The 218,780-nt window shown below is 48.5% G+C and overlaps 7 protein-coding genes across 11 annotated transcripts; 4 read left to right on the forward strand and 3 right to left on the reverse strand.

Annotated features, from left to right (window-relative positions):
- Positions 1-31,745: 31,745 nt before the first annotated feature.
- On the forward strand, positions 31,746-63,845 carry LRRC24 (leucine rich repeat containing 24). 3 transcript variants are annotated; one of them, XM_081204722.1, is made up of 5 exons: positions 31,746-31,885; positions 54,405-54,579; positions 56,544-56,822; positions 58,320-58,488; positions 61,602-63,845. In XM_081204722.1, exons 1-5 carry the CDS (start codon positions 31,851-31,853, stop codon positions 62,618-62,620), a joined length of 1,677 nt encoding a protein of 558 aa, XP_081060848.1. In that variant the 5' UTR covers positions 31,746-31,850; the 3' UTR covers positions 62,621-63,845. The 3 variants fall into 3 exon arrangements, with proteins under 3 accessions (XP_081060848.1, XP_081060849.1, XP_081060850.1); XM_081204723.1 differs by having other exon boundaries at positions 54,408-54,579; XM_081204724.1 differs by lacking the exon at positions 31,746-31,885 and adding an exon at positions 52,425-52,433.
- A 1,974-nt stretch (positions 63,846-65,819) lies between these two features.
- Positions 65,820-72,746, reverse strand: LOC308592831 (uncharacterized protein). Its single transcript, XM_081204740.1, has 3 exons — positions 72,612-72,746; positions 70,591-70,675; positions 65,820-67,560 (listed from the first exon to the last, which is right to left on the reverse strand). Exon 3 carries the CDS (start codon positions 67,557-67,559, stop codon positions 65,976-65,978), a length of 1,584 nt encoding a protein of 527 aa, XP_081060866.1. The 5' UTR covers position 67,560; positions 70,591-70,675; positions 72,612-72,746; the 3' UTR covers positions 65,820-65,975.
- Positions 72,747-73,810: 1,064 nt separating this feature from the next.
- On the reverse strand, positions 73,811-89,905 carry LRRC14 (leucine rich repeat containing 14). 3 transcript variants are annotated; one of them, XM_081204751.1, is made up of 4 exons: positions 89,778-89,905; positions 80,926-81,280; positions 79,485-80,126; positions 73,811-75,213 (listed from the first exon to the last, which is right to left on the reverse strand). In XM_081204751.1, the coding sequence occupies exons 2-4, from the start codon at positions 81,246-81,248 to the stop codon at positions 74,643-74,645; spliced, it is 1,536 nt and encodes a 511-aa protein (XP_081060877.1). In that variant the 5' UTR covers positions 81,249-81,280; positions 89,778-89,905; the 3' UTR covers positions 73,811-74,642. The 3 variants fall into 3 exon arrangements, with proteins under 3 accessions (XP_081060877.1, XP_081060878.1, XP_081060879.1); XM_081204752.1 differs by lacking the exon at positions 89,778-89,905 and adding an exon at positions 88,942-89,331; XM_081204753.1 differs by lacking the exon at positions 89,778-89,905 and adding an exon at positions 87,672-87,764.
- Positions 89,906-90,027: 122 nt separating this feature from the next.
- Positions 90,028-135,137, forward strand: RECQL4 (RecQ like helicase 4). The gene is made up of 25 exons (XM_081204347.1): positions 90,028-90,169; positions 94,012-94,121; positions 94,232-94,265; positions 95,585-95,694; positions 96,303-96,446; positions 97,047-98,170; positions 99,156-99,255; positions 102,168-102,297; positions 104,516-104,647; positions 104,935-105,084; positions 105,413-105,505; positions 106,519-106,655; positions 111,084-111,167; positions 112,001-112,189; positions 112,293-112,475; positions 113,421-113,625; positions 114,990-115,267; positions 116,234-116,371; positions 123,550-123,706; positions 124,524-124,653; positions 128,663-128,829; positions 130,513-130,699; positions 132,019-132,181; positions 132,876-132,984; positions 134,114-135,137. The coding sequence occupies exons 2-25, from the start codon at positions 94,038-94,040 to the stop codon at positions 134,233-134,235; spliced, it is 4,350 nt and encodes a 1,449-aa protein (XP_081060473.1). The 5' UTR covers positions 90,028-90,169; positions 94,012-94,037; the 3' UTR covers positions 134,236-135,137.
- Positions 135,138-137,226: 2,089 nt separating this feature from the next.
- Positions 137,227-146,541, forward strand: MFSD3 (major facilitator superfamily domain containing 3). Its single transcript, XM_081204886.1, has 6 exons — positions 137,227-137,336; positions 141,250-141,949; positions 142,865-143,012; positions 143,587-143,693; positions 144,859-144,968; positions 145,996-146,541. The coding sequence occupies exons 2-6, from the start codon at positions 141,271-141,273 to the stop codon at positions 146,158-146,160; spliced, it is 1,209 nt and encodes a 402-aa protein (XP_081061012.1). The 5' UTR covers positions 137,227-137,336; positions 141,250-141,270; the 3' UTR covers positions 146,161-146,541.
- Positions 146,542-149,454: 2,913 nt separating this feature from the next.
- ADCK5 (aarF domain containing kinase 5) lies at positions 149,455-175,673 on the forward strand. Its single transcript, XM_081204691.1, has 15 exons — positions 149,455-149,573; positions 158,116-158,219; positions 158,539-158,688; positions 159,725-159,800; positions 161,172-161,372; positions 161,580-161,720; positions 162,695-162,808; positions 163,961-164,092; positions 166,445-166,528; positions 168,227-168,308; positions 169,979-170,057; positions 170,776-170,867; positions 172,650-172,908; positions 174,338-174,454; positions 175,222-175,673. The coding sequence occupies exons 1-15, from the start codon at positions 149,556-149,558 to the stop codon at positions 175,334-175,336; spliced, it is 1,764 nt and encodes a 587-aa protein (XP_081060817.1). The 5' UTR covers positions 149,455-149,555; the 3' UTR covers positions 175,337-175,673.
- An 874-nt stretch (positions 175,674-176,547) lies between these two features.
- Positions 176,548-217,366, reverse strand: CPSF1 (cleavage and polyadenylation specific factor 1). Its single transcript, XM_081204348.1, has 38 exons — positions 217,274-217,366; positions 214,388-214,544; positions 212,854-212,881; positions 210,873-211,006; positions 209,954-210,034; positions 208,094-208,245; positions 206,694-206,840; positions 205,535-205,674; positions 204,605-204,715; positions 202,937-203,030; positions 201,775-201,862; positions 201,502-201,627; positions 200,241-200,292; positions 199,526-199,620; positions 199,151-199,225; positions 198,809-198,889; positions 196,394-196,489; positions 196,142-196,252; positions 194,256-194,397; positions 193,826-194,004; positions 191,959-192,095; positions 190,210-190,384; positions 189,905-190,111; positions 187,988-188,077; positions 187,709-187,852; positions 187,360-187,512; positions 187,069-187,185; positions 186,845-186,935; positions 185,847-185,931; positions 184,570-184,711; positions 183,130-183,282; positions 181,877-182,053; positions 181,698-181,764; positions 181,297-181,344; positions 180,790-180,945; positions 179,885-180,014; positions 178,772-178,910; positions 176,548-176,768 (listed from the first exon to the last, which is right to left on the reverse strand). Exons 2-38 carry the CDS (start codon positions 214,529-214,531, stop codon positions 176,721-176,723), a joined length of 4,335 nt encoding a protein of 1,444 aa, XP_081060474.1. The 5' UTR covers positions 214,532-214,544; positions 217,274-217,366; the 3' UTR covers positions 176,548-176,720.
- Positions 217,367-218,780: the final 1,414 nt, after the last annotated feature.

Consider the following 218,780-nt stretch of genomic DNA (forward strand, 5'->3'; position numbering starts at 1 on the left):
ACCTCTTCTGGGAGGGATTAAGCAGTGCTGTTAAAGACGAAATTGCGAGGGGGGAGAGGCCCCGGAGCACGCAGGAGGTGGTCCAAAGGGCGCTGACTGTGGGGGTGAGGCTGGAAGAACGTCCGTGGTGCAGAGACGAAGGACGTGGAGGGCGCGAAGCAGCGAGAAGTTTCTCTTTCGTTCCCAGGGACGCTACGCGTGCGCAATCTACACCTCCGCCAGGAGGGGGAGTGGAACCTATGGAGGTGGGAGGAGCCAGGGCTCAGTCAGCTACCAGAGCCCCTGCACCGGCGGCAGTCAAGACTAAACCTCCTAGAGGGACCAGGAAGTGTTATATATGCGACAGCTCTCAACACTTGGCGAAAGAGTGTCCCCAGAGGAGCTCCAAGCACACTGCAGCCTCCGCAACGGTGAAAGCGGCCACGCAACACAGCGAACACCAGCAGGGAAACGACGATGTCTGGCTGGAGACAGAGGCACTGGGGCCCAGCCAGACGCATCACTGAAGCAGTCCCCAGCGATCTTGCAACCCACAGACCCCCTCCCACCCAAACCAGTAGTGCAACTCACAGCATCTCTCCAGCTGCCCGATGGCGTCACTATCGAAGTCCCGCTTTCTGTGGATTCTGGAAGCAACGCAGACTTTATAGCACAGGATTTTGTGGAGCAGCACGCTATACAGCTATTGCCGGCCACTCTGCCCCTGCAAGTCGTCACAGTGGATGGCAGAGAGTTGCTGGGGGGGCAGGTGGTGAAGCAAACGCCGCCAATGGTGATGCGCCTTGGCAACCACAGGGAAGTCATCAGTTTTAACGTCACACGACTGTCGGACACACCCATTGTGTTGGGCATGAGTTGGCTGGACAGGCACAGTCCGACACTGGCTTGGTACCAGCGACAGCTGATCTTCGGCTCCTCTTACTGCGCAGAACACTGCATCCTGCCCGGACAGGAGGGAGAGGAGGAGGAATCACAACTGCAGTTGGGAACGTTGCAAGCAGTCCCCCACAAATACGCAGACTTTCTGGAGGTCTTCTGCGAGAAGGAGGCAGACAAGTTACCACCGCACAGGCAATATGACTGCAAGATTGACCTCCTACCAGGGGCGACGCTACCGAAGGGGAGGCTGTATTCCATGTCTGAGGATGAACTACAGGAACTCAAACAGTTCATAGATCACAATTTGGAGCGCGGTTTCATCCGGGAGTCCAGGGCAGTAGGGGGCAGTCCTGTTTTCTTTGTGAAGAAGAAGGACACGCCCCAAAAGAGGCTGGTGGTGGATTTTCGCCTCTTGAACAAGATGACCAAGCCCTCTGATTTCCCCATGCCCAGGATTGACGACCTACTGGCGACGGTGCGCAAGGGACGCGTGTTTACCAAGTTGGACCTGCGAGGGGCGTACAATCTCATCCGCATGAGGGAGGGCGATGAGTGGAAGACAGCCATGTTCACGCCTCTGGGCACCTACGAGTACAGAGTGATGCCGTTTGGATTGCAAAACGGTTCTCACTGTTTTCAAGCTTTCATGCATCATGTGTTGGCAGGACTCCTCTACAAGAAGTGCGTCTGCTTTCTGGATGACATCCTGATATTCTCCGAGTCGCAGCAAGCGCATGACCAAGACGTTCGGGAGGTGCTGGAGAGGTTGCAGCAGCATAGACTGTACGCCAAACTGGAGAAGTGCCAGTTCGACACGACGGAGGTGGATTTCTTGGGTTACAAGTTGTCGGACAAGGGGCTAGCCATGGACAGCGCCAAGGTGCGAGCGGTGTTGGATTGGAAGAGCCCGCGCAACCGGAAGGAGGTCCAGCGGTTTGTCGGCTTCGCCAACTTCTATCGCAAGTTTATCAAAGGGTTCGCGATGCAGACGGCGGCTATTACGGACACGCTAAGCTCCAAGAAAAAGAAATTCATCTGGACGGAGCAGGCAGAGCAGTCCTTTCAGGCACTCAAGCGTCTCTTCGCGTCGGAAGAGCAACTGCTGCATATCGACCCCAGCAGACCGATGCGGGTAGAGACAGACGCGTCCGATAGAGCAGTGGGAGCTGTCCTGCTGCAGAGGGACCCACAGGGGGTCTGGAGACCGGGAGCGTTCTACTCCAGAAAGCTCAGCAAGTCGGAGCAGAACTACACCATCTGGGACAGGGAGTTGCTTGCCATTCATGCAGCATTCAAAGCATGGAGGCACTTCCTGATCGGCGCCAAGCACACGGTGCAGGTCTGCACGGACCACAAGAATCTGGAGCACTGGCGCACGGCGAAGTTCCTGAACCAGAGGCAGATACGTTGGGCGGAGTTCTTTGCTGACTTCGATTTCCGAATAGAGTACGTCCCAGGCGACACCAACATCATGGCGGATGCACTGTCCCGAAAACCGCAATACCTCGAAGAGGCGACGCCAGCGGCAGCCATGCACATCTTCGCGCCCACAGCGTGGGCGTGCGCTTCAGCCACAGTAGACCTGGAGGCGGTGCGGCGGGCGTTGCAGGACGACTCATTCGCGCAGGCGAAGATGGCCGAGGTGCACAAGGGCACGGCGAAGGGCGACGAGTTCCAGATACGGGACGGCTTGCTCTTACGTAAAGGGGCCATCTACGTGCCTGGAGATGAACTTCGCGCCAAGGTACTGCAGCAGTTGCACGACGCACCCACGGCCGGGCACTTTGGCACGGAAAAAACGGTGGAATTAGTCGCAAGGGACTTTTGGTGGCCCAGACTGAGAGGGGAAGTCGCGGACTACGTCGCGAGGTGCGACACCTGCCAGAGGGCCAAGCCGGTGCACAAACCACCGGCGGGACTGCTCGAACCGCTGCAAACGCCGTTTGAACCGTGGGAGAGGGTGGCCCTGGACTTTGTCACGGATCTACCCAGCTCGAGAGGCAAGACGGCTGTACTAGTGGTGGTGGACTTGTTCACCAAGATGGCACACTTCATACCGTGTGCGAAGGTGGCCACGGCAGAACAAACAGCCAAACTGTTCATAGATCACGTGTTCAAAGTGCACGGGCTGCCGCGGTCTATACTGTCCGACCGCGGTCGCCAGTTCATCTCGAATTTCTGGCAGAAGCTGATGGGCTTCCTGAACGTCAAAATCAACCTGACATCAGCGAGACACCCGCAGACCAACGGGCAAGCGGAGAGGGTCAATGCCATCATGCAGCAGTACCTGAGATGCTATGCCAATCAACAGCCTGCGACGTGGGTGGATTACCTGCCGCTCGCCGAGTTCGCCTACAACAACACGAAGCACGTGTCCACAGGGGTGACACCGTTCTTCGCCAACAATGGGAGGAATCCCAGAACCTTCCCGGGACTGGACAGAGTGGGGGAAGGGGAACCGCAGACGGCGGACGCTTTCGCGTCTGAGTTGCAGGAGGTCCACGATCAACTCCGACGGCAGCTGGAGCTAGCGAAGCACGCATACAAGGTGCAAGCGGACAAGCACAGGCGGGTTGGCGAAGAGATCCGAGTGGGAGACTGGGTCTGGTTGGCAGCCCACGCAGTGCCGACCAGATCGTTAGCCAAAAAGAAGTTGGGGCACAAGCAACTCGGTCCATACCAAGTCGAAGCGCAGATCAACCCAGTAGCTTTCAGGCTGGTGCTCCCGGAGGGTTCCAGGATGCATCCGGTGTTCCACAGGTCGGTGCTCGCTCCCTACAGGACACCTCACAGGTTCCAGGAACCAGGAACAGCACCGAGTCCGTCTCAGGAGCGGTCGGAGGCGGGAAGATTGCCACAGCAGGACCCCATCAACGAAGTCACGGAGATTTTGGACTCCAGATGGGGGGAAGACGGAGTGGAATACCTCCTAGCCAGGGAGGGCACCCGGGCTAGTGCTAATAGCTGGGTGCCAGACTACGCTTTGGAGGAACCCCTGCTCAAGGACGAGTTTCATGCCCTTTTCCCACACAGACCCATGCCAGCAGGCTTCTTCGACGACTGGTTGTTCACGCCCACACTTTCCTCCAGCACGTTCCATGGCTTCGACTCGGACGGGGAGCCCGCACAGCGCACACATTCCCCAGAGGGGTCACCGGAGGGTTCGGCGTCCGACACCTCGTATTGGTGGGACGATCGGCCAGAGGAGCAGTGGCGCCGGAGGTGGCTGGAGATGCCAGGTCAAGCGACCGACGCAGAGACTGACATGGACGTGTGCGGGGAGGATCTCGGTTTCGAGCACGGCGGCACTGAAATGGAGGCGGAGCAGCTCACCGTTGACGAACGCGAGGAGGAAGACTCGGAGGTCTTCAGTTGGCGGCCAGCAACGAGGAGCGAACTGTATCCGGCATTCACTCCTGTGATGATGGAGCACCCTGCAACCACCCTTGAAAGTGGGGAGGGGGGAAGGGGGGGCTTCGAGGGGGGGATGGATGTCAGGGGTTCAGAAGCAGAGACGCAGAGAAGGGAGGAGACAGAGAGCGAGGGGGAGGAATACGAAGGAAAGATGAGTGGGGATGACGAACCGAGATCGCCGAGCTTATCCAGTGAGTCCGAGGATTCCCAGAAGGGAGCGCCAGCAGTCAGAGCAAGGGGGGAAAGCAGGGGGACACCCCAGGAAGAAGGGTCCAGAGAGGAATCAGAGAGCAGCAGTTGGAGATCGGGACCCACGTACCCAGACGGGAACAGCGGGGAGAAAGGGGACCAGATATCGGGTTCCGGAGGCTTTCAGAAGGAGGGAGGGCATGAGTCAGGAGTAGTCACGCCCACCTCGGGGAGCGACGAAACGATCAAGAGGAAGGTTGAGAGTTGGGCGCGCGCGCCAAGTTCAAATGTAGCGGAAGCTGGCGCAGTAAGCAGCCCAGAGAGTGAACCAGGTCCCAAAGCCCGCCGCAAGGAGGCGGAAGGGTCAGGGGGGTCCGCGTCAGAAGAGAGTAGGAAAAAGGAGACCCCGGGGGGCAGAAGGACCCAGAGACGGAGGGAAAGGCGCAGGAGGTGGAGCAAGGCTAGGGTATTAAGCTGGTGTGCTAGAGGCGGAGACTCAGACGGGTCTTCGCCGGTCTGACCTAGAAGAAGTAGGGCTGCATATTGCAGTTTGGAAATGGAAGCTGTAATCCAATAAAGACTCTTTTAACCTGAACGCTGGCTAACGTGGTCTTATGTGAGCTGGGACTGAGTGGCAGCCCTGACACAAATTATCAATCAAAATAACCAATTACATTTCCTCCCCTTTTTTATTCCCCCCTTCCCTCCCTCTCTCACCCGCTAAAGACTTCTCTCAGCTCCCCTCTCTGATTTGTTAGCACATATTATTCTCTGCATGTTAAAAATGGCACATACCATTGCGCGGCAGCAGCAGGAGGCCCCATTAGCTAAAGTGGTGCTTCAGGTTAAGAACAGTTTCAGGTTAAGAATGGACCTCCGGAACAAATGAAGTTCTTAACACGAGGTACCACTGTATTATTATTATTATTATTATTATTATTATTATTATTATTATTATTATTATGTTCTCTGCTCTGGAACGTAGGGATGTGGGTGGCACTGTGGGTTAAACCACAGAGCCTAGGACTTGCCAATCAGAATGTCAGCGGTTCGAATCCCCGTGACAGGGTGAGCTCCCGTTGCTCGTTCCCTGCTCCTGCCAACGTAGCAGTTCGAAAGCACCTCAAAGTGCAAGTAGATAAATACCGCTCCAGCAGGAAGGTAAAGGGCATTTCCGTCCGCTGCTCTGGTTCGCCGTACTCTGGCTCCCTCGGCCAGTAAAGCAATAAAGCGAGATGAGCGCCGCAACCCCAGAGTCAGACACGACTGGACCTAATGGTCAGGGGTCCCTTTACCTCTACCTGCTCTGGAACAGCAGAAAAGAAGCTTGTTCCATCTTCCATGTGACAGCCCTTGAGATATCAGAAGATGACTATCATATCACCTCAGTGGAGAAAACTTCCACAGAAGTTTCATTGGGGTCATTTCCAGCTATGCCTTCGCTGGAGCTCAGGGGATCTCTTAAGGCAGGTGGTGCCTTTCAACAAAATGAAATTGTTTCCAAATACAACCATCCTCCTGTTCCCAAGGAAACAACACTTACCATGGTTTCCTCCTCTGAGAAATTTTAGATATCCGCTTTTAATAGGTGGACGTGATCCTTCTTGACAGCTTTCGATCCAAAGGCTGACATTTCCTGGCGAGTTTCTTCTGGATCCTGCCTCTAGCCGGGGAACCGAAATCCTCAGCGGCTTTCTCAGGATTGTATCTGGGCTGCCCAAGATGGAGATTCCCCTCCTCTTCCCCCCGCTAACTATTTTTATCCAATTTAATGCTTTTAGGAGATCGCGCCGGGTGAAAAGAGGGGAAACCTCAGCGGGCCTAAAAGGCAGAGCTGAACGGCAAAATGGAAAGGAGCTTTGCTGTTCAGTATCTGCATAGAGCGAACTAGTCCTCCCAAGACTAATTAGGGAGAATAATTATTTGCAAGGCAGGTGGGCAGAGGAAATCCCCAGTGCAGAGGAAATCTGGACCTCTGGATTGGCCAATAGGACCTGCCAGCTTACTACTACTAATAATAATATTTTTATTATTATTTATACCCCTCCCTTCCCGGTTCAGAAACCAGGCTCAGGGCAGCTAACAACAAATTTAAAATAATTATTCTCCCTAATTAGTCTTGGGAGGACTAGTTCTGACCAGCCACCAACTTAAAGGTAAAGGGACCCCTGACCGTTAGGTCCAGTCGCGAACGACTCGGGTTGCGGCGCTCATCTCGCTTTATTGGCCGAGGGAGCCGGCGTACAGCTTCCGGGTCATGTGGCCAGCATGACTAAGCCGCTTCTGGCGAACCAGAGCAGTGCACGGAAACTCCGTTTACCTTCCCACCGGAGCAGTACCTATTTATCTACTTGCACTTGATGTGCTTTCGAACTGCTAGGTTGGTAGGAGCAGGGACCAAGCAACGGGAGCTCACCCCGTCGCGGGGATTCGAACGGCCAACCTTCTGATCGGCAAACCCAAGAGACTCATGGTTTAGACCACAGTGCCACCTGTGTCCCTATGCCACCAACTTAGATTGTCTTAAAAGAGGATTGGACAAATTTGTGGAGGAGAGGGCTATCCGGGGCTACTAGCCACAATGCCTTCTTAGGTTCTTTGAGCATCTGCTTTGCGTACAGGCTCCAGATTCAATTCCTGACAGTGTGTGCAATAGTTCTCTGTCTCAGCATCAGGCAGTTTTCTTTGATTCTGTATTCATAACAAATCCCCTCAGTGCCAGCTAGCAGGGCCAGGGATGTTGGGATTTGCAGTCAATGAACATCTGGAAGGAACCACATTTCTGCCTCTGTTTACAACACTCCCAACAGATTTATTTCCCCCTTTATTGAAAGCCCCTGCAAGGATATATTTAGCAGCGCGTCCCTTTGGCAAAGGGCTCCCAGGCATGCGCCTGAACCAGACCACCACCAGAGCGCCGCAAGGAATGAAGGCACACTGAGAAAAAGGGGTCAAAGACAGCGATGCTTTTGAAACCCCCAATCTGCTACGTGCAAAGCTTACACAGCTTCGTCCTGCAAATCTTAAACCAAGGCTAACTGCAGTGGAGACGGCAGGCCCTTGAAGCATGTCGACAGGCGATGCACACTAGCCTTGAGCAGCTCTTGCGCGGAGAACATCGCTCCTGCCAAGGGACGCTCGCAGAACATTGACTCTATTTATGTAAGGAGTTGCACCCTCCCTGTTCCAACACCCTGGCGTCTCGCAACATGGCTCAAGATTGTTTGAAACTAGAAGATCATAGAGCACATTAACAAAATACAGTGGTACCTCTGGTTGCAAACGGGATCTGTTCCAGAGGCCCGTCCACAACATGAAAAGAGCACAACGTGAAGCACCATATCTGCACAGGTGCGCAACGTGATTTGGCCTTGTGCGCATGCGCGAGTGATTTAGCACTACTGTGCATGCGTGAGCAGCAAAACCTGGAAGTGACCCTTTCTGGTACTTCCGGGTTGCCGCAGGACACAACCTGAAAAAACGTAACATGAAGCAAACGTAACATGAGGTATGACTGTACAGGAGAAGCCACAACCCTGAAAAATACTTTCATGTGCATCATTAGAAACGCGAGAGTTGGGGACCAGAAATAAGACGTGAGCTTTGCAGCACAAATACTGGCATAACCGTGATTCGTTGGCAGTGCAAAGTTCTTCTCCCAGCCTGCAGAAGAGACTTCCTTTCAGCCAGTTTGCTTGCCTGGCTCCTAGCCTATTCCCAGTTGCAAAGCAAAGGGAAGGAGTTTAATTAACCGGGCACCGTAATCCGAAGCTGCAGAGTGTCTCTGTGTTGCTGCCGCCTTCCAGCGTTGCATCAAAACCTTTGGGAACTCTGAGCTGCGCGGGGAAAAGAGGGGGCAGCCCCCTCTCTGCTTTTTCATCTTCAAAGCATTCGGCAACCATTTGATCAGAACCACACATCCCTCCCTGGAGTGAGGATCTCGGCTCCTAATCACAGAACCGAAGAATTGTAGAATTGGAAAGGGACCCCATGGGTCATCTAGCCCAACCCCCTTGTTGCAGAAATGACTGGGGGGGCACATCTTTAAAGTTGTTACAATGTTACAAATATTATGCCTGAATGGATCCTTTCGACTTGACAGCTCAGGGAAGATACCCAGATTTATAAATTTGTAGAAAATCCATACTTTAACCGACTCTTCTGATTCCAACGCCATTTTAACCCTGAAAGAAATGTGAATTTGGGCTTGTTGCAGGAAGTTATGTATAGGTGGGGGGGGGGTTGCCCCTCCAGCAGATATCCTGCACATGCAGCCCACTACCAAAACCAGCACAATCACTTTTGTGACTTTTGTGATTTGTCCCCACAAAACACTTCATCACAGTTTCTTCCTATCTGTTCAAAGGGCCTCTGCTGCACGATACCAAATGTAACAATTCTCTGATAAATGTATCTATGTACTGGCTCACTGGGAAAACTTCAGAAATTCATATAGACATGTGAGCTCAGCTCCTCAGCAGCCCCTCTGCCTGAGTGATAATCCCTGGCCTCCTGATACTTGAGTGCCAGACAGGTAGCCATTCCAAAAATAAGGGTGTGGTTAACTTGGCTGGGAAACAGGGAAATGTAAATATCTTTTTTGTTTCACTTGATGGGTGTTTGGTGGAGGGCAAGGAGAACCATGGGGCAGGGTCCAGGATGCTCAGATTCCTGCCACCAGACCTCCCCTTTCATGATGTAACCGTGATGTATGAGTGATGTAGTTTGGGGGGGTGTAACATGGGGATTAGCAGCTAATAAAAGTTTGGGGGCTCTTTTGTTCGGGGCTTCCATCTTGTTCCATCTTGTGGCAGGTGGGAGTCTTGTTGTGACAGTCTTCAATAAAGACGAAGCCTACTGGCTGCTGTTTTGCTCTGGTATTCCTGGCTGGTGTCCTTGTTTTTTGTCCAAGGGAGCCCTCAGATTTCTCTGTTAACAGGCTCCACCTCCCTCCATGAACCAAGAAGCAGGAAGTCATGTAGGCAGCAGGAACAGGGCATCCCGCCATAATTTCCCAAGCGTGAGAGCACAGACACGGCCCCCCACCCAGTCTGTGACCAGGGGGGCAACACTAGACATCCGCAGAGGCAGTTGAGCAAGTCAGGTGTTCTGAAAGCCCATCTCCAGACTGAGGGCAAGGAGATGTCAAGAGTTTTAGTGTTCTTTTGGTGATGGGGACTTAAGAGGTGTTGGGAAAGGGGTCTGAGAAAGTGGCCTAATGGTGAACTTGTGTAACCCTTGTACAGTGGTACCTCGGGTTGCAGATGCTTCAGGTTACAGGCGCTTCAGACTCCGCTAATCCAGAAATACAACCTCGGGTTAAGAACTTTGCTTCAGGATGAGAACATAAATTGTGCTCTGGTGGCGCGGCAGCAGCTGGAGGCCCCATTAGCTAAAGTGGTGTCTCAGGTTAAGAACAGCTTCAGGTTAATAACGAACCTCCGAAACGAATTAAGTTCTTAACCTGAGGTACCACTGTATAGATAAAGGTAAAGGGACCCCTGACAATTAAGTCCAGTCGTGAATGACTCTGGGGTTGCGGTGCTCATCTCACTTTACTGGCCGAGGGAGCCAGCGTACAGCTTCTGGGTCATGTGGCCAGCATGACTAAGCCGCTTCTGGCGAACCAGAGTAGCACATGGAAACGCCATTTACCTTCCCGCCAGAGCGGTACCTATTTATCTACTTTCACTGGTGTGCTTTCGAACTGCTAGGTTGGCAGGAGCAGGGATCGAGCAACGGGAGCTCACCCTGTCGCAGGGATTCAAACCGCCGACCTTCTGATCGGCAAGTCCTAGGTTCTGTGGTTTAGACCACAGCGCCACCCGCGCCCCTTTTATACCCCCCCATTTGTGACATGCTAGTGATGTAGTGATGATGTCTCAGTGATGCCTCTTGAAGTGTATTCTGGGGGAAAGAGGGAAGGTTTAAAAGTCGATGTCACCCATGCTTGAGGTTCTTACTCCTTTGGAGACCTGTTGTGCAACAATAAGGATCATGGTCTACTGACTGCTGTTTTGCTCCAAATTACTTGGCTGGAACTTCTTTCTTTTATTGACCGCATGGACCCACGGGGGACTTGCACTCCAACGAGCTGTTCTGTTGAGTAGTCTCTCACCCCGGAATTTTTTTCCTTAACAGCCTAAAATGTGAAACTGTGTCAGGAAGAGACAAAGGAAGAGAGGGCAATAGAAGGGGAAGAAATGGAGGCAGTGAGAGATTTGACTTTCTTGGGCTCCATGATCATTGCAGATGGTGACAGCAGTCACGAAATTAAAAGACTCCTGCTTCTTGGGAGAAAAGCAATGACAAACCTAGACAGCATCTTAAAAAGCAGAGACATCACCTTGCCAACAAAGGTTCGTATAGTTCAAGCTCTGTTTTTCCCAGTACTGTAGTGATGTATGGAAGTGGGAGCTGGACCATAAAGAAGGCTGATCGCCGAAGAATTGATGCTTTTGAATTATGGTGCTGGAGGAGACTCTGGAGAGTCCCATGGACTGCAAGAAGATCAAACCTCTCCATTCTGAAGGAAATCAGCCCTGAGTGCTCACTGGGAGGACAGATCCTGAAGCTGAGGCTCCAAGACTTTGGCCACCTCATGAGAAGAGAAGACTCCCTGGAAAAGACCCTGATGCTGGGAAAGATGGAGGGCACAAGGAGAAGGGGATGACAGAGGATGAGATGGTGGGACTGTGTTCTCGAAGCTACAAACATGAGTTGGACCAAACTGCGGGGGGCAGTGGAAGACAGGAGGGCCTGGCATGCTCTGGTCCAGGGGGTCACGAAGAGGCGGACACAACTAAACGACTAAACAACAACATGCAGTGCTAGGAGTGGATCCCAAGCTACTTTCTTTTTCTCACCTTAACAATATTTTTATTTTTCAAAATATAACAAGCACAGGCAACATCGTATAACTTGGCATTCGTTGCATCTCAAGATACAGAGGTCAATAGAATTTGGGGTTTTTCCCTCTGTCTCTTGGACAGGCTAGCATGATTTATCCATGCATTTAATTTGTAACATTTATAAAATGATTTCCCATCAATGTTTCACCAAGCCTAATTCAATAAAAACAGCATTAAAAATTACAGTAAAAAAAAGGGGGTGGGGGTGGAGAAATATGTAAAGCCTTTGGCTCCGGTCGATTATGCCAATCACAAGAAAAGGAGATTTGCATATCTGGGAAGGAGAAGAGCAGCAGCCAATCCAATGCAGGGAGGACCAAGCAAGAGATGATGTCAAGAGTAGAGTTGGAAGGGACCCCAGGGTCATTCTGGATCCTATTGTTCTAGGACCAATCAGACTGCTGCATTCTGAATCCTACTGTTCTAGGACCAATCAGACTGCTGCATTCTGGATCCTATTGTTCTAGGACCGATCAGACTGCTGCATTCTGGATCCTATTGTTCTAGGACCGATCAGACTGCTGCATTCTGGATCCTATTGTTCTAGGACCAATCAGACTGCTGCATTCTGTATCCTATTGTTCTAGGACCGATCAGACTGCTGCATTCTGGATCCTATTGTTCTAGGACCAATCAGATTGCTGCATTCTGGATCCTATTGTTTTAGGACCAATCAGATTGCTGCATTCTGAATCCTATTGTTCTAGGACCAATCAGACTGCTGCATTCTGGATCCTATTGTTCTAGGACCGATCAGACTGCTGCATTCTGGATCCTATTGTTCTAGGACCAATCAGACTGCTGCATTCTGAATCCTACTATTCTAGGACCAATCAGACTGCTGAATTTTGGATCCTATTCAACTCAGTACATAACACTCACAATGGTCCTAAATTGGATCAGGGCCTGTGCCTGTTAGTTACACTTCAGGCACAGGCCTTGATCCAGATGAGGACCATTGTGGGCTTCCCCCTACTCCCCTGAAATTGCTAATTATGTATATATATACAGTATGCGTCCACACAGCTGCTAATTGTGAGAATGGTGTTATGTCTAAACCTCAAATGTCTGGCAAAACTTGTTTGCTCAGTGTGCCTAATGGAACATGAAAAAGGAACCAGAAAGAGAAAGTTAATTTTCAGTGGCAGTAAAGAGCTGACGGAGAAGGGCCTATAATTCATCTTTTAAAAATGCCTCCAGGCAAGTAACAAAACCATCCATGGTCACCATTTGCATAAAATGGATGAGGGTAAAAACAAAACAAGAGGAACCAAAAAGGAAATAATTGCAGGGCAACAGCCAGAGTTTTGTGATCAGCATAAAAGTGCTGGTGGGGGAAGCAAAATCATGCTTTGAACAGTTTTTTGTTTTTTGTTTTAAAGGCTTCTACAGAAAGGCCCTGGCAGCTGGTCTCTCTAGGAAAGCCGGTGGGAGAGGTTTCTGTCGCAGTTTTATTTCTTTTAATTAAATTCCTACCGTGCTCCTCCTTCCAAAGGAGCACAGGGCTGGGCAGCAACACAAACATAAAATGAAAAGATCTAAATAATTTCTTTAAAAAACAACCCTTTTTTTTAAAAGTCACATACTTTGGAAATTGCTCTGAGGTTTTTTACTTATAATCAAGGTTGTCAGGAGCAGTATCTCTTCAGCTATCAAATCTCTGGGTGACAGGAATGCTTTGTATCTCCATGTGGAATGTTAATAATGAGATAAACAGACACAGTGCAGTAGGCAAGGCATTCCAGTACTGGGAGGCCACCACCGAGAAGGCCCCGTCACTGGTCAGCGCCAACCAGCCAACAAGCAGCACCACCCCGTTGATTGTCGGGCTGGGATAGTTGGTATCAGGGGAGCTGCCCTCTGTGTGTGTGTTGGTGTTGCAGAGCCGTGTACAACACACACCTGCTGAAGAATCTTGTAACGCTTGCAGGCTTGCCTATTCCGATTCAAATAGCCAGTCCAGATGACTCAATAATCTGCAGTGACTTTGTTGTCTCCTGTCTTATCAGATGTTTGGTTGTACATCAATAGTTTTATACATATATTATTTTTATTGGTTTTTGTACATATTCGGTTAGTACAGCCAACAGTGTGAGTGAGGGAAAAGGTAAAGGACCCCTGGACGGTTAAGTCCAGTCAAAGGCGACTCTGGGGTTGCGGCGCTCATCTCGCTTTCAGGCCGAGGGAGCCGGCGTTTGTCCACAGACAGCTTTCCGGGTCATGTGGCCAGCAGGACTAAACCACTTCTGGTGCAACGGGACACTGTGACGGAAACCAGAGTGCACAGAAACACTGTTTACCTTTCCGCCACAGTGGTACCTATTTATCTACTTGCACTGGCATGGTCTCAGACTGCTAGGTTGGCAGGAGCTGGGACAGAGCAGCGGGAGCTCACTCTGTTGCGGGGATTCAAACCGCCGACCTTCCGATTGGCAAGCCCAAGAGGCTTGGTCGTTAGGACCATAATTTCATAGAATCATAGAATCATAGAATCCTAGAGTTGGAAGAGACCACAAGGGCCATCGAGTCCAACCCCCTGCCAAGCAGGAAACACCATCAGAGCACTCCTGACATATGGTTGTCAAGCCTCTGCTTAAAGACCTCCAAAGTAGGAGACTCCACCACACTCCTTGGCAGCAAATTCCACTGTCGAACAGCTCTTACTGTCAGGAAGCTCTTCCTAATGTTTAGGTGGAATCTTCTTTCTTGTAGTTTGGATCCATTGCTCCATGTCCGCTTCTCTGGAGCAGCAGAAAACAACCTTTCTCCCTCCTCTATGTGACATCCTTTTATATATTTGAACATGGCTATCATATCACCCCTTAACCTCCTCTTCTCCAGGCTAAACATAGAATCATAGAATCATAGAGTTGGAAGAGACCACAAGGGCCACTGAGTCCAACCCCCTGCCAAGCAGGAAACACCATCAGAGCACTCCTGACATATGGTTGTCAAGCCTCTGCTTAAAGACCTCCAAAGAAGGAGACTCCAGCTCCCTTAGCCGTTCCGCATAAGGCATCGTTTCCAGGCCTTTGACCATTTTGGTTGCCCTTCTCTGAACACGTTCCAGTTTGTCAGTGTCCTTCTTGAATTGTGGTGCCCAGAACTGGACACAGTACTCCAGGTGAGGTCTGACCAGAGCAGAATACAGTGGCACTATTACTTCCCTTGATCTAGATGCTATACTCCTATTGATGCAGCCCAGAATTGCATTGGCTTTTTTAGCTGCCACGTCACACTGTTGGCTCATGTCAAGTTTGTGGTCAACCAAGACTCTTAGATCCTTTTCACATGTACTGCTCTCAAGCCAGGTGTCACCCATCTTGTATTTGTGCCTCTCATTTAACTGTGCGCTGCATGAAAGATGCACCAAATGATTACAGCAGCCAGACCGGGTGCGGAAATCCCACCTCCCCAGTGACTGTAACAGCTCGCTTAACAAAATCCTTAATTGACAAATGGATCGATGCCCTGATGATGCTTTCAGAGCTAATTGCAACATAACCGTGCCCTTTTATCTCCTTGCCGCGGACACTTGATCAATACAGCGGTGCGGGGGGGGGAGGGGAGGGAAGGAACACTCAGCGGCCGACCGTGTTTAATTGCACGCACGAGTACACCCACCGCACTGGAGCGTGGCCGGAAGGAATAGGCTGCGCGGTCAGGAACAAGGCACGTCGCTTTCTGCTCTCTCTTTTTACATCCTTGCCTATATCTCTCTCCATCTGTTTCGCTTCTCCGCTTCAGCCTCTGCAACATCAGCAGCAGGAAAGTGGTTCTGGACAAGATGCGGGAGGAGAAGGAGGCGGTGGGAATTGGAGGTGGGAAGAGGAGAGGCAGGAGAGCTCATCGCCGTGGCAACCCTAATGAAGCCATCTTTTTGCTCCTGACTTCAAAGGCACCCTTCTCTCGGCTGCTCTGGGGCCTTGGGTCCTCCCCATTACCCATGCCTGCCCATGACAGACATTGGGAAGCCCAAGGCGGAAAAAAATCCACGTGGCAGCAGCTCTCTCCATCTGCTAATTAGTGCACGTGGCACAAGCCACCAGGGAAGGTCTCCAGCGCGAAGGCCTTTGAAACTCAGAATTTTGTAGGTCTGTAAGAGACCCCAGACGCGGGTGGTGCTGTGGGTTAAACTACAGAGCCTAGGACTTGCCAATCAGAAGGTCGGCGGTTTGAATCTCCGTGACGGGGTGAGCTCCCGTTGCTCGGTCCCTGCTCCTGCCAACCTAGCAGTTCGAAAGCAAGTGCAAGGTAAATGGCATTTCCATGAGCTGCTCTGGTTCACCAGAAGTGGCTTAGTCCTGCTGGCCACATGACCTGGAAGCTATATGCCGGCTCCCTCGGCCAATAAACCGATATGAGTGCTGCAACCCCAGAGTCAGTTACCTATTAAACATTAAAAACTGCCTTCAGATGTTGTTTATTTCCCTGACATCTGATGGGAGGGCGTTCCACAGGGCGGGTGCCACCACCAAGAAGGCCCTCTGCCTGGTTCCCTGTAACTTGGCTTCTCGCAGGGAGGGAACTGCCAGAAGGCCCTCGGAGCTGGACCTCAGTGTCCGGGCTGAACGATGGGAGTGGAGATGCTCCTTCAGGTATACTGGACCGAGGCCATTTAGGGCTTTCAAGGTCAGCACCAACACTTTTAATAGTGCCTGGAAACATACTGGGAGCCAGTGTAGGTCTTTCAGGACTGGTGTTATGTGGTCTTGGCAGCTGCTCCCAGTCACCAGTTTAGCTGCCGCATTCTGGATTAGTTGTATGTAGATTAGTTGCAGCAATTGCAGCTGAAGAATCCTTGAAACTCCAAGGAATGGGAGTCCACCGCCTTCCAAGGGACCTTTTCCGACAGCTCTTGCCATCAGAAAGTTACAGTGATACCTCAGGTTACATACGCTTCAGGTTACAGACTCCGCTAACCCAGAAATAGTGCTTCAGGTTAAGACTTTGCTTCAGGATGAGAACAGAAATTGGGCTCCAACAGCGTGGCAATAGTGGGAGGCCCCATTAACTAAAGTGGTGCTTCAGGTTAAGAACAGTTTCAGGTTAAGTACAGACCTCCGGAACGAATTAAGAACTTAACCTGAGGTACCACTGTATTCCTAATGTTGACTCGGAATCTCCGACCGAAAACAGTCCTTCCGCCCACATGAGCGATTCCTGGAGCGGTACGCTGAACAACGTTGCCTGGCTCGGAGAAAGATTGATGCTCTTCAAAGGATTTATGACGTCGTCCAGGCACTTTGGGTAATGGATGGAAAGGTCAGGCTGGCCGGCAGAGGCTTGGCAGGGGCTGCAATCAAAGAAAAATAAAGCTGGTAAGGGTGATTTATAAGAACTGCACTGCCTGGCCTTCTGTTTCAACAGTGACCAGCCAGATAACCAGGATGGAAGCTCACAAGCGAGTCGCCCTGTGTTGCTTGTCTGGAGAACCTGATGAACAACAAGGTGCTGTCTGAGCATCTAGGGTGGGAGAGGATGCAGTAAACATTGGAAGACGCAAGATCTACCCACTGTGGAAGAATGGCAGATGAAGGTGATTGACTACATGGAATTGGCAGAAATGACTGGCAGAATCCGAGAAGAGTTGGTGGAAGAAGACTGGAAGAAATTTAAAGACTATTTGCAGAAATATTGTAAAATTAATGAATGCTAGAAAGATGTTGGATAGAAACTAAGGGGTTTCCAGCTGTAATGTTTTAGGAGATACGGAAAAAAAGGTTTACAAATGGGTAAAAGCTTAATGGTAAGGATTTGCTGAACTAACAAATTGAAGTGGAATACAAAGAAGGGAGGTATGAGGAGGGCTGGGGAAATAAGTGTAAGGAAGATATGTTATGGAAAATTATTTGTTTTTTAACTGTTTTTATGCTGTATTTTGTATTTTGGTTTTTTTTTTCATTTTCATTGTTATAATTTAAAAACTTTAATAAATATCTTTTTAAAAAAAAGAGAGAGAGAGGATGCAGTAAACAGGACAACTCATAACTTGCATCCAGTGGTCTCTCCCCCTGGCCAATCTTTTTGCTTTGCTTTTGTTGTCACTATTTAGTTTGTGCTTTTATCCTGTCTTTTCATCTTGTGAACAGCCCTGAGATATTCGGATGAAGGGTGGTATACAAATAATAATAATAATAATAATACTGTAATAGTAATAATAGGAGATTGAGAGGACAGGCTGAGGGACTCCCAATGAAACTGAATGCTGGAAGATTCCAAACAGATAAAGTCCTTTACACACCGCATAGTTAAACACTGGAACTCACTGCCTCCGGAGACGTTGATGACCGCCAACTTGAATAATAATAATAATAATAATAATAATAATAATAATAATAATAATAATAATAATAATATAATAATAATAATAATAATAATAATAATAATAATAATAATAATTTATTTATACCCCACCTTTCCTGGTTCAGAAAACCGGGCTCAGGGTGGCTAACAACAAATTTAAAACACTTAATTGATGCAACAACAAAAAAGAATAAAATACGGTATAAAACTTGAATAACAATAAACTCATAATCAATTTAGGGGGGAAATCCATCCAATAAACATTAGAAGATCACCAGGGCTACCTGGCTAAATTAGTCCTACTTGGGCCAGTGAGGAGACCAGGGGAGAATTAGCTGTGGGATCCCAGAGCGGGTAATCGTCATAAAATGGGATGGGGGAGGGAAGGAAGGGGAATAAAAGATCAGTCTAAGTTCAAATTGAAAGCCAGGCAGAATAGCTCTGTCTTACAGGCCCTGTGGAAGGAGGTTAAATCCTGTAGGGCCCTGGTCTCCTGGGACAGAGCGTTCCACCAGGTCGGAGCCATCACTGAGAAGGCCCTGGCCCTGGCTTTAAAAGAGGATGAGACAAATTCATGGAGGAGGAGAGAGCTACTGATGGCTCCTAGCCCAGATGGCTATGATCCCCCTCCACAGTTGGCGGCAGCAATGCTTCTGAATGCCAATTGCTGGAAACCGCAGTTGAGGAGTGCTCTGATGGTGTTTCCTGCTTGGCAGGGGGTTGGACTCGATGGCCCTTGTGGTCTATTCCAACTCTTATGATTCTAGGAGAGTGCTGCTCTTGTGTTCAAATCCTGCTGGCAGGCATGTGGTTAGCCCCTGTGAGAACACCATGCTGGGCGACTTTGTTAGCCCCAAAATGGAAAGCACCAGAATTACCAACAATAGAGAAGTAGAGGCAGACGAAGATGGTTGATTACACGGAACTAGCAAAACGGACCTGTAGAATCCGAAATCGGGAGGAAGCAAAATTCCAAAAAGATTGGCGTAAATTTATGGAGTACATAAATAATAACTGTAGAAATCTGAAGACTCCGGCAGGACTGAAATAAATCTTACGATGTAGATAGGATTGGATAAAATAAGAAACGGTGGAAAAAGTGACTGACATAAGAAAACCTGTTGAAGGGAGGGAAGGAAGTCGATGCTCAGCAGAAGGAACGTGGGTAAATGATAGTTGAATTTTACTGTGTTTTGTTTGTTTGTATTAAATGAAACACCAATAAAAAGCATTTTTTTAAAAGAGAGAGAGAATAGGATGCTTGGCTAGAATGGCCATTGTCCTGACGCAGCTGGGCTCTCCTCATGTTCTTATGCCCCCCTTCTTTGGGACTGATCCTGCTGTGATGTCCTTATCAAAGCCGACTTCCTCCCGCTGTGTAATTTCTCTCAGTCCTCCTTCTCTGTCACTCGATCCTGTTTCCTCGGTGGCCACAGGGAACAATTGATCCGCTTTCCTTATTTTAGAAACAACGTGTACCTGCCTTTTTTTAGAAACAAGGCCTGCTCTTCTCCTTCCCCGTCTCCACCACCCCCAACGCTTTGCCTGTCCTGTCTCTGAGGACCTTTTCCCTTCTTGGCTTTCCTCAAGGGAACCACTTTTGACGCTCTTTTCAGCCCCTGACAGTCTCCTCCGAGGCACTGGCTGCATCTTTGTTTGGGGAGAAATCTCCAGCCAGAGACAATCTCGCACCCGGCGTCCAGAGGCTGGCACAGACGAACGATGACAAGGGGAACGAACTGGTCCGCAGGTGGCAAGAGTACAATAAAAGGAATGTTTTGAACTGTCTGTGCTTCCCTTTATTTGGTGGGGTTGCTGGTCCTGTTCAGCTCATTGGCTGCATTTGCACCTGAGGAAGCAGGGGTGCTGTGGGACATTGTCAGATGCTGGTGGTGGTTGCTCGTGAGTAACCAGGCAGGACTCCAATCTGCCTTTTACAGGTTTCATTGTGCAAACTATTTACACTGCAGATTTGCTAAGTTCATGTCCGTCTCAGTCACTTGCAGAATCCGGGAGTGGCCCCTTCCGGCTTCTCCCCCAACATAAGAACTTTGGCACCCCAAGTCTCCTCCTCCCCTCCTTGCGTTTCACCCCTCTGTGCAAGCTGGGTGATGGAGGTGGCGTGCGTCCCTCCTGGCCAGTCTGGCGAGGTGGGGCGCTGGGGCTCTCAGCAGCATCCTTGACCCCTTTCCTCGCCTGGCTGGCGCCTTCCCTCTCTTCCCCACTGGAGGTATGGCTTTTCCCATTGCTGGAAGAGAAACTGCTCCTCAGGAGTTTCGAGGCTCTCTGTATCCCAACGGCCTCCCTGCCTCCCTCCCCGGTTCCGATGGCAGTCCCCTGACAGACATGATCCCCAGGAATAAAAAAAAAAGACCCCAGCATGTGCATCTGCTGGCCCTACTGTTAGGCAAAGTGAGGCAGCTGCCTCAGGTGGCAGATGCTGGCAAAAAGCGGGCTGTCAAAAATATAAAGGAAACTGTCAGCCCTTGTGGTCTCCCTGTATTCAACGTAGTACAGTGGTACCTCAGGTTAAGAACTTAATTCGTTCTGGAGGTCCGTTCTTAACCTGAAACTGTTCTTAACCTGAGGTACCACTTTAGCTAATGGGACCTCCCGCCACCGCCACACCGCCAGCACGCGATTTCTGTTCTCATCCTGAGGTAAAGTTCTTAACCTGAAGCATCTGTAACCCGAGGTACCACTGTATTTCATTTTCCTCTTGACAGAGTAACCACAGTGGTCCTCCCCACACTTCAATTTCTGGTTCCTGTGTTTGCATTTCAAGCCCGCCAGCCCATTAGTCTTGTACAGGCCATCCTACCTGAGCATTTAAGAGGACAACAGCTTGTAGGGCTTCTCAAAATGTCCCATATATTCTTCCATTGGGGTGCAGCTGCTGTTTCCACATTGTCCTTGCAGGCTGCTGGGTCCAGTCAAGGGCTCTGGACAGATGCTTCGCTGAGCCTCACGGCTGTGCTTCCTACTATGGTCCACGCTCCCAATTCTGGTGCCTTTGTCTCTGCCGTCTCTTCGGGCTACGGATTTGCCACGGACATCCCGCCCAAAGGAGCAGCACCCTTGCGGAAATCTCACACCTGTGCCTCCTCAGCCATGCTGCAGTCATCCCTGAGAGTAGCAGAGCTGCATATCAGCTGAGGACCAAGGCTCAGCTTATTCAGAATAAGGCAGCCTCTTAGGGTGTTTCAGCAAGGCAATGTGAAATAAATGCTTAGAGTATTAAGATGGGCTGCCAGGCGCTGAATTTAGCAGCGTCAAAATACAAGCTGAACCAGTTTTTCATTGTTCTGGAAATTGCTTGAGAGAAGAGAATAAAGGGAAGGAAATGGGCGATTAACAAAGCAGATACTCTGTGCTGGATGATGAGCAGATGGGGGTGAGACCCTCCTTCTACTAAGAGATAGTTAGAAGAAAAAAAAGTGTCACTCTGTTAAGTGCGGCAAACTGAGCAGAGAGACAGAGAGCCATGCTTGATTTCTTCTTTGATCCAAGGCTGGAGTGTAATTCTTTGAGCCCCTCTATTGTAGGCTTAGGTTGTATATATGTGTAAATAGACCGTATATGATGAAGACACTGCACTTTCTGCTGTGCCTCATTTCCAAAGGAAACACGAATGTCACTGTGCTGGTCCCGTGGGTTACCTGAGAGGCAAGGTCCAAGTTCGGTCCATGGTCAAAGGCGCAACGAGGAGGCAGTCCGTAGTAGCTGAAGCTGGGTGCAGGGCAGGGAGCCGGGTGAAGTCAGGAACCGGCTTGCAAGCAGGGAGCCAGGGCGGGTCAGGAGCTCAGGCAGGAAAGCAGGACACGGTTCAGGCAGGAACTAGCAACCAACAATGTTGCTCCCGCAACTTGGGACTGGGGCTGGCCGGCTTTTATCTGCCCCGAGGCATAGGGCGGCCCCGATCCTCTGGTGACTCGCCTCTCCTGGCCTGGAGGCGAGCACTCCTCCTGCGGGAACTTAGTTCCCTCCGCCTCTCTGCCCTGAGCCTCAGCAGCTCAGGAGAGGCTGGAGGGTTACTGGACCCAGAGGCAACCTCCGCTTCCCCTGACGGGGCTGAGAGTGGAGCACCTGCAGGCAATGGGTCCTCCATCACCTCAGGAGCCAGAGCAGACTCAGCTGGTGCCTGCACCTGAGAATCCAGCACAGGTGAGGACCCTTCAGGCTCATTCCCTCAGCTGGTTCTGGAGGCGGGGACTCCTGTGCAGGCTGGGATTCCTCAGGTTCAGCCTCCGAGTCCGAATCCCAGGCCATCACAGCCGCTTAAGCACCTGCACCTCCCTGGAATCTTGCACCCCTTGGAGTGGCATTGACAATATCCACCTGTCCCCTAGAGATGTTTCCTTTCTGTCCATCATTGCACCCACGGCGCCTGCCTTGCTGGATCTATCCAAAGGTCCATCACAGTCCAGCATTTGGTTTCTCCCAGTTGCCGTTTGGAGATTTCCAAAAAGCCCCCGAGCAGCTGTGTGGGGACTGCGGGAGCTCCCAGATTCGACTCCCATTTCCACAGCTGAAGATGTCTCTCTCGTAGGAGGTGTCAGGGAGGAAGGGGGACTCCTCTACCCAGAGAGCTTCTGCCAGCCAGAGAAGACAACACTGGGCCCCAGGCACAAATAGTCTGGCCTGGTCTAAGGCCAGGTACTCCTGTTCCTAGGTGATGGCCTTCCGAGATCATGTGACCTTCACATCTGGCACACAGAGACGCCCTGCTTCTGAATGCAGCGATCCCATTTAGCTATCAAGGCGAATCATCTTAGGGAGATTTATCTTCTGCAAAGCGTGCCGTCTTCTTTTCTTTGCCTGCTCTTTCCTGGCTCTTAGCTGTGTTCCCCCATCCATCACTGTTACACACGCACCACCTTTCCATGGCTCTGTCTATGGGTGGCTACAAGCCTTGCTAGCGATGGTTTGTCCGCACAGCTGGAGGAAGCACTGCTGCTGTGCTTGAATCGTACTTATGGGACCACCTCTCCTGGTCTGCCCCGCAGAGGACCTTAAGGTCCATGAATAACCATAGTTTAGAGGTCCCGGGCCCTAAGGAAGCCAGACTATCCTCCACCAGGGCCAGGGCCTTCTCAGTGGTGGCTCCGACCTGGTGGAATGCTCTGTCCCAGGAGACCAGGGCCCTGCAGGATTTAACTTCCTTCCGCAGGGCCTGTAAGACAGAACTAATCCGCCTGGCTTTCAATTTGAACCTGGCCTGATCTTTTATTCCCCTTCCTTCCCTCCCCCTCCCCTTTTTATGAAGATTACCCGCTCTGGGATCCCACAACTGGTTCTCCCCTGGTCTCCTCGCTGGCCCAAATAGGACTAATTTAGCTAGCTAGCCCTGGTGATCATCTGAAGTTATTGGATGGCTTTTCCCCCTAAATTGATTTTTGTTTTTATTGTTATTTATGCCTTATACCGTATTTTATGCTTTGTTTTGCAGCATCGATTAAGTGAATAAAAATTGTTGTTAGCCGCCCTGAGCCCAGTTTCCTGAACTGGGAAGGCCGGGGTATAAATAAAAATTTATTATTATTATTATTTATTATGAATCCTGCTTGCAGGCTTCCCACTAGGAACAGGGTGAGGCCAAGATGCTGGACTTGACAGGCCAATGGGCTGATCCAGCAGGACTCGTCTTATATTCTTAGCCCATGTGATATCAGCAAAGCCAAGACATCAGCACAGAAAACGCCTTATTCTTTTTATTTTATTTATTTATTGAATTTATATGCTGCCCTATACCTGCAGGTCTCGGGGTGGTCCAGGGAATAAAATCAGAATATAAAACCACAAAATACATAATCAAAACAACGACAACAGCCCAATAACCCAACACATTTGAAAAGGGATGTCAATGAAATTAACCAAAGGCCTGGTTAAGAAGGAACGTTTTTGCCTGGCACCTAATAATAATAATAATAATAATAATAATAATATTTTATTTATATCCCGCCCTCTCCTGCCAGAGCCGGGCTCAGGGCGGCTAACAACAATAAAATAATACAACATTCTAAAATCAATTCATTCTAAAATCAATTCAAAATCTAATTCATGGCAACCATTGGGCTAGAGTTCTGTGCGGATTACCAAAGGAGGGGGTCAGACTGTGCCTTGGCCAAAGGTTTGGTGGAACAGCTCTGTCTTGCAGGCCCTGCGGAAAGATGTCAAGTCCTGCAGGGCCCTAGTCTCTTGTGACAGAGCGTTCCGCCAGATTGGGGCCACGGCCGAAAAAGCCCTGGCTCTGGTTGAGGCCAGCCTAACCTCCCTGTGGCCCAGGACCTCCAAGATGTTTTTGTTTGAAGACCGTAAGGTCCTCCGTGGGACATACCAGGAGAGGCGGTCCCGTAGGTATGAGGGTCCTAGGCCGTATGGGGCTTCAAAGGTTAAAACCAGCACCTAAAGGTGTATCTTGCAGGCGCCAGGAATGTAGGAATCAGTCCCTTGGTCTATCTGGTTTAGTATTGTCTACACTGAACTGCAAAAGGGACGCAGGTGGTGCTGTGGGTTAAACCACAGAGCCTAGGACTTGCCGATCAGAAGGTTGACGGTTCGAATCCCCGCGACGGGGTGAGCTCCCGTTGCTCGGTCCCTGCTCCTGCCAACTTAGCGGTTCGAAAGCACCCCAAAAAGTGCAAGTAGATCAATAGGTACCACTCCGGCAGGAAGGTAAACGGCTTTTCCGTGCGCTGCTCTGGTTTGCCAGAAGCGGCTTAGTCCTGCTGGCCACATGACCCGGAAGCTGTACGCCGGCTCCCTTGGCCAGTAAAGCAAGATGAGTGCCGCAACCCCAGAGTCGGCCACGACTGGACCTAATGGTCAGGGGTCCCTTTACCTTTACCTTTACACTGACCTGCAGCAGCTCTTAAAGGTTCCAGGCAGGGGGAATTCCATGTCCTGACCGGCCACAAACTTAGATGGCCTTAAAAGAGGATTGGGCAAATTTGTGGAGGAGGAGAAGGCTGTTGATGGCTACTAGCCAGGATGCCTATGTGGTCTCCCTCCGCAGCAATGCCTCCAAATACCAGTTGCTGGAGGGGAGAGTGCTTCTGTTCCTGTTCCCCACAGGAGATGCTGGACTAGACAGGCCATAGGCTTGATCCAGGAGGCTCTTTCATTCTGTCTCCCAATGTAATAATATACACACGTTTCTTCCCCTTCCCCTCTCTGCTTGGGTCCCCTCACACAGCTACTGCTTCTGCACGTCCGCTGTTGCCTTCCCTGTTCCAGGTCATTTCTCTGACTCATTTGAAACCGTCAGTTTCTTTCTCTCCCCCCCCCCCATTGTCACCCCTCAGCCTCCGTTCAGCATCTCAAATCTCAGCTGCTGTTAGTTATTGATTCCGTGCAGCAGCAACAGCTGCTGGCCTTAAGCTGTTTCTGGGGGCACGTGGGGAGTGCAGCGTGACACGAGCAGTTGCACTAGTGGCGTGAGAGGGGAGAAGGGCGTAAGAAGAAGCAGCTGGATCAGGCCAGTGGCCCGTCTAGTCCCCACATCCTTTTCTCACAGTGGCTGACCAGATGCCTCTGTCAGGAAACCAGCAAGCGGGATTTGAGGACCAGGGTCCTCTCTCCTGTCTTGCGATAGCCACCTCCTCCATGAATTTGTCTCCTCCTCTTTTACATCCATCTAGGATGGTGAGTGAGTTCCCTAGTTTGTGCTGCATGAAGGACGCGGGTGGTGCTGTGGTCTAAACCACAGAGCCTAGGACTTGCAGATCAGAAGGTCAGCGGTTCGAATCCCCGCGACAGGGTGAGCTCCCGTTGCTCAGCCCCTGCTCCTGCCCACCTAGCAGTTCAAAAGCACACCAAGTGCAAGTAGATAAATAGGTACCACTCCAGCGGGAAGGTAAACGGCATTTCCGTCCGCTGCTCTGGTTCGCCAGAAGCGGCTTAGTCATGCTGGCCACATGACCTGGAAGCTCCCTTGGCCAATAAAGGGAAATGAGCGCTGCAACCCCAGAGTCGGTCACGACTGGACTTAATGGTCAGGGGTCCCTTTACCTTATGGGAGAGAGTTCCCTGGTTTGTGCTGCATGAGTACATCCTTTCTTTTATCTGTCTTGAATATTCCAACATTCAGCTTCACAACATGTCCCTGAGTTCTAGATTTATGAGACAGGGGGAAAATATTTTCTCTAACTACTCTATCCATGCAGCGCATAATTTTATCAGGTTCTATCACTTTGCCTCTTACTTGTCTTTCCTCTAAACTAAAATGTCCCAAACTATGCAAATTTTCTTTGCAATTCCAGGTGATAATGTGGAAACTTCTTTGTATATCTTCTTCTTCTTCTTTGGCGATCCCTCGTAGTTGAGTAAGATAGTCTTCCATGAACGTGGTTTTAACAGTCAGTCTGTAAGTGGAGGCCAATTCTGGACCCACACGTCCTTCCACAGTGGGGACATAGGTTTCCGCGCGGGAGTTGATCCTGGTGTGGATTTGCCAAGCGTGCCTTCCTCTTAGCATGTTTCTCCCTTGCGTCCTGAGTTTGAGTGTCTTCAAAGCCCATGACACCTTTGGGAAAAGCTGTTCTCCAACTGAAGCGCTCGCAGGCCAGTGTTTCCCAGTTGTCGGTGTTTATACTACATTTTTAAAGATTTGCCTTGAGACAGTCTTTGAACCTCTTTTGTTGACGACCAGCATTGCGCTTTCCATTTTTAAGTTCGGAATAGAGCAGTTGCTTTGGAAGACGATAATCAGGCATCTGCACAACATGACCAGTCCAACGAAGTTGATGATGAAGAATCATTGCTTCGACACTGGTGATCTTTGCTTCTTCCAGTACACTGGCATTAGTTCGCCTGTCTTCCAGAGTGATATCCAAAATAAATTCCGGAGACACCGTTGATGGAATCTTTCGAGGAGTTGGAGATGGCGTTTGTAAGTGGTCCATGTTCCACAAGCATATAGTAAGGTTGGTAGTAGAATAGCTTTGTGAACAAGCATTTTGGTTTCCCTGTGAATGTCCTGGTCCTCAAACACTCTGCACTTCAATCGAGAGAAAGCCGCACTCGCAGAGCTCAGGCGATGCTGGTTTGTGTATGTAGCTGTGTGCACACATCATACATTTAAAACACATGATTTCCCCCAAAGAATCCTGGGAAATGTTAAGGGTGCCAGGAATTGTAGCTATGTGAGGGGTAAACTGCAGTTTCCCGGGATACCATGGGGAAAGACATGCTTTAAAAGTATGGCTTGCACACAGCCTGTATGTGTGAGCAAGCGAGCACGATGAGTAATACTATGTAGAATCTACTTAGTAGATTGTGACCTCTTAAAAGCTTCTTCTGCCACCAGCAATCTGGGAGTGGGGTTCAGCGGGGCTTTTATATTAGTTAATTTGTGGGGTGGAGAAGCGTTGGTGGTCTATTCTTAGAAAATGGTTTTAGCATTACACTTCCATGCACATGATCACATCTAACTGTGTCTTTCTCCCACTGTTGCTGTTACGCATTAGAATCCCCATGCAAAAGTAGGTAATGATTTGTTTTATTCATGTATTTTTCTTCCTTCATCTACCACCTGAAGCGTGTGATCGCCAGTGCTGATGTGTGGAGTGCTGTCGACATCCTGACCCAGGAAGCTGGTCTTTGACAGGCCAAACTCCCCGCAGACTTGGCCAAAACGGCTGACGAGTCTCTGTAGAGCTGCCTTGGGAGTGTGCTGCCAAGGCTGCGTCATCTGCAAACAGGATCTCTCAGATAAGGACCTGGCGCACTTTGGAGAAACGAGCTGCCTTGTCAATATGCCTGTCTAGCTCAGCATTGGTGAAGACGTTTCTGGTTAGGGTGGAGCCCAGGTAGACAAAATTGTCTAGCACCTCAAGCGTGTGGTCCCCAGTGCTGATGCACAGAGTGCTGGCAATGTCCTAACCCAGGATGTAGGTCTTAATCAGGTTGATGGCAGCAGAGGACATGGTCTCGATTTTCAGCAGCACCCTGCATAATGCCAAAATTCAGTACCCCCAACAAAAGGGGACTGCATAAGTAAACTATGTGAGTACCTGGAGTTAGCAAAATTGACGGATTTAATAAGCCACAAATCCAAAACTTTAATACAGAAACAATGGGAATGCTTAAATGAATATTTATACAAGCAGGGCTCAAATACGAAAGTTTGGTTGTGCTTAGACTAACCTTGTGACGAATATAGAGAACATAAAGATTTGACGGATTGTGAAATAACCTAAGGAAGGGAAATGATTGAAGAACTGATGTAAAGGCGAGCAAGATAACTAAGAGACGTGCGGTGAATGCGGTGGAAGTCTTTTATAATATTTTAACTAGGATTTATATATTGTAATGTTTGAAGCATGAATTTGGTAATATTATTGGTTATGAAATATATTTTTTTTCCTTTTGTCTTTTCTCTCTCTCTTTTTTAAGTTTGCATTTTGGAAAACATGTATATAAATGTGTTTAAAGTGTTATGTATTGTTCTTTCTTTCTCTTTCTTTTCTTATAAAAGTAAACAAAAATAATTAAAAAAACACAACAACAACAAAATTCAGTACCCCCTGTCGCTCTCACTCCATTCTGAATCATAGCTGCGGCTTCCCCTGCAGTGCCCTTGAGGCTCTGCGCCCAGTGCAACAGAAATGGCCACGCTCCTCTAAATCTGCCTCTCCTTATGGTGAGGCCAAACTTCCTGCAGGCTTGGGCAAAATGGTGCTTGAGTCTCTCAAGCATGCTCTTTTGCAGGAGACTCCATCCCATGTCACTCCTTTTTTTAAAAAATATAATTTTTTATTAAATTTTCTGTTTTACAATTTCAAACAAACATTTTGCATACTTAAGATATCAATGACTTCCCTTCTTCTCCTACCATAGTTCATTTTACATATCTTATATCCCTGCATATTTTACAAAAACTATACCACTCACTATCCCATTATTTCATCCATCAAAACCTATTTACACTGTTGAATTTATCTTAATGCTGCCAGCGTTTTCAGTTGTACACAATTATTCCCCATATATTCAATAAACGTTTTCCAATCTTCTCTAAACGTATGTTCTTCTTGTTTTCTTATTCTATATGTTAAGTTTGCAAGTTGTGCATATTCTGTCAGCTTAAGTTGCCATTCTTCTTTAGTTGGGACCTCGCCAGTTTTCCATTTTGGGGCTAACAAAACACGGGGAGCAGTAGTAGCACCCATAAATAACCTTTTCTGACACCTGGGAATTTCAGTCTGAATTATCCCTAACAGAAAGGACTCTGGGGTTTTTTGGGGAAAGTACTTTTGAACATTTTTTCCAATTCATTATAGATAATAATAATAATAATAATAATAATAATAATAATAATAATAATTTTTATTTATATCCCGTCCTCCCCAGCCGCAGCTGGGCTCAGAGCGGCTAACACCAAATGTTTAATACATTAACATAAAATCAGACAATCAATTAAAATACATCCTCAAATCAGATCAGGAAAAGAATAAAATCCAATCGGATGGCAACCCGCAGGTTAGGGTTGGGGACCTTAAATGCTCCCCAGGCCCAACTGTTTGTGCTGAACTTATAAGGGCCTGTGAGAAAAATTGGGAGGCCACTTTCATGCAAGTTCTTATGAAAGGGGAGAGGGAGTCAGACTGAACCCCGACCGAAGGCCTGGAGGAAAAGCTCCGTCTTGCAGGCCCTGTGGAAAGATGTCAAATCCTGCAGGGCTCTGATCTCTTGTGACAGAGCGTTCCACCAGATCGGGGCCACAGCCGAAAAAGCCCTGGCGCTGGTTGAGGCCAGCCTAACCTCTCTGTGGCCCGGGACCTCCAAGATGTTTTTATTTGAAGACCGTAAGTTCCTCTGTGGGACATACCAGGAGAGGCGGTCCTGTAAGTACGAGGGTCCTAGGAGTACTGGGATCATTTCCCAATACTCTTTTACCCTTTTACAGGTCCACCACATATGAAAGAACGTTCCCTCCACCTCTTTGCATCTCCAGCACTTATCTGATTCAGTCTTACACATCTTAGTAAGCCTATTTGGAGATAAATACCATCTGTAAATCATTTCAAGTAGTTCTCCTGGGAATATACATGTTGTGAACTTCAAGTCACTTTTCCAGAGTTTTTTCCCAGAGGTTTAAAATCTACAATATATTGCAAAACTCCTTTCCAACCAGGACAGCAGGCTCATCACTTCCAGCACTTATCTGATTCCCTCTTGTAAATCTTAGCAAACCTGTTGTTTAGTAGTTTAGTCGTGTCCGCCTCTTGGTGACCCCCTGGACCAGAGCACGCCAGGCACTCCTGTCTTCCACTGCCTCCCGCAGTTTGGTCAAACTCATGCTGGTAGCTTCGAGAACACTGTCCCACCATCTCGTCCTCTGTCGTCCCCTTCTCCTTGTGCCCTCCATCTTTCCCAACATCAGGGTCTTTTCCAGGGAGTCTTCTCTTCTCATGAGGTGGCCAAAGTCTTGGAGCCTCAGCTGCAGGATCTGTCCTTCCAGTGAGCACTCAGGGCTGATTTCCTTCAGAATGGAGAGGTTGGATCTTCTTGCAGTCCATGGGACTCTCAAGAGTCTCCTCCAGCACCAGAATTCAAAAGCATCAATTCTTCGGCCTTCTTTATGGTCCAGCTCTCACTTCCATACATCACTACTGGGAAAACCATAGCTTGAACTATACGGACCTTTGTTGGCAAGGTGATGTCCCTGCTTTTTAGGATGCTGTCTATGTTTGTCATTGGACAGGTCATAGTGGAGAGTTTTGACCAAATGTGATCCACTGTCCAGATGGTTTGACAGTGTTCTCGAAGCTACCAGCATGAGTTTGACCAAAGTGCGGGAGGCAGCGGAAGACAGGAGTGCCTGGCGTGCTCTGGTCCAGGGGGTCACAAAGAGGCGGACACGACTATACGACTAAACAGCAAATGACCTGTCCATCCTGGGTGCCCTGCACGGCATAGCTCAGAGCTTCTCTAAGTTACTCAAGCCCCTTCGCCACAGCAAGGCAGTGATCCATTAAGGGGCTTAGCAACCCTAAAGGTAAAGGTACCCCTGACCATTAGGTCCAGTCGCGAACAACTCTGGGGTTGCAGCGCTCATCTCACTTTATTGGCCAAAGGAGCCGGCGTCCAGCTTCCGGGTCATGTGGCCAGGATGGCTAAGCCGCTTCTGGCGAACCAGAGCAGCGCACGGAAACGCCGTTTACCTTCCTGCCGGAGCGGTACCTATTTATCTACTTGCACTTTGACATGCTTTTGAACTGCTAGGTTGGCAGGAGCAGGGACCGAGCAATGGGCGCTCACCCCGTCGCGGGGATTTGAACCGCCGACCTTCTGATCGGCAAGTCCTAGGCTCTGTGGTTTAACCCTCAGCGCCACCCACGTCCCTATGCCACCAACTTAGACGGCCTTAAAAGAGGATTGGACAAATTTGTGGAGGAGAGGGCTATCCGGGGCTACTAGCCACAATGGTTTCTTAGGTTCTTTGAGCATCTGCTTTGCGTACAGGTTCCAGTTTCAATTCCTGACCGTGTGGGATAGCGGGGATTCGAACCGCCAACCTTCTGATCAGCAAGTCCTAGGCTCTGTGGTTTAACCCACAGCGCCACCCACGTCCCGGTTAGCAAGCCTACTGGGAGCAAAATACCACCTGTGAATCATTCCCCCCCCATAGCTGTCAACTTTTCCCTTTTTTAAAGGGAAATTCCCTTATTCCGAATAGGATTCCTCGCAAGAAAAGGGAAAAGTTGACAGCTATGTTGACACCCCTGGTCTTCCCTGGGGCGGTGATGCCCCTTCCCTCCACTGCCCCCCACCCAAAGGTGCGGCTCACCTGCCCACGTGCCCTGCGCCCCTCCCTCTCCTCCCCCCCCAGGGGTGGGCGGGGCTTCCCCGCGCCCCGCCTCCTCCTCCTCCTCCCTCCCTCCTCCCAGGCCGGGTCTCCGGCGGCCGCCCAACCGGAGCGGCGGCCCGGCTGACGTCACATCGTCGCGGCGCGGTTGGCTGCGGCGGGCGCGGGGCGGGGCCTCCGCGGGGCTTAAAAGGCCGAGCGGGGCGCGCGCGGGCGGCAGAAGCGCGTCGAGGCGAGCGGCGTCGTGTGTGGCGAGGCGGCCCCCGTGGCGAGGCGGCCCCTCGTCCTCTGGACGCCCCCTCAGCCCTTGGCCGCTCCTCCCGGCGCTGCTGCGAGGCCGGCGGATGCCATGGAGAGGGGCCCGGCGGCGCTGCTGCAGGTGAGACCCGGTGACCTTTGCGGGGCGGGGGAGCTGAGGGGAGCCGGACGGCCTACCTGCCTACCTACCCACCCGCCTTCCTGGCAGGGAGAGACGGTAGCGGCCCCCAAGCACCCTGAGGTAACTCGCGGACGGGCGGGGGTCGCGCGCCGAGTGACGTCTGTCAAGGCAGGAGATATGGGGCCTCTGGGACTCCCCGCCACAAGGTCCCGCCGCGCGACCAGGAGCCGCCTCTCAGCCGCGCTGCTCCCTGGCAGAGTTATTGGGTGGCCCCCGAAGGGTCTCCCCTCTCCCAGATGCTCCATTAGGGTGGTTGTTTGTGTGTGGTTTTTTATTTCCTTGGGACGCCCCCCCCCCGAAAGGGGGCAGCGCTTGGGCTCTGGAGGAGCAGGGGGCGGGAGGCAGGAGGGCACCGATGGCATGCCAGGATGGGCAGCCTCCCGGCTCAGAGCATCCTCTCTCCATTCTTCCTTGGACTGCCAGCTGGTGGGGCCGATCCAGCAAGGTTAAGGGGGGAGGTCTATTGCCTTCCCGCCCCTATTAGAAGCAGGGCTTTCTGGAGGCGTCTCCCCACTGTGGGGAGACTGGGCAAGGCCATTCAGGGCTCTTCTGCTCCCCCAGCCTAGAAGTGGCTCTCCAGGATCTCAGGTAGGAAGAGAGATCTCTTCCCAATCCCTGACCCTTGTATGAGTGGAGATGCCGGGGCTGCGACCTTCTGTGTCCAAAGAGATGCAAAAAGATGTGATTGCCTTTTCCCCCTGGCCAGGTCTGAACCGGGATTTGAACCCAGACCTCTAAGCATGCAACAAGCATATCAGATTCTCTTACCCCAGCTCTATGGATCGTGGGGTGCACCTCTCAGGGGCTCCCCTTGCCACCCATTTCCCCCCACACCCAGTGAGCCTTGGCAAAAGGGTTTCACAATCATTCTCCATGGGGCCGATTGCCATCCATCACTGGTACCGTTGAGCCTGATGTCTTTAATCTATGAAGTCTGATGTGGTTTGGGACCTGCACACTTACTTTGGAAGCCAGCTTCTTCAAGGTCCCCCCATCGCCTTTATGGGCTGGTGAGAAGGCCCCCATCCTTGTGCCACATGCAGACACATCTTGTCGTCTTAAGAGCAGCCTTCTGAGCCCAGTCAGGCATTCTTGCTTGGTTTTCTGCTTAGTGTCTTGAGTTAACTTTGAATTCAGTATAGTATTTTAAACTGAATGGGGAGGGTTTTGTTTTTGCTTGTTTTTGCTTGTTTTCCCCTATTATCTATTGCTGGTTTGTAAATAGCTGATCGTTTTGCCATCTGTAGGGAAGAAATAACTCTTCCAGGTAAACAAGGAGGAAAGTTTTCATAATCTTGAGGGTGACTGGTGCTCTCAGTGCAGGCATGTAGCCCAAATTATTATGGATTAGTAACCTTTGTGGGCTTGTTTGTGAGAGTTGTCTTTTGGTTTTACAGGGGCATTGTTTGGTGGGTTTTCCCACTCCTTCAAGAGATATTGCACGCACACAGGCCCTTGGGTATGTGTATTCATTAATGACCACATTTAATAAATATGATGGGGGGAAAGGGAGGAGGAGAGATGGAATTAGGGCAATCCAGAGATCAAGCATCATGTATGCAAAGCCAAGGTTGTTCCAGGGGAGGGAAATCCCTTCAGAAACATTTTACAGCAACCTTCAGCAACTTTGTACCCTCCATATGTTTTGGACTGCAATGCCCATCATCCCTGACCACTGCTGGCTGGGGCTGGTGAGCATTGTAGTCCAAAATATCCAAGGGGATGCCAAATGCACCTTTATAGACTCCACCTGGGAGCCACGTTCCCCCAGTTCATGGGAAGGATGTCTCCCAATGTTGAAAAAGGAAAAGTTGCTTTCTCTGGTGGACAGAGGCATCCTGGGAAGGGGAGTGAAAGTGGGGTGGGCTCCAGGATCACAAGAATCTGTCTTGCACCAAGTTAAGACCCTTGGTCCATTTGGCTTAGTGATGTCTGCACTGACTGGCAGACTCTCTAGGGTGTCAGGAAAGGGGCATTCCCAGACCTGAAGATAGCAGTGATTGACCCAGGGCCTGGGCTCAAGTGAAGGAAGCGCCTTCTCTGAGCTGTGATGTGTTCTCTGATAAGCCTCTGAACTGTGATATGTTCTCTGATAAGGTTCACACGAAATAATGCTTTGGGAGTAGGGTTAACTCCTTTCATAAGAAGTGTTTGTACTGTACTCCTTTCATGAAATCCTCTTAGAAAAAGAGAGAATTAAATGAAGGGCTTGTGCAACCCAATTTGCAAGCCCCTGTTTGCCAGCTTTATTGATTAGGCAATGTTTGCACAGTCTTGTGAGTGGTTGTCTGCTCCCTTCCCCTGGTTCACACAGGTTGCCATAGCTACTCAACAGCAAATGATGGAGCTATAGTAACAAACAGGGAGTGCCGTGCTTCCCTGTGTATACAGCAAAGGCTGGGACCACAGACACATGTACACACCCTGCCAAAAAGAAAAGAAAAAAGGATTGAGGCTTTTGTTGCAGAATAGCTCTCCAGCACTGGGAACAGCAACTTCTTTCTGGCAGCCTGTGCGGCAGACTGAAATCCAACAGGTGCAGCTTCTCTGTGACGGCACAACTTTTTTGGGTTTCTTATGTAGCTTGTCATGTTTGATATCTGTGTGCTAGGCTGCTACTGTTCAGTTTCTGTTTCTGTTAATTGGTTCTCGTGGGAAACTTGCAGATTCTAGCTTCACCAATTAACTCCAGCTGGTGTCAATTTACTCTTGGCAGAAAGCCCAGGTCTGCTTGACCTAAAAACTACTCACTCTGATTGGTTAACGAGCAGCACTCAACTCTGTTATCTAGGGATTGCTAGCACAGTTTGATGTGAGGTGTGTTAGGAGTTAGAAGTGCTGTGTATGGTTTTGAGAGAGAGAGAAAGAGGATTTATTTTGCTTTTATTTGTATGCAGAAACTCTGCTGGTTTTATTTTTCCTTTTAATAAATCCTGTAAATAGTTATTCTGAGTCTAGCTGACTAGTCATTACTGCCGCAACTAGCTTCCTCGCTGTGCAGGAAAACTCTGCTACGTTTGGGCTAAAGCCAGTAGGGCTATGCCTGACACTTCAAAGTTCCATGAGGTTATGGGCATTGTGCTGCCAGCCTGAGTTGCGGTGGTGTCAGCATCAACGGCGTTGGTTCCAGTAGTTCCAGAAGTTGTTGTTCTCTGGCTGGTTCCTGACCGTGGTGAGCTGGTGACGCAGCGGACACAAGGACAACAGCTGCAGCGTGTGAGTGCTGGGTGCTGTGGTTCCTGTTTTCTCTCTCGGTGGTCGTGAGTAGCTGGTTCCGGGTTCCAGGGACATCGCTCTCAAGATGGCCTCACAACCAGTTCAGATGGCTTTTGAGCGTCTGAATGACTCCAATTACTTGCTGTGGTCGGAACGCATGCAGGCAGTGCTGCAGAGGGATCGTCTCTGGCAAGTGGTGAGTAAGTTTCCTACGAAGCCTGATGATGAAGACCTCGATAAAGACCAAAGAGCAAGGGCCACAATTGTCTTGGGGCTGGAAGATTCCCAGTTGCCGTATGTGAGGGGAATCAAGACAGCTAGAGGTGTGTGGCAAGCACTTAAAGAACTCCATGTGCGTGAGACAGCGGTTTCCAAGCTGTTCATTCGCAAGGCATTGTACAAGGCAGTGTTACAGCCTGGGGTTACAATGCTGGAACACCTACACAGTTTACAGTTAAAGTTTGCTGCGCTACAGGAAAGAGACTGTGCGTTAGACCAGCAGGAGAAGGTGGCTATTATTTTGAGTTCTCTCCCGGAAAGCTGGGATAATTTAGTTTTGTCTCTAGAAGGCATACAGGAGCATGATTTATCAGTCAGTTACGTTACTGGGCGTTTGATTGAAGAATGGCAGAAGAGGCAAGAAAGGTCGTTGGCTGCAGAGGCTTCTACAGGTGGGCGGTTTGGAAGGAGTTCTCATGCCGTGCCAGAGGTGGAGCAAAAGCAGCGTACCGGCGAGGAGTCAGCGTTTGCTGTTAGGCGTTGTTTCCGATGTGGGTCTTCAGCGCATCTAAAACGACAATGTCCGGAGTTGGTCAAGTCTCAGTTGCCGGTGCAGGAGCAGAGACGAGATCAGCAGCAGCAGCAGCGTAAAAGGAAATTCTTCAAACAAAAACAGTCGGCTCAGCTGGTGACCGCCAAGGTCAAGGTTGCTGATGAGAAACAAGCGGTCTGGGTGGTCGATTCGGGAGCGTCTCGCCACATCGTAAATTCAGATGAATTGTTTGTTTCCAAGAACTCAGCACAGCGCAGCCAGGTGGCTCTAGCAGACGGAAGTACTTCCGAAGTGATTTGGGGGGGTGCAGTTTATGTTCCTTGTCTTCGTGAATGCCTGCAAAATGTACTTTGTGTGCCATCATTAAGGAGCAATCTGATGTCTGTAGATTGTTTGCTAAAAGCTGGGTTTAAAGTGCATTTTGAAGGAGACAGTTGCATTATTAAGAAGGCTGGTGAGATTTTAGGCACTGCTAAGTCAGAGGGAGGCTTGTTTTGGCTTAAAGCAGGATCTCAAGTTGCAGCAGCAGTCAGTAAATCTCAGCCTGCTAACAAAGCTATACATGACAACTGTGTGCACTTATTGCATAGGAAAATGGGGCATGCTTGCTGGAAAAGTGTACTAAAAATGTCTGAATTGGCTGATGGGGGTAATTTAAAGAGTTGTAACAAGTACCTTGATTGTAATGTCTGTAAAAAGGTTAAAACCCACAGAGTCTCTTACCCCAGAAGTGACAGAGTTAGTGAGTCACCGCTACAGCTGGTTCACATGGACGTAATTGGTCCATTTGCTGTAAGCAGGGGTGGATCGCGTTTTTCACTAACAATTGTGGATGACGCCACGCGTTATTCTTGGGTTTTTCCCATGAAGAATAAGGGTGACGTGTTCACTAAGTTTAAAGGCTGGGTGGCATCCGTGGAAAGATTTCTGTCCATTAAACTCAAAAGGATTCAGACAGACAGAGGTGGCGAATTTATGTCAAATGCCTTTAAAGATTGGTTACAAAAGCGTGGCATTGGGCATAGAAAAACGAACGTTTTTTCCCCAGAGGAGAATGGCGTTGCAGAGCGAAAAAACAGATCTTTACAAGATATGATGTTTGCCATGCTTGATGATGCTGATTTGCCCATGTCTTATTGGGGGGAGAGCATGCTCACCGCGTGTTATCTCCAAAATAGGCTCTTTCATCAAACAATAGGTACAACCCCGTACTTTAAATTGTTTCAGAAAAAACCTAAAATTGACCATTTGCATGTGTTTGGATCAAAAGCCTGGGTATTAATTCCGAAACAAATGAGGAAGAAGGGAGATCCTAAGACCAAACAGCTAGTGTTTGTGGGTTACCAGGAGCTGGGAAAAGGTTTCCGTTTTGCTGAAGGGACGAATGGCATTGTGATCTCCAGGAATGCCAGTTTTTGTGAACATAGTGGCTGGGAGAGACTACATGCCAATACTGAGGTTTGGTTTGAACCTTCCCAGGAGCTTCATGACTCTGAAGGTAGACACAGGGAGTCAGAGTCTGAGGGGGAGGAAAGTTCAGATAAGAGCTCTCAAGAAAGTGAAGTTAGCCAAAGACCAGTTGCTAAGCAACAAAAGAGAGATCGTAGTTCTGAGGAGGAAAGTGGGTCAGAAGAAAAATTTTCTCCCAGAAGATCTAAAAGACAAAACAAAGGAGTGCCTCCGGTGCGTTTTTCTCCTGATACTGCAAATGTGTTTAGTGTAAGTGCAGAACCCAAGAGTTTTCAGGAGGTGTTAAAGTTACCAAAAGAGGAGGCAGAGCGCTGGAAACAGGCAATGGAGGAAGAGATGTCCTCTCTGAATGAGCATAAGGTTTTTACACCAGTAGCAGCGCCTGAGGGGGCAAAGATTGTAGGCTGCAGGTGGGTGTACAAACTTAAACCTCTGGTGACAGGAGAGTACAAATACAAAGCTCGTTTAGTGGCTCAAGGATATTCTCAGAGGCCTGGAAAAGATTATGACGAGACTTTTTCCCCTACTGCTAAGGGGGACAGTGTAAGGCTGATTCTAACGCTTGGAGCAAAGAGAAAACTCCTGTTAAACCATTTTGACATCCAGACTGCATATTTACATGCATCAATATCAGAAGACCTGTATCTAGCCGAACCGCCTGGTTATGAGACAGGTTCCAATAGAGTGTTGAAATTAAACAAAGCTCTATACGGTCTCAAACAGGCTGCAAGATCTTGGAACAGATGTTTCCATGAGGCCTTAGTGTCATTTGGTTTCAAGCAGAGTACAGCTGACAATTGTGTTTATGTACGTGGTACAGGCAGTGATCAAGAGTTTTGTCTGATTTATGTAGATGATGTTTTGTATGCCTGCAAAACAGATAAACAAACTAAAAGGTTTGCCAAGCAATTGTCCAGTAAGTTCAAAGTGAAGGACTTAGGCCCGGTTAGGACATATCTAGGGTTGGAAGTGTGCTGGGCCCAAGATGGCAGCTGCCTAATTAGTCAGCAGAACAAAGTTAAACAACTACTGACTACATACAGGATGCAGGATTGCAAAGGGGCAGCGGTGCCTATGGATCCAGGTTTCATAAAAACACTTCATACAGATGAGAGTCCTGAATTTGAACATCCTGATGTATATCACTCTGTAATTGGAAGTTTATTGTATATAGCACAGTGGTCCAGACCTGATATTAGCTACGCAGTAGGCATATTAAGTAGATTGGTCTCAAAACCCACACTAAATGCCTGGAAAGGGGTAAAACAAGTTCTGAGATATCTCAAGCAGACAATTGGCTATATGTTACAATTAAATTCTTCCGAGGACGAAATGTTGAGTTGCTACTGTGATAGTGACTGGGGAAATTTGCCAGATAGAAAATCTGTCACAGGACTAGTCATAATGGTCGGTGGAGCTTTAATCAGCTGGCGGTCACGCAAGCAAGACGTTGTAAGTGTGTCATCAACAGAATCAGAGTATGCTGCATTGAGTGAATTGTGCAACGAGGTGATTTATTTCAAGCATTTGTTAACAGATTTAAATGTAAATTGTGGAGAACCAGTACAAGTTTACATTGATAATCAAGCTTGTATAACCTTAAGTAAAACAGAGGGTTTCAAATCGCGTTCCAAACATATCTCTGTAAAATACCAAAATGTACGTTGCTGTGTACAAGAAAATGTAATCACCTGTACTTATGTATCAAGTGAAGAAAATGTAGCAGATGTGTTAACTAAACCATTGGCAAAGATAAAGAACAAGCGAATGTGCAAGGGTTTAGGTTTGCTGGAAAAATAATCTCCTACATAGGTGTATTTGGAGTTAATTGTTCAGCAGAATCTGTGAGGGGGTGTTCAGTTTCTGTTTCTGTTAATTGGTTCTCGTGGGAAACTTGCAGATTCTAGCTTCACCATTTAACTCAAGCTGGTGGCAATTTACTCTTGGCAGAAAGCCCAGGTCTGCTTGACCTAAAAACTACTCACTCTGATTGGTTAACGAGCAGCACTCAACTCTGTTATCTAGGGATTGCTAGCACAGTTTGATGTGAGGTGTGTTAGGAGTTAGAAGTGCTGTGTATGGTTTTGAGAGAGAGAGAAAGAGGATTTATTTTGCTTTTATTTGTATGCAGAAACTCTGCTGGTTTTATTTTTCCTTTTAATAAATCCTGTAAATAGTTATTCTGAGTCTAGCTGACTAGTCATTACTGCCGCAACTAGCTTCCTCGCTGTGCAGGAAAACTCTGCTACGTTTGGGCTAAAGCCAGTAGGGCTATGCCTGACACTTCAAAGTTCCATGAGCTACTGTGGGTGACCTGAGAGAGAGTCTCTCATTCCCCACCCTCACTCTGCCAAGTTCTCTGCCACATTGCAAGGAATCCTTGGGAGCACAACTCATGCTCATATTTATACATTGTGAGAAATGGTGGTATTTAGGGATTCACTGAATGCAAACTTTTTTAAGCGGCATTTGGTTATAGTGAGAGTGTATGTTTTAATATGAAAACAGGTGATGCTGTTTTTCTTCTGACAAAAGTTGGATGCTTTGCCAAAAGTTTGGCACTTAAACTGCTTTGGTTGCCCTGTATCATGACCTTTGTCAAGAGAGAGAGACAATAGAAACATGTCCTTGTTAATTCTTCTTGACATCTCAGTGGCTTTCGATACCATCGACCATGGTACCCTTCTGTCCAAACTAGGGGTGGGTGGGATCGCTTTGCGGAGGTTCCAGTCCTACTTGGACGGTTGTTCCCAGAGGGTGTTGGTTGGGGAATGCTTTGCAGCCCCATGGAACCTTCAATGTGGGGTCCGGCAGGGCTCAATCCTATCCCCCACATTGTTTAACATCTACATGAAACTGCTGGGTGGGGTTATCCGGAGGGTCAGAATACGTTGTCAGCAGTATGCTGATGACACTCAGCTCTATTTCTCCTTTACATCTGCAGGCGAGGCAGCAGAAGTGCTGGACCAGTGTCTTGCCTTGGTAATGGACTGGGTGAGAGCCAACAAACTGAAACTCAATCCAAATAACTGAGGCACTGTTTGTGGGTGGTTCCGTAGACCAGATGGGTGGGAGGTTGCCTGCTCTTGATGGGGTTACGTTGCCCCTGAAGGAGCAGGTTCATAGCCTGGGGTTACTCCAGGGTCCTTTGCTGTCACTTGAGGCTCAGGTGGCCTCAGTGGCCCGGAGTACCTTCCATCAGCTTCGGCTGGTGGCCCAGCTACGCCCCTATCCGGACAGGGATAGCCTAACTACTGTTGTCTATGCTCTGGTGACCTCAAGGTTAGATTACTGCCATGCGTTCTACGTAGGGCTGCCTCTGAAGACGGTTCGGAAACTTCAGCTGGTGCAGAATTCAGCGGCCAGGTAGCTCACTGGAGAAAGATGGTTTGAGCATATTACATTTATCCTGGTCCGACTGCACTGGCTACCAATTAGTTTCCGAGCCAAGTTAAAAGTGCTAGTTTTGACCTATAAAGCCTTAAATGGCTCAGGACCGCAATACCTCAAGGACCGCCTCTTTCCATAATTACCTACTCGGGCCTTGGGATCATCTTCTGAGGCCCTTCTTTGTGTGCTTCTTCAAGAGGTCTGGAGGGTGGCAACACGAGAACGGGGCCTTCTCTGCAGTGGCTCCCCATCTGTGGAATGCTCTCCCCAGGGACGTTTGCCTGGCGCCTTCACTATACACCTTTAAGCACCAGGCAAAAACATTCCTTTTTAACCAGGCCTTTGGTTGATTTGATCGACATCCTATGCCCTTTTAAAATGTGGGGTTTTGGGGGGGCGGGTTAATGGGGTTTTTTATTTTGATTATATATTTTGTGGTTTTATATTTTTATTTTGTTCTGTGAACTGCCCTAAGACCTCCAGGTATAGGGCAGTATATAAATTCAATAAATAATAATGATAAAAATAATACTCTCCAGTGTCAATTTTATCATTTATATGGTGCTATTAATATACATGATGTGCCTAACAGTATCATCACACATGTATACTCTGCTCCAAGGAGACAGCAATAGAATAGTTGCCTTTTGGAGGACGAGTTCTGCAACATGCCATTGACACAATAATAGTGCTTTAGTGGTGGTGGGTTTATACTGAACCATCCACATACCTGTCTTGTGATGCTCCCACGTTACCACATTATTGCCTCCTGGAAGGGAGGAGTCTTGTGTCTACAGTGCAACAAAAGTGTGGGGGGGAAATCCCTTCCAGAGCATTTGTGGGGTAAAAAGTTACAGGTTTTCTGCAGGAAGGGACTTGCACCGATTGGAAATGAAGCAGTACCTCCACCCCAAAACTTTAGCAGGTGCAAGCAGTGTTGAAAGCAGAATCGTGTCTAACAGCCCCAATACCATCCTGAGTGCAGATCATCATGAGTGCACAATGGAGAGCGACCATAAGCCTGGAATGGCTTGCTCCAATCACAATTCTTTCTGGGGAAGGGGAGACACTGTTCAGAAGAAAAATGATAATATATATACAGTCATACCTCATGTTACGTTTGATTCATGTTACGTTGTTGGGAAGCTTTTCTCTGGCTGATGTACATATTATACTGACCGTAGCTTTTCTTTGTTTTTTAAAAATGAGTTCTTAATCTTGCAAATAATCTCGTTGCATATGTACGGTAGCTGCAACTGTATGCACATGGAATAAAAATGAATCTCTATCCCCTCCCCCCAAATACTTAAGTTCTAGAGATCCAGGTGGGAAGCCTGAAATGCGAAGAACTTTAGTGCGCACTGACAGCATTTGTCTCCCACAAAAGCAACGAAGGGATTTTTTTAAACAATGACCAGAAAATCCAGAGGCTGCCCCTGGTAAACGGGGTCATGTTGTTGGAGGGCAGACTGTACTGTGGATGTAAAAAACCAACATTAGTTTGATGTGGATACCTTTCTCTTTATTTTTCTTACCTAATACCAACATCATTTGCAAATGCAGCCTTCCAGAGGATAAAATGCATCCTCAAGCCTCTGTTGTGAAACGCCCTAAATCGGTCTGACAGGAGCCTGCCACCGTGACAGCAGAGTGAGGGAATTGTGCCCTAGGGGTCCTGCTTAGCATGGCATTGGTGCTGCCACCCCCTTCCCCTGATGTCTCCCAACTTAGTGGGCATTGCAGCCAGTTGCCTGCGCCATGGCAACAGCAGACCTGCTTGGCAAAAGTGCCAGCAATAAATACGCCAACAATGTTGTGGTCCCCTTGCAGCACATCTTGCCCCACATATTCTCCCTCCCTTCTCCTGGCCCCAGATACACCAGAAGAGATTGCATCTTCTCTTCCACCAAGCTGGTTTCAAACAAACCTGACAGCATGAGATTGGGGTGGAGCATAGTTCAGCAGTGCTGAGTAGTGGGCAAGTTACGACGTTAAATGCATATATATGAACTGTCATATTGGAATAAGAGATGCCCAGTGGCTTGAAGAGGAGGGGAGGGCATCTCTAAGCATGTTAGTGATGCTGCTTTACATACATAAAGGTAAAGGGACCCCAGACTATTAGGTCCAGTCGTGGCTGACTCTGGAGTTGCGGTGCTCATCTCGCTTTACTGGCCGAGGGAGCCGGCGTACAGCTTCTGGGTCATGTGGCCAGCATGACTGAGCCGCTTCTGGCAAACCAGAGCAGCACACGGAAACACCGTTTGCCTTCCCGCCAGAGGTACCGCCAGAGCGGTACCTATTTATCTGCTTGCACTTTGACGTGCTTTCGAACCGCTCCCGTTGTGCGGATTCGAACCACTGACCTTCTGATCGGCAAGTTCTAGGCTCTGTGGTTTAATCCACAGCGCCACCCACGTCCCTGCTTTACATACATACATAGCCATAATTAAATATTTTACTATGGTTTATTTGTATTGCATCTGATTGCTATAAGATGTGTGATCTTGTATATTTGTCCCCCCCCAGCTTATAAGCCGCCTTGTGTATAGTATAGTGTGTAGTAATATAGCCTTTCTAATATAGCGGCGTACAACTTAAAAGTGAAATGAAAAAAAAATGAAGTGTGCATAGTTATGTTCTTATATTGCATCTTTTCAGAGGTGAACATGCGGGATCCCATCAAGCAAACACCCTCAGCTCACCTACATTCCTTTTTAACCTGTGTACTTACTTGCTATTTAACAGTAGCATGCCTTTTCACATAGGGAAGGAGGAACCCTTCCTGTTATACCTCTTCAGCTATTGATATCATTGGACCTACAATCCATAGTTCTCTCTTGCAAGCCCTGGTGGGATGCTCTTGTGTGGCTCCCGTTTATTTCATGGGGGTTGTGTAGGAGAACTTTCTTGTCGCCGATGCCTTGCTGCATCAGCTCCTCATTTGTTCTGTATTTGTAGTTATTATTATTATTTATTAGTTTATTATTGAACTTATTTGTTGCATTTTTGTTCCTCAAGGTGGCTAACATAGTAAAAGGAACAAGTCTACTTAATGGATGAGTACAAGACAGACCATTAATATATTAATGTTCCTCCCAGTTAAAAAAAACCATGAGTGTGGGTAAATATGAGCCTCTGCTTCTCAGTGTAGACAGTATGGAATTAGATAAGACAAATGGTCTGGCTCTGTAGAAGACTGGTACCTCTGTTCCCAGTTACAATATATGCTTAAAAATGAAAATATATCAGCATAAATATACTGTGGGTGTTTCAGTATATATATTACCAATTAACTTGAAAACATGGGCAAAAAAAGTGTTTACATCTTCCCTCTTCCTCCAGAGAGGGAGGGGCCATAACCCAGGAGCCCACAAGCATATCTTCCTGGCTTCCACGTTGACACTCTAGGCTTTTTGAAGCTTGTGTGTCCTCCCTGCCTGTGATAGACAGTTGAGCCTGTTCCACTACCCTTCCTAGGGAGCCAGGTGTCCTGGCAGTGCTGCTTCTTCTTGCTGGTGGCTAATCCGTCTCCTTAGCAGGCTGGCTCTCAAATCCTCCCCATACCATTAAGCGGCTTTAGAATTATTTGCAGCTCTCTAAATGCAGAGGGAACCCAATTCAGGAAGAAGTCATCATTGTGCCCCAGCATGCTTCTGTGGCAGTCTCTCCGTCTGCGTAAGTGGAGCAGCAGTCCCAAGGCTCTTGGCTTGCTATGGTAAAAGTCCACCAGCCCAGAATACCATGTTAAATGTTGTCAGTACTTGAAAAAACGGAAGTGATCCCCTCACACAAGAAGAGCCCTTCTGGATCAGGCCAATGTCACATCCATCCCAGTATTCTGTTCTCAGATGCCCCAGTGGGAAAAACCAACAAGCAGACTTCGCACAAGAGCAGCCCTCTCTCCTCCTTCCAGGAAATAGTATTCAGAAGCATTGCTGCTTCTGACCATGGAGGTGGAGAATAGCCATCCTGCGTGCTATAATAATAATTTATTATTTGTACCCCACCCATCTGGCTGAGTTTCCCGACCCATCTGGGAGGCTTCCAACAAAGATTAAAAATACATTAAAAGGTCACACATTAAAAACTTCCCTAAACAGGGCTGCCTTCAGATGTCTTCTAAAAGCCTGGTAGTTGTTGTTCTCTTTGACATCTGGTGGGAGGGTGTTCCACAGGGTGGGCGCCACTACCGAGAAGGCCCTCTGCCTGGTTCCCTGTAACTTGGCTTCTCACAGTGAGGGAACCTCCAGAAGACCCTCGGTGCTGGACCTCAGTGTCCGGGCAGAACGATGGGGGTGGAGACGCTCCTTCAGGTATACTGGACCGAGGCCGTTTAGGGCTTTAAAGGTCAGCACCAACACTTTGAATTGTGCTCGGAAATGTACTAGCAGCATCAAGAGCCCTCTCCTCCTCCACGAATGTGTCTAATCTTTTAAAGCCTTCTAGGTTGGTGGCCATCACTGTCTGCTGTGGGAGGGAGTTCCGTAGCTTAACTATCCACTATGTGAATAAAGACTTTCTTTTATCTGTCCTGAAACTGCTAACATTCAGTTCTGGTGTTGCAAGAGAGAGAAACCTTTCTCTAGCCTCTTTCTGCACATCATTTATTATTATATAAACTTCACAATGGCTCAATCCCAACAAGCCCCTCTTTCCTGATCTATGCCAACCTCTCTCTGCCCCACAGTTCTGCCATGCCAGGCCTCAAGGTCAGGTTTGGGGGTCCCCCCCTCTTGTTTCAGCTTTATGGTGAACCATCATGCGTGATCCATTATAATCCCAAAGGACGATCCTTTATAATCCTTCATTATTAAGAGGCTGATAATATTATTTAATCCCCACCCTATCTTTTGAGGATCAGAGCGGATTACAATAATTTAAAAACACATTATAGCTACGTCCTATTTATAAGCGCTCCAGACTTCCCACATGTCGTCCAGTCTTTGTGGCACGTCTGCCTCTCACAGCAATATCCCGAGGTAGATTGCTGTTACTACCACTTAAAAGTTGAAGAAGCAGAGAGAGAGAAAGAGACTGACTTGCCCTCAGCCACCATAAGAGCTTCGTAACCAAGTAGGTGTTTTGAACCCATGTCCTGGAGGAAGGAACGTTGGATGACAAAATAGAGGGGGACTTCCTGTGAGGAGCAGAGCAGCTTCCTGTTGGCACTCGAGTGGGTGTTAGACTTCTTGTTTTTCAGTTTAGCGAGAATGTTTCTCTCACATTACGGGGGGGGGGGCGCCCTCATGAGCATCCTTTAGGCGCAGGTGGAACAGATGAGGTACAGAATCATAGAGATGTAGAGCTGGGCGACACACAACCGGACATAAGGCATGAGTCAGACCAGTAGCCCATCCAGCTCCGCCCCCTCCAATTCCCCAGTTATCTTCACGACAGGCCCCATGGCTGTAATAATAATAATAATAATAATAATAATTTATTTTTTATATCCCGCCCATCTGGCTGGGCTTCCCCAGCCACTCTGGGCGGCTTCCAAAATATATATATTAAAATACTGTACTACATCAAACATTAAAAGTCTCCCTAAACAGGGCCGCCTTCAGATGTCTTCTAAAAGTCTGGTAGTTGTTGTTCTCTTTGACATCTGGTGGGAGAGCATTCCACAGGGAGGGCGCCACTACCAAGAAGGCCCTCTGCCTGGTTCCCTGTAGCCCCTTCTAAGGCTATGCAACATGCTGGTGAGAGTTTTAGCCCAAAACCAGGTTGTCAGAGTCTGTCCTACTTACTGATTATTTTATTTACTTATTTTGTAAACTCTGGACACTGCTTGATTATAAAAAGATCCCTTCAGAATGGCTTGCCAGAAAAGATAAAACAAGGAAATTATCAATAAGAATCGACAATAACCATTAAAGACTTTGGGAATGTTAAAATAGCAATAAACTAAAATCTGACATTAACTTTCTAAATATGCTAGAGCAGGGGTCAGCAAACCTTTTCAGCAGGGGGACGGTCCACTGTCACCTCAGATCTTGGGGGGGGGGCAGACTATTTTTTTGGGGGGGGGATGAACAAATTCCTATGCCCAAGAAATAACCCAGAGCTGCATTTTGAATAAAAGCACACATTCTACTCATGTAAAAACATGCTGATTCCCAGACCATCTGCGGGCTAGATTAGATTTAGAAGGCGTTTGGGCCAGATCTGGCCCCCGGGCCTTAGTTTGCCTACCCGTGTGCTAGAGCCTCAGCAAGCCACTTCTGTGGGATGAGGCAGCACCACCTAGAAGTGTGCTCAAATACCTGCATTTCCCTGTAATTCTGAACACGTGTTTCCATTTGCGAGACTTGCATTTTTCCGTTTCTCCCGTTGCATGGAGCCTCCCAGCTCACATGCTCTCTCTCCCTGCTACCCCCCCTCAAGCCACACGCTGGTTGCATTCACAAGAAAATTGTCCTCCCTGTGATGAGCTTATCACTATGTAAATGCAAAGTAGGTCTCCCCATTGGGTTGGCTTTTTGTGGATGCCCTCGCCCTCAGAGTGGTCTGGTACTGAGTGCCAAAAAAAATAATAAGTTTCCAGGCTGGCTTTGCAAAGTGCTGCCCTGGGGGTGCTGTTTCAAAGCATGTTTCAAGGGATCCTGGCATTGCAGCAGAGCTTTGCAACTGAGCAAAGGCCTGGAGTGCTTATGCAGCAGCCTGACAAGCGCTGCTGTCCTGCTCTAAGCCCACAGAGGAAGCCGGCTTGGTTGCTTCAGCACATTGGAGAGTTCCTAGTGAGCAACTTCTCTCAATGAAGGATCTCTTTTCAGTCCATTACAGTACAGTATTTCATTCATAGACTGAGCCTGCACCATACAGTGGTACCTCGGGTTACATACGCTTCAGGTTACAGACTCCACTAACCCAGAAATAATACCTTGGGTTAAGAACTTTGCTTCAGGATTAGAACATAAATTGCGTGGCCGCAGTGCGGCGGCAGCGGGAGGCCCCATTAGCTAAAGTGGTGCTTCAGGTTAAGAACAATTTCAGGTTAAGAACGGACCTCCAGAACGAATTAAGTACTTAACCCAAGGTACCACTGTACACTTAAAGCACGCTCAACCAGAATCCTGGGAACTGTAGTTTAAAGCACTGGGAACTTTAGTTCCTTGAGGGAAAGCTGCAGTTCCCATGTGGCAGGGAATGTGCTTTAAATAGTGTGGTCTGTTCCAGTACAGTGGTACCTTGGGTTACAGATGCTTCAGGTTACATACACTTCAGGTTACAGACTCCGCTAACCCAGAAATATTACCTCGGGTTAAGAACTTTGCTTCAGGATGAGAACAGAAATCGTGCAGCGGCGGCAGCACAAGGCCCCATAAGCTAAAGTGGTGTGTCAGGTTAAGAACAGTTTCAGGTTAAGAACAGACCTCCAGAACGAATTAAGTTCTTAACCTGAGGTACCACTGTATTGAACAGCTCTTACAGTCAGAAATTTCTTCCTAATGTTTAGGCAGAATCGCCTTTCTTGTAGTTTGAATCCATTGGTTTCGGTCCTCTCAATCTTCTCTTCTCCAGCCTAAACATACCCGACTCGTTTAACTGTTCCTCATAAGGCTTGTTTGGATTCACTCAGTCGACACTCTGCATTTACTCAGAGGTGTTCTCCTTATGTTTTTTGTGGCCGGGCCGCTGTACTGGAAAGAGATCAGGGGCTTTGGTTTCCAGGCACTGCAGGGCGCCCTATTGTTAGCGATTAGGCAGCAGAGAGGACTGTGCCCGCAGCCAGTATTTTGACACTGTGGATGTGCTTTGGATTTATAGAGTGGCATTAGGAGGATGTTTGCTGCCTTGTCCTCCATCCTTTCCCTCCAGCATCCCAGCGAGATCCTGATGAAGGTTTCTCATGGAGTAATGGCTGATTAATATAGCTGGATGCTCCTCTCTCTAATTCATCCGCTGGGAGGCCGAGCTGCCTCTGTGAATGAACAGATGGAGGGCACCCCCTCCCATTTTACCCCAATCTCTTGCAGCGGCTGCAAGCTCCCGATGAAATTTTAATAAGGCCTTGCTTGCTCATTATTTATTATGCATTAAAGAGAGCGGGAGGCAATTAAGTGAGCAAGAGATGACATAGAAGAGTGCAGTGAAAAGGGACCCTTCAGGCTAGCAGGGAACAGCAACCCCACCTCAGCTGGGCAAGTGCCTGAGCAGCAAAAGGGACCTGATGGCTCCTCTTCCTCATGATAGAGTCATAGAATTGTAGAGTTGGAAGGAACCCCAAGGTGATCTAGTCTAACCCCTGCCAGTGTGGTGTAGTGGTTAAGAGCGGTAGTCACGTAATCTGGGTAACCGGGTTCGCGTCTCCGCTCCTCCACATGCAGCTGCTGGGTGACCTTGGGCCAGTCACACTTCTTTGAAGTCTCTCAGCCCCACTCACCTCACAGAGTGTTTGTTGTGGGGGAGGAAGGGAAAGGAGATTGTTAGCCGCTTTGAGACTCCTGAAGGGGAGTGAAAGGCGGGATATCAAATCCAAACTCTTCTTCTTCTTCTGCAACACAGGAATCACAACTAAAGACTCCCTAGCAAATAGCCATCCAAACTGTTTATAAACCTCCAAGGAAGGAGAACCCTCCACCCTCAGAGGGAGACAGTTCCACCACTGAACAGCTCTTAAAGATAGATAGATAGATAGATAGATAGATAATTTATTATGGTCGGAGACCACCTTATAAAAAAACACTTGGGGCTACAGTCACAGAAGGAAAACCGGTTCTGAGAGATCTGCATTCGCTCCCAGTATATTTCCGAGCACAATTCAAAGTGTTGGTGCTGACCTTTAAAGCCCTAAACGGCCTTGGTCCTATATACCTGAAGGAGCATCTCCACCTCCATCGTTCTGCCCGGACACTGAGATCCAGCGCCGAGGGCCTTCTGGCGGTTCCCTCATTGCGAGAAGTGAGGCTACAGGGAACCAGACAGAGGGCCTTCTCGGTAGTGGCGCCCGCCCTGTGGAACGCCCTCCCATCAGATGTCAAAGAGATAAATAATTACCTGACATTCAGAAGACATCTTAAGGCAGCCCTGTTCAGGGAAGTTTTTAATATGTAACGCTGTACTGTTTTTAACACTGATTGGGAGCCGCCCAGAGTGGCTGGGGAAACTCAGCCAGATGGGCGGGGTATAAATAATAAATTATTATTATTATTATAAAACAAACAATTAAAGCAATGTACAGCAATAAATTTAAAAACAATGTACAACAATAAACTACCGCAGGGAGCTGACCCAGAGTCACCCATGGAACCAAGTTTGGGGAATTTCTTAACGAACTAGTTTGAGTTGGGAGATGGTCTGCACCTACAGATCTGTACACAGAATCTGGCGACCATCCGGATCGTCTTCTGATCTTTGCCTAACAGGAAAAGGTTGAATTTTTGTTTTTCCGGGAGGTCAGCGAGCCTCACCAGTAGGGGACCAACGGTCTCACTGCATGCCTCTTCATAAAAGGGACATCTAAAGAACAAGTGCTCTGGGCTTCCTATCTCCCCCAATGAACAGGCGCAAAGTCTCTGAGCATATGGGACTTTTTTAAAGGCTCCTTCCAGGACCAGTGAGGGCAGAGCCGAGCTTCTGGCAAGTGTAAAGGCCCTTCTTGCATTTTTAGCTCTTAATGTTATTCCTAACACTCAGTCGAAATCTCCTTTCTTGTAACTTGAATCCATTGGTTTGGGGCCCTGCTCTCTCGAGTAACAGAAAACAAACCCAACTCCTTCAGCTCTGTTTCCAGACCCTTGATCATCCTCGTCTCCCTCCTTTGCACACCTTCTATCATGTAAATATCCTTTTAAAGTTGTGGCCCCCAAAACTGGACACAGGACTCCAGGTGGGGTCTGACCAAGGCAGAACAGAGCAGTACCATTGCTTTCCTTGATCTGATCACTATACTTCTGTTGATGCAGCCTATAATAACATTAGCTATTGGTGATGGTTGTATGCTCCTTCCAGGATCCAGAGGCAGCAGGCTTTTCTATACCTATTGCTGAGGAATAACCACTGGGTGAGGGGTATTTCCCTCATGCTCTGTTTGTGGTGCCCCTGCAGCCATCTGATTGGCTACTGTGGGGTGCTAGATTAGGTGGGTCTTTGGTCCAATTCAGGAGGGTACGCTTCTGTGAGTCAGGACACCCCAAAAAGGCTCAGTTCTTGCACAACTGCAACTCACTCGACCGTGATTGTTGCTGCAATAACAACAGTGTGGTAGAAAAGGCTGACCAGGGGAACTGAATTGATTTTGAGCAGAATCTGTGTTTTCCAGCAACTGGTATTCAGAAACATTTCTGCCTCCAACCGTGGCAGTACAGCATATAACTACCATGGCTAGTAGCCACAGATAGCCCTTTCCTCCATGAATGTGTCCATCCTCTTTTGAAACCATCCAAGTTGGTGGCCACCACTTCCTCCTGTGCTGTTGGGGAAAAGAAGAGAGTCTATGGAAGGATTTGGAGAAAGAGAGAGAGGTTGCTTTAGAAGCAAGGAGGTAGAGGCTGTCCCTGTCATTGCAAGCAGGGCTGTGTTCCAAACTAGCTTATTCCATGAATATGTAATCACAGCAGAGTTGGCTGTATTAGCTTTGGCATCAAAAAGGCCTGGAGTCATAGGAAGCTACCTTGTACTGAGGCTATGTACACACCATACATTTAAAGCACTTTACTCTCCCCCATGAGAAATGTAGTGTACCCTTTACAGAGCTTCAGTTCCCAGCACCCTTGACAAGGTACCGTTCCCAGGATGTGCTTTAAATGCATGGTGTGTACACAGTGCGTGCCCATCTGTTGGTTCAATATTTCTTACGCACTGACTTGTACGGGTTCTCTAGGGCTTCAAACAGAGAACATTCTCTGCCCTCCCTGGAGGCGACCCCAGAGAGGTGCTCTACCACTGAACTATGATGGCCTCCCCCCCCCCCCCCCCGTGGCTTACAATTTGGCCAAGTTGCACTGAGGTCCTACACAGAAGTTTCAGGGCACAGATCGCAAAACCAGATGTGCTGAAGAAAAACAAGGTCAACAAGAAGAGATTCGGAAGATAACAAGAATGCAATGAATGCATGTATAATCACTGCGGTGCGAAATATCAATACAATGCACATCCAAAATATAATGTGCATTTGCCAGAGCATCGGCGCATGAATACTAAACCATTGTTATAACACCAAAGCAGCGATAATTACTTTTGCAGCAGGAGATTGCTTGAGTGCAAAGCTGCGTATCAAAATAGGCCCATAGCTGGGGGTTGGCGAAGCAGAGATGGACAGGCATGCAAGAACAGGAACTTTGAGGTTGATGGAGAAATTAAGAGGGAGCTTCGTCCAGAGATTGGCACAAACAACCTACCAAATCTCAGAGGGGAGCATCCATACCCCCATCTGTTCTTCCAGCTGGTTAGATGCTCTTCTCTGGAACCAGAGCCAGGGGAGACTTTAAGACCATTGCCCCACACAGCGTGTCTGCTGCCTCACACTAATCTCTCATTAGGATGCCTGTAGCACTATGGTCCTTTTCCCTGATTGTTGGTGACGTTGCTCAAAGCCTCTAATGGGTTTAGGAGCCACTGAGCTATCCCTCCCCAGCTAAGGGGCAGTGGGGAAGATGCGACAGTGGTGTGCTGAGCCGAGATGCCAGGGGGTGCAAGGTGAGTCTGTTCCACTTCTCCGGCCTCCTTTTTGCAGCAACGTCCTCATTCTGGCTTCACCCCAGTCCAGCTCTGCAAGCAGTTTTCACCTGGTGGCAAGGATCCAGCCATATCAGCAGCATCCACTGGTACCTATATTTTTAGATGCTTGTTGCCATGGTTTTGGTACCTTGGTTACAGCCAGCAGCTGAACCCAGAGGATCCACTAGCAGCCGACACCTAAGACAAGGACCCCAGATGGTCTCTCTCCAAAGAGGTTCTCATCTGTTTTGGTCATCGCCAAGCTGTAGGGCCAACCGCAAAGAATCCTCGATACCAAAGCCAACTCCCAGGTGAGCAAGGACTGAATCACACCGTGCATGGTGGAACTGTGGAGTTCACGAGAAGTGCATGGCCGCCATCTTGGACGGCTTCAAAGGGGGATTGGAAAAATTCTTGGAGGAGTGGAAGGCTATCAATGGCTGCTAGTCACAATGATATATTTTTTTGTCCTTGGGGATCAGAGGCAGCCTGCCTGTGACTCCCAGCTGCTGGGGAGGATAGGAAGGAATGCTTGAGTGCAGGAGTGTGCCTTTTCTGCTTTCGGGCTTTTCTTAGGCATCTTGTAGGTCACTGGAAAGAAATGAATGCTGGACTCTTGGACTGATCGTGGAGGAGTCTTAGGGGAACCGCACATCGCTCTCCTTCATCCTGCAAGGCAAACAGTGTATCCAGGACATGCCTGCCTGTTTAATTAAGATATATACCACTGTGCCATATATATCAAAGTGGTTTGTGGCAATATAAACAGAAACCCATACAATAAAAACCATTAAAAATATATTAGGAAGGACTTATTTGACTAAAAGATGCCATTATGTCTCAGTAATTCCAAACTTTATCAAAAAAATACAGAAATGCTTGGAAAACAGAAAACAAACTGTCACTTTCGGGGGGGTTTTGTTTTTTTGTTATTCTTGGTTAATTTGTTGTATTATATACATTTAAATTGAATTGTTACAATATAAAAATAAATATATTTTTTTAAAAAAACTATAAAAAAGTTAAAAGCAGACATGAATTGGAAGGATGTCTTCTTAATTGCCTGTGTAGGCATGGAGGAATGGGAACATTTTCAGCATGCGTTCAAAAGGTTGGCAAAGAAGGCATCTGCCAGCTCTAAGAAGGAGATTCCGCAACATCCATATAAGTACACGGATGATGGGAGTTGTGGTCCAGCAATATCTGGAGGGCCAAAGGCCAATAGGCCTTTGCAGCTGTTTATATTTATGTTTATTATTATTATTATTGACTTTGTTTAAACCACCTCACAGGATTGTTGTGAAGATAAAATGTCGGAGGGGGGGAAACTCAGTGTACAACATATTTAGCTCTTAGGAAGAGAGGAGAGATAAAATAATAAAATAGTTATGCAGTTCTGTGATTTTATTTCTCTTCTGTGGTTTGTTGAGCCTCTGCTATAACCTATTGTGGATTTTCTGTGGTGTGTCTTCCTGTTTTAGGTATTTCTATTAGATAGGTCCCTCCTGTATGATGGATGTGTATCTGTATTTTAATGATCCGAATAGAGTGAAATATTACAGTTATTATATATTTAAATTGTGTCTTTTTCCCTGACGGGGACTCATGAGTCATGGAAGGGGGGGAGAGGAAGTATCTATGAATTTAATAGTGTTTATATTATTTTGTCAATACTGCTTTATAGATTACGAACACCTTATTGATTTGTTAATCATGTAATATGGCTTACACTGTAACTGTGATGCTTAGCTTATTTCTTTAGTTGCTGGTTTGCTAATATCATTTTACAGATTGTAGTTGTTTTACTGAACATTTGTTATGTGATTTATGCTGTCCCTGTGATGTTCTGTTCTGCTACTGTTTGTTAAGCTGCTCTGGGATTCATTTGACTGCAAAGCGACATAGAAATACAACCATTCAATCTTTCCCTTTCTCTCTGTCTCCTGCCAGCAGCTGCTCTAGGATGGCTCCGGTGGAGCCCACGCTTGTTTCCCTCCTGCTGTTGGGTCTCCTGGCACTCCAGGCCCGCACTTGCCCAGCCACCTGCCGCTGCTACAGCATGACCGTGGAGTGTGGCTCTTTGGGCCTCAAAGAGATCCCAGGCAGCATCCATCCCTCCACCCAGGTAAGGCTCAGGTGGGAGGAAGCCCAACTCCCAGCACCGGGTGTGTGTGTGTGTGTGTGTGTGTGTGTGTGTGTGTGTGTGTGTGTGTGTGACCATTGGGGCCAGGTTTCCTTTCTAAACCCAAGCTAACCTACCTCACAATACTGTCGTCCATTCAGTGCAAATGCTGGCTTGCTTTCAAAAATAAATAAATTCAAACGTTAACAATAAGAACAATGAACGGTGTCTTTCCGAAAACACCAAAATTGGAATCTCTGTAGAAGTAGCATATTGTTGTTGTTGTTTAGTTGTTTAGTCATGTCTGACTCTTTGTGACCCCCTGGACCAGAGCACGCCAGGCCCTCCTGTCTTCCACTGCCTCCCGCAGTTTGGTCCAACTCATGCTGGTAGCTTCAAGAGCACTGTCCCACCATCTCGTCCTCCGTCGTCCCCTTCTCCTTGTGCCCTCCATCTTTCCCAGCATCAGGGTCTTTTCCAGGGAGTCTTCTCTTCTCCTGAGGTGGCCAAAGTCTTGGAGCTTCAGCTTCAGGATCTGTCCTTCCAGTGAGCACTCAGGGCTGATTTCCTTCACAATGGAGAGGTTTGATCTTCTCACAGTCCATGGGACTCTCAAGAGTCTCCTCCAGCACCAGAATTCAAAAGCATCCATTCTTTGGCGATCAGCCTTTTTTATGGTCCAGCTCTCACTTCCATACATCACTACTGGGAAAACCAGAGCTTGAACTATACAGACCTTTGTTGGCAAGGTGATGTCTCTCTCATATACAATGACTGATTTGGTGTTGAGCCAATATAACCTACAAAGTTGTAAAAGAATATGGAAATGCTTTCTTGAGGTGCATGCAAGTGTCAAGAATTACTTTTTAATAGACTGCCAATTTGGTGTGTTTGAATCTGGGTGGTGGCGGGCTTTTGTGTGTGCGTTTACCTGGTATAGATTTGTTTTTAATCTGCTGCAGCCAGCTCAGACCCTTTGGGATGTGGGACTAGAACAGATATATTAAACCAATAAAATGGAGAGCGTATATAAAAAACCAAAGTGTGCGCACGCAGACACATTGCTACCACCACCAAGCCTTTGGGCTCCCAATGCAACCTATGCATGTGAAAGAGCACATTATCTCCCATGCCCACTCATTTACTGTCTTCTTTTTAGAGCTTGATTAAGTAATCAAAATATTTTATAAAGAAGCAAAATGAATCGGGTGGTGATTTGCTATTAAAGATCTGTAGTGCATAGACATCAGAACATAGGTTCAATCTAAAGTCAGACAAGAAAATAGGATTGTTGTTCTTCCAGGAGCTGACACTATGTTGAGCTCAGGGTTTAATTGATGGCATCTCCCCTGGCTTTCTCCAGCGGGTGCAGAATGCCGCGGCGAGACTGTTTACGGGGTCTTCGCTGCGAGATCACATTCACCCAGTGCTATACCAGCTGCACTAGCTCCCAGTGGAGTACAGGATCAGGTTTAAGGTGCTGGTTTTAACCTTTAAAGCCCTATACGGCCTAGGACCCTCGTACCTACGGGACCGCCTCTCCTGGTATGTCCCACAGAGGAACTTACGGTCTTCAAACAAAAACATCTTGGAGGTCCCGGGCCACAGGGCGGTTAGGCTGGCCTCAACCAGAGCCAGGGCTTTTTCGGCTGTGGCTCCGATCTGGTGGAACGCTCTGTCACAAGCGACCAGGGCCCTGCGGGACTTGACATCTTTCCGCAGGGCCTGCAAGACAGAGCTGTTCCACCAGGCCTTTGGCCAAGGCACAGCCTGACCCCCTCCTTTGGCAATCTTCACAGAACTCTAGCCCAGTGGTTGCCATCAATTTGATTTGAATTAATTTTATAATGAAATGATTTTAGAATGTTGTATTATTTTATTGTTGTTAGCCGCCCTGAGCCCGGCTTCAGCTGGGGAGGGCGGGATATAAATAAAATTTATTTATTATTTATTTCTCCCCACTTCAGACGGTTTTTCTTCAGGACAACGGCATCACACAGATTCACCAGCAAGACCTGGCGTCTCTCACGGGCCTGCAATACCTCTACATGCAGAACAACACCATCTCAGCCCTGGAGCCAGGCGCCTTCCGCAACCAGAACCGGCTGCTGGAACTGGCGCTCAATGGCAACCGCATCCACCTCATCAACAGCAGCATCTTTAAGGGCTTGGAGCACCTGCGAGTCCTTTACCTGGCGGGTAACCAGATCACCCGGCTGCCCGACTTCACCTTCTGTGACCTGGAGGTGAGACCCACAGGGGCATTCCGGAAAGCGAACCATTGTCCGTCAAGGTGGCCCCAGTCTGCCTCCCAGAAACAGCCATGTTTTCTGCATTAGGACCCTGCTGTTCCCATTTTATGGACGAGGGAACTGAGGCTCAGTATTAGTCAGGGTTTGAGCAACTCCCACTTTCATCCCAGATCTGCAGCGGCTTAGTGCAAAGAGATGAATGACTTGGAGGAGGCTAAGTCTTAGATAATTCTTACTGCATGCAACCGAACATTATGGAAATATGCTGCAATACGAAGTCAGTTGCGTAAATTTTAAAAGCAAGTTCAAGTACTTGCCGTTAATATCAGGACAGCAGGGACTTTCAATACACAATTAAACTGTGTCCAGTTCTGGGCACCAAAATTGACAGAGGATATTGGTAAGCTGGAAGGTGTGCAGAGGAGGGTGACCGAGATGGTAAAGGGTCTGGTAAAGAGATGGCAAAAGGCCCCCAAGTGTTATGAGGAATGGTTGAGGGAGGAGCCTGGAAAAGAGGAGACTTTAAGGAGATCTGCTAGCCGTCTTCAATGCTACCTAGACCACTGTCACATGGAATATGGAACAAACTTGTTTTCTGCTGCTCCAGAGGATGGGACCCAAGCCAGTGGATTCAAGTTAGAAGGAGATTCTGACTAAACATCAGGAAAAAACTTTCCGGCTGTAAGAGCCATTTGACAGTGGAACAGTCTCCCTCGGGAGGTTGTGGGTTCTCTTTCATTGGCTGCTTTTATTTTATCCCCCCCCCCCCAATTTTTTATTGGTTTTCCAAAATTATAACAAGCATAACAATAAACAAACAACAAACATTACAGTATCAAAAAACAAACAAACAAACATTTATCCTAACTGTTATAGTCCCACTTTTCTATCATTGTTGGGTGACTTCCTCAAATCCCCCTAGCTGAGTTTCCATACAGCAGTTTTCCAACACTATTTTCATATAAGGTTTACTTGTTCAATTAACATCTTTCTTTCTTTTCATTTTGACTTCTATCCATAATATTATGTAATTTCACATAGTTAAATCCTAGGCCAATCTGTTACTCACAAATATTTCTGTTTAAGTGATCTGAACGTATTTAGCTAAATAGTCTTTAAATTTCTTCCATTCCTCTTGGTACTCCTCCTCCTCCTGGTCACGGACTCTTCCGGTCAGGTCGGCTAGCTCCCAAAAGTCCATCATCTTCATCTGCCATTCCTCCACTCTTGGTACTACTTGTAATTTCATTGGCTGCTTTTAAGCAGAAAGTGAATGGCCATCTGTCTTGCATCCTCTAGTTGTGACTCCTGCCTTGCAGGGGGTTGGACCCCTGGCCAAGAGCTCCCAATTTGCATGGGGCTGCATGGGCAGGGCAAACGAATGAGGGACAAACAGCCCCAAACAGCAGTGGTACCAAAACAAGGAAGAAGTGGATAACAGCTCCAGGCCTGCTTTCTACCTAATGTGCCATCTGATTCTCTCTCTTGCAGAGGTTGCAGGAGCTCCACTTACAGGAGAACAGCATAGAGACTCTGGAGGACCAGGCGCTGGCCGGTCTGACCTCGCTGGCGCTGCTCGACCTCAGCAAGAACAACCTGCGCACCATCAGCCGGGTGGCTCTCCGGCCCCTCATCAGTCTTCAGGTGCTGCGATTGACAGGTGAGCCGCCGTGCTGGCAGCTCTTCTGGCGCCACCTGCAGGCCAGAAGTGCTGGTGATAGCGCAGCCATTTCATTTTTTTTAAAATGATATTTATTAAAGTTTCAAAGAAAAGAATTACATGAATTTAAAAAAAGAAGAAAAAGAAAGACAAAAATAAAAATAGAAGAAAAAATACAAAATACAAAAAAGATAAAAAACACTTTAAAAAATACACCAGTCTTTCCACACCTTACATTCATTTCCTTGTTTCCCTGACCTCCTCACGCCTCCCTTTTTTGTATTCCAATTCAGTTAATTAATTCAGCAATTTCTTTCCCTCTTTGTTTTTAATCTTAGTCCTTTAACATAATATATTATAACTTTGGATTCTCACCTGTTTACAATCCATTTTTACATACACCATTATAACATTGCTGCTTAAACCACTTAACTTCATTCTGACATCATTCTAACATTCATTAATTTTGCAATATTTCTGTAAATAGTCTTTAAATTTCTTCCAATCTTCTTCCACCGACTCTTCTCCCTGGTCTCGGATTCTGCCAGTCATTTCCGCCAATTCCATGTAGTCGATCACCTTCATCTGCCATTCTTCCCTGGTGGGTAGATCTTGTGTCTTCCAATACTTTGCAATAAGTATTCTTGCTGCTGTTGTGTTAGCGCAGCCATTTCAAAGCGGGCCTCTGCTGCCCACTTCTCTTGACATGAGCCAACTTGACATGAGCCAACAGTGTGACGCGGCAGCTAAAATAGCCAATGCAATTCTGGGCTGCATCAATAGGAGTCTAGCATCTAGATCAAGGGAAGTAATAGTGCCACTGTATTCTGCTCTGGTCAGACCTCACCTGGAGTACTGTGTCCAGTTCTGGGCACCACAGTTCAAGAAGGACACTGACAAACTGGAACGTGTCCAGAGGAGGGCAACCAAAATGGTCAAAGGCCTGGAAACGATGCCTTATGAGGAACGGCTAAGGGAGCTGGGCATGTTTAGCCTGGAGAAGAGGAGGTTAAGGGGTGATATGATAGCCATGTTCAAATATACAAAAGGATGTCACATAGAGGAGGGAGAAAGGTTGTTTTCTGCTGCTCCAGAGAAGCGGACACGGAGCAATGGATCCAAACTACAAGAAAGAAGATTCCACCTAAACATTAGGAAGAAGAACTTCCTGACAGTAAGAGCTGTTTGACAGTGGAATTTGCTGCCAAGGAGTGTGGTGGAGTCTCCTACTTTGGAGGTCTTTAAGCAGAGGCTTGACAACCATATGTCAGGAGTGCTCTGATGGTGTTTCCTGCTTGGCAGGGGGTTGGACTCGATGGCCCTTGTGGTCTCTTCCAACTCTATGATTCTATGATTCTAATTGCCCCCAAGGTAGAAAAGCTGGTGTAGGCAGGAGGGATGCAGGCGTGTCAGGCTGGGAGGAAATCTCTGCAAGAGCCACAAAGATTTATTTGTAGGAAACGGTGTGTTTTTTGTGCAGCAGCACCTGCATTCTGGAACCCCCTGCCTATTAACATCAAGCACAGCCTTCCCTGTTCTTTTTTCGGCACCTGCTAGAAACATTCTTTTTTAGACATGTAGAATGCTGAGGTGTGTTTTAATCCTGTTTTTAGTTTATTGCTGATTTTATATTCTGGGTGTTTTAAAAGAGTTGTTTTTACTGGTGATTTTTATTGTTTTATCCTCTTTGTAAACCGCTTTGAGTGTTGTTGTTTCAACAATCAAGCCGTGTGCAAATTTTATGAAATGAAAATAAATGTGGCCCCATGGGCTGGAAAAGGTTCCTCATGCCTGCCCTACGAGCAGCTACAGTTTCCAGGATTTGGATGAAGCCTCAGTTAGTTTGACTGAGTATTCTATTTTTTTATTATTGGAAATTTTATTTACAACATAACATAACCCCCCCCACCCCCCAATACAGAAATCCACCTTCATTAAACGTGAACATAACATACAATGAGCAAAACATACAACAATACAAACAACCAAATAAAAGACTTCCTTTATCCTGTATCTGGCCTCCTTATTTACTTCTTATAAGCTGTTTCCTTTATGAATAATTATTAAGATTTTTCTAATTATAACTTAAATATCCACAAAGTCTCCTGCAGACATTAATTGAAACAAGTCCAGGTATGTATTTTAGGGCACTGTTTTGTGAAGTATTCTCTGCATTTCCCCCATGCTTTTTGAAATTCTTGTCCACTGTGATCTCTAATTGCCTCTGTTAATCTACCCAGTTCAATATACTCAAACAGTTTGTCTTGGCATTCCATTTTTGTTGGTAACATTTTTGTTACCAGAAAGATGGTAAAAATCTCCATCTTTATAACAAATTGAAAAGGATATTTAAATACACTTTCCCGAAAAAGCCGGAAGCTTTCTTGCTAGGCTTGATGGGAGAGGAAATAGAAAAAGCAGATCAAAGGTTATTTATGTATGCTACGACTGCTGCCAGAGCTTTGTTAGCCCAAAAATGGAAAGCACCAGAATTACCAACAATAGAGGAGTAGAGGCAGACGAAGATGGTTGATTACGCGGAACTAGCAAAACGGACCTGTAGAATCCGAAATCAGGAGGAAGCAAAATTCCAAAAAGATTGTGGAGTAAATTTATAGAGTACATAAATAACAACTGTAGAAATTTGAAGACTCCGGCAGGACTGAAATAAATCTTACGATGTAGATAGGATTGGATAAAATAAGAAACGGTGGAAAAAGTGACTGACATAAGAAAACCTGTTGAAGGGAGGGAAGGAAGTCGATGCTCAGGACAGTGTGGGGAAAGAATGTAGGAAAATTCAACAATTGCCAACAACCCTTGGCTATTGTTGAATTTTACTGTATTTTGTTTGTTTGTATTAAACGAAACACCAATAAAAAGCATGTATATATATAAAAAATCCTGCTTGTGGATTTCCCATAGGGGCATCTGGTCTGAGAGATTTTGGGCTGGATGGGCTATTGGCTTGATCCCACAGGCTCTTCCTGTATTCTTATTTCGCATGGGGCTATGGAGTGGAGAGTGGTGGGGAGGCAGTGGGAAACTCCTGGGGTGACACTGACTTGTAACCATACCCACCCCCCTTTCTCTCCCTCCCTTCCTCCTGGCAGAGAACCCTTGGCGCTGTGACTGCTCCCTGCACTGGCTGAGCTCCTGGATCAAGGAGGACGGGCAGCGGCTCCTGAGCCCCCAGGACAAGAAGATTGTGTGCGCGGAGCCCCCTCGCCTGGCTTACCAGAGCCTAATGGACGTCTCCGGCAACAGCCTCATCTGCATCCCGCCGGTCGTGCAGGTGGAGCCCCTGGAAGTGACGGCGCGGCTGGGCGACGACCTGCGCGTTTCCTGCCAGGCCTCGGGCTACCCGCAGCCCCTGGTGACGTGGCGCAAGCTGGCGCACTGGCGGGGGGCTGGGGGTGCCAAGGCCAGCGGCTCCCGGCTCCCAGGCGGGACCTTTGCCCTGAGCGAGCGCAGCGTGGGGGAGCGCTTTGAGCAGTCGGACACGGGCAGTGGGATGCTCTTCCTCAACAACGTGACGGTGGCCCATGCCGGCAAGTATGAGTGTGAGGCTTCCAACCCGGGTGGGACGGCCCGGGTCCTCTTCCACCTCATGGTCAACCTCTCCCAGCAGCAACAGCAGCAGACGTCGCGCGGCTACCCGGCTTCTGTGGACATCAGCCAGGAGCCCCTCTACGACATGGAGAGCATGGACTTCAACGCCCTCAGCATGGCCACGCAGACGGCCATCGCCGTGGCCATCTCCCTCCTGGCCCTGGTGGCCCTCCTGCTGGTCATCATGATCTACCGGAAGCACCGCAAGCGGAAAAAGGCCAAAAAGGAGGAGAACATCCTCTACGTCAACGACTACTCGGATGGGCCTACCACCTTCGCCCAGCTGGAGGAGTACCGGGACGAGAGGGGCCACGAGATGTTCGTCATCGACCGCAACAAGCCCCTCTTCGCCACCTACAAGGACCCCCAGGGCCTGGTGGGGACCTTCCCCGAGCAGCTGCAGGATCAAGCCACCCAGACCTTGGAAGGGGAAGAAGACAGCCCCCCGGAAGCCAGCGAGCTCTTTGTCAACCAGGGACTCATGTTCCAGCCTCAGATTGCTTACGAAATCCACTGCTGAAGGATTTTGGGCAGGCGGGGAGAGCCCACAAGCAAGGTGCCCAGGAAACCTTTGGGGTGGGTAGACTCCCCCTCCCCCTGCCCCCTTAGGGGAGCTGCTTCTTTGACCTTTCACCTCCGCCCCGGCCTTCCCGATAGGTCTGCCTTCTCTGCGGTTTAAGGTGATGCAGGAGTGGAGCCCACGATGCTTCGGTGACCGTTAGTGGCACCCAATGGGGGAGACGGGGGATTTATTTCTAAGTCTCTCCCCTGGGAGCAATCTCACTCCATAGTGGCACTCCCTCGGTCTCTCTGGAGCTTCCCTGATGCTCTCCGCAAAGCCAGGAGAGCGGTTCAAGAGGCCTCCGTAAGAAGGCCCATTCAGAAAGTGTTACAGGCGGTGCTATTTTTCTAGAAAAAGAGGGGCTGGAACTCACCATGAAAACCTCCCCCGTTCTCTTAGAATGGCAACTGCGCCCACCTGAGAGGTGCAGGAACCGAGTTCCAGCGAGTTCCCCCTGGGAAAAAAGCTCTGGTTATGGGGTACCGAACTGGTGGCCACTGATGGACAGCAACAGGCCGCAACCCTTGATTTATCCCAGTCGCCCCCCAATTTGCCCTCCAACGTGTACCCTGTGGTTGGACAGAAGGAATTTGACTACTCAGCGAATGAAAGAAAAACCACTTCCTAGGCGTAAGTTCGGTCTCTTGACAAGAAGCTGATGGAATCCATAAATGTCATACACTGTGCAGTCTTGACTCTGTTTCCCCACTCTTTCACTGACCTTCAACTGACACTGTGGAGATGAAGCCGGGTGGGGGGGCGACAGGGTACACCTTCCAAGAACAGAGAGAGCTTCTCCAGCCAGAGGACAAGTGTGACATTTGTTTTCCAATTTGGTGTTTTGCTTTGTTTTTGTTTCCTTTTAAGGATGAAGGAAAACATACTGTGACAATCACAATGAGTTGAACAGCTCCACTGTATTTGTAAGTCCCACAGGTAGACCCCCCCACCCCTCACCTGCACAGCCACCCCCACCCCCCTTTTCTGGTGCTACACAACTGTGGTTTTGCAGGAACCTTGAAAACCACAGGAAATGGGGAGGTACCACCAGGCTCTGCCAGGAAAATGGAAATGGCAGCGTCGCAAAGCGATCTGAGCAAACGAGAAGCCAATAAAATGTAGCTGGTGCCGGGGGGGTGCCATGGACCAGTATTTCATTTATATTATTTATTTATAAATTCTTTCCTCTTGTGGAAAGTGTGCGCGCTGACACAAAATTGTGGTCCAAAGCAAGTTGCAGTCACACGTTTCCTTGCACGCCTGTAAGTAGGGTGTAGCTTTGGGGATTTCTGTTTTTCGCATTTTCCTGATCCTGTGATAATATATTTTAGGCAGAGCATGATGAAGATGATGCAGAACATCCAGGGAGCTCTCTCAAAGGCTCTACAAACTAAGCAGCCAATCCCTGCACAGAGCACGGCCTGTTTTGCTGACTATATTCCTCCCTGGACTCAGAGAGCCGGGAAGGGAGGAAGGCCAGCTACTCCATATCTCCCCCACCCTCTGGATCAGACCATATCCAGGCCAGAGAGAGCCAAGAGCAAAAAATGGCACATGCAGAATTATCATACAGGGAGGAGAGGTATTGAACTGCCTGCTTTTGCTATAAATCAACTTTCTGGTTGCCCATTTCAACCCTGGAAGATCAGCCCAGGGCAGACTTCACCCACCTGCTGCCCTCCAGATGTTTTGTACTACAACTCCCATCAACTGGGGCTGTTGGGAGTTGTAGAACAAAGCACCAGGTTGGCAAAGGCTGGCATAGGCCACAATGAATTTGGAAAGTCTTCAGTGTGCCACAAGACTCAGTGTCAATGTTGCTTTGTGCTGTAGCAAAGAGTCCACCCTCACTTTCCAGTATAAATGCAGCACTCAATTGTGACTTGCGTGTAATCTTGTAGCACCTGGATTTCTCCACTGTTAACATCTATCACCAGTTCTCCTGCCAAGGAAGGAAGGAAGGAACCCTGCAGTCTGTGTGCAAACCTAAAAATTGCGAGTCTGTGACCCTTTCTGGGCAGCTCCTTTGAATTCTTGTCTCCCACCCCAAGGGGTCATGAGAGGATACTTTAGAGGATGCAACTGTCTTCCCTCTACAGTGGGAAAAACACTCTGGTTGCAATGGCAAAAACCAGCATTGCAGTCCCTGAAAACAGGCTTCTTGGGTACAGCTGGCTCTCCAGGTCTTTTGGGAATCTAACTTCTGTTAGCATTATCACCACCAGCAGCCCTTCAGCTGAAGGCTCCAGGGTGACTTACAGCATATAAAAAACAAGTAATTGCCACCCGGAAAGTACACTTAGAATTGGAACGTTCATGGCACCATAGTGTGATGGCCTCGGACTCAGAACCTGAGGAGTCTCGGTCTGCACCAGATCCTCTGCCTCAGGCGGCATCTGAACCAAGTCTGGGGCCTGATTCTGAAGAGCCCCAGTCTGCACGGGTTCCCCTGCAACAAGCACCAGCTGGGCCGAGTCAAGGGCTGAGCCTGCCCTGGCTCCAGATTCGGGGATTCCCTCGTTGCCTCCAGCTGGGCCATCGCTTACAGCTGCTCCACTACCGGTTGGGTCAGGGGAGGCTGAGGCGGCCCCTGGGTCTAGTCACCCACCAATGTCTCCCGAGCTGCAGAGACTGAGGTCTGAGAGAAGGGGAGACCTGAGTACTCGCAGAAGGAGTGCTCGCCTTCGGGCAAAATAGGGAGGTGAGTCGCCAGGGGATCAGGACCGGCCGTAAGGCTACTGGACCCCGCCCCAGGTTGCGGTAGCAACATTGCCGCTTGCTGGAATCTGCCTGAGACCCTGTGCCTGACCTAGCCTGGTTTCCTGCCTTGGCCCTGTTGGACTGACTCCTCATGGAATCCTTGGATTTGGGACTGGACCTGGACCACGTTGCTCGGGTTAACCCCGGGCCCAGCACACACAGAATTGTAGTGTTGGAAGGGGCCCCAAGCATCACCCCCCCCCTGCAATGCAGGAATCAAAGCCAGCAAATGTCTTCCAGCTACTTTGATGGGTCGCTGTCAACTTTCAGGGCCTGGTTCCTGTCCACTCCCTGCTTTGGCAGAACACAATTGGTCCTCATTTTGCCAGTTCCAGTTCCCTCCCAGCAATACTTGAAATTCTAGGTTCTACCACGTTTACATGACTTTTCCGAAAGGTTTGTAATTAGGATTTATTTATTGGGATGTAAGCTCGTTTGCTTGTACTAGGAAGGAGAAGCCTGCAGTGGGAACAGCCATCCAGTGACGACCACCAGCCTGCCCGCCCCTCCCGATCGGGCTCCCACTGGGCCCCATATTCTTAAGGGCCGGGTGTCACTCAGTGTCTCCCTCACTCAGCACTCCGGCCTCGATGAGGTACAGCCTGGTCCTGTAGCCCCGATAGGCGGACTGGATCTTGATGGCAGCTTCCTGCTGTTGGCGCAAGATCTGCCGTGCCCTCCAACCCCTCCAGAAGGCCTGGATGAGGGTCGCTGCCCGCGCCACCTGCCACATCTGCTTCCGCGTCTTGAACACCCGCTTCTGGCCCTCGCCCATCCGGCGGGCATAGTAGTTCTCATAAAGCCATTCAGAGGTCCCTGCGCTGGGTGCTCCCTGTTGGTTGAGGCTGGTGGAGGAGAGGCTCCGCGCTGTGTTGCGGTCCCGCGTGGGACGGGCAGACGCATGGCCCGTGGAATAGCGCTGGCTCAGGCCTCCGTGATCCCGGCCCTGCCTCCGCGGCTGGTCTTCAGACGCTATGCTCTGGTTCCCGGGGTAATAGGCCCTGGGGCCCATCTGGTAGGACACATGGGACCCGTAAGGCTCGGGCCTGGCAGGCGACTGTGACCCTCTCGACCTGGGAGCCGGGCTTTTCCTCCTGGCGGACGCAGGCCGGGCGTGCCCCTCGCACTCGCTGTCGTCCATGTCCGATTCGGAGGGCGGGCCCTTGCCAACCCCCACCAGGACGCGCACAGTGGTGCATCTCCCACAGCGGGGGCACGACTTGGGCTCCGAGCGCTCTCTCTCCCTGGCTCCTGGCTGCTCTCTTTCCCTGAATTCGGGGTGCTCCCTTTCCCGGGTTTCCGGACGCTCCCTTTCCCGGAATTGCAGGTGCTCTCTCCTGCCTCCCCCCGGGTGCTCCCTTGCATGTGACGACTGAGTCCGAGGGACCTTGCTCGCCCACTCCTCGGGGTCTCCCACGAGACACTTGCGCCAGTGCTTCCTGGGGTAGGGGCCCACCCAAGAGGAGCTCCCGGGCATGTAGCTGGGCTGCCCGTAGTAGGTCCCTCTCGGGCCGGGCCGGTGGGCAGGGCGATGTGGCATCTGCGCCAGCTCCTGCCGGGTGCGGTAGCCCCTCCAGTGTGCCTGGATAGTAGTGGCTGCTCGCCTGCACTCTGCAAGGGCCTGCCGGGTCTTGTAGCCCCGGTAGTGTGCCTGGATGATGATCGTAGCTTGCTCTTTGTCCATCTCCGGGGCCCCCCAGGACCTGCTCCCCTCATTGAAGGAGGCCAGGGAGGGTGTCGTCCTCCTCGTCGTCGTTCTCCTCCTCCTCCTCCTCTCAACCCGATGCTCCTGCCTATACCCTTGCCACGAGGGCACCTGCTCCCGCTGCAGGGCCGCGTACTCCCGGGTGATGAAGTGCCTCCACGCGGCCTGGATGACCGAGGCGGCCGCGTGTTCCCGAAGGACGCGCCTCCGCACCTGGTGGCCTCGCCACGTGGCCTGGATGGTGGTGGCTGCCTTGTCCATGAGCATGTCTAGCTCGTCCACCAGGAAGGAGGAGCGGTGGCGGGAGCGGCTCGTGCTCCGGGCCCGCACCCTGGCCAGGTGGGGGTCGTGGTAGGGCTCTTCATCGTCATCCTCGTCCTCCCCGCTCTGGGAATTGTAGGGGCACCAAAGGTGGTCCTCATAGGTCTCCATCCTGGGAGGGAGGGAAAAGGGCAGGCATCAGGCAGTGGCCATAATCCCTGCCCCATTTTGGGCCTCAGGTGAGGTCCAGGGTGAATGGATTGTCTCCTCTCTAAAGGTAAAGGGACCCCTGACCATTAGGTCCAGTTGTGGCCGACTCTGGGGTTGCGGCGCTCATCTCGCTTTATTGGCCGAGGGAGCCGGCGTACAGCTTCCGGGTCATGTGGCCAGCATGACTAAGCCGCTTCTGGTGAACCAGAGCAGCGCACGGAAACGCCGTTTACCTTCCCGCCAGAGTGGTACCTATTCATCTACTTGCACTTTGAGGTGCTTTTGAACTGCTAGGTTGGCAGGAGCAGGGACCGAGCAACGGGAGCTCACCCTGTTGCGGGGATTCGAACCGCCGACCTTCTGACTGGCAAGTCCTAGGCTCTGTGGTTTAACCCACAGCGCCACCTGCATCCCTGTCTCCTCTCTACCCTGCTGCATTTTAGGGGGATACCCTTCCACTTTGTGACCTCTTTCCCCCAGAATTGCCGTTTCTGTTGGCTTTTAATCTCACCTCAAAGATGCTTTCCTCCTCCTCTCCCCATCATTGTAAATGTGCCACTCTTGTCCTCAAAGCTCCTCAGAATGGCTTCCTTTCCCATCCACCTCAGCTTCAAGCTTCTAGTCAAAGACCTCCACCATGCAGCCCCTAACTATAATTTCTCTGCATCTCCCGAAATTTGCCCTCTGCTGTTAACTCATTGGTCTCTCACGCTCCCCTTCCCATCATCAAGCCTTCTGCTACCTAACAACGTCTGAAGAGCATCCGTCTGGTCCAGCATCCTGTTCTCACTGTGACCCAAAGAACCTAGATAGACTGCTTCTGGAGCTGGAGGTTCCATAAGGACATAACAGCCTGGCTGCTGGATCAGGCCAATGGCCCATCTAGTCAACCTCTTTTTCTTACAGCAGCCACCCAGATGTCCCTTATGGGAAACCCACAATTGGGATTCAAACACACAAGAACACTCTCTTCCAACAACTGGCCATCATGGCTAGTAGTCACTGATAGCCCTCTCCTCCTTGGATTTGTCTAATCCTTTAAAGCCGCCCAAGATAGTGGACATCACTGCCTCTTGTGGGAAGGAGTTCTGCAGGTTAACTGAGAGCTGCCTGAAGGGCCTTTATCTGTCCTGAATCTCCCAACATTCAGCTTCTGCCATGTGTGTGGATGCGCTTCCACAAGTGCACACACACACAATTTGCCCAGCAGTTTCCTGTTAGTGTTAAAAGTCTTTGAAAAAGCCATACTTGGGCACTGCTCTCTGCCAGAGGAAGGTGCCCATAAATATATATTTTCAATAAATAAAGTTAAATGATAAGTTTTCACAGTAGCTGCCCCCATTTCTCGAACCTCTGACTCTGTGTCTCTGAGCACAGGCAGATTGCCTCCTCCAGCCCAGCAAAAAGGAGCTAAAAAAAAAAGTTTCAAAGATACAAAGCAACTTAAAAACAACAACTTTGTGTATTTAGTACCTCTGAGCAGGTACAGACTGCTCCCTTCTGAAGGTTTTCATAAAAGCCATCTTCAAAAATCTGAAGGGACGTCACATGGAAGATGGAGCCAGTGGGATCCAAACCAGCGGATTCAAGTTTCGGGAAAGGAGATTCTGACTAAACTTACTGAGAGCAAGAGATGTTTTGACAGTAGAACGGACTCCCTTGGTGATTTATTTGGAGATTTTAAAGCAGAGGTCAGATGACCATCTGTCAGGGATTTTTAGTGGTGATTTTTGCATTTCAGGGGGCCAGACTAGACGACCCAATGCTATAATGCCATGCTTCCACTGTTATTAGATGCACCTTGGAGTACATAAATGAAATAAATAATGCTATTTCTCTCCCCACCCGCTGCCACCCTGCAGCTTGGCACAAGTCTATTCTGGTACCTAGCCAGGAGGGGAACGAAATGCGGGAACAGTTCCACTCCTTACGTGCTCATGGACACAGCTACGAGAGTCAGCCAGGACAGAAGTACTGGCAGCCTTCAGGATGAGCAAAAGGGAAAGGAATGGAGTCTTGGCAGGCCGGAGGGGAACGATGCGGATGTTTGGTGGACTGCTTGCCTGTTGCAGAATGTAGCTCCAAAACAGGCCTGGGGGAACTTCTCCCGGGGGCCACATTCCCTCCTGGACGACTGTCCGAGGGCCGAATGCTAGTGGTGGGCAGGGTCTTAAGCAAAAGTAGGTGGAGAAGGGAACATAACCATTCTAACTTTGTAGAAGAGGGCGGTTTCTATGCTCAGCTCGCACCCTGCTCCCTGGGTCATCCAGAGCCATTACATTGGTACTTCGGGTTAAGTACTTAATTTGTTCTGGAGGTCTGTTCTTAACCTGAAATTGTTCTTAACCTGAAGCACCACTTTAGCTAATGGGGCCTCCCGCTGCCGCCGCAATGCCGGAGCACGATTTCTGTTCTCATCCTGAAGCAAAATTCTTAAGCCGAGGTACTATTTCTGGGTTAGCGGAGTCTGTAACCTGAAGCGTATGTAACCCCAGGTACCACTGTACCTCTGAATTTGATTACACCTTCCAGCCAGGCAGAAGCCCTCAAGGAAGATGAGATGCAAGGTGTTTGGCCTGGGAAAGAGGATCATAGAATTCTAGAGTTTGGAAGGGACCCCAGCGGTCATCTAGCCCAACCCCCTACAATGCGGGAATCTCAGCTAAAGAATCCCTGGCAGGGGGAGTCCATTCCACAGCTGAATAATGATTATATATATATAAATGAAATTATAATAATAAAGAGCTCTTACCGCCAGGAAGTTCTTCCTAATGTTTAGTCAAAATCTCCTTTCTTGGAATTTCAATCCACTGGTTTGGGTCCTTCCCTTCTGAGCAGCAGAAAAGAAACTTGCTGGCTGGGGGAGGAGGTGTAGCTTGGAGAGTTTCTCAAGGGCCAGAGAGAGAGGCCAGGAGGGCCGGATTGCCTCCCTCCCTCCCTTCCACCCCACCCCCTCCATAGGGCAGGGGTAAAAGGGATGGTGGCCTATTACCTTTCTCAGGCAACCATGTCAGCTCTGCCACCTTGATTCTGCCTCTTTACAGCTGCCTCCGGTTAGGCATAGGGCTGGATATACCCTGTGGCGAGAGAAGCTGTTTACAGCATCACAAGATACACACACACACACACACACACACACACACACACACACACACACACACTGTCACAGCCTGACTGAGGCTTGGTCCACCTCACCCAGAGGGCACCAGGTTGGGGAAGGCTGGCCTAGATAATCCATTTCATCCAAGGCTTCCTGCAGCTGCCTCACCTCAACCCTCTCCATCAGTTACCCAAGGAAAGCAACCGGTTCCTAGTTTAGCTCAGACTAGGCAGTCTTGTTTAAGAAACAGAAATGGCCCCTCCTCTTTCAGAAGATGTCACAAGAGCTTGCGGGGTCAGGCCAGTGCCCCATCAAGCCCAAATTATTATTATTTATTATTTGTACCCTGCCCATCTGGCTGGGTTTCCCCAGCCAATCTGGGCGGCTTCCAACAAAGATTAAAAATACCGTATTTTTTGCTCTCTTAAGATTCACTTTTTCTCTCCTAAAAAGTAAGGGGAAACATGTGTGCGTCTTATGGAGCGAATGCAGGCTGCGCAGCTATCCCAGAAGCCAGAACAGCTTTCACTGCACAGCGATCCCTCTTGCTGTTCTGGCTTCTGAGATTCATAATATTCTTTTTCTTGTTTTCCTTCTGCAAAAACTAAGTGCGTCTTGTGGTCTGGTGTGCCTTATAGAGCGAAAAATACAGTACATTGAAATGTCACACATTAAAAACTTCCCTAAACAGGGCTGCTTTCAGATGTCTTCTAAATGTCAGGTAGTTGTTGTTCTCTTTGACATCTGATGGGAGGGCGTTCCACAGGGCAGGTGCCACCACCGAGAAGGCCCTCTGCCTGGTTCCCTGTAACTTGGCTTCTCACAGCGAGGGAAGCACCAGAAGGCCCTCGGTGCTGGACCTCAGTGTCTGGGTAGAATGATGGGGGTGGAGACGCTCCTTCAGGTCTACTGGGCTGGGGCCGTTTAGGGCTTTGAAGGTCAACCCGCAAGAAGGATTCTCTCCCCTTCTGCCATTTCCAGCAACTGGCATTCAGAAGCATTGCTGCCTCCAGCTGTGAAGGGAGAGCAGAGCCACCAGGGCTAGGAGCCCCCTCCTCCATGAATTTGTTCAGTCCTCTTTTAAAGCCATCCAGGTTGGTGGCCATCTCTGCTTCCTGTGGCAGGGAGTTCCACAGTTTAACTCCGCACTGCATGAAGGACTTTTATCTGTCCTGAACCTCCCAACGTTCAGTTTCCTTGGATGTCTGCGAGTTTTGGCGTTATGAGAGGGAGGCAAACGTTTCTCCACTTCCTCCATGCCGTGCAGCATTTTATAAACTTTGCCTCTGACTCCCCTTTTCTCTAAACTAAAAAGTCCCAAATGCGGCAACCTTTCTTCACAGAGGAGTTGCTCTACAATGTCCTTTTTGAGGTGAGGCGATTGCGTAACGACACATTCCCCAAATTTCCATCTCCCAGACAGGAACTGTCCAACCTTACAACCAAAACTCCCTTCCTATGAAGGTGATCCCAGAACCTGCCTTTTCTAATAATAATAATACTAACACTACTACTACTAATAATAATTTTTAATTTATACCCCGCCCTCCCCAGCCAAGGCCGGGCTCAGAGCGCCCAGATTAGCTCAGAGCTAATGCCGCACACCTGCCAATATTTATTTTATTTTAGCCCATACTTCTCAACTAATTATAGTTTTAAACACAGCCCATTGGGAATCAAAGAGGCAAGCCACAGGGATGCCGAACCTCTGCACATCTACAGCAGCTGATGTTGGGAGTTTGGGTGCCTAGTGGGTCTGGCTATGGGTTTTTGGAAGGCCAGATTTGCTCTACTTGACAAAGGAGAACTAAAATGGCGGGTGGCCAAGTTGGGAGATAGTGGTGCTCCCTTGCCTTGAATCCAGGTGAACCGTATCCATTTCTGTTCCCACAGGAAGCCTCTTTGTGCCATACCTATTTACAGACGGCAGCTCCCATGCACAGCCTGTTCTCTCCCTTCTGCAGGACCTTCCAGCCACCTCTTACATGGGCCGAGAAATTCTGGGGGCTCCCAACATCACATGCTGACATCACTACAATTGTGGCATCATGGCCTGTGTGCAGCCAATCACAGGCGGTTGGGTGGGGGGAGCCTTTGGCAGCACAAGTTGGAAGTGGGAGCATCCAGTCTGCTTCCTGGGTTCTTCACAGGTGTGTGGTCCATTCACACCTTGACAAAAACACATTTTGGAGGGGAGATCCTTCCTAGTGCTGCTCCTACTGATTTGTTTTGCTCAAGGCCAGGGAAGGTTTAAGCCTCAATTGCTGGCAAATTGCAAAGGTTATAAAGCAGTGCATTGGAGATCTTGATTTGCCTTCCCTCTCAATGTGAAAAGATGGATAGACTCAAAGCATCAACACATCTCAAGTTGGGGTCGGGGTGAAATTCAGAATATCATGTGTGCATGAGGGCAGAAGGGTTGTGGGTACTGTGCATAAATAGCAGCACCAGAAGCAAAAATTCCAGACAGGAAGATGAAATGACAAGGAAGAACTCCCACTGACTCAACATCTGCATGTTAAGCAATCATTAAAGATCTTCTCGCTGGTCGTAGGGATGCCATCCTCTCTAGGCCTGCTCATGGCAAGGTTAGGCTTCACACCAAAAATGGTTTGAGGGTCCCTGGCCTTTGAGCCCTAAACTCATGCCTGCCACCCTCCATAGTTTTAGTCCTTTTCAGCACTGGGGTGATTTTTTCTGCTACTGTTTCCAAGCTCCTCTGGACAACCTGTTTATTGAGCATCCACCCCAATTTGCTCATGTGGCGGCTCCGTTAACACTCGGTTGCCTCCGCTTATCCTTTACATGTGTGCATGAAACTATAGCAAGAGTCACAAAAACATTGTGGCTGGGGCTGAGGGGAGCTGTAGTCAAGCAACATTTTGTGGACACCACATTGGCAAAGGCTGCCAGCGAGATGCAAAAGCTGTTCAAAAAAAGACCCTGCCGCGGTACAATCCCCTTCTCACTTCAACACCCACTTCTCCCCACAGCCAGAAGCCAGATGTTACTGGGCTTTCAGGAGAACTGTATCTAACCCACTGATGAGAACACTTCTTACTGCTTTTATGTGAGCTGAACCCTCTTCATAAGCAAACACCAGACACCTTGGTTGCTCTCAGGCAAATCATCTTTTATTTCAGGTCCCAAAGTTCTCTGTATATAATCTCACCTCCCCTTCCTTCGGCCCTTACAATATTTAGGCCTTATTCCAGGTTCTGGATTGACAAACTTCCCGCTCCTGTCAAGTCTTGAAAGGGACCAAATCATTTCAAAGGCACCCACCCCAATGACCTCTGGCAATCCCATCAAACACACAGAAGGAGAGGCGGTAATATCCACTTTGCTAAGCTCTAACTAAGATGTTACAAAATAGATGTTTGGGGGAGAAAAAAAAAATCCAAAACCTAACCCCCGGTATTCTTACATGCACCAGAAAGGGCTCACGTGCTTTTGACCTGCCATTCACTGCTGGCCGCCCTATGTTAACAGAAATACCCATCCGCCATTCGCCACCACACCAGGGCAGATTTCATCCGCTCCTCTCTCCTGGCCACCACTTGCCTGCCTGTTCCCTCCTTCCGTAGTCATTACAGCGCTGTTCCACTGACTGGAAGGAATGCAAGGCTCGTCTGCCTGCCTGCCTGCCCCTTTAAGGTTGAGGGCAAGCAGGCAAAGGCAGTTGCATCCTTCTCCTGGCAGGAAGAAAGAGCAGAGCAAGACTACGGTGCCTCCAAACACTCTCAGTCTCTGCCGGAAAGAGAGCAGAGACAGCCACTCAAGGTGCTGTCTGCAAGGCTCTCCCAGGTGGATCTTTCTGGCTGAGATGCACCAGGGCAGGTAAGGCAGTCAGCACTGGGCAAGACAGGGAGCGTTGGCAGGCAAGTGGCAGCAGGAGAGGACAAGCCCCATTCCTTGTCTCTTGGCAGGAGATGCGCGTGGGGCTATAAACTAAAGAAGTCCAGACTATTGTGGCGGCAGAGGTTCGTGGTCCAGGTGACGTCTGCCCGATTGGCGCTCAGCAGCATCTGCTGGAGTTCGTTGCTGACCCGGAAGAACTTCTCCTCGTCCACGTTGCCGTTGAGGAGGTTGGAAGAAGTGGGGGGCCACGGCAGGTCATCCCCATAGCAGTCTACCGGGTAGGGGTAGATGACCAGCTTCAAGTCCAAGAGGCCCACCGTCTTGTGAAGGAGGTTCTTCAGTCCTTTGGCCGAGATGGGGTTGCCAAACACGCCCAGGTAGCGGAGCCGCGAGCAGCGGCAGATGGCCGGCAGGAGGACGTTCAGGTGGGTGTCCATCATGCGGCACTCCATGATGTCCAGGTGCAGGAGGGTCGGGGCGGCCTCCATCAGCAGGCCTTGGAAAGGCTGCAGGAGGCAGTCAGAGAGGTTGTTCCCGCTGAGGTCCAGCTTCTTCAGGGCAGGGGTGTGGAGGCTTTGGGAAAGGTAGGCCAGGTCGTTGGGCAGAAGGTAGCAGAAGGCCAGCTCCAGGCTCTCCAAAGGGCTTTGCAAGTCACTGTGGAGACAGGAAAAGGGCCACCGTTACACACTCTCAACACGCCCTCCAGCTAATTCAGCCCCTGATTACTTTCAAACATTTGAAGTATTTTTACTTGCAAACTAGCAACTTTTCTCTCTCTCCTTCCTTTTCTCCTTTTGTGTCCTGTCATATTAGACTGCAAGCCTGAGGACAGGAATGATTTTGTTATTTAGCATAATTACCCTAGGAGCCTTTTGACAAGAATTGGGGGTGGGTGGGGGTGGGATCTAGACCACTCACACCATAGCCAGCCAGTTCCTTCTCTGAGTGTTGATCCTTCTTTACTTATCCAACTTACAGTGGTGCCTCGCAAGACGAAAATAATCCATTCCGCGAGTCTCTTTGTCTAGCGGTTTTTTCGTCTTGCGAAGCAACCCTATTAGCGGCTTAGCGGATTAGCGCTATTAAAGGATTAGCGGATTAGCGGCTAAAAGGCTATTAGCGGCTTAGAAAAAGGGGGGGGGGAGCGAAAAAAAATCGGAACACTTGCAAGACGTTTTCGTCTTGCAAAGCAAGCCCATAGGGAAAATCGTCTTGCGAAACAGCTCAAAAAACGGAAAACCCTTTCGTCTAGCGGGTTTTCCGTCTTGCGAGGCATTCGTCTTGCGGGGCACCACTGTACATACTGCTCTTTATGCAAGATCTCATGAGTGGGTTACGTAAACAAAACTTCAGCTTAGTAAATACAGTTCAACACTGAGAACAGTGTTAGAAACTGAGATATGAAAGCTAGGAGCTAAATGGCACCTTAAACCTAGGTTATGGGCACAACAATGGAATGTCTAGGCGCGCTTGTTAAATAACAAGAATACAAAGCTGAAAATGAATCAACTGCAGCTAAAATATGTTCATTAAAAATATTTGTATTAAAAATTCCTTAGTTTACAAAAATACATTTTTTTCAAGTTGTGTTTTCTACGTATCAATTTAATTTGTTGTGAGACATTACACATTATGTTCATTTTTCACATGGTCTGGTCCTTCCCCTGCCCACCCGCCTAATATTCTTCAGAGGGTCTCGTCTTCACAGAGTAGTTGGAAGAGGGGAGGCAGAAAAAGTCCTCCTTTTCTTCCACTCTGCAGTTTTACTCTGAAATCTTAGGCGCAGTACTCTGCGCAGAGCTCAGAAACTGCTCACACTAATGAAATTCCCTGCCGCAAAATGCGCCTAGAACAATGGGAGTTTCGAACACTGACTGAGAAGTTCAGTTAATACCCAGAAAAACAGTCCAGGAAAAGGAGCTCCAGTGATCATTCATTCACACACCTCCCCACACAGGCTGCATGAACAGGTGTGCCTTCAAAGGATGTCAAATGTCATTAATGTGTGTGGAGTTTTTCCTTCCATACGGAGGGAGTTCCACAACAGTAGCCAAAAGGCCACCATGGATGCGTAAGAGGAAGGTATCAGTGGATTTCATGCACTCCAAAGTCTGCAGAAGCACCAACTTCTCTCCCCCCCCCCCCGGGAGAAAAAACTGTGAGTGGAGTGCTGGATGAGTGCCTGGTGGAGAAGAGGGAGACAAAAGAAACCAGAGGGAGGCGAGAATGACATGGAGTATTCTGGAAAAGGGCTGAAATCCCTCTTTACACTGTGACTTTTTTCTTTGCGGGTTGGAACTTCTGATAGCTATAAATAAATGGCTTTATCTCAGCCACTGCTAATGACACAACTTGCAAACTTTTGGGTCCTGGAAACTGAGCCTCCTTTTAAAGAGGGACCAGCGTGCAGAACCAATAATCCACACAAGCACGTGCGGGGCAAACTACAGGTCTATTTGTGTTCTCTCTTTTTGAATTTTCACGTATCACGCCAAACCAGTCTTGAAACTGACGCTTCACCTCAAGAGGCTGCTTTCATGCCCCAAAGTGGAAGTTACAGGAATTACCAATGACTGAGGAGTGGCAGGCGAAGATGATGGGCTTTGCAGAACTGGCCAAAGTGACCTGCAGGATTCGAGTCCAGGACAATCAAAAATTTCCAAGGGACTGGAGTAAATTTATTGTATATTTGAATAATAATTGCAAAAATTAGCAGGACTAGTGACATAAATCCTACAATGTGGATAATAGGTTAAAGAGCTGAACTGTGAGATAGGACTTGAAAGTGGAAAACCTGCTGAAGGGAGGGAAGCCACAGGCTCGGCAGAGCTGAAAGTAAATGTGTATGTTATTGTACTGTTGAAAATATTGTTTAAGGAGAAAAATAATAAAAAATATTATTTTTTTTAAAAAGAGGCTGCTGCGCCATGGGGTCAGCAGCATCAAGGAGGTGGAAAAGAAAAGCAGTGAAAAACTGCAGGTCAGCATCTGCTTTGTATGCAGAAGGCCCAAGGGCTCAATCCCTGGCATCTCCAGGTAGGACTGGGACTATGCCCTGCTTGAAATCCTGGAAAGCTGCTGCCAGTCAGTGTAAGGCAAAGTGATGCCCTCCAGTGGCTGCGACTCCCAAACTGCCCTGGCTGGGTTGATCGGTGCTGGGAGCTCAACACCACCTGCAGAACACCAGGTTGGCTACCCTGGTGTAGACAATACAGAGCAAGATGGATGAGGGGTCTGATTCAGGGGAAGGCAGCTATCTATCTTCCTAATCAGTTTTAAATTGTGGTACTGAACTTCTGAATGCATGATCTGTATGGCGGATGCTTAAGAACTGAATGAAGAGCCTGCTGGATCAAGGCCAAAGGTGGCACATCTAGTCCAGCATCCTGTACAGTGGTACCTCGGGTTACAGATGCTTCAGGTTACAGACTCTGCTAACCCAGAAATAGTACCTCGGGTTAAGAACTTTGCTTCAGGATGGGAACAGAAATCATGCAGTGGTGGCACGGTGGCAGCAGGAGGCCCCATTAGCTAAAGTGGTGCTTCAGGTTAAGAACAGTTTCAGGTTAAGAACAGACCTCCGAAATGAATTAAGTATGTAACCAGAGGTACCACTGTACTCCCAGTGGCCAACCGGATGCCTGTCGGAAACCAGGAAGCAGGACTCGAAGAAAAGAGCACTGTCCCCTGTGACTTTCAGGCACTGGTCTTCAGAAGCATTGCTGCCTTCAACTGCGGAAGCAGAGCACAATGGCTAGTGGGCATTGATAGAAGAAGAAGAAGAGGAGGAGAAGGGGGAGTTTGGATTTGATATCCCGCTTTATCACTACCCTAAGGAGTCTCAAAGCGGCTCACATTCTCCTTTCCCTTCCTCCCCCACAAAAAACACTCTGTGAGGTGAGTGGGGCTGAGAGACTTCAGAGAAGTGTGACTGGCCCAAGGTCACCCAGCAGCTGCATGTGGAGGAGCGGGGAATCGAACCCGGTTCACCAGTTTACGAGTCCACTGCTCTTAACCACTAGACCACACTGGCTCCCTCCTTCATGAATTTGTCTATCCATCTTTTAGTAATAATAATAATTTTACCATTGATGTGTTGCTCATCTGACTGGTTCACCTCAGTCATTCTTGGCGACTCCAGCAAAATATAAAAACACAATAAAGCATCAGACATTAAAAACTTCCCTGTACAGGGAAGCCAGCTAGGTTGGTGGCCATCACTGCCTCCTGGGGGAGTGAGTTTCATACTCTCTTAACTATGCCGTGTGTGCTATAGAAAAACATTATTGATTAATATACTTGAGGACAGTGATACATTTCCAAGCACAATTCAAAGTGTTGGTGCTGACCTTTAAAGCCCTAAACGGCCTCTGCCCAGTATCCCTGAAGGAGCGTCTCCACCCCCATCATCTAGCCGGACACTGAGGTCCAGCTCTGAGGGCCTTCTGGCGGTTCCCTCTCTGCGAGAAGTGAGGTTGCAGGGAACCATGCAGAGGGCCTTCTCGGTGGTGGCTCACACCCTGTGGAACGCTCTCCCATCAGATGTCAAGGAAATAAGCAACTATATGACATTTAGAAGACATCTGAAGGCAGCCCTGTTTAGGGAAGCTTTTAATGACTGATGTTTTAATGTATTTTTAATCTCTTGTTGAAAGCTGCCCAGAGTGGCTGGGGAAACCCAGTCAGATGGGTGGGGTAGAAAAAATAAATTATTATTATTAGGCTGCTACTGGAATTCTACCACTCCCTTTTCTCTCCTCATAGCTTTCCTTTCCTTTTTTGCTTTGTTCTTTTCTCTTTATTGTTGGTATTATTACTTGCGTGAAAACAGAAACCGATGCCAAAAGACAACGATGCCCTGTGTGACAAAGTAGGGTATTAGCAGAAGCACCCACCCACCCACAGCCCCCCTTTCAGCCGCTTACCCTAGGAGCAGCCTCAGCTTGCCGGACAGCCGGGAGGACCCCAGGTTCAGCTCCTTGAGGCATCTCAGTCGGCTCAGCTGGTTGGCAAAGTACTGCAGGCTCCCCTCCATGCCCACGGTGAGGCGTCTCACATCCACGTTGCTGTAGGGCAGCTTCAGGCTCGCCAGGTTGGTGAACTTGGTCAGGTGGGGGAGGACCACTCGCAAGCCGGAGAGGCCCAGGTTGTTGAACCTCAGGTCCACCTGCCGGACGCCGACCGGGTCCAGGAACTCCAGCAGCCCCACGGTGCTGGCGATGGACAGCTCCTCTGCCCGGAAGTCCCGGCACCTCAGCCGCAGGGCATTGTAGCTGTTGATCTGCAAGGCGTCCTTCAGGACTCCGTAGGAGGTGCTGTTCACAAAGAGGTCCACCCAAACGTCCACGGAGACGGGTGGGAGGGCTGGAGGCCCCGGGGGTTTGCTGTAGGGGCTTTTTCTCCGCTTGGACGTCCGCCTCGTCCACTTGCCTTGCTGCTTGGAGATGTCCAGGCAAGCCTTTGCCAGCGTGACTGTCCGGGACCAGAGACTCATGCTCTCTGGGCCCTGCCCTTCGTCCTGGAGGCCAGTCATGTCGAGAATCTGCAGCCGCTGCTGCGGCCCTTTGCTGCCAGGGAGGCCAAACAAGAACAGCCATTAGGGCAACCCTAGTCCCGCCCCCCAGGTAGGTCTCCCTGCCCACCTCTGCCCACACCCTTTAGGAGATGCCCAGGGGCCTAATAATAATAATAATAATAATAATAATAATAATAATAATAATAATTTATACCCCACCCTCCCCAGCCAAGACCGGGCTCAGGGCGGCTAACAACCAATAATAAAAACAAGTTGATTAAAATACAATTTAAAAGATTAAGATACAACATTAAAACAATTAGGGAGCAATCTCTTCATAGGAGAAGAAAGGAAAAAGAAAGAGGGGGAGGGAATCAAACTGATTCTGAGCCAAAGGCCAGGTGGAACAACTCTGTCTTACAGGCCCTGCGGAAAGAGATCAGATCCCGCAGGGCCCTGGTCTCAAGAGACAGAGCATTCCACCAGGCCGGAGCCAGTGTTGAGAAGGCCGTGGCTCTGGTTGAGGTTAATCTAACTTCCTTAGGGCCCGGGACCTCGAGGGTGTTGCTATATATGGACCTTAAGGTCCTCTGTGGGGCATACCAGGAGAGGCGGTCCCGTAGGTACAAGGGTCCTAGGCCGTGAAGGGCTTTAAAAGTCAAAACCAGCACCTTAAATCTGACCCTGTCCTCCACCGGGAGCCAGTGCGGCTGGAAAAGCACTGGGTGAATATGCTCCCATGGCAGAGACCCCGTGAGGAGCCTCACTGCAGCATTCTGCACCCGCTGGAGTTTCTGGGACAGCTTCAAGGGCAGCCCCGCGTAGAGCGAATTACATAGACCATCACATACCTCTTACTGCCACGCCGGTTGTCCAGCAGCTTGATTAGGTATGTCACAACTCCCGAAATAACCATCTGGATGCAGTACTTGTTGGGCTTCTCCCGGATCAGGGCCCGTTCGCAGTGCTGGCATTTCCGCAGCAGCTTCTGGAAACTGAGGACTGGGAAGGGCCAGGTGTTCACGAGCAGCTGCAAGGACAGGGTCCTCTTGTCCATGAAGGCCGCTTTGAACAAGACAGGGTAGAGCTCCTTCGGGAGGAAGCCCAAGGCATCTTGCAGGCTATCAAAGTCAGCGACAACCTTCTGAGAGCAGAGGAACACCAGGGAGTTCATGGCAGTGATTTAGCAGATGGCAAGCCAGAAAGCTGAGGAAAGAATAGCTTCTGTTAGATTTATTACTGAGTTTATTTTTATTTCATAAAATACACCGCTTGAACATAAAAGTTCCAAACATTCAGTGCATATTAAAAAGGCCTCCCTACACCTTTTACCTCTACAGAAGCACTGGCTGGGAAACTGACTTGTGCAAGGCTACTCAATGAGTTTCAAAAATGACGATGGATCTTGGAACTTCCATACTGTACCAGCTGCCACAATAATGAACACCCACCCCAGCTCCAACACTGTGTCAGATTTGGACTGTATTTTTCTTAAATGATATTTATTAATTTTTTAACATTTCCAACACACTTCAAAGAAAGAAAAAAGAAAAAAAGAAAAAACAATGCAAATACAATACAAAATCGCTACATAGACTAAAAAAACAAACAAAAACAAGCAAAAACAGTTTAAAAACACCTCAAACATTTTCAATATCTTATATTTCATTCACTTATTTCCAGCGACCTCCTCCCACCTCCCTTTTTGTATTCCACTTCTATTATTTGTTTCAGCAATTCCTTTCCATCTTACTCTGTTTTCTGTTCTATAATTATCTTAACACATTCTTGCCATACTTTTCCTTTAATTTTCTATTAATCTATCTATACCTAATTCCTTATGACATTTCTGCTAAAGCCATATAATTTCATTCCAACATTTTTCTAACATTCCTTAATTTTACAATATCTCTATAAATGGTCTTTAAGCTTTTTCCAGTCTTCTTTCACCGACTCTTCACCCTGGTCTCGGATCTTGCCCGCCATTTCCACCAATTCCATATAGTCCTTCAATTTCATCTGCCATTGTCCAACGCTTCAATGTTTTCAAAAAGCAACCATTCTCTCAACCAGCAAAAAGCAGATGGTTCACAGCAAAATTTAAAGGTCTGGCAGGGCAGGTCCTCCTCCTTCTTTGGCATCCATCAATATCTTAAGTTTTACTCGAGGCTTCCTGCCCTGCCAAACAACTCTAGGAGCATCCCTCTGCCACCTCCTGAAACCCTCCATCCCATCCGAGGCTTGCAGTGTTTGAAACAAAAGCAACATCCCCAACAACACAGCAGCCCTCATCCCCACCACAGTAACTCGGCCCAACAGTGACAACTTCTGATTTGTCCATATTTCCAAATCCCCCTTCTCCTCAATCCAACATCCTTCACAGTTATCCTTAAGCGAATTCACATTTTTGGCAGTCATACTAACCCCCAAATACCTCTCTTTCTCAATCAATGTTAGTATCGCCTCCTGAAACTCTGTCAAGCTTTCCTTTTCCAATTCAGATAGGGCTCTGGTCCTCAAATTCATCCATTCTTCTTTAAGTTCAATCATAATGAATGTCTACTTATGTTCGTCAGGTTGTCTTTGTATGGATGGGACTCTCCTCTCCAGTTGTATTATTTTAGATTCAGAAGCAAGGGTTTTCCCCCGACTTCATCTGCAGCTTGCCATATCGAAGTAGATTCCTGTGTCAGTTTCTGAGTGGTTTCTGAATTAGTATTCACCTTTTGTCCCAAGTTATTTAAACTTTCTACAATTGAATCAATTTCAATATTTGCAACATCCAATTTCACATTTCTCGCATCTGTTTTCTTGTGGAGTTGTTCCAGCAAATCGTTTATTTTCAATAATGCAGCCACTAAGGCCTCCTCTGTCGACATCTCGTCTGTTTTTTCCTTTCCGTTTGCCATAACACTTAAAAGATTCAAGGTCAATGCCAAAGTCTCACACTTTCTTATCTTGCAGCTGGAAATTCCCCTAGCCCAGCTCCTATCAAGTAACCAATTTCAAAAGCTTCCACTAGGGGAAAGCGAGTTGTATTTGTATCGGTCAGTATGTCCTCTTTTAAACACAGTTTCAATAATCCAAAGTTAGTTTCAATTTTCAGTTACTTTCCTCTTTTTTTAAATAAAGTTCAGTAAGATTGTTTCAATCTTCCGTTACTTTTACTCCTTTTTAAGTGCAGACGAAGACAATGGAAACAATGTATCTCTCTTATGCTAGCTGTCACAGAACGTTATATTCGTTGTCAATGAACCTTCCAAGACACGCCGGTTTTACTGGCAGCCCGTTTCCAGGTTCGGAATGGTGGTATTTTAACTTCCTCACTCACTCCTGCAGGGATATACAATCCAAAGCCTCCCCCCTCTTCTCCTGCTTCCAAGGGGGGTTTAATATTTTTTACTGATGAGAATTTAGTCCTTTACAATGGGCTTTCCAAGACTTTAGCTTGTAGCCTCTTTGCCTCGGTCTTATTTACAAAAAGGGGAGGTGGACTTCCTGTTTTGAACCTCCCCGTTTCGGTGCCAAATTAAGATGTTTTAAAGATCCAATTCTTCACTCTACTCACGGGTAGTTGCTTTAAGATCAAATTGTCCACAGGAAAAAGTCAGCGCTCTCCGGCAACAGCTATGCGGCTTCGCTCCGTGGAAGAAGCAGTCAATCCGAAGCACCGCGCCGCTCACCCCACATAGCTCCGGATCCCCGAAACCAGGTTTCCCCGCAAGTAGGGGAGGCGCAAAAGGTGCCCGCCGAATCCCACGCTCACAGGCTTCACCCACCTGTGATTTTTAGTGGGTCTCCGCCTTCGCCGTGGTGGCCAGACCCGAATTTCCACGAGGCAAATTCCTCCCGATCAGAGGAATTCCGCCATTGCCGGTGGCGCCAACCCGGAAGTCCCTCAGATTTGGACTGTATGCAATCTCCAACCTTCACAGGGGTGAAGTGTGACAGTGTGCTCTCAGAGACTTATGGATCATGTGTGGTTTCCTGCTGTCTCTGGGGGAATTTTCCTCTGGTTAATGGCTGAGGGTCTTGCCTAGGCTCTCTTGTCCACTTTGGTTATGTACTTTTTGAGGTTATTATGACTTTTCTTATGTTTGTAATGATGTAATTTTTTACGTTATAAACCACCATAAGCATTGTTTCGAGTTGGAAAAGATAAATTGATATATGCATGTCTTGGAAATGAGATGGCATTGGTCAACTACTCCCAAGTGTCTTCACCCCAACCACAGTCTCATCTTAGTGCTGTGTTACTTTGAGGGCAAAGAAACGGTTGGGTTGATCATTAGTGCAAAAATGGAAGAGTAAAAAAAGGATGACCCCCCCCAAAAAAAAAACACAGACTCGAGCCCACTAAAGAGCCATCTTTGTGGTTATGATGGTGGTGAAGCCCACCTCTCCTCCAGCCAGCAGAGTTCCTTCAAGTGATAAGGGGGTCTACTTCAAGTAAGCAAAAGGAATCAACCACATACTTGAGCCTGCTGTGGTCAATGTCATTTTTACACTTTGTCAATCAAGTGCTTGCATCTAGACACCGTAGTAATAATAATAATAATAATAATAATAATAATAATAATAATAATAATAATAATAATAATAATAATAATAATTTATTATTTATACCCTGCCCAACTGGCTGGGTTTCCCCAGCCACTCTGGGTGGCTTCCAACAAAATATTAAAATGCAGTAGTCCGTCAAACATTAAAAGCTTCCCTAAACAGGGCTGCCTTCAGATGTCTTCTAAAAATCTGGTAGTTGTTTTTCTCTTTGACATCTGATGAGGGCGCGTTCCACAGGGCGGGTGCCACTACCAAGAAGACCCTCTGCCTGGTTCCCTGTAACTTGGCTTCTTGCAGTGAGGGAACCGCCAGAAGGCCCTCGGAGCTGGACCTCAGTGTCCGGGCAGAACGATGGGGGTGGAGACGCTCCTTCAGATATACTGAACCGAGGCCGTTTAGGGCTTTAAAGGTCAGAACCAACACTTTGATTTTTTAAAAATATAAATATTTTATTAAGTTTTCACAATAAAAAAGCGTACAAAGACAAAGAAAATACAAAGTCACAAAAAACAATACAATACAAAAATGGAAACATTAAACACATCAAAAGAAAAAAAAAAGATAAAAACACATATAGTAACAAAAAACAAAAATTTCCCTTTCTTAATTTCTCATCTTCAATTAACTTATTTTCCCGACTTCCTCACGTCTCCCATTCTTGTATCCCTTTTTAAAAATTAATTCAGCAAATTCATATCCTATTAATTTATCTGTTGTTAATCCAATCTTACATTTTACTTTGTTGCTAAAGCCCCTGCAATTCATTTCAATGTCCTTAACATTCATAAATTTTACAATATTTCTGTAAATAAATTTTAAATTTCTTCCAATCTTCCTCCACCGTCTCCTCTCCCTGGTCTCGGATTCTGCCAGTCATTTCCGCCATCTCCATATAATCCATTAGTTGCATCTGCCAATCTTCCAAGGTGGGTAGATCTTGTGTCTTCCAATGCTTTGCGATGAGAATTCTTGCTGCTGCTGTACAGAACCAACACTTTGAATTGTGCTCAGAAACGTACTGTTATGAAGGTCAGAGACAAATGCAACCAAGATGCCTTCTTGTCAGATTATTATGGGCAAGTATGCCACCCAGAGATAAGCTGCTTTGAGGTTTGAGAGCTACCACTTTCATTGTACCAGAAGTTATGAATGATTCCTTGAAGGATGGGGTGGTTCAAGGGGTCTACAAATTATGGCTGGACTTGACATTACTTCCCCCTTCCAAATTTTTAAGATTTCCCCCTTCTCAAGTATATATGATCCATTATTTGAACCGATATAAATGAACTAGGGAAATGCTGATTTTTGGCTAGCAAGCGTCTTATGGCACCATCAAGACTAAAGGTTTTTGGAGCATGGCTAGGGATGTTGTGTTAAGAATAAGAACCATTGAGCTCAGAGGTGCTTTATTAACTTCCATGCCATTAGGCTGCAGAGCAGAGGGTGAGGAGGGAAGCAGGATTGCCCCATCAGCACTGCTGAGAAACCACCTGCCTTCAGAACTTCAGCCTGAAGCAGCCATTCCACCTGGCTACCTGTTTCCATTCCAGCAGATCAATGACTGAAGCCTAAGTGCTTTTTCTTCCCCCTCTTCCCTTTTATGTCATGCCTGACAATAGGGACTATTTTGTTTTTTAGTGTAGGCGTCGTGGAACAGTTTTTAATGAAGAACAGGGGGGAAAGGGTTTCTTAATAAACTTGAAAAACACACTGAACATTTTTTTCTTTAAAAAAATGATATTCAGCCAACTGAAAGACAACCATTGGGTTTTAATTAGAAATGCAAACAATTTTACAAAAAAGTGTTGCAATTTAAATTAATAATAATAATAATAATGATGATAATAATAAATTTTATTTATATCCCGCCCTCCCCAGCCGAAGCCGGGCTCAGGGCGGCTAACAACAATCAAAATAGTCCAACATTCTAAAACATACATTATAAAATTAATTAAATCAAATTAAAGGCAACCATCAAGCAAAATTTTGTGCAGACTGCCAGAGGAGGGGGTCAGGCTGCGCCCTGACAAAAGGCCTGGTGGAACAGCTCTGTCTTGCAGGCCCTGCGGAAGGATGTCAGGTCCTGCAGGGCCCTAGTCTCTTGTGAAATTAGTAGCCTAAAGTAGGAATTCCATCAAGCAAAAGCATCCAGCCTCTGATCTGATTCCCTCCCCTCTTATTTCTAATTACTGGTATTTAGGCCCTCGCAGTTTTGTTGTTTTTTTTGGGGGGGGGGGAGAATGCTTTCAGTTTTTTCAGCAGCCACAAATGCTGAAGACTAACAGAGTGAATCGAGTTCCACCCACTATATCCCTCCCCCAGCCTTGTTTTTAATTAACTTCCTCTACTTCCTACAATTGTAGAGTTAGAAGGGACCCAGCCGGTTAAATCAGATGAGGGTAGCTGATGGGTCTCAAACCCTTGGTGAGTTAGCTACTCCCCCTGGATGCAAAGATAGGCTTTGGTGGATTGAGAGGACAAAACCAAGAGGGGCTCCAACAGTTAACAAAGCAGTTTCTGCACATTGAGCAGAGGGTTGTAAGGGGCGGTTGGGGGTCAGCCACCTGGGAGAGTAGACCATCTAGGAGAAGGCAAAATCTGACCCTAAACCTCCGCTGCCTTGAGGGATATCTTTGGGAGAAAAAAAGACTCAAGAGTAAACCCTACAAAAATCCAGAGTGGAGTCCCTAAGACGGTTGGATGGCGCCTTGTACACCTCCATCAAGGAACTTTGCAGCCAAGCTGGTACCAAACGTAATGCTCTGCTTTCCTGTGGACCACATCAGCAAGGCTGAGAGAGGGGTCTTGTTGTCTGGGTAGCCCAGGACCTCCATACTCACTGCCCAGGTTTGTGCCCCGGGGAGGAGACAACAATCTCTCAAAGGACCTCTTGATGGCATTTTACCACTGTACTGTGGAGAGTGTATTAACTTATGGTCTGTGTGTGTGGTTTGGGAGCTGCACAGCCAGGGAAAAAACAATGCTGTCCAGGGTTGTAAAGACTGAAGAGAATAACTGGGTGCACTCTTCCCACCTTAGATCAAATCTATGCTTCCAGGTGCCATAAGAAAGCTGCAGAGATAGAGCAGGATAGTGCGCACCCCAGAAATGATCTCTTTCAGCTTCTGCCTTCTGGAAGAAGGTCCAGGGTCATAAAGACTAGGACTAGCCGCCTGAGAAACAGTTTCTACCCAAATGCAATTCTGGTTTTAAGCGCAGTATAAGGAGTCTCTATAGGAGTATATTGTATTTTAAAATGGGGTTTCAGAGTTTTTAGGGGTTTTTGAATGTCTTATGTAGATTTTTCAATTTCATTGTTCTGTATGGGACAATGACAATAAAGATATTGTATCGTATCGTGCTGCTAGTGCAGTGGATGCGCACTCCATTTGGATATAGACAAGGGAGATCTAATCAGCATAGGTAACTGAAAAGGGGTAGCATGCTCAATCTCTTGAAATCACAAACTTGAAAGCTTTCATTATTCCCTCGTTTGCCAAAAAGGAGGGGTCCATTGTTACAATTACCTGTAGGGAGTTTGTCAAATCTGGGACCTTCTGTCTGCCCTGAAGGCAACAAGTGTTCCAGCTCCTTTTTTATATATACATAAAATAACCACTCTATTGACCTGAACAATTATCCAGTGTCAAATTTATTGTTCTTAATTAAGGTATTAGCATCAGTCATGCTGTTCCAGTTTCGGACAGTCCTGGATGACACTGATTATTTGGATTCATTCCAGGCTGGCTTCCAGCCTGGTTTCAGAATGGAAATCACCTTGGTCATGGTGGCAGATGATCTCTGGGAGATCAGAGTAAACCTGTTGGCAATCCAGGCTGTCTCAGCACCATGACAGAAAGGATCTTTTGCCTCTTCTAAGATAGTACTCAACAGCTACATATATATGAATGCTTTTCGTGCCCCAATGGATTTGATATTGTGCATTCTTATTTTTATTTACTTATTACTATTACCTGCCCTTTGCCATAAGGTCCCAGGGTGGGTTATGGCATTGAAAGCAACACTGATAAGCAGTAAGGTACTAGAGTAACAATTGGATAAAAATGATAACAAAATGCAGAGAATGGTGTAAGATGTAAAGAACCAGTAGAAGGGGGTGGAAGGAAGTCTTGAGGTTTAAAAGAAGACTTGCAAAATAGTAGAATCCCTTATCAGAAGTTCAAATGTTAGATTGTGCTTTGATTTTTGCATCCTTATTGTTTACTGCCTGTGAAAATTAATAAAAATGTATTTACAAAAAAAAGGAAGGAAAGCAACGTTGATAAAATGGTTTGATTTTCTACCTGTAGAAGCCATTTTGGCGTGCAACAGAGGAACATAGGGAGCTGCGGTAATCGAGATCGGGCCTTTTCTGCGCTTGTGTGATGCTCTCCCCACCCCGGGAGGCTCCCGGTTTGGGTGGACGGCTCTCCCGGGCGACACCTTTAGGCGATCGGGCATTATTCCTCTCCTCCCGGGCCTCCGCTCGGTATTACACAACGCGTGGGGCCTTTGCAACCGCGGGGTGGGGTTTGTCGCTTTGTTCTTAGGCTACGTGTTTCTGCGTTTCGGGGACCGGCAGCCGATCTGCGACGGTCGGTCGACCGGCGGCAGCTGCGACACCGAATCGGACCCGCTTCTCTTCCAGGCACCGGTGTCCCGTCGGGAGGAGGCCTCCTCCCTCCCTCCCTCCCTCCCAGCCCGGCCCGGCGATGCCGCGGGGGCCGCCCGCTTCCAAGGCAGAGGAGAGAGGCGCCTCGGCGGGGAGGGAGGAGGAGACGGAGCTCGATTCTTACGGCCGAGAAGGAGCCCGACTGTGAGGGGAATCCGATCCGGAGGGGGGCTGCCCCTCCCCCCCCCCGCTCCGTGGGCCTCAGGGGCGGAAACCGGCGCCCCCCCTCCCCGGCCATTTTTAAAGCAAGGCGATGCCTTTAAGGCGAGGCCGGGCCTTTCTTTTGTTGCGCGGCTCCCCCGCCTCCCCTCCCCCCCCGTTTGCCGCCACGCCCCTCCCCCAACCGCCGCATTCCTGTCACGGAGGACCCCTCCCGTCGCCATGGCAACGACATCCCCTCAGCGACCACCCCCCCCCCCAGAACCGGGCTCTCCCTCTCTCTCTCCCGTAGTAGGCCTCGGGTCTTACCCGGCCCCCGCGACCACTCCTCGCTCCTTCTCTCGGCGACGCTCCGCTCTCCCCTCAGGCCATCCCGAGGCGGCCCTCAGACCCTCCTGCGCGCGCGCACCGCCGGCCGTCCCCTTCGCAGCCGCCGTAGCGCCGCGCGGACGTGGTGCGCAGGCGCGGACGGGGCGCAGCCGCCGCAGCCCCGCCCTCCTCTCTCTTCCCTCCCCCCCCACGGGGTTTCCAAGGAGACCAGCGGCCTGCCTTCCTTTCTCCCTTGCCATCCCAGCGGCTCCTCCTGATTGGGGCGCGGCAGGCGCCGCCCCTCGAGCGGGAGAACCGTCGCTTATTGGTCGGCGCGGCGGGCGCGCGGGAAGAAGGGAATCGCCTCAGAGCGCGGCGGGAAGGAGGCCGAGGTAACGGAGCGTGGCCGGACGCCTGGGTCCCTTCCAGTGTCCTGAGGAGGGGGTGCCCGGACGCCAGGGTCCCTTTCAGTGTCCTGAGGAGGGGGTGCCCGGACGCCAGGGTCCCTTCCAGTGTCCTGAGGAGGGGGTGCCCGGACGCCTGGGTCCCTTCCAGTGTCCTGAGGAGGGGGTGCCCGGACGCCTGGGTCCCTTTCAGTGTCCTGAGGAGGGGGTGCCCGGACGCCTGGGTCCCTTTCAGTGTCCTGAGGAGGGGGTGCCCGGACGCCTGGGTCCCTTTCAGTGTCCTGAGGAGGGGGTGCCCGGACGCCAGGGTCCCTTCCAGTGTCCTGAGGAGGGGGTGCCCGGACGCCTGGGTCCCTTCCAGTGTCCTGTGGAGGGGGTGCCCGGACGCCTGGGTCCCTTTCAGTGTCCTGAGGAGGGGGTGCCCGGACGCCTGGGTCCCTTTCAGTGTCCTGAGGAGGGGGTGCCCGGACGCCTGGGTCCCTTCCAGTGTCCTGTGGAGGGGGTGCCCGGACGCCTGGGTCCCTTTCAGTGTCCTGAGGAGGGGGTGCCCGGACGCCAGGGTCCCTTCCAGTGTCCTGAGGAGGGGGTGCCCGGACGCCTGGGTCCCTTCCAGTGTCCTGAGGAGGGGGTGCCCGGACGCCTGGGTCCCTTTCAGTGTCCTGAGGAGGGGGTGCCCGGACGCCTGGGTCCCTTTCAGTGTCCTGAGGAGGGGGTGCCCGGACGCCTGGGTCCCTTCCAGTGTCCTGTGGAGGGGGTGCCCGGACGCCTGGGTCCCTTTCAGTGTCCTGAGGAGGGGGTGCCCGGACGCCTGGGTCCCTTCCAGTGTCCTGAGGAGGGGGTGCCCGGACGCCTGGGTCCCTTCCAGTGTCCTGAGGAGGGGGTGCCCGGACGCCTGGGTCCCTTCCAGTGTCCTGAGGAGGGGGTGCCCGGACGCCTGGGTCCCTTCCAGTGTCCTGTGGAGGGGGTGCCCGGACGCCTGGGTCCCTTTCAGTGTCCTGAGGAGGGGGTGCCCGGACGCCTGGGTCCCTTCCAGTGTCCTGAGGAGGGGGTGCCCGGACGCCTGGGTCCCTTCCAGCCTTGGGAGGGGGAGGGATCCCCGAATGCCTGGGTCCCTTCCAGTACCCTGAGGAGGAGGTGCCCGGACGCCTGGGTCCCTTCCAGTATCCTGAGGAGGAGGTGCCTGGACGCCTGGGTTCCTTCTAGCCTTGGGAGGGGGAGAGATCCCCGGATGCCTGGGTCCCTTTTAGTGCCCCTCTTCGGGGCAGGGGTCTCCTGGTTATCTTTATCATGTACAGGGATGCCACAGTGTTGTGTTCCATTGTGGGGGGCTGGGGAATCCCAATGGGAACTCGATCATGGCACCCTTAGTGGGTCCAGCTAAGAATCCCAAAATCTATATCACATGTGGTGGCAATGTAAAGAAATCAAGGTGTTCTGAGAGGATATCCATTCCGAATTGGGGAAAATGCTAAAAATATATTTTAGCAAAAAACAGAAGCTTAACTACTAGGAATCACAGATTTGGATATTCCTAAAAAAGCAGAACTTTTTCTCTATGCTACTGTTGCAGCAAGTATACTCATGCGACAAATTGGAAAAGTGATAAAGCCCCTTCTAGATCAGAGTGGATCCAAAAAATGACCGAATATGCAGAATTAGACCATTTATCAGAAAGAATAAAAAATAAATCAAAGGAAGTATTCACCACAAAACGGGAAGTCTTTAAAATTTATTTGAAAAATAGTAATGGCAGTTTGAAGTCTGTAGCAGCGTTTAAATAACTTCAAGTAGGAATTTTAAATCTAATGGAAAACCTAGGATAGAATAAATAACATTAAACCCAAAATATGCTATAATATGGCAGTGAATAATGGATGAGAAATAGAAGTAAGGAGTAGACAGAAAGTCAGCTACATAGGAAAAAGTCATTTTATGTTAAATGCATTGTGAGCACTATTCAATGTAATGTATTGTTTTTTATTTTATTTTTTCTGTCTTAGTTGTTAGGAGGTGATGGATATTTGTTTATCTTCGTATTTCTTTTTTGTATGTGGTGTATTAAAATGAAATAAAAATATATATTTTAAAAAAAGAGAATCCCCAAAGAGTTAAGTTCCCTCAGAGCTTCCTCTGACTTAGTTCACATGTGATACAGGCATGTGAGAGATCTCAATGTGTGCCAGAGCATACTTTGGCAGAGAAGCAATGTACATTCTCTTTTGGAATCTAGTGTTATGAGAAAAAACTGCTCCTTTCCCCTTATGGGGTACCCAAGAGCCTGTATAGAGTCCTTATGTAGGTTCTCTATCTGTAGGAGAATATAAAAGAGGCCAATCAGAGAATATTGAGAAGCAAAGCAGCTAGTAAGCCTGATCTTTTTTAAACTGTTACAACAGGGTGATCACACCCACCACGCAGGAGGGAGGAGGAACCCCGAACATTGGTGTGCGCGCCCTTTTATAGACTTTTGAAATTGCCACCCTGTAGCTCAAGACACCCCCCCCCCAAACATCATACATACATCACACAAGGGGCAGTCTACAGCAGAATCCTGCCTGGCAGGAAACCTGTTAATGCAGGCACAGGCAAACTCCGTCCCTCCAGATGTTTTGAGACTACAATTCCCATCATCCCTGACCACTGGTCCTGTTAGCTAGGGATGATGGAAATTGTAGTTCCAAAACATCTGGAGGGCCTATGCCTGTGTTTATGGGTTTACTTGGACAGCCTGGCCATTCTTTTGTGATGATAAATACTTAATTCCTGAGTCCAGGTCACAGGCTCACCCTATTCATACACCAATGTGCCCTTAAGTCAGGATTTGTGAGCACAGAGACAGTGGGGAGGCTTTTCCCATTTCCATCCAAACTGCAGAGGAATATTTGAGGTCTCTGAAAGAGTCAAAATGGCTTTAGGACTGTTTTCCTGTACTGGTTCAGATATGTGGTTTATATATTTATGTATGTGTTTGCCTGATACATTTATGAACATTTATTTTATATCTTAGACTTTATAATTCTCATAACAATAGAAAGTGACAGTTATTTAAATGAATAAAAATGATGCAGCACTTTTTATTTATATCCTACCGTTTTCCCCTGACTGTGACCTAAGGCGGTTTACAGCTAAGATAAAAACAGCTTAAAACATTGGGGGGGGGGAGCAATAATTAAAAACTATTAAACAGATATACAATTTATTTTATTATTAAATGTATTTCTTTATTATTATTATTATTATTATTATTATTATTATTATTATTATTATTATTATTATATCAAATTTATACGCCACCATATAAATGGTCCCAGGGCAGTTCACAACAGAAAAACACAAAATGAGAATACAAAATACATAGTAAAACAAACACATTTTAAAAGCCTTAAATCAGCCAAACACGCCTAGTTGAAGAGGTGTTTTAATAAGATGTATTAAAAACATACAGGTAATTACAATAAGAACAGCACAGCACCAGCCATTTCCTTAAAAGCATCCAGTTCCGAAAAGCTTGTTGAAACTAGAATGTCTTCACCTGCTGGCTGAAGGACAGTAAGAAGGGAGTCAGTCTATCTTGTCTAATGTCATCTATATTGATTACACTGTTCAAATAATAATAATAATAATAATAATAATAATAATAATAATAATAATAATAATAATAATAATAATTTATGAACAATATTAAATCTGAAAATTGCATTCTCCAATTATGAATTGCCTGCTGTGTAACATATTCTGGACTTGCAGCGTGGCCTCCTGCCTGCTACCAACCCAGCTCTGAAGGGTTCTTTTGGAACATATTAACCTAAAACTCCTGTCTTCTCGTGCAGTTTTTGGAAGCCTGTCTTGGGGAGCGATGGACAGATGTAGCAAGGTGAAACGCCTGCTGAAAAACTGGGAGGTTTTGTTTTTTCAGGAGCACCAGAGGAGACCTGGCAAGGTATTTGGAACACTGTTGACTAGGATGGACATTTGAGTTATTGCTGACAGCATGTCTGTAGCCATTCACATTTCTAAAATTATCCTGACAAGTTTGCACCTGTTTTCTAGGCTGATGTTGCAACGGCTCCTGAAGAGGTCAGACGTAAGTGTGACTTTTCTCCATAGCATATTTGTTTTTGTGTACTGCAGTAGTGGAAGGGATGTTAATCAAGGGGACAGCTTTTATTTTTGGAATAATTTAGATCAGCTGGCAAGTCCCCAGAGTCACGTGTATGCTTCCCAGTTCCCTATGGTGGTAAGGAGCGCCTAGAACTCTAAAACCCTGTAACTCCTCCTAATTAAAACACAAAAATTCAACTAGCAGAATAATTGCCACTGCTCATTTTAAGAACACATTGTCTTAAGGTAGGAAGAGCTTGGTTGGTTCAGGGCAACCTCTCTATTCCAGCACCTTTCCCCTGCAAATGCCTCAATGGGAAGCGTTGCAGAAGAGAAGATAAATGAAGTTAAACAATAGTATACAAACATTATAAAAGACAAGGTAGCATTGCAAATCTAAAGTATTGATGCAGAGCTGAGAAACCCTAATTGAATAACAAATACTATTAGGGATCTGAGGTGAGGCACGTATGTAGCAGAAGTTGCCCCCAGTTTCATTTACCACACAGAGGCAGATCCAGAATAGTTTACTGCTTTAGAAGATTAGGTTCAGTAAAACAGTTCCAGACATTGATATATAGACATATAGTTTGTAAGCTTTGCAGATACAGATATAAAGTATAAAGTATTCCTGTTGCTCCAGAAATTCAAGATGTAACACAGGCTCCGATTCACAGACAGAGTGACCCCAACACTCAGGCAAGACCCCAAACACAGACAACACAAGACCCCAAAACACTGAGATGATGTGCCTTAATCACTTATATGGTCAGCACTGGGCCATTGCCATCTAAATATATTTTATTTGTGTAGGGGTTTTCAGTGTACAAAATGCTTTTCCATTTACTTAATATGCTTTTCCAGGAGCTGTGAAATTTGACCCCTTATAACACATGGAAACATGATTACAGAAAGGTACTGTGGCTGGCTGCCTTAAGGAGATGTCATTCCTGATTGGCAGCAGCTCTGTGGAGCCATGGCCTGTTCATATGGGGGGGGGCTTTGTTCATTGAAGCTCTCCATCTCAGTCCCTTGCAACATTTACTGTGGTTTCGTTCAGCTCAAGCTGCAGGCCTCAGTGCCTAACCCAGTGGGTGAATTTCTAAACATATACTATCAGAACAAGACCTCCCTACAGACGGGCTCTTCTCAAATCATTATCTATTGTAGAACCAGCACACCTGAATATTACTACTACCTGAGGGAGAGTGTGTATGCTGGGTTTGATAGACCCCAGAGTTGATTTGGGCAGGTAATTCCTCGTCAGCTTAGAAGTCATTCTGAACTGCTATTTGTGCACAGAACTGTACAAAGAGTACAAGGCACTGAAAGAAACCAAAGGACAGCAAGGCCTCCTTGGATCTGAAGCCATCTGCCAGAAAGAAATCCAGGAGCTGCCAGTAACAGAACAGGTAACAAAGGAGCTTTGTGTTTTACAGTTGTGATGTTGTCTGTGGACACTGACTTTGCAGGGGAAAGGCTTGAGCCCGTGTTTGTTATTATCAGATCAAAAACCCCTGCAGCCTGTTAAACACCCCCACCTCCATTTTTGTCACCTACAGTCTCCAAATGTGAACCAGGTGAAGCTGTGTTGGGGCTGAACTGTTTTCAGAAGGCAATAAAGTCTTAGTGTGATGTAGTGGTTAGAGGCCTGGACCACGTCTTGGGAGAGCAGGGTTCAAATTCCCACTAGGTGGGCTTGGGCCAGTCACTGACTCTCAGACTGACCTGCCTCACATGGTTGTGGGGACTAAGTAGGGAGAACTATGAATACCACCTTGAGCTCCTTAGAGGAAAAGTGGGATATAAATGTAATAAAAGTATAAATAGTTGGAGAATGATAGCAGTTACACGGAAAACGAACTACAATATAGATATGTAAACTTAACTATTAAACGTAACTCTGCACAGAGGAACGATTTGCAAGTAAAATTTACAAAAATTAGTTTTGCATGCCATAATGACCTTCTAAAACTTCCACCAGTATTTTCCCACCCCCTCCCCTCGTCTCTATTCCAAGGTACCTGAGTCAGATTGCTGGGGTGCGCACCTGAATCGAGGAAATATGGCTCCTAAACTGACCCCGCAGGATCAAGAGACACTGCAGGCTTCTGTAAAGTATTTTGGCATGAAGTTGAAATGCAACTTGGGATCAGCTATTAAGGTTTGTGTGATTGGTGAGTGACTAATTCTAGCCTTGAGCCCAGGCTGAGTGCAGGGACAGGGCAGCTTCTGAAGGCTGAAGATCCTTGAGGAAACAAAAGGACTAACTCCATTTAATCTATGCCTGCCATATGATCTAGTCTTTGCACTTCCTTCCATTTCAATGATGTCTGCAAACTTGATGAGCACCTTGAACCAGACGAAGGGATAAGGCTGTTTGGAAAGTCTGAGCTCATTTCCCTTACCCTAAATAATTACTTATCTGTATAATTTGACCTTGCAGACGCATGAACACGCATTTCTGAATACTAAGTGAGATTTTGTCTGCTCTCACTGGGTGTCCAAGGTTTTTCTCAGCTCTGGTGTTTGATCTCCTTTAACTGGAAACCCCACAGAAGGAACCTGAGACTTGTTATGTGGTTCAAAACTTGCTGAGGAAGAGCCAGCCATTTAGCAAAGATTTCCAGTAGGGAAGGGAAAGATGTCTGTTGTGGTTAGCTTCAAAGGTTTTCTGTTCCGGTATAAAATAAGAGGAGAAAGTTTCGGGGATATAGGTAGGCTCACTTGCTGGAAACTAACTGAATTTTACTTTTGATCTCAGGAACGCCCTGTAACTTTAAGGAAATCCCTCACCCCCAGGAGGAAGTCAGTCACAGCAGCGCAGAAGGACATGCACCAAACCACCGCAAAGGCTGTGTCTCCCAAACCACCTGAGGCTCCTTTGCTAGAAAATAGCCCAGATCAGCTGCTTTGCCCCGATCCCATGGAACTTGAAACCCTCCTGCCACCTTCATTCCCAGGGCTGATTCCTAACAAGCTCCTTTGCTCTGACCCAAAGGCAAGGCCGCCACCTTCGCTGGATAAGTTTCGGCAGCTGAAGCAGACACTGACCAAGCGGCTGAGTTGCCTGGATCCTGGTTGGCTGGACAGGTGCCAAGGGGCAGAATGGCAGGCAAGAGAGGGGCTCCCTGGAGACGACTCTTCTATCCCAGGCGGTGGGGCAGATCCAGGCCAGGGCTCACCAGGACACAGTTCTCAGAGGAAAGGGGGTGTTCCTCTCCACCTTGGAGAGCAGGAACAGGAGAAGTGTTGCGATTCTCCCAGGGAAAACAGTCAAGGAGATGCGGTGGAGAGCCAGCCCCTGGTCCAAAGTGTTGGAGATGACTGCAAGCCCAGTGGGCAGGCTAACCATCCTGCGGGTGAGACCCCATGCAAAACAGGTGCAAACGTAGCACTCACTGAGGGCAAAGCTGGATTTCCTGCCTTCAAGCATAGCCGCAAACTGGAGATTTGCACCCAGGAGGCCACTCAGGAAACCAAGATGCAGCTTCGGGAAGGAATTTCGCCGCAGTTGAGTGGTGCTTTCTGCAAAGTGGAGGACAGGCAGCAGAGGAGTCCTTCTAAGAGAGGGAAAGCTTCTTGCAAGAAGAGGCAACGGGATGCTGAAGCCCACGGAGATGAGGGCAAGGACAGGTCCCACAGTGGCACCTCTGGCGTAAAGCGCAAGAGAACTAAAGAGGTAGCGGGGGGCAGCCGCTTTAAAAAACTGTGTGGTGCTAGACAACAGCCAGGGCTCCGTGAATACGACTTTGATGATCAGGACATTGTTGAGGCACAAGACAAAAGTGGAGCAGGCACCCCAGTTTGCTTTGAAAACCTACTTGGGGAAGTCGATGGGGAGGAGTTTCCCAGACAGAGTGAGAGATCCAACAGTCTGGCCTGCAGGTATGTCCAGGGAGCTTTCTGGAGCTGGCGATAGTTGCTCCTCTTGCATGGCCAAGGAATAGCCTGGAGAGTTGCTGTTTAAGAGAAAAAGTGGCATCCTCAAAGTACAACGTAATCTAATATTTTCTCCTCTGTTTCGGTATGTGCTCATAAATTTGTACTGGAAAGTGAATGGTTTGTGCAGTCCATCTCTCCTGATATCCCTACCCTGATTTTGCATTCTACAAATTACTGTCACATAAAATAGTCATTTCATGCAGTACCTTCCTACAGTGTTTCTGCATGCTGACACCTTGCATGGTTTTGTTTTACTAACACTACAGTGTCACCCTTCCTTTTCCACGTTGAGGATGTTTTACCCTCAAAGACTTGTGTTCAACTAGCGAGAAAGAGAGAGAAGAGAGATCTCAGGACCTTTTTGAGAAATACAGTCCCTTAGGGTCTGAAGGAGCGTCTCCACCCCCATTGTTCTACCCGGACACTGAGGTCCAGCTCCGAGGGCCTTCTGGCAGTTCCCTCACTGCGAGAAGCCAAGTTACAGGGAACCAGGCAGAGGGCCTTCTCGGTGGTGGCGCCTTCCCTGTGGAACACCCTCCCACCAGATGTCAAAGAGAACAACAACTACCAGGCTTTTAGAAGACATCTGAAGGCAGCCCTGTTTCGGGAAGCTTTTAATGTTTGATGTATTATAGCATTTTAATATTCTTTTGGAAGCCGCCCAGAGTGGCTGGGGAAGCCCAGCCAGATGGGCGGGGTATAAATAATAATTAATAATAATAATAATAATAATAATAATAATAATAATAATTATTATTATTATTATTATTATTAGGGTCTTTAGGGGCTGGTGGGCATCAGGACTGCTTTGGTGCTGAAGTCTTTTTGCCTTTTTGCCAGTGACTGTTAAGGCCTGAGCAAGAGTACAACTAAACATGAGGCACCCTATTTTGAACCGTTACAATAAAGGGATCTTATCTCTTTCTAGACCACTACCAAAGAAGGATGGCAACTTTGTGCGAATCAATCTCAAGAATAAATCTCACGTGAAAGGGTACGCTTTGAAAGGGAGGCAGCTTCGCAAGCAGGTAAATTGCCTCTTGACTCAGTGGTATTTACAGCCTGTAAAATAGAATTGGAATGAATCATATCTGAGTGGAACTTCCAACTGTTGAAGTAGCCTGTTTGCTCTGGAGGGAATTGAATTCAATTTTGCATTTAGTTCCTTTTTAAAAAAATAATTTTTATTAAATTTTCCATTTTAACAATCCAATCAAATCACATTAAGTATTCCAAATCATACAAATACATATCATATAGTCCAAATATTCTGCCAAATTATAAATTTTTGTTGGGGCTTCACATACTTCAAGTTCAGTGGGGTTCTAATCATCTTATGTTTCTACTGCCTTGAGTTTCCAATAGTTCTTTCTTTAAATCTTCTTGTTGTTATCCTTCCAATTTTGCATTTAGTTTCACATGAAGAAGAATATTTATGTTTAAAACATTTTGGGAAATGACAGCTACTCTCAACGGTTTTGCCATTTCTTCATTTGTTTGTGTGGGGTGGGTAGGTCTCTGCCTCGTTGCACTGTGGGTGGGGGGCCACAGTTGTTATAGAATGGTAGAGTTGGAAGGTACCCCAAGGGTCATCTAGTCCAACCCCCTGCAGTGCAGGAATCTCAGCTAAAGCATCTGTCAGATGGCAAAGGTGGTTGCTCACGAGTAACCAGGCAGGACTCCGACCTGTCTTTTACAGCTCTTACTGTCAGGAAGTTCTTCCTAATGTTTAGGTGGAATCTTCTTTCTTGTAGTTTGGATCCATTGCTCCGTGTCCGCTTCTCTGGAGCAGCAGAAAACAACCTTTCTCCCTCCTCTATGTGACATCCTTTTATATATTTGAACATGGCTATCATATCACCCCTTAACCTCCTCTTCTCCAGGCTAAACATGCCCAGCTCCCTTAGCCGTTCCTCATAAGGCATCGTTTCCAGGCCTTTGACCATTTTGGTAACCCTCCTCTGGACACGTTCCAGTTTGTCAGTGTCCTTCTTGAACTGTGGTGCCCAGAACTGGACACAGTACTCCAGGCGAGGTCTGACCAGAGCAGAAAACAGTGGCACTATTACTTCCCTTGAATTTATTTAGGTGTAAAAACTATTTACAGTGCGGAACTTCAAAGTTCATGTCTGCCTCAATCGCTAGCAGAACCCGGGAGTGCTTGTTTCCTGGACCTCCCCCAACATAAAAGCCTCGTTACTCCCAGCCTTTTCCTTCCCTCTTTGCGCTTTGGACCTTTGCGCAGGGTGGGCGGTGGAAGGGGTGTGCTTCCCTCCAGGCCGGCTAGGCCAGGAGTGGTCCTGAGGCTCCCGCCAGCATCCTCTGGTCCTTTCACCTCTTCCCCACTGGAGGTGGGGCTTTCCTCATCACCAGAGAAGGAACTGCTTCGCAAGGTTTTCGGAGGCTCCCTGTAACACAACTGCCCCTCTGTTCCCCCCCCCCCCGTTCTGATGGCAGTTCCCTGACAGCATCCATGACAGATGGCCATTCTGCCTCTGCTTAAAAACCTCCAAGGAAGGAAAGCCCAACACCTCTCATGGGCTTGTGTATCAGTGTGTGGTTAGACAGTGAGTGGATGTCTAAATTTATAGATCTGAGTACATGAAGGCACACCTCTGGGAGGTAAGAGGTCACGAAAGCTGTGTGTGCTCCTGCAGTCTCTCACTCCTCCTGGTGGGCTGAGCTCTTCTGCCCCCTTCTCATTTCACTCCTCCCAGACCTGGGTGATGGGTGGGTGTGGCTCCAGCTGCTGAAAGGTGGCTGTGGACCCCTTCCCTTCAGGGGCAGATGGAGCTATTCCCAGTCTTCAGTGGCACCAGGGCTTGTGTGTCAGGGCAGGGCTTTGTGTGTCAGCCTAGGACCCTGGTACCTACGGGACCGCCTCTCCCGGTCTGCCCCGCGGAGGACCTTAAGGTCCCTAAATAGCAACACCCTAGAGGTCCCGGGCCCTAAGGAAGTCAGATTAGCCTCAACCAGAGCCAGGGCCTTTTCAACACTGGCCCCAGCCTGGTGGAACGCTCTGTCTCATGAGACCAAGGCCCTGCAGGATCTGATTTCTTTCCGCAGGGCCTTTGGCTTGGAGTCAATTTGATTCCCTCCCCCTCTTTCTCTTTTCCTTCTCCTGTGATGAGGCTGCATTTTAATATTTTAACGTTGTATTTTAATCTTGGTTTTAAGTTGTATTCATTCAACTTGTTTTTATTATTGGTTGTTAGCCGCCATGAGCCCGGCCTTGGCTGGGGAGGGCAGGGTATAAATATATATATTTAAAATTTTTATTATTATTATTATTATTACTATTATTATTATTATTTGCTAAGCCCAGAGAGCTCGCCAGAGAGGGGATGAGCTCATGACTCCCACCACAGGGATAACTGGGGTGAGAGAACACTTTGGGGCACCCTCCTGCCAAATATTTGCTGACAGATTCCCCCACAAGCCACTGGAGCCATCAGCTGGGTCCTTGGCCAGCCCATGACTCACGCAGCCTGATCACAACCTCCTTTAGTGACGCAGGAGAGGCATCCATTGACTTTGTTGTAGTTTAGTCGTGTCCAACTCTTCGTGACCCCATGGACCAGAGCACGCCAGGCACTCGTGTCTTCCACTGCCTCCCGCAGTTTGGTCAAACTCATGCTGGTAGCTTCGAGAACACTGTCCCACCATCTCGTCCTCTGTTGTCCCCTTCTCCTTGTGCCCTCCATCTTTCCCAACATCAGGGTCTTTTCCAGGGAGTCTTCTCTTCTCATGAGGTGGCCAAAGTCTTGGAGCCTCAGCTTCACGATCTGTCCTTCCAGTGAGCACTCAGGGCTGATTTCCTTCAGAATGGATCGGTTTGATCTTCTTGCAGTCCATGGGACTCTCAAGAGTCTCCTCCAGCACCAGAATTCAAAAGCATCAATCCATTGACTTAGCCTTCGTCTTTTTGGTGTCTTGACAGGTATGGAAGCAGAAGTGGCAGAAAAAGGGGGAACAGTTTGGAGGAGGTGGCAGGCGCTTGGACCGAGGCTCTGACACTTGCTTCCGGTGTGGAGGACTTGGTCACTGGGCTTCCCAGTGCAAGGGGAGAGGTAAGGCCCCCTGGCTGTCATGGCCAGATAGGCCAGGTATTGGCATGCTTTGCATTAAGAGAGCAGAAGACCTGTCGAGTTTGTTATGGATGGCTACAAAGACTGTCACAAAAATGCAGAAGGAGTCTACAATGTCTACAAGCCCTCACTGCCCTTTTATTAGGAAAGCTACCAGCAGAGTCTTGATCTGGCTGTCAAGCACAAAGACAAGTAAAAAGTCCTCATTATGAACCAGTTGACTACTTTGTTGGGTTGACTCCATAAGATGTTTTTTATTATTACTCCTCAGGTGATTTTAGGTATGTTTTATCAGCTCTGTCCATTCCTTCGGTTTGGTTTGGATTTTTAAATTGACTGGAAACCCACCCCGAGACTGTGAGATGAAGGCTGGGATAGATAAAACCAATCAATCAATAATTGTCTTATTTGGAAAATGCTTTTTCACTGACCTTTGCATAAGGACACGAAGGCCCCCTGAATTGCCCTGTGACATTGGAATGCTTTCTGAGGAAGACACTATTTCTGGCCATAGGATTAGCACATCTAGCAGATAATGACTGAGTTTGTACATTAATATTAAACTCAAGGTTTAGTTTTGCATGTGTGAGCCTCAGGTTCTTCCCCATCCTCCACCTCAGCTGCAAGATGGAGCTTGGGAATTTTTGCTTCAGTTGTCAGCTAACCTTGGCTGCTAGTGATGTGGCTGGTGGTCTCTCATTAGTGGCCTGTGGTTGTTTAGTTAACCCAGCCAACTTCAAACTGTGGGTAATATTCTTAGCTATGGTTCTAGTGAAACAGGCCAACACTTGCCACAGTTGCTGGTTGGGGCATAATAGGAAGAACTTCCTGACAGTAAGAGCTGTTTGACAGTGGAATTTGCTGCCAAGGAGTGTGGTGGAGTCTCCTTCTTTGGAGGTCTTTAAGCAGAGGCTTGACAACCATATGTCAGGAGTGCTCTGATGGTGTTTCCTGCTTGGCAGGGGGTTGGACTCGATGGCCCTTGTGGTCTCTTCCAACTCTTATGATTCTATGATTCTATGATTCTAAGTCAGGCATCCCCAAACTCGGGCCTCCAGATGTTTTGGGACTACAACTCCCATCATCCCTAGCTAACAGGACCAGTGGTCAGGGGTGATGGGAATTGTAGTCCCAAAACATCTGGAGGGCCAAGTTTGGCCATGCCTGTAATAAGTCATTGAGGTTAGTTGAATGAGGAAGCTGAACGTCTAGTCGTCTTCCTGCAACTGCACCAAAGCCCAGGGCAACCTGGGCCATAGGCAAGTCCCTGGCCATCTTTGCAGAAGGAGGCTGCCTTAGACCAGTAAACTCAGCATTGCCCATAAGTTGACTGGCAGCATCTCTTTAGGGTTTAAGATGGAAGTCTTTCCCTGAGCTACTTGAAGATGCCAGGAATTGAACCCTTTGCATGTAAAGCAAGGTGGGCTGGACTTTTTTGGGCCCAGTAGCTTCTTTCACCCTTTGTCAATATTTTGGGACATGTGCTGAAATGGCCACTCCATGTTCTTGCATGAAAACACAGGAACACAATCCCCTCCCCCCGGCTGTGCAAATAGGGTGAGGGGGGATGGCATTATCTGTCTTCCCTCGTCAAATAATCAAACTGATCAATAGGGAAAAGGTGATTTGCATCTACACCAGTGTGCTGGGCTGTGCCTACCCCACTGCTACCAGAATTTGTGGTCTTGGTGGCGCTGTGGGTTAAACCTTGCCAATCAGAAGGTCGGGAGTTCGAATCCCCGCGATGGGGTGAGCTCCCGTTACTCGGTCCCTGCTCCTGCCAACCTAGCAGTTCGAAAGCACGCCAGTGCAAGTAGATAAATAGGTACCGCTCTGGCGGGAAGATAAATGGCATTTCTGTGCGCTGCTCTGGTTCGCCAGAAGCGGCTTAGTCCTGCTGGCTACATGACCTGGAAGCTGTACGCCGGCTCCCTCGGCCAGTAAAGCGAGATGAGCGCCGCAACCCCAGAGTCGGCCACGACTGGACCTAATGGTCAGGGGTCCCTTTACCTTTTACGGTCAAAGCAATTGCTGTTTGGGGGGGCACAGCAGGCCCCTGAACTAGGGTTTACCACCCCTGATGTAAAGCACATGCTCTGCTCCTGATGTAAAGCACACGCTCTGCTCCTTTTCCCAAAGGGGAAGGCATTTTCCTTCCATTATTTTGATTGCTCCAAAGCAGCATCTCTTCTTCCTTTAGCTGCTACTGAGCAGCTCTCTGCTGCGGACCCCCAACAGAAGGGAGATGGCTCTGCTGCCGAAGAGGAGGTGCCACTGCTGACTTTGGAGGAAGTGGCTCAGATGACCAACACAGCCTACAGCAAGATCTCAGGTAAGAGGCAAAGGCTCCATCTGTAGCCCCCTCCAGTCTGATGCTATGTGGTCTCAGATCAGGAAGAACTTGCCACAGGTCAGTTCCCGCTGCGCTATCAGGGCATTTTTCTGTAAGCAGATACAAGTGCCATGGTGTCAAGATGAAGAAATAATCTGGGGCTTTCCTTGCAGCTGGTATAGAGGCTGCAGCTGGAGCAAAGACACTTCGGTCCAGCTGGTATATTAATTAATAATAAATATAATAATATTCATAACTTGTTGTTCGCCCCCCTCCTTCTTTGCCAGCAAAAAGTGAGAGCAGCCAAGGAGGCCTGAAGCAGCTTGCTCAGGAGGAAGAGGGTCACCTGTTTGTGCAGAGGCCCGTGTTCGAACTTCTCCCACCACCTCCGCCAACAGAACCTCTCTACAAACTGGGGCAGGACGGGAAAGTCAGAGGTAAGTTTCCAAAGGGTGCCTCTGCTGCCCCCTGAAGGCTGGTTGTCACCAGTCTCCATGCAGTGGTGAGGCAGAACTTACTGCAGAACTTGGTGCAGAATTTGTGCATCAGATCCCCAGTTAAAAGGCCCCAGTTAACAGTCGGTGTGAGGTTTTCCTAAAGTGCTTCTTGCCAGTTTTGTGAACAGGTTTCACTCTCACTGATAAGGGGTTTTGCAGAACTTCTACCTAAGTCTCTTTCTCCTGATGCTTCCACGAGTGTGGAATCGTTGCTGGGGACAGGCCTTGCCCCTTTCTTGACTGGATCTCTGTTCTGTGTCTTATGCAGAGACCCCACCAGAAGTGTTGGAAGCACTGGCTGAGTTGGGTTATGCCTCCTTCCGGCCAGGACAGGAAACAGCCATTATGCGGATACTCTCAGGTGAGAAGGGTTGTTTGCAAGACAGGAAATGCAGAGTGAAAAAAAGGATGCAGTTTACTTGGATGTGCAGCCAAGCAATTGTTGCTGGTGACCAGATGTGGTCTTGCTGCATCCTTTACTAACCCTGTGGCCTCCAGATGTTTTGAACTACAGTATGGCTGTGCCGACTAGGCTGATGGCAGTTATAGTCCAAGAACCAGGAGGGCACTAGGCAGGGGAAGACTGTTGCCAGATGCAACTTCCAAGGAATGACCAAACAACACTGAAGGGCTGAAGAGCTGGCTGATATGGGGAGAGGTGTTGCAACAACAGTACCAGCTGCTTAAGGGTTTATATTTTAATGTTAGCACCTTGAATTGAGTCCAGTAACATGAAGTCATCAAATTGTATGATGACTATCTTCCCCTGCATGCGAAGATAGGCTCCAGTGGATTGAGTGGACGAGACCGAGAGTGGGTCCAACAGCCAAGAAGGCAGTTCCTGCTCATGCTGTAGAGATAAGTGAGGGGCAGTTAGGACTCGTCAGCCTAGGAAGGTAGCCCATTTAGGAGAAGGGAAACTGATCCGGAACATCCGCTGCCTTGCGGGATATCTTCAGGAGAAGAAAAGGCTAAGGAGTAAACCCTACACAAATGCGGAGCAGAGTCCCTAAGGCGGTTGGATGGCGTCTTGTATGCCTCCTTCTGGCAACTCCTGCAGCCCAGCTGGTTCTAAACGTCTTGCTTTGCTTTCCTTTGGACCCCATCAATGAGTCTGAGAGGGGGGTCTTGTCGTCTGGGCAGCCCAGGACCTCCAGACACGCAGCCCAGGCTTGTGCGCCGAGGAGGTTTGTCTTCACCCCCATACGCACAGTCCCTTGTCACTTGAACAGATGGATGCCAACAGCAATATAATTTTATACTTGGAAGGGACTCAAAGGATCATCTGGTCCAAGCCCCTGCAGTGCAGGAATCACTGCTATAGGCAGCCCGTGCAGACTGCCGCTGCTGCTCTTAATTCTGTCACTTCTCTAGGGCTCTCTACGCTGGTGGTCCTGTCCACAGGAATGGGGAAATCTCTCTGTTACCAGCTCCCTGCGTACCTGTACAGCAAGAGGTCCAAATGCATCACCTTGGTGATCTCACCATTGGTATCGCTGATGGATGACCAAGTAAGTTTGCTGGTACCTTTGCATTTGGAGGCTGGTGTCATTTCCTTGCTTGTGGTCCAGGGATTTGGGGGGGGGGGGAGCTCTCCAGGCTCTAGATTTAGGAACACAGGGCCACTTACCACCTGGCCCAGGGCGGGGCCTGAAGCCTCATAAGGACTGCTGTGCTCCGCTGCCCAGGAGGACTCTCCTGTGTGAGTGTCTGGGGGCCCTGCTCTTGCCGCTTGCCACCTACCTGGCCCAGGGCGGGGCCTGGAGCCTCACAGGGACTGCTGTGTTCTGCTGCCCAGGAGGACTCTCCTGTGTGAGTGTCTGAGGGTCCTGCTCTTGCCGCTCACCACCTGGCCCAGGGCGGGGCCTGAAGCCTCACAGGGACTGCTGCGTTCTGCTGCCCAGGAGGACTCTCCTGTGTGAGTGTCTGGGGGCCCTGCTCCTTCCTGCCACTTACCACCTGGCCCAGGGCAGGGCCTGACGGGCCTCACTAGGACAGTTGCTGTTACTGCTGGAGGGGTGCAGAGTGCTTTTAAAATGTTTTTAAAATTTTCTTTTGAATTTTTTGTATGTGGGGGTGGGGTGGGATGGATGTTTATTGGGCCTGGGAATTTGTTTGATTTTATGTTTTTGTAATTTTTATTGTTTTTTGTTTGTATTGTTTTATTTGTTGTTGTTTTTTAAGGTGTTATTTTGTTCTTAAGGGGAGGGGTCAGGGCTGCTGGGGAGTAGGTCCCAGCCAACAAAATGGCTGGGGCATGTTCCACAGGGGGGAATGCAATGGGACAACCGATCTCAGTGATCACGGGTAGGAGGAGGAGTTACGCTAAGACCACACCATGTCATTACAGAGGAGGCAGGTTTAGTCGTTGTCTGAGGACTATCCCTGCCTCTGGGTCTGGTCCTGACCGGATGGATACTAGAATCAGCAAGGGATACCCACATGACCTGAAAGTGTTGCTGTGCAATGCCAGGTCAATGATTCATAAGACCACTGCCATCCATGACTTGATCATGGATGGAGGACTTGACCTGGCATGTGTAACAGAGACTTGGTTGGATGAAGCAGATGGGCCTGTCCTTGCCGCTGCTTGTCCACCAGGTTTCTCTTACGCACAGCAACCCAGGTCATGTGGGTGGGGAGGGGGGGTTGCAGTGATTTTTAGGAAGTCATTAGTTTGCACCAGGTGTCCTATTGGGAAGACCCAGTTTTCCGACTGCATGTTCTGGAAGATGGGCAATAGGGGCAGTACAGGATTTCTTTTGGTGTACCGACCTCCCCGCTGCACCAAGGATTCCCTGCCCGAGCTGCTTCAAGTCGTGGCGGATGTTCTCCTGGAGACACCTAGCTTGGTTGTCCTAGGGGATTTTAACATCCATGCCGACACGACCTTACAAGGGGCCGCTCGGGACTTCGTGGAAAGCATGGCCTCCATGGGGCTGTCCCTGAATAAGTCTGGCCCAACCCATAGCCGTGGACATGCCTTGGACCTGGTGATCTGACACTAAGTAAAAGCGAAATGAAAGAAGTGCCATGGTCAGATCACTTCCTGGTGCAACTGGACTTCTCTGCGACCCATCCCCTCTGCAGGGAGGTGGGACCGATTCGGATGGTCCGCCCCCGCCACTTAATGGATCCAAATGGTTTCCAGAGAGTGGTAGGGGATGCTCTATCCCATGTTGATGGCCTTTCAGCCGATTCCCTGGTGGCCCGCTGGAATGTGGAGTTAACCAGGGCTATTGACTGTTTGGCTCCGAAGCGCCCTCTCCGATTGCATGGAGCCCGGAGAGCCCCGTGGTTTTCCACGGATCTGAGGGCAATGAAACAATCGTTGAGGCGGATAGCTCATTCCGAATCTGACCAGACACAGGTTAGAGCTCAACATCGAGCCTACCAAGTGGCAATAGCGACGGCGAAGAAGACTTTCTTCGCTGCCTCTATTGCATCTGCAGAAAACAGCAGCAGGAGACTTTTTCAGGTGGTTCACAATTTAGCGGAACCACCTGCGACATCGGGGCCCAGTACAGGCCACATGATCTCCTGCAATGATTTTGCAAAGTTTTTTGCAGATAAAATCGCTCAGATTCGGGAAGAAGTAGACTCCACCGTGGGAGCAGGGCCGGGGCGGGAGAGTGCTAGAGTTCTGTCTAGTCAAGTTGAGTGGGATCAATTCCAATCTGTTACCTCCGAGGATGTGGACAGGCTGCTTGGACGAGTGAAACCAACCACCTGTCTCCTGGATCCTTGCCCATCCTGGCTTATAAAAGCTAGCCGGGAAGGGCTGGGCGATGGGCTTCGTGGGGTGGTGAATGCTTCCCTCCGTGAGGGAGCCTTCCCAGACCCGCTGAAAGAGGCGGTTATTAAACCGCTTCTTAAAAAACCATCTTTAGATGCGGCCACGATGGCCAATTATCGCCCAGTCTCAAATCTTCCATTCTTGGGCAAGGTGATTGAGCGAGTGGTTGCTGAACAACTCCAGGCACGCCTGGAAGAAGCGGACCATTTGGATCCCTTCCAGTCGGGATTCAGGCCTCATTATGGGACTGAAACTGCCTTGGTCGCACTGGTTGATGATCTCCAGCCTGCTAGGGACAAAGGTGAGAGCTGTTTCCTAGTTCTGCTGGATCTCTCAGCGGCGTTTGATACCATCGACCATAACATCCTTCTGGACCGTCTTGAGGGGCTGGGAGCTGGGGGCACTGTCATACAGTGGTTCCGCTCCTTCCTCCTGGGCCGTGTTCAGAAAGTGGTGGTGGGGGATGAGTGTTCAGACCCCTGGGCTCTCACTTGTGGGGTGCCTCAGGGTTCTGTCCTCTCCCCCATGCTTTTCAACATTTACATGCAGCCACTGGGAGAGATCATCAGGAGGTTTGGGCTGGGTATTCATCAGTATGTGGATGATACCCAGCTCTACCTCTCTTTTAAATCAGAACCAGTGAAGGCGGTGAAGGTCCTGTGTGAGTGTCTGGAAGTGGTTGGAGGATGGATGGCGGCTAACAGATTGAGGTTGAATCCTGACAAGACAGAAGTACTGTTTTTGGGGGACAGGAGGCGGGCAGGTGTGGAGGATTCCCTGGTCCTGAATGGGGTAACTGTGCCCCTGAAGGACCAGGTGCGCAGGCTGGGAGTCATTTTGGACTCACAGCTGTCCATGGAGGGACAGGTCAAATCTGTGTCCAGGGCAGCTGTTTACCAGCTCCATCTGGTACGTAGGCTGAGACCCTATCTGCCTGCGGACTGCCTCGCCAGAGTGGTGCATGCTCTGGTTATCTCCCGCTTGGACTACTGCAATGCGCTCTACGTGGGGCTACCTTTGAAGGTGACCCGGAAACTACAACTAATCCAGAATGCGGCAGCTAGACTCGTGACTGGGAGCAGCCGCCGAGACCATATAACACCGGTCTTGAAAGACCTACATTGGCTCCCAGTACGTTTCCGAGCACAATTCAAAGTGTTGGTGCTGATCTTTAAAGCCCTAAACGGCCTCGGTCCAGTATATCTGAAGGAGTGTCTCCTCCCGCATCGTTCTGCCCGGACACTGAGGTCCAGCTCCGAGGGCCTTCTGGCGGTTCCCTCACTGCGAGAGGCCAAGTTACAGGGAACCAGGCAGAGGGCCTTCTCGGTAGTGGCGCCCGCCCTGTGGAACACCCTCCCATCAGATGTCAAAGCGATAAACATCTACCTGACATTCAGAAGACATCTGAAGGCAGCCCTGTTCAGGGAAGTTTTTAATATGTGACATTTTAGTGTATCTTTCATCTTTGTTGGAAGCTGCCCAGAGTGGCTGGGGAAACCCAGCCAGATGGGCGGGGTACAAATAATAGATGATGATGATGATGATGATGATGATGATGATGATGATGATGATTAACCTGCCTTATATCCAAAGCAGACCATAGGTCCATCTAGCCGATTTCCGTACACCCATGTTCAGCCCACCGGGGTTAAGTACCATCTATACATCATTTTCATAATATTTTCCTTTAGAACTGTACATGCAGTAAACTTAACCCCTCAGGTAGATGGACTCTCTGGCCTGGCGTTCACGTGCAGCGGTATACCTGTAAGAACAAATGTTGAGTTCAGCTTCTAAGAATATAATTTCGAATTATTTGCAAGCAGGTTCCCTTGAAAAGGTTTCCAACTCCACTCTAACTCAATCCTGGTTCTTAAGCCAGAACTTAGATCCCCTCCCTGCAAATCATTTCCTTCCCCCAACAAGTTTGTTGGGTGACATGACCCTAGCATCAGGGAATGAGTTTAGGGTAAACCTCAACATATTTCACCCCCTCAGAGGAAGTTACAGAGGAGGGATAGTTTGCAAGGAGGTGGCTCTGGGAGCCTCAATGTGGCTTGAGGAGATCTCCATCTCTTTTGACCGTTCTATGTCCACCACTGGATCTTCCTTCAGTGACACACATTTTGTGCTTCCTTTGCAGGTCTCTGGCCTTCCCCAGTGCCTGAAAGCCGTCTGCATTCACTCAAACATGTCCAAGACCCAGAGAGAGGCTGCTATGGACAGGGTGAGGTGACTGATGTAGAGGCTACGTAATCCTTGATGTAACTGCAAAATTCTAGGGTGTCCCGGGCACCTTCCAGCCTCCAGTTTGCAACTTGAAAATAGTAATAAATTTGTAGCATGCTGTCAAATGCTCAAAGCACAACATGCCTTTAAACATTTTTTTATTAAATTTTATTTAACATTATTACAAAATACAAGTAAAATACATACATACATATATTTTTCAGATAAGCACACATATATAAAAAAACAAAAAAGAGAAAGGAAGGGGGGGGGAGAAAAAGAAAAATTGGAAGAAAATTTGGAAGAATTTCTTCCAAATTTATTCTACAAATATCTCAATAATAAAATTTCATTGATTGACTTCCATCGCTCACACTGCACTTCCTATATACATTTTAAGCAAATTTCTATCTGTTCTGTATTTTTCCCATACAATCTCATGCAAATATTCTAATCAATACCTGTAGTCTTTACAACATCCCTGTGGGGCAAGTCGGCATTGTAAGATTTTTTAAATTAGTTTAAAAGAAATGTTAAAATTGGAAATGATGGCTCACGACTTGCCAGCTTTCCATGAGAGCCAGTGTGGTGTAGTGGTTAAGAGCAGTAGTCTCGTAATCCGGGGAACCGGGTTCGTGTCTCCTCTCCTCCACATGCAGCTGCCGGGTGCCCTTGGGCCAGTCACACTTCTCTGAAGTCTCTCAGCCCCACTCACCTCACAGAGTGTTTGTTGTGGGGGAGGAAGGGAAAGAAGAATGTTAGCCGCTTTGAGACTCCTGAAGGGGAGTGAAAGGCAGGATATCAAATCCAAACTCTCCTTCATGCTTGCAGGTCAAGGCTGGGAAGGTTCATGTGCTCCTGCTGTCCCCCGAGGCCTTGGTTGGGGGAGGCTCCTCGGCCTCCAGTTGCCTTCCACCAGCAGATCAGCTGCCCCCAGTAGCTTTTGCCTGCATCGATGAAGCACACTGCGTCTCAGAATGGTCCCACAATTTCCGCCCTTGTTACCTGCGCCTCTGTAAGGTATGGAATCTGTGCGCACAGAACCAACATGCAACACAGGTGTGTGCATGAGGAACACCTGCAAGCAGCAGAGCCTGGCTAGGTAACACCTTCTCTCCGGCAGGTTCTTCGGGACCGCTTGGGCGTGCGCTGCTTCTTGGGCCTCACAGCCACCGCCACCCTCTCCACTGCGCGGAATGTGGCTCATCACTTGGGCATCCCAGAAGCCAAGGGGATCGCTGTGCGTTCTGCTGCTGTCCCTCCAAACTTGCATCTCTCTGTCTCTGCAGACAGAGACAAGGACCAGGTGAGTCGGGGGCCCGACTTGCTGCCTATCACTACTGTGTGGGAGAGGCTCCATCTTCAGAAGTCTTTTTGGTTGCTGATTTCCAGCCGTATGTTGCAGAGTCTGGGGACTGTTGTAAACACAATCTGCCCTTTTTCCCTTATGGGGTATCCAAGAGCCCATATAGAGTCCTTACATAGGTTCCCTGTCGGTAGGAGAAAATAATAGAGGCCAACCAGAGAATATTGAGAACCAAAGCAGTTAGTAAGCCTGATCTTTATTGATCTGTTGCAACAGGGTCCTCACTCACCACAACGCAGGAGGGAGGAGAAACCCAGAACAATGGCGCACAAGGCCTTATATATAGACTTTTGAAATTGCCACCCTGTAGATCAAGACCACTCCCAGAAACACCATACATACATCACAGAAGGGGTATAGCTCAAGAACACCACCCCAGATACATCATACCTACATCACAGAAAAGGCGGTCTAAAACAGAAATTTGAATGTCGTTTTATCTCCTGTCTGGCAGGTTACTTGATTGGATTGCCTGGGGAGCCTGACCAGTCTTTTGTAATGATAAATACTTAGTTCCTGGGCCAGGTCACAGGCCCACACCCTATTCATATCTTAAATGTGCCCTTAAGACAGGATAGGTGAAGGGAAAAGACAATGGGGAGGTTTCCCACTTTGACCTTGCAGAGAAATCATTTGCTCAGTTTGGGAATCAAAATGGTTTCAGGTCGGTCTTCCTGTGCTGATCTATGTACGTGCTTGGTTGGTACACTTATGAACATTTAACATATACCTAAGATCTCAAAATTCCTATCACATCCCTCGTTTCTCTGGTGATGGTCTTTTGGCATTCCCTTCTTCCACACTGAACAACGCACGTCGCTTTCCCTTGAGCATCTAGAGAGGCAGTTCTGCACCTCAAAGTTGCCAACTTTGTTCTGATTCCAGGCCCTGGTGAACTTGCTGCAAGGGGAGAGGTTTGGGAGCCTAGACTCGGTCATAGTTTACTGCACACGCCGCGAGGAGACGGCCCGGATTGCAGCCCTTATCCGCACCTGCCTCCAGGGTGTGAAGCTCAGAGAACCCCCCAGTGCTGAGGAGCAGGAGGAGGACAGCAGCAGCAGCCTTGCTAGCAAGAGGAAGAAAGCAAAAGGTGGTGGTCACTGGCTTGGCTGGTTGTTGGGAGAGGCAGGCTGGGAAATGGTGGGGTCAGAAAACAGGAGAGCTGGTGGTTTTTTCTTCCAGTTCTCAGGCCAAATTGAAAATGCATTTATTTATAGCTGCCACCACTCCAGAGGCCTGGAGTGTGTCATAATAATTTTTTTAAAGCTGAAATACCCTGTAAAAATATAACTAAAATGACTGGGAACCACCTAAATTCCAGCTACACAGTGGGTAAAGGTAAAGGTAAATGGACCCCTGACCATTAGGTCTAGTCGTAGCCGACTGGGGTTGCGGAGCTCATCTCGCTTTACTGGCCGAGGGAGCCAGCGTACAGCTTCCGGGTCATGTGGCCAGCATGACTAAGCCGCTTCTGGCAAACCAGAGCAGCGCACGGAAACGCCGTTTACCTTCCCGCCGGAGTGGTACCTATTTATCTACTTGCCCTTTTGACATGCTTTCGAACTGCTAGGTTGGCAGGAGCAGGGACCGAGCAACAGGAGCTCACCCCGTCACAGGGATTTGAACTGCCGACCTTCTGATCAGCAAGTCCTAGGCTCTGTGGTTTAGACCACAGCGCCACCTGCGTCCCCACACAGTGGCTACCTTGCACTTAACCCCAAGCTTCAGAGTGTATAGTGTAACATATCCCAAGGAGATACTCAGGCACACAGAGCGAGAAACTGAAATATCCATACACCCCCTGAATCCTTGCAATGTGGCAAAGAACTCAGGGGCGCGCTCTCAGGTGACTCAGACTAGCAGCCTTTAACAGCAGCACAGCCTGCAGAAATTAAACAGGGCAGCTTCATGTTCCGCCAGGCCTTTGGTCAGGGCTCAGCCTGACTCCCCTTTTCTTTGCGTATAAGAACTAATATGAACGAGGCCTCCCAGCATTCTCACAGGCCCATATAAAATCAGCGTAAACAGTGGGCCGACGAGCACTCACTGATCCCAACCCTAACCCTGCGGAAAGCCATTTAATTAGACTTCGATTTTGACCTGCTTTTAGGAGGTAATTTAATTATTGTTTGATTTTCTACGAATGTTATATATTTGATGTTAGCTGCCCTAAGCCCATCCTCGGCCGGGGAGGGCGGGATAGAAATAAAAGTTGATTATTATGTTATTAAAAAAACAAATAAAATTTTGTGCTGCCATCGGGAGCTGCATCTGTTGGATTTCTCCAGAAAGAAGCTGCAGTTCCCAGTGCTGGAGAGCAGTTCTGGCTGGGGAGGGCGGGGTATAAATAAAAATATTATTATTATTATTATTTATTCTGCACCGAAAGCCTCAGAGCCCTGTCAAGTGAGCCTTGCTCCTGTTCTCTCTCTTTTTAATCCCATTTCCTCGTAGCCAAAAAGAGCATCCGCCGCCCCCTGAAGTGGATTGCCGAAGCCTACCACGCCGGCATGTCTGCTGCTGAGCGCCGCCGGGTGCAGAACAACTTCATGTCCGGCCAGCTGCGGGTGGTGGTGGCCACGGTGGCCTTTGGCATGGGGCTGGACAAGTCCGATGTGCGGGGCGTGGTGCACTACAACATGCCCAAGAACTTTGAGAGCTACGTGCAGGAGATCGGGAGGGCGGGCAGAGATGGCAAACCAGCCCAATGCCACCTCTTCCTGCACCCAGAGGTAAGGCCTGCTGGACTCTGCTCGGGTTGTGTGATGGGTTTGTTGAGCCCTTTGCAATAAATCCCTCTCCTCAATCAGAGACATACCGTACTTTTCGCTCCATAAGATGCACTTTTTTCCTCCTAAAAAGTAAGGGGAAATATCTGTGCGTCTTCTGGAGCAAATGTGTGGTCCCTGGAGCCAAATTCACCATCAGATCACATAGCATGTCCATGGCTACAGCCTGCACCCAAAAAATCACGCATCCACTGTTTCGTGGGGCCACAATGGCGCAAAAACGTGGTTACAAAGCACGGATACACATGGATCCCCAGGATTTTTGCATTGGGTCACCCCAAATTCACCGTCAAATCACATATCATGTCTGTGGCCACAGCGTGAACCACAAAAATCATACCTCCACTGTTTCATTCAGAATATTTGTTTTCTTGTTTTCCTCCTCTAAGAACTAGGTGCGTCTTGTGGTCAGGTGCATCTTATGTAGTGAAAAATACTTTACAGATCTTATTGTACACTATTTACGAGGTACAGAGCATCGCTTCAAGCATCCGAATCATCCGTAGCAGATCCCGGGAGTGGGAACTTCTTGCTGTCCTCCAGCAAAGCAGCTTGGGCAATCCCAAACGCCTCCGTTGTTCCTGGCGTTTTAACCCCCTCCTGTCCTGAGCTGACGGAACAGGTCTTCCCACTCCCTCCATGCCTGAGCTGGTAGAGAGGTGCCGATGCTCGTTAACATCAGGGAGCCTTGCCTCCGCCTGAGTGGCTTCCCCTTGCCCTCCACCTTCTTCCAGTGCTGCCTCTTCTACCAGCCCGTCTCTCTCCCCCTCTTTCAACTCTGGAGCCTTCCCTGCCAGCTCCGTAACAGGTTGATCCTTGTGGGAGTTCCTGCCTGGTGGCAGCAGCTCCTGCAGTCTGTCTCCTTTCCCCCTGCTCCCACAAAGTCACACGGCTGGCCTCTCTCCCTAGGGTGAGGATTTGCACGAGCTGAGACGGCACATCTACGCTGACACGGTTGACTTCTTCACTGTGAAGAGGCTCGTACAGAAGGTTTTCCCTTCCTGCAAGTGCCAGGAGCTGCATGAGAAACAGCAGGAGCTCAGCAAGGTCAGGAGAGAGAGTGGAGCGGAGAACAGAGATCTCTTGGGGTGGCGTTGCTCTCCCTGATAGCCTGCAGGGACAAAAGTGGTGGCAGCCGCCGCCGCTTCTTCATTTGCAGTATCTATTGCCCACTCTTTGAATGTTTTCAATCCCAGAGCAGGGCACAAAGCAATAAAAGTAAGTAGTGGAAAACAATATACAAAAACTACAAACTCATATAAAAAGGATCAATAAACAACTCAGTTCTGTCATAGGGTAAACAAGCAAAATTGCAACACCAGAAGTTAACATTTCCTCTTTAATGAAGTGCAGGCCTCAACGCCAGGTAAAGGTAAAGGGACCCCAACCATTAGGTCCATTTGCAGACAACTCTGCGTACGGAAACACCGTTTACCTTCCCACTGGAGTGGTACCTATTTATGTACTTGCACTTTGACGTGCTTTCGAACTGCTAGGTTGGCAGGAGCAGGGACCGAGCAACGGGAGCTCACCCTGTTGCGGGGATTCGAACCGCTGATCTTCTGATCAGCAAGCCCTAGGTTCTGTGGTTTAATCCACAGCGCCACCTGCAAGGTCAGCTAGTGACGTGCAAATAGGTTTGCTGGCTTCCCTCATCTCTTTTTACCAGCTAGCACAGACTGCATTCAGGGTCCTCCAAGGTCTTGTGAATATATTAGCCGATTCTGGGACTGCGGCTGTGTAAAGAGCGCTCTAACGTCCCTGTATTGCTGACTCCTAGTCTTTTCCCCGAAGGCACCCTGAAAAACTGCTTCTATGGGCCTGCAAAGCGCAGCCCACATAACCATCTAGCTCTAAATCTCCTGTGGACCCATTCAGAACAGGTTCATAGAACTGTAGAGTTGGAAGGAGTGCAGGGGGTCATCTGGTCCAACCCCCTGCAAAAGTGAGGGTGCTGTTGCTGCTACCTATCAGTGCAATGCCAGCATATGTGGTAGGTGGATCTGGCTGACTCAATCATGTTTTGGATCTGCTAGCCTGGTCCCTATAGGCTAGCTCGTTTTTTCGTTTATATTGCTGTTCTACAAGGATATCTTACCGACATTTTTTTGTGCTGTTTTAAAGATGTGGCTTTGTAAAATGGTATTTTTGTACTTATTTCTGATGTTTTTATGATGCTGCAAACCACTCGGAGGTGGTTTCTTCCAAGTATGGTTGGGTGCTGTAATGTGTATGGGTTGCTCGTGCGTAAGTTACCGCCTCTCCAAGCTTTGTTGCCTTGCTAAACCTTTCAGTCTGGGCAGCCCTTCACTTCGTGGCTGCCTCAGTCGCTAGCAGAATCCGTCAGTGGGCGTTTCTTAAATCTTTTCCAACATAAAAGTTGTTTGACACCCAGTCTCCTCCTACTCTCTCTGCGCGGAAGTCTTTGTGCAGGGTGGGCGTGGGTAGCGGAGGACCCGTGCTCTCCCCGCTGGTGTCCGGTGAAGAGTCCTGGAGCCCTCTCGCCGATTCCCCCATCAGCCCCTCTATATCCCTGGTGTTGCGCTGATTTGCTTCCCCATCTGCGGAGCTGCCTCTCTCCCTGCTGGGCCCTTCTCCAGCATCATTTGAGAGCCTTCCCTCCGCCTCTAGCTCCGATGTCAGTTCCCTGACCGGTACATAACTTACCTAGAAAAATGAATGGCTCTCATGGCTAGGAGGGTCAGTAGAGTCCCTGAGGTTTGTTCTTTCTTTCTTTAATAATATAAATTTTATTAGTATTTTCCACACAACAACAACACAAAAAAATCAAAACATAACAATACACAAAAACCAACATTCAAAAAACAAAACAAAAAATCTATATCTTACAAGTTACTAATATAAACACTAAAAAGAAAAACATTGACTTCACCAATCCCACAGCACCTCCTTTATCTCTCATTCCTGTTTTCCTTATCATCTCTATCCTATCTAGATATAAATCCCTCTTTCTTATCCTTTCACTTCACAAGGTTATTCCAGACTCAGCCAGATTTCTGTCCTCAAACCTTGACTTTTAAGGTATTCATTTAAGCACTCCCATTCTTTTTTTACTTCACTTTTTGGTTTTTGTCTTATTATGTCTGTCGATTTGGCTAATTCTAAGTATTCTGAGAGCTTACATAGCCACTCTCCTCTAGTGGGTAACTGATTCCCTTTCCAGTACTTAGCCACCAGAATTCTTGCTGCAGACGTCGCGTATAAGAAAAATTTAGTTTTGTCTTTTAGAATATCATCATTTAAAATTCTTAAAAGGAAGGCCTCTGGCCTTTTACTATATGATATTTTTAGTATTTTCTTTATTTCTTTGTGGATTATGGAGTCCGTGAGGTTCAGTGAGAGCTGCCAGTCCAAGTTAGGAGGGACTCTGCTCCAATTTTTGTGGTTCTGTCGGGGGCAGAGAAGCGTTCTCCACATCTGAATTGTAGTTGAGATTTCTGCATTGCAGGGGCTTGGACTAGGGTCCTGTCCAACTCTGCAGTTCTATGCTTCTATGAATTCAGCATGCAACCCTCTAGCCCAAGGGTAGGATAAGTAGCCGGATGGCATCATGGTCCGTAGGACAGCTCTTGTCTCCTGGAGGAGGAAGTGTCTCCCTTGTCTTTAGGAAGAATCATAGAATGGTACCTTTGGAAGGGACCACAAGGGTCACCCAGTCCAACCCCCTGCAATGAAGGAATTGCAACTGAAACATTTATGACAGTTGGCCATCCAACTTCTGCTTTAAAACCTCCAAGAAAGGAGAGTCCACCAGCTCCAGAGGGAATCCTTTCCTCTGTCGAAGAGCTCTTGCCATCAGAAAGGTCTTTGTAATGTTCAGTTGGAATCTCCTTTTGTGTCATTTGAATCCGTTCGTGATCCCTTTCCCTGCTGCCTGCCTGCCGTTGATCTCTCTTGTGTGCAGTAAAGCCACTTTTCGTATTTACGGGACCGCCTCTCCTGGTATGCCCTGCAGAGGACCTTAAGGTCCCATCTCACTCCTTAATGTGGATTACAAAATTTTTGCAGATATTTTGGCAAGTAGATTTAAAAAAGTGTTAAATGAAGTAATTCATAAAGACCAGGCAGGCTTTCTCCCAGGCAGACATTTGTTTGATAATACTAGGAATATTATTGACATTTTGGAGCTTTTGCAAACCAATATCAACACAAAAGCAGTTTTAATCTTTATTGATGCGGAGAAGGCCTTTGACAACATTTCTTGGAAGTTTATGAAGGAAAATTTGGAAGGGATGGGAGTGGGACGGGGGTTTCAAAATAGCATAGAGGCAATTTATTCAGAGCAAAAAGCCAAGCTGATAGTGAACAATGTGGTGACAGAAGAGTTTAAAATTGAAAAAGGAACACGACAAGGGTGCCCTTTATCCCCTCTGTTATTTATCTCAGTCCTGGAGGTACTTTTGAACATGATTAGGGAGGACCGGTTGGTGCAAGGAATACAGGTCGGAGTGAAACAATATAAACTGAAAGCCTTTGCAGATGACTTGGTTTTAACATTACAGGAGCCAGAATCTAGTGCAAAAAGAGCTTTAGAACTGATTCATGAGTTTGGTCGGGTGGCGGGATTTAAGTTGAATAAGCAAAAAACCAAGGTGTTAGGAAAAAAATTGACACCTTTAGAAACAGATGGGTTTCAGAAGGAGACAGAGTTAAATGTGGTTAAAAAAGTGAAATGCCTGGGGGTTAATTTGTCTGCTAAAAATTTGAATTTATTCAAAGACAACTATGAAAAATGTTGGTTAGAAATCAAAAAAGATTTAGAAACTTGGTCAAGATTGAAACTTTCCTTGTTAGGCCGAATCGCAGCTGTAAAAATGAATGTATTGCCAAAGATGTTGTTCTTGTTTCAAACCCTACAGATCGTGGACAGAGTGGAATGTTTTGGAAAGTGGCAGAAAGATATTTCTAAGTTTGTCTGGCAGGGCAAAAAGCCCAGGATAAAATTTAAAATACTAACTGATGCAAAAGAAAGAGGGGGATTTGCCCTGCCAGACTTAAGGTTATATTATGAAGCTGCGGCTTTCTGCTGGATGAAAGATTGGTTCCTCTTAGAAAACACTGATGTCCTGGATCTGGAAGGGTTCAATAATGCTTTCGGATGGCATGCATATTTGTGGTATGACAAGGCAAAGGTTCACAAAATGTTCAAAAACCATATTGTCAGAAAAGCAATATTTATTGTCTGGACCAAATACAAGGACTTATTAGAAAATAAGACCCCGAGGTGGTTATCACCAATGGAGGCTAAGGCCCAAAAAAGACTCAATATGGAGGCCGGTTGGCCGAAATATTGGGAGATAATAGAAAAAATTGGAGACAATTGGAGGTTGCAGAGCTTGGAGAAATTGAAGAACAAGGTGCGAGATTGGTTACATTATGCTCAAATTCAAGAGGTTTTCAAAATGGATAAAAAATTAGGATTCCAGGTGGAAAAATCGAAGTTAGCGACAGAACTACTTGAACCAAAAACTAAGGTACTTTCTAGAATGTATAACTTGCTGCTTAGATGGAACACGCAGGATGAGACAGTCAAATCAGCCATGATAAAATGGGCGCAGGACATAGGGCATAACATAATGTTTGAAGACTGGGAAAGGTCATGGACCACCGGAATGAAATTCACGGCATGTAATGCCTTGAAGGAAAATATTATGAAAATGATATATAGGTGGTACATGACCCCAGTCAAGCTTGCAAAAATATATCACCTGTCTGATAACAAATGTTGGAAATGTAAGGAGGCTGAAGGGACATTCTTTCACCTCTGGTGGACATGCCCAAGAGTAAAGGCCTTCTGGGAAATGATTTACAATGAGTTAAAAAAGGTATTTAAGTATACCTTTCCCAAGAAACCAGAGGCCTTCCTCTTGGGCATTGTTGGCCAGAAAGTGTTAAAGAAGGATAGAACTTTCTTTATGTATGCGACTACAGCAGCAAGACTACTTATTGCAAAACATTGGAAGACACAAGATTTGCCCACACTGGAAGAGTGGCAGACGCAATTGATGGACTATATGGAACTGGCTGAAATGACTGGCAGAATCCGAGATTTGGGAGAAGAAACAATGGAAGAGGATTGGAAAAAGTTTAAAGACTACCTACAAAGACATTATAAGTTATATGAATGTTAAAAATTTGCATAATTCGGAAATTCTAGCTTCTATAACAGGATTTGGAATTATAGGAACCTAAGTTATAAGTATGAAAGGGTTAAAGTTTAAAGAAATATTAAATCAAATTTAAGGTCTAAGTAAATTGACATTTTAAACTTAAAACTTAAAATTTGAAAAGTACAAAGAAATGCATGAAACAAGGTAATAATTTGCTGATATTTTTATTGTAAAGAATGCAGGGTGAGGGAGATGTGGGGAAGTCCGGTTGGTTATGGAAAAAATGCTTTGGAACGTTGGATTTCTTTTTCTTTTCTGTATTTTTCTGTACTTTGTTATTTTCTTCTTATATCTGACTTGATATCTTTACCTGAAAAATGCAATAAAAAACATTTTTTTTAAAAAAAGGTCCATGAACAACCATAGTTTAGAGGTCCTGGGCCCTAAGGAAGTCAGACTATCTTTTTAAAATATATTTATTAAAGTTTTTAAAATATAACAATGAAAAAAATAAAAAATAAAAAGAAACAAAACACAACATAAAAACAGTTAAAAAACAAATAATTTTCCATAACATATCTTCCTTACGCTTATTTCCCCAGACCTCCTCATACCTCCCTTCTTTGTCAATTTGTTAGTTCAGCAAATCCTTACCATTAAGCTTTTACCCATTTATAAACCTTTTTTTTCGTATCTCCTAAAGCATTACAGCTGGAAACCCCTTAGTTTCTATCCAACATCCTTCTAACATTCATTAATTTTACAATATTTCTTTAAATAGTCTTTAAATTTCTTCCAGTCTTCTTTCACCAACTCTCCTCCCTGGTCTCGGATTCTGCCAGTCATTTCTGCCAATTCCATGTAGTCGATCACCTTCATCTGCCATTCTTCCAGAGTGGGTAAATCTTGTGTCTTCCAATACTTTGCAATAAGTATTCTTGCTGCTGTTGTTGCATACATAAAAAAAGTTCTGTCCTTCTTTGGCACCAATTGGCCGACAATGCCCAGGAGAAAGGCCTCTGGTTTCTTCAGGAAGGTATATTTAAATACCTTTTTCAGTTCATTATATATCATTTCCCAAAAAGCCTTAATCTTTGGGCACGTCCACCAAAGGTGAAAGAATGTACCTTCCGTTTCTTTACATTTCCAACATTTGTTATCGGGCAAATGATAGATTTTTGCAAGCTTGACTGGGGTCATGTACCACCTGTATATCATTTTCATAATATTCTCTCTCAAGGCATTACATGCCGTATACTTCATACCTGTGGTCCATAACTGTTCCCAGTCAGCAAACATAATATTATGTCCAACATCTTGTCCCCATTTAATCATAGCAGATTTCACCGTTTCATCCTGAGTATTCCATTTCAACAGCAAGTTATACTTTCTTGACAGATTCTTAGTTTTGGGTTCTAACAGTTCTGTTTCTAATTTTGACTTTTCCACCTGGAAGCCGATTTTCTTATCCAAATTATATGCCTCCATTATCTGATAATAATGAAGCCAATCTCTCACTTTGTTTTTAAATTTTTTCGAAACTCTGCAATTTCAATTTGTCTCCTTGTTCCAAGGAAGTCAGAATATCCTCCACCAGGGCCAGGGCCTTCTCAGTGATGGCTCCGACCTGGTGGAATGCTCTGTCCCATGAGACCAGGGCCTTGTAGGATGTAACTTCCTTCCGCAGGGCTTGTAAGACAGAGCTATTCCACCTGGCTTTCAATTTGAACCTGGCCTGATCTTTTATTCCCCTTCCTTCCTTCCCTTCCTCTCCTCTTTTTATGAAGATTCCCCACTCTGGGATCCCACAGCTAATTCTCCCCTGGTCTCCTCGCTGGCCCAAATAGGACTAATTTAGCTAGCTAGCCCTGGTGATCCTCTAATGTTTATTGGATGGATGTCCCCCCTAAATTGATTTTTGAATTCTGAATTTATTGTTATTCACGTTTTATACTGTATTTTATGCTTTTTTGTTGCATCAATTAAATGTTTTGAATTTGTTGTTAGCCGCCCTGAGCCCGGTTTTCTGAACCGGGAAGGGCGGGGTATAAATAAATAAATAAAAATAATAATTATTATTATTTTCACATCTAGGGCGGTGAAGTGGGTGATGCAGAGATGTTGGCTGCCTTGGAAGGGAGCGGCGAGGAGCAGCCTGATCCAGGCGATGGCCGTCCTCGGATCTGTTACAAGCACGAGCGAGCTATCCCCATTCAGCAAACTGTGGAGGCCATGGACTTCCGAGAGGAAGGTGAGGAGGCCAGACTGGTGGTTAACTTCCAGCTCCCAAAGGAGTACGAGGACAGGGCCAGCCCCTGCCCCACAACTGCTGAGCCACCCCTCGCCCTGTGTCTTTGCTCTTGCTGGTCATGAACCTTTTGCACACTCATGCACAAAGATGTTCTTAGCCAAGTGGGGAACTTGAACCATGGTCATTTAATCCCCACAACAGCAACCACCCTGGGAGGGAGGTTAGGGTGAGACGCAATGACTGGCCCAAGGCCACCACCCAGTCAGATTCATGACAGAGGGGGGATTTGAACCATGGTCTCTCCCAGGTGCTCTAACCACTGCACAACGCTGCCTTTCTTTAGGCCACACAGGGGTTAATTGGGGCTTGGAAGGAGTGGGATGGAGTCCCTGGGTGCCTGCCTTTTTTCTTGGGCCCCCAGGGGCCTCCTTGCCCTGGGCCCAGGTGGAGCTCCTCTCAAAGTTGGCCCACAATCCCTCTGCCTCATCGTAAAATGGGGGGGGGGGGAGATGTGCCAGTGGCGCTCTCTGCTGGACTGTGTTTTTTATGTCAAACTTAAATGAACACTGGCTCTGATTCCCTTGCAAACTGATGGCATAAAAATGGGGTTTTGTTTGGAGTGAAATAGCTCAGTCAGCAAAGCATGATACCCTTAATCTTGGGGTCGTGGCTTCAAGTCTGATTTTGGGCCAAACATTCCCTGAGTATTTCAGGGGGTTGGACCAGATGACGCTTGGGATCATTTCTATGATTCCATGAAAGGCTTTCCACCAGAGACGGATGCACAGCAGCAGCAGAGTTTTCTTTCTCCGTTCAGGTATAGAGACGCTTCTGTGCTACCTGGAATTGCACCCCCGCCAGTGGGTGGAGCTCCTGCACCCCACCTTCTCTTCCTGCCGGGTGGTCTGCTACGGTGGCCCCCAGCAGCTGCGGACAGTGGCTCAAAGGTACGGAGGGGAAGCTGGCTTCTGGTTGGGGACAGAGGGTGGCGCTTGGGGGGGAACTGTCATCGCACCACTCCCTGGTGTGTGGAGTGCCGCAGGGTGCGATACTCTCCCCGATGCTTTTCAACATCTTTATGTGCCCCCTCGCACCAGCATGCTGATGACATGACACCCAACTCTATCTGTTGATGGATGGCCATCCTGACTTGGCCCCAAACACACTGATCAGATGTCTGGAAGCTGTGGCTGGATGGTTACGTGGGAGCCGGTTGAAGTTAAATCCTTCGAAGACAGAGGTCCTTTGGCTGGCTTGGGACGATATGGGATTGGGGGAGCAACTCCCATCTCTTGCGGGGGTGCAGTTAGTGCCAGCACCGCCCGTTAAGAGTTTGGGTGTAATCTTCGACACCTCCCTTTCCATGGAGGCGCAGATTGCAGCTATAACAAAGGCGGCATTTTTTCATCTCTGCCAAGCTAAGCAGTTGGCTCCTTACCTCTCTTGCCCTGACCTAGTCACTGTGATCCACGTGACAGTCACCTCCAGACTGGATTATTGTAACTTGCTCTACGTGGGGCTGCCCTTGAGACTGACCCAGAAACTCCAGTGGGTGCAGAATGCCGCGGCGAGACTGTTTACGGGGTCTCCGCTGCGAGATCACATTCACCCAGTGCTATACCAGCTGCACTGGCTCCCAGTGGAGTACAGGGTCAGGTTTAAGGTGCTGGTTTTAACCTTTAAAGCCCCATACGGCCTAGGACCCTCATACCTACGGGACCGCCTCTCCTGGTATGTCCCACGGAGGAGCTTACGATCTTCAAACAAAAACATCTTGGAGGTCCCGGGCCACAGAGAGGTTAGGCTGGCCTCAACCAGAGCCAGGGCTTTTTCGGCCGTGGCCCCAATCTGGTGGAACGCTGTCACAAGAGACTAGGGCCCTGCAGGACTTGACATCTTTCCGTAGGGCCTGCAAGACTGAGCTGTTCCACCAGGCCTTTGGCCAAGGCACAGCCTGACCCCCTCCTTTGGTAATTCTCATAGAACTCTAGCCCAATGGTTGCCATGAATTTGATTTTAAATTGAATTTTAGAATGAATTGATTTTAGAATGCTGTGTTACTTTTATTGTTGTTAGCCGCTCTGAGCCCGGCTTCGGCTGGGGAGGGCGGGAGATATATATATATATATATATATATATATATATATATATATATATATATATATTTGCTTTCGTAGATTTTCACGGGTACAGGAATGCAGGTTTTGGTGTTTTCGGGTATCTTCCCGTGTAAGAGTTGGGGTGTCTAGGCGACGTTTCGACGAGGTCTCACTCGTCATCTTCAGGCTGGTGCTTTCGGCTTCTTGTTACTAGAACAGAGTAACAAGAAGCCGAAAGCACCAGCCTGAAGATGACGAGTGAGACCTCGTCGAAACGTCGCCTAGACACCCCAACTCTTACACGGGAAGATACCCGAAAACACCAAAACCTGCATATATATATATATATATATATATATATTTGCTTTCGTAGATTTTCACGGGTACAGGAATGCAGGTTTTGGTGTCTTCGGGTGTCACCAACACATGAAAGAAACAGGACAAAGAAGAAAAAACTTCCTCTCTTTACCAACACATGAAAGAAACAGGACACGAAATTAATTTTGCAGATTCCAAATTGCTCTTTAACATGGAACATCACCACAAGAGAATAATCATGGAAGCCATCGAGATAGAGAAACACCCTCACAACATGAACAAGCGTGACGACACGTCCCGCCTGCCAGACATCTGGAAATTAGCCCTCCCCACAAAAACCGACACCAGAACCAGAGGCACACAGAACGCCATCTCCAATCAACCACACCAGACCCAAACCCAGACCCTCTCCACAGATAAATTACAGACACCATCCAGTAGCCAAACCATAGTGGCACCTCCGGATGCTGCACCCCCCTGCAATCCCTACACAGATCTGGCTGGCACAGGGCACAAAACCACAGCTCGCCCCTATACACGAAGCCAAGCCAGAGCACAACTAAGTGCAGTACAGCCATCTTCTCAGAAAAACTCTTCACAAGCTCAAGAGGTCAAGACACGAAAGCTTTAGCAACTAATCCACACCTAATGACCCTCCTAAGTGGTACTCAGAATATCACTCAAGTAATCACTCAAGATATCCCTCAAGTAATTAATGAACAAAAGAAGAAAAGGCACATTAACCTGGGAACTTCCTCTCTGCCCAGAACGTTGGAGGCTATACACCACACCCCCTCAACAGTATTTATAGGAACTCAAACACTGAGACCCTGTTCTGTTCTAGTAACAAGAAGCCGAAAGCACCAGCCTGAAGATGACGAGTGAGACCTCGTCGAAACGTCGCCTAGACACCCCAACTCTTACACGGGAAGACACCCGAAGACACCAAAACCTGCATATATATATATATATATATATATATATATATATATATATATATATATATATATATATATATAAATAATAATAATAATCCGCTCTGAGCAGGGACCTGGGGGAAACTGAGCACTGGGAAATGATGGCACGTGGATAAGCGTCCAAGGGACCCAGAAAGAACCCAAGGGAAGAGTCTGGATTATTGGGGGGGGGGTACCTGTTGTGACCAGGGTCGCATAACACCCTCAGCCTTAAAGCAAACCTGAGGATTTTGTTGCCTGGTTAAAGAAGTCAAGCAAAGCACATTTTCATGAAGCTGATTCATTTTCTCACTTGTAACAATACAATAAATTGTAGGTTTTGTCATTGTGCGCCCACACGTATGGTTTTGCTGTTCTAATTGCTTGTTGCTGTATAGCTGTTTTGGCACAGGCTGTTTCGAGTATCGTTCCTGATGGGAAAACAGGATGCAAATCGAAATAATAATAGTTATAACAATTGCGTCCGCCCCCTGCTAGGCCAGACAAGGGAGCATAAATATCTTTGCAGCCCCCTGGCAGTTTGGCACAGCTGTCCTCCAACCCATTTCTAAGGTGTCCCCAGATGTGACACAGATTGCTGCAGTGACAGCTCAGCTGGAAAACATGAGGGCTAGAAGCATCCTTTTGAAAAATGCTGCATTCTGTGCCAGATGCCCGTTTTCATGCTCGCAGCTTGGCGCGATCAGGGAGAGTACACACAGAGCCCTAATTGTATCTGGGGAGCTGGGGATTCCTTGCGTTCTTGCATCAGTTTCACTGGATGAACTGAGGCTGCCCCCTTGATGATTATTATAATTTATTAGGGGTGGATTTGGACTTTGCACTCTTCCAATCATTCCATCTGTGCTTGAATCCAAGCTTGTCAGATGAAAGTGGTGCCTGCTCTAGTTATCTCCCGCTTGGACTACTGCAATGTGCTCTACATGGGGCTACCTTTGAAGGTGACTCGGAAACCGCAATTAATCCAGAACGTGGCAGCTAGACTGGTGACTGGGAGTGGCCGCCGAGACCATATAACACCAGGCCGGAAAGATCTTCATTGGCTCCCAGTACGTTTCCGAGCACAATTCAAAGTGTTGGTGCTGACCTTTAAAGCCCTAAACGGCCTCAAAGGCCCAGTAGACCTGAAGGAGCGTCCCCACCCCCATCATCCAGCCCGGACACTGAGGTCCAGCTCTGAGGGCCTTCTGGCGGTTCCCTCCCTGCGAGAAGCCAAGTTACAGGGAACCAGGCAGAGGGCCTTCTCGGTGGTGGCTCCTGCCCTGTGGAACGCTCTCCCAGCAGATGTCAAGGCAATAAACAACTATTTTACTTTTAAAAGACAACTGAAGGCGGCCCTGTTTCGGGACATTTTTAATGTCTGACGCTGTATTGTTTTTAATATTTAGTTGGAAGCCGCCCAGAGTGGCTGGGGAAACCCAGCCAGATGGGCGGGGTATAATTTATTATTATTATTATTATTATTATTATTATTATTATTATTATTATTATTAAAATAGACCCTCTTCTGCTCCCCTACGGACTTCTCACGTGCTGACTTCTCTTCCTCCCCTTTCCCCCAGGTGCCCTCCTCTCGCAGTCTGTCTGGCTCAGCAGCGCCTGAAAGGGGTGGACCTTGCTCATGCCAGCTCTGTGGAGTTTGACGTCATTGAGCTGGCCGACTCCATGGGATGGGAGGTCTTGCCAGTGAAACGAGCTCTCCGTCAGCTGCAGTGGACCACTCAGAACGGTAACCAGTCAGTGGGAAGCCTATCTAAGGTGGGATGGGATGGGAACAGCTGTCCCAGAGAGCAGGCCTTCTGCCTAAGCCCCCAGCCAGTCTTGGTTCAGGAAGGAAGCAGAGAAGCCACATCTTGTTGGCCGCTCATCCCCTGTTTAATCTCGGCTGGAAGGTTGGGGGTCGGGGTGTGTGTGTGTGTGTGTGTGTGTGTGTGTACTGTTCTTTAGATGGAAAGGCCTTCTGAGTGACAAGGATGGAGGAACTTGTGATTCCAAGGCAATCCCCACCCTCTTAATATCTGACCCAGCAGGGCCACAGTGGGAGATAACTCCCTTTGGGGGCTTGTGGAGGCTTGCACCAAATTCCCAGTTAGTCAGACTATTCCACAATGTCTTGCCAGACATAGTCCAAAAGAATGGGAGAGCGTATCCATTAACACACACCCTAGAGAGGAAATGTGTGTCATTTTGGCTGTTTATTTCCTAGCCAACCACCTGCCACCCCTGTTGCTCCACCATCTCTTCACCTAACCACGATCCTTGAAAACACTTCCACCACCCAGTTATTTTTACTATACATGCAGAGCCCTCCTTGCACCTTAACTGGAGTTGTTTTTCACTCTACCATTCAGCCATTAAAGGTAAAGGGACCCCTGACCATTAGGTCCAGTCGTGGCCGACTCTGGGGTTGCTGCACTCATCTCGCTTTATTGGCCAAGGGAACCGGCGTACAGCTTCCGGGTCATGTGGCCAGCAGGACTAAGCCGCTTCTGGCGAACCAGAGCAGCACACGGAAATGCCGTTTACCTTCCCGCTGGAGCGGTACCTATTTATTTACTTGCATTTTGACGTGCTTTTGAACTGCTAGGATGGCAGGGACCGAGCAACGGGAGCTCACCCCGTCGCGGGGATTCGAACCGCTGACCTTCTGATCGGCAAGTCCTAGGCTCTGTGGTTTAACCCACAGCGCCACCCGTGTCCCTGTTCAGCCATTCAGTTCCTCCTAAACTGGTTCCTGCCGATTTTGTGGCCAGACTACCCTATGGCGTACATGGCACCAGCCTCCCTGATAGTGGGTATTGCATGATTTCTACCTAACCTTCCAGTGAAATTGAACATTGGAAGATTCAGAACTCGGACACAAGAAATGGCTTCTTCACCCATAACTGTGCGCTCCTACAAATGTTAGTGTTGTCCACCAATTTCAATGGTTTTAAAAGAGGGTAGACAGGCTCAAGGCGGGTAAGACTGTCAGTGGCTACTAGCCGCAACAGCTGTGTTCTAGTTTTAGTGTCGTAAGTAGTAGCCTCTGGGTGCTGGGAATTGCAAGTGGGGAGAGAAGAAGAAGAAGAGTTTGGATTTGATATCCCACTTTATCACTACCCAAAGGAGTCTCAAAGTGGCTAACATTCTCCTTTCCCTTCCTCCCCCACAACAAACACTCTGTGAGGTGAGTGGGGCTGAGAGACTTCAGAGAAGTGTGACTAGCCCAGGGTCACCCAGCAGCTGCATGTGGAAGAGCAGAGACGCGAACCCGGTTCCCAGATTACAAGTCTTCCGCTCTTAACCACTACACCACACTGGCTCTCTGAGTGCTGTTGCTGTGCTCATGCCCTGCGTGTGGCCTCTCCCAAGGGGCACATCACTGGTCACTGGTCACTCTTCTTAATTCTTCCCTTCCCTTGTGGCACAGGTTCCCATGTGTCTAGGAAGAGCGGGATCCTCGTGGAATTTGGTCAGTTTGCTTTCCACCTGCGCTCCTACGGCGATCTCACCGACGAGGAGCTGGACTCGGTCTGTGACTTCCTGCACCAGCGAGTGGCGGGCCGCGAAAAAGCTGCCCTTTCCCAGCTGCAGGCCTGCTTCCAGGCCTTTCAGAGGTGGGTAGGCACAAACTGGCATCACTTTAAAAGGTGGGCTCTCTGTGTGTGAGAAGCTGGGCAAAAGAACAATGTGTTCAGTCTGGGGGCGGGAGAGAGGAGAAAGATCTCCTGTTCTAACAGGGAGGTAGAACCACCTTGCGTTTATTTTATTTTTTTATTATTTTTAAAGTTTTTATTAATTTTCAATACAATATACATATAATACCATATCAAAGATTTATCACAAATTATATATTATGGAGTTCCTTCAGCTTATCTGCCAATCATCCGTAATTAAATTTTAGATACGCATTTCCTAAATTTAATACTGCCTTTTTATATGCCTTCCTAATCTTATTTTCTTTTTTACAATACTCCTCAACCTTTCACAGAGCTTCTTGAAATCCCACGAACGTTGTTTGTTCATCACATATATTTTTCAGATATTCTACAAATTTTCCCCAGTCCTCGATGAACTTATGGTCTCGTTGATATCTAATCTTCCCAGTTAATTTGTCCAGTTCTGCATAGTCCATCATTTTCATTCTCCATTCTTCCAGGGTCGGTAATTCCTTCTGTTTCCATCTTTGGGCCATTAATATTCTCGCCGCTGTAACTGCATATTGGAAAAGTTTACAGTCCTTTCTATTTATTTCATTTCCTACTATTCCTAACAGAAGAGCTTCTGGTTTCTTTACAAATGTATATTTCAACATCTTTTTCAGTTCATTATATATCATCTCCCAGAAACCCTTCACCTTCTTACATTCCCACCACATATGGTAAAATGTCCCTTCTTTTTCTTCATTAAACCACCTTGCGTTTAATGGACACAACAGGTGCTTGTCATGGACTGGCTGGAAGCTGAGAAGGGGTGGGAGGCACCAGTTGGGAAGCCTCCTTCCAAAGGGATAATAAAGTGTTAACTCGTACAAATAATAATAATTTATTATTTATACCCTCCCATCTGGCTGGGCTTCCCCAGCTACTCTGGGCAGCTTCCAAAAAAATATTAAAATACCGTAATACATCAAACATTAAATCTTCCCTAAACAGGGCTGCCTTCAGCTGTCTTCTAAAAGTCTGGTAGTTGTTCTTCTCTTTTACATCTGGTGGGAGGGCGTTCCACAGGGCGGGCGCCACCACCAAGAAGGCCCTCTGCCTGGTTCCCTGTAACTTGGCTTCTCGCAGGGAGGGAACCGCCAGAAGGCCCTTGGAGCTGGACCTCAGTGTCCGGGCTGAACGATGGGGGTGGAGACGCTTCTTCAGATTCCCTTTACAGCTAAGAAAGATTTGCAAAAAGAAAAGTATTCTCTCTCCCTTGTCTTTTTGAGCAGTGTGGCTTTCCGCGTCTGTGCCTCGTGCTGTGACCACGGGGGCGAGGAGAAGAGCGCCCAGCTGAAGTCTCTGCTGCTGGATTATTTTGAGAAGGATACAGATGAAGCGGATCCTGCACTCCCAAGTGAAGAGCAGGACACTGAGGATCTCCAAGACATTAAAGTGAGAGAAGCTGCTCTTTTCGCCTCCTCTTAATGGCACTGAAGCGTAGAATGACACAGGAATCTCTTTTGGGCTTCTCCAGATTGTGGCCACAGTCAGGCACCGTGTGTGGCAATGTGCCACTGTCTCCTGTACTCTAATCCTGCAATGCTCCTGGGACTTCATGGTCCTCATCTGTTTCATAATACTATTTATGGGTCTGAGGAGGCTTTCTAAAGATCTCCTGAGATAACGATGGGTGGGTAGGTGAACCTCTGGCAGATTTGTTCATATTAACTGTGTACTCTCCACTGATTTGTGGTTAGGGACTTGCTCTGCAGATGGGCAGATGGCTACTCAAAGGAGAGGGTCGTAACTCAGTGGCAGATTACCTCCTATGCAGGCAGAAATCTCCCATTTTAAAAAGAGCTCAGGCCGCAAGGGACTGGAAAGACCTCGAGTTGCTGCCAGAAGGAAGTTCTGGGCTAGATAATCAGTAGATTTACCCTGCCCACTTTTCTACCTGTGCAAAGAAGTGAGTTCTCTTCTCCCTTTTAAACCAGAGGTGGGAAAGAGTCCTTTCTGGAGACACTTCCAACTCTCAAGTACACAACGCTGAGCAAAGATGAGTCCAGTGTTTTGACTTGGTACAAAGCAGCTCAACATGTCCAAATCGGTAACTAAACTCCCAGTATGCTTTGCTTCCCAATTTCAGCTTCGGGACTGGGAAGAGCAAATACGAGCTGACGTCCGCAACTTCCTGTCTCTCCGCCAAGACGAGAAGTTCACTGGCAGGGCTGTGGCCAGAATCTTCCACGGCATAGGTGAGGATGTAATTCTCCAGCCATTCCGTGGTCTGCTCTGCTTCTTGCATCAGCACAGAGCCTGGCACCGCACAGGCGATAGGCTGAAATCCACCAAAACCTCCAGAGGGCACTTCTGCCCAATCACAATCTGATCTCCTAAGGGCAAAGGCAATTGAGCATCACATTTGCCACAGTGCTGTAGAACAGCCTCTTCCAACCTGGTGCCTTGCAGATGTTTTGGGCTACAACTCCCTGGACGTGGCTGATGTTTGTTGTAGTCTTAAAAACACCTGGAGGCTACTACTTTGGCAAAGGCTGCTGCAAAGTGAACAAAACTGGTAATTGTAAACAGAATCTCTGCCCTTTTCCCCTTATGGGGTATCCAAGAGCCCATATAGAGCCCTTACGTAGGTTCCCTATTGGTAGGAGAAAATAACAGAGACCAACCAGAGAATATTAAGAGGCAAAGCAGCTAGTAAGCTTGATCTTTATTGATCTGTTGCAACAGGGTGCTCCCCTCACACGCAGGAAAGGAGGAGGAAACCAGAACAATGGCGTGCAAGGCCTTATATAGACATTTTGAAATTGCCACGCTGTAGATCAAGACCACCCCCAGAAACATCATACATACATCACAGAAAAGGCGGTCTAAAACATAAATTTGAATGTTGTTTATCTTCCTGTTTACTTGATTAGATACCCTGCTTATTTGATTGAATACCCTGGGGAGCCTGGCCAGTCTTTTGTAATGATAAATACTTAGTTCCTGAGTCAGGTCACATGCTCACCCTATTCAAACGCAGACATACCTTTAAGACAGGATTTGTGAAGGAAAAGACACTGGGGAGGCTTTCCCATTTTCCATCCAGAGAAAACATTTGGTCAGTTTGGGAATCAAAAATGGTTCCAGGTCGGTCTTCCTGTGCTGATCTATGTACGTGCTTGGCTGGTACACTTATGAATATTGAACATATATCTAAGACCTCAAAATTCCTACCACATAATCCTTAGCTCTATGTCAACAATGTAGGCCTAGCAGGAGGCTCTGTTGGGCCCTCTAATGGCTGGCATTGCTCTGTTTTTTTGAGAAATGAACAAGCACTTGCAATTCTTTTGGTGGCTGATTGAGTTTTCTCCGTTTGGACAGGAAGCCCACGCTACCCAGCCCAAGTTTATGGCAGAGACCGGCGTTTCTGGAGGAAGTACATACATTTTGATTTCAACAAGATTATACGCATGGCCACGGAAGAAATCATCCGTTGGAACTGAATTGAGCCTGCACTGCCATCTCCAGGGATGAAACCCCAGAGCACAGCTCCACGGTTCCCTCAAGCCTGTGTGCAGGTTGCTCTAATTGCAAGATGCAACTGACCAGCCAGCATCCCAGGAGCCAAAACAGCACCTCCTGCTCCCCTTGCGGTTTTGCAGAACTTCTCTGCAAGGCAGATGGAAAGCTGGGCACCTGAATGGACCTCTCTGTTGCCCTGAAATAAGCAAAGGTTTTGGGGGAAATGGCTTGTTTTCATCTCCAAGCCTTTCCTATTTTTATATGTAAAGCTTCCTTTTTATTTTTTGATTTTTTACAAAATTGTCCTGATTTTTAAATATTTTTTTAATGTAAGGGAGAGTGTTAAGTCTTCTTCTAACCTCTAGGAATTTTTATTATTTTTATTTATTATCTGGACTTCTACATACTTTGCAAATCTCGAAGTGTGTTAATGGATGCCTTCCCTCCTTCCTCCAGGGTGCCAGCATTGGAGGGAGGGAGGTTGATTTAATAAATAATGATAATAAAATATGTATAAAAGGAGGACCCATGATTAAGGGTAGAACATGCACATACAACTGGGAGACATACAGGAGGGACTGGCGCCAGCAAGCATAATCTAATGGGCAGATCCTCTTCCATAAAAGAAGTGTGAGGATTTGCTTTTATATGGCATTTAGAAATATAATGCTTTAAATGTTTGGCTGCCGCCCACCTCTTCACCTGCAATAAACCTATTTCATTGTATGCAGGGGCCTTTAACATATTTTTAAATAAGTGAGGAATGCTTGCATTGTTATAAAATAGATGGTGAACGGACAGTCTTAATTTAGCACTGATTTTTCTCTCAATTCCCCCACATCCTTTTTGTACATTTGCCTTAATAAATATACAAAGAAGTTTATATGCAGCCTTCCCATCTGTTTGAGCAGGAACTAAACAGGTGAGGAATTTAATAGTAGTAGGTTTGATCTCCTTGCAGTCCATGGGACTCTCAAGAGTCTCCTCCATCACCAGAATTCAAAAGCATCAATTCTTCGGTGATCAACCTTCTTTATGGTCCAGCTCTCACTTCTATACATCACTACTGGGAAAACCATGGCTTTAACTATATGGACCTTTGTTGGCAAGGTGATGTCTCTGCTTTTTAAGATGCTGTCTAGGTTTGTCACTGCTTTTCTCCCAAGAAGCAGGCGTCTTTTAATTTCGTGACTGCTGTCACCATCTGCAGTGATCATGGAGCCCAAGAAAGTAAAATCTCTCACTGCCTCCATTTCTTCCCCTTCTGTTTGCCAGGAGGTGATGGGACCAGTGGCCATGATCTTAGTCTTTTTGATGTTGAGCTTCAGACCATATTTTGCGCTCTCCTCTTTCACCCTCAATACAGTGGTGCCTCGCAAGACGAAATTAATTCGTTCCGCAAGTTTTTTCTTCTTGCGAGTTTTTCGTCTTGCGAAGCACGGTTTCCCATAGGAATGCATTGAAAATCAATTAATGCGTTCCTATGGAAACCGCTTGCCAGGCTGGCGGTGCGGAGAAGGGCTTTTCTCCCCACCGCAAGCCTTCAGGACAGGTACGGGAACAGAGGGGAAGGGGCGCAGCGCTTCTCCTCTGTTCCCGGGGCTTGCGGTGGGAGGAGGGTTTTTCCTCCCCACCGCCAACATTCAGAACAGCATTCTGAATGTTGGCGGTGGGAAGGAAAACCCTCCTCCCACCGCAAGTCTTCAGGACAGCCATCCGAAGGCTGGCGTGGGGAGAAGGGCTTTTCTCCCCACCGCCAGCCTTCGGAGCAGCCTTCCGAAGGCTGGCGCGGGGAGAAGGGCTTTCCGCCCCACCGCCAGCCTTCGGAGGAGCCTTCCGAAGGCTGGCGCGGGGAGAAGGGCTTTCCGCCCCACCGCCAGCCTTCGGAGGAGGTCCGAGGACAGTGGGGAAGAAGCGCTGCGCTTCCCCGCTGTCCCGGAGATTTCCCTATGGGCTTTCGTCTTGCGAAGGAAGCCCATAGGGAAATTCGTTTTGCGAAGCGCCTCCAAAACGGAAAACCCTTTCGTTTAGCGGGTTTTCCGTCTTGCGAGGCGTTCGTCTTGCGGGGTACCACTGTAAAAGGTTCTTTAATTCCTCCTCACTTTCTGCCATCAAGGTTGTGTCATCTGCATATCTGAGGTTGTTGATATTTCTTACAGCAATCTTCTGGCTTGGGATTCATCCAGCCCAGCCTTTCGCATGATGAATTCTGCATATAAGTTAAATAACCAGGGAGACAATGTACAGCCTTGTCGTACTCCTTTCCCAATGTTGAACCAATCAGTTGTTCCATATCCAGTTCTAACTGTAGCTTCTTGTCCCACATAGAGATTTCTCAGGAGACAGATGAGGTGATCAGGCACTCCCATTTCTTTAAGAACTTGCCATAGTTTGCTGTGGTCGACACAGTCAAAGGCTTTTGCATAGTCAATGAAGCAGAAGTAGATGTCTTTCTGGAACTCTCTAGCTTTCTCCATAATCCAGCACATGTTTGCAATTGGCTGCTCTATAGTGTCCTTTATTGGCAGCGCTGGACGTGGCTTGTCAAGTACTGAAACGAGATGATGACCTCTTGCTGTTTTCTACCTCTATGGTCCCCTGACCCAAATGGGACACAGTTTCAATGAAGTCCTTATGAACACTACCGGTACTCGGTCGAACTCTGCCTCTTCAAAGCAAAGTGAGCCTGCGCCGTTGTTGGCATCCGTCTGTCTCGAGAGACAACGGAAGGGTGCGCCTTTGGAGGTTGAATCCTGCACCTCTAGAGAGGTAAAAAGGATAGAGCGGCGCCACTCTACGCTTCTGCCCAAGCCCGCTTTCGATAGACAACCGGAAGTCTCGGCCTTTGCAGTGAGACTGTGCCCTTTAGGGTGAAATAGCGTCGCGGCGCCTGCCGAGCGAAGTCAACCGAGAGGCGCCGCCTAGAAGGGCCGCGAAGCCTCACCGACGGAGCGCCGTTTCCGGTCCGAAAGCGGAAGTGTACCTGCGCTCATGGTCTGGGCCTGGTTCCGTTTCTCTGAGGGAGGCGGCGGCGTTTCCGCTCTCGCTGTTGGCCGTGGAAGCGGAGCGGCTGGACTTCTATGTGGGTCCCGCGAGCGGCGGGGAAGGAGAGGGAGGGGGCGGAAAGGGGGCGGCTCAGCGGCGCCCTCTAGCGGCTGAAGCGCGGAAGGGCCGGTAGGGAGGGGGTTGCCATGGCAACGGAGGGGAAGCTGGACCACTCGCCTCGGGGATGCTGCTGATGCTGCCAGGGAGGCTGGCAGCCCAGTGATGCTGAGTCCTGCTGGCGCCACAGGGGTTCCTGTGGGGGCTGGGGAAGCTTCGTTTTGGGGAGTAGGGGGTGTACGTTTGGCAGGCAGGAGAGCCCCCAAACCCAAACTCCGTTAGCATTTATGCAGTTATTCCGAATTCATACCCTGCAAGATTGGCAAAACAACAACGCCTCAAAGTGGTTTACGAAAAAAAGGTTAAAATAATAATAGTAATATTTTTTATTTATACCCCGCCCTCCCCAGCCAAGGCTAACAAGCGATAATAAAAACAAGTTGAATGAATACAACTTAAAAACAAGATTAAAATGCAACATTAAAATATTGAAACATTAAAATGCAGCCTCATCGCAGGAGGAGAAAGGAAAAAAGAAAGAGCGGGAGGGAATCTAATTGGCTCCAAGCCAAAGGCCAGGCGCAACAACTCTGTCTTACAGGCCCTGCAGAAAGAAATCAGATAACAAAACAATAACAAAACCACGACGATGGCATAAAAGATACAAAAAGTCAAAATAACAAAATTATTTATATTTGTTGTTTATTAAATTTGCATACCACAAAGATCACAGGGCAGTTCACAACGTAAAAATACAAAATGAGAACACATAATAGATTTTTAAAAATGAGACGTAAGAAATAAATATGAATAAATAAGTACACCGGCACTGGACCCCTACACAAAGAAAAGATGGTGACAGATAGTTAAGGGAGTCCTTTCGCATGGACTGAAAGGATGTTTAAAAGGAATCGAAGCACAGGGAGCCAACAGGATGCACTTCAGATGATGACAGACTACAGCATGGCAGGGGCTGTTATGAGTAGGGAGCCCAACATCATTTGGGGGGCATAATGCTGGCTACCCTTGATGGCCCCCCTCAAAAAAGAGGGGGGTTAAAAAACATACCAGCATTTCTAAGTGTCTTGGTAAGCTTGCTTAAACAAGAATGTTTTTAGCAGGCACAGTTCCTAAATACGGCAACCCCAGTTTAAAAAAAAGGGTCCTAAGCGTCCACTGCCAGTTAGAAAGGACTTTATGTGTGTGTGTGTGTGTGTGTGTGTGTGTGTGTATTTAAAAAATATATATTATACACCACTTGATTGTAAAACAGTCAAACCTCAAAGTGGTTTACAAAAAAGGTTAAACTTTCACAGAGCTAAAATGACAGCAGACCAAAAACAAATTAAAACTTGCATCTACTTTCTAAACATCTAGGTAGTCTTGTCTAAACAATAATGTTTGAAGCGGGCACCGAAAAGAGTACAGTGAAGGAGCCTGCCTGATGTCAATAGGCAGGGAGTTCCAAAGTGTAGGTGCCACCACGCTAAAAGACCAAGTTCTTACAAATGTGGAATGGGTGTTTTGTGGGACCTGCAACAGTGCCGGTTCCACTGGGCTGGTCGAACAAATATTCTGATCTGCTAGAAAGGAGCTTCCTAGGTTACAGACATAAGAAGATCTAATGTCTCCAGTATCCTGTTCTCACAGTGGGCAACCAGGCGCCCAATATGGGAAGCCTGCAAGCAAGACCTGAGTTCAAGAGCATGCTCTGCTCCTGAGGTTTCCAGCAGCTGTTATTCAGAGGCACACAGCCTTTAACAGCAGAAGCAGAGCATAGCCCTTGTGGCTAGCTGCCGCTGGTAGCTGTTTTCTCCATGAATTTGTCTAATTCTCTTTTATAGCCATCCAAGTTGGTGGTCATCGCTATCTTTTGTGGGAACAAATTCCCTTAGTTTAGCTGTGCGCTGTATGAATAAATGCTTTCTTTTGTCTGTCCCGAATCTTTCAGCATTAAATTTTATTGGAGGTCCACAATTTCTAGTATTTTGAGAAAGGGAGAAAAACACTACCCATTTTCTCCATATCATGCATGAATTTATATACCTCCATCCTGTTGTAAAACTCTGATCAGATTCTATTAGCGTACTCTAAGGATTAAATAGGGACGTGGGTGGCGCTGTGGGTAAAACCTCAGTGCCTAGGACTTGCCGATCGTATGGTCAGCGGTTCGAATCCCCGCGGCGGGGTGAGCTCCTGTCTTTCGGTCCCAGCTCCTGCCCACCTAGCAGTTCAAAAGCGCCCTTAAGTGCAAGTAGATAAATAGGTACCGCTTTATAGCGGGAAGGTAAACGGCGTTTCCGTGTGCTGTGCTGGTGCTGGCTCGCCAGAGCAGCTTCGTCACGCTGGCCACGTGACCCAGAAGTGTCTCCGGACAGCGCTGGCCCCCGGCCTCTTAAGTGAGATGGGCGCACAACCCTAGAGTCGGACACGACTGGCCCTTACGGGCAGGGGTACCTTTACCTTTAAGGATTAAATGCTAACTGCTGATAAAATTAAATACATTAAGGACCGAGCACATGTAAAAACTCAATGGAAAAGTGGGTGTTTTGAATACATTGTTGTGTCCAACAGAGAAGGTAGGCAGGCGATGATTAATGGCTTTTATTGAAGATTGGTTACGTTGGTTAACTACTAGCAACGTGAAAACCATCAGGTCTATTATGTCCTTCCTGCTTACAGCCCATGGTAAAATAAAATGATTCCAGTACCATATTTTGTCATTTTAAAGCTAAACAAGAATATGTAAAATAAAGACCTCAAATCTTATTTTATTCATTTAACAAAATTTATATACCAGTTGATTGTAGTAAAGACTTTAAGTGCGTAACAAGCAATATTAAAATGCAGTGTTATCTCAATTTTCAGCTGTACCATGTTAAAGGGTATGAAATCAATTATATCAGAAGTAAAACAATAATAATAAGACTGAATTACCCTTTGTAATTTATTTTCCACCAATGACAGGAGAGCAGGGTGGGGTAGGGTGTTGGCTTCTGCAGCCAATCAAAAAGCTAAGATGCAAGAAGATATCTTACGGGTTTTCTCAAATATTTGTATAAAGTTGTTGTGACATTATTATGTTTCAGTAAGTTTCATTAGCAACCTGGAGGTTACTGGCCAAAGGCAACTTTCAGGTATTTTAAAATAAAAACAATAAACGTTTTCAAGTCCTGTCTTTCATCTACCGGGGCAATTCCATTCTGTGAAGCCATGCCACCGTACCCAGACTCTCCCCTGTTCTGCTTTCTAGAATATTAGGTTGACCAGGTATCTACCTGGAAAATCATTGTGTCTCTCTAACAGCGCCCACAAGTTGCAAAATATTATGCTGGGCAGAGAAAGCTAAATCCATGCCGTCTCATTTTCATTATTTGTGTATAACATGTCTAGCCTCTGAGTTCTTTCCACAACTACCAATGGGCAGACTCCCTTTCCCTCTGGTCCTTGAATACAGTGGTGCCCCGCAAGACGAATGCCTCGCAAGATGGAAAACCCGCTAGACGAAAGGGTTTTCCGTTTTTGAGCTGCTTCGCAAGACGATTTTCCCTATGGGCTTGCTTTGCAAGACGAAAACGTCTTGCAAGTGTTCCGATTTCCCCCCGCTTCCCCCCCCTTTTCTAAGCCGCTAATAGCCTTTTAGCCGCTAATCCGCTAATCCTTTAATAGCCGCTAAGCCTTTAATAGCCGCTAAACCGCTAATAGCGCTAAGCCGCTAATAGGGTTGCTTCGCAAGACGAAAAAACCGCTAGACGAAGAGACTCGCGGAACGGATTAATTTTGTCTTGCGAGGCACCGCTGTACCTACACTTCTCCTGGATGCACGTGAAGGTACAGATCCCTCCTTTCTCAGCCTGTTGAGCTCTGCCCATCTTTGCTTGTTCTCCCTGCAGGTGGATGGCAGTTCCTGAAGGATGAACGCCAAGTATGCTGTCCTTGCAATGCTGTATTTTGTCCAAGGCATCCCGTATGGGCTCCAGTCTGGGCTGCTGCCTATCTACTTCCGCACGCTGGGCCTCTCCTTTACCAAGATCAGCCTGTCTAAGGTGCTTTATTTGCCCTGGATTCTCAAGATGCTCTGGGCACCCCTGGTGGACCATTACTTCACCAAGAGGACGTGGCTGCTGCTCACCCTGTATGGCTTCGTGCTGGCCTGCCTGGCCTGCTCCCTCATGGCCCCTGAGGCAAACTTCTTCCCGGTGGCCATCGTCCTCCTGCTCATGAACTTCTGCGCCTCCATCCAAGACATTGCAGTGGACGCGATTGCCATCCAGCTGCTGACGCAACGTGAGATTGGGTACGGCAACACCATCCAGGTCGTGGCCTACAAGCTGGGCTCCGTCTTGGCAGGAGGGGGCCTGCTCACTGTCCTCCATCACCTGGGCTGGCAGACCCTCTTTGTGGGCCTGGCCCTTCTTTATGTTGTGGCCATTGGAGTCACCTGGAATGCTAACCTAAAACTGAAAGTGAGGTTCAATCCTCAATACGATTGGGTCAGGTTCAGAACCTTAAACCCCTGCCTCATGCTCCAAGAGCTTCTCAAGGTGCCGGACACTCTTTGGACTGTTGGTTTGGTGCTCCTCTATAAGTTGGGTAAGTCCTTCTAAAGACTAGCAGCTGCAGATTACGCTGGTGAGCCAAATGGTTGATCTGTTAGGACATGTCTTTGGGAAAGGGGTCCAGGCTAATGGGGAGAGAGTAAACATGGGGATATTGTGTGCAGCTCAGCAAAGTTACATGATGTAGACCTTCCAAGTTGATGCCGTTTCAGGTGTGAGAGTTGAGGGTGAGGACACTATAGTTTTGAATGCACCTCCTCTTAAGCACCTTCAGCTTCTTAGCTCTTCCGGTTTCTCCAGCCTAGTGACTTCCAGATGTTTCGGACTGCAACCCCAGGAGGAGCATGGGAAGCATTCGCACGACACACCTACACACTGCAGCCGACATGCTAACATGTTGCGACCTCCGGTTTAACCTCCGGTTTGCTAGTAAAACTGAATTACTGTGTCGCAAAATGATGCATGTCTAAAAAGTGTGTCAGCAGCATGAAAAGTTTGGAAAGCTCTGCCCTATCTTAGTGTATTTTTGATGTTTGTTGGAAGCCGCCCAGAGTGGCTGGGGAAACGCAGCCAGATGGGCAGGGTACAAATAATAAACTATTATAATTATTACTATATGGTTCTAGCCCAAGCTATCTGAAAGGCTATACTCACCCATACAGGCAGCAACCATTTTGCATGCGTCCGATTGACGTGTGAACACCAATACATGGGTTGTTTTGGACCTGGCAGAGGGCAGAATAGGGGCAGAACAGGGTGGGGCATAACGAGGTGGGCAGGCTTATGCTCGCCCCACCGACACACACAGGGGCCAGGAATAGAGTCCCTGCGCAAAGTGGTTGCTGCCTGTAATAGTAACTGTAATTCCTATTCCTATTATTTGCAGCAGCTGAGGTTCCCCAACCCAGGGCAGGCTTTGCTGGAAACTGATCCTTGATTCTCCTTGCAGGTGAACAAGGGGCTATATCCATGTTTCCCCTCTTCCTACTGGACCATTCCTTTTCCCCACAGGAGCTTGGCTTCTGGAATGGGATTGTGGCCATGATCTTCTCCATTATAGGCTCCTCACTTGGAGGCTATCTGATGTCAAAACAGGGGTAAGCACCATCAGCCTTCAAATGGGGTTTCATGCTATGGATTCTCCATGTGGTTTTTCATCTTACTCTGCCCAGTTTTTCACTTCCAGCAGGCACTTTCTTCCTGCCGTGCTTTGTCCCATTTATGCAGAATTATAAGGCTGCCGTACACTGAGAAGCGGGGAGAAAAGGGAATCGGGAATGCCTGATTTGCTCTCAGGAATCCGTATCTTTTGCCGCCTCAAGGACCAGAAGCATTTTACAAAAAACAAAAAAAACTATGGATCCTTGGAGGGTTGAATGCCCATTTGCAAATGCTTTTGAAAACACGCCCACCTGCCACCTATTATCCTTTGACTTCCCCTGCACTCAGTTAGAAATAGCTAACATTTCCACAGCACATCTTTGGCCCTGCTTGCAACATCTACTCCAGAAGGCTGAAGGCTGGATCTTTTCTCCAGGGCAGCCTGATTTGATTCATAGCCTTTTCACGTCAGTCTCTGCCCTTGCCGCCCTGCAATGAACCTCTTCTGGTGCTGTCCCTGAGTGCTTCTGCCATCCCTGATGACTTTCCTTTGTGGCTTGTTCTCCCCAGGAACCCCCTTTCTATGCTGAAGACCTTGATGATATTCCGCTTGTTCAGCCTGGTCTTCCAAACACTCCTGCTGGTTGCCTATGAGGACAAAAAACCAGTCTTTGAAGGTGAGCTGAAAGCAGCCCAACAGAGCAGCTGCTTCTTCTGCTTCAGTCTCGGTTCAGATCTCATCCAAGAGTCCTAAAGTCACAAATGTGTTTACTGTGGTTTATTCTCCCCAACCTGAATCTGAGTGTTTGCAGAATTTGAGGGACTTCAATGAGGACGACCTTTTATACTGGCAGCGCAGAGGGAACGCTCTTAGATGCAGCCTCTCTCCCCATCCTTCCACACAAATATTCCTAGTGCATGAGGATAAGAAATGGTGCATTATTGGATTGTGGCTGAAGGCCACACAGAACGGGTTACAGCTCAAAAGCTTCCCTCTGCTAAGGACTTATGGGACCGCCTCTCCTGGTCTGCCCCGCAGAGGACCTTAAGGTCCACGAATAACCATAGTTTAGAGGTCCCGGGCCCTAAGGAACCCAGACTGTCCTCCACCAGGGCCAGGGCCTTTTCAGCGATGGCTCCGACCTGGTGGGATGCTCTGTCCCATGAGACCAGGGCCCTGCAGGATTTAACCTCCTTCTGTCAGGCCTGTAAGACAGAGTTATTCTGCCTGGCCTTTAATTTGAATTCAGCCTGATCTTTTATTTCCCTTCTCTTCCCTCCCCCTCCTCTTTTATGAAGATTACCCGCCCTGAGACCCCACAGCTAATTCTCCCCTGGCCTCCTCGCTGGCCCAAGTAGGACTAATTCGGCCAGATAGCCCTGGGGATTATCTAATGCTTATTAAATGGATTTCCCCTAAATTGATTTCTGAACTTTGAATTTTATTGTTATTCATGTTTTTATACTGTATTTTATGCTGCTTTTACAATTAAGTGTTTTAAACCGGGAAGGGCGGGGTATAAATAAAAATTTATATATATTTATATATATATATATTTACACACACACACACATATATATATGGAGTCATTTGCAGACCTTGCCTGCAAATTTGCACATGCACACTTGCAACCAGGAAGGCCAAAATTTTGCTAAGCAATGGGAACTCCTGAGTTCCTCAAGAGTTCAGGCCCAGCAACAGGTAAAGAGACTGTAGCTCTTGAATCCTTAACCCACACCTCCTTTGGGTTTTTGGAAGCCAACCAGACCCTTTCCCCTGTTTGCTGCTTCTAGACTAACAGATCTCTCCCTCCCTCCCACTCTTTCTCTCTGTGTGTCCAGTGGCAGCTGTGCTGAGCATCTTCCTACAGCACTTCATCGCTGGCCTTGTCACCACCTTAACGTTCAGCATAATGATGCAATGTGCACAAAAGGCCCAGGAGAACATACAGGTACAACTCTTGCCTCTACGTTCGGCTCCCCACTCCGCTGCCCAAAGAACATGTGTTGGTTTGCTTTGGTTCTTTAAAAAGCCAGTTCACTTAATATAAACTAGTAACATCTTAACTAGAGATGGGAAGGCCTGGAAAAAAACCCTGGGAAAATGGGGGGGGGACCCGGCTTTTTTCCCTTTCCCCCCCCCAAGCCGTTTCCCCCCAGAAAAATGAGGTGGAGGGGAGTGTGTGGAATATTCAAACTATATTTATCCAGAGCCAGGATAAATAAGATATTTTTTTTTCTTTAACGTTGTGTTTTAATGCTGTAACCTGCCCTGGGACCTTAGGGTGAAGGGTGGGGAACAAATGAATAAACAAATAACATTTGCTCCTCCCTCGCTATGCCTTCAAGAAGGGTGTGTGGAAATGAGCCTTTAGGCCATGCAAAAGCAAACCCGGCCCTCCAGATGTTTTGAGACTACAATTCCCACCATCCCTGACCACTGGTCCTGTTAGCTAGGGATCATGGGAGTTGTAGGCCAAAAACATCTGGATGGCCGAGTTTGCCTATGCCTGCTTTAGGCTCTCTTCAAATATAAATGGGATGCGGGTGACGCTGTGGGTTAAACCACTGAGTCTAGAACCAGAAGGTCGGTGGTTCAAATCCTCGCGATGGGGTGTGCTCCCGTTGCTCGGTCCCTGCTCCTGCCAACCTAGCAGTTCGAAAGCACATCAAAAGTGCAAGTAGATAAATAAGTACCGCTCCGGTGGGAAGGTAAACGGCATTTCCGTGCGCTGCTCTGGTTCACCGGAAGTGGCTCAGTCATGCTGGCCACATAACCTGGAAGCTGTACGCCGGCTCCCTCGGCCACTAAAGCGAGATGAGCGCCACAACCCCAGAGTCAGCCACGACTGGACCTAAAGGTCAGGGGTCCCTTTACCTTTACAAATATAAATGGGGAGGGGAACAATTCTGTGTGCTGCCTCTGGGCTGTGGGCTGGATCCCCTCCTCTCCTTACGATGCCTCTCTTTCCTCTGCAGGCCACTCACTACTCCCTGCTGGCCACGCTGGAAGTGCTGGGCAAACTGGTGTTCAGCAGCCTGGCAGGCATCGTGGTGGACTGGCTGGGCTTTGTCGGGGCTTTTAGCGTTTTCCTCGCCCTCTCCAGCACCTCTGCTGCCTACATACTGTCTTCCAGAAGGTGATGGCTGCTGCCACCAGGAGGAGGAAGAGGAGAAGCTGACAGGAAGCAGGGTCACTGTGGACCAGAGGTGGCCAAGGGGAATTTCCAGGTCTCCGCAGCCCCGTAAGCCACAATTCCTCAGGGATCTCACAGCCTTTTGTGAGGGGGAAGAGCTGGCAAGGGCCTCCCTCAAAGTAATTTTCTCAGGAACTCTCCTTCTCTCCTTCAGGGAAAGTCCACGGTTCTCCGTTCAGGCTAAACACACAAGAAGTGTGTTTAGACTGAATTCCGAGGTCAGTTAATGCCTCAGTGTTTATTGCCAGTGACTGAGAAGTAAAGGAGGGCAGGATCGCTGTCTGTGGCAGGGTGTGAGAGCAAATAAATAAACTTTTTTAAAATAAAAGCACACAGTTGGATTTACTTCTGAGGAAATGCTCATCAGGTTGGGCTGCAAGGTAAGATCATAGAATCATAGAATCATAGAGTTGGAAGAGACCACAAGGGCCATCGAGTCCAACCCCCTGCCAAGCAGGAAACACCATCAGAGCACTCCTGACATATGGTTGTCAAGCCTCTGCTTAAAGACCTCCAAAGTAGGAGACTCCACCACACTCCTTGGCAGCAAATTCCACTGTTGAACAGCTCTTACTGTCAGGACGTTCTTCCTAATGTTTAGGTGGAATCTTCTTTCTTGTAGTTTGGATCCATTGCTCCGTGTCCGCTTCTCTGGAGCAGCAGAAAACAACCTTTCTCCCTCCTCTATGTGACATCCTTTTCTATATTTGAACATGGCTATCATATCACCCCTTAACCTCCTCTTCTCCAGGCTAAACATGCCCAGCTCCCTTAGCCGTTCCTCATAAGGCATCGTTTCCAGGCCTTTGACCATTTTGGTTGCCCTCCTCTGGACACGTTCCAGTTTGTCAGTGTCCTTCTTGAATTGTGGTGCCCAGAACTGGACACAGTACTCCAGGTGAGGTCTGACCAGAGCAGAATACAGTGGCACTATTACTTCCCTTGATCTAGATGCTATACTCCTATTGATGCAGCCCAGAATTGCATTGGCTTTTTTAGCTGCCGCGTCACACTGTTGGCTCATGTCAAGTTTGTGGTCAACCAAGACTCCTAGATCCTTTTCACATGTACTGCTCTCAAGCCAGGTGTCACTCATCTTGTATTTGTGCCTCTCATTTTTTTTGCCCAAGTGCAATACTTTACATTTCTCCCTGTTAAAATTCATCTTGTTTGTTTTGGCCCAGTTCTCTAATCTGTCAAGGTCGTTTTGAAGTGTGAGCCTGTCCTCTGGGGTGTTAGCCACCCCTCCCAGTTTGGTGTCATCTGCAAATTTGATCAGGATGCCCTTGAGTCCATCATCCAGATGGCTTCTTGAACCCAGCTCTGCTTGGGTCCTGGAGCAGCGAGCCCCAGTGAGTCCTGGAGAATGCCAAGGGACATCATGAGATCGGGATCAGCCCAAAATCCTACCCAGTCCAGCATCCAGATGCCTCAACGGGAGACCCAGAATCTGGACCTCTGAGTGGCACAGCATCTCTCCCCACCTGTTAATCACCTGATGGTCACCAACAGCGCCAGGTGACTCAAATGCCAGAGGAAAGACTCGGGAGTGCACTCCAAAAGTACACTTCCAGTTCTTCATTTGCAGGTGTGGCTTGAGCTCAGGCTGCACCTGCAAAGGAATATATCTTTTCCCCTTTGCATTTCTGTCTTGAATTCAAGCCACAGCTGCAAAGGAGGATTCGGGAACACTTTAAAGTCTGCTTCCGACTCTTCTTCCACTTAGCCATGACTTGGAAGTTTACCATAACTGCCATGCAGGATGTCAAGTCAGAAAGGTGTGTATAACACAATAATTCGTAACAGAATTACAGATAAGAGTTTTAAGGGGTCTGTGCGCACAGAAAAGCTCAAGATACACGTTGATCTACCCACACTTAGTTGTTATCTCTGAGAAACATAGAAAATAACAGGATATATTTATTTTTCTTGGGTCAAAAGAGAGTATACCCCTGTTGTAAACAAAATCTGCCCTTCTTCCCTTATGGGGTATCCAAGAGCCCATATAGAGTCCTTAAATAGGAAACCCAGCCAGATGGGTGGGGTACAAATAATAAATTATTTTTATTATTATTAACCCTATTGGTAGGAGAAAATAACAGAGGCCAAGCAGAGAATATTGAGAAGCAAAGCAGTTAGCAAGCCTGATCTTTATTAAAGCGGTTGCAACAGGGTGCTCCCCTCACACGCAGGAGGACAGAGGAAGTGTGCCTGTCTTTATATAGACATTTTAAATTCCCTGCCCTGGAGCTCAAGAACACCCCTCCATACATCACATATACATCACAGAAAAGGTGGTCTACAGCAGAAATTTGAATGTTGTTGTTTTTCCTGTCTGCCAGGTTATCTGATAATGCCTTTCCTGGTAGTCTGGCCATTCCTTTGAGATGGTGATTACCCAATTCCTGAGACAATGGGAAGGCTCCCTCACCCCCTCCCTCCTTGCAGAGGAAACATTTGGTCAGTTTGGGAGTCAAAATGGTTTCAGGACGGTCTTCCTGTGCTGCTCCAGACATTGGTACATTTATGAACATTTATTTTATATATATATGACCTTAATTTTTTTATTACACCCCTAAACATTTTTTTTAGAAAAAAGCACTAATAATAATAATAATAATAATACAAACCCAGCTGTTTTCTTTTTCTTTTTAAAAAAGTTTTATTGGGTTTCACAATTTTATATTCAACACAATCCTCATGAACACAATGAAAATTAACAAATCCAAATCTCCCTCCACCCCCCTCCCTTAACTTCCCTCAACCTCCTCTTCTGGAAACCCAGCCAGATGGGCGGGGTACAAATAATAAATTATTATTATTATTATTATTATTATTATTATTATTATTATTATTATTATTATTATTATTATTATTATTTAAATATTTGCTACTTCTGCTTCTTTTGATTCCTCGATTTTAAAACCCTTCAACTAAATTATTTTTTATATTCTTACCATTTTCATACCCTGCCTTTCCCAAATACACCTTACGTTTTGTTGCTTCCCCAGTTATTCCTCCTCGCCTTGTACACTTGTAAGTTTCCTGGTTTCCAAGGCGCTAGTCCTCAGCGCTCCTCCGAAGCTCCGCCCCCTCCCGTGATGTCATGACGCCGCGTCCAGGAGGCGGGGCTTCATCGGCCCACTCCCGCGAGCCTCCTCCCCATTGGCCGCCGAGGCGCGGCCCCGCCCCCCTCCCCGGCCGCAGCCAATCGGAGCGCGGCTGGGCGGGGTCAGCGCGGCCCGAAGGCTCGGCGGCTTCGGTCGTAGTAGCAGCAGCAGCAGGCGGCGGGCGGCGGCGGAGGTTGGGCGGCCGCCGGGCGGGCAGGAAGGAAGGGGCGCCATGGAGCTGCAGCGGACGGTGAGGAGAACCCTCGACCCCCCTTTCCCCTCAACTCCCCCCTTTCGCGCCCTTTCCCTCCGCAAGGTCGTTACCTCAGCTTTTCCCCGCGGACGTCTCTTAGGAGCATTACGGTAGCAGCTCCCCCTCACCGCAGGTCTGTTTTAGGCTGCCCCTTTAGGGCTGAATTACGGTAAATCCCCCCCCCTCCCGCGTCTCTCTTCGGGGCATTACGGCAGCGCCCCCTCACCGCAGGTCTGTTTCAGGCTGCGCCTTTAGGGCTGAATTACGGTAAATCCCCCCCTCCCGCGTCTCTCTTCGGGGCATTACGGCAGCGCCCCCTCACCGCAGGTCTGTTTCAGGCTGCGCCTTTAGGGCTGAATTACGGTAAATCCCCCCCTCCCGCGTCTCTCTTCGGGGCATTACGGCAGCGCCCCCTTTTCTGGTGCGCTCATCGCTAGGCATTACGGTAACCCCCCCTTTTTTCTGCCCCACTGAATTGATCATATTTCTCCACCCCTCTGCTTGCAACTGGGGGCTTTTCTCTCCTTGATGCACCTCCGACCCTCCCCCAGCTGCAAGCATGGCAGGAGTGCCCCTTTGCCATGCACATTACGGTACTTTCTGCCCCCCCCCCATTCCAGTGTGGGGCTGGGAGGGGGCAGCCCTGATTCTTTCCTGCAGGGGGGAGACTCTTTCCAGAGCTCATTGGTTTGGGGCTGAGGAGAACAGAGAACAATAGTGATAGTAAAATAGTAAATACGTAAAAAAAAACAATCAGTAAAATAGTAAATAAGTAAAAAAATAACAATAGTAAAAAAGGAGTGGGGCTCTTAGGTCCCCCCCCCGATCCTGGTGCTCACTAGATCCCTGTTGAGGCTCAGATCCTGGCCCCCCCTTCGTAATATATTTGATGAATTATTGTATTTTAATATTTTGCTGCAAGCTGCCCGGCGTGGCTGGGGAAACCCAACCAGATGGGTCTGGTGTAAAGAATATTTAATAATATAAATAATAATAAAAATAATCATAGCAGAGCCTCTCTTTTGCTGGAAGCTGCCCAGAGTGGCTGGGGAAATATTGGCAGAAATGTGGTGGCCCATTCTGTGTGCGGCGCATGAAAACCATGTGTTTTTGCAGCATGTTCCTTTTCCTCCCCCCCCCCCATGGAATTTGCTTGCAAATGACTTCGCGGATGTTGTGAAATTACTTTTTCCCAAGCAGGCTCTTCGTTCCACACTCTTCTCCCTCCGTGCTGTTTATTGCCGCTCAGATCTTTGCGCCCGTTCAAAGCTTCTTGAGCAACTCATTCCCAAAAACGTGCGCTACACATCAGCTGTTTCCCCAAAGTGGGTGGTGGTGCCACCTGGGACAGTGGGATTTTCCTTGGGGGGCTCTAAGAGGAGAGGGGGTGGCAGGAGGAGGTGTGTGTGCAAGAAGTGCAAATGACTTTGAGAAGCTGGTATCCCCGAATCAGGTCCATCAATTTTGTTGAATGAAATAGTTTGAACTGGATTTTGAATGAACGTGCAATTATTTCTTCCTGTTTTGAATTCTGCTGTACGGTGGTGCCTCGCAAGACGAAAAGAATCCGTTCTGTGATTCTCTTCGTCTAGCGGTTTTTCGTCTTGCGAAGCAAGCCCATTGACGGATTAGCGGATTAGCGCTATTAGCGGCTTTTAGCGGCTTATCTGCTGATCGGATCAGCTGATAAGCGGCTTAGCGGCTTAGAAAAGGGGGGAGGGGAAAAAATCAGCAGGAACTCGCAAGACATTGTCATCTTGCGAAGCAAGCCCATAGGAGATTCGTTTTGCGAAGCACCTCCAAAACGGAAAACTCTTTCGTCTAGCGAGTTTTCCGTCTTGTGAGGCATTCGTCTTGCGGGGCACCACTGTATTATTCTCTTAGCACCAACCATTCCGAACAATGCTTGTTTGGTTGTAAGTCGCTTTGGGTTGCCCTGGGCAAAATAAAGCAACGAACACGTTTAGTAAATGATAATAATTATAGAGTGAGCATCTAATGTTTATTGGATGGATTTCCCCCCTAAACTGATTTTTGAATTCTGATTTTATTGCTATTCGCGTTTTATACTGTATTTTATTCTGTTTTTTGTTGCATCAATGAAGTGTTTTAAATTTGTTGCAAGCCGCCCTGAGCCTGGTTTTCTGAACCCCAAAGGGCGGGTTATAAATAAAAAATTATTATTATTATAGTGGGGGAGGGCAGTGGGGGTGAGTTAATGGAACCCAAGGGTGGTCTGCAAAAGTTTGGCAACCGCTGCTAGATCCTTTCAGCTGTCTGTCCAGTCCAGAGGGCCGGCCGGCTGTCAGCTGTGCTTTCTTCCAGCCTTGAGATGTTCCCAGCATGAGGAAGAGTCAAGACCCCTCTTGTCCCTGCGCTGGTTTCCTGCCTGCAAGGACAAACTGTGGGCGTGAGGCTGGAGGCAGAAAGGGCCGCCCAGAGAGCTTGCAATCTTGGTCCTGACCTGGTTTTTTCCAGCACATCGGAAAAGAAGCGCAGCAGGAAGATTCTCTGGGGACAAATGCCCCCCACCCAGTATCTGTGGAGTGGGGCCTCCAAAGGGCAGGGTTGCCAGGATCTTCCCAGGACGTGGCTGGCATGTGCTGAGGTTGACTCATAGAATTGTAGAGTTGGAAGGGACTCCCGGGGGTCATCTAGAATGCAGGAATCTTAACTGAGAAATAAGCACACCAAGAACTCAGGCCAATGTAAGTTTCAGTATTGCGAGTGGTCCCTACTCACAAGTCAATAGCAACAAAAACTAATCCATTCAAAAGTATGTATTCTGACAACAATTACAAACTCAAGTTGTTGTTTAGTCGTGTCCGCCTCTTCGTGACCCCCTGGACCAGAGCATGCCAGGCACTTCTGTCCTCCACTGCCTCCCGCAGTTTGGTCAAACTCATGCTGGTAGCTTCGAGAACACTGTCCCACCATCTCGTCCTCTGTCGTCCCCTTCTCCTTGTGCCCTCCATCTTTCCCAACATCAGGGTCTTTTCCAGGGAGTCTTCTCTTCTCATGAGGTGGCCAAAGTCTTGGAGCCTCAGCTTCACGATCTGTCCTTCCAGTGAGCACTCAGGGCTGATTTCCTTCAGAATGAAGAGGTTTTATCTTCTTGCAGTCCATGGGACTCTCAAGAGTCTCCTCCAGCACCAGAATTCAAAAGTTCTTCGGCGATCAGCCTTCTTTATGGTCCAGCTCTCACTTCCATACATCACTACTGGGAAAACCAGAGCTTTTACTATACGGACCTTTGTTGGAGAGGTGATGTCTCTGCTTTTTAAGATGCTGTCTTCCTTGTCATGGTGAAGGGGCTTGAATAACTCAGAGAAGCTATGAGCTTTGCCGTGCAGGGTCACCCAAGATGGACAGGTCATAGTGGAGAGTTTTGACCAAACGTGATCCAGCTGGAGCAGGAACCGGCAAGCCACTCCAGTATGCCTGCCAAGAAAACTCCATGGACAAAGACATCAGGCATATAAAAGTTAACTCATAGAATCATAGAACAGTAGAGCTGGAAGGCACCCGGGGGTCATCTAGTCCAGCCCCATGGAATGCAGGAATCTTAACTGAGAAATAAGCACACCAAGAACTCAGGCCAATGTAATTTCAGTAGTGGGAGTGGTCCCTACTCACAAGTCAATAGTCAATAATAACAAAAACTAGTCCATTCAAAAGTATGTATTCTGAATTACAAACTCAAGTAGAGATTACAAACTCTAACCCATAAAGATATTTATAACATAATAATTCGTTACTGTCAGAGCTGCTTCCAGGTCCCAGCTCACAGAGGACCACGCTAGCCGGTATTACTGTACAAACTTCTTTATTGAGTTACAAGTTCCATTTTCAAGCCGCAGCGTGCAGCTCTACGTCTTAGAAGCTAGACCGGCGAAGCTCCGTCTGAGTCTCCGCCTCCTGTACACCAACTTAATACTCTAGCCTTACTCCACCTCTTCCGTCTTTCCTTCCTCCTCTGGGTCCCTCTACCCCCCGTGGTCTCTTCCTTCCTGGACTCTTCTGACGCCGACCCCCCGGACTCTGCTCCCTCTTTGCGGCGGGCTTTAGGACCTGGCTCCCTATCCGGACTGCTTACTGTGCCGCCGTCCTGTGCATTTGAACTTGGCGCGCGCGCGCAGCCTTCGACCTTCCTCTTGACCGTTTCCTCGCTCCCCGATGGAGGTGTGGCCAATCCTAACTCCTGCCTTCCCGCTTGCGGCGAGCCGCCAGCTCCCGATGCCTGCGACCCCTCCCCCCTACTGTGCTCTGGTGGGGAAGCTGGTCCCGATTTCCAACTGCTGCTCTCTGAGTCTCCTCTGGTCCCTTCTTCCTGGGGTGTCCCCCTAGGCGCCCCCCTTGTTCTGACCACTGGCGCCCCTTTCTGTGAATCTTCCGATTCACTGGAAAGACTCGGAGATCTCGGGCCGCTGTCATCGCTCATATTTCCTTCGGATTCCTCCCCCTCGCTCTCTGTTTCCTCCCTTTCCTGTGCCTCTGCTCCTGAACCCCTGACAGTTACAAAGATTTTCTCTTTTTCACTCGACAATAAATGTTGACCCTTATTCCAGGTGTGGTCTGACCAAGGCAGAAGAGAGTGGGACTGTGACTTCCCTTGATCTGGACACTAGACTTCTGTTGATGCAGCCTAGAACTGCATTCGCTTTTTTCCCTGCAGTCTCCTTGAGTCATAGAATTGGACAGAGTCTTCTGGGTGATCCAATTCTTGCTGTAACCCACCCTGTGATCCTTGGGTGAAGGGCGGCCTAAAAATGTAGTAAATAAAATAAATAAATCGTTGGGCACAATAATACAAAGCCTTCCAGATCAGGTTATTTCACGTTTTACTTATTTCATGAAATTTATATACCGCTTGATTGTAAGAACAGAACAAAACCACAAAATGGTTTGCTATAAAAAGATAAAACAGTAAAATTATTGCTAAGGAAAATTAACAAGCATAATTTAAAACTGTCAGAAAGTTAAAATAACAGTAGACTAAGAACAGGTTGAAACTCTCACCAATTTTCTAAGCATCTGGCTAGGCATTTCTAAACAAGAATGTTTTTGGCAGGTGCCAAAATGAGTACAATGAAGGGCACCAGGCTGGTATCAAGTGGCAAGGAGTTCCAAAGTGTGTCTTACCAATACAGTATTAAGAAACTGCATTAATTAAAAAAAAAACTGTAAAAATTCCGCTGCGAATCCTCAGGACTCTTCCTTGCAGAGTTGTTTGTGGCAGAATAGGAAGGTGGGCAGAACAGGCTCTGAGGTGGGCTTCACTTTGCCCCCCCCCCCACCATTTGGGGGGCTTAGAGAGAGGTCTCCCCCGCAGGGCTGCTTGGCTACTGGTGCTGTGGGCTGCCCTCACAGCATCCTCCATAGCTATGGTTTCTGCCTGTGCCTTGACTTTGCAGCTTTTAAGAACGGTGCTTGTAAGTGTTTGCCCTTGATCCAACTTCTTTCCTCCTCCTGCCCATTACTTTTTTCCTTTTGTGTCGTGTCTTTTTTATTTATTATTAAAGATGGTGAACCTGTGGGCCATGATTGTCTCAGAGCTCATTTTCGTGAGCCACCCCGAGAACCTTTCTCATGACGAAAAGCACATCAATGCCGCAAATAAAATAGCCGATTGCTGATGTGAGGAGGCCCAGGTGCCCAGAATGGCCTGGGGTGGTGGTTCAGGGACCTGGTGTGAGCTTGGAAGGCGCCACACAAGCCCCAGCTCTTCCGAATACTCCTTTGGTGCCTTTAGGCAAGCTTCTCTTCTCTCTGCCTCAGTCTTCCCAATCTGCGAAATGGGTGCAATCCTGTTTGCCTCTCTTTCCAGGGTGCTGCAAGGATTGCCGGACCCAACCTTTGAACACCTTTTGCACATCGGCGGGCAGGTTGCCAGTCCGTGTATCGCAGAGGGACCTTTGCTCTGTGTATTTGCTGCTTATCAGCTTTCTAAAGGCGCTTTGCAGATGGTTTGAGATCGGATGGGAGAGGAAGGCGGCAGCCTGCAAGCTAGCCTGGCCCTCTCCTTGGCCTGGTCTGTTGTCCTGCAGATGTTCTCTCTGATATAAAGGCCACTGTCCTTGCTAGCTGCCTCCATCCCGGGGAATGAGAACAGGAGGCCAAGGTCTTCCCCATCCCCTCTCTTGTCTCCATGTCCCCCTGTGCCAGCAAGTTCCTTTCTTTTAAAATAAATACATGTTTTTTTAGTTTTCAAAAGTTCACGCACATAACCATCGCCAGTGTTTAATTTATCCATTGACTTCCCACCGCTCCCTCCATGATATTTATTCATCGATGCTGCATATTTTAACTTACAATACTCCACATATACATCCTAAATTATTAGCCTTCAGGTCATTCTACTGTTGCTGCTCTTTCAAATCTTTCAAATCTTGCTTGTGTTTTCATGCAACAATAATAGTTCTTTAGATATTGAACATGAACATGAAATTTATTACGGTCAGAGACCAGCTTGAGGAACGCAAATGGAACTGCAATCCCAATAGCAAAACAAACATTTAAAACAATATACAACAATGGATTTATTTTATTTATTTATTTTTCAAAAAATTTTTTATTGGTTTTCACATTTATCACATAAAAAAGAAAAAAAGAAAAACATTACAATACACAAAAACAAAAAAGGATTTTTACTTCCAAATCCTAATTTCATTACATTGATAACTGACTTCCTCAAATCCCCTCTCACTGAATTTCATTATATGACCTGTTTAGCAGTTCTCCAAATTCATATTTCTAATAATATTAACTTCTTTCATTTACTTACTTCTTCTCCGTTATTAATATTCTAATCCTTAATATTTATTAACAACGTATTCTTATTCTACCCCTAAGCCTAATTATTACATCCAAGAAATTTCTCTTTATCTTATGTTACAATATTTAGCCAAATATTCTTAAAAATTCTTCCAATCTTCTTGTGTCTCCTCTTCTTTCTGGTCGCGGATTCTTCCAGTCAGGTCGGCCTACAACAACAATGGATTTTAAGTTTAAAAGTGCGATAGGCATATAAACGCATAAAAGCTTCTTTACCTATTCTACAAAAGGTTCCTGGTCCTCAAAGAACGCTTCGCCATTTCGACTTCTGGTTTTTGCTGTTAGCTTTGCCGGTTCTGCTTAATCCATCCTTTCCATGGCCTGTTCTTCCTTCGTTGAAACCTCCTCCTCGTTCCATTTTTGAGCGTGCAATATTCTTGCTGCTGTCGCTGCATACATTAAAAAAATTAACCAACGTGCCCACAAGTTTCCATCCGAGAGTGCAGACTGTTCTTTCGGCTTTGGGGAGCTGGGTTTGACATTGCTTGCACCCACATTCACCCCGAAACCTCGGCTGTCCTCACGGCCTAGGACCCTCATACCTACGGGACCACCTGTCCCAGTATGCCCCGCGGAGGACCTTAAGGTCCATAAATAGCAACACCCTAGAGGTCCCGGGCCCTAAGGAAGTCAGATTAGCCTCAACCAGAGCCAGGGCCTTTTCAGCACTGGCCCCGGTCTGATGGAACGCTCTGTCTCATGAGACCATGGCTCTGTAGGATCTGATCTCTTTCCGCAGGGCCTGTAAGACAGAGTTGTTCCGCCTGGCCTTTGGCTTGGAATCAACTTGATCCCCTTCCCCTCTTTCCTTTTTCCTTTCTCCTTCTGTGACGCAACTCCTATTTGGGGACTTCCCTGGCTTTTTTCTGGCCCACGTAGGACCAGTCTGGATAGTAAGCCTTGGTGAAGACTTGACGTTTTCATCCCCCCAAAGTTTTTGATTTGAGTTTCCATTGAAATGAGGCTGTATTTTAATATTTAAATATTTTAATGTCGTACCGTATTTTTCGCTCTATAAGACACACTTTTTCCCTCTTAAAAAGTAAGGGGAAATGTGTGTGCGTCTTATGGAGCGAATGCAGGCTGTGCAGCTATCCCAGAACCCAGAACAGCGAGAGGGATCACTGCGCAGCACTCCCTCTCTCTGTTCTAGCTTCTGGCTTAGCCGTACTCTGTCCTTCCCCCACCTCCCGGAAAATCCCGCAAGAGCCGCGCTCCCTTCAAAGAGCCGCATGGAGTGTGTGTGTGCAACTCTTGGGGCTTTTCCCCGAGGTGGGAGAAGGGCAACCCGTCAGTGATGGGCTGCCCTTCTCCCTCCTCGGGGAAAAGCCTGCAAGCGCCGCACACACGCTCCACTCGGCTCGTGAAAGGGAGCGCTGAGCAGAGCCTGGGGTGCACACAGGCTCTGCTCAGCGCTCCCTTTAAATAATATTTTCCCCCTTGCATTCCCCCTCTGAAACCTAGGTGCGTCTTATGGTCAGGTGCGTCTTACGGAGCGAAAAATACGGTATTTTAATCTTGTTTTTAAGTTGTATTTTAATCAATTTGTTTTTATATCGGGTGTTAGCCACCCTGAGGCTGGTCTTGGCTAGGGAGGGCGGGGTATAAATAAAATTTATTATTATTATTACTATTATTAGGGTGGGCCTTCCGTCCCTGGGGCTCTCAGCCATGTTAAGCCTCTCTCTCTCCTCTGATTCCTCAGGTCCAGATCTGCCGCTTTCACCTGCTGCTCTTGCAGCGCAAGAAGACCCCTTGGCTGATATCTGCCCCCCAGTGCAGGCAGCGCTCCGATTCCCAGCCATCCAGGTATACCTCCTCCAGATGTTTAGGAATCCAGATGTCAGTAGTCCCAAACACCTGAAGGCCGCCAGGTTGGCCAAAGCCATCACAGATTTGTAGAGCTGGCCGGGACCTCCAAGGGCCATCTAGTCCAACCCCCTGCCATGCACGTGCCCCCAGCGGGTTGGGCTAGATGATCGCTGGGGGTCTCTTCCAACTCTGCAGTGCTGTCTAACGTGCTTTGCTTTTCAATGGATGGGGAAGGGGAGGTTTCCGTGCGGAATGAGGGCCAGGTGTTTGTGGGGTGGTGCTGTGGATCTCTGCTCACGCCTCTGCCCCACTGCAGCTCTCGTCGACAGAGGGGGCTGCTGAAGAAGGCGTTCCTGGGGCTGTCCGTGGGCCTCCCCCTCGCAGCTGGGATCCGCTACTGGATGGCCGAGACACCGGAACGACGAAGGATGAGGCTGCTGGTTGAGGGACTGGGGCGCTTTACCAGGTGGCTGGCAACACACTCTTTCCTTTCCCCTTTCCCAGGGAGGGAGGGATTTTGTTTAATTAATTTATTGATTGCATTTACATCCTGCCTTCTTTGCTCCAAAGGAGCTCAAGGTGGCTTTGCTTCGTTCTCCCCTTTCCGTTTTAGCCTCACAACCATCCTGCAAGGGAGGGACGTTTGGCTGAGAGTAAGGGGTCCTGAGTTATTTTTTTCAGTTGATGCTGAGGTCCACATATATTTACAGTGGTACCTCTGGTTGCGAATGGGATCCGTTCCGGAAGCCCGTTCACAACATTAAAAGAGCGCAACCCGCAGTGGCGCGTCTGTGCACACGAGGGTTATGATCCACTGCTTCCACGCATGCACGTGATGTCATTTTGTGCTTCCGCACATGTGCAAGCGGCAAAACCTGGAAGTAACCCTTTCCGGTACTTCCGGGTCGCCGCAGGACGTAACCTGAAAGAACGTAACATGAAGCAAACAGAACATGAGGTATGACTATACCAAAAGAGAAAGTCACAAGTCCTGAATTTTCCCCTATTTGGGGGCAGTTGAGGTTTCGGCAGCCGTTAGCATCCATGTCAATAGTTTCTGAGAGCTGAACCCTTTCAGCTGATTATCCCATAGATTCAGTGAACAGAGCTGCGGCGAAGTTGCAGTGAGTTGTTTGAGTATTTCAGACGTTTCTTGACAATCCGTTGCCCAGAATTTGAATCCCTGTGGGCAGTCCCACCATAGCTGAGAAAAGTGCCTGTTTTTCCACAACCCTTTCAACAGTTCTGGGATGTTATGTGGGCAAGTTGTCATGTTGTGCCATGCCATCCTTATAGGATTTTCACAGAACACACTCTCACGTAAACCGAGACTCACCCAATTTGATTCAGATGACCGTAGCCCATCCCATGTAGAATCCTGAATTTGTATGGACAGGTTTTTCTCCCGCTCAGGTTTACAGCCTAAAACAGCGGGCCAGAAGAAATACCCACTAATTCTGTCGGGTGCAGAAGGGTAACCTGTCTTTTCCTCTCTCACAAAGGTCCTTGCAGTTGGGAATCCAGATCTCCTTGGATTACTGGTGGACGCACCACATCTCGTTGCGGGGCCTGGACGAGGTACGGTTCCCTGCTGTTTCTGAAGCTCTGAGCCGTTCAAAGGAACTCAAACTCAACCAGCTCTCAGCTAGGGCCAGGGCCTTTTCAGTACTGGCCCCGATGTGGTGGGATGCTCTGTCCCAAGAGACTATGGCCCTGTGGGACTTGACATCTTTCCTCAGGGCCTGCAAGACAGAGCTGTTCCGCCTGGCCTTTGGTTTGGACTCACTCTGACCCTTATGTTTCCCTCCCCTTATGGTTTTGATTTATGGGCTACAGTAGTACCTCCAGATACGAACGGGATCCGTTCCAGAGCCCAGTTCGCATCCAGAAGCGAACGCAACCGCGTCTGCACATGGCTGCTTCTGCTCATGTGCGTGACGTCATTTTGACTGTCTGCGCAAGCGGCGAAACCCGGAAGTAATACGTTCCGTTACTTCCGGGTCGCCACGGAGCGCAGCCCGAAAGCGCTCAACCTGAAGCACATTTAACCCGAGAGATGACTGTACTATTAAAATGGGGCTGCATTTTAAATTGTATTTTAACCCGTATTTTAAACTGCCCCCACCCCATTATGTTTTTATTGTAATTTTACTGGTGTTAGCCACCCTGAGCCCGGCTCTGGCCGGGGAGGGTGGGGTATAAATAAAATATTATTATTTATTATTATTGCCAAGCAGCCTTGAGAGGCCCAGAGGGTCTCAGTGGGGCAGCGGGAGCTGGATTCATCGCCCTGAGGGTTTCCTTGCTGGATGCTTAATGCAGCGGAACGGGGTGGCAAAAGGAGTCCTAGAATCATAGAACTGTAGAGGCGGAAGGAACCCACATGGGGATCAAACCTGCAACCTTGGCGTTATCAGAACCGCGCTCTGACCAACCGAGCTATATCGAACGGTTTAGATGCCACCTTTTGACCAATAAGAATTATAATTTATACCCCGCCCATCTGGCTGGGTTTCCCCAGCCACTCTGGGCGGCTTCCAACAAAGATCAAAAATACAATCATTCATCAGATATTAGAAGCTTTCCTAAACAGGGCTGCCCTCAGATGTCTTCTAAAAGTCAGATAGTTGTTTATTTCTTTGACATCTGGTGGGAGGGTGTTCCACAGGGAGGGCGCCACCACCGAGAAGGCCTTCTGCCTGGTTCCTTGTAGCTTTGCTTCTTGCAGGGAGGGAACCGCCAGAAGGCCCTCGGAGCTGGACCTCAGCATCCAGGTACAACAAAGGCGGGTGGAGACGCTCCTTCAGGTATACAGGACCGAGGATCTCAGTGTGGCTTCCAAGACGTCGGGAGTCCACCCGCCGTGTCCAGAGGGCTGCAGGCGTCCCCCCTGCCCCTCCCTCGGGGCTGCCAGTTTCTGACCCCTTTCCCCCTCTTCCCTGTCGTCAGAACAGCCCAGGGTACAAGACTGTCCTCTCGGAATGCCACCAGCGGGCGGCCGACAGCATCGTCCGCGGCGCCATCCGGAACGGGGGCCTCTACATCAAACTGGGCCAGGGCCTGTGCGCCTTCAACCACCTGCTGCCCCCAGAGTACATCAACACCCTGCGCACGTTGGAGGACCGCGCCCTCACCCGCGGCTACAAGGAGGTAAAGCAAGTTTGCTGCCATTCCTCCCACCGTGGGCTCGGCTGGGTGGGAGCTGGAGTCCAGCCGCTTCAAGCAGTTGCTTCGCTTTTTTACAATCGGTTGGCAAATGACTCTTTTGAAATAAATGAGTGGAATGAGGAAGCTCTCTAGCGGCCAAGGCTGGCCAAAGCCGGCTTAAGCGTCTTCCTCACGTGTCATTGTCTGCAGGTGGACGAGCTCTTCCTGGAGGATTTCAAAGCCAAGGCGGACCAGCTATTCCTGGAGTTCGACTACCAGCCAATCGCCGCTGCAAGCTTGGCCCAGGTGCACCGGGCAAAGCTCCACGACGGCACCCCAGTGGCTGTGAAGGTCCGTGGCTGTGCTGCCCCTCTCCCTCTCCCCCCCCCATTACAGTGGTCCCTTGGTTCTCAAACTTCATCCATTCCGGAAGTCCGTTCCAAAACCAAAGCGTTCCAAAACCAAGACACGCTTTCCCATAGAAGGTAATGCAAAACGGATTAATTCGTTCCAGACTTTTAAAAATAACTCCTAAAACAGCCATTTAACATGAATTTTAGTATCTAACGAGACCATTGATCCAGAAAATGAAAGCAATAATCAATGTACAGTGGTACCTCGGGTTAATTCGTTCCAGAAGTCCGTTCTTAACCTGAAACTGTTCTTAACATGAAGCAGCACTTTAGCTAATGGGGCCTCCTGCTGCTGCCGCACGATTTCTGTTCTCATCCTGAAGCAAAGTTCTTAACCTGAAGCGCTATTTCTGGGTTAGCGGAGTCTGTAACCTGAAGCGTATGTAACCTGAAGCATCTGTAACCCGAGGTACCACTGTACTGTACTATAAAATAAACAAGACAGTATTGTAGATAATAAAAGTTAACATTGTTATTTTTTCTTACCTGTACTGATGATAGTCATTGTTTGGATGGGGGGCTTTTATCAATTTCCTCAGTCACACAATCGATCAATCAGTAGCTGAACTGGGTTCCACACTGTCACAAGAACAAAATAACCAAAAAAGCCTCAAAAACGCAAAATAAATAGCAAAAACAAAAGTGCCAAACTTAATCCGTTCTGGAAGTCCGTTTGACTTTTGAAATATTCAAAAACAGAGACGCAGCTTCTGATTGGTGCAGGCGCCCCAGAAACAATAGCCAACACCTGTATTGGACGTTCAGCTTCCCAAAAAAATTTCGAAAACCGGAACACTTACTTCCGGGTTTTTGGCATTTGAGAACTAAAGTACCACTGTGCTCTCGGAAGGCCTTGCTCTGGGTCCTCTGCTGCCCCAGATTCCCAGTCTCTCCCTTTCCGCCCCTTTGCAGGTCCAGTACATTGACTTGCGGGACCGGTTTGACGGAGACATTCGCACGCTGGAGTTCCTGCTGCAGATCGTGGCGCTGATGCACCCTAGCTTTGGGTTCAGCTGGGTCTTGAAGGTCCTTTCTGGGCTCTTAGCTGGGGGGCGGGTGGGCAGTTCCCCTACTGTTTCCCCCACTGACCGCCATGGGGGGCGGGAATTGGAAGAAGTGGCGGATGGAAGGAATGTTCCCTGGAGCAACAGGGCTTCTGAAGGCTGGTTGCTGGAAGCCACAGGATTGGGAGAGGGCTCTTGCACCCGAATCCTGCTTGCAAGCTTCCCCCTGGGGCAACTGGTTGGTCACTGTGAAGACAGGATGCCGGTCTTGATGGGGCCTGATCCAGCAGGGTGGTTCTTAGGGAGGTCTCTTGAAATAGCAGAGCCTCCATGCCTAGGGACACTCTACCTCTGAATTCCGGATAATAGGGAACAACAATAGGAAATAGTGTTGTGCTCAGGATGTGCTTGAGGATTTCCCGCAAGCTTCTGGTCGGCCCCCGTGAGGACAGGACAGGAGTAGATGTGGCCCCCATTGGCCTGATCCAGCCGGCTCCTCCTATTTTCTTAAGTAGTGACGGCCTCCAACTTGGATGGCTTTATTATTATTATTTTATATATCGCCCAATCAACATTTGATGATCTCCTTCTACCGGTCCACAACAGAAAGTGTCCTTTCATACTGCATCACGGTGTGGGACGCTGGTTTGACATCAACGGATAGGAAGTGCCTACAGAGGGTGGTGAATACAGCACAAGATATTCTGTTCCGTGAATCCGCTGGATGAAATAGCGGAAGAACATGAGGAAAATTATCAGGGATGATGAGTCATACCCTGGCCGGCACTTTCTTGCTCTCCTGCCCTCAAGCAGAAGATATAGAGGCATGATTAGTCGCAACAACAGGGTAAAGAACAGCTTCTATCCGTGGGCTGCTAGGCTGCTGAATGAAAAGATAACAACAGGGCAACGGACTTTCGGGTTTGGTGTGTGTGTGTCAGTAAATGAGGGGAATTAAGACTAAGAGAGCTGAGTGGGGGGTGCTCCTGTAATCTCACTGTATACAAGTTGTACAAGTGACCGTAAAGTATTTCAAACTATACCCGGAGGTCTCAGGGCAGCTCACAGAAAAGTTCACAGCATATATAATCAGAATAAAAACAACAACCCAATACCACGCCCCTCCCGTAACGCTTCCTGGTCCCCCTTCAAAGCTCCCCTTCTCGCCCCCCAGGACCTGAAGGACACGCTGGCCCAGGAGCTGGACTTTGAGAACGAGGCGCGCAATTCGGAGCGCTGCGCCCAGGAGCTGAAGCACTTTGACTTTGTGGTGGTTCCTCGGGTCTACTGGGAGAGAAGCAGCAAGGTGCGTCTCTGCGCATGGCGGCAGGATGTGGCGGCGAGGGAGGTGTCTCTGTGTGTTTGTGTATAAAAGAGCCATTGATCGTAGCGCTCCCAAAGCAAGGAAGGATTGGAATCTGATCAATAGAATACACACGAGGCTTGACCAGCAAAACTCTGGGAGGAGTGCGTATAAGAATAATTCCTCTCCACCCTCCGGCCCAGGTCGTTTTATTCACAAAAGAACTTTTTACACAGTGTTCGTAAGAACCAATCAGATTTCTTCTGAGGATTTCAAAAAACCACACGTGGGACAAAGTCAGATCAGAAGAAATTCTGTTAACTACAAAGAAACTATTTCCTACTTGAGCATGCATATGTAGTGCAGAGTAAATAAAATAGGAATAAAAGGAGGAATGCATTCAGCAAAACCCCGGAGGTCATAAACAGGAGAGACAGGATGGGTAGTATTTGCCATCTCCTTGTGAACTCTCTTCCTGGCCCTTAAGATATATCTAAAGTTTAAACTACATCAAAGAACCTACTCTCTTTATGTACTGAGGATGCCTGATGAAGCAACTGGCCTGTGTTTCAGAATGCTCATATGTGCCTGTCAGGTGTAGAGAAAACAAATGGCAGAGGTGGAGAGGCTTGTGGGATTCGATCAGAAATTATTGTCAATGAATGAAACCCAGTGAACGCAATGCTTTCATTGCGGACACAATGGCTTTTTCATAATTACTCATAGCAATCCCACGTGACCCCCACACTCTGGATATTTGCACCCCTCCAATTGATGGCTGGAGGTGGGTGGAGCAGAGAAATGAATGAGTTTGGGGAAGGAACTTGGCCACTTCCAGCCCAAAGGAGTGAAATCATTTGGGGGGGGGGCTGTATTCTTACTCACCCCCATGCCAGCTGAAAGAGCATCTCCGCCATCCCCAACCTGGTTTTGGTCCAGGGGTTTTGGTTTCCAACTTGCATCAGCAATCAGGAAGCCCTGCTGGAGTTGTGGCCTGAGACACTGGAGGGCACCAGCTTGGAGAAGCCTGCCCTCTGTGCACACAACCCCCACCTGAGACAAGTACATTTTCTGCATTAGTGTGTGTGTGTGTGTGGAGGGGGGGAATACCAGCTTTGGGTCGTTCCCGCATTACATCTTCTCGGGGTTCCAGGTAGTGTCCCCACAAACACCTAAGCAGGACTGCCCAATATTTGCGTGTGACTCCTGCGTTACAGCGGGTTGAGCTAGATGACCTCTGGGGCACCCTTCCAATTCTCTGATTGGCAACCCAGTTAGATGGGCAGCAAATTATTATTATTATATTATTTTATTTTATTATTTATTTTCTGTGGAAATAGAATTTTTATTTTTATTTGTTCTGTATCTGTGCTGCATTTCACTTGCATGAGTCGCAAAGTGGCTTACGTGCAATAAATAATAACACTGGAAGACATCACAGTAAAGGTAAAGGGACCCCTGACCATCAGGTCCAGTTATGGCTGACTCTGGGGTTGGGGCGCTCATCTCACTTTACTGGCCGAGGGAACCGGCATACAGCTTCTGGGTCATGTGGCCAGCATGACTAAGCCGCTTCTGGCAAATCAGAGCAGCACATGGAAACGCCGTTTTCCTTCCCGCCGGAGTGGTACCTATTTATCTACTTGCACTTTGACGTGCTTTTGAACTGCTAGGTGGGCAGGAGCAGGGACCAAGCAACTAGAGCTCACCCCATGGCGGGGATTCGAAACGCCGACCTTCTGATCGGCAAGTCCTAGGCTCTGTGGTTTAACCCACAGTGCCACCTGCGTCCCTATAAGCCATCACTATTACACCACAAATCATATTTTGGGAGGTGGGGCAAGGCAGGTGGGAAAAGGGTCACCAGCGAGTCCCGTTCCCCTAATGGCTTTGGGCCTAAAACCCAGATACGTTTAAAGAAGATTGGACAACGTTTATTGACTATATGGGAAATAATTGTGTACAGCTGAGAACGCTGAGAGCATTAAGATAAATTCAGCAGGGTAAATAAGTTTTGATGGATGCAATAATGGAATACTGAATGGTACAGTTTTTGAAAAATATGCAGGGATTTATGATACGTAAAATGAACTGTGGAAAGAGAAGGGAAGTCATTGATATGTTAAGGGTGTAAAATTAGTATTTTAAATTGTGAAACCGAAAATTTAATAATAATAATAATAATAATAATAATAATAATAATAATAATAATAATAATAATAATAATAATATCAGATCTCTCTCCCTCTCGGGGCCTCAGCAGTCCATGGCTCAGGTTAGAAAGCAAAACAGGACTGTGCGTGCTGCTCTCTGGCTACTTTTGACGTCCTCTTTCCTTTCTCTCTCTGCCCCAAGAGGGTCCTGACAGCTGATTTCTACGACGGCTGCAAAATCAACGACATGGAGGGCATCAAGAGGCGAGGCCTGCATGCCAAGGACGTAAGTGGGTGGAGGGGCAGCGCCGGGGGGGGGGGCGGGCAGGACAGAGGGACAGGGCAGGCAACAGCAGAGGCTCCGTCCCACGCTGGCTTGAACAGCTTGCCTCCTTCATGCACCACCCCAGAGGCAGCAGCATCTTCGCTTCGCTTCACGGCCTCCGAGGGAGTGGTGGGGTGTATTTGTACGTATTTTATGCAGAAATTGGAAGCGGCCTTCCTGCCGGCTCAGGCTGGACATCCATTTAGGCCAGTGTGGACTCCCCTGATGGATAGAAGCCGTGGCAGATCTTGCAAGCTTCAGGGCAGATAAGAGATATCCCTCCTTCACTCATCGCCTGATGCAGCAGGATTATGTCCTTTTCATCACCCTTTTCTCTGCACGCAGAAGTTCCAGGTCCAAACTATATGCTACGCTCCTCCTCCTCCTCCAAATCCTAGAATCCTGGGCTCTCGTCTCCTCTTGATGGGCAGCTGCCGCCCTCTGGGTCTTCCCCAACACTGGCTCCTTTCAACTGAAGGTGGCCGGGATTCCACCTTGGAACATCTGCATGCGGACTAATGGGCCCCGTCCCTGAGCGATGATTCCTCCCCACCCGTTTAAATCTCCCTTGCATTCAAAGCTGAGTTTCCCAGACTTTTCAGGACCCCCCCCCCTTGGTTGCATAACTCATCCCCTTTGTTCCCCATGCTATTCAAAGCATTGTTCGGAATAGCAGTTTGCACGACCCAGCAAGGAAGATGAAAGCACAATAAGGTTCAGAACAGCGAATTGCACATTCAAAATGTTGCATTCCAAAGGCAAAGGAAAGGATTAGACCCTGATTAAAACAAAAAACCACAAGGCTTGGCTAGCAAGACTCTGGGAGGAAGTGCCAGCAATAATCTGTCACACCCTGGCCCAGATCCCTTTTATTAACAAAAGAACTTTTAGCGCAGCGCTTGTAAGAACCAATCACATTTCCTCTGAGCATTTCAAAAAAACTACCACGTGGGTACAAAGTTAGATCAGAGAAATCCTTTTAACTACAAAGACTACTTTGAGCCTGCATACAGGTTTTTAGGCTAAATAAAACAGGGATCAAGGAGGAATGCTTTTAGCAAAACCCCGGAGGTCATAAACAGGCAGGAAAGGAAGGAAGGATGGCAAGGAAAGAGTATTTACCATCTCCTTGTGAACTCTCTTCCTGGCCCTTAAACTCTACCTAAAGATTAACAAACTTACCTACTATCTTTATGACCCAGGATGCCTGGTGAAGCAACTGGTCTGTGTTTTAGAATGCTTATGCGTGCCTGTCAGGCAGAGAAAATGGGCAGAGATGCAGAGGCTTGTGGGATTCAATCAGAAACTATTGTCAGTGACTCAAACCCAGTCAACACAATGCTTTCATTGCTGACACAATGGCTTGCTTCATTTTTCAGAATTCCTCATAGCAATCCCACCTGACCCCCCCCACAAAAGCCAGTTAAAACCATTTAGTTTAGTTATTTCAACAGAATTGATGAACTTGATGCAGCAACACTAGCTCTCCAAAGTCCGAAAGGCTTTTGCGCCTTCATCGTCCCCCTTTCCTCTTAGCACCCCCCCAGGTAAGTTGAGGTGGGGGGTTGCCTCTTAATATTGTGGGTGGAGAGGGGTTGCCTGTGCTCACGCAGAGGCCTGGGCTTCCCCATCATCCTGCCCTCCTGTGTTGTCTTGCAGGCCGCACAAAAGTTGGTCCAGGCGTTTGCAGAACAGATCTTCCTCACCGGATTCATCCATGCCGATCCCCACCCAGGAAACGGTACAGAGCGCTGCAGCCAGGGAAGAGGGCAGGCTTAGTTGGGGTATGCGGGGTGAATTGGGGAGCTAACGTTAAATAAGTTGGAGTTCTTGTTATTAAATATACCAAGAAAAAAGCACACCAAGAACTCTGGCCAATAGACATTTCAGTAGTGGGAGTGGTCCCTACTCGCAAATCAATAGTCAATTGTAACAAAAACTAATCCATTCAAAAGTATGTATTCTGACAAGGATTACAAACTCAAATAAAGATTACAAACTCTAACAGGGATTACAAACTCAAGCTCATAAGGATATGTATAATATGTATAACACAATAATTCGTTACAGAATTAGAGATAAGAGTTTATGAGTAGAGATAGGTTCATGTTAGTCCATAGTCAAGATTCGACATGAAGGTCTTCGTTTCAGTCATTGAGCAGAAACCAGTTATGGATCAGAAACCAGGACAGGGCCCTGTTTCAATGTATTCACCATCATCAGCTGGAAGTATCAAGCATTACATGAAAGTACCTTTAAATTCTAAATTAGCATAAATTATAAAACAGTCATAAATTGCAAAAAAGTATTATACAACATTTGGTTCCTTGCCTAATTTTTAAGGGGTCGTGTAAGTTTCAAGAATTCGTATAAATATATCCTGTTATTTTCTACGTTTCTCAGAGATAACTGAAAATAATATTAATAATAATATGTGTTGAATCAAATTAAAAACTCTAAGGCAGCATATAATCATATGATTCCTCACCTAAGTGTGGGTAGATCAACGTGTATCTTGAGCTTTCCTGTGCGTTTTCAATTTAGAAGTGAGCCTTTTATATGCTCTTAAAGGGCTAGATGATCTTAAAGGCATAGAGTTCTAAAGTTCAGAGGACAGCTGCAGTTTAATTTAAAGGTCTTAAAGAAATGATGTATAATCCTGATAGCTATTGAGACCCATAGGGGTCCATGGTCTTTAAGTAAATGGATGTACCCAGCTTCCTGTGGCTCTTCCCTTCCTGTCTCCGACTGCTTGTAGTGGCTGTCAGGCCAAAGGATGAGATGAGATACATGGACACAGAGTGTGGGGTCAGGGTGGGATGGGGGTTCTGGTGTGGGCTGCTAGAAGAAGCTGAGGGGGCATTCTGGGGGGGGAGCGGGGGGGGGACGTCTGGTGCTCTGACCTTGTCTAATAGGCTTGTGCAGGCTTACCTGTGCCTTGAGGGGCTGGTGGGAAAGAACTGGAACTGGGAAGCTGGCCGGACCTAGTTGCTGGGGGGCCCTTTCCGTGCCCCCCTCCCTTGTTTCCTGGAGAACATAGCCCATAACCTTCCTTCCCTCCCCCACCCCTTTTTATCCCACTCTGGGACCCCACAGCTAATTCTCCCCTGGTCTCCTCGCTGGCCCAAGTAGGACTAATTTAGCCAGCTAGCCCTGGGGATCATCTAATGTTTATCGGATGGATTTCCCCCCTAAATTGATTTTTGAATTCTGAATTTATTGTTATTCACATTTTATACTGCATTTTGTGCTGCTTTTTGTTGCATCGATTAATTTGTTGTTAGCCGCCCTGAGCCCGGTTTTCTGAACCGGGAAGGGCGGGGTATAAATAAAAAATTATTATTTATTTAATTATAACTGAGGCGAGAAGCATCTTCACCGCCTGCCTCCCTCCTTCCCCTCGTCTCTCAGTGCTGGTACAGAAGGGACCCGATGGAAAGGTGCAACTCATTCTCCTTGATCACGGCTTGTACGAGATCCTTCACGAGAAGTAAGTCAGCACGAGGACCTGAGTAATTTCAGGGTGGGGTGGGGGTGGGGGTATCGGGCTGATGCAATAGCATCCCACTTGGATGTGGTTTGTCTCCCCCCCCCCCCTTTGGGGAGCTAAATATGTTTTTATTCCATTTTACAACGTATATAAAAACAGAGAGAGCGGCTTATAACAGCAGGTGGGAGTTAGGTTCTAGTGTTTTGCCAAAACCTCAAATTGTGCGTGATTTTCTTCGTTATCACCATACCCCAAAGTGAGCGGTACCAATGTCCAGTATAAAGACTAGGACTAGCCGCCTGAGAAACAGTTTCTACCCAAATGCAATTTTGGTTTTAAACGCAGTGTAAGGAGTCTGTATTAGAGTATATTGTATTTAAAAATGGGGTATCAGAGTTTTTAGGGGGCTAACCAGGTTGGGATAGCTGGGATAGCAGGCTTGTTGGGTTTTGAATGTCTTATGTAGATTTTTCAATTTCGCTGTTCTGTGTGGGACAATGACAATAAAGATGTATCGTGTAGGATTTTGAGTTGTTTTGCATTGACCGTTTGAGCTGCCAAGCTCATAGACAAGACCAGTTCCTCTGACGATATATCTCCATTGCTAGCAGGTTTCCCATCTTGAGCCAGTGTTAGTCTGTTTCCCCAAAAGGCCTTTCCGGTGTTGGCCTCCTGGCAAGCAAGCTCTTGTGATTTTTGCTCTCTCCGTCTCTTCCAGCGAACGGGAAGCGCTGTGCAAGCTGTGGCACGCGATCATCTTGCACGATGATGCAGGCATGCAGATGTACTCCAAGCAGCTGGGTGTGAAAGGTGAGGGGGCAGCTCGGAGCCACTGGGGGGGGGCAGCCTTAAGGGTCTCCCAGTCAGCAGGTAGAATCCTTCCCCCTTTACACACATACACACATTCTGGCTGAGGGTCATGCTCCCCATGGATTTTGTGTTTCTTTGAATGGGAGGTGCTGATTATTATTATTTACAGTGGTACCTTGGTTTAAGAACAACCCTGTTTACCAACTATTTGGTATAAGAACTCCGCAAAACTGACAGTGTTCTGGTTAGCGAACTTTATCTCGGTCTACGAACAGAATCCAAACGGTGGAGGGGCACCGGCGGCGGGAAAGCGTGCCTCAGTTTAAGAACAGCTTTGGTTTAAGAACGGACTTCCAGAATGGGTTAAGTTCGTAAACTGAGGTACCACTGTGTGTGTGTGTGTGTGTGTGTGTGTGTGTGCGTGTGTGTATACACACATACACACACACAGCATATATAAAACATAGTAAAATATCACACATTAAAAACTTCCCAATACAGGGCTGCCTTCAGATGCCTTCTGAACATCAGATAGTTGTTTATTTCCTTGACATCAGATGGGAGGGCGTTCCACAGGGCAGGCGCCACCACTGAGAAGGCCCTCTGCCTGGTTCCCTGTAACTTGGCTTCTTGCAGTGAGGAAACTGCCATAAGGCCCTCGAAGCTGGACCACAGTGTCCGGGTAGAACGATGGGGGTGGAGACACTCCTTCAGGTATACTGGACCGAGGCCTTTAGGGCTTTAAAGGTCAGCACCAACACTTTGAATTGTGCTCGGAAACGTACTGGGAGCCAGTGTAGGTCTTTCAAGACCAGTGTTATGTGGTCTCGGCGGCCGCTCCCAGTACCCAGTCTAGCTGCCGAATTCTGGATTAGTTGTAGTTTCCGGGTCACCTTCAAAGGTAGCCCCATGTAGAGCACATTGCAGTAGTCCAAGCGGGGGATAACCAGAGCATGCACCACTCTGGCGAGACAGTCTGCGGGCAGGGAGGGTCTCATCCTGCGTACCAGATGGAGCTGGTACACAGCTGCTCTGCACACAGCTCCCATGGAGGGTAAGGACAACAGGTTCTTTGTGCATTTCCTCCCCGTTCCTAGCTAATTTGGAAATGATAAAGCGGATGTGGGTTTTCCTCCCTCCCTCGTAACAGAACACCAAAGGGGGTTAACCAGCAAATCTGAACATTGGAATAATGTGGTCCCTCACCCAGCACAGGGTTGCACCATGGAGTTTGCTCCTAGAAGAATGCACCTTTTTGTGTATACAGTGGATGCTCGGGTTGCGAATGTGATCCGTGCGGGATGCATGTTTGCAACCCACAGCATTCGCAACCCATAAAGTGCGATTTAGCGCTTCTGCACATGTGCAACTCCCGAATCCCAGAAACAACCCGTTCTGGTACTTCCGGGTTTCAGCGGTCCACAACCCAAAAAAACACAACCTGAAGTGGCTGAAACCCGAGGTATGACTGTACTTGGAACGGAACCCCTGAATAAAATGTGAATAATTGTTTTGGAGAGGCCAGTTTAGGCTCGCTTCTCTCCTTAACAGTATTATGATCCCTGGGATGTAGATGGGCTGGCTTTCCTGAAGGTGCCGGCTTCCGTTCCTGGCGGAGGCGAGATCTGACTTGAGCCACTTCCCGCTTTCCAGGGGGTTAGACCAGATGGCCTTTGGGAGTCCCTTTCTGCCTCTATGGTTTCTCCTGCCTTTGCCCCGTTGCCCTGTGCTCATTGTGGGCGTTGCCCTTGGCGCCTAAGCTCCTCCTCTCCTCTCCCCCAGCCCAGGATTACTTCCTGTTCTGCGAGATGCTGCTGCAGCGGCCAATCAACATGGCTCAGCTGGTGCTGTCCAACGTGCTGACTCGCGAGGAGACGGCCTACATGCAGGACATGGCCAAGAACCGCTTTGACCGCATCATGCAGGTGCTAAAGGACATGCCCCGCTCCATGCTGCTCGTCTTCCGCAACATCAACACCGTCCGGGGCATCAACGTGGCCTTGGGGACCCCCGTGGACAGATACTACATCATGGCCCACAGGTGAGGGGGTGGGACGCCTTGGAGGCAGTGGCTGGAAACCACCAGGAGAGAATCCTCTTGTGCTCTGATCCTGCTTGGTTTCCCAGAATGGGCATCTAGTTCAGCCGCTGTGAGAGCAGGAGGCTGGACTAGATGGGCCCCCCTTGGCCTGATCCAGCAGCCACCTCTTATGCCTTTAATAATAATAATAATAAATTACTTATATCCCACCCTCCCCAGCCAAAGCCGGGCTCAGAGCGGCTAACAGCAATAAAAGTAACACAGCATTCTAAAATAAATTCATTCTAAAACCAATTCAAGATCAAATGGCAACCACTGGGCCAGAGTTCTACGAGGATGACCAAAGGAGGGGGTCAGACTGAGTCCAAACCAAAGGCCTGGTGGAACAGCTTTGTCTTGCAGGCCCTGCGGAAAGATGTCAAGTCCTGCAGAGTCCTGGTCTCTTGTGACAGAGCGTTCCACCAGATCGGAGCCACAGCCGAAAAAGCCCTGGCTCTAGTTGAGGCCAGCCTAACCTCTCTGTGGCCTGGGACCTCCAAGATGTTTTTGTTTGAAGACCGTAAGGTCCTCCGTGGGACATCCCAGGAGAGGCGGTCCCGTAGGTACAAGGGTCGTAGGCAGTATAGGGCTTTAAAGGATAAAACCAGCACCTTGAACCTGATCCTGTACTCCACCGGGAGCCAGTGCAGCTGGTATAGCACTGGGTGAATGTGGTCCCGCAGAGAGGACCCCGTAAGGAGCCTCGCCGCAGCATTTTGCACCCACTGGAGTTTCTGGGTCAGTCTCAAGGTCAGCCCCACGTAGAGTGAGTTACAATATTCAATACAGTTACAGATAGGTAGCCGTGTTGGTCTGCCATAGTCAAAATAAAAAAAATTCCTTCCAGTAGCACCTTAAAGACCAACTAAGTTAGTTCTTGGTATAAGCTTTCGTGTGCATGCACACTTCTTCAGATACACTGAAACAGAAGTTGCCAGACCCTTCTATATAGTGAGAAGGTGGGGAGGGGTATTACTCAGAAGGGTGGTGGGAATGGGAGATTGGCAGATAGCTGAGATGAGCCTGTTGACGACTCTTAACAACTGTAATAGGTCTTAGAGGAAAAGGCAAGGGGTGAGAAGGTGAGAAATGGCTTAGTCATGTATAATGAAATAAGAATCCAATGTCTCTGTTCAGACCAGGTCTCTCCATTGTTTTAAGTTTGGTAATGAGTTGCAATTCAGCAGCTTCTCTTTCCAGTCTATTTCTGAAATTCCTTTGTAGTAAAACAGCTACTTTGAGATCTTGTATAGAATGTCCTGGGAGATTGAAGTGTTCAATACAATAATTTATGCCCTGAGTGATTCTTGCTCCCTGCAACCCACCCACCCCCCCAAAAAAAAACCAGCACCAGGATTCAGACTCTGGTGTCTGTCTGTCTCTTTTAAAGTGCGGTGAGATGCTGGAGTCACATGATTAGCCAAAGATCAGGAGGGATCAACAACATCTTCTTCGTTCGCTGGATCCGTGCAGCCTGGAACACCTTCGTGTTTGAGTTTTCGCTCAGGTAAGGGGGGGGTGTGGGTTTGTGTGCCCCCCAGATATTGGGCTGGGAGCCCTGACAAACAACGCCTACCTCAGTTAATTTAAATAACCAAGCTGTTGCTCTCCAGCTGTTGGACCAAGACTTACAGCCAGCCCTGCTGTGCTGGCCGGAGATTATGGGAGTCACAGTCGAGCACCATCTGCTTTCATGACGGCTGCTGAATTTCAAAGCTCTGTAGAAAAAAGTCACAGAACCGAGAAATTGCACAGAACAAATGAAATACCGTGAAAATCCCTGAAATGAGAAGTAATCGACTAGAAATATTATGAAAATAAACTAAATAATAACAATCAAAAAGTTTAAGGGAAAAATTAGAAAAACCTAAAATTGAACAAAGTCTTTAACGGGATGCCGGCTACAAACCTCGTTTCACTGAACTACTCAGTTTCCTCAGAATAGTCCTCAATCCTTTATTACTGCTCATTGCTTCACCTAGGTCGAGCTGGGATTATAATACTTCAGAATTTTTGGGAGTTCTACCCCCTTTTTTTGAATTTTGGTCATTTAAGGTTTATGATTTTTCTATTTCCTTCTGAGGAAACTGAATAGTTCAGTGAAACGAGGTTTGTGTTTTATTTTCATAAGATAATATTTCTAGTCGATTACTTCTTGTTTCAGGGATTTTCACGGTATTTCATTTGTTTTGTGGTATTTCAAATCTCTGGCTCAGTTACTCACTTCTTCTTTTTGTCTCTCCTTCCACCACCACCCTAAAAAAACCAAACCAGGTTCCAGGTCACCGCCATAAAGCTCACTACCTCTGTCCTGCGCTTCCTGGCTTTTGTTGGTTTCCTGAAGGACAGCAAGAAGCCGGGGGAGATCTACGAGTTCCTGAAGGCATAGAGCGGCTGCTGCTACGACCTTCTGCCGCAGGCTGGATCGCAGCCTCCAGGCCAGAGGGTGGCCGAAGGCCTGTCCAGCTTGATCCAACACCAGGTGCTTTTCATGCCTGCAGAGGAGGACAAGGTGCTCTCCCACTTTTCTATTAAAAAAATTACCGGTGAGAAATGCAGGACCTGATCCAGCCCTCTGCAGTCATCTGTTAGGCAGAACCAGCGCCAGGGTGGGCTGCAGCCTTCCTGCACCTCAGATTCTGCTAGCCGCAGGGCTGAACGGGAGCCACGTTCCCAACTCCTTGCAGCAAACAGCTTGTGATAATAAATGCCCCGTTTTTATCCTCTGTTGGTATCTTCTGTTGGCTCAAAGTCTGGTGGGGAAAGCTTCCCCACACATAGGGAAATCTAATAGAATGGAGTGGGGGAGAGAGAGAGACCAGGGAGGGAGGCCTGTTTTGGCCAGCTTGCTCCACAGGGGAGGCGGGTGCGAGGAGTTCATCTGACGACAAAGCAAATTGGGTTTCTCTGGATGTGAAGAGGTTGGGCGTAGCTTGGCTCCCAACAGTCTTGCAGGAAGAACTTTCTGATGGTGAGAGCTGTTCAGCAGAGGAGCAGGCTGCTGCAGAAGGTGGATTCTCCTACGCTGGAGGTTTTTCACACAGGTTGGATGGCTGCCTGCCAGGGGTGCTTTAGATGTGACCCCTGCATTGCTGTTCTACGATTCTGTGAACACTGTGGGAAAGGCAATCCTGGGACAGGTTTCTGGTGGTGCGGTGTAGTGGTTAAGAGCGGTGGACTCGTAATCTGGTGAACCGGGTTCGATTCCCCACTCCTCCACATACAGCGGCTGGGTGACCTTGGGCCAGTCACACTTCTCTGAAGTCTCTCAGCCCCACTCACCTCACAGAGTGTTTGTTGTGGGGAGGAAGGGAAAGGAGATTGTGAGCCGCTTTGAGACTCCGTAGGGTAGTGATAAAGCGGGATATCAAATCCAAACTCTTCTTCTTCTTCTGTTGCCCCCCCCCAACCTGTGGACACAGAGAAACCACTAAACCCTGGCAGGTGGTCTCAAACATATGAAGCCATGTCAGCCACCGGCTTCCTCAACAGCAGCAATGACTTGCAGCCAGCCTCTCTGTACTACACCACCCATGCATGGCACAAGATCTCGCCAATGCAGCTCCACAAACTGGTAGCCCAATCACTGCGAGTTCACAATTTCTTTACAAATCCTTGCCAGCTTTATAAAAACACATAACTGATAAAGAGTCCTGTAGCCCAGCCAGGAAGACGTTACAAACATTGGGGTTCTGAGGGGGGGGGGCAGACAGGGAGGCTGGGCCGCCCCCTGCAGCCAAATCGAGGGGCACAGTTGTGGGGAAAGGGAATCCTTAGAAATGAGCTGTGACGCGATCGATCTCCAGCAAATCTTCCAGGATCTGTAGATGGAAGGGGGGAAAGAGGGTCATTAGGAATTGCCCAGGAGGGAAAAGGGATGTTTCTCCCTTGCAAGGAACTTCCCCTTGAAAGGCGATCTTCTGTTACGGCGCAGATCCCTTAGCCCAGTGGTTCCCAATTAGGGGTCCGGGGATCCGTGGCACCATCCCTTGCCAGGGACTCACTTATCTCGTTAATTGCACAGTGAAAGCCACAATAGTGATCCCTGGATCACCCAGCCTCTGCTCATGACTAGCGCTTGCTTGCTGGAAGGGGGAAAACTGGGAAATAGTTGCTGGATGACAAGGGAGCTGGGATTGGGCACAAACTTCTGACACAGTTTCTTAGGGCTCTTGCAATTGGAGGGGTGGAGAGAGAGAGAGAGAGAGGGAGAGAGAGGGGGAGAGAGAGAGAGAGGGAGAGAGAGAGGGAGAATGCAAATGGATTGCTCCACGGGTTCACATGCTTGTTTTCTTTTTTCTTTTAATGTAAGGGATCCCTTCTCCTTGTTCCTTAATTTTTAACTGAAAAGAACTTCTAATTGCTTTCAACAACTATCAGGTTTTGAGGAGTCTCCCACTGCTTGGAATTGGGTTTTCAGTGAATCTTGCCTGATAGGTTTGGGGGTTCATGGTTCATCTTGGAAGTCCAACAGGGGAAAATAGGTAAGCAAATTGCCACTAGGGTTAGCACAACAGCCTGCCCTCTGATTATTTAGTTTAGTGTTGGAGCTGGGCGATTCTTTGTTTTCAACATTGTGATCTATCAGCAGCTAAATACCAGTATATGGTGATATACAGTGGTGCCTCGCAAGACGAAAAGAATCCGTTCTGTGATTCTCTTCATCTAGCGGTTTTTTCGTCTTGCAAAGCAAGCCCATTGACGGATTAGCGGATTAGCGGCTTATCTGCTGATCGGATCAGCTGATAAGCAGCTTAGAAAAAGGGGGGGAGGGGAAAAAACCAGCAGAAACTCGCAAGACATTGTCGTCTTGCGAAGCAAGCCCATAGGAGATTTGTTTTGCGAAGCACCTCCAAAACGGAAAACTCTTTCGTCTAGCGAGTTTTCCATCTTGCGAGGCATTCGTCTTGCGGGGCACCACTGTATCACAATGACTGGAATTTGTCTCAGCTGCTTCTTCCAAGATACATGGCCCAGCCCCACACGGGGAGCGGATCCTGATGTCTCTCAGGCTAAAGGGCAAGCCGGAGAGTATTGATCCTTCGCAGAACTGCACAGCGGGGGGTGTGTGTGTGTGTGTGTGTGGAAGAGGCCTCCCGTTCCCCAGCTGAACAGCTCCAATGCCTCAGAAGGCAGCCTGCCCCCCAGCTGAAGGAGCCCGATGCTTCTCTGGTTTGCATACAAGCAGGAGAAGCATTGGGGCTCCCTACAGCAGGGGGGAGGAGAACTTTAACAGAGCCCCCCACCATCGCCGGCTCGCACAAGCCAGCAGCAAGCTGGGGGCTCCGTTAACTGCTCAAGCGAGGGGAGTGGAAACTACACAGTAGAGCAGTTTCACAGAGCCCTCACCCTGCTGCTGTCTGGCTTTGCACAGGCAACTACCATAGGGTTATCAGAATTTTCAAAAGTGGGGGGGGGGCTGTGGCTTGACTTTTGCAAAAGAGGGGGTCCTCAGTCATTAGCTAATTGGGAACCACCGCCTTAGAGGCCACAAGAGCCGCCTGGGGGTGGAAGAAGCCCAAGCATTACAATAACAACCGCTACAAATCCAGCTCGGCACAAGTGATTTATGCTCCTGATAAAAACTAAAGGATTCCCTCCCTTATTTCCTGCAAAGGCTGCTCTCAAGGCCACTTGGGTTGAGCTGCCACCCAAGCAGTTTTGCAAGGAACGCTGCAGGAAATCCCTTGAGACAGAGGCTGGCTTTCTTTCCCACAGCGCAGCAGGCACACAATGCGCACCTTGGCTGCTCTGGAGCCGGAAGCAGCTCCTGCCAGCAGAGGTGACCCTTGCCTTCCTGGCTCTCCCCCCCCCCCCCACTCACAATGTCCGGTGTGGTGCCGATTTTCTTGGCCAGCTCACTGCGCTCCATGGTGCTCAGGTAAAGGTAGCGGTTGAGCAGCTCCCCGTCCAAGACGTTGCGCACGGCGTTCTGCAAGATGCGCCGGTCCATGTGCAGCATCCTAAAGAGGGGCAGGAGGAACATCGTGAGAGGAGTGCTGGGGTCCCTGCCTCATTCAACCACTCCAGCTCCAGCAGGCAGCAGGAATGGTGATGGGGTTTGTAATCCTTTAACCAGGAGTCGGCAACCTAAGGCCCATGGGGGTCATTTAACCGGCCCACGAGCTGCCCCCAAACCGAGCCGCCTGCTCGGCAAGTCCCTGTGTGCTGCACTAAACTGGCGCAGTGTGGGGACTTGCTTCCATGGTGCCGGAAATCACATCTGTGCAGACACCAGAAATTGCGGGTGCGTGCGCGATCCAGCCCACGGAGGGATCTCTGTTGAAGTGAACCAGCCCAGGTGAGGTAAACCTTGCCGACTCCTGCCTTTAACTAATAATAATAATAATAATAATAATAATAATAATAATAATAATAATAAAATTATTCATTATTTCTACCCTGCCCATCTGGCTGAGTTTCCCCAGCCACTCTGGGCGGCTTCCAATCGAGTGTTAAAAACAATACAGCAATAAATATTAAAAACTTCCCTAAACAGGGCTGCCTTTAGATGTCTGCTAATCTGATCTTATGTGTGACCCATAACCCAGGGGTGAACTTGGCAGCCAGACTGCTTATCCCACATGTGGACAGGCAAGGTCTTCTGCTCCCCAGCCAAGTCGCCCATCAGCCCTGAAACAGTCTCACGCTCTCCCTGCAAGGCCTATATCCCACCAGTCTTCCTATGGGCAGATTTTGCTTGCAGGAAATGGTGTGGAAGGCACAGATGCCAGAGTGGCCCATGGCGCTCTGCAGACAGCAGTATGTGCAGAAGGGGATTGCAGAGCCAGACTCCCCTCCCACCAAACATAGGCACATAGATGAGACTGTGAGTGGCTCTTCCCTCCAACAGCGCTGCTCCTCAAGGGGCACACAGAGGGGGGTCAAGCGGGGTGGGGGGGGGGCTTGAAGAGGCAGGGCCCCGGGAACAAGCTACCTGAAGGCACGCGGGTTGAGGCCGGCATGGTGGGGCAACATCGTAGTCAGCGCGTTCTGCAGCATCAGCAGGCGCCGGTAGGTCTTCTCTTGCATGGGCAGCAGCAGCCCGATCCCTCCGTCAAGCGTGGCTGGAGGGGGGAAGAAACACCACACACCCCCTTCAGAGTCAAGGCTCAAGCGGGTGCCTTTGGCTCTGAGAGCATGGACACGTTTAGCCATCTGGATTTCCCCACTCACATAAGTACACCATGGTTTGCACATAACGCCAAACAGTGGTTTGTTAGAACACCTCAGCCCAGGAGGCTAACCATAGTTTCTGTTCCAGCAACAAACTACCATGTGGGGCCATGATTGACAGTCTCTGGCTTCTCAACCTTGGCTTGTTTTAACTACTGGTTGGCATTATTTCTGAAGCCCACAGCATTGTTTTTGCTTCAACCATCATTCGGACAGCCCAGCCCAGCTGCTTGCTGAACTACAGAGGAACATGGAGAGAACAGCTGGGGGAGGAAACCAAGCTCTGGAGAAATAAGCTATGGCTGCTTTGTTTGTTCGTGAGATGACTTGTGCCTTGCTGAAGAAACGATGACTTGGCATTAAGTGCAAATGTGTCAGCAAGCTCTTGAATGGGAAACTCAAAATGTCACAAGGGTAGGTAATTTCGAACTCATTCCCAAGGCATAAAATTGAGCTGTCTTCACACAAATGTAAAGTCCTTTCCTTCTTTATATTCAGTTGCCAACACTCAAAAATAGAATTCTGGATTTTACAACAAAACCTTCCCAGATTTTAAAATCTTAGAATTTGAAATTCTAAACCTGAAACACAAGAGGCTGCAGGCTCAGTTCCCTTCGACTCTGGCCAAGATGACTTCCCGGATGTGTCCTTCAGAGGCCCCCTTACCAAACCAGGTGATGTGCTTGTTCTCCCAGGCAATGGATTTCTTGGTGGGCCCCTCCATGGCCCCGCGGCACGGGGTCCTCCAGAAGGCGTTGACGTGGGCTCCCACGTGGAAATCGGCCCTGCGGAGGAGGCGCATCCCCCCAAAGCTTTCCTTTGCTGGAGAGAAAAGCAAAGAGGGAGGGAGACAATGAGCCTTCGCCCTCTGGGTGCTGCTGAACTACAACTCCCATCAGCCCCAGCAGAGGGGTGGCTGGAGGGCATCAGACTGTTGAAGGCGGCTCAGAGGCCATGCAGTGTGTGGGACAACGTAGGGGCTTGAGCCGGAGATCCAGAGAAAGCCCACCCGGCCCAAACATCTCTTTCCAAAAGCCCCAGCACTCCTTCCTGTTGAGGAAGCGCCAAGATTCTTGTTCCCCGAGCCTGGGAGTCACGTGAGTGATGGGAAACAGGAAGAGGGTCAGATCCAATCTCCCCAGAACAAAAAAAGAAGACACACTTTGATCTCACCTTCTGGCAGATACATGTAAACAAGGAGGTTCCGGTCCCTGTCAGACACTGCAAAATAGAGTAAAGCAGATCAATGATGTAGCCTGACTGTGCCAGAAACACAGCTGCCCCTTGCTTGGGGGCTTTTAAACAGAGTGGTCATTTTGGTTGTGATTCCTGCATTGCAGAGAACTGGACTAAACAGACCCTTCCAGTTCTATAATTCTGTATTTTGGCTTGTTCCAAATGTAAGGGAAAGGGTTTGTGTTGTTCAAAACACAGATGGGCCGCCACCTTGTAAAGCCCAGGCATGGGTCTGAGTCTTCCCCAGCCCCCAACACCAGCACCATGGGGCAGAGCCAAGGCTGCTGGATTGAACCCTCCTGAAAGGGCTCCCCCAATGCCACGCTCAGGCTGCTCACCGAGAAATCCCAGCTGAGCGTTGTCCACCATGAAGTCCACACTGTAAACTTCCAGGGGTTTGGCGTCCTGGAGGCGAGAGAGAAGGAGAAGTCAGGCAGGTGGGGCAGGGCTCAAACAGACCCATTCTCCTCTGCCCCACACCCTGCCAACCCTCTAGAAAAGGGTCCACGCCCCATACCCTGCTGACGAGGGAGAGAGTCTTGCTCTCCTCCTGGTAGCGGAGCAGCGAGATGCTCTTCATAAGGTCAGCCGCCAGGATGAAGTTCTTGACGCTGATCATCTGGTGGATATAGAGCTGTGTGTCGATGAAGGCCATGCCTGTCAGGTCATTGTCCTTCAAGCTCCACAGGAAGATCTGCAGCAGGGAGAGAGACCAGGGCTCAGCCCAGGCAGGGGGCAAGGGAACAGGAAAGCCCTTCACCTCATCTCCCACTCTCACTTTCCATTTATTTCCTTACTTAATTTCTATTCCGCCCTTCATCCAAGGATCACAGTTTGCAATATAAAAACTCAAAAATGCACAACACAGTAGCAGACAAAAACACAGATGATGGTCACAGGGTCTGGGTTGGTTCTTCCCCCCATCTTTCCATTGTACCGTGTTGCTGATGCCTCAAGTACTGTTTTTCAGCAATTCCTTCTCTAAACCACAGAAAGCTCACCTTGCCAGCCCTGCAAGGCACTTCTGCACTCCAACCACCCCTTTTAATTTGCGCTTTATCGTCATACTGTAAAGCACACCCTGGAAAACTCTCTGAAAAGCGGTACAGAAAGCTTTTACATAAAAGCAGTACAGTGGTACCTCGGGTTACAGACACTTCAGGTTACAGACACTTCGGGTTACAAACTCCGCTAACCAGGAAGTGGTTGCTCCAGGTTAAGAACTTTGCCCCAGGATAAGAACGGAAATCGCATGCCAGCAGCACAGCGGCAGCAGGAGGCCCCATTAGCGAAAGCACGCCTCAGGTTAAGAGAACCGTTTCAGGTTAAGAACGGACCTCTGGAACAAATTAAGTTCTTAACCTGAGGAACCACTGTAATGGAAGAAGAGGTCTCCTTTCCAGACCCCCCCAAGTCTACAATCTATAAACAGAGTCCACATCACAGAACCATCTCCTTGCAGCCTGGGGGTTACTATCCTGTTTCAACTTGAGGTGTTCAAACTACCTTCCGTAACTTCCCAACTTCGCGCACCAACACCATGCACACAAACTCACACACACAATATTATGAATTAACAGGAATAATTACAGCTCCCTGACGGCATACTCATAGCCACCTATGTAGGTCAGAATAACCTACACTGAAAGGGCGACAGAAGCTTCCGCCCCAAGGATGGCTGCGGAGCGTTTAGGAGCAACAAATCCACATTCTACACTGAATAAGCCCCCGAGAGCGGCATCCCACCCGCCTCTTCCAGGCCCTGCTCACCTTCTGGCCAATGGCCGACACCAGGTAGCCGTTGCAGTGGCAGAGAGCGGTAACAGGCCCCTTCTGCTCCTTCTCGTACAGCACCTTGAATTTGTTCTTGGTGAGGGGCTGCCCAGGCTCTGGAACCACTTCGATGATGTCCATGATCAAGATCTGAGGGCGGGGGAGCAAGGAAGGGAGAGTCATCCTACATAACCAGGGCAGCTTGTCTTTGCATTGCTAACCTAGAAACACCCCCTTCCTCTGTTGCAAGCCGGGAGACCGGGGACTTCTTGCGATAAACAAAATACTAAATGAGAACTGCAAAATTGCAACTGTGCTCATCAGGATAAGGTGCCATCGCAGCAGGTAAATGATTCCAGCGTCATATGGTGGCACACTGGGTGAGTGGATTATTACTATAATTTACTTTTTCAATTAGCTGGCACAGAGCCGAACTTTGCCTGTTCACAACTAAGGAGTTGTAACTTCCGTTTTTGAGCCTTCAGGTCTTTGCCTCACTTCTCCATGCACCCGCTGTAGAACCCAGAACACATACAAGACCTTCTTCAGAGCACAATGAAAAAGCTTGGAGGTACAAGTTCATAAGGTAGCAGTGTGCTGCAGCCAAAAAGCTAATGCTATTCTAAGCTGCATCAACAGAAGTAATGTCCCAATGGAGGGAAATCAGTCCTGCTCTCTTCTGCCTTGGTCCTACCACACCTAGAATATTGTGTCCAGTTCTGGGCACTGCAATTTAAGAAGGATGTTGACAAGCTAGAACGTGTGCAGAGGACAGCCAAGATTATCAAGGCTCTAGAAGCCAAGCCTTATGAGGAACAGTCGAAGGAGCTGGGTATGTTTAGCCTGGAAAAGAGGAGTCTGAGAGGAGATACGATAGCCTTCTTCAAATATCTCAAGGGTTGTCATATGGATGAGGGAGCAAGCTTGTTTTCTGCTGCTCGGGGGGTAGGACTTGAACCCATGGATTCAAGTTACAAGAAAGATTCCAACTAAACACCAGGAAGAACTTTCGGATGGTAAGAGCTGTCTGATAATGTAACCGTCTCCCTTGGGAGGTTGTGGACTCTCCTTCCTCAGAAGTTTTTAAGCAGAGGTTGGGTGTCCATCTGTCATGGGTGCTTTAGCTGAGATTCCCGCATTGCAGGGGGTTGGACTAGATGACCCTCGGGGTCCCTTCCAACTCTACAATTCTGTGATTGTGTTCCTTGGATCCTGATGCCACCACTCATCCCAAACTGGGAGAGGCTGCCAGCAAAACACGGAGTTCACCAGATGGATGAATGAGTCCAACATGTCCAAACTGGGGAAATCTGGACCAAGGACTGGGCCTGTGAAGGCAGCAGGCAGGAACTGTGGGAAAAGGATGGGTGGAACTGTGCAGAAGAAGCCCCCAGCTGTGTTGCCTCTGGTTCAAGCGCCCAGCGTTGTCCGACTCACCCGGCCCCTGCAGGTCACCTCTTCGCCCTGCATAAGGCAAGTTCCCACGGCGATGTAGCCCTTCAGGCCCGAGACGGTCTCCTCGCTCTTGAGAGACACGGTCTTCATGCAGGTCACGTGCTCCCACTCCTCCAGGTCGATCCTGCAGATTGAAAAAGGGCAGGAGAGGTTGGAGGGGGAGCCAGGCCAAGCTGCCTTCCGGGTGCCCCAATAATAATAATAATAATAAAATTTTATTTATATCCCGCCCTCCCCAGCCGAAGCCGGGCTCAGAGCGGCTAACAACAATAAAAGTAACACAACATTCTAAAATCAATTCATTCTAAAATCAATTCAAAATCAAATTCATGGCAACCATTGGGCTAGAGTTCTGTGAGGATTACTGAAGGAGGGGGTCAGACTGTGTCTTGGCCAAAGGCCTGGTGGAACAGCTCTGTCTTGCAGGCCCTGCGGAAAGATGTCAAGTCCCGCAGGGCCCTGGTCTCTTGGGACAGAGCGTTCCACCAGATCGGAGCCACAGCCGAAAAAGCCCTGGCTCTGGTTGAGGCCAGCCTAACCTCCCTGTAGCCTGGGACCTCCAAAATGTTTTTATTTGAAGACCATAAGGTCCTCCGTGGGACATACCAGGAGGGGCGGTCCCGTAGGTAAAAAGGTCCTAGGCTGTATAGGGCTTTAAAGGTTAAAACCAGCACCTTAAAGCTGATCCTGTACTCCACCGGGAGCCAGTGCAGCTGGTAGAGCACTGGGTGAATGTGACCCCGCAGCGAGGACCCCGTAAGGAGTCTTGCTGCGGCATTCTGCACCTGCTGGAGTTTCTGGCTCAGTCTCAAGGGCAGCCCCACGGAGAGTGAGTGCAGGCTCTGCACCAAGAGAAGGCAGCCTCTTCCCCTTCCCCAAGACTGAATGAAGCACCCTTAGCTGGGGCCATTGTGTTTTGCTCTTCCTTAGTGGGTTATGCAAGCTGCTGTTCTGAATAATGCTTTTTGTAGGGTAGGGAGCACTGGGGACTAAGTGGGTAGGGGCCCAAAAACCTTGGGGACCACTGAACTAAAGCTTTCCAGCTCTGCTTCCAGGACGCATCTGAATGGCCCTTGAAGGCAAACGGACGCTGGACCAGGTGGCCCTTTGCTCTGATCCAGCAGAAACCGCCAGGCTCTTCTGATATTCCACGCCAGGAACCCAACCAGGCACCAGATCTTCCCCACCTGCCGCTGCCTGGGAAGGAGCTTTCTTGGGCTCCTGCTGCCACAAGCCCAAGGGCTGAGCACCCTCCTCACCTGGTATTTGGAATTGTCTCCCAGCTGACCGGAGAGATCAGCTGGATGGAAAAGGCCTCCTGCAGCGGGTGCATGTAGCGATCATCTGGAGGTGGGGATCAGAGAGAGAGAAAGACAAAGGGAGAAATAGGTATGCAGCCGGCATCACCATCAGACCCAGCTGGGCAGAGGAGGGGGGCACAAGGGACCATGGCTTATCACGGAGAGCGCACACCTGCTTTGGCTGCCCAAGCCTCCAGCATCTCCGGGTTAAATATCAGGCACCAGGGGATGTGGAAGACCAGTATGTTTCCAAGCACAATTCAAAGTGTTGCTGCTGACCTTTAAAGCCCTAAACAGCCTCGGCCCAGTATACCTGAAGGAGCGTCTCCACCCCCATCGTTCTACCCGGACACTGAGGTCCAGCGCCGAGGGTCTTCTGGCGGTTCCCTCACTGCGAGAAGTGAAGTTACTGGGAACCAGGCAGAGGGCCTTCTCAGCGGTGGTGCCCGCCCTGTGGAATGCCCTCCCATCAGATGTCAAGGAAATAAACAACTATCTGACTTTTAGATGACATCTGAAGGCAGCCCTGTTTAGGGAAGCTTTTGATGTTTGGTACATTACTGTATTTTAGTGTTTTATTGGAAGCTGCCCAGAGTGCCTGGGGAAGCACAGCCAGATGGGTGGGGTATAAATAATAAATTATTATTATTATTATTATTATTTATTATTATTGTTGTTGTTGTTGTTTTCCCACCTTGAGACCCTGGAGAGCAACCACCAGCCAGAGAAAGCAAGAGTGAGCTAGACAGAACTAGTCAGATTGCCTTGTTCTGGAGGGCAAACCAAGGGGTTGGGTGGCCCTTTGTGGTGGAAGAGAGAGGAGTCCAAAGCCTGCCTCCCTCCATCTCGCAGCCCAACCTCAAGACTTGCCCAGCACAAGGGGCCGACTCTTCAAGTCAAAGACCTCTCCTCTGCAGAGAGGAGGCAGCGTTTTCCAACAGCTGCGAGCCACCCACCTCGCTCGATGGTCTCAAATTCCTTCTCCTCGCCAGTCATGCGGGGGATCCTGGTGCAATGGTTGTTGATGCTGGTGGCCACCGCGTAGACCTGCCGGAGGGAGCAAATTCATTAAGGCATTTGGGGGTTGAGTTGAGCAGAAGGCTTTGTTGTGGCAGTGGAGGACTCCACTTCCCCACCACTGATAAGGCCCTGCTGAAGGTCCCGCTCCACACAGCCCTACCTTGGACTCCACGTGGTAGGATACGTAATGTGCGGTGCAGCGCAGTGGGATCTTCCGGACGGGCCACGGTGCGTCGTAGGAAAGATAGGCAGGCAAGACGCTGATGCGCAGCTCCCCCTGTAGCAGAGGACACAGACAAGGCCTCGTTCTCACCTGCAGATAGATCTGCTTCTCTCTGCAGCAGCAGCCCAGGGGCACAGAGTGAGCTGCCTCAAATGCAGCAGGCAGAAGGCAAATGAAAGAAATAAGGCAGGCATCCCACCCAAGCATCTGTTGCCAGGCCAGGCCTACCTGCCGGTTGAAGTAGAGGAAGCCCTTGGGGCAGTTGACGTTGTGGAAGGGGGCGAAGGACTCAATGGGGCCGTCTATGGTCATGGGGTGCAGGCGTAAGGCCCCCCGAGACGTTACCAGCAGCCAGTGTGGGGAGGGGCCACAAATGAACACCTGGGAAGAAATGCAAACACAATCAGGACCCGGGGCTGCACGTAAGCACAGCCTTCTCCTGCACCAGGCCAGTAGTGCCTGCTCTGGCAGGCAGAGGTTCCGCAAAGCCTCGGGAAGAGAACGCCCGTGCCCAACTCCCCAAAGAGAAACGCTTCTCCTGAGAATCTCCCAAGGATGACTCCTCCGCGAGACTCACCCCTGAGTATCCATAGATATCCTCAAAGTAGCGGAATCGGGCAACCCGCCCCCTGGCAGCCCCCGATTCCTCTCCACCCACGCCATCCGGCTTCTTCTTCGACGGCCTGGGCTTCTTCTCCCGGAAGTTAATGTTATGGGGAACCTGATTGGGAGGGAAAGGGTGTCAAAGCGCAGAAGGAGATCAGTGGGGAAGCCTTCCCTTCCGAGTGCAGAGGGAAGCCTGCAAGGGAGACTGCAGCGTTCCAGTGGCCTGGGGAGAAGGCAGAGTGGCTCTTACCTTCTTGAACCGCACTTTGAGGTTGGTCTGGCCCAGCTGAGAGCCGTGGTTAAAAGCTTCGTAGATGAGCAGCTCTTGGTTCACGTGGACCTGTTAACAGGGTGGTGAAGTAAAGTGAGCTTCACCCTGTCCCGTGGCTCCCTGCATCAACAGATTGAGCACTCTCAGGCCATGGGGACACAGCTCATTGCTGGGGCAAAAAGAACCATAGAGCCAAGGCCTTGCCATGACCCCGCCTTGTAGCCCTCATGGTCCTCTAAGCTCCTGGATCCTTCATCACAGACCTTGATTACAGCAGCTCTCCCATGGTATTAACGCTCCCCTTAGGGAAAAGAATTTGTAAAAGCCAGACAGCACGCACTCTTGTGATTTTCCCCCAGGGAGGGAATGCCACAATCAAGGTGCTGTTGCAGAGAAGGCCCCACTCCTGCTACTCACTACAGGGAGACCAGAGAGCTGAGCCTGAGATGACGATGCTGGACGCTGGATAACCTCACACCGACAAAGGCAGTCCTTCAGGCAATGGCATCCCAGACACCAGTTCGGGCTTTAAAGGTTTAAACCATCACTTTCAATTATCCTCACTGTAGGCTCAGGCACCAGTAATGTGAGTCTCACCTGACCAAGCAGCTTTGAGGACAGGGCAAGGTAAGCACAATGAATTAGACGCTCAGCCCTGCAGGGATTCTGATTGGTCCTCCTCAGTATGAAAGCCCCGAGCCCCAGGTGAGGTGGGGAGGGTGGTGCATCAGTGGGGGTCTCCCTCAGTTCCTCCCACAAGATCATTAAGAGCAGGGAGGGAGCAGACGCAGTGAGTGACTGACAGCTTAGGGCAAAGGGTCTCAGGAACTCTCCAGGTGTTGCTGGACTCCAGCTCCCACAAACCTCAGCTGCCAGCATGGTCAAAGATGGTGTGAGTTGTAGCCAGCCATTGGCTTATGGTTTCCCCGAGTATGATTGCTGGCGGAGAATGCAGGCATCAATCCCATTATCCCTCAACATGCCAAGTGGGAGATAGTCACGTGTGTTGAGCACTCAAGGGGTGGGGATCAGAAACACACCTTGTAACATGATCAGGGAAGAGCCCAGGCATTCCCAAGAATTTGGCTCTCTTCCTCCCTCTTCCTGCAGCAGACGAAAAGCAACTGCACCTACCGTATTTTTCGCGCTATAATACGCACTTTTCCCCTCCTAAAAAGTAAGGGGAAATGTGTGTGCGTCTTATGGAGCGAATGCAGGCTGCACGGCTATCCCAGAAGCCAGAACAGCGAGAGGGAGCTGTTCTAGCTTCTGGCTTAGCCGTGCGAAGCCTCCGCAGGGCAGCAGGGAGCCTTCATCCCGCTGCCCTGCGGAGGCTTCACGCAGCTATCCCTGGCTTTTGCGGGAGGTGGGGGCATGGCTCTGTCCCTTTCCCCACCTCCCGCAAAAGCCCCCAAGAGCCGCGCTCCCTTTAAAGAGCGCACAGCTCTTGCGGGAGGTGGGGGGAAAGCCAGGAGGCTTGCTTTCGCTGAAGCCAGGAGGGCAAGAGGGATCGGTGCGCACCGATCCTGCTTGCTCTCCTGGCTTCAGGGAGAGCCCCGCAAAGCCTCCTGAGCGAAGGGGGGGGGAGCGCTCCCTCTTCGCTCAGGAGGCTTTGCGTTGCTTTCTTATTTTCCTCCCCACACTAGGTGTGTCTTATGCTCAGGTGTGTCTAATAGAGCGAAAAATACGGTACTTATTGCGCAGAAACCATTTGCCCCAGTATCACCATCACTTGAAACCAGGGGGCCAAACTTGTAGAAGGGCTGGTGTCTTGATTTACTGGGTTTCCTGCTTGGCTGCTTTGCATGTGTATCAAAATGTCTACGTGCTTCAGATCCAAGCAGACGGGAGACACAGATAACTCTACGCACAGAGGACCCCCCCCTCGGAGCTCACCAGGAGGTACGGTCGGCTCTGCCGATTTCCCAGGGCCACCAGCAGCACCTCCTTGACCAGCGGCATCTCGGTCTGACGGACCACCTCCTCCTTCTTGGCCTCGCCCTGGCTGGCAGGCTGCCCGAAGGAACTGTCCACCAGCACCCTCTGCCCCATGGGGAAATTCTTCACCAGGAAGACTAGGCGCCATTCAGGCAGCTGGTAGATCTACATGAGAGAGAAAGAGGAAGAAAGTAGCAGGGGCCAAGAGGGACCCGGCTGAGACTGGCTCACTCCCGCTGCCCCGGGCACTGCATGGGCCTCACCTCCATGGCACCGTTCTCCCGGACCAGCACACACCAGTGAGTGGGCTCTGCCTTGTACTGGTGAGGATCCTTGTCGGCCAAGGGCAGGCTGCAGCGGCGCGGCTCCTCCTTGGTGGGGCTAAACAAGGTGCCGGATTCACCATAGAGCATTTCTTCCTCATCGTCTATTGTGTTGCTGTACATGGGAGAAGAGAGGAGGAGGAAGGCAGTTACGTTTAAGACACCTGGGCAGCTGTTGCAAAGCCTGATCCAAGAACGGGCCCACTCACAGCAAGATTGCAGTGCAGGTCTCAAAACTTTTGTAGGCAGCACATGGGCCCAAAGCTTAAATGAAGTCCCAGATGGGGAATCACTACAGGGTTGAACAACACTGAGGGCCAAAGAAACTGAGGGCCGGCTGAGAATTTCTCCTGCTACTGTCCTCACAAGTAGGTGTCTTATTCTTTACTCAGGATCTACACAAGCTACCGTATTTTTCACTCCATAAGACACACTTTTTTCCCTCCTAAAAAGTAAGGGGAAATGTCTGTGCGTCTTATGGAACGAATGAGTGGTCCCTGGAGCCAAGTTGCCCAGGGGTGAAAAGCAGACCGTGCTTTTTTTTTTTTTTTTAGAAAGAGGGAAGGGGGTATTGAAACCAAGCGACTGAGCAGCTGATCAGCAAGCGATCAGGAGGGAGATAAGAGACACTAGTGATAAAGGAGGCTGCCTGGGAGGGGGGAGGTAAAAGCCCATGAATCCTCAGGATTTTTGCATTGGGTCACCCCAAATTCTCCATCAGATCACATAGCATGTCCATGGCTATAGCCTGCACCCAAAAAATCACACATCCACTGTTTCGTGGGGCCGCAATGGCACAAAAATGTGGTTACAAAGCACGGATCCACCTGAATTCTCAGGATTTTTGCATTGGGCTACCCCAAACTCACTGTCAAATCACATATCATGCCTGTGGCCCAGCATGACCCACAAAAATCATACATCCACTGTTTCGTTCAGAATATTTTTTTTCTTGTTTTCCTCCTCTAAAAAGTAGATGCGTCTTATGGAGCGAAAAATATGGTGCTTTGAATCTTCCCACCTCCTCACTGAGCACACCTGCCCCAATTACCTGAAAGAACAGGTGTGATAGTGCAGGCTGTAGCTTGCACCATGAGAGGTGAGAAAGGCAAACAAACCAGCCAATCCAATCCCTACTTCCTGTTAAGTCGGTATTTCTCAAACTTGGGTCTCCAGCTGCTGGACTACAACTCCCATCATACTTGAACACTGGTCCTACAAGTTTGAGAACCACTGTGTTAAGTGAACCACCGCGACCAAGTGGATATCTTTTATTTTCCTCTCGCTGTCTCTGCCAGACAGTCCTTTAACCTGGATGACGTGGCCCAGCCTACTTCCAATACTGGGTATGATTAGGCCTGCTGCCTAACTTATCTTCTAGCATGACTTATATACAACATTTTTACTCCCCCTTTCAACCTTTTAAGCAATCGGAACAGGGGAGTACTGATTAAGTTTCTATTTCCTAATTGCTGGGTTCCTAAGACGAACTTTTGGCCCTTCCATGCAAAACCAGTTAAGCAAACTACCCCTTTGTACTTTTACCCGTCCAATGTACCTCCTACGCAGAAAAGACTTAAAAACCCAAAACAACCATCTCACAAGCCCTATTTTACAACCCAAACTCCCACACAAAATGGCTAAATCCCTACCCCTTCCCAGAGTTCTTCGCCATGCCTCAAGACCCACCTGATGTCCTGGATGGGAGCCTCAGATTCTGACTGAGTCCTCAAGGAAAGCTCGTCCCGGGAGCTGGATGAATGGCTCTCAGTGGTGAACATGCCGCTGACGTCCCGGTATACACACAGCGCAATCACCTTCGATTGCTGCAGGGGTGACAACAGGTTGCCTCAGAGCAAGACACAGGATGACCTGCTCTTAACTGAGCAGCATGGAAGCAGACTCAGAATCTGGTTATGCCAAGATCCTCGGCTGAAAGCAGGCTACGCACCTTCATTGTTACAAGATAAACATTTGGAGACCTCACTAATAAGCTATGCAAACTGAGCAAACGTGAATGTTTTTTGCCCAATGCCTTCTGCTACTGCTAGCCAAGAAGAAGGGGTGATAGAGCCTCACCATGCCAGGCACTGCTCAGTGTTTTCAAATGTATTTCTGCAAGTTAACTATACGGGTTATAATAATTTTAAAAATTTATTTATACCCCGCCATTCCCAGTTCAAAAAAACTGGGCTCAGGGTGGCTAACAACAAATTTAAGACACTTAATTGATACAACAAAAAAACATAAAATACAGCATAAAATACAGTATAAAACGTGAATAACAATAAATTCAGAATTCAAAAATCAATTTGGGGGAAAATCCATCCAATAAGCATTAGATAATCCCCAGGGCTAGCTGGCTGAATTAGTCCTATTTGGGCCAGTGAGGAGACATGGGGAAAATTAGCTGTGGGATCCCAGAGCAGGTAATCTTCATAAAAAGGGGAGGGGGAGGGAAGGAAGGGGAATAAAAGATCAGGCCAAGTTTAAATTGAAAGCCAGGCGGAATAGCTCTGTCTTACAGGCCCTGCGGAAGGAGGTTAAATCCTGAAGGGCCCTGGTCTTGTGGGACAGATAATTCCACCAGGTCGGAGCCATCACTGAGAAGGCCCTGGCCCTGGGGGAGGAGGGTTAGGATCCTTTCCTTGTAAAACAAAACAGATTGGAGATGCCACAAACTGAACCATAGGCCTTCTGCGAGTAAAATAAATGCTCTGTGGTTGAGCTGCAGAACCAGACACAGGATTTTGAGTTTCCGTGATGAGATGTGACTGCGAAGCCCTCTGTATAACAAGCAGCTAATGTTTGCAGAGCACAGGGTTGAGTCTGGGATAAACACGGTGCTGTTCTAAGGGACTGTGGCCCCCTCCTGGTGCAATGGGTCAGTGTGTCTGGCTGTGAACCAGAAGGTTGGTGGTTCAAGCCCATCTAGGGACGGCTGTGGGCAAGATTCCGGCATTGAAGGGTTGGACTAGATGACCTCAAGCTCCCTTCCAATTCTATTGTATGATTCTACGCTTACAGAGGACCTTAAGGTCCCTAAATAGCAACACCCTAGAGGTGCTGGGCCCTAAGGAAGTCAGATTAGCCTCAACCAGAGGCAGGGCCTTTTCAGCACTGGCCCCGGCCTGGTGGAACACTCTGCCTCATGAGACCAGGGCCCTGCAGGATCTGATTTCTTTCCGCAGGGTCTGTAAGACAAGAGTTGTTCCTCCTGGCCTTTGGCTTGGAGTCAATTTGATTCCCTCCCCCTTTTTATTTTTTCCTTTCTCCTCCTGTGATGGAACTCCTATTTGGGGATTTCCCTGGCTTTTTCTGGCCCACGTAGGACCAGTTTGGAAAGTCAGCCTTGGTGAAGACTTGACATTTTCATCCCCCAAAAAGTTTTTGATTTGAGTTTCCATTGAATGAGGCTGTATTTTAATGTTTTAATGTTGTATTTTAATCTTGTTTTTAAGTTGTATTTCAATCAATTTGTTTTATATCAGGTGTTAGCTGCCCTGAGCCCGGTCTTGGCTGGGGAGGGCGGAGTACAAATGATATATATACTCACGTGATGCAGCTGCGGCTTCTGTAACGTGAGCCGGTGTGTCCGGCCCCCGTAGGTGTCGCTCTTCAGCACAAACATAGTGACCTGCCCCTCGGAGCTCATGATCACCACATAGGGGTCGGCCACGGCACAGTGTATGATGGGCGAGCCGAGATCCACTGGGATGAAGTGCAGCTGGTTCACTGTGAGGCAGAGACACAGGCAGCTGAAAGGCAGACCAAGCCCTGACGGTAGCTCAGGCCGCCCTCCAATGGCCCCCACCCCGGACACCAACAGTCCCAGAATCCGTGGTGCTTTCAAAAGTATGTCTGCTCAAGTCTCTCTCAACAACCTCCACCGTTTCCCCTGCCTAGTGATTCAGTTTCTAGGCCAAGGGCTCTTTCCCAGAACGGCTGCCTTTAAAACCAAGCTCGAGACCTCCAGCTGCACTCACCTCCTTCCAGCAGGCGGACTCCCAGGGGAGACACCTGGACGATGTAGCGGTTCTCGCCAATGTTGCCGGCATAGACAGTGGGCCCCTGGGTGGCAAAGCCGCTGGTGTCCAGCTCCATGATTTCCTGGCCCGTCTGCAGGATCTGAGGGGGGAGGCAAAGAAGAAATGGTCACACCCATGTGCCCTTGCAGGGAATATTCCCAAGAGGGAGATCATACAGGGGTTGCCCCCGGAAAAAGCAAGGTGTGTGTGGAGTCATGCCACCCCATAATTAATATGAAATATGAAATACTTTATTGTCACTTGTATACAGTGAGATTACAGGAGCACCCCCCACTCAGCTCTCTTAGTCTTAATTCCCCTCATTTACTGACGCACACCCACCAAACCCAAAAGTCAGTTGCCCTGTTGTTATCTTTTCATTCAGCAGCCTAACAGCCCATGGATAGAAGCTATTCTTTACCCTGTTGGTGCGACTATTCATGCTTCTATATCTTCTGCTCGAGGGCAGGAGAGCAAGAAAGTGCCAGCCAGGGTGTAAATCATCCCTGATAATTTTCCTCACTTTCCTGAGGCAACGTTCTTCCGCTATTTCATCCAGCGGATTCACGGGACAGCCCATAATATCTTGTGCTGTATTCACCACCCTCTGTAGGCACTTCCTATCAGTTGATGTCAAACCAGCGTCCCACACCGTGATGCAGTATGAAAGGACACTTTCTGTTGTGGACCGGTAGAAGGAGATCATCAGATGTTGATTGACATTGTTCTTCCACAATACTCTGAGGAGATGGATCCTTTGGGATTCCGAGCCCAATTCAAAGTGTTGGTGCTGACTTTAAAGCCCTAAATGGCCTTGGTCCAGTATATCTGAAGGAGCATCTCCACCCCCATTGTTCTGCCCAGACACTGAAGTCCAGTGCCGAGGGCCTTCTGGCGGTTCCCTCACTGCGAGAAGCCAAGTTACAGGGAACCAGGAAGAGGGCCTTCTCGGTAGTGGCGCCCGCCCTGTGGAACGCCCTCCCACCAGATGTCAAAGTGAACAACTAGCAGACTTTTAGATGACATCTGAAGGCAGCCCTGTTTAGGGAAGCTTTTAATGTTTGATGTATTACAGTACAGTGGTGCCTCGCAAGACGAAAAGAATCCGTTCCGCGAGTCTCTTCGTCTTGCGGTTTTTTCGTCTTGCGAAGCAAGCCCATTAGCGGCTTAGCGGCTTAGCGCTATTAGCGGGTTTAGCGGCTTAGCGGATCAGCTGTTAAGCGGCTTAGCGGATCAGCTGTTAAGCGGCTTAGCGGATCAGCTGTTAAGCGGCTTAGCGGATCAGCTGTTAAGCGGCTTAGCAGCTTAGGATCAGCTGATAAGCGGCTTAGCGGCTTGGGAAAAGGGGGGGGGAACCCCGCAGGAACTTGCAAGACATTTTCGTCTTGCGAAGCAAGCCCATAGGAGATTCGTTTTGCGAATCACCTCCAAAACGGAAAACCCTTTCGTCTAGCGGGTTTTCTGTCTTGCGAGGCATTCGTCTTGCGGGGCACCACTGTATTTTAATATTTTTTTGGAAGCCGCCCAGAGTGGCTGGGGACACCCAGCCAGATGGGCTGGGTATAAAAAATAATTTATTATTATTATTATTATTATTATTATTATTATTATTATTATTAGGGCCAGAGTGAAGGGGCAGAGCAAGTTCCAGCTTTCTTCTCATGCTGCCAGCCCTTGGCAGATCTGCACACCCCGCAACCTCTTTGACACAGCCCACTCGGCTGATCTCCCTCAAAACAGCCCCTTTGAGCTGCCAATTGCCTTCCCCTTAGTCACTGAAGCACACTCAGCCAAGCTCCAAAGTGCACCCGGGGCCATGCCCAACGAAAAATGCCAGCACTCACCATGGTGGAGTCTTCCCGGCTCAGAATGAGGAAGCCGTGCCGCTTCCCGTCGTCAGCAGGCTCTGGCGGGGCCGGCTCCTTCTCTGCGCTTTCTCCCTGGGCGTCTTCCTCCTGTCGGGAAAAGAGGGTGGCCAGGGTGATGCTGTCACAAGTGCACAGAGCCTCTGCCTTTGTGGGAGAGAGGCTGGAAGGAAATCCTCCTCCTCAAAAGAAGGTGGCTCAAAGCCCCTGGGAAGTAGAGGCGATACACACCGCTGCCTCTTCCGTCTTCTGGGGCGAGATCACCGTCCACATGTCATAGCAGCCTGGGAGTTCAAAGGTCGTCACCACCTGAGGGCGGATGCTTTTCTGTTGAGAAGGAAGGAAGAAATTAGGTAGTGGCTTGCAAACCATACATTTCGAAGATCTCTATTTGAAATATGGGATAGGTATAAAAACCTATTATTTAACCAAACTGCGGGAGGCAGTGGAAGACAGGAGTGCCTGGCGTGCTCTGGTCCAGGGGGTCACGAAGAGTTGGACATGACTAAACGACTAAACAAAAACAACATAAAAACCTATTAGAACGTAAAACAGCGCAGTGATTATCTCCATTAGAAGCAATGAGTGTGAAAAGATAAATATGAGCAAGAATTGGGTTACATATGGAAAATTAATACAAAAAGAATGGAGTAAATGGAAAATGAAACCCTATGAAGAAGTTAAAGAATATGTGAATGATTGGCTGCACTACCGCCAAGTCAATGAAATGTTTAAACAGGGTTTTAAGGGGAAAGGATTTGATGAAAACAAATCAAAATTTGAAATGGAGATATTGAGTAATAAATGTAAACCTTTGTCTAAAATGTATAAATTGCTGCTTGAATTGCATTTGAAAGATGAGGCAGTAAAGTCAGTTATAATACATTGGGCCAAAGAATTTGAGTATAATATACAGTTAAAAGACTGGGGAAAACTGTGGAAAGAAGGATTGAAATTTATTGCATGCAATGCCTTAAAAGAAAATGTGATGAAAGTGATGTATAGGTGGTATATTACGCCTGTGAAATTAGCTAAAATGTATAAAGTTAGCAATAAATGCTGGAAATGTAAAGAAAAAGAAGGAACATTTTATCACATGTGGTAGGAATGTAAAAAAGTGAAAAACTTATGGGAAATGATATATAATGAGATGAAAAAGATGTTGAAATATACATTTATTAAGAAACCAGAAGCATTTTTACTTGGCATTGTAGGAGATGATATAAACAGAAAGGATTGTAAGTTGTTTTTATATGCAATGATGGCAGCAAGAATTTTATTGGCACAAAAATGGAAGCAAGAAGAACTACTGACGAAAGAAGAATGGAGGATGAAACTGATGGACTATGCAGAATTAGATAAACTAACAGGAAGGATTCGAAACCTGCGGGACCAGAGATTCTCAGAAGACTGGCGTAAATTTACGAACTATTTGAAAAGCAGTTGTGATGAATAGATCCCGCTAGTAGGTTTGAAAGAAGTTTTGTAAGGTGAATTATTTGAAATATTGCAAAAAAGACAATGAGGAGAATCATTAGTTAAGGATATTAAAGGTAATATGAAATTAAGAGATGCATAATAAGTGGCAAATAACGGGAAATCATCAGAGGCGTTGACGGAAGTCCAAAAATATTGTCTGACTTGGAATTAATAAGTTAAAAAATTAATAAAAATGTGTATGTGTGTGTGTATAAAAGAAATTAGGCAGTGGCAGACTTTGGGCTCCCAAGTTTCAGTGGTGCCCGGTGCAATGTTTAAATTCAACATTCCCTGTCTCTTGTGCTACATTCTACAGCATTGTTGTGGCGCCCCTTGCAGCACGGCACCCAATGCGACCACACCAGTCGCACCCCCCTGAAATTAGGGCTCCAGCACTCAAGGCGGGCTCCCTTGCAGTTGTACAATTTCTGGGCAGGTAAACCAAGTATGCACCTCAAAGGGCCTGTTTGTCTCACTGCGTGGAAGGGAGATCCATGAAGAAAAATAGGTCTGGTGTGAAATAGCAGGTCTTGATTGGCTAAAAGATTGGAAGTGGAAATGGAAATATCGTATATAAGCCAAGCTAGAAAATATGATACTAAGGAAGTTGAGAAGTCAGACACCGGAAGACTTGAAGAGCCCTCTGAACAACTGCAAGACAGAGGGGTAAATGCCAAAATGGTTGTTAAAAGCTGGAACACAGCTGGGCACAGTAGCAGGCCAAAGTCTGGAGAAGACCACAAAGGGACTCAGAAGCTGAACTGATGTTCTTCCTGATGTTTCGTCAGAATCTCCTTTCTCGCACCTTGAAGCCATTGCCCTCCAGAGCAGGAGAAAACAAGCCTTCTCCATCTTCCATGTGACAGCCCTTAAGATACCTGAAAATGGCTCTCATATCTCCTATCAGTCTCCTCTTTTCCAGGCTAAACATACCCAGCTCCTTCAACCGTTCCTCATCAGGCGTGGTTTCCCCCCCACCCACCTACTTGTTCCTAGGTGTTTATAGGCTGCTCCATTGATCTCTGGGGCAGCCCTGGTAAGCCTAGGGCATGCCGCTGCTGCTGTAGCACTGGTACCTGACCTGCGCCAGACTCTCCTCACCGACGCAGGCCTTCGCACAGTGCAATCCCTGCGCTTCCCACCCCAGCAGTTCACCTGCTCGCTCACCTGAAGAACCGAGAGGGCGCCGTTCTTGCCGTATCCTGAGCACACTACGATTTCAAGGTCGGGCTCAAGGCTGTTCTGGAACTGAAGACGGACACACACGACAGACAGACACGGTTAGGTGATTGAGAGTGGTGAGCTAGCCTCACTCACAGCAACTCCACAGCAAGTGTCCTTGGTTTCCTCCAGGAACCCTTTGCAAGCTCCTCCGTGCCATTAGAACCCCTTGGGAGGGCAGAAGGGCCAAACCTAGCACGTTTCCCCACCCGTCTTAGGGTTCTTTCTTCAGGCACCGGACCCTGGCCCTGTCCCTACACCCAGAGAAGGAACCAGCCAAGTGCACACCTCTTCAGAAAGGAAAGCAGGCTCCCCCATGGCGGCGTTGGCACAGGGACCGATGTTCAGGATACTGTCACAAACCTGTCAGTGTTGGGGGAGGAGAGAGAAACAGAAAAGGCACATGGGTTACCTACTGCTCAAGGAATAGCTCTGGGCAGAGGAGCAAGGGTGGGAGACTCCAAAGCATTTCTGATTCCAGGTGTGCTTTGATCCATTGCCAGCTCAGAGGAATGGCCTAGCATGGGGAAGGGAAGAGGAGCTGAGTCTTTAGTACTGAGTTTCCCAACTCTCTTGCCCTTCTTCCGTCGCCCCAGGAAAAGAGAGCATGCCTGCCATAAGCAGGTTTGTATCTTGTCCTCAGAAGCTACATTTAAATGGTACCTCGAAAGAATAGGTGGCAAGTTGGGTCCCAGACTGGGCTTCGCTGCCATACACCTCGATCTCATCCACCTCGTCCTGAGGAGTTGACTTTCCCCCTGCAGAGGACACATTAGGATGTGGGTAGAAGCCTTGGGTTTAGCTCTGTGCCTCCTCTTCATAGCTTTCCTTCTCTTGCACACTCCACTCAACAGCTCTTCCTAGGTACTTCCATTTAGGATATAGTTCCATTCCACCTTAAAGGGAGCAGGCATGACTGTTGTGTGTCACATGCCTGTTTACTTCCAGCACAGGCTTGCTGGTAACTTCCGTTTGTATATTGAATTTGCTATCCTGCTGTTTGCTGGAGACGAAGGGAAGCAGACATGTTTTTCCTTTGTTCCTGAACTATGCTGAATAAACGCCTGTAAATAATGCTTACACATGTCTCTGTCCGCCACTTCCGTTGTGAAGATTTATTCACTCTGCTGATAAGAGCGTGCCGAGTCTCTAAACGTATCTGAGGCTCGTGTCGCTGATTGATGCTGTACTGGAGATCACCCGGCTGCCGGCCGGTGGCTGGAGCCAGCTGGGGGCCTGCCAAATGCCCCCGTCTCCCCGGCAGTATCCCAACACTTCCCCCCCTTTTATGACCCACTCCCCAGAACACCAGGAGCCAGTAATTTGTACCGGATCCCCCAGCATCCCCTCTCGTTGGCTCTGGGGCACAGCCACCTACCCGTCCAGTTTGCAGTCTGCTCCACACGTTTCTTCTTGACTGGAGGCTCCTCCTGCAGGCGGAAGGAAGTTGCATGCTGACAAAAGGCAGGGGACTCACCAAGTCCGACTTCCCTTGGAAGCCAACAGGCGAAGAGTTTCCAGCTGAAACCTCCATTCATTCACGGCAGTCAGTGTATTAGCTGCTTTGCTCTCCCTCCAACCAATACCCACTCAAGTACCGGGCTCCCCTTCCCTATGCCTCCCCCCCCCCCCCAACACTCTCTGTGGCTGGGCCAGATTCTTTTCTTTTTTAAAAAATTGATACAGCAAGAAAAAAGAAAAAACACAAATACCAAATTACACACAGGAATAACCACAGACACATAATTTTCTTAACAAACAATAAAACATAAATTGGTCTTAACACTAAAGACCCAACCTCCCGTCTAGTCCATATTTTGATTTCATATTACTTATTGCCAATACACGCTTTTATTATAATTAAACTTTTTCTTAATATATCTAATTTCTTATTTCTACCTTGCAACTATTACTGAAGTTCCTTGAATGCTGCAACAGAATTTAAACTACTATATTTACTTTTCAAATATTCTTTGAAAACCTCCCATTTTGAGACAAATTCCTGTTTTGATTTATTCTTTATTTTTTTCTGACAGACCATCTAGTTCGACATATTCTATCAGCTTTTGGATCCAATCTTGTATAGAGGGGATTTCATTACTCTTCCAGAACTCTTGCTGCCGCCGTTGCATATAAAAAGATACCCTTCCTCTTTTGCGGAGTATCCAGATCTGTTATTCCCAGGAGGTAGGCCTCTGGTTTTTTATTAAAAGAGACCTTTAGCATTTTTTGCAGTTCTGCATGAATACTCTCCCAGAATACCTGTATTTCCCTACATATCCACCACATATGGTAGAAAGTTCCTGAGTTATCTCCGCATCTCCAACAATTACTTGACACATTTTTATACATTTTCAAAAGTTTCCATGGTGTTAGGTACCATCGGTGTTGCATTTTTTGAAAGTTCTCTCTAATCGTATAACAATTTGTGAATTTCCAATTGATTTTCCATAAGTTTTCCCATTGGGCCATGGTTATTGAATGGCCAAAATCCTGTGACCAAGTGGCTGGGCCAGATTCAAGCAGCACTGGACAGGAAGGCTGCCTGGGGCTTGTCCTGCAATGGGGGGTGGGGGAAGCTTCTAATGCGACACTGCTCTTTAAGTAAATGGGGCAGGCCAGGTCCCAGGTGAACTCACCGGCTTCTCTGCGGGGTCCTTGGCAACGCTCATGGGGGTCTCCTGCAGCTTCTCTGTGTATTTGAGGAGGAGGGAGTTGCCAAGACGTGAGCCCAAGAAGAGGTAGCCGGGGTCCATGGTGATCATCTGAGATGCGAAAGGTAGAAGGGACAGGGTGGGGAGACGGAGTGTCAGACAAGGCTCATGGGAGAAGCGGGCAAAGAGGCATCAAAAGGGAGCAGGGGGCGCCCAGAGGCACCTGACTCTGCCAGTGCCCGGCCTAATGGAGCTTACGCAAGTGGTGAGGACGCTGGCTGCCGCCTTGTCGAAGTGGAAGGATCTGACGCTCCGCATGCCGTCGGTGATGAGGGTCAGGACGTAGCTAGGGAAAGGGAGGGAGGGAGGGAGGCAGGTGAAGGGATCCCATTGGCAGAGGGCAAGCAATGTCTGAGCAAGAAAGCTTGCAAGGAGCCCTGTCAAACATGTGGTGGCCTGGGGAGGCTCAACTCCAGGATATTTGCCCCTCTCTCACTGAACACAAAGCATAGGGGGGTGGGCTAGATGATTCCTTAGGTCCCTTCCAACTATAACATTCTATGAGAGGGAGACAACACGATTCAAGGTAAAGGCCGAAAGACCAACCACACACTGGACTCCTTCTCCCACTGCCGATTTTCTATTTGTTTCAGCTGCCCTACCATACTCTCCCTAGGTGGGTCTAGAAGACTACTTTTCTCCTCTGCGTTAACTGAAATTTGCAGCTGCCACACACTGGCAACTAAGCAAAACTAGGTTGTCTGAAGGGGTCCGGCTCCAGAGGTTTGCAATGAGTTGCCCAAGAAAAACAGCAAAAAGCCAAGTGTTGCAGCTGTTCAGGCAACCAAGTTCCACTCGACTCCCACCCACCAGGGACACTGCAAACAGTTAAGTTTAAAGAACATGCATTCAACTAAAGCAATCTCAGCCCTGCCCAAGACTGGAGCCGGGTGTCCAATAATCTCTTTCATAGGACATCGGCTAGCAGATGCAAACATTTTCTCTTCCACTTCTTTCTCTCTCTCTCGCGCTTTGAAGAAATATGTGCTCTTGCCTCTCCATCCCCCGTGCCAGGCTCGTCTTTGGGCTTTAAATTTATCTGCTAAGCCGTAAAATATTTACCGACTTCACTGCACTGAGGGGGACAGAAACAGAACCCGGGGAGAAAGAGGTCAGCCTGACTTAGCTACAGGCTCAGGCTGCCTCCCAGCACATGACAACATCAAAAGCAGAATCTCTTTCCAATGGGCTGGATGTTTACGGTCCAAGAGAACTGGGAGCAGCAAGCAGCTTGCCTGCATCTGGCCAAGTGAGCAGAGCTGCAGAGCTGAAACATCCCAGGTCTGAACAGAACAGCTCCCTGCTAGAAGCTGGCAAAGGTAATTGTGCCTGGTGACCTGAGAGCAATCCAAAGCCTTACATCTCCCCTCCTTTCAGCGAGATGACCATCTTGTCATAGGAGATGAAAGCCGCCTGGGCACAGTCCAGTGTGATTTTCACTCCCTCTTGGATCCCTGTAAAGAGGAGGAAGGCATCAGCAGAGCCCAAAGTAGCAGGACACAGGGGCAGGACTCAGGACGCTGCTGCTGTCCCCTTTGGAAAGGTAGCCTGGTCTGAGCACTTTCCCTCATGCAGTACTGCTTGGGGTTATAAGCGTTCTATCCACTTACCAGGTTTGCAACGAGAGTTCACAGCCTGCTAACCGGGGCAGAATTTCAGAAGCTGAAAGTGTCAGCTTTCCATGTACACACACTAGTAAAGTCATACCTCGGGTTGAATGTGCTTCAGATTGAGTGCTTTCGGGTTGCGCTCCGTGGCAACCCGGAAGTAATGGAGCGCGTTACTTCCGGGTTTTGCCACTCACGCATGCGCAGACGCTCAAAATGATGTCATGCACGGAAGCGGCAAAACGCGACCCACGCACGCGCAGATGCGTCGTCGCATCTTACGTTCTATTCAGGATGCGAACGGGGCTCCGGAACGGATCCTGTTCGCATCCCGAGGTACCACTGTACACATCTCTAGTCCTAATGATTAAGGGTTGCACTGGAAAGTTTGCAAAGGATGCCATGTGCTTCCTATCCCAACCCCTGCCTCTCCAATAAAAGCAATGTTTTAAAACCTGCTCGAGAAGTGACATAACAGGCAGTATTCTCTGTTGAACAGCATCTGGTTAAGGGCACGAGGTTAGGAGTTTGCTGCTCTCCTTTTCTGTCCACTCATGGGTAGAGGAAAGTAAAACTGGTAGGGCAGGGAAAGGGTCCTATATAGAGCTAGCTGCTCAGTTTGAGCCCATAAGGATCAGGAGCACAGTGGCCAGACCTCCAGGGCCACCAGCAGCTTGCCAACATCCAATAACCTCTCTGGCAGGGAGCACCTATTATCAAATTCAGGTAGGTACACCAACAGCACACTTTCCTGGACAGGAATAGCTTAGCCACTGTGATTCATGTGTTGGTAACCTTGGGTTGCCATATTCTAAAAAGGGGGGGGGGGAGTGGCCAGGTTGCAGAGTGGGGCAGGTGGAGGCACACATATTTACACCTGTGTTGAGCAAGCGCACTGGCTGCTGATCAGCTCCCAGGCCAAGTTCAAGGTCTTGCTGTTAACATATAAAGCCCTGAACAACTTGGGACCGGATGACCTTTGTGAAAGATCACTTGCTCCTGTAAAGATCAGTAAGATCATCTGGGGGAGATTCTACTTGCAGCACACAACCCTGCAGAATATTGTAGGGCAGTGATCCCAAAACAGGCCTTTTCTGCTGTTGCCAGACACTGAAAATCCCTTCCCTTTGCCATATACAGAGCAGCAGCCATCAGTTGCTTTGGATGTCTTATAAAGGCAAATCTTTTTGCCCAGACTTTTTCTGGCTCATGAGACTGGACCCTGACTACGAATTTCATGCATCTCTGCTGTACTTGTTTTTGTATCTGTTTATACGCTTTTGTGTTGTTTTGTTGATTTTAGGTTGCATTTTTGTTTTAAGGTGTGCTGTTTTCATATTGTACATGTTGAGGGATCATTAAAATATGAAGCGCTTTAGACCTTCTTTTTGATAGAAGGGAAGGAAAGCAGCGAGGCCTACTTAGTGGGAAGACGGTGGTGCCGTTGGTGAGGCTGTTGAGGGACACGCCGTAAGGCGGCACGCTCTGGTTCAGGTACAGCAATGAGTTCACCGCAAAGATCACAACTCCGCCTAGAGGAGGAAGGAAGGGGAGAGGAGAATTAGGCCAAGACGGAGTTGTCACTCTTGAGCCGCAGGGTTCAAGCTGGTGGAAAGTGAGCTTGTCTACGTTCTCCTCTGAGTAAGGGAGGCTGCTGCCCAGAACACACACCCTATCTGAAAAATATGCTAGACCCATCCAGCTCATTATCACCTAGTGTGACTGGCAGAGGCTGTTCAAGGGTCTCAGGTACGTGCCTTTTCCGAAGATCTCTTTTTAAGGGGAGAGACTGGGATGCAGGTGGCGTTGTGGGTTAAACCACAGAGCCTAGGACTTGCCGATCAGAAGGTCGGCGGTTCGAATCCCTGCAATGGGGTGAGCTCCCGTTGCTCGGTCCCTGCTCCTGCCAACCTAACAATTTGAAAGCACGTCAAAATGCAAGTAGATCAATAGGTACCGCTCCGGCGGGAAGGTAAACGGCGTTTCCGTGCGCTGCTCTGGTTCTCCAGAAGTGGCTTAGTCCTGCTGGCCACATGACCCGGAAGCTGTACACCGGCTTCCTTGGCCAATAAAGCGAGATGAGTGCCGCAACCCCAGAGTCAGCCACGACTGGACCTAATGGTCAGGGGTCCCTTTATCTTTACTGGCAACTGAACTTGAGAGCTTACGTGCGTTATGGGCCTCCCCGCACTGTCTAACCACGTTTGCCACAATTTGGGATTTCCACTCAAAATGGAAATCCCTCCCCCAAGATCTTCACAGCTTCTAGCCACCTTGTTCTCCCCACGGACAAGAGCCTGCGCCACCTCTCCCTCTCCACACAACAAGTGGGAAGAAGCCGTTCCTCTCACCAATGGGCTTGGGTACCGCCAGGGCCTGGGTGCAGTCAAAGGGCAGGTTGCTGAGAGACCAGATGACCGGGTGGACCTTCTGCATGATGTTCAAGGAGATGGCCACAATGCTGCAGGTGTCCTGGCGCACAGCCACCCGCCTGAAGAGTGACAAGGAAAGAGCTCCACTACTTGACATCGCTGTCCGCACAGCATGTGGGGCAGGTGCAGTCAAGGTGAGCCGAAACTGGGGAAGGTGGTAGGAGGAGAGGAAAAGACATTGGCAGCATCAGGTCCCAAGAGAATGAAGTGTCAGCAAGAAGTTTTGTAAGGAGGACTTCAGTGGTACCTCGGGTTAAGTACTTAATTTGTTCCGGAGGTCCGTACTTAACCTGCAACTGTTCTTAAGCTGAAGCACCACTTTAGCTAATGGGGCCTCCTGCTGCTGCCACGCTGCCGGAGCACGATTTCTGTTCTCATCCTGAAGCAAAGTTCTTAACCTGAAGCACTATTTCTGGGTTAGTGGAGTCTGTAACCTGAAGCGTATGTAACCCGAGGTACCACTGTATTTGGAATATTGCAAGAAAGACTATGAGGAGAATTATTAGTTGACAATTAAGAGTAACAGAGAAATTAAGAAAGGCAGAATAAGTGATAAAGAATGAAAAATGATCAGAAGTATCAACGGAAGTCTAAAACATTGTATAAGACAAGAAATTATGTTATATGATTGTTGGAAATAAGACAAGAAGTTATGTTATATGATTGTTGGAAATGATACGTTTAAAAAAACCCAATAAAAATGTATATGTAAAAAAGAGAATGAAGCGTCAGATGGTGCTTGGGAGGGAGCAACATTGAAGGGGACAGAAGTGGAAGCAAAAGCCCCAGGTTTTGTCCCAGCATTGACATACCACGTCTGGCAAAGGGCACAGACTCCCTCCAGTCACAGAGCTCATTTCCTAACACAACAGTGGGATTCATCCGTACTCAGTAGTGTCTACACGGACTGGCAGCAGCTCTCCAGAATTTCAGGCGGGAGACCTTCTGCACGCAAAAAAGATGCTCCACCACTGAGCTGCAGTGCCAGCTCCTTTTTCTTGTGACGGGGGGCTAGCTGGCCGGCACTTGTTCTGGGGCAAAGCTAACAACAGAGAGGGAGGAGGAAGGCAAGACATACCCAGGCCAGGTCTGGTTGGGCTCAAAGAGGATGAGCAGGGTGGGCTCATAGTAGCCATACAGGAACTGCATGTCGATGATGTTGAGCAGCTTCTCGTCTAGCTCCCGCACGTCAATGATGTAGCTGGGCAGAAAACTTGACTTCTGGCTGCAACAAGAGATATCGCCAAGAGTTCACAGGGGCCAAATACACCCCAGGGTTCCCAAGGCGCATGCTTGAGAAACTGTCAAGAACTCCGCAAAGTACCCATTTCACAGATGAAAAACTGGCAATGCGGCACTAATTATCGTATTTTTTTGCTCCATAACACTCACTTTTTTCCTCCTAGAAAGCAAGGGGAAATGTCTGTGCGTGTTATGGAGCGAATGCCTACAGGTGGCGGGGGGGGGGGATCTGCTGCAGTCGTGAGCAGAGGATCCATGGTTCCCCTTCCTTCCCTCCTCCGTGGCTCGCTTTGAAACAGCAAAGCGGGAGAAGAGCCGCTGAGTGGGGAGAAGAGAGGGACAGAGAGCCCAGTTACAAAGCACGGATCCACATGGATCCTCAGGATTTTTGCACTGGGTCACCCCAAATTCACCATCAGATCACATAGCATGTCCATGGCTACAGCTTGCACCAAAAAAACCACACACCCACTGTTGCCTGGGGCCGCAGTGGTGCAAAAACGTGGTTACAAAGCATGGATCCACATGATTTTTGCATTGGGCTACCCTAAACTCACCCTCAGATCACATGTCTGCGGCCACAGCATGAACCACAAAAATCATACATCCACTGTTTCGTTTAGAATATTTTTTTTCTTGTTTTCCTCCTCTAAAAACTATGTGTGTGTTATGGTCAGGTGTGTGTTATAGAGCGAAAAATACGGTACTCTTGCTTTGAGCCCTTACTTGCAGTTTTCTGACCGTCCCGCCCTGCACTGCAGTCCCTTTCTCCTCTAAATGCCACCCTGTGAGGTACCCTGTTAACAGCGTTAACAGCTCAAGGGGAAATGACGTCCTGTCACTTGGGGTGTGTTCGCATCTTTGTTATGTGAATGTTTTTACTTCCTGCTATGGCTGCAACAGGAGAAGCATCATGTCTTCGCTCTCTCCTGGCTGAACTGTTTGTTTGCTGCTGTACGATAAAGCTTCGTAGAATAGAAGCTGTTGTACGAGAGTTTTACTGCCTGGCTGAGATTCCTTCAACACAGGCACACCGCTGCACAAGATACTCTGATGTAGCCGGGAGAAGCAGGTTGGCACAGTGGAAACGGTCTGGACGCCACAACAGCCCCGCTGTTCACAGCTTTGATGGACTCTCAACGGAACACACCCATTCTGAGACCCTGATTATTTTAAATGCTGCCTCAGTTGAGTATCGGTCGTTCTGGCCAGTGCAGAGCCCAAGGCAGCCCTTACCCTTCTCCCATGACGCCTTCGTGCTCATCCGTCAGGGTCTCTCGGCGGAATGGCAGCACCACCAGCCTTGTGCCATAGATGAGCATCACCGCACAGCGCCCATCAGGGTCCACCCGCACTTTGGGGATGTGGACGTTCTGCACAAAGCCATCCTGGGGGAGAGACAGAGCAGGCCATGAGTACTGGACAGGGCGACACAGAGGGAGCAGGAGACCCTTCCTTTTAATCTGCTGTGCTCCCTTGGGTCTGGAATACACGGTGACTCTCAACCCACGGAACTTACCCAAATGCTTGGATAGGCAAACTAAGGCCCGGGGGCTGGATCCAGCACAATTGCCTTCAAAATCCAGGCCGCACACGGTCCGGGAATCAACATGTTTTTACATGAGTAGAATGTGTGCTTTTATTTAAAATGCATCTCTGGGTTATTTGTGGGGCATAGGAATTTGTTCATTTCCCCCAAAAAAATATAGTCGGGCTCCCCACAAGGTGTGAGGGACAGTGGACCGGCCCCCTGCTGAAAAAGTTAGCTGACCCCTGCCCAAAGGCGACATGGGAGTCTGGATGAGCACAGAGTTTGAAGGGATTCAGGAAGGGAGAAGTCTTGGTTGTGTTCCCTGACAAATGGAGAGCTGCTATCCAAAGTGAGGGGCTCCTCACAAGGGAGGACAGCTGCAAAAGGCTGCCCACTCCTAATTGAAAAAGCAAACAGGTCAAAATGGCTCTCTATTTCAGGCACTTGCTCACCTTTCCAATAGCTGCTGCTTTGAATGAATACTGAGATGAAGGTGAGATGGACAGGGAGACAGAGGGATACCAGCTAGACAGAGGGATACCAGGTAGGCTGAGACCCTACCTGCCCAAAGACTGTCTCGCCAGAGTGGTGCATGCTCTAGTTATCTCCCGCTTGGGCTACTGCAATGTGCTCAATGTGGGGCTATCTTTGAAGGTGATCCGGAAACTGCAATTAATCCAGAATGTGGCAGCTAGACTGGTGACTGGGAGCGGCCGCTGGGACCACGTAACACTGATCTTGAAAGACCTACATTGGCTCCCAGTACGTTTCCGAGCCCAATTCAAAGTTTTGGTGCTGACCTTTAAAGCCCTAAACGGCCTCGGTCCAGTATACCTGAAGGAGCGTCTCCACCCCCATCGTTCTGCCCGGACACTGAGGTCCAGCGCCAAGGGCCTTCTGGCGGTTCCCTCACTGTGAGAAGCAAAGTTACAGGGAACCAGGCAGAGGGCCTACTCGGTCACGGTGCCCGCCCTGTGGAACGCCCTCCCATCAGATGTCAAAGAAATAAACAACTATCTGACGTTCAGAAGGCATCTGAAGGCAGCCCTGTTTAGGGAAGTTTTTAATGACTGATGTTTTAATGTATTTTTAATCTTTTGTTGGAAGCCACCAAGAGTGGCTAGGGAAACCCAGCCAGATGGGCCGGGTAGAAATAATAAATCATCATCATCATCACCACCACACAGGAATTCCAGCAGCTGCCTTAAGAGTCTCAGGGGTTGCAAGAGATTTGACAATGTCCCTTGGCTATGAAAGAGAACAGGTGGCAGCTCCTCCCACAGCAGATTTCAAAACTTAAAGTGTAAGCCTTAGTTCTAGTTACGGGTAGGTAGCCGTGTTGGTCTGCCGTAGTCAAAACAAAATTTAAAAAATCCTTCCAGTAGCACCTTAGAGACCAATTAAGTTTGTTATTGGTATGAGCTTTTGTATACATGCACACTTCTTAGTATCTGAAGAAGTGTGCATGCACACAAAAGCTCATACCAATAACAAACTTAGTTGGTCTCTAAGGTGCTTGTAGAAGAATTTGTTTTATTTTGTTTCACAAGCCTTAGGATACCTACCCTCAGCTCTGGCTCCTCAAAGTAATGGAGGGAGAGAGTTTTCAGGTCGTGGGTGCCAGGATCATATTCCACCACGGAGAGCTAGGAGGCAGGAAAAAGGAAATTAGAGGCAATCTGCTAGTTTCATTTTTTTTCTTTAGTGGAAAAATAATCAACCTGACAGACAGTGAGGGCCAGGCTATAAATCTAACTAACTAATTACCTCCCTCCCCTAATAAAGCTTGCTACATTTTCTCATGTGCCTATTCACTTCTAATCTGCCTGCTGCAAGCCCATTTTTCCAACCTAAAGGAGAACCCCGCGTAATCCAAGAGCTTTAAGGCAACTCATTCCTCAATTTGCATGGTTGCTCTTCAGTTCTTCCTGTTTCACAAAACAAAAACTCATTTAACTGCTGCAAGACACACAATGCATCAAGGCAGCCTTTCCTAAACTGGTGCTGGCTGGGGATTATGGGAGCCGTAGTCCAGAAATCTGGACGTTCCAGCCTGAGGAAGGCTGTACTAAGAGTTCCATTGTCTTCTAAGAAGCTGTGGGAAACCAGCAGGCAGGATTCGAGCCGAAGAAACCTACTCCTTGTGGCTTCCAGCAACTGGTATTCAGAAGCATTTTCTCCCCACGAGGGTCTGGAAAGTTGTCTGGAAAGGGATATGGCTTCCATTCAGCCTAAGAACTCCAGGGCTATTTTGTTTAGCCTCATGCCAGACAAAATTGCCACCCAGGAGGCGTGCCATATACTGTCAACTGGAAGTCGAGGGGCCAGGGGCCCTTAGGAAAGGCTCCGAGGGCCTCCAACTTATACCCCACTACCTATCGAAACCCTCCACCACCTCCAAGATGTGAAGCTCCCCAAGCAGGGTGCCTTGAGGCTCCTGCGCCCTCTGCATTTCACGGCTCCCCACCCAAGCCGACCCCTTACCTTGGCATCCTTGAAGCTGAGGAGGAGGGCATCTCGCTTGGCTCCCGCGAGCTGCACGCTGGCCATGGACATGACATTACCAAAGAAGGAGAAGGCGGCCACCAGCTCAAGTTTCTCCTTGTGACCTTTGCCTTCTGCGCAAGACAGCAAGTGGAGGCGCATTAGGCTCTGAGGCCCTTGCTGCACACAGAGCCCCTTCCCACAACCCGTTTTTCTGTGCCTGAAAGAAGCCTCCAAAACCTTTCAGCCTGCATCCTGCCCCCAGGTGAACTCAGCCTGTGGACGTTACCAAGACCAGTGAAAGGACCACCTAAATGCTCTGCTTTAGGTGAAGGGGAGAGGACCTGTTCCTAGCAAGTCTTTACATTAGGCCTGCCTACGTAAGCACTGAGAAGATGGGCTTAGCATGGAAAGCCAACCTCAGTGTGTTTCAATGCTGGTGGCCAGGTGGCCGTGCTGTTTCTCTTCAGTCCCTGACTGCAGAAAAAACAGCAAACGTATGAAAAACAATAGACAACTGTCGACGTGGGTGGCGCTGTAGGTTAAACCACAGAGCCTAGGGCTTGCCGATCAGAAGGTCGGCGGTTCGAATCCCTGCGACAGGGTGAGCTCCCATTGCTCGGTCCCTGCTCCTGCCAACCTAGCAGTTCGAAAGCACGTCAAAGTGCAAGTAGATAAATAGGCACCGCTCCAGCGGGAACGTAAACGGCGTTTCCGTGCGCTGCTCTGGTTCACCAGAAGCGGCTTAGTCATGCTGGCCACATGACCTGGAAGTGGTACGCCGGCTCCTTCAGCCAATAAAGTGAGATGAGCGCCACAACCCCAGTTGGTTACGACTGGACCTAATGGTCAGGGGTCCCTTTACCTTTACTCAGCAATTACTCCAGACTTCCTGAACCTGGCACTGTGCAGATGCTTTGGATTACAGCTCCCATCAACCCCAGTCAGCTGGGACAGGGTTGATGGGTGTTGCATTCCAAAACATCTGGAGGGCACCAGGTTGGGTAAGGCTGGCATACTCTGAGAAGCAGCCTCTTTGCAAGGCCTCATGCGGAGAGATCTTTCCCAAACCTGCTGCACCAAAATCATCTTGACACATGCGTGTGCTCCACCCTTAAGAGCTAGGGTACATGAGCTGGGTAGGCATTTGCGAAGAAGTGTGCAGGTCCAGGATCAATGGCTGCTTGGAGGGCTGCCTAGATGTAGCTCCGTGTTTCAGCAGAGACCGTTCTTGGGGCCCCAGAGAATTGGCACCAGAGGCAACCAAGCACTTACAGCCCCAAGATAGCACCTGGGAGAGCCCGCCGGGCAAGAAAATCAGAGAAGAAGAAGAAGAAGAGTTTGGATTTGATATCCCGCCTTTCACTCCCTTTACGGAGTCTCAAAGCAGCTCACATTCTCCTTTTCCCTCCCTGCCCCACAACAAACACTCTGTGAGGTGAGTGGGGCTGAGAGACTTCAAAGAAGTGGGACTGGCCCAAGGTCACCCAGCAGCTGCATGTGGAGGAGCGGAGACGCGAACCCGGTTCCCTGGATTACGAGACTACCGCTCTTAACCACTACACCACACTGGCTGAGCCCATAGAGCCCACTATAAGAATATAATAACAACCTGCTGGCTCAGGCCAGCAGTCCATCTAGTGCAGCAACCTGTTCTCACAGAGGCCAGCAAGATGCCCTTATGGGAAACCCACAAGCAAGATTCAATCACAAGAGTGCTCTCCCCTCCTCCTGTGGTTCCCAGGAACGGGTATAAAATCATGCCTGCCCAGTGATTTGAACCCGGGGCCCTCAGTGTGCTGCTCTCCCAGCTGAGCTACCCATGGGGGCTGCAGAAGCAGCTTCCTTCAAGCAGTCTTCTTCCAAGGAAACCTCTTAATACAAGCTTTCTGGTTCCACAGCTCCTTTGCCCAGACTCCCGCCCCCCCGCCCGCCCCCAATGCCTGCACACTGCAGCCCCAGCTCCCCACACCCCACTCACCAGAGATCCTGTCATTTTTGGTCGAGGTCTAGAAGAGAAGCAAAGGAACACCGTCAGTCCTGCAGCATCAATGCAGGCGCACTGCACCAGCTGCACAGTCTGGCTGAGGAGGCCAGCACCTCCCGTCTCTCTGGGGCAGCGTGCCAAGGCATTGCTCAAAGCTGCATTAAGGCTCCAGAGAGAAAGCAAAGAATGGCAAATCACCTGTGCATTGCTTTCCCTTCCACCCCGAGGATGCAGCCCAGAACCATAATGCACCCCATAACCGCACCAACCCAAATTATTCCATGGCTCTCAGACTGCGTCAGGTTTCTCCAACCCAACTCCCCAGTTGACGCTACCCATTTCTAACATTTCAGCTGTCTTTCGGGCCTCTTTGGCTCTGGATGAAACACCCATCCTAGGGAGCAGGTCCAGGGTTTTCCAGGCCTCCCTGCTGCAAAGGGTGCCACAGTCAGTTCCTTCTATCTTCTAAAAAAGAGCAGGTCAGCAAATCCGCCCTGCTGGGCCACCATCACTCTTTCTCTGCAAAAGGAACGTTAATTCCAGGCCGGCTCAAAAAGAACAAGAGCTCCAGGGAATCTACTTGAGTGCTGGAAGCAATTACACAAAAGGCACCCATGCCAGGACCACCATCTGGCATGGGAAGAGCAGAGGGGCAGGATACGGGGTTTGTGCAGCTTTGCAAATTGGCCCACAAAAGTTAATAGCCTGCAAAAAAAGGCGGGGAGCTCCAATGCCCGCCCTAGTCTCTGCTGCATTTCTACACTTGGTGCAGAGGACGGTTTGAACACTCCGCACATCTGCCAGCCAACACACAAATCTATGAATTCGCCTGCATGCAGTTTCTTGTTGCTTTAGGTGACGAGGTGGGTGCTTAACGACAAGGCTGTGTTTGTGAGAGAGACTGGAAGCGGGGAGGGAGGGACGGCCAGTTCCAGTCCTTACAGGCACTTTCCATCCTAATGCAGTTCAGCGAGAGCTGCAAGGCCACATCCATGCTTGGGTCGGGTGGGGGTAGAAATCAGTTTCCAGGGACGCCAGTAAGGGGAAGTTGCCTCATCCAAGTTCAGCATTATCACTGAACAGGAGAAATTCTGCAGGGCATATGCCCTTGGGAAGCTGGAGGCAAAACTCAGAGATGTGCCCTGAACTAAAGAGTGAGAAACTTCTGGCCCACAGGCCAATCTTGGCCTGTTGGGGGTTCCTATGCCATTTCCTCCTAACCATGCCTACCTGACAATCAGCTACTGTCCCTGGGCGGGGGCTGCATCCTGTTTAAGCCTGGCTCTCCAACACTGCCGGGCCAGGCCTCTCCCCATTTGTCAAGACCACTTGTCTGAGGCAGAGTTATATACTCAGTTTCAGGTGCTCCACAATTTTACATTGTGGGAAAGAACTCTTTCGTTGTTGCCAAACCCACGGCCTGTTGTTTTCAGGAGATGCACACCGACCACGAAAGTGAAAGGCCATGGCTCCCTTCCTCCTGGATCCCTCCAGCATACATCGCCCCCAAGCAGGCGCTCCACCGTACCTCAGAGTCCTGGTTGAGCCTGTACACGTACAGCTGAGAGGTCCCTGCCACCACCAAGTTGCGCTCGGCGTTGGAGAAGAAGTTACAGTACATGGAAAACTCCAGCCCAGTGGGAGGGTGCGCCTGCTTGTACACGGCATACATCTCCGCAGGCTCCCTGCAGAAAGGCACAACTCAGTGTGGGGAAAGCGGCAAGCAGGCCAGGACACAAGCCCACAGCAGGACCTGGCCCTGAGAGATGTCAGCCTATCTGCCAACTAGCTGAGCCAAAGGAGGGGACTTTGCTGCTACGTTATCTGCAATAGATCACAACATGGGACCAGTTTACCTACAAGATCACCTTACCCCATATGGGCCCAATCAACTACTTCAACCTGAGCAACTATTGCAGCTGTCACATAATACTCCTTCCACATTTACAAGAAATCGATCTTTTACTTGAGTGCACATAGACTTTGGAACTCCCTGCCAATTGACATTAGGCAGGTGCCTTCTGTGTAATCTTTAAAGTGCTTGCTAAAAACATTTTAATTCAGACAAGCCTACTCAGACATGTAGAAGAACACACGTGTGTGTTTTAATCTGTTTTTAGTTTATTGCTGATTTTATCTTCCGAACGTTTCAAAAAGTTGTTTTTAAAGGCAATTTTCTTGTTTTTCTCTTAGCAAATCACTTTGAGGATTCTTAAAAAAACAACAACCACAAGCAGTGTACAGATTTTATGAAATAAAATGGAGTTGGGATGGCCAATCTGGTGCTTTCCAGATACCGCTCGACTCCAACCCCAGCCAACGTGGCAAAAGGTCAGGGATGGTGGGAGTTGTAGTACAGTAACATCTGGAGGGGGTCACATTAGCTACTCCCAGGAGACACTTCCCTCACCCCGGCATCCACACATTGGGCCTGACTGACAGCTGTCTTTGGGGTAGCGCTATATTCATCTGAACTGACAGATAAGCTTAAAGCAATATGGCTAGCGCAATTAATCCCTCATAGACACGGCCCAGCAGTGTATTGCAGGGATGGGAAACTTGTGGCACTCCAGATGTTGGACTGCAACTTCCATCATCCCAGACCATTGTCCCTGATAGCTGGGGCTGATGAGCGCTGGGGTCCAACAACACCTGAGAGACCACCAATCCTCTGAAGAGACCAGAATAGTTGGGGGGGAAGCATTTTTGGGTAACCCAGGCAACTCTGATATTTGATCCATCCAAGATTTCTCCCTGGTACCGGTCTGAATTAATCAAATAATGCTTTTTGTTTGACAGTTAGTTTTAGTTATGTTAATTTTTCGGTTTTATCGTTGTGCGTTTTCCTTTTCTTCTTTCCCCCTCTCTTCTTATTTCCTTTATATAATATATATCTATTCTAGATTTCTTGACAATTTATGTATACTTTAATAATGATCTTAAGTCTAGAAATATCCAATATAAGATTAGTTTGTTTTTTGTATGTAATGTTTGTTTAATAAAATATTTTGTAAAAATCATATACAGTGGTACCTCTGGATGCGAATGGGATCCGTTCCGGAGCCCCATTCGCATCCTGAAGCGAACACAACACGCGTCTGTGGGTTGCAATTTGCCGCTTCTGTGCATGCGTATGATATCATTTGGAGAGTCTGCGCATGTGGCGAAACCCGGAAGTAATGTGCGCCATTACTTCTGGGTCGCCACGGAGCGCAACCCAAAAATGCTCAACCCGAAGCTACTTCTACCCGAAGTATGACTGTGTGTGTGTGTGTGTGTGTATATATATATATATATATATATGACATATATTTGATATATATGATACATATTTAATAAAATATTTTTTTAAAAAATCATATATGATAGAGATATGTGCATGAAATATATGACATATATTTGATATGTTTGTTTAGTCGTTTAGTCGTGTCTGACTCTTTGTGACCCCATGGACAAGAACACACCAGGCACTCCTGTCTTCCACTATATAGTGGTACCGCGGGTTAAGAACTTAATTCGTTCCGGAGGTCCATTCTTAACCTGAAACTGTTCTTAACCTGAAGCACCACTTTAGCTAATGGGGCCTCCAACTGCCGCCGCAGCACAATTTCTGTTCTCATCCTGAAGCAAAGTTCTTAACCTGAAGCACTATTTCTGCATTAGCGGAGTCTGTAACCTGAAGCGTATGTAATGTGAGGTACCACTGTGTGTGTGTGTGTGTGTGTGTATATATATATATATATATATATGACATATATTTGATATATATGATACATATTTAATAAAATATTTTTTAAAAATCATATACGATAGAGATATGTGCATGAAATATATGACATATATTTGATTTGTTGGTTTAGTCGTTTAGTTGTGTCTGATTCTTCGTGACCCCATGGACAAGAACACGCCAGGTACTCCTGTCTTCCACTATATTTGATTTATATATATATATGTGTGTGTGTGTGTGTGTGTGTGTGTGTGATATATATTTAATAAAATATATATTTTTAAATCATATATATATATATACACACACACACACACACACACACATATATATATATATAAATCCATGATAAATATATGCTTACGATATAGATGATCTCATATATGGCATATATTTGATATATACAGTATATGATATATATTGAGGGGGGAGGGAGGGCAGACCCCTGACGAGGCCGCCTTGCTCTGGGGCCTTGCTCTTGGCGGGGGGAGTCGGGCGAGGGGGCCCCGTTCCCTGGAGCCGCTCCTGAAGGGCCCAAGGCCGCCCTCAAGGGCCACCCTGCCCGGGGCTCCCCGGGGCCGGTTTCGCGGGCCCGACCGGCTCCCCTTCCCCCTCCTCTCCCCCCTCGCCCCTCGGCTTCTCCCCTCCCGCCGTCCCCCGTCCCCCCCATCCCGGGCCCGGCCTTACCTCCCCCGCCCTCAACTCCCCCTCAGCCGGCGGGGTGCGCGGGCATAAGCGGTCCGGGAGGAAACCGCTCCCGCCGGAACCTTCGGCGCAGCCGCGAGGCCGGAAGGCGGAACCGGAGTCCTGATTGGCGGGGAGGGGAATGAGCGGCAAGCCGGAGGCCCAATGGCAAGGGCCTCGTCGAGCGGGACGTAACGATAGAGCTGGGAAAGTGTAGAGCTGCCGCGCGGGGTTGAACTTGTGAGGCAGGCAGAGGGGTTTGGGGGGCAAATGGAAGAAGTCTTGTCCTGGGAGGGATGTGGGGAGGGAGGAGGGGGAAAAGGGAAAGAGAGAAGCAAGGAGGGGGGAATTGAGAGAGGGAGAAGAGGAGTGCAGAAGCACAGAAGAAAGGGGGTAAATACATAAAGGGGGATGATGAGGATGATAATGATGATGATGATGATATTATTATTATTATTATTATTATTATTATTATTATTACTACATCATCATCATCATTATTATTATTCTTACATTATTATTATTATTATTATTATTATTATTATTATTATTATTATTATTACATTCTTCTTCTTCTTCTTCTTATTATTATTATTATAAAAAAATTAAGGTCTCATATATATGAGATGTTACTTTCTTGGGCTCCATGATCACTGCAGATGGTGACAGCAGTCATAAAATTAAAAGACGCCTGCTTCTTGGGAGAAAAGCAATGACAAACCTAAACAGCATCTTAAAAAGCAGAGACATCACCTTGCCAACAAAGGTCCGTATAGTTAAAGCCATGGTTTTCCCAGTAGTGAGAGCATGGAAGTGAGAGCTGGACCATCAAGAAGGCTGATCGCCAAAGAATGGATGCTTTTGAATTCTGGTGCTGGAGGAGACTCTTGAGAGTCCCATGGACTGCAAGAAGATCAAACCTCTCCATTCTAAAGGAAATCAGCCCTGAGTGCTCACTGGAAGGACAGATCCTGAAGCTGAGGCTCCAAGACTTTGGCCACCTCATGAGAAGAGAAGTCTCCCTGGAAAAGACCCTGATGTTGGGAAAGATGGAGGGCACAAGGAGAAGGGGACGACAGAGGACGAGATGGTGGGACAGTGTTCTCGAAGCTACCAGCATGAGTTTGACCAAACTGCGGGAGGCAGTGGAAGACAGGAGTGCCTGTCGTGCTCTGGTCCAGGGCGTCACGAAGAGTCAGACACGACTAAACGACTAAACAACAACAAGAACAACAACAATATATAATAAATGTTCATAAATGTACCAAGCAAACACATACATAAATATATAAACCACATGTCTGGAGCAGCACAGAAAGAGCGTCCTGAAAACATTTTGACTACCAAAACTGACCAAATGTTTCTCTGCAAGGAGGGAGGGGGTGAGGGACCCTTCCCATTGTCTCAGGAATTGGGGAATCGCCATCTCAAAGGAATAGCCAGACTACCAGGAAAGGCAATCAGATAAGGCATTATCAGATAACCTGGCAGACAGGAAAAACAACAACAT

The sequence above is a fragment of the Podarcis bocagei genome (genome assembly GCF_964188305.1).
Source record: "Podarcis bocagei genome assembly, chromosome: 8".
Lineage (NCBI taxonomy): Eukaryota > Metazoa > Chordata > Lepidosauria > Squamata > Lacertidae > Podarcis > Podarcis bocagei.

What these genes read in the sequence shown, in the direction of transcription:
- CPSF1 (XM_081204348.1), bottom strand. Translation starts at nt 214,531, where the DNA reads ATGTATGCCGTGTACAAGCAGGCGCACCCTCCCACTGGGCTGGAGTTT. An exon ending in GGCGGTACCCAAGCCCATTG is followed by an intron (nt 204,716 to 205,534) that starts GTGAGAGGAACG and finishes TTCCTCCTCTAG; the next exon opens with GCGGAGTTGTGATCTTTGCG. An exon ending in CAAGCACATCACCTGGTTTG is followed by an intron (nt 180,015 to 180,789) that starts GTAAGGGGGCCT and finishes TCCCCCCTCCAG; the next exon opens with CCACGCTTGACGGAGGGATC.
- LOC308592831 (XM_081204740.1), bottom strand. Translation starts at nt 67,559, where the DNA reads ATGGAGACCTATGAGGACCACCTTTGGTGCCCCTACAATTCCCAGAGC.
- MFSD3 (XM_081204886.1), top strand. Translation starts at nt 141,271, where the DNA reads ATGAACGCCAAGTATGCTGTCCTTGCAATGCTGTATTTTGTCCAAGGC. An exon ending in GGTGCTCCTCTATAAGTTGG is followed by an intron (nt 141,950 to 142,864) that starts GTAAGTCCTTCT and finishes TTCTCCTTGCAG; the next exon opens with GTGAACAAGGGGCTATATCC. An exon ending in TATCTGATGTCAAAACAGGG is followed by an intron (nt 143,013 to 143,586) that starts GTAAGCACCATC and finishes TGTTCTCCCCAG; the next exon opens with GAACCCCCTTTCTATGCTGA.
- LRRC14 (XM_081204751.1), bottom strand. Translation starts at nt 81,248, where the DNA reads ATGAACTCCCTGGTGTTCCTCTGCTCTCAGAAGGTTGTCGCTGACTTT. An exon ending in AACCGGCGTGGCAGTAAGAG is followed by an intron (nt 80,127 to 80,925) that starts GTATGTGATGGT and finishes CCTCCCTGGCAG; the next exon opens with CAAAGGGCCGCAGCAGCGGC. An exon ending in AAGCTGAGGCTGCTCCTAGG is followed by an intron (nt 75,214 to 79,484) that starts GTAAGCGGCTGA and finishes CTGTCTCCACAG; the next exon opens with TGACTTGCAAAGCCCTTTGG.
- LRRC24 (XM_081204722.1), top strand. Translation starts at nt 31,851, where the DNA reads ATGCCATGGAGAGGGGCCCGGCGGCGCTGCTGCAG. An exon ending in GCCCGGCGGCGCTGCTGCAG is followed by an intron (nt 31,886 to 54,404) that starts GTGAGACCCGGT and finishes GTCTCCTGCCAG; the next exon opens with CAGCTGCTCTAGGATGGCTC. An exon ending in TCAGGTGCTGCGATTGACAG is followed by an intron (nt 58,489 to 61,601) that starts GTGAGCCGCCGT and finishes TCCTCCTGGCAG; the next exon opens with AGAACCCTTGGCGCTGTGAC.
- RECQL4 (XM_081204347.1), top strand. Translation starts at nt 94,038, where the DNA reads ATGGACAGATGTAGCAAGGTGAAACGCCTGCTGAAAAACTGGGAGGTT. An exon ending in ACCAGAGGAGACCTGGCAAG is followed by an intron (nt 94,122 to 94,231) that starts GTATTTGGAACA and finishes CCTGTTTTCTAG; the next exon opens with GCTGATGTTGCAACGGCTCC. An exon ending in TCCAACAGTCTGGCCTGCAG is followed by an intron (nt 98,171 to 99,155) that starts GTATGTCCAGGG and finishes ATCTCTTTCTAG; the next exon opens with ACCACTACCAAAGAAGGATG.
- ADCK5 (XM_081204691.1), top strand. An exon ending in TACGAGATCCTTCACGAGAA is followed by an intron (nt 170,058 to 170,775) that starts GTAAGTCAGCAC and finishes CGTCTCTTCCAG; the next exon opens with CGAACGGGAAGCGCTGTGCA. An exon ending in GTGTTTGAGTTTTCGCTCAG is followed by an intron (nt 174,455 to 175,221) that starts GTAAGGGGGGGG and finishes AAACCAAACCAG; the next exon opens with GTTCCAGGTCACCGCCATAA.